We start from the raw sequence: 219828 nt of genomic DNA, 5'->3' as shown, positions 1-219828 counted from the left end.
AGCCAACACACAGTCTCTTTCCTTTACACCATGCAGTGAAGCCCCTTTTGACATCCCCAACCTCTGAAGCAGGTACAGTTGTTTTTTTTGTTTTTGTTTTTTTTTGTCTTTTCTAGGGCCACTCCCGCAGCATATGGAGGTTCCCAGGCTAGGGGTCCAATTGGAGCTGTAGCCACCGGCCTATGCCAGAGCCACAGCAACGAGGGATCCGAGCCGAGTCTGCAACCTACACCACAGCTCACGGCAATGCCAGATCCTTAACCCACTGAGTGAGGCCAGGGATCGAACCTGCAACCTCATGGTTCCTAGTTGGATTCGCTAACCACTGAGCCACGACAGGAACTCCACAGTTGTTGATAAAACAGTTGGCAAGGGAAGAGCTGTGTTCACTGGGTCAGCTCAGTGGCCCAGTGGGAGAGCTGGGCCACACCCTTGGCCTCATTAGCCTTCAGGACCTATAATTGGCTGCTCAGAAGCTCTAAAGAGAGATGTTCAGCGTGGTGCATGGGGTGGACACCCACCTGACAAGCTAGAGGATGCAGGATCTTTAAGACCCAGCATTCACTGGGAGACCCTCGAACGTTCACCAGTCCCCTCTGTGTCCTAACTACCTGTTCTGTGAAGCTGATGGCCAGCACTGGGGGGATGTTTGACCCTTCTAAAATATTATGAATGAATGAAAAAACACTTTTCTGGAGTTCTTTGGAGACCTAGTAGGTTAAGGACCCAGCATTGTCACTGCTGTGGCTTGGGTTGCTGCCGTGCTGTGGGTTCAATCCCTGGCCTGGGAGCTTCTGCAAGCTACAGGCATGGTCAAAAAAAAAAAAAAAAAAAAAAAAGGAAAGAGAAAAGAAAAAACACTTTCCTTGTTCAAGGTGGAGTGGAAACAGTAAAAAATACCCAGCAGCTCCCTTTACAGAGCACAACCTAGGTTGCAGACTTTGGTATAGCACTTTACACGCGCTGTCTCCTATCCTCCCCCAAACCCCATCACGCAGATATAAAGCCACAGAGTTAAAAGTTCGGAGCACTGGTGGAGGACCCAGACTGTCTGGGTTTAAATCCTGGTGGAGCCGTTCACTAATAAGAGATCTAACGTCCCTGTATCACGCCTCCCCATCCGTAAAATGGGATGTGATAACAGCAGCTATGCCGTGGGGCTGATGTGAAGACTAAGTAATTTAATGATCATAAAGTCCTTAAAACAAGGTCTGGCATGTAGCTGGCACTCAGTGCATGCCATCTGTCATCCTTAACGCTCTTTTATGAAGAAAGACACTGAGGCTCAGAGAGGTGACTGCACTGATTAATTTCTCTTAGCTCAGTTGATGGTGAGCTGAATTGTGGACCTGGTCTGACAGACTCTAATAACAACCCTGTCACTCCTGGAAGTTCAGGACCATCTGGCCACCATGTAAGGTCCTGTTCCTGTGTCAGACGTTCTGCCCCAAAGTCAAATGAGGACGTGCTCCTTAAGCTCCTAGCTATACAGATGGATTGCAGGATGGTTCCTCAAAAAGCCACATCCAGCCCTCAAAACCCATGCATGCGAAAGACCTTGTTAATAGCATTTATTACACTCTCTTGCAATTATTTGCCTTTCTGATCATCTTTCCTAACAGCAATAGCTACCATATATTATGGGTCTCGTGTGCACTGAGTGTAGGCATTGCCTTATTGAATCGGCGCCTCTGCACCACAACCCAGTATGGTATATTGATTAGACCTATTCTATAGAGCAAAAACTGAGGCTCCATGTGGTGCAAGAATTTGATCCATGCACACAGCTGGGATTCAAACAGGAGTCTGTCTTATTTTGTGATGCGGGCTCATTCCAGGCACTGTGGAACCTTTTACTAGCAGTAGTAATAAACTCAGCCCTTGTTAGAAACAGAGGCACAGACATAGAGAATAGACTTGTGGTTGCCAAGGGGGAGGGAGAGGGGGAAGGATGGATTGGGAATTTGGGATTCATAGATACAAACTATTATATATAAGATGGATAAACAACAAACTCCTACTGTAGCTATACTCGACAGGGAACTATATTCAACATCCTGTGATAAACCATAATGGAAAAGAACACGAAAGAGAATGTTTATATAACTGAGTCACTTTGCTGTACAGCAGAAATGAACACCACATTGTAAATCAACTACACTTTAATAAAATAAATTTTAAAAAGTCAAGTCAAACTCAGCACTCGTTACACACATGCCATGCTCTCGATCTAGTACTATTTGTTCCACAGGCATATCTCATTTAATCCTCAAACCACTGCAAATAGAGAGACACCGTTACTGTCTTTTCCTTTTAGAAGAGAATGCTGAGGTTCAAAGAGGTACAGAAACCTGTCCAGGGTCACACAGCTTGTAGACAGGGTGGGTGGGATTGGAACCCAGTGTAACATCTATGGACTTTTTACTCCACTTGCTGCCTCTGTGAACAACTTCAAGCACAAAAACCATGATTTCTACTCCTTTGAATTTTCTCAACAGTGTCTGAGATACTAAATAAATATTTACTGAACATATTAATGATTGAATGAATGGAGCCCTTGGTATTTCTCCAAGTGCCCGGGCAGGTTCCCCGGGTCTGTGGGTCACGTGGGAGAATCTTCTGCACACATGAGCCAGAGAAAGGGAAGCTGGCTTGCTCATGATAACCCTTATTCTGGTTGGATGGCCCCTGATGAAATAGTCCTTCGTGAGCCAGATGTTTTGGCTTCCACTGCTTAGAAAGCTTTTGAGAATCTAGAGAAAGAAAGAACAATTAACTGACAAGAGTCTGGGCTTTCTCTGCTGCCCCATTCAGGCTATTAGATGGTTTAGCTGGGCACAGGAACAAGCTGTGAACATCTCTCCCTGGAAGGGCTCACGGCCACAAATCAAAAACCAATCTTCATGTGGGAACAGCATGGAAGGGGCTGCTGATCACATGTGGGGCTTTCCAAATACACTCCGCATCCTGGGAGCTGAGAGGAACTCTTATCAAGTGGTCACTGTAGATCATCAGGTCAGTTATACATCCAAATAAGCGCTGACAATCCGACAACACGAAAAGGAGAGGGGGAAAATTGGCATTCTCCATAATGAGTCTAAAGAATGCTCTGGTCTTTGGTTCAGTATATTAGTTATCTATGGCTGTGAAACAATCACCAAAAATGTATTGGCTTCAAACAGCAAAATATCATCTCTTGTGGACTGGGAATCTGCTGCGTGGTTTTGGCTCAGGGCTTCTCATGACATTGCAGTCAGATGAGAGCCTGGGCTGCAGTCACAGAAGGCCTGACTGAGACCACACTCCCATTTCCAAGTTGGTCCACCTGCCTGGTTGACAAGCAGGTGTCCCTGTTGGTATGAGGCCCCAGTTCCTCCTCAGGTCTGTTTGAGTGCCCTCCAGACATGGCGGTTGGCTTTCCCAGACTGAGAGATTTAAGAGACCAAGACAGAGGCTGCAATGCCTTTTTTCAACTTAGCCTTGAAAGTCACACGCTGTTACTTCTGTCCACTCAGGCCAGCATAATTCAGTATAGAAGCATTAAAGGTGTGAATATTGGGAGGTGCAGGGCTGGGGATCCCCTTGGCAGTAGGCTACTGTTTCTGAGAATCAGGTCCAAGTAAAGACAGCAGGTGCTGCCTATGGTTTAGGTACACAGATGTTCATCACAGCGTTGTTTACAATAGAAAGAAATTGGAAATAACCTATGCATCCTTCTACATGAAACTGGCTCCATCAACTTTAGCACAGTCACATTGCAGAATGACAATTCAATATGCACAGGTGTCAGGAGAAAAACTGGGAAGATATCATCCCACTCTGAGCAATGGCTTCTTTTTTTGTTTTTTGTTTTTTTTTTTGTTTGTTTTTTTTGTCTTTTTATCTTTTGAGGGCCGCACCTGCAGCATATGGAGGTTCCCAGGCTAGGGGTCGAATCAGAGCTGTAGCTGCTGCCCTATGCCAGAGCCACAGCAAACTCAAGATCTGAGCCATGTCTGTGACCTACACCACAGCTCACGGCAACGCCAGATCTTTAACCCACTGAGGGAGGCCAGGGATCAAACCACATCCTCATGGATGCTAGTTGCGTTCGTTAACCGTTGAGCCACGATGGGAACTCCTGAGCAATGGTTACTTCTGAGGGCGGGGGTGGGATTGAGTAGTGTGGGTAGAAAACTGGGGTTCAGGGTGCACCGGGGTAGGCCTGAATGGAGGAAGGAAGCTGGCTCTTCATTTACAAATCCATCCTGTGGGCTCTTTCTCCTCAACACTCTGCAAAAATTCACGCCCTGCCTCCTCCACCTCCATCACTTCAGTGGAAAAGGACCAACCATTTTTTTTTTTTTTTTTTGTCTTTTTGCTATTTCTTTTGGGCCACTCCCGCGGCATATGGAGGTTCCCAGGCTAGGGGTCAATTGGAGCTGTAGCCACCAGCCTAAGCCAAAGCCACAGCAACACAGGATCCGAGCCGTGTCTGCAACCTACACCACAGCTCACGGCAACGCCGGATCGTTAACCCACTGAGCAAGGGCAGGGACCGAACCCTCAACCTCATGGTTCCCAGTCGGATTCGTTAACCACTGCGCCACGACGGGAACTCCAGGACCAACCATTTCTTAATTATCTAGGGGCTGCAAAGAAAATGAGACCATTTTGGGAAGAAATCTATAGCCCCATTGGTCCCTATTTCCCCACGGCTCCCAGATCTCAAAAAGCTTTTAGTGGACGCAAATACAGGTTTCTTTTGGCCGGATTGCTGCAGTCGCCCTGCAGGTCAAACTGCGTCCTATCCCAAAGCCTGGACTATGACATCCCTAAGGGAGAAGAGGCTGATGGGGGGAGAGAATTGGATGCCAACTCTACCTTTGCCTCAATGGTAAACCAAAGGTGACAGAGGAAAAGCAGCCTCCTTCCTGCTGTGATTCAAACACAGAAGAAGCAGTTTGGCAGAGGACCCAGGTTCCAGCAGCAAACAGATCCCTTTTTTTTTTTTTTTTTTTGTCTTTTTGTCTTTTTTGTTGTTGTTGTTGCTATTTCTTGGGCCGCTCCTGCGGCATATGGAGGTTCCCAGGCTAGGGGTCTAATCGGAGCTGTAGCCACCGGCCTACGCCAGAGCCACAGCAACGCAGGATCCGAGCCGCGTCTGCAACCTACACCACAGCTCACGGCAACGCCGGATCGTTAACCCACTGAGCAAGGGCAGGGACCGAACCAGCAACTTCATGGTTCCTAGTCAGATTCGTTAACCACTGCGCCACGACGGGAACTCCCAGATCCCTTTTTGATTTCCGTCTCTGCCAAAGGCATGCTGTGTGGCCTCGGGCAGGTCACTTTTATCTCTCTGTGCCTCCCTTGCCCCACCTTAAAGAGTAATAGGGCTCAAGAGAACAATGTAAATCAGCTATAATAAAAAACAAATTTTGGAGTTCTCGTCATGGTGCAGCAGAAACGAATCTGACTAGCATCCTTGAGGACACAGGTTCGATCCCTGGCCTCGCTCAGTGGGTTAAGGATCCGGCGTTTCCGTGAGCTGTGGTGTAGGTCAGAGACACAGCTTAGATCTGGTGTTGCTGTGGCTGTGGCATAGGCAGCTGCAACACGAATTCAACCTCTAACCTGGGAACTTCCATATGCTACTGTTGGCCCTAAAAAGACAAAAATTTGTTTAAGAGTAAGGGGGCCCACCTCTCACGAGTGCTATGAGGTGTCATGAGGTCACACCTGAAAGCTTAACAAAGAGTATGGCATACAATGAGAGCAGTAAAGGGTTGTCAAGGTAACGCCTGGTTGCAGATCCCCAGGATACCATATTCGGGGAACAGGGCGATGACAGGATACATTTGTTGTAAGTCTGGAAACAACAGCCCTAAATAAGTGGTATCCCTTGCTCCTTCCCTGGCTAAAGTATCCCCACTTAAGAACTGGGGCACTTATTTATCACTTTGTGGTTTACCCCCAAAGGAGGATGAATGTGGGCGGTGCACCCTGGAGTCAGAGCCAGAGGAACTGGATTCAAGATCAGGCCCTGCTGGCCCAGACAGGGCCTCTGAAGAATTAGGAGAAGGTGCTCAAGGTGATGGGGACAGATTGCTGACCCCGGCCCCATCTCAGTTTCTTCACCTCTGAAATGGAGATAAGTAAGATACAGCCACCTCGCTGGGATGTTCAGATCAGCTGCTGGGTCTGGTGTAGACAGTCAAGCAGGTTTCAAACCCCACTTATTGGACCTCGCTGAATAGCTGCACCTGCTCTTTCCCCCATCTTTAGCACCTCCTCCCATTTCCCTTTAACCTGGAATCAGGTACAGGTTTTTCCCATCTCCAGGAGAAAATTCCCTTCCCCCACCCTGCATCGCCATCAGTAATAGCCTTAACTCTTTGATGACAAGCTTCTCAAGAACTGTAGCCGCGGGCTACACGAGCCTCTTCATTTCCGGTAGGCATCTGACAGCTGTCACTGTCTTCTCTGCCCACTCCCCCCCCAACACTGCCCTGTGTCCAGCATCTTCTCTTTCCAAGGTCACCAGCAACCCTCTAGGGCTGCATCCAGGGCCTGCCAGTTCCGATTGACAGGTGCCCTGTGATTGATGCTGGCCACTTTGGCACTGCTCACCCTGGTTTTGCTTCAGCTCCTCTGGCTACCTCTCTGATGTTAGCATCTCCACGGCCCTTCTCTGCCCCTTCCTGCACCTGCAACCTCTCACAGGTGTACCCATCTTATCCCACATCTCTTGCTGCCAGCCTCTGGGCCCAAATATCCAATGACCTCCCGGACTCCATGTGGCCATTGCACAGGCACCCCAAACACAAACTCGTCCTTGTCCCCATATCCACCTGCCTCTCTCCCAGACTCCCACCTTCAGCAACAGCCCCATCATCCACTTGGCTGCCCAAGCCAGAACCGAGGTGCTGACCTTGGCTCTTCAATCAGTCACCACAATCTATCAATTTAACCTTCTGAGGGGCTCCAGAGATCATCCTCTCATCTCCTTCCCCATCACCTCATTCTAGTCCAGACCACCCATCCATGTGGTGGTCTTTTATTGAGCACTTGCTGTGCTTCAGGCACCATATCAGGTGCTGGCCACCAGCAGCCCTCACTGGACTCCTGGGACCCCATTTTCACTGGTTTTTTCCTCCATAGACATTTTCCACCCAGAATCCTGAGTGATCTCTCCAGCACGGTGCTGTCCATAGAACTTTCGGAAACTATGAAAATGTTCTCAGAGTTCCCATTGTGGTGTAGTGGTTAACGAATCCAACTAGGAACCATGAGGTTTCAGGTCAATCCCTGGCCTTGATCAGTGAGTTAAGGATCCCACGTTGCCGTGAGCTGTGGTATAGGTTGCAGATGGGGCTCGGATCCTGTGTTGCTATGGCTGTGGTGTAGGCCAGCAGCTACAGCTCCAATTGGACCCCTAGCCTGGGAACCTCCATATGCCGCAAGATCGGCCCTAGAAAAAAAAGGCCAAAAAAAAAAAAAAAATGTTCTCTATCTGTACTGTTGAATATGGTAGCCACATGTAGGAACAGAGCACTGAAAATGTGGCAAGCACAACAGAGGAACTGAATTTTTATTTCTTTTTAATTAAAAATGTTTTTTTCTTTTTTGACTGCCCCGCAGCACATGGAATGCCCAGGCCAGGGATCAGATCCAAGCTGCCACAGCTGTGGCAACTCCGGATCCTTAACTCACTGTGCCAGGCTGGGGATTGAACCTGCGTGCCAATGCTCCAGAGACACCACCAACTGCATTGCAACGGGAACTCCCTGAATTTTTAATTTAATTTAATGAAACGTGTGTATGAGTCAGCTTGGGCTACCACTTAAAAATATCACACGGAGTGGCTTAAACAAAAGAAATTAATCTTCTCACAGTTCCAAAAGCTGGGGAATCCAAATTTAAGGTGTCAGCCAATTCAGTTCCTAGTGAGACCTCTCTTCCTGGCTTGCAGACAGTGTTTTCACATGACAGAGAGTGCAAGCAAGCTCCATGTGGCCATTGCAACATGGCCATTGCCACAAAGAGCTGGTGTTCTTATAGCGGCACCAGCCTTAGGGGGTCAGCCCTAACCCTAACCCTAACCCCCACCCTTTTAACTTCATTTAACCTTTATCACCTCCTCACAGGCCCCATCTCCAAATACAGTCACCTTGCAGGTTAGGGCTTCAACCTGACTTTGGAGGCGGGCGGGGGGGGGGGACACACAAATATTCAGTCCCTAACAATGTGGCCAGTGGCTACCATATGAGATGTTGTGGCTCTAGAGGGAAAGCCAGCCATGTCCTTCCACAGTCTGCATCCTCACCATGGCTCCCCAGCGCCCTCCGGATGGTGTCCAGACCCCTGACAATGGCCTACAAAGATCTGCGGGGGCTGTGCCTGGCCCACTCCTCTGGCCTCTACCCACTGCACTGACTGCTTAGAGTTCGTAAAAGCCAGACTACCTCCCTCTGCCCCAAACACTCTCTACCACCCCCCACTTCTTCACCTCACTCTGATTCCCAAATTGGGAGTCTCCCATTAGATTTTTGTGAGTGGCCCTCCTCCACGATGTGTGGAAGCTTCAGGTTATGGTGTGAGGCTGGGCCAGTGATGCAATGTCCACATCTGCTATCTCTCCTCCCAGGGATAATGCAGAAAAGTGGTCTCTAGGACCAGAGGGTGGTGACTTGAAACAGAAGCAAGGACCCCCTGGCCATTCCTCTGGGAATCCAGCCCTTGGGGGGTTGGAGGGCATGATCTGAAAAGGCAGTGTTTCATTGGAATAGACAGGCCTGCAGGGGGCTGGGTCCCATTTCTGCAGTTCTCATCCATTCACTCATGACCCTCATTTTCACTTCAATAAAATGGGGTCACAGCACCTCCCTGGGAGAGCTTCTGTGAGAATTTGCTAAAGGGAAGGAGGTTACTATTTCTTCTTTTTTTTCTTTTAGGGCAGAAGCTGTGGCATATGGAAATTCCCAGGCTAGGGGTTCAATCGGAGCTGGAGCTCCTGCCTAACACCACAGCCACAGCAATGCCAGATCAGAGCCGCATCTGCGAACAGCGCTGTAGCTTGCTGGCAACACCGGATCCTTAACCCACTGAATGAGGCCAGGGATCGAACCCGCATCCTCACGGATACTAGTCGGGTCTGTAATTCGCTGAGCCACAATGGGAACTCCAAGGAGTAGGAGGTTTGTATGGACCAGGCACTGCTATTATAACCCCAGAGGGAGAGCCTGTCTCTCACAGAATGAAATCTAGTCTTTTGAGTTTCAGGGGTGGAAGAAACTCCCGGTCCGAGTCATGGTGGCAGAGAGAAGGAAACGGAGGGTCTGAAAGGGCCGCGAGTTTGCCCTAAGTCACTGGCAAACGGGCAGCAGTACCGAGAATGCAGGAGTGCGGATGCCCCCGGGGTTTAACTGTCCAAACCTGTCCAATCTGCAGGTCCGATGGACCGAGGGAGATCCCCAAAGGTGCTCACCTTTTCCTTCTTCCTGTCGGGCCTTGGGACCAGCGGGTCCTCCCTTGGGGAGTCAGAGGCTGAGACGCCTCCGGGGGTCCCCTGGGGGGCGCACTGGAGACGGTGCACCCGGAGGCCAGCAGGCACGCAGGAGGCTGGGGCTCTGGGAGGCGCACGGAGCTCGCACACGCCTCCAGACTGTACACCAAGGCCGGGGCGGTCTCGGGGGTCGCTGGGAGGAGGCCCGGTGGGCGTCTGCGTGAGGTCGGGCGGTGCAGCGCGGGCCACACCCCATGGGAGGGGCCGTGGGAGGCAGCACCCCGCCCCACCTGCCCCGGCACCGCCCTGCCTCCTGGGGCTGCAAAAGCCTCCTGGAGCTCATTTGCCACCCCTGGGAGGCTCCTGGACTCCGGGGCAGGGGTGTAAGGGTGACAGGGCTCCCCCTCCCCGTATTCCGGGGGGCTTCTAATAACACCCCAACTCTAGACGCTGCTGATGTTATTTTTCTTCCCAGGCTAGGAGAGGCGATTGAACTCCCCAAACCACAGAACTCAGTGTCACTGTCTCTTCTTTCATTCAACAAACAAATCTGAGGCTGGGGTCAAGACCCTTCTTCCCACACTGTGCGCTTTGAGCAAGTAACTTCACCTCTCTGAGCCTCAGTTTCCTCATCTGTAAAATGGGGATGACAGTAATACTGCTTTCATAGCTTTTTCAAGATTTAATGAGAAAACAAGGTGCTCAGCAAGGGAGATTGTTACTGTTGATGCTCTCCTTCCCCATCCCATTTCCTCAGCCCAGAGAGGCCCTGCCTGCTCTACCCAGAGGCCCAGTCCTGCTGGTTATATGGGGTTTTGCAGGAAGACTGGCTAGGGCCAGAGCTGGAACCAGCAAGATATAGGTTCTTTGACCTTGGATAAGACACTGGCCCTCTCTGGGCCTCAGTTTCCCTATCAGTGGAAGACAGGAGCTGTAAAAAACGGAGAGACAGCAGCACCTGGGGCATTATGGAGTGCTGACTGTATGCTCCACACATCTGCTTCCCAACAATCCTAGGGGGCTGCCATTGTCATCAACAGCCTCACTGTACAGGAAGGAAGGCCAGGGTGGGGCGGGGAGTGTGTCCACAGTCACACAGCTAAGAGTAGGGGTGCTGGGCTTGAAGCTAGGCTTTCTGTCTGAGGAGCTTGGGAAAAGCTGGGTTCACTCTGGAGGGGCTTTCCCTACCCCCTCCTCCCTGGTCTCCAATGGGAGATGCTCCCTGGAGGAGTGGCTGCCGCCTCATCTCCACCAGGCTCAGCACAGCCTGGCCCCCACCTCCTTGCAAATGAAATGGAAAAACTCAGGAGAGTGGGCCTGAGAAGGGAGGGCATTTAAGGACCTGGTGCCAGCTCTCTGGGGCGGTAGCCCAACGGGACTGAGACGAGATTCAGTTCCTTTAGCCACTTGAGCAACCACTGTGTGCCTGGCCCTGAGAGGGGCCAGAGGAGCGGGTGAGAGATGTGGGAGCCATCCCTGCCCCCAAAGAGCTCATCTTCCATCACACAAGACCCTGTTTAGGGCAGATTTACCACAGGGAACTTACTGTGTGTCTTCATTCTCACCACCACCACACTACAAGATACAGGGGCCATTATCATCCCCAAGGGATGCATCTGGAAAATGAAGTCCAGAGAAGGAAACTAATTTGTCTGGGTTCATACAGCTAGTGTATTTTGGAGCTGAGATTTGCACCCTTGCAGCCTTTGGGCCTGAATTGTCTCTCTACTGTGCAGTTTACTGAGCATCTACTACATGCAGTCATCATAGGTCATCTCTGATCCTCCTCACAGAGGGAAACAGAGGTTCAGAGAGGTTAGGTAACTGGTCCAAGATCACACAGCCAGGAAGTGTCAGAGGAATGATTCAAACCCAGGCTTGAATCTCCCAAACTTCTCCACCATCTGTTCATTCATCTCTTCATTCAACAAATACATATTGAGCATCTACTGTGTCAGAACAGGCACGGGGTAGACCATGATAAACCTAACCCAGCCCCTGCCCTCAGGGGGTTCCTGGTCATGACTGTGCCTATGGGGTACTCAGGATGAATGGCCATCTCTTCCAGAATGGGGGTGGGGGGAAGTGCTGCCAGGGGAGCTTCCTGGAACTGGCTCTGGAATTCTGTCTACCTCCTGGCTGGGCCATGTAGCCCCAAAGTTAAATAACTTCTGAGTCTCTTCATCTGAAAAATGGTGATCACAAAGCCTGCCTTGTCCAGTGTGGCTTAAGAAATGCCGCCTTGAGCTCCCATCGTGGCTCAGTGGTAACGAACCTAACTAGTATCCATGAGGACATGGGTTCAATCCCTGGCCTCGCTCCGTGGGTTAAGGATTTGGCGTTGCCAGTGAGCTGTAGTGTAGATCTCAGACTTGCCTCAGATCCCAAGTTTCTGTGGCTGCGGTGTAGGCCGGCAGCTGCAGCTCTGATTTGACCCCTAGCCTGGGAACTTCCATATGCCTTCAGTGTGGCCCCAAAAAAGACAAAAAAAGAAAAAAGAAAGAAAGAAATGCCCCCTGTGATTACTAACATCATGGTTCCCACCAAGCCTCCATCTCAGGGCAGAGAAAGTGGGCTGGAGGGTGTGACACCACAGAGGTCTCAGCCCTGGGAGGGGACAGGCAGAGAGTGCCTAGCCCCTGGGAGCCTGGTGACACAGGCAAATCAGTGGGGAGAATCCCCAAAGGCCTCAGATAAGGAGTGGGTGCAGGAGTCTAGGGTCAGGTCTGTGACCTCAGTGGCCCCGTGGTGCCTCCAACAGGAATGAGGTCAGGGCTGGAGGCGTGTGATCAGAGGGGAGGAAGGGACCTTGCAAGGTGTTTAGGAACTAAGAGAAACAGCAAAGGATGGGGTTTGGGCAGGTGGAAGATTCAGACTTGGGGCTCTGCTGTTGGTGTATCCTGGGTTCAGATCCTGCCTGGCACTCATTACAGGACTTTAGGTAGGTGATGTCACCTCTCGGTCCCATGTGTTTCTTTTTTCTTTTTAAATTTTAATTTATTTTGTTATTTAAAAAAAAATTCAGTCACATCCATGACATGTGGAAGTTCCCAGACCAGGGATGGAACCCATGCCAGAGCAGCAACCTGGGCCGCTGCAGTGACAACGCTGCAGCCTTAACCCACTGTGCCACAGGGAAACGTCCAGCCTGGTGTGTTTCTAATACCCGCACAGACAGATGGAATCTGAGCATTTTAACAACTGTTTTATTTCACAGACCTGTGGACATCGCATACCGTGGGGCAGATGCTGCCCCATGCACTTTCTGCCCATGTATTTTTAAAGAGAGGGTCGAGGCCAGCAGCGGGCTCTGACACCACGAGGTCAGCTATTGTCACTCCTCTACATCATGTGATGGTGTTACAATGACTGTGTTTTACTTTCCAATCAGGAAAAACAACAGTAACCACCAGGAAAGCGAATTCCATTTCAGAGCAGGCCAGGGACTCAGGCAGCTCCAGAAGCCAGGCTGTGAGCTGGGCCAGGGTGAGAATTCAGGACAGCCCCGTCCCGCCAGGACTGTTCTCCAGGACCTCCAGGAAGCAAATCAACAAGTGCGAGCTCTCCTTCAGGGGAAATCTGCCTGTTCTGGAAGGCCGACTTGCACGTGTGCGTGTGTGCGTGCCTGCATGTGGATGTGAGTTCGTGCATGCATGTGTATGCATGGGGAGGGGGTGGGGGATGTCCGGGCCCTCACCCCGCCCCAGCCCTGCTGCCAGCCGCCAGCCCCAGCCCTCTGTTGTGGCAGATGTTTGGCTGTGCCATGGCAACACCAGAACAGGATGTACCTCTGGATTGCAGCAGGGACAAGCCCACGCTCACAGGCCGCCCACACTGTTCCCCCTCCCTAAAGGCCTGTTGCAAAGAACCCCTTGGGTCCAGGTCAGGGACAAATGGTGTTTGTATCAGGAGAGCGGCAGGCAGTGCTGACATCCTCTGCAGGGTCAGTGGCAGGGGAGGAGGAGGAGGCCACATGGGCACATAGCAGCTGCATCCCTCCTCCAGTGAGCTGGCGTCTGCTTCCCTCTGCCCTTTAGAGGATGCTAAGGAGGCAGCGTGGGAAGAGAGCCGCCCCTCAACAGGGCTGGGCTGTGGGCAACCAGTCATTGTCTTTCCCACGATTCTAGGGACTGCTCACGAAGGGAATGCTTTGTGCCAGAGCCTGTGCTGAGTGCTTCGTGCAGCAGATATCTTATTCAGAGGTCTTCACTGTGTGCTGATGACACAGTGCTAATCTTTATAACAGCATTACGAGGTCATCCCTGTTTTTCCAATGAGGCAAAGGGGCCACAGAGAGGTTAAGTCAGTGCTCTGGGTCACGGAGTGGCTAACAGTCTTGGTCCAAAGCCCTTGATCAGCATGGTGACATGGCCAAGACTGGATACATAATTTGCAGGGGGCCATAGGAAATGAAAAGGCCTGGCCCTCATTAAAGAATGAAAGATGGTAACAGTGGAGCAGCAGACCAATCTCAGGGCCCTTGTAAGGGCAGGTGCTCAGAGGGTGGGCACTGGTGGCCTGGAGAAGCTCATGGGCCAGGAGAGAGAGCCCCTGCCTGGTACCCCCGAGCCACAGTGATCTCTGTCCAGGGGCCCCAGGCCACCCCATGAGTGGGGAGAAAAGACCCTGCTGCCCAGCAAATGCTGTGCTGCATTCCCTAGAACCAGGAGCCTGGGAGCTTGGAGGGCAAATTTTAGCTCAATGCCAAAGGGTCCTTTTATTAAATCTTGGCATTTCCCTTTTAAAGCATGAATGTAACATAATCCTGTTGCAGAGAGTTTGGAAGAGATAAAAGAAAGAAAAAACATCAACCTCGAATCCTACCCCTGCAACCTCATTGCTGTTGGCAAGTGGTGTATTTCCAGTCTTTTACAGACAGCCTTTCCATCAGGACCCCTGGGGGATGAAACAGATGGGGCCCTTCTTTGACCCCAGCGTCTGGCACAGGGCAGGGGCTTCATGCATGGGGAAGATGCGGGAATGGATGGATGTTATAAAGGGGTCTAGTCTAGATGAACTTTCAGATTTTTCTGGACTCAGGATTCCTTGATTCATAGATAGCACATGCCTGGTGCTGATCTGGAGCTCAGTCCAGGGTGCCAAACCTGGTGTGTTGGGGCCCCAGTGAGGACTGATTCACTTCCCTGTCCTGGAAGAGCGTGGTTTAGGCAGTCATGGGTGTCCCCAAGCTTTCCGAGCTTTCTGAAACTTGGGACCTGTTTTCACAGCATGTTTCATTCATTGACTCTCCGCCAATATTTATCGAGCACTCACTATGCACTAAGTACATTCAGGGCTGTCTTCTTTGGGGTGAAGGTGGTGAATCTGGAAAGATTATGAATTTGGAGTCAGGCACTCTGGGCTTCTGTCCCTTCCTGGCTGTGTGGCCCTGATCAGGTGACCGAACCTCTCTGAGGTCTTTCTCTGTAAAACAGGGTCACATCTGCTGTGAGGATCAACTCGGCAATACACATGAAACACTTGTGAGTAGCAGATGCTCAGGGTAGTTTACTTACACCTCCCTTTCCCTCCTTCCCTCCATCCCTTCCCCCAGTAACATCTCTAACAGCAAGTTCATGTGCCAGGCAGATGAGGTTTGCACTTATTATCAGCTAATTCTCAAATTACTGGCCCCAACAGGTAGGTAGCACTGTTTTTAACCCGTTGTGATATCCGATTTCAAAACCAGAGGGAGCCTGGCACCTACTAAGCGCTTGTGGGAGAATCTCTCTTAGTGCATCCAGATTCCTGAGCATCCTTTTCTGTGCTGTAGATTCTGCTCATGCAAATGCTGACACTTTACTGGCTGAAACAGTTCACCAAAAAAAAAAAAAGGAATTTGGGGGCTGAAACGGGACCCTTTGCACGTATACTGCAGGGAGCACGAGCAGTTTCCCTTTAAAGGCAAAATATGGTGAATCGGATTGGGGGGAGGAGAACACATCTCGTGCTGCCCAGATAGCCTTTGGAGCATGAAGGGGTTCAGATTTCTCAGGGGCTGGAGGTTCATTTCTGACTGTTTTCTTGCTTCGACCTAAGGGGAGATCAGACGCCACTTCTGGGGTGGGAGGAGTGCCAAGAGGGTTTCAGATGGGTCAGGAGCAGTATCTCCCGGTTTCAGCACTTTTTAGATGTAATCTTGGGCAAGTGACTTATATTCTGCAGCCTGATACTTTGACAGTAAACTGAGGATAACGGGGCCTTTGGAGGATTCAGTGGGATTCCTTAAAGTGCTGGGTACGTGGAAGGCTCAGCATAGTTCTGCTCCCTGTGTGAGGGAGCAGGGATGGATGGGGGAGGGGGTGCTTCCCGGGCGGGGCCTGCTTTTCCCACTGTTGCTGGGCTTCCCTACCAAGAAGCGAATCTTTCTGAAAGGCCACGTCATCCTGCAAGCTCTGCCTTCGGGAGCCTCTTGCAGGCATATGGCTGAGGGGCTTCCCTGTGCATGCGGCTCCTGGGCTCACAGTCAGCCTTAGCATTGTTACTCGGAGGATGAAATCAGGGTGAGGGCAATCTTAGGAAGTTTCTCCCAGTAAAAGAGTATCAGATGAGTTCTGGGAACACCCACATTCTGGAAGGGCGATGTGGGGTGGGTGTTGTCTCCAGAAAGCACGTGTGGAATGTGACTGTAATTAGCAAAGGGAAAGCCTACTCAATTGCATCACCTTCTCATCTCTACGGATTCTAAACGGCTGTCAGAATTCCCAGGGAATCCAAGGGAAACGGACAGAGCGCTGGGCCCCTCCTCATGCTCTGATTAACGTGTGGAGCCTGAAGAGAATCTAGGAGGTGTCTCCAGTCTTGCCCTGTGACCCTCAGTGGGCCGCTTCCAAAAACCTGCATTATAGCTTGCTGGCGTCAAAGCAGTGGAACCGCTCCACAAAACTTTTGCTTTGATTTCCTCCTGAATGAGCAACTCCTAACCATAACTTGGCTTCATGTGGACATTTTCCTAGAAGGGCTCACTGTGCTAACAGAGTAATCTGGTCTGCTGGACAGCGATAATGCTGGTTGTAGAATTCCAGCTTACCCACCAGTCTCCCCACGAGTCCAGGTGAGGGGCAAAGCAGGTCTAGGTGAACCAAACCAAGGATTTTCTGGATCTGCAGGTACTGGAATTTTGTGGCCACGCCAAGGCACTTGTGCTGGACAGGCAGCACTCACCCATGTGACTTGCCCATTGGCGTAAGTTGATGTGACAAAGGCGACTAAGAGGGAATGTGAGTCCCATGCCCTTTGCCCTGCTGCACGGCTTGAAGCACACAAGTCCAAGGAGGCAGGGTTTTCTGCTGGAAGCAGCCTGGCTTGGCTAGTCACCAAGGGAGCATCGCCACCCAAAGCACTGACCTGCAGTGGACTGTGACCTGGGCGGGACATGAGCCTCAGCTGTGTCCAGCGACTGGGAGTCCCTGGGGTTCTTGCCTTGGCTATTAGCCGCGACTATCCCCCACCGTCCCCTCTCCCTCAGGGAACAGCTAGGTTGGTTCTTGCAAGCACTCCTCTAGCTTTATGTTTTCTGCTGGTACAGGAAGAGACACCACCCCAAGTCTGAGTCCCCCCTGCGCGGGGGGTGGGGGACAGTTATTTTGGCATGCAAGTGGCCACCCTCAAGTGGGCCTGCTCTTCCTTACTGGCTAGATCAGGAGGAAAAGACAATGCCTGCAGGAGCTAACCTTCTCCCCCCGGTTTGTTCTTTGGTCTCACTTGTCCATGTTTTTAGCCTGGAACCCAGCACACGGCAGGTCAGTCAAGACTGGCTATCACAATGACAAAGCTGCATCTGACTCTCCTGGCAAGGGCTGAAGAGGCCACTTCCTTTTTGCAAAAGTTCAGAGATCACCAGGCATTTATAAAGAAAGAGTTTATTGTCATCACAAGAAGCACACAGACTATATACAGTACACACCAACAGAAGTAAAAAAAAAAAGTGCATTATGCCTCATCTACTGCAGATTCACAGTACAAAAGATACTGCCTTTAAATATATAATATAAAAAGAAACAAGAAGAAAAAAATATAATAAAAAATCATGGATATCATAATGCAACACACTGGAACCCGCTGGCAGCTTCTGGAAACCAAAGGGCAGCCCTACTTGTGGAGTTCCTGATTTGTGGTGGGGGGAGGGGTGCGGTCTGAACTTGCATTTTGTTGCAAAGAGCTCAGGACACCAACAGAGAGGAAAACAGGGTGGCCTAGGTAGTAATAAAAACAAGAGGACAACTGTGAGATGGGGGCAGGGACAGGGGAGGGGCTGGGCTGCGATGCAGAGGGGGCCTGGGCTACACCACCCTGCAGCTGGCCAGCCAACCAATTCAGTCCTTTCCTCACTACTACCTGACGGGACACATGGGCTGAGCCAGTGCCTGCCTCACCTGCAGGAACTGCCAGCACTGTTTCTAGCGATGCTCCTGGCCTGGTTGTGGGCACATGTGTGAGGCCTCACAGCAGATAAGCACAAGCGCAGGGCAGGGCAAGCTCCAGCCCTGGTGCCAACAAGGCAAAGTATCCAATCTCAGAAGGTGAGAGCTCAACGGTTTCCCATAAATACACAGTATTTGTAAACTATTATTAAGGCACTCGATTGTAAAACGATAATTACAGTGTCTGGGAGGAGGGAGGAAGCAGCCACCTTCTCAGGCAGCGCGGCCGGCAGAACGGACAGCAGAGCACGGCGGTCCGGTTCTAAAGACTCCTGCCAAGAGACCAGCCAGGGCCACACACCTGCTGCAAGACAAAAATGAGGCGGTCACGTCCAGATCCACGGAGGGCAGCACCGCACAGTATCGCTCCAGACTGTTCCAGGTGACCTGCATCACAGTTCAGGTGACACAGTATGCGTGTGGATGAGCCAGGAATGCACATGATGCTTGAGTGACAGGAATATAGATATATATTCAACTGCAGAGCAGACAATGAAGAAACCAAGTAGCTGGGCGCAGAAGTCCATAACTACTTCAGTGTGGCATGCCGTGGCAGCAAGACCCAAGGCGGGACAGGAGGTAACACTGCACGGTGCTGTCCAGATGTCACAGACCTAGCTCCCCTGCCAGAGGAGAAAGGGTTGCCCTCACTGCGTTGTGTGGGTCTGGGGCCAAACATTTCTGGCCAACACATACCAGGTTGCTCTTCCGGCACCCTGACTACTTACATGATCTCGACTAAAGGACAGCATTTACTCTCACTAAGGAGCAGTGGACCCAGAAACAGGGGATCCCTCAACCTTCTGGTATGGGGCCTGAGTAGAGTGCTGATGTATAGGGTTGACCTGACAATGTCAATTCTAAGGCAGCTCCGGCTCCATCCTAGGCATCCTCTGGGCTTATCCAGGAGGGAAAAGGTTTTAGAAAGGGCTGGGATGCTTTTTGGCTGGAGAGATGGGGCCGAAGGGAATTGGCCAGTGTAGCTACCTGTGAGCACTGGGCACAAGCAACTGGTTGTCTGCCCCTACCCAGCAGAGAGCTGTTTGGCAGCCCAGAGGTCAGCAGAAGTGCTTGCACTGGGACCAAGGGGGCAGGGAGGGCCGAGAACAAGAGCCTTGTTCTTTCTTTCTTTTTTTTTTTTTTTTTTTTTTGCATTTTAGGGCCATACATGTGGCATATGGAAGTTCCCAGGCTAGGACTGAACCAGAGCTTCAGCTGCTGGCCTATGCCACAGCCACAGCAATGCAGGATCTGAGCCTCGTCTGCAACCTATACCACAGCTCATAGCAAGGCTGGATTCTTAACCCACTGATCGAGGGATCGAACCCGCATCCTCATGGATACTGGTCAGGTTCATTACTGCTGAACCACAATGTGAACTCCAATAGCCTTGTTCTTAAGAAGTTCGTGCAATGACATACATTGCTCCAAGGCCCTGAAGTAGCAAAGAAATGGAAACTGGCATGGTCAAGTCATGATGAGAGGGCAGCACGGTTTCTCCTCTCTCTGAGATTGAAACATGACTAGAAGACCTCTCTGTATTAGTGCAAGAGGAAGGCGTAGACAAGTTGGGTCTAATTTTGGCAGGTGGTGAAAATCAGAGTGAAAAGGAGGGAAAGGTGAGGTGGAAGAGGAAATACAGCCGAATTCACAGGGTATCAAGCTGATGTAGAAAGTTTTTGTTCTCGCCTAATTCAACAAAGTCATTCCATGAAGATGGCAGTCACTGAAATTCATGACTTTCACAGCATATTTGGAATCTGGCTCATCTGCTAAGCTTGCAGATGAAGCACTGGTCAAGATACGGCATAGCTTATGATGCAGACTCTTTTCAGAGACCAGTATGGATCAGTCTTTGCCAAGGTGCCCCCAAGCCTGGCAGAATGCTCTTGTCTTGCTGGTTTAACATTTAAAATAGCCATCTGCTGCGTGTTTATACGCGGCTGATCTGGGTCTTGGAGAAAAACCTTCATCCTTTTCTCCAGGCTAGAGAGTATTATCCATCAAGAATGCTGCATTTTGCTCCGATGATGGGGCCTTGGGCCCTGGGCTGTTTAGATGTTGATATACTATCTTCTGAAAAACGAATGGCTAAGTGTGCCAAAAGCCCAAGACCCACTCATATTCATAATCCTCCTCCCACCCTTTAACTGGATAAGAGAAATTATGGTTTTCAAAAATGTATCCCACACAGGCATGGTTAAAAAAAAACCCAATTTTGTAAGCCTGTCATCATCTAAAGGATTATTTTGACACCTAAACTGATCTACCACATGAAACTTAATTTGGCAAAACACTGAACCTGATATACTTTTTTGAGACGATGCTCTTGTTGGCTGAGAGAGAGAGGAAACCCAAATGGGTTTTCAGGAATAAGTGGATAATCACCTTTCAAGGTGATTTCAATTGACGGTGGTGGGAAAACAAATTCCTATAAAGTAAAATAACACATACTTTAAAAAAAAAAAAAGGTCAGGGAAAGTTTCCGGAGAGAGGGTGTTTGCAAAAACTCTCCCCTCTAGGTGGAAAAGGTACGAGCCGTGTTTCTGGGGATCCTTCCTGAGCTGCTCGTGGGGGCCCAGTTCTGACCAATGTAAGACAGAAACTCATTTATCCACTTTTGGAAACTGGCTGGCCCTTGAAGCCTTTCTAGTTTCACTGAATTAATCCAGCTTCAGCTAGCAGGGGCCCCTGATGTACACCCTTGGCTGCCAGAGACATGCGAGGGGTCAGTGGGCAAGACCAGGTGGGGAGGAAGGAAGGGTTTGGCCTGAGGTGTCAAAGAGGCAAGGAGGCTTCCAACTTGCCCAGTTTCTTCCTGGAGGCCCTGTGTTGTCATGTAAAATCAGGGCTCAGCAAATATTTTCTTTTCTTTTTCTTGGTCTTTTTAGGGCCGCATCTGCGGCATGTGGAAGTTTCCAGGCTAGGGGTCGAATTGGAGCTGTAGCCACTGGCCTATGCCACAGCCACAGCAACGCAGGACCCGAGCCCCATCTGCAACCTACACCACAGCTCAGAGCAACACCAGATCCTTAACCCACTGAGCAAGGCCAGGGATCAAACCTGCAGCCTTATGGATACTGGTCAGATTTGTTTCCACTGAGCTGTGATGGGAATTCCCGCAAATGTTTTCTATAAAGGGCCTGATTGTAGAATATCTGAGGCTTTGCAGGCTACACGTCTCTGTCACCTGTTAATTTTTTGACAACCCTTCTTAAAAAGGTAAAAAAACAATCTTAGTGCTTGTGGCCGTACATCATCATTTGCTGACCCCTGAATTAAACCCAACCAAGCCTCTTTTCTCTCTTCAAAATATTGCATGATCCTGTCTTGTCAGCTGACAATCAGGAGTCCCTCCATTCAAGCCCAGAGCCAGTGGCAACATGACCTGCAGAGCTGCACCCCAGAGCCAGGTGGGACCACATGCCGTCCTGCCTGCTAGGAAGAGCCTCAGAGACACAGGAGGCAGCATCTGTAAACACTTTTGGGAGGCTTTCCTGTCTCGCTTCTCAGAGAAGCTGCTGCTCAGTAGTTCCTAGAGAGGGACAGAGGGTTCCTCAATGCTGAAATCTCCTTTTCCTCCCCAAACGTGAGCAGATGTGACCTAATGAACCTATGTGCCAGGGCTCCCGGCAGGGCAACCCATGTCTCAGAACTGCTGGCCCTGCCAGACACTCATGTACCCTCAAAACCACAGCACAACCACATTGGGTTTCCCAGCAGATGAGACTCCACGATACCTGGTGGATCTTTCTCTCCGGATTGGGGGTGGGGGCAACTGACTGAGGACACCACATGTGTCCCCCCACCTCACACCAAGGCTGGCCAGACACATGACACTCAGCTATAAAACACACCAGGACAGGGAATTCGCCCACACAGAGGACCTCTGTGTGCCCAAGTTGGTCCAATAACAGCATGCCTCGCCTTCATGTCACTTTAATGAGCAGTGCTTGGTCTAGTCGACTTGAAAGTCTTACCACTTTTGGGGTGGGTCCCAACAAGTTCTCCTCTGGAAAAATCTTTTCCGACACAGCATTTTCCCCTGGAATGAGTCTTGGTCATTACTGGATTTTAAGAATAAAAAGCACAGCAGGAACAGAGGTAGGATTTCCACTGCCATCCATGAGTTTTCCCACAAGGGCCTGATTGAGCTAGAACATGTGCCGTGGTGGTGACGCCATCGCCACAGCTATTCTTCTGCAGGTTGTGCACAGTGTTTTTGATGTGTGTGCATATCTGTATATGTACCTCTTGAAATATGAGTCTTTTGGAAACACCTGATTTGGGGGCAGGGTCAGAGTCTACTGGCCGACAGCTGCTGGGTCTCCCAGGCCACATGACTGATACTCCCTTTTCTCCCTTGTGCTGTGTGTTAAAGTTATTTTTGTGTCTTCTTCTCCCCTTTTTAGCAAGAGGGGAGGAAAAGTGAGGATCATGCCAATTGTTGAAGGGAAATTAAGATGGAAACAGTGGACCAAAATCCACAGTGAAACTAAGGGAAGGATCACAAGTCTGAACGCAGCAAAAGGCGGGTCAGCTTCTGTTCATCCACAAAGGGTTTTTCAAGTTTTCCGGGACAGATTTCCCTGATGGTTTCGAGGTGACAGCAGGGTCCCTGGGGGCAGCCTGGGGCTCCTGCAAGAAGGAAGACTCGCTCAGCTTGGCATCCTGGGAGTCAGCGACGGTGGACACGTCGGCCTCACTAGACAGGTCGTCCGTGGAGAGGTTGAGGCTCCCGAGCTTGGCGAGGGAGTGTGAGCGCTTGAGCGGGGACGAGACGGTGAGGCCCGCCAGCCGGAGCCGGGTCTCGATCTCCTGTGTGCGCTGCTTCACCAGCCCAGGCTTTCCTCGGACGCTGTGGATGCTGTCGCTGCTGGAGCTCCGGGTCAGGTTAGAGCTCATGGAGGATGAGGTGGGGGTGTAGCAGATGGTCTTCAGAAAGTCTTTTGAGAAGTGACTGGTGTGGTCCGGGCGGCCGAGGAAAGGCGGGGGGCTCTTTAGCAGAGCTCCCTCCGACGGAGGGGGGCTGGCCTCGGGCCTCTCGTCGTCGTCCCCAGGAGCCAGGTCCTGGTTCTCCTCGGGAATGCTGGCCTCCAGCCTGCCGGCGGGACCGTCCCTGCAGGGGGACCCAGGGTCGGTGGGCGTGCCCTTCAGCCTTTCCAGTTCTTTGGTGTGCTTGCGGACCAAGCCCGCCTTCTGCAGCTGGATGATGGATTCCTGGTGCTGCATCAAGTAGCTGTTGGTGGTCGGTTTCTCAGATTCTTTGCTGAACAGGAGCCGCAGGTCCTTGGCTGGCTTTAGATCTTTCTTGGGTGGCGATTCCTCCTTTGCTACTTCCATGGTGGGAGGGTTCTTATCACAGTGAGAATTCTTCAAGAGGAGGGACTTTGGTAGGACTTTATGAGTCTCTCTGGAAGGTTCCAAAAGGCTGGCTGGCAGCTCTGGGGCAGCACCTGCCCCAGAACCCCCACTGTCTGGCCTCCTTGAGCCTCCTGGTGGCGGGAATGGGGGTGCTTCGGTTGGGCCAGAGGCCATTTTCTCCGAAGCTCGGGACCTGCTAGACAAGTGGGCCATGGGGGGAGACCCGAGGTGGGGCAGGAAGGTGGGCTGGATGCAGATGGCAGGAGTGCTGGGGTTCTTGCCTCGCTCCCCGGGGGCCTCAGGAGGCCCGCTGGCTGGAGGGTACATGCATTCGGCGCAGGACTTGTAGGAAGGCTTCACTTTGTTAAGGATCCCAAAGATAGCGTCATGCTGAAAGGGACAAGGACACTGTGAGGGTGCAAAACAAGCCAAAGACCGAGAAAGGCAAGGAGAGAGGGCAGGGGGGCTGGCCAGCAGTGCTCTCCCTTCAGGAGGTGTTGGGACAGAGGCCTCCCGGAACCCAGCTGACTGTGACTAACACAGGTTAGGGATGGGTTAGAGATGCTGAACTGAACTCCCTGGAAGCTACAAGCTCATGATGCTGGGCAAACCTTCGGCTACACAGCCAGGAGCAACCCCACTTCTGCCACCTGCAGCCTATGACCCTTGCCAATGTCTCGGTCTCATCTGGAAACCAGGGTTAACTCTGCCTTCATGGCATCGTGAGAATTAAGTGAAATAATTTCTGGCATAGTAACTGCTTCTCCCTTTCAGAAAGGGCCTGGGGTCTGCAGCCTGAAAATGGAACCCTTCCTGTTTGGCACAGCAGAGCCTGGCTCCAAGGAACCCCTGTCCAGCTGCGCTCTTCACAGAGAGGTAGCAAAGGGCAAAAACGGTCTGGGAGAGACTTGAATACAGACCCACACATGGTGCCCATAGCCCAGATGAGGGAGCCAGGCAGAGGTGCATTTCATACACCAATGGAAAGCACGTTTGTATCACTTCCTCAGAAAACTCCTGTCTCTGGTCACGGGGGGTCTATGAGAACGCAGTGTGCGCCTCTCCAGCCTGCCCTCCTGATGGCAGCAACCCCTCTCTGCCTCTCATGCCCCTCGACAGGCACCCGGACTGCTCTTCTGGGCTGAGACTCAGCTGGGAACCACACGAATGGAGGCAAGGGATCGCCTCTCTCCCCTCAAGGGCTAAAGTTTAGCTGTGAGATTCCTATGCTGGCTGAAAGCAAAGCCTTCCCGGCCAAAGTTTTCTCCCGGCCCCTCTGCCACCTCAGGGACTCATACCATCCTGTGTGGCAGCCTGAGGTCCCCTGACACTAAGAAGTCAGGGGCGGGGCAGTGCTGGAGGAGTCAAGGGGGACTCAGCCCCAATCCTGGAGGCTGCTGGGGGATAGGGACAGGAGGGAAGCCTGGTCTCCAGTGGGATCCCAGCCTGGTCAGGATTCCTGGGGCTGGCTTCTGGGTCAACCAGTGAGACCGGGCCACCCTCATGGTCTGGCCTGAACGGACATTTTCCTGAAGCTCTGACCAAAGGGTCTATATGTTTGTTACTTTTAAAACCTTTAGAATCTGAAGTTCTAAAACAGAGGGAAACCTACCACCGTGGGAGGTTTGAGAGCACCTTTCAGAGCTCATGGAGCAACAAGGGAAGGAGGGAATTCATTCGTCTAGCTCCTCCAGGGAGCGCTGGTCCTGGGCCAGGCCTTGCATCGGGCTCAGGGGCTGCCCTCCAAGGGCCTGCTGTCCACTGGTGGGAAGAGACCAGATGTGGGAGGGCTGAGCTCCAAGTCCCTCCCGAATGCAAGGCTCCCCAGGGATATGGGTGGCTCAACAGCAGGGCTCTGCCCCTGCAGGCCTCCTGAGCTGTGCATCCCCATCCTCACTCCATCCTCTGAGCCACCCTCATCTTAGGTTCCTGGCTGCCATCTCACTCTCAGTCTGCCTGCAGACCACAGCCAGAGGGGCCCTGTCACCTGCTGCCTAGTGCCCCAGCAGCCTGACCCCCAGACCAACCACATCCTTGCCATTGCCTTTCAACCATGCCAAGCTCTCTGCCCTCAGGGGCTCAGGAGACTCTCCTGGCTCTCTGAATGGCAGGCTCCTCTCATCCCCTCCCCTCCCCACTTACTCTCCACCAGGGCACAGTTTACCTGTGTCACCACACCCAGCTCACCTGTATGTTTTCTCTGTTACAGCCTTTTTTTTTTTTTTTTGTCTTTTTGCCTTTTCTAGGGCTACTCCTGTGGCATATGGAGGTTCCCAGGCTAGGGGTTAAATCAGAGCTGTAGCCGCTGGCCTTCACCAGAACCACAGCAATGCGGGATCTGAGCCACATCTGCAACCTACACCACAGCTCACAGCAATGCCGGATCCTTAACCCACTGAGCAAGGCCCGCAACCTCATGGTTCCTAGTTGGATTCGTTAACCACTGCGCCACGACGGGAACTCCCATCTTTGTTACAGTCTTATGTGTTTATCATCCTTCTGCCCCTAAGACCATGTGCACTGAGCTACCTTACAGCTGTACTCCCTCACCAACCTGGCCCCAGAGCTAATAATTGTAACTCAAACTAAGAAACAAATGCTTGTGTTTAGATTCTGCTCTCTAGATAATAGCACTCATCCAAACTCTGGCCAGGAAAGGAAAGGAAGGCTGTGTCTTCCCTTTACCTTTTTTTTCTTTTCTTCTGTTTTGGCCGCCCCATGGCAGATGGACTTCCTGGGCTGCAGTTGTGACCTATGCCACAACTGCGGCAACACCAGACCCTTTAGCCCACTGTGCCAGGCCGGGATAGAACCTATGTCCTGGCGCTGCCAATCCATTGCACCACAGCAGGAACTCTCCGTTTACCTTCTTATCCAAGCATCTCTTGTATTTCTACAAGGTTATATCATTTTGGACTAACTGAAGCACCACTGTCCTGGACAAAGGGGTTTTATATCATCTGTCTTTACGGGTATTTGCTCTTTATTTTATTCTTTGTCTTTTTAGGGCTGTACCTGTGGCATATGGAGGTTCCTAGGCTAGGGGTCAAACTGGAGCTGTAGCTGCCAGCCTGCGCCACAACCACAGCAACGTGGGATCCAAGCTGCGTCTGCGACCTACACGGCAGCTCATGGCAACGCGGGATCCTTAACCCACTAAGTGAGGCCAGGGATCAAGCTCACATCCTTATGGATACTAGTTGGGTATTTGTCTTTAAAAGGAGAGTGAGTGGTAAGGGAAATTCAGTTTGGAATGGTCTGGGGTGCGGGAGATCTAACCTCCCAGTTTTGTTTGCATTATAACACGGCAGTGGCACACTCTTTGTATAAGGGAATGCCTGTCACCTCCCCAGTGCTCTCGCTGGAGAATCACAGATGTCCCAGGAGGCAGGCGGTGAGGCTGGGGAAATGAAGCTGCCTGGCCCTGGCCAGGGTGGACTAGCAGCAGAACAAGGGCAGAACCTGCGACCAGGAGACACAAACGCCCCTCCATGAAACCGGTCTCCACACCTGGGCCGCTTGGGGAAGGAAAAAGGCTGGAGAAATTCCTGATTTTCTGAGCAAGTGCCAGGTTGAGTCTAAAGCCCTGTTGCAGATAACCTACCAACTATGATGGCAATGAGGGACAGACTGAGGGAGTTAGTTAAACACCAGAATCTGATTTGCAAGACTAGGTATTCGATGATGTTGGGGAATTACTATCAGTTTTTTCCAAGGTGGCAATGGTATTGTTGGGTTATGTTATATATGGAAGAATTTGTGATGGAGACAACAGACCTGGGATTTGATTTGCTTCAGGCTATTCCAGGGTGTGGGAAAGTGGTTGGGGGTGAGAGGAAGTAAAGAACAGCCATATACTGGGAAAGGTTGAAGCTGGGTGATAAGTTATACATCTTACATAAGAAACAAAGACTATGGAGTTCCCGTTGTGGCATAGAGGAAACGAATCCGACTAGGAGCCATGAGGTTGCGGGTTTGATCCCTGGCCTCACGCAGTGGGTTAAGGATCCGGTGTGGCCGTGAGCTGTGGTGTAGGTCACAGACGTGGCTCAGATCTGGTGTTGCTGTGGCTGTGGCATAGGCCAGCAGCTACAGCTCCAATTAGACCCCTAGCCTAGAAACCTCCACATGCCTCAGGTGTGGTACTAAAAATAGGAAAAAAAAAAAACCCAAAACAAACAAACAAAAACAAAAAAACCCAAAGACTTTGAAGCCCTGGCTAAGACACGAAGGAGAGGTGCTGGGGTGGAGAGGCTGGGGGAATGACTGCCACTCCCTGGGGATCCCTGGTCCTCCCACGTCTACCTCCCATAGGCCTGCAGAACGGCTCTCGGATGTACTCCCGCCAAGCTGGCAGAGGGGGCTGCCCCGGGGCAGGATGGACGTGGCAGGCACACTGCCCCACAGGGCAAGGGGCGCCATGCCTACCTCGAAGTCGTCAGGACAACTCCTCTTGCTGTTGTTGTTATTGAGGTTTTCCCGGTCGAGCAGGTTATCGAGCTGGGTTGTGGGCCGCCCCCACCTCCCTGCTCCCGGCAGCGGCAGCGGCGCCTCCTCCCTTTCCATGTCCTCCACCTGTGGTGACGATGAGCTGCCCCATGCTCTGGGACTCCCGAACTCTAGCTTCTTCTTTCCGTCCTTCTCACAGAGTCCAGGGCCTTCCTGGGGATGTCGGGCTGGCTTGTACGCCTCCGCAGGCTGAGTGGCTTCCTCCAGCAGAGCCTCCCTCTCCAGGTCCTCCAGTTGGACCAAGCCACCGCTCTCATCACTGGGGGAGGACAGGAGGGGGTCTGAGAGTCGCCGGAAACAGCAGGGGAGAGCAGGGTCCCCTGGGGCCCTGCTGCCTGGGAACCCAGGCTGGGCGGCATCATCCAAACAGGGTGGCTGGGCTTCCGGGGTGCTGTCAAGGGTCTCTGGCAGGAAGTCCTCAGGCGCCGCAGGGTCATCCACAGGCTGCTGGAGGCAGCTGTCCGTCTGCTGCCGCCACAGCTTGTTGTGCCGTTGTTTGCTGGGGGTGAGGAAGGGCAGAGGAAGGTCAGCAGAGGTCAGTGCCCAGAGGGTCCTGGGAAGAGGGGTGGGGGAGCCAGCGAGGGGCAGCCCAGGGCCCACATGGGTAGAGCCTCTGTTCGTCTGTCTCTCAGGGATTCGAGGATGATGGGAATAGCCCCAGGGCCCTAAACTGTAGTGGCTCGCAGGAGAAACTGTAAATGATTTGGTTGTGTGATGGTAACTTGTAGACACACTAAGGGACTGGACCTGAGATCCTAATCCGGTCCTAGTGTCCCAGCTCATCTGGTGAACCTGGTCACGCCACTTAGGTTCCACCTCTCTTCCCCCGTTTCCCCATTTGTTAAATAAGAATGTGCATCCTCTCATGGGAAGGTTAGGTGGATCAAAGCAGAGAGTCGGTGAAGATTTATGCACATTAACGTGACAATGGAAACATGTAATGCACCTGAATAAAGCTGGGAAGATGTCAGAAAATTGGAAATATTTGTGTGGGTCAGAGATTACAGATCAGTTTGTTGCTGTTGTTTTGTTTGGCTGTGCCAGGGAGTCATAGCAGAGACAATGCCAGATTCTTAACTGCTAGGCCACCAGGGGACTCCTATAGGTCAGTTTTTAAAATGTGTCTGCTAATACTGTGGTATTATTTTTATAATATTTTTTTTAATTTTTAAATTGCTATTTTTTTTCTTTTTTGGCCACTCTGCAGCATATGGAGTTCCCAGGCCAGGGATCAGATTGGAGCCACAGCTGTAACAATGCCACTGTGATGGGCTGGGGATCAAATCTATGACCCAGTGCTGCAGAGACACCGACGATCCTACTGCACCACAGCAGGAACTCTACAACATATTTTTTCAATGTAAGGGTTAAAGAACAAAGACAAAAGGCTTATAATAAAATAAGGTCAATGAGTCGCCTTATGAACCTTGGAGGATCACCAGCATCTTAGGGCTGGGGAGTTAAGAGGAGAGAAGAAGAAACATAAACAGACCCGTCAACTAAGGATGCGCTCTCGTTGTACGAGAGGGAGTATCACAGTCATTCATGGCTGCCTGCTTTGTGTGCATGTTCCAGGCAAGGCCAAGAGGGCCCTTGGATGATGGGCTATAATTTAAGGTCAACGCTGTGCAGCTGTGAACCTGGCCTTGAAAGGCTTGGTTAGGCTACAAATCCCTAAAGGGCTCAAGGAGGTAAGAGCAGGATGTGCCCTCCGCCCATCTGTCCAGCTGCTCTGTGGCTGACAGTAAGGAGTCCAGGGCTGTCCTCCAGACCCAACAGGACACTCCTGCTTCCCCACATGTGGCCACAAAGCCAGTGGACTCAGCCTGTGGCTTCCTCACAATACTGGGCTGAAATAGCCAGGGAGGTCTCAAACAGACTGAAGAGAAAAAGAACAGGGAGACAGTGAGTCCTGGAATCCAGCAGGGATCTGCCTGGGGTCAATGGGGCCCCCTCTGTGGCGCAGGATCACTGGGGGGCTCTCTGCACCAGAGCCCTGAAGGCCAACAAGACCTGGCCCCACTGCCAGGTATATATATGATATGGGATATGTTAACTTCTAGGGTCAGTTCTTTATACCTTCCGCCATAAAAGGGAGGATCATCTGTCCTTTGTAGACCTTTTTTGTGGTGTGTGGGGGGGGCAGGGGCGGTGGTTAGAGATTTAAAAGCAGATTTAAAAGGAGTTCCTGTTGTGGCTCAGCAGGTTAAGAACCTGACATAGTATCCATGAGAATGCAGGTTCAATCCCTGGCCCTGCTCAGTGGGTTAAGGAACCAGCATTGCCGTGAGCTGTGGTACAGGCTGGCAGCTGTAGGTCCGATTCGAACTTCCATATGCCATGGGTGTGGCCCTAAAAATAAAATAAAATAAAAGCAGCTGTGTCATCATCGACTGCAAGCTGGGTCTAGCGAAGAATCTTCATGGAAAGCTCCCAACAGCCCTACTGGGAGGATAGGTTCCTAACTCAAAAAATGGGGAATAAGGCTGGAACAGCTCGACGGCATGGGCGCAGGTCTGCCCCTGCAATCCTTGGAGCTGCCCTGCAGCAAGGTCTGGCTCAGAGCTTGGCACAGAGTGGATGCTCAGGAAACTGGGCAGCCTCGCACCCAAGCCTCACACAGTCATGCTGTGGATCAGAAGCTGCGCACCAGTCCCTCCAGCCGAGAAACAGCTTTGAGTGTGTGACGACACAGTCAAAACAATCCCTCCTGGAAACCACTAATCAGACCCCAAACAATGGCTGTTTTTCTCAAACTGGCTGCCCCTGAGAGAGGCAGAATTTTGGCTGTGCCACCACCAGGCCGAGCGGGAGCACCTGGGTGTATGGACGGCGGGCGGCCTTGGCTGGCTTGCCGGCAGGCCTTCTGGAGCTCGGTTCTGCCAGATCTTCTCTGCAGATGGGCACCCACCTGGCGTCCAAGATGCCTTCATACTCAGACAGCTGCTTCATAAAGCCCGCATTGGGACGCGTGATGCTGCGTTTCTGCTTCACATAGTTGTATGCTTTCTCCAGGGGCCAGCCAAATTCCTTCATGGCATACGCTATGACCGTGGATGCCGAGCGACTGACACCCATTTTGCAATGGACCAGGCACTTGGAATGGTTCCTCCTGCAGTGGTGGGGGGTGGGGGTTGGGGTAGCAGGAGAATGATGCAATGGATTTTTTTTTTTTAACCCTAAAGTTCTCTCATTGCCCAAACCCTCCCAGGTCCTGATGTTTATACAGCAGACGTCCACATACCCTCCAAAGGAAATGACTTTGCTGCAAAATTAATTAGCATACAATGGGAAAGCGAGATAAATCTGTCCTTGGCCTGGCCAAATTTTGTGGGGGGAGAGCTCCCCAATTGGGGCAACTTCAGGGACAAGGGGGAGTCTCCCCATGTGGCTGGGATAGGCCAGGAAGGAGATCAGAGCCCCTTGGGCAAGAAGCAATCGGGCAGCGCAGGGGTAACCGCAAAAGCTACTCGGCTGCCAGAGCAGATGGAGATGGGGGACGGGTTAGTGTAGAAAAATGAGGTCAGTGAACTAAAAGCCGCAAGGCCCTTGGGAGAGAGAGATCCTTGGCAGACAGGAGGGTCAAGGAGCCAGCATGAGGCCGGCAGCACTTGACCAGCCACCAGAGAGAAGCCACAGAAAACAGATGGGCCGATAGGCTTTTTGTAAGGAGGCGGTCCCGGCCTGGGTGGGGCTGATTTAGCAGACATGGTAAGACCAGGAATACTTTCTCTGGATGTCGCCAGCTCAAAAGTGTAAGGGGGCACCAGGCTGGTTAGAGCTACACATGTGAAACTTTATTTGTACAGGAGGTAGGATGGCCGGCCTGCTTGCCTGTTTACATTAGAGGCAGCCTATCTGTTAGGTGGGAGCAGGCTCCTTTCCTATACCCCAGGCTTAAAATTTACCCTTAAATCCCAGTGGGTTTGGGGTTTTTTTTTTTTTGGACTGCTGAAGTCTATCCTCAGGACCAAGGGAACGAAGATTTAGTCCTACACTATAGAACATTTTTTTTCTTTTCTTTTTCTTTGTTTTTGCTTTTTAGGGCCACACCTGGGCATATGGAAGTTTCTAGGCTAGGGGTAGAACCAGAGCTGTAGCTGCCAGCCCACGCCACAGCCACAGCCACTCTGTGTCTGCAACCTATACCATAGCTCACGGCAACCCGGGATCCTTAACCCACTGAGAGAGGCCAGTGATCAAATCAGCACCCTTGTGGGGGTTCTTAACACACTGAGCCACAAGAGGAACTCCTTAAGCTCTGATCTGGAGGGGTGCAAAGCAAAAGAGAGGATGTCACTTCACAGCATCTCAAAGAGGTGTCTCTTTCTAGTCCTGACCTAAGTAAGGCAGAGTTGTTCTACAGGAAGATAAGGTGAGGACAAAAGACGGGTCACAGTAGTAACAGGCCTGGGCCTGGGCAGCCGGGGACCACCTCTGTTCCATTCTATGGGAACAGGAGTGGCAGTGACTCAGATGGAGGTGGGCCATAGCTCAGGGCATCTGTCCGAGTGGATCCCTATAGGGAGGTAGCCCCAAAGGTGCTCTGAGTCAGGTATGACACACCCGCCCTACTCTGTCCTGTGGCTCAGAGACTCCCCATGGCCAAGCTCCCAGGGTGTCCATTTTGTAAGGGGCCCCTGCCTGGAGCCACTGCTGGTGAAGAAATGGGGGTCAAATGTCACGATACGTGGGAGAGAAGAGCTGGAGAAAATCAACAACTTGGTCCCTTCGGTGCCTGGGGTCTTATGGTCTAAAACCACAGGCCCATCACACATCCCAGGCCCCTCAAGCAAGGAGGTGGCTGTGGGCTGTGTCTGAGGTCACCATTGATGTCTGCCCACTTGGCAGCTGCCAGTCAGCTTCTTCCCCAGCCTGGTTCTCTGGTTTCTCTGCCCACTTACTTTGCTTTGTTTATAAAATGGTACGCCTCGTTCCAGTGGGCGAGGAGGTCTGTAGTCTCTTCGTCATAGACTCGGATGTTATGATATGCAAATAAGCCAGGGAAAAAGTTATCGATTTCTCTAGTGACATTTAAAATGTAGTCAACACTGCAATGAGAAAAAAAAAAAAAAAGAACGAATTTGGAGAATCAGAACAAAGATTGACAAAATACAAAGTCACAAAAAAACCGAGCAAAGACTAATGTCTTTATACACATTTAAAAAGGGTCTGTGTTTTTATGGGGGGACTTTTGTTTTTCCCTCATTGTGGTTTTTTTTTTTTTTGTTATCTTCTAAATGCCCTCTATATGATAAAAATACATCACTTTTCTAACAAAAAACAAATTTCTGTATAAAAACTTACAAAAAGAAGGCTCAGTCCAAAGCACTGCAAAGTAATGCTAACTACAGAAAATAAACATATATACTACTCAGATACATTTTTTTTTACCTCTCTTAAAAGTTTCAAAATTCAGAACAATTATGACTATACACAGGCTTAAAGAAAAAAAAAAACCAAAAAAAAAAAAAAAACACCAAAGTTTCCATTTTAAACAGTTAAAAAGCAAGACTATATCTGTCCATTATTTATGTCCTTAGGAATTGCCTTAAATCCTTTTGGAAACAAAGTAGGCTATAAATAAATAAATAGCTGGGAGGGTCTACTAACTCAGGTTCCGTAGTTCTCTAACCTTAATACTTACATTCCTGGAAGACCAAAATAATTTCAGAAGTTTGAAAATCCCTCAAATAGATTTCATTAGAGAATACTTATAAATGTTCTGAAGAAAAAAAGAAAAACCTTTAAAATTATTTATTTGTTCCCAGCAAGATAGAAAGCATTGACAGGATCACCCTACACTTTGAGATCACTTTCTGTTGAAAGAACCCATCCTAACCAGTAGTTATAAAGATATATTTTAAGATTTGTTTAGTCTTGACTTTTAAATGCAGTAATTCAAGAAGGCCATCATGTCAGACCCACAGAATGGTGATTTTGTGGCTGTGTTGTTTAAAAAAAAAAAATGTCCAGCCATCTGTTCTTGAAGGTCTAGATTTAAACATTTTGTATCCCTGCCGCTGAGTATTTCTCAGACTGAGACAGGCAGGCATATGCTTCTGGCCAGCGTGAAGTATTTAGCTCTAAGATTCCTCCAGGCTTGAAAGTGCAACCTCAGACAGAACCAGGAGTGGTATGGGGAGCAGGGTTGCTGACTGGCCCACAGGTAAGTGTGTCTGTGCTGGGACTCTGCATTGCTGCAGGGTGGTGGGGCGGTAGGAGGGGGCTCATGGCCCTATCAGCATCCAGGCTGTCCTACACCATTTGAGGGGGATTAGAATCATTCTCCCTGATACACACAATCCCAGACCTCAGTAAAATCTAAAACCCGTGCATTATTCAAGAGGTGGCATTCTGAAGTGCATCTGTTTAGCTATGCCAATCAGGTCAGTGGCCACTTTGGAGACTGGGGTGTAGGCAGGGCCGGGTAGGCAGGCAGCACCAGGGCCTGGCCTCGCTGAGCTGAGGGTTTCTAAGCTGCCTGGAAGGACAAGGGAAGACGAGGGGCGCAGACTCACCCTGAGCCCTGCAGTTCCTCCAGATTGGATGCATTCCATTCAGAGCCCTGGGGGACAGAGCACACAAACCCCTGTGAGTGTCGCTCGTCAGCCTCAGAGCTGCTACGGGACGCATGGTGTGCACTAGCCCTGATGGTGACTGGTATTTCATGGGCCCCTGGCCACTTTCAGGACTGAAAGAGGCGGATAGCAAAGCAGGTTCCTGAGGAGTTTGTGGCATCACCAGGGTACGAGCGGGCCAAGGAATCCCTGCCCCCTCTCACCAGCCCTTTCCTAAGACTCAGGCAAGGTTCTGTCACAGAGGCAGTGGCCGCTGACCTCCTATGCAGAACAAGGCACTTTCACGTGCCACTGACTAGGGGAAGTACTCTAGCAATATTAAAAGGGTGCCCACCCTCTGACCTAGAATTCCACTTACAAAAAAACTACCCTGAGGAAACACCCAGAATTCACATGGAGATATAGGTGCAAGGATAGTCATGGGCATTTATAACAAGACAATGGAAACCACCCAAAGGTCCAACAAGAAGAAATCAGTAACATAGTCAACGATGGAGCCCTGTGATGGAGCTGTTGAAATAAATCATACTTTTGGAGGATATTTAATGACACAGGGAAATACCACATAATGAAAAAGAATGAACAAAACTACGTCATCAAACAGTAGGGTTCTCTCCTTTCCTTTCTCTTTCTTTTTTAAGAAGCTATAAATGCATTAAAAAAACCAAACCCAGAAGATGGAAAAATAAACATACCAAAGTGTTAACAATGATTATCTCTAGATTTGTGAAATGAAGAAAGTTTAAAATTTTCTGCTTTAGACTTACATTTCCTAACTTTCTATCACATGTTTTTGCTTTGTATTTTAAAAATGGTATTAAGAACCCACAAACCCCCCACTTCTGAGCAGGCAAAGAACACAGAAGGGAAAACAACAAAAGAAAAAAAACACAGCTTTGCTCTTAGGAAATCCAACCGACACAGAGTGCCAAAGAGCAAAAACACCCTCTTGGTTCCCCTATAAACTTCCTTTCCAGAGAGGGTGGACCTCTCCTGGTGCGGGGAATGTGGTGCTCTGACAGAGCTGGCAGCGTGTGGGCACTGGCTAGATTTTCATATTGGAGGGAGAGGCTCAAACATAAAAATTCCTTTACTATCTCTCATGGAAAAAGTGACATAAAGTACCAAACCATACCGAAAAAATAAGAAAAACCCCTGCTAAGGTCATGAGTATCCTTTTGCTGTGATCACCACCTAGTGGAGAGACAGGCCGGAGGGGCCTTTGGTTTCATGTGCACCAGGGAAGACCATCAACTGCCCGGAGAGCAGATGAGAGGCCAGGGCTGCTTTTGTGATCCAGGCTTCATACCTACACATCTATACACATTTAAATATACATATGTTAAATGTGTATACAGAACAACATATGCAAATATATTAAACATATACTACATACATATATACACATATACACGTATTTTTTTTTCTTCCCTTTTAAGGCCGCACCTGCGGCATATGGAGGTTCCCAGGTTAGGGGTTGAATCCGAGAGCTGCAGCTGCCGGCCTACGCCACAGCAACGCAGGATCTGAGCCACGCCTGCAACCTACACCGAAGCTCATGCCAACGCTGGATCCTCATACTACTGAGGGAGGCCAGGGATCGAACCCGAATCCTCATGGACACCATGTCCAGTTCTTAACCCGCTGAGCCACAATGGGAACTCCTATATATTTTTGTGTTTGTTTTGCTTTGTTTTTGGCTGTGCCTGTGGCATGTGGAAGTTCCCGGGCAAGGGTCAGAACCCATGTCACAGCAGCAACAACGTTGAGTCTGTAACTGCTAGGCCACCAGGGAACTACTATAGTTAATAATATTAAATGTACATTATTTAGAGAACTACTGATTATCTCCCACAGGCAGAAAACACAATTGTTCATGCCTTCCACAGCAAATACACTTCCTCGCCCTTCCCAAGGAAGTGATTTGTTTTCAAGATGGGTACCATTTGGGAATGTCTACAGAAACTGCTCTGGGTGCTTTAAATATGTATTAACTGAATCCTCATAATTATCCCCTGAGGTATAGGAAGAAGGAAAAAAGAGGCCAAAAGACTTGCTCCCGGGCATGCAGCCGGTCAGGCCAGGGAGCGGGAACCTGCCCAGTGGGTCTGGGTTCCATTACGCAGCACTGCCGCCCTGACTGTGGTCATGTGCCTTCCTCTGCAATCCCCCCACTTTGAGACCTTGCCGGTTGCCTGCTAGGGAGGGAGATTTATAGCTTTAAGAAGATCGGAGTGAGAGATGGAGGTGAAGAGAGAGCGTGAGCCTGTGGCTGCATCAGCAGGGCTCCCTCAGTGGGCTCTGGCAGCAGGGCTGAGGGCAGCCGTGCAGACAAGCAGGGAGGACAGGACACCTAGGCATCGTTCTGGGGTCAGGTGTGCATGCTCCCTTCAGTAACCAGGGTGTTTTTCAGCCTGCAGACCATTGGAGGGGGTTCCTGTGTTAGAGACTGAACGAGATAGAGGGTGGTGTGCATCTGAAGATGCAGGCCAGTTATCTCTGCCAGAGAGCTTGCAACCAACTCCCTGTGGTGCAAACATCTGGCTCGAGGGCAAACCAGTAGGCCACAGGCCAGAGACAGGGGTCAGGAGGGGAGTTCCCACAAAAGTCAGGAGGGAGGCTCCTGTTACTCCAGTTCTTCCCCCACTATGACCTGCTGCGAATGCCAAACAAATCAAGGCCTGCTTCGCAGTCCCCAAGCCAGACCCTGCCGTGTGAGGCGCCTCTTACGAGATAAAGATGGTCGAAGATGAGGGAGGGCTTGTCCATCTGCCCCAAGATAAGCAGCATCTCGTTGTCGATGAATTCCTTGAATTCTTTCAAGTTACAGTTCATCTGTTTCTCTAATTCATTACGGATCTGTGGAGTGGGAAATATTAAGAAAGGGCGTTTGTTAAAAATAATAATGACACTTCCTCCAAACAAGTAAAGTCACAACATGAACTATGGCTGTTTTCAAAAAAGGTGTTTTTTTGTTTGTTTGTTTGTTTTCAGAATAAACCCCTGTGCACTCAGGCAGGCAGCACATATGCATGGGTGATGGGAATTCAGGCTACTCAGCCTCAGAGTGAATCTCCCTGGGGGCCATGTATTATGTCAAAGAAGGAACCTGACTCCCATGGGACCTTCTCTACTGAGTTGAAAACACTCGCGCTTTTACGATGATCAAATCCACACTGAGAAAACCTAAAATCACTTTCACCTTGCTTTGGAAGGTATCATGATGAGATTTATTACATATTAATTCATAAAAAGATTGTGTATGGCTTTTAAAAATGGTCATTTTAACCTTTTAGATCTATGAAGCTTAAGCTGTTACTAAAATTCATTGCATCCCTTGGACAAAAAGCAACAGAACAAAGGGAAGGTAGCACAATAGGACTTTTTTACAAGCACTAATTAATAGACGATATATGGCTTATTTATTTGTCTTCTGCTTTTTAGGGCCTCTCCCGCAGCATATGGAGGTTCCCAGGCTAAGGGTTGAATCAGAGCTACAGCTGCCAGCCTACACCACAGCCACAACAATGCAGGATCTGAGCCGCATCTGCGACCACAGCTCACAGCAACGCTGGATCCTTAACCCACTAAGCCAGGGGTCAAACCCCCAACCTCATGGTTCCTAGTCGGATTTGTTTCTGCTGTGCCATGACGGGAACCCCATATATACGGCATTTTTTTTTCTTTTTCGGCCTGTACCTGCGACATATGAAAGTTCCCAGACTAGGGGTTGAATCAGAGCTGCATCTGCAACCTATGCCTCAACCTGTGGCAATGCTGGATCCTCTAACCCACTGAGCGAGGCCAGGGATGGTACCTGCATCCTTATGGACACTACGTCAGGTTTATAAACCACTGAGCCACAAAAGGAACTCCCTATTCGGCTTTTTAAAATAGCAATTTCAACCCCTTAGATCTACCCAACTTCAGCTGTGCCAGGGCGATAGGACACAGGGATGCCTGTGTCCTCTGCCTGCTGAGCAGGGAAGCGCTCTCTTACTTCTTTGGATGTCACATTCTCCAGGTCCTGACTCATCATGATGCTGCGGAGTTTGGCTTTAATGAGACGCTCAGTCCTCTCCCCTTCGGTTGGCCTGGAGAGAAATCACGTTCAGGGAGGCACAGAACTGCAGGAGGCCTGCGGTTGCATTCACAGAAACACCAGCTGCTCCTTAGCTACATAGGACATGGCTTGGGCATGTTCTCAGCAAGAAGGGGAGTGGGACAGGGAAGTCCCCCAGGGGCCACTGGAGGGAACAGGAAGCCAAAGAGGCAAATGATGGTTGAGAAGTACACTCCTCGAATGGGTCTGCAGAGCTACAGATGCAGAGCAGGATGCTGGAACCACCGTGTGACACCCCCCATGCCCCGAGGTCCTCCAGGTTCTGCAGAGGACATCACTGCACCCTCAGGCCCCAGCTGTGTCCGTCTCCCATGACCTTCTCCTTACATGGGACCAAAGTCTGTGTGTTCCCTGCAACTTGTACATGTCAGCCTGGTTCTGACCCTGGGGCCACACGGCCCAGGATAACCCTTCTTCCACATGGCACCCCTTCATAGATTCAAAGGCATACATCCTCTCCAACCCTCTCCTAACTTACTGAGGCCTCGGACACTGTGGCCTCTGGGCTCCCTCTGTCCACAGCTGTCCACATGTGGCATCCCAGAGGAACAGGACGCTCTGGGGGAGGGGGTCCTAACCAAGACAGAAGGGGAGAGCCGCTCCCTTCTCCTGGACCTAGACTTTAACTGAGTGTGGCCTTAGGCCACGTGAGTCGCAATTGCTGCCTCTGAGACAGCTGTCCTGGGCTCGGTCCTGGGCTCCAAGGAACCAGATGCTGAAATCATCACACTCTTAAGAGCAGAGGAAGAGGCTCTGAAAATTAAGTCTTTGGCAACCTGAGCAGGGGTACCAGACCTGGCCTCAGAGCCAGGAATCTGACAGAAGCCACGGAGTCGTTGCCCAGAAATGCATTCACATTTGAGTTTGTCTCTAATATCAAAAAGGGGAGCTGGTCACAGACCCTTCCCTTCACCAAAGATGCTCACAGGCTGCAGGTGAGGAGCCCCTGCTTGAGATGCTGATTCTAGGAGAAGTGGCCTCTATCCTGGGAGGATGGGGGTATGAGGCTGTGTGGATGCAGGGTCCAGGGGTTGGGGTGGGGGGCGGTAACCAAGGTTGGGGGTGGGAAGGAGACATAGGGTGGGGGAGCACTGCACTCACTTGTCCACAAACAGGGCGGGAGAGTCGGGCCGTGTGGATTCCAGGTCTTGCATGGCGTTCCACTCATTGATGCAGCTCTGCTCAGAGCCGATGCAGCTCTCATAGTAGGTGGCCCAGATGAGCGCCACACCCCCGGGGAAGTAGTTGTGCCTTCGAGCCACTTCGCAGGCCTTGTGGAGGACCTGCAGGGCAGACCTGGGGTGAGAAGGGGGAGAGGGTCAGGCCCGGGAGGCACCAGGAAGGCCGGACAAAGAGCTTAACCCAGCGCGGGGAAGGGCAGAAAGGCTGGAGACACTCTCCACAGGTCAGCCACTGTGGGGGGACAAGGCTGCCAGGTGCCACCTACGCACTGACCCCAGAGCAGAGAACACTGGTCACCATTCGCAACAAGGAAACCCCCCAAACTCCCTAACTCTCCCAGTCAGGCAGGTTCCCAGGTCACTGTACATCTACCGCTAAGGTCCCAGGAACAGGGACTCAGTTCTGAGGCTATGGTTACCTTGAACATGGGAACCGCGATTCAGCCCAGCAGCTGGATGGAGAAGTCTTCAACACGCGGCAGAGATATCTGACCGCGTCCTCAGTGACTTAATTTCTAGCTCCCTCCCTTCAATGTTATAATAACTCAGATGCTTAGCTTAGTTTCAAGAACTCATTTTAATACAGGAACTAACTAAAGCAGAGGTCTAGGAAGGCAGAGTCAGGCAGGAGAAAGAGTAATGAAAATATATGTGGTCACAGTCAAATTACTTATCCTTTTCTGACTTCTTTTTACAAAAATATGGGCTGAGTATTTCTTGGCAACTGGGGTGAGTCAGTTGTCAGTGAAGGGCGAGAACAGCTCAACAACGGTGTAAAAACCACTGTGACCCCCTTCACTTTGCCGGGGTGTCCACAGCTGTCCTACCTCTAGGCTGGTGGAGGGGAGAAGCCTGAGCTGAATATTTACTAAACCGAGTTCTGGTCCTGAAGTTCTGGAAAACCACGTGGGCCTATTTTTCACTTGCCTATAAAGGAGGAGAGAACGAATTGTCCAGGGTCACAGAAGAATGTGTGGGACACTGAGAGGATGAGGAATTTGTGACTGGCTCCCCCCAAATGAGCCCAGATTGTCACCAGGAAGAGAGGAGGTAAATATGAAGCAACAATATGAACTTGTGGCCTGCGGGAGAATCCCGCGTGACTCCCACTGTCCTGGAGAAAAGAGAAAAGACTGAAATGCTGGGCAGAATTCTTCTCATCAGATGCCCCCAGCTTTCCCTGGAGTCTTTTCCAGCTTATTCCAGGAGACTGTTGTGTTGAGCCTGCTGTATAAGTGGTCTGTGCAGCCCTTCTAGGGGAGGCTCTAGGATGTGTGATGGGTTCAGAAAGGCCTGGAAGCTGACATATTTCACCTAGAGCTACCTCACCCCCGCCCCAGCGACCCCACCCAGGCCCTTGCACCCTGCAGTGGGTACCCCAGGGCCCAGCACCCGCCCCTCAGTATCACATATGACTCCGCTCCTGCGTTTCAGAGTCAGAGTCAGTGTCAGTGATCACTCTGACTCTCCTCCTTCTCTCAACAGACTTTCAACTCCACCAGGACAGGAATCATGTCCATTTTACGCCTCCTCAGATGCTCAGTGCTTAGCACAGTGCTGTCACCTTCGTGGAGCAAGGTGAGTGCCCGCTGTGTGCCAGCAACAAGGAGTAAGTTTACCTATGCTAGAATGATACTGTCAGCAGGGATGGCAGAAGTGTAAAAACAACATACCTTCAACAAGAGCAAACCAAACAACCCAATTAGGAGCTGGCCAAAGAGCCTGAATAGACATTTCTCTAAAGAAGAGATATGAACGGCCAATAAGCACATGAAAAGATGCTCAGGGCTAATTAATTAGAGAATGAAAACCAAAACTGTGAGATACCAATTCATATGCACGAGGATAGCTATTATGAAATCAAAAATCAAAGAAGCATAAGCGTTCACTAGAATGTGGAGAAACTGGAACCTGGGGCATTGCTGGCGGGAATGTGCAGCTGCTATGGAAAGCAGTTGGCTGGTTCCTCAAGCTAGACACAGAATTATCACATGATCTACAAATTCCACTTCTAGGTATATTCCCCCAAAAGAACTGAAAGCACAGACAGAAACAGATAATTTGTCCACCAATGTTCAGAACAGCTCTATTTACAGTCGCCAGAAGGTGGAAATAACCCAAATGTCCATCAAGAGATGAATGGATAAACACAAGTAGAAAAACCCTATAATGAATTTAGTGTTCAGCCTTAAAAAGGAATGAAGTCCCACAACATGGATGAACCTTGAAAGCATTATGCTCAGTGAAAAAAACCAGACACAGAAGGACAAATACTGTATGAGCCCACTTACACGAGGGACCTAGAAGTAAATCCACAGAGAGGAGAAGAGAGTTTAGGGGCTCGGGGAGGGGATCCTGGGGGTTACTGTTTGATGAGTAGAGAGCGTCTGTTTGGAAGGATGAAACAGTTCTGGAAATGGACAGCAGTGATGAACATACAGCATTATGAATGTATTTCATGTCAACGAACTGTACCCTTAAAGATGCTTAAAAGAATTTCCCTTGCGGCCTACAATGTAACGATGCGGCGTTGTCACTGCTATGGCTCTGGTTCAATCTCTGGCCCTGGAACTTCCACATGCTGTGGGTGCGGCCAAGCAATTTAAAAAATATGCACACACACATATACATGTGTGTACTTATGTGTATAAGCATATACATGTATATGCTTAAATGGTAAATTTTGTTATGTGTATTTTGTCACATTCAGGAAATAAATGCACCTAAGTGTGCTTCTAAGTAGACAGGGGTTTTTCTGTTCATGCTGTCAGCTAGAAAAACATTTCAGAGGAGTTAAAAGTCCCTAAAACCACACTTACCACATGGCCTGGACAGACACGGGCTTGAAGACATGCATCCTTCCTGCTGTGCTGACGCTGAATCCACTGAGAATGAAAAAACAAAAGACATCATGGCAAGAAGTCAGACCTTCTGACCACATCACTGCCAGACTGGGGGGTCACCCACCGTGGACACCCTGAGCACAAGTGTGTGTCACACTGTCTGACAAGGGGACTCCAGAGGCAAGGACAAAAGAAAAAAAAGGGGGGTTCTCAAACCTGTACTGGAGGACTTGTTTCTAACCCAGCAACACAAAGTCAGCTCCAAACTGAAAGCCCAGCAAAGGATGGCAGGCAACAATGGCAATGAACACCATCCTGTTTTATTTATTTTTTGAATTTTATTTTAGGGCTGCATCAGCAGCACATGAAGTTCCCAGGCTAGGGGTCAAATTGGAGTTGCAGCCACTGGCCTATACCACAGCCACAGCAACACCAAATCCGAGCCACATCTGCGACCTACACCACAGCTCGGGGCGATGCCGGATCCTTAACCCACTGAGCGAGGCCAGGGATCAAACCCACATCCTCACGGATACCATGTTGGGTTCTCAACCCACTGAGACCCAATGGGAAATCTCACCATCTCGTTTTACTTTCCTGCACTGTCCCACCCCATTCGCTGCTTTCTGCCCCACAAATTCCATCTTTTTTTTTTTTTCAAAGTTGCATACAAAACAGTAACGGAAGACAAAAGTTTAAAGGGAAAAATGTAGCTATAATCCCATGTCTTCAATAGAGCTAATTTTTTTTTTTTTTTGGTCTTTTTGCCATTTCTTTGGGCCGCTCCTGTGGCATATGGAGGTTCCCAGGCTAGGGGTCCAATCGGAGCTGTAGCCACCGGCCTACGCCAGAGCCACAGCAATGCGGGATCCAAGCCGCGTCTGCAACCTACACCACAGCTCACGGCAACGCCGGATCGTTAACCCACTGAGCAAGGGCAGGGACCGAACCCACAACCTCATGGTTCCTAGTCGGATTTGTTAACCACTGCGCCACGATGGGAACTCCAACAGAGCTAATTTTAATTTTCCCTCCCACTTCTAGCCACAAGGCACCATCACTTCTACTGCTGGGATCGCACCTAGTGACAACTTCCTATCCTGCTTCTTTCCACTCATGGCAGTATCCAAGTACATCCCCCAGAATCCGGATGGCCCTCAGCCCTGCCCTGCCCGCCCAGGGCCGGCTGCACGACCCCTCCTCTGCAGCCCTCCAAGCGGCACTGGAAACACTGCTATACTAATATCTCCCCTGCAGCCCTCAAAGACTGAGCTCCTGCTGTGTCGTGTTCACCGTGAACTTACAGGGACCAGTCCCACGGAGGACACCGGGCCAGTATTCAATTAACAAACCAAGGAGAATGAAGGAACTTCCATTGATTGCTGTTCCCGAATTGCATACAGCAGCAGCAGATCTCCCATAAAACGCTTCCACTGATACCTCATGACCCAAACTCCCTTCTGTCATGCCCCAGATGTGCCCTGCCTTGTGGGGCTCACGGGAGAGCAGTATTACGTCTCCTGATGTGATGAATGTGTCACACATGGGATTCTGTAAATGATCATCCATTGCTGCCCAAGGTGACTCATGTTTCAAAGTCTGCAGTGACAGAAGCCGTCAAAGAGCTCCCCTTACCCGTCTCCATCCAGGTGGATTTTTGTGTCGCTCCACAGTCGGAGAACCATCCCGATGGTACAGCTTTTACTGCATGGGAGGGAGGAGAAGAGTCAGGGTCCTTGCTGGTTGGGGCTGTCCAGCCCATTGGAGGCCACCATCTGACCTGGGCTGGCTGCCTGGGTATGTATTTGGGAGACACTCTAGAGCTGTCTGGAGGGATGGCACACCATTGAATTCCAGAGGACATGGGTCTGGGATGGCCAGGGACCCGGCTTAGAGACAATCACAGGAGACTCAGACCCCAGCATTCTGGTGTGGATCCAAGTCTCGATGTAGCTCCTGGGGGCCAGGAGCAAGCAGCTGACCACATGCCCACACTGCAGCGGGGGTGAAGCCACTGACAGGTGGCACACTCCTGGCCTGAGGCCATATGCAGTCCAGGGGACACAGCAGCGCCACCCCTTGCCACCTGCTTTGGGGTGACGGGGGAGGGGAGAGTGCTAACACCATGACTGGCCTTCATTTCTGGACCTTTTGTGTACCTGCCATTTTAAAAACCAGCTTAATCTACTTTCGTTTTGCCCATCCTAACAGTGAAGTGATACCTGAAGGCTTTAAGAGAACGTGCTGCTGGAAATCGCAGAGGGAAAGAAAGGGCTTGGTCAGAGGGTCTCCCTGGCTCATTATGAAAATTCTTCAGGCATTTGAGAAAGGGTCGCCTTGTCAGAAATGGCCCTCATTGCCAAGTCAGCTCCAACCACCTCCTGGGATCTTGAGCAGACATCTCTGTTACCACCTACAGCCCCCCTCCAGGGAGCAGTTACACACACACACACACAACTGTGCAGGTGGGCAGCTCTGGGCCTCACAGAACTTGCTCTTCCTCCAGGGCAATGGCAGCCCTGGGGGATCTTTCCGCTTTCTGCTTCTGTATCTGTGGGGAAGGTGGTTCCAAGCCCTTTGGGTCAAGTTCGGCTAAGCCTTCTTCTTCTTCTTTTTTTGGTCTTAGGGCTGCACTCGAGGCATATGGAGGTTCCCAGGCTAGGGGTCTAATCGGAGCTGTAGCTGCCAGCCTACACCACAGCCACAGCAACACAGGATTTGAGTTGCGTGTGCGACCTATAGCACAGTTCATGGCAATGTCAGATCCTTAACACTGAGCAAGATCAGGGATCGAACCTCATCCTCATGAATGCTAGTCAGATTCGTTTCCATTGAGCCACGACGGGAACTCCCCAGCTAAGCCTTTTGTGTTGGGCAAACTCTCCAGTCCCACCATGCGGTCCCACCCATTCTTTTTGGGGGGTTGCTGCGTGCAGTGGCTTGATGTGGGATCTTAGTTCCCAGACCAGGTACTGAACCCAGGTCGCAGCACTAAAAGCACTGAGTCCTAACCACTAGACTACCAGGGAACTCCTCAGTCCCACCCATTCTTGATGGGATAATTATATTTCCCTTGTAGAGCTGCAAAATAAAAGTTACATTGAGATTCAAGAGTTCCTGGGGTTACTTGGCTGTGTCTGTGCTGGAAAGAGGCAAGGATAGGGCTCCTTGGAACAAGACCCATGTGCAGGAAGCCCAGGGCTGATGGCGCCCCAGAAACTCACCCCCTTTCAGCACCGATGACCCATGCCAGGTACTGGTAACAAGGACAGAAAATAGCAGAGAGCTACAAGGACCCCAGGCTCGGGAGCCAAAGCCCAGGCCCAGGCCAGGCAGAGGTGAAACTGTCCTTATGGAACCAGGGCGGCATCTAAACTGGCCTCTGTTAAGTGCAGAGATGGGGAACAGCCTGTGAGAGCTCTACGCAGGGGGCAGAAGCCCGCAGAAGGCCTCCACTCAGGCTCTCAGCCTGGAGTCAAAAGGGCAGGTCAGGGGCCAGGACACGACTGTACCAAGCCTGCCCATTCCATCACGTCCCCACATCTGTCATTTCTGTGAGTCCACCTGCCCTGCAGCGAGTGACAGTAACGTCTCTAGAGTCAAGGAGGGCCCGTGGTTTACATACGTGGGAAGCAGGGACAGGACACAAGTCAGGGAAAGCAGGCCTTTTTAGAGGAAGCACGACCTCGAAGGAGGAAGCAGGTGGGGGCACCTCTAGGGAAGGACACAGTCCCCCATCCCTGTGCGGGGGCCTGAGGTGCAGGCGGAGAAGAGGCCTATCCTTCACAGACTGCAAAATACTAACAAGTGGAGGGTGGTGGGCCTGCTGGTGGTCCCTGAGGTGCTCCCGAAAGTAGAACAAACATAACCCAAGATGGACCTGCAGGGTGGTTGCTCAGGTCTCCTGAGCAAGCAAGTGTACATGTGACTCTGAGAAGCCGTGGCCACCATCATTCCCACCCCAAACTTGGTCCTAACACTGCATCTGGACTCCTTCCCCTTGGGGAAGTCCCTCTGGGGAGAACCTTACCTCTCGCTCTTTTTTATTTGAATAAGGAAACAAAATCTCATGGCAGGAACTTAGAAAAACAGATGTATCAGGCTTCCAGCAGGCCAAAGGCTTCTGTAAGGACCAGGGCTTGTTTTCAAGCTGGGGATGGATAAAAGTGCCCATTTCCCTGCCCTGCAGGCCCAGCGTGGAGGACACTGCATCTGGCCCCCAACTGGGAAGGTCCGTGGGCTCCCACTCGCCCTCTGCAGCCCTGTGACCCACCTGTCCAATCCCAGGAGACCCCCACTGGCCTATATGGGGCTGGCGCCTGCCCACGCTCTCAGAAGGCTCCTATGTGCTGCGGAGGAGGTTATAAAAGAAATGCCCTCCTTCTGAGTTCATCTACTTGTAACAAGCAACGATGTCTTGGTCACAAATGGGGACCAACAGCAGTCCTCTCACAGGAGCAAGAGACTGCACAGTCCCTACGCCATTCACTGCCTCCTTGGCTTTTGTTTTCTGCTATCAATTCTGCCAGAAATGCTCTTCCAATGCCCCCCCTGCTCTGCCGCACCCCCCTAACTCGCCCGTTGTACGCTCCTGAAGGCCTCTGGCACTCCCCCCAAGCCCGCCTCTCCTGGGCTCCCCTGGCCACCCTGCATTTCTCCTCCACTGGGCCGGTCACCCCAGCTTCTGGTGACAGCTCTCTCCTTCCCTGAATGGTGGGCACTGCTGCGTCTTTGCTTACCTGGGCCAAGCCTATTGCCTCACACATGGGAGAATGCAGATAAAAGGTCTGGTTCATGAATGAGAAGATTCATGAATGATGAAAAAAGGGAGTCTTAATCCAGTTTTAACAGATTCAGGTCCTGCACTGATCTCACGCACATCAGCTTATCCGAGAGGTAAGAAGAGTGGCTCACCTTCATTTCACACACTAATAGGGTCTAGGATATAACTATCTTCGCCTCCAGTTATTGGAAAACTTCCAAACCTCTCTTCCAGCCTGTGACCAGGTGCTTGGGAATCCATGGGACATTAGCAATGCCGAACAATCACGTACTTCTAGACGGGACTGTTGGCCTGGAAGGCATCCTCCCTGCTGACTCCAGCTTGTCCTGGGGGGTTCATCACTGCAGTCACCTCCTTCAGGAAGCCCCCCTGGTTACAGTGACCTCTTCTAGGGCACCCCTGATAGGACCCAGGGTTAAATCTCTAAGCACAGTGTAGACCCGGGGCTCTCTGAGAGCAGAGGCTAGATCTGGACCAGAACTTGGCACACAAGAGCTGAAGTTGGGTGCCCTGTCTTTCCCAGCACCTGACCACCCATCACCCACCATCACCCCCATGGGTGGGGGACCCTGAAAACCTTTTTCTGGAAGCAACCCCTGTCCACCTGACAGAAGGGAACCACTGTCCTATCAGACTCACCTCTCCTTACTGGAGAAGTCGACTCCCAGCAGGATGCTCTCCTCGGTGTCCTGGCGCCCGCTGCTGTCCACCACCACCATGTAGCGGACCCGCTCCGCCCAGGCACTCTCCAAGCGCACAGCCTACACAGGCAGAGCTGCTGTCACTGGCCTGCCTTCCTGGACAGTGGCCCCTTCTTTCACTGATCTGAGACCAAAGGCTTTTGTTTTATTTTCCCCCGTAAGTTTTGGAATTAAGATGAAATTCTTTTTTTTCTTTTTCTTTTTTGGGCTGTACCTGCGGCACACAGAAGTTCCCAAGCTGGGGGTCAAATTGGAGCTGTAGCTGCAGGCCTATACCACAGCCACAGCAACACAGGATGCAAGCCGCATCTGCAACCTATACCACACCTTGCAGCAACCCTGGATCCTAAACCTACTAATCGAGGCCAGGGATCTAACCTGTATCCTCAGGGACACTATGTCGGGTTCTTAACCTGCTGAGCCATAATGGGAACTCCAAGATGAAATTCTAAAGTCACATTTATACCCCTGGCATGAGGGACAGTGCCCAGCTCAGAGGAGAGCCTCTGAAGTTTATTAAACAAGTGAATGAATAAAATCCAGGGAACAATGATTCTGACTTAGCATAGCTTGACCCTGAGACCTAATACACCCTCCCGCTGCACCTTCTGGGCACTGAGGAGCAGACTTGGCCTTGGCTTTTGTGAACAGTTCGGGAGAATCTGCTCTAACATAAAAGCCCCCACGCTTACCTGCCCCGCCCCTGGGCTTATGAGTAATTCCCTACCAAATTTCACAATTAAAAATTAAAACTTGCCCTCTCGTCTCTTCTTACCAGCTTGATTCTATCTTCACAACGCAGAAGGTTGATCATTACTTGAAGATGTTGAGGCAAGTCCCCTGTTGGACCAATGAAGAAAGTTTAAAAAAGGTCACCCGTAAACATTCTAGGCAGATACCCAGAAGCAGCTGATTGTGAGGGTCTGCAAGAAGGCTTAGATTTCCCTTTGTCCACTCCTGGATATTGAATGATGAGGATGTGTGAGAGAGAGTTTATTGCCAGGTTTTTTTTTTTTTTTTTTTTTAAGGCTACAACCCAGGCATATGGAAGTTCCCAGGCTAGGAGTCAAATCGGAGCTGCAGCTGCTGGCCTACTCTACAGCTACAACAATGCCAGATCCAAGTCACTCATGGCAACACGGGATCCTTAATTCACTGGGCGAGGCCAGGGGTTGAAGTCACATCCTCATGAGAACCCTCACTACGTTGGGTTCTTAACCCACTGAGCCACAACAGGAACCCTCTATTGCCAGATTATTTATCTGTTTATTTTTGTCTTTCTAGGGCGGCCCTAAAAAGACAAAAAAAAAAAAACAAAAAAACAAAATGCAGTCTTTTGTTTGTTCATCTCCCCTTGGTTATTTAAAATAGGCAGTAATCCAGAGTCGGCTTTTTAAAAATTATTTATTTATTTATTTACTTAAGGGCCGTGCCCGAGGCATATGGAGAGTCCCAGCCTAGGGGTTCAATTGGAGCTGTAGCTGCCGGCCTACACCACAGCCACAACACCAGATCCAAGCCGAGTCTGTGAACTCTACCATAGCTCATGGCAACTCCAGATCTTTAACCCACTGAGCAAGGATGTGTCCTCATGGATGCTAGTCAGATTTATTTCTGCTGAGCTATAACAGGAACTCCCAGAGTTAGCTTTTGAACATCTCTGAGTGGCCCCAGGGTCTGAGGGGTGTCTCTGGGATGGTGGCGGGGGGCAAGTTCTTTGAGGTGGTGGTCTCCATAGCCACGCAGGGTCAAACTCACGGAAGAAGGCTGTGTGTCCAGGCAGAGGGGCCCCCATAACTGAGCTTCGTGGCTAGTAAGCAGCAACGGTGGCTCTAAGGCCACTTTTCCCCTAGCTTGCATGTATTTCAGAAATGTCTGCATGGGGTTCTTTCTGAAGAAATGGTTCATTTTTGAAGGTACTGATCTTGAAGGCAGTGCAAGGAATAACTTACAGAAAATGTATATTCATTTCAACTTGTGCAACTCCCCAAAGAAAGATTATCTTAAAAAAAAATTATCACAATTAGAACCCAGAGGGATCAGGAGTTTCTGATTTGGCTCAGCAGGTTAAGAACCCAACTAGTATGCATGAGGATGAGGGTTTGATCCCTGGCCTCGCTCAGTGGGTTAGAGATCTGGCGTTGCCATGAGCTGTGGTATAGGTCGCAGTCGATGCCGAGATCCTGAGTTGCTGTGACTGTGGCGTAGGCTGGCAGCTGCATCTCTGATTGGACTCCTAGCCTGGGAACTTCCATATGCTGCAGGTGTGGCCTTAAAAAGAAAAAAAAATGGACCCACAGGGATCAATCCACTGAATGTGTTCTTTTTGCAAAAGCATCTTTTTTTTTGGCTGCGTCTATGGCACAAATAAGTTCCCAGGCCAGGGATCGAACCTGAGCCACAGCAGTGAAAACGCAGAATCCTTAACCACTAGGCCACCAGGGAACTCCTAAAAGCATCATTTAATTTTAGAGGAGATTGCTACATGATGCCCAAATAGCACTCTCTGCCGCAGAGAGGAACCAGGTGATTAGAAACCTGCCCCCTTGTTGGTTCTCTCCATTGCAGGAGCCCACCGTGTGAAATACCTTACCTGGCGCCATGTCCTATAAGGAACAACCTGGAGGTAATGGTCCCTATTCCCTTCTTCTACCCAACGGTCCCCTCATCTATCGTGTCACCAATGTCAGGATGGCACACAACCACCACAGCTGGTTCTTGGCTTGCCTAGGCCCCCCACCAGCCACTCCGAGTCACAGAAGCACACAGATGAGAGCAGAAACCAGCCCCTCAACTGATGAGTGGCTCGGGGACAGGGACGTTTTCCCACACAGAGTTCTTTCAGTGGAACTGTCTGCTGCAATGTGGAATTACTGACAGAGAGAAATCCCAACCCTGGCCTGGCAGCCGCACACAGTTTCTGTATGTGGAAGGGTTCAGTAAGCATTTGCAAAAAGAAAAAAAAAAAAAGCAAAAAAGCAGAGCCTAAAGTATAGGGAGTCTCAGCTTGACTGGACACTGACATGAGCTGAATTACTTAAACGTGGACAGAGTTAATCTTCAACTGCACTCAGCTCTGCATGGCGATGGCTTAGGGGGACTGTGGGCTATCCTGGGGACTTGCCATAACATCTGTGTCTACCCCAGGGTCAGTTTCTGAGCATCCAGGGATGGTTGGTGGCCCCCCGGCTTTCTGAGCTCACAGGCCATCCCAGTCCCAGAGAAGAGCCGACGCACCAGGTTTCCTCCCTACTCTTGCATGTTCCAGAGGTGAGTGAACTTGACTTAGGGTTTTTACAAAAAGGTTCTGCGGTCACTCCCCCAAGTTCGCACACGATGTGAGAATATGTTATGAATCAGAGGAAAGAGACACTTCATACTTAGTGAACAAAGCTGAGCACTGGCTTTGTTGTATGTGTTATGGTTAAGACAGGAACATCGGCACATTCGCAACAGGGAAGAACCATCAGTAAGAAGAAAGAAAGTTCTGTTTATAGTTTCCTTGGATGAGAAGTCACTGTAGCAATAATTACAGCTACTGCACAGCTGAGTACCTACAAGAAGGTAAGTATGTTACATGCATAAATTTCATTATTTACTTTGTCTTTTTAAGGCCACACCTGCAGCATATGGAAATTACCAGGCTGGGGGTTGAATTGGGGCTGCAGCTGCAGGCCTGCACCACAGCCACAGCAATTCTAAATCTGAGCCATGTTTGCAACCTACACCACAGCGCACGGCAACGCTGGATCCTTAACCCACTGAGCGGGGCCAGGGATTGAACTGGCATCCTCATGGATACTAGTCAGGTTCTTACAGCTGAGCCACAACTCCTGGGAACTCCCTGTTTTATTTTCTATTTTTTGGCTGCACCTGAGGCACACAGAAGTTCCCAGGCCAGGGACAGAACCCATGCCACAGCAATGACCTAAGCCACAGCAGTGATAACACTTAACTCACTGAGCCACTTGGGAACTCTCATGCACTAATTTTAAATTCTGCATCACATGAGGTACTGGAATTTGACGTCTATTGTAAAGATTAGGAAACGGGGGCTCAGAAGTTGACCTTGAATGTTCTGTACAGTTGGAGAACTGGATCAGAAACCAGGTCTGTCTGGCTCCAAAGCAAATATTCTTTTCACAAAACACACTGCCTTCCTTGTGCAGGATGATTATTTTCTTGGCTTAAAATAGAACTAAATCTTGATTATAAATATCAGTATGTGAAAATATTGATTGAGTCCTAGTGTTTGCTATAAAGTTTAAGATGGGAAACTCTAACCTAGGCACTCAGATCAAGAATGAGGCTGGATGATCTGAGGTTAGACAAACAAGATGATCAAAGCAAGAAAAAAACTGGTCCCAACTGCCGGCTACTTTGACCTGTTGTTGTCCTGAGAGTCAGAGGCCCTTCCAGCTCCTATCAGACATATGCTGTCTATCCAAGAAGTGCCTGGAGAGGTTCCCCACCAACTACAAAGATTCACTTGTATGCAAATGTTTTCTGAATTCCTCTCTCCAAGCTGCCTTGAGTTTCAGAGTCAAGTCACCAAAGAAAACTAGTCTTATTACTTTTTGGAGGCATTTCTTATTTGCTTGCTTTTGGACCTCAATCAATACTCGGTTTGACCCCTACTTTATCACTTCTACTTCCAAAAAACAAATGCACCATGAAAGAATAAAGACTTCCCACCCCAGTACATGTCCAAGGCTTGTAAAGTAATTCCCCAAATGAGAATTTTCCAAACACTACGAGAAAAGACAGACTAGGTACACAGCCCCTGAGGTGGTTATTTTCAGGGGGAGAATATCTGGCTATAAGGTATTCTGGTAGATTTGTTAAAAAGTCTTACTGGGAGTTCCCCTTGTGGCTTAGCAGTAACAAACCCGGCTAGTATCCATGAGGATGCGGGTTTGATCCCCAGCCCTGTTAAGTGGGTTAAGGATCCCAGCGTTGCCATGAGCCGTGGTGTAGGTCAAAGATGTGGCTTGGATCCCACATTGCTGTGGCTGTGGTGCAAGCCAGCAACTAAGCTCCGATTTGACCCCTAGCCTGGAAACTTCCATATGCCACAGGTGAAGCCCTAAAAAAACAAACAGCAACAACAACAAAAAGTTATACTGTAACTTAAAATCTGCAGTTAACTGATAGACTGATAGGAAATCTTTACAGCCAAACAGAAGGCTGCTGATCTTCTCACACAGACACATGTGGTCAAAGGGTCACAAGCTCCCAGTGCTTCTGTAAAACGTGCGTGACCTGAAAAGAGCCTCTAGGGAGCTCCCTGATGGACTGACAAGTTAAGGATTGGCATTGTCACTGTTGCAGCTTGGGCTGCTGCTGTGGTACAAGTTCAATCCCTGGCCCAGGAACTTTCACATGCTGCAGGTACAGCCAAAAAATAAATAATATAAATAAAAATAAAAAAGAGTATTTACCTGCACCTGTCATTATAAACCTGTGTTCTGCTATTTCTCTGGCCTTGAAAACCAACAACGTGCTCACCCCCAGTAATGGAGGGTTCCTCTGTTGCACAGAAAATAAGTCCCGGGGTAAGAGCATCAATTTAGACCCATCACCTGCATGCTTGTGGGGATGCTGGAGACTTCGCTGGCCTTGAGGGCTGCTTCCCTGTTGTAAGAAGAGGGCTGCTCCTTTCACCATGAAAAAGCTCTCGCTTACGCTGGGGAGAAAAAGACCAGAGCACAGTTAGGTTGGAATTCACAGAGGAAAAGCTGGAGAGTGGTGTGTAAAAGGCAAATGAGGTGACACAGCTCTTACAGTCATTTCACATCATACCACCTCCCCCCACCCCCGACCCCAAACCTTTGCTGCAGAGTTTATGTGATAAAATGATGCTTCGGCTAAAATACCCACGGTTCTGTGGGCTCCTCCAGAGCTAAGAGCCCTTTCCTGCAGGATACTGTAAAGGGGCTGCACGGTGATACATCTTCTAAAAACAGAGACCAACTCTCTGACGAGGAGAGGCTGGTTCCCTCTGTGAACTTTTCATACTCTTGCTATTCATCTTTGTTTCTAACTCTCTGAACTTTTAACAACCTCACTGTTTCTTAGTGTCTTCCCTTCACAGAATCCAAGGAAGATGAAATCATACTTTCACTATTTGCAGCTTAAGAAAAATGTGTGGCTACTGATCAATTTAACTTAGTCAAGGTTGCTGCGTCCACTATTCCTAGAGAAAACCTCACATTGAACCAATGAACCTTTTTTTTTTTTTTTTTTTTGTCTTTTTGCTATTTCTTTGGGCCGCTCCCGCGGCATGTGGACGTTCCCAGGCTAGGGGTCGAATCGGAGCTGCAGCCACCAGCCTACGCCAGAGCCACAGCAACGCAGGATCCGAGCCGCGTCTGCGACCTACACCACAGCTCAAGGCAACGCCAGATCGTTAACCCACAGAGCAAGGGCAGGGATCGAACCCGCAACCTCATGGTTCCTACTTGGATTCGTTAACCACTGCGCCACGACGGGAACTCCGAACCAATGAATCTTTTGTCTTTGTTATCTTAAGAAGCAATAACATTTACATTCAGCCTATAATTTAAAAAATTACAATAAAAGTTTCACTTTCACAATTTGGTCATAAAAAAATCTTCAGCAGAAATTAAGACTATAAACTTGACTGACTGTATTAGTTATTAATTACTGCCAATTATTTACAAACACCATCAACTCTGAAAACTACATATAAGAGACACCAAAATTATTAGCGGTGTTTTTGCAGGGGGTGGAGGGGTGTACCACCTATGATTTTCTTTCTACATCTTGTATCCTCCAAATTTGCCATATTGAGCAAACATTAACTTTTGTAAACGATTTTTGAATTTTCACCACTGAGGACAATGTTAGCTGTGGGTTTGTCATATATGGCCTTTGTGATGTTGACATAGGTTCCCTAATTTTGTCGAAAGCTTTTTCTGTTTTTTGTTTGTTTGTTTTTTGCCTTTTATGGGGCCACTCCTGTGGCATATGGAGGTTCCCAGGCTAGGGGTCTAATCGGAGCTGTAGCTGCCAGCCTGTACCACAGCCACAGCAACTCAGGATCCGAGCCGCGTCTGCAACCCACACCACAGCTCATGGCAATGCCGGATTCTTAACCCATTGAGCAAGGCCAGGGATCAAACTTGAAATCTCATGGTTCCTAGTCGGATTCGTTAACCACTGAGCCACGACGGGAACTCCAGCTTTTTCTGTATTTTTGAATTTTCAAAGTACTATAAAACACGTAATACTCTTCATAATGCAAAAAACATTTCACTTTTATTAATTTTATGAAGATTACAGCTCAAATTATAGAGAACTATCCAAATCATTCATTCTCTCTTGAGCAACCAATTAACATATTTGATTTGAAAGAAAAATCTCTAAGAAACGGAAGCACTTTTAAAAAATTATAGTTCATTTACAATGATGTGCCACCTTTTCTTTTTTTAAGAAAGCAAATCAAGTCCTGATGAAAATACAAGGACATTTTCTGTAATATAAAACAGCAAGATCACCACTGTCCCAGAGAGCTAATGTTAATAAACATTCTCATCTTGGAATAAACAACTCAGCTAAGTCTAATACATAACTCCGGAGCTAAGAAAACTCACTGCATGGTCCGGCATTTAAGTCAGCAGCTCCTGGAATCAGAACAACGGTTATCTTCCATGCTAGTATGTCCAAAATAAAAATCTGTTCATTTTTCTGGTTGGATCCTCACTCTAAAAATCACGACTGCTCAAAGAGCAAATACTAAGGTTTTGGTTCAGCCTCTCCTATTCAGGCCTTTGAATTACTGACAACCAGTCCTATCTATTTCCTCACAGCAGCACTTGTGCTCTGGACCGAGCTTTGTCGTCCATTGCTACCTGTACTGCCAGGTTATCCTTTCCACTCTAGAAGTCTCGCCTCTGTGCTGCAAGTTTCAAGTGCTGAGGAGCTCAAGATTATACATAACCAAAGAAATGAGACACACCCTTTCTTTGAGTCTCACTCACCCATGGGAGGCACAGAGCTCTAGAGCATCCATCAGCCAAGAGAAAAATACAGGTTGTCTAGTTTTCACCAACTGCACACTTTTCCATCCCTGAAACGTGTCACCCTCTCCTTTCTTAAAGTCTTGCAACTGAGTTTGTTTTCAGAACTAGGCTGTTTTAGGTAGACACGGATCGCTTACTGCTTAGTCTCATCGTAATTTGAGAGAGCTGCCCAAGAGACTCCAAAATGCAGGAAACTTCAAACAACAATCAGTTCATCGAAGCAGCTGGGGGAAAAAAAATCTTTGCAAGGCATCCCAACCTTTTTTTGTTCATGAGTTTAAAAAAAAAGGAGGCGGGGGAATCTATATTGACCAGAAACCAGAGCCCTCTGGAAACAGCCAGCCACTGACAGTGACCTTAGCCTTGGAAATCATGGGCGAAAATTCCCCTCGGTTTCCCTTACATTTCCTTTCGGGGGGAGGCAACAAAGCAAAAGAATGGGCTGGTTTGATCCCGTGATCACTTACAAGGCCAGCTGTTCCCCAGTGTTCCTGAGGCTGACACAGTCGCAGAGCCTCCCAGCGACATATGAAGTCAGGGGGCTATGTGGCTGGGGGCCTGGAACACTCTGCCTCTGTCTCTCTGAAGACAGTCACAGGCATTTACCGTCAGGAGCGAGGTCTGAAGCTGAGGGCAAGCTCCAGGAACACATTAAGGCCAGCCTGCGAGATGGCCGAGTCTGGGAGGCGGTGAGCGCGCCCAGCACGAGGATGACCGCACAGGATGACTTGGGGCTGAGAGGTCACGGCAGTCACAGGATTTATGAAAACAAGATGTGGATCTTCTTTAGGACCCTGTTTCTCGGCTTCTGTTCTGAGCTGCTCCGGGCCCAGAGCCTCCCATGCCCTCTGGATGACTGGTGTGAGTACTCTCCTGCTGCCAGGGCTCTGTGGGGCTGTCCAGGCCTCCCATACCGAGAGGCGCAGCACCCAACTCATCGGTCTCAAGCACCCATTGGGGAAGGAAGTCCTTCACAAACTCTGCTGTGGGGATGGCACTCATATTTACTAGGTTCTCAGGACAAGGAAACAACCCACCAAGCATCCATCCCAGCTATAGAAAGACCACCTTCTCCCCAAAGACACTGGTGCCCTAGAGAGTGCCCCAAGTCCCACGAGGTCAGATCTGGACAAACACAAAGGAAATGTTTTCCCTGTCGCTACTTCAGGACAAATCTCCATGGGGAATTAAAAACAAGTTCGGCCCCTGCCCTCCTTCCCCCCAACCTCACAGCTTTGCTCTTCACCATACAGATCCCAGTTACTGCCGTTTTAGGAGACAAGCCAGGATTTTAGTTTCTACAGCAGACAGACAGGAAACCCCAGCCCTCAGAGCAGCAACAGCCAGTGTCATCCAGAGACCCACGCACAGGAGGGAGACAGAACCGGCGGTGGTGATACCTACTAACTTGGCCCAGCGACCTCTGAAGAGCAGAAGAGGTGAGCTGGCTGGACGGAGATGCAGAAGTTGGTATGACAAAAGAGGTCCATGACCGCACAGTCACATGGCGGGCTCCCCCCAGCTCCTCCCACCATGCCCTCCGGAGAAGGCTGAGGGTCTGAGCGAGGGGCGGCAGCCCTCCAGCGAAGAAGAGCCCAGCCGTCCGGAAGGTGGTCCCGCCCAGACAGCAAATGGCTCTGGTGAAACCCTTGTCTTCCCCTGATATTTGGGTTGAAAAAGGCCCTTGTCCCTGCAACTCCTGATGAAAGAGGGCCATTCAGAGAGAGCAAAGCGGCTGAAGTTCCTCTAATCACTTTACTCCTACGGCTTTTTTGTGGGCCTCAGGAACAAGCGATGGGGGGGGTGTATTAGACGTTGTGAGGAAAAACAGCTGGTGGCCCAGTAACCTGCCCCGGGCAATGAAGAACCCATTCTTGTTCAAAGCAACATACCGATTTCTAAGTCTTTCAAATCACCATCCAGTCACCTGGCAGTGACTGTGGGTAGTTGCCGCAGGGACCCCATATTTTCAAAAGCACCTCTGCAATCTGGAAATGCTTCAGACACGCTAATGGTCCCTTGAGGAGGCAAACCTGAGGGGTGGGGGGCATTCCAGGTAGAGGGAAGGGCGTGTGCACCCAGGAAAGGTGCTCCGAGAACCTCCTGCAAGGGGCCTGGGGCGGGGCAGGCTGCAGAGGAAAAGTGAGCGAGGGGGCCGGAGATCCTGGGATATGACCCTGAAACCCACCTAGGTGGAATAAATTAGGGATATGACTAACCAAAATGCAGGGCAGGATGGGATGAGGACTCTAAGAAAGGAAGCCTATAGGGTTGAGAAGAGGAAGCATCTAAGTGGTGGGTTCTGGAACATTCTGTGATGGAAAGGGCACTAAGCTGACTTCTGGGAGGGCTTCATCTGGAAGGTTCTCCTGGCTCCTGAAGGATCAATTAATCCCTGAAAGAGGATTAAGTGGGACACACACTATGATAATCCTTATTTTGCAGATGAGGAACTTGTTGGACTACAAGACCCCTTCAAGGAGACCGAACTGAAAGCCTCTGGCCAAGATAATAATTATCAGACCCTTATTATCACCCCACCCGTCTCACTGTAATGTCCCTTCCCCCACCTTGAACAACCTGGCCTACTCCTTCCTGCCCCCTACTAGGAAAGGTATGTGGCCCATTCCTCACACTACCCCTATGGCAGCTTATATACCCCCAACCAACCAGCAAGTGTATCCTAAGACCCCTCTTTCCCCAACCAATCAGCAGGTCAGCAGGTGTATCCTGAGTTCTCTCCTCTCCCTGGGTTATAAAAATAGACATGCCCACAAGCTCTAGCTAGGTGTTGGTTCTCCCTAATTATCAACCCTCCTGCACTCACAGCGTCTCTCATCTCAATAAACTCTACTTTCTCTTCAACCTGCTACGAGCCTGGAAATTATTCTTTCAACCCATGCACAGACCACAATAGAAACTATAGTTGCAGCAGCACAATCTTCATGAGGCAGGGATGAGACCCATGTCTCTCAGGCTCACGCCCACCATCTTAACCCTGGAACACCCTCACCCCTGCCTGTCCAGAGTGAGAATGAGAGCGGAGACCTGGCAGCCACCTCGGCCCTGCCTGCCCTGTCAGCTAAAGGCAGTGTCACCATCACTGAGAAGTCTGGATAGGACCCATCCTCAGTCCTCTTCCCAGCATGTCAATGCATCGTGCACAGGGAAGATGCAAGGGAACACCCTCAGAAGGCGAAGATGTTCTATCAGCCCAGGGGGCAAGCAGGAGGCCTGGGGGAACCACCACCACCACCCTGCCCACTGCCACCAACCCAGTTATGGGACAGGACACATCATTCAGTCCTTCTGACTCAATGGGAATCTGGGGAATGTCCTGGAAGCAGCACAGCCACGCCAGTCAGGAAGCTGCTTCTCATCAATGCCACTGCCACCACCCAGGCACCCACCATGTGGAGAGGTCGAGTGAGGCTCTCAGGTATGCCACGGCTTCTAGTTTCCCAGCTCTATGGCAAGGTGTTCCTTCCTTTCTCTGACTGATGAGGGAAGCCAGTCCAGCTCCTGAGAACATCCTGGGGATAGACTGGGCAACCTCATTTTCAACAAACTCCCTTGGTGAATCTGCTGCACACCAAAGTTTAAGAAAATAAAATGAACTGGTTTGGGAGTCAGTATTTCTCAGTTCTGATATGTGCTGTTACATGTGTGTTCTGATATTCCCTTGCAGGGCTCTGTTCATTCAAATAGTGAACTGGTTGTAGACCGAGGAGTGCCATGCTAAGCCAAGCCTGCCCAAGTGTCGACAGAGCAAAGCAAAGAGATGGGTCTACATCTGGGCAGTGGGTGTGTGCCAGGCCATTTAGAAACATAACTCCTCAGAGTTCCCTGTTGGCTCAGCAGGTTAAGGACCCGGCTTTGTCATGGCTGTGGCTTGGGTCACTGCTATTTGATCTTCAAGAAACTCTTCTACATGGACCGGACAGGCAATTACTGTACTCATTTTATAGAGGAGGAAACAGGAAGTTACTTAACTGCTTGTGATTTTAGGGTGTTTGACAATACATCTTGCAAAAAGAACCCCAATGAGGGCATTCCCATTGTGGCTCAGCAGGTTACAAACTCGACCAGTAGCCATGAGGATGCAGGTTCAATCCCTGGTCTCGCTCAGTGGGTTAAGGATCTGGTGTTGCCATGAGCTGTGGTGTAGGTCGAAGACGCAGCTCGGATCCAGGGTTGCTGTGGCTGTGGTGTAGGCCTGCGGCTACAGCTCCAATTAAACAACCAGCCTGGGAACTTACATGTGCTGCACCTGCGGCCCTAAAAAAAAGGTGAAAGGAAGGAATGAGGGAGGGAAGAAGGGAAGAAGGGAGAAGGAAGGAAGGAAATCAGATTAAAAAAAAAAAAAAAAGAATCCCAAAGAACATGAGCCTAGGGGAGTTCCTGTTGTGGTACAAGAGAGCCAAACCATGAGGTTGCGGGTTTGATCCCTGGCCTTGCTCAGTGGATTAAGGATCCAGCGTTGCCATGAGCTGTGGTGTAGATCACAGACCCGGCTCAGATCTGGCATTGCTGTGACTCTGGTAAGGGCCAGCAGCTATCGCTCTGATTAGACCCCTAGCCTGGGAACCTCCATATACTGCAGGTGTGGCCCTAAAAAGACAAAAAAAAAAAAAAAAAGAATATAATGAGCCTAAAGTATAGGGTCTAAAAAGGGTCCAGGAGTTCCCATCATGGTGCAGTGGAAACAAATCCGGCTAGGAACCATGAGGTTATGGGTTCAAGCAACCCCTGGCCTTGCTCAGTGGGTTAAGGATTGGGCATTTGCTGTGAGCTGTGGTGCAGGTCACAGACATGGCTTGGATCCCACGTTGCTGTGGCTATGGAGTAGGCTGGCAGCTGTAGCTCCAATTAAACCCCTAGCCTGGGAACCTCCATGTGCCACGGGTGTGGCCCTAAAAAGCAAAAACATAAAAAATAAAAAAAATAAAAAGGGTCCAAACTGACGGGATGGTTGACCCAAACTACTTTTGTATGGATAGAACTAACCCCTGATCACACTCAGCTTTGCAGGGTGATTACAGAGTAGATTGTGGTTCATCCAGTGGACTTGACGATAATTCTAGAAACAAAAGGGATGTACGTAAAGTTGTCACTACAGAAAAGGTGGTGTCCATGAACACTTCCAAGAGGAGGTTCCATCCATTCCCTTTAGGTTTTGTTAACTGACTGTGCCCCTACTGCGCCTGGTCAGTGCTAAGCCCTGGGGATTCAGAAATGACAGACATGGCTTCTGTCCTGGAGCAACATTACAGTCTAGTGGTTCAGACAGACATAGGACAGTAACTGCAGTGTAACGCAGCTGGTCCCATGATGCAGGAATGGAGAAGGTGCTAGAGAGATATGTACACAAACACACACACTCAGAAGGGATGCCCAGCCCAGCCTGGATGCACGGAGAACTCCTTCACAGGAACTACCCAAAGCTGGGCCTCAAAGAACTAAATGGAAATGAAAAGAGCAGGGAGCAGGAGAGCAGGAAGTCTGTGTTATGCATACCCTCCATCAAACAGAGGAGGATGTGGTCTCTGTCGTAAGAAGTCCCATTGGGAATTCATAAATGTCTATTCGGGTTTGTAAATCAGTTCCTTATAAGTTTGGTTAGCATGAGTTGGTTTTTCAGAATTTGATCATCCCTGGGTGAACTGATATTCAAGTTTCGGAATGTACAAAACTAAGAAGCAAACCTTGGGCTGGTGGTTGAGCCAGAAGTTCTCAGTACCAGAAGGCCTAGTATACTACAGGCACTCCATGGGTGTTATTTTAAATGGTGCTTCATAATTTACAGAGAGCTTGCTCCTATGTTTCTTCATTTAATTCTTACAGCTCAACTTTTCTGATGAAACAACCGAAACAGAAGATAAATGACAAGTCAGTGATCACATAGCCAGTAAGGGGTGAAACAAGATTGAGAGACTCCAAATTTGAGGCTCCTGCTGCAGAATCCCAGGGTCAGAGGGTAGGGTCTGACCTGCAACAACAGTAGCAGCAGGCAAAGCTGGATGGATGCATTAAGATCACTCCTGGCAATGGTTTAGATGGATCCAGAACCCCGTTCCTAGCAAAATGAAGTTTTAAAAGACGCGAAGGAGATTGAAGACAACCTGGAGTCAGGTAAGCAGCTTGCAGGGAGAGCAGGAAAAATCTCTCCACTCTCCCACAGGTGGTTCCCTCATTTTGAACTCAATTTCAAATGTCACAAAGACCCCATGGGGGCTGTGTCTCGTTATTTTTATTTTGTGCTTTACAGGGCCATGTGGCAAAACCCTGTCCCAAACGCCACTCCTCCAGGCCTAAGCAAAGAAGCAACTCACCTGACCCACCTATCAGCTAGAGCCCCTGAGAGGCTCCCCTCAAAACAGAATGCTGAGAGCAGGGAAATTCCAGCTCTACAGGGCATTCTACTTCGGGAACGGGGTCACAGGCAAGAAATGCTGGCTGGGCTCATTACAAATGTCTTGGCTGCTGCAGCATGTATTGTTTGGCTGGAAGGCGTAGGCTTTTCTCAGGGAGAAGGAATGTCCAGAAGTATTTCGGACAGTAAGAGACATTCTGTGAAGCCAGCTACACAGCTCTCCTTCGTACTGACGGGGAGGGGCAAGCAGCTGAATAAGCTCACAAAAGCATGGCTCCCCCCACATAAATAAGAAATGACATGCCTCGGGGTTGACTCTACAAATGTTGGGATAGCTCCTCATTGGTCCCCCACGGCCGTCAGGCCCCAGCCGTGGAAGCCACGGCTGGTGCTATCTTCCCATGAACATCGGGTACCCCAGGATCTGCGCCCCCTTTGTGACGGCAGAGGGAGAAAGGCTGTATTGTGCAGGAAATGCAATGGCAGCAAAGACAACCCAGCTGGCCAGAAATAACAGGCATATGAAGGAAATGTTCTTGAAACAACTCAACAATTACAAGAACGGATTGTTTCAACGGTCCCCGGTTCTCAGCTCTTTCCTTGGGACACAGCCCCATCCCATGTTCAGGGGGCGCTAAGTCCTCACCTCTCCAGGGTGTCCCCAGTCTCCTATCCCCGTGAGCCAGGCATGGTCCACCCACTGTGTGCCTGACCCTGTGCTGAGCATTCAGTGTCTCTGTAGGACAGTGCTGACCAAAAGGGCGGGCATCTCCTCCGCCGCAGGGGCCTATGTTCTAAACACTTAAAATGTGAATAGGACAAATGAGCTTAATTTGTCATTTTAATTAAATTTTAATTAGCCATGTGCAGTGAGCAGCTATGACATAGGACTCCAGAACTTGTGGCCTCAAGAGAATCAGGGCAGAGAACAGAGAGAGGACCCTTGGCCTCTAACCAGCCCTGCACAGCCCCTAGCCACTGCTCTCGTTACATGATGTCCCTCCTCCAGAACTTTCTTTTTTTTTGTCTTTTTAGGGCAGCACCTGCGGCATATGGAGGTTCCCAGGCTAGGGGTCTAATTGGAGCTGTAGCCACTGGCCTGTACCACAGCCATAGCAACACGGGATCCAAGCCACATCTACGACCTACACCACTGCTCACGGCAATGGCGGATCCTTAACCCACTGAGCAAGGCCAGGGATCGAACCCACAACCTCATGGATGCCAGTCAGGTTTGTTAAGCGCTAAGCCACAAGGGGAACTCCCCTCCTCCAGAACTCTCAATGATGCCACACCATCTGGAAAGCCAAGACTCCTGGTGCTTGCTTTCTATGGCAGCTGCAGTCAGCCATGACATGGTGCTAAGCTAAATTTCACTCATCTGACACTTTCTGACCACAGAGAGCTTATAATGCAATTAGCAAATGTGATTTATAATGAAAACCTTCCTTATATCACCTCTTCCACAGTTCCTCCCATACTCCACGTCCTCTGCTTCACCCCCATCTGTGTCACTGTCCTCACCAACTCTTCTACCCTGGGTCTCTACACACAGCCTCCTCTCTCCTGTCTGCCTCCCGGCTTCTTGCTCACCTTCCAACAGTCATGCCTCCTCCAGGAAGCCCTCCTTTGCTGCCCTTGCTGCAAGCCTTGTTCTTCCCTCTCAGCATCTTACGGCACCTTGTCTTACTGTACTGGTGAAGAAATGGAGGCTTAGAGGTTAAGTCACTTGTCCAAGGTCATATGCTTAGGGATAGGAACCCAAAGCTCCGTACTGCGTTCCTGAACCTATGTACCTACTATCTGGTGGTGACGGCATCTTCCCACTAGTATATTTCAACTTCATGGTGGGAGTCCAGGGCCAGGACACAATTTCTTAAGTCTCCCTCCCTGCCTGGCAGAGTCTATACTCAGAAGTAAATACTCCTAAACTGAATGAGCTGTCCTCCTCTACAGCCTCAAAGCATTTTGTGACTAACTTACCTGGATCATCTCTGAGCAGCTACAATACTGGGCACTCACTGCACACAGGATGAACAGGACAAATAAGACTTGCAGAGACATGGAGCGAACCAGAGGTGACCAGGGGGAGAGGGAAGAGGGAGAGGCAATGGAGGAGGGGATTAGGGGGTGCTAACTATTATGTATAAAATAAGCTACAAGTGGAGTTCCCTGGTGGCACAGCAGGCTAAGGATCTGGTATTGTCACTGCGGTGGCTCCAGTCGCTGCTGTGGCACATGTTTCACCCCTAGCTCAGGAACTTCCACATGCTATGGGCACGCACACTTCCCCCGCCAAAATGCTACAAGGATGTACAACATGGGGAATATAGCCAATGTTTTATAATTTCTATAAATGGAGTACAATCTTTAAAAATTGTGAATCACTGTGCTATATACCTGTAACCTATATGATATTATGTATCAACTATATTTCAATTAAAAAAATTTAAATGCCTATTTTTCAACTAAAATACATAAGCTTAAATCAATTATCCAACAACTCTAAATAAGAATCACTGCATAAAGGCAGTTACAGTCATCGGGAGGTCAGGTTCTCTTAACAACCTAGTGCTTCCAACAAGACAACAACAAAGTTCTCCGTGTCACCTGAGTCCTAAGAGCCAAGGCTAAGACTTCTCCGTCTCTGGATCCTTCTCAGTGCCCAGACGACACTGTGCACTCAGTAAATGCAAAATCGATAAAAAACTTCTTTGCTGCAGGTCATACACACACACTAACCTAATCCTTAGTGTCCATCTACCAGTTCTTCACCCACAGGGAAACTGAGGCTCAGAGAGGTTCAGTCACTTGTTCAAGTTCAATGTGGCCAGGAAGCGAAGCCAGGAGACAAGGAGTCTCCCTTATAAGCACTGAACCCCTACTGATGACATCTTGGGGAGACACAGTGTCAAGAAAGTAAGTCTGGAGTTTCCACTCCAGTGGCACAATGGGATTGGCAGCCCCTCTTGAGCACTGGGATGCAGGTTCGATTCCTGGCCTGGCATAGTGGGTTAAGGATCTGGCGTTGCTGCAGCTTCAGCCTAGATGGCAACTGCGGCTCAAATCTAATGCCCGGCCTGGGAAATTCCATGTGCCACAGGGATGGCCGGAAAGGGGGCGGGGGGGAAGAAAGCCTGCTTCTCTTCTCTGACAACTGAGATGGTAAACCATTTGGTGGGCAGATCAAGATGGGGTGGGGTGGGGGTAGAGTGGGAAGTGGCTGGTGAGCAGGGGAGAGGTGGCCACAGAGAGGGGATTTAGGGACAATGGGAGCCAAGCTTCTCACTGTTAGAAAAAGGCACTACAAATATGGAGAAAAAACTAGAATGAACCCGGAGATGCTGAATCAGAATGGAAAGTATCAGTTTGAACTCATGGTTTTCAACATATTTAAACATAGAAGAAAATACTGATGCAGACGTGTGTGTGTGTGTGTGTGTGTGTGTGTGCACATTCATCCACATCTTCCCAAATTCTGTCCACGGAAACAGCCTGCAGACAGCAACGCCCCAACAGTAATAACAAGCACACTTACCTCAGCTTCTTTTTTTTGTTTTCCAGATTAATTTGGCTTTTAGAGAATATAAAAAACTTCAAGGAATCTTTATAGGATATATGGAAAAATGTATTATTTTCTGCTTTTTCAAATTAGTGGACATTTAGGAGCTCCCGTCATGGCTCAGCAATAACAAACCCAACTAGGATCCATGAGAACATGGGTTCGATCTCTGGCCTCACCCAGTGGGTTAAGGATCAGGTGTTGCCAGGAGCTGTGGTGTAGGTTGCAGATGCAGCCCAGATCCTGCGTTGCTGTGGCTGTGGTTGGACCCCTAGCCTGGGAGCTCTGATTGGACCCCTAGCCTGGGAGCCTCCATGTGCTGTAAATACGGCCCCAAAAAAAGACAAAAAAAAAAATTAGAGGACATTTAGTTCTCAGATGTGCCAATAAATCAACTAAAACCCAAATAAATGAAATTTTGCAACCTGTATCCATTGCTTCCCATGTTCTGCATTCCACTGTCAGACTTCTAGGTCCAGCACCAGCTCCTAATCTCAGCCATCAACTATTCTTTCCAGTTATTATTCATAGAGGTTACAAAGCTTGGTACTGAAATGTAACTGACCTACACTGTCAGTTCCAGGAGCACAACACAGTGATTTGCTATTTCTATACATCACAAAACAATTACCATCTGCCTCGGTTTTGATTCTCCACTAAAGGGAACCAAGGCTTCTTGGAGAAATGATGGATTCCAGGGATGGGATATGCAAAGTCCAAGATGAGGCCTGCCATTAAGGCAGCACTTAAAGGAGGATGTGGACACCTCAAGGGACACAGAAGCCAGCTTGAATGAGATCTCACAGGCCAAACTGGGGACAATGTGAGCCTTGACAGAAAAGTTGAGGGGGTACAGAATATTGATCTCATTTCAAAGTATCCCCCAAGAAACACTGCTTAATGATAAAGGGGAGAATACGGTGTAGAAAAGAAGCCAGGCGAAGCCACTTGATGATCACTGCGACCATCACTGGTGATGGAACACACAGACATCATATACCACCTGGCAGGACTGGACGAGGACCCAAATCTCATCTCGAGACAACAGCAGACAAAACACAAACTGAGGGACATTCTGCAAGACAATGAGCCTGGAGTTCCCCAGTGGGTCAGAAAGCAGGGTGAGGATCCCATGGTGTCATTTCAGTGGCTTGGGTAGCTGCTGTGGCACAGGTTTGATCCCTGGCCTGGGAATTTTTGCATGCGACAGGTGCGGCCAAAAAAAAACAAACCAAAACGAACAAACAAAAAAACTGGACAGGCCTGTCCCTTTAAAAGTGTCTGGGTCATGAGCATAGAAAAAAGTCTAAGGAGTGTCCCAGACTGAAGGAGACTCAGGAGACAGGAGGGATCCTTTACAACAAAGGACACTGTTGGGACAAATGGCGGACCCTGAATGGGGTCTGAAGAGTGAGTAGATGTCACAGTGTACCAGGGACAAGGGTCAATGGCCTGCTCTGGAGAACATCCTTGCTTATTATTCAAAGGGCATCAGGTGGGCAACTTACCCTCAAAACAGTTCAGAAAAATGTTCTTTGTACCATATTTGCAACTTTTATGTAAGTTTTTAATTGTTTCTAAAATTTTACATTACTTTTTAAAAAATTCCACTTACAAGGATTTAGGCAAAATACTCCCCTGTAATTTGTCTTCGTCGGCCAGTGAGAGAAGCTTATGACCCTCTTGCTGGTCACCATCTCTGGCCCACGTCCTGGCTTTCTGCCTCCCTCTCTTGGACACTCTTAGACCCTCAGCACCTGAGACTCTCGCTGCCTCAGGACCATCTCCCGGCTGTGTGTCCAGGACAGCAGCAGCCTCATCTCATGCACAAGGCAGTAGAGGATGACGGGAAGCTCCCCTCTCCCAGCTCCTCTCGGTCTACGTGTATCTGGATTTTGAGGGCCTCGCACACACACAGCCCTGGGCCACATAAGACCTAATTTTAGCGTTTTCCTGCTCTGAGACCATGCTTTCGGAAAAGCGGGGGTTGGGCGGGGGGCGGGGGGGACCTGCTCAGGCAAGCCTCCCATTGTGACGGGCACGCGAAGTCAGGACTCTGCAGGCCTGCAGGATGTGAGTCAGCATCCTGTTTTCAATGGTCAGGGCGGCCAGCAGCCTTGGCACCAAGCACTGCCGCTGACTTCACCTCTGATGATCACAAATACCCAGGTTAACTGGTGGGACGGGTCTTCAGCATCCGCTCTCCCTGTGGGCCTCAGGGCCAAACCTAAGACCATCTGCTTGTCTGCCCATCACACTGGGTCTCTTCATGAACACCCACCCACAGGCATCCATCAAGAAGAGTATTCCAGAGGAACTGACCTGGTGGTATTTTAAGGATACCGTGACTCACACAAGTGATCTTGTTTCTCTGTTTGCTTTGACTTCTAGGAAGCTCAAAGTCAGATGTGTAGCCAAACTCTGGTAATTGTATCAACATTATGCCATGCATTCCACATACAAACCTTCCCCTCATTTCACCTTATTTTTCCCTACATTTTCCATGTCCCACTTTTCCAATTTTAAATCATATTGTTCTCTATGAATGTTATAAGCAGTTTCAAATCCCTTTTGGTTTTTTTGTTTGTTTTGTTTTCGGCCGTACCTGAGGCATTAACCGGTGCCAGAGCAGTGATAATGCTGGATCCTTAACCCACTGAGCCACCAGGGAAATCCTCAAATTCCTTTTGGACAAAGGACACAGGGTAGACACAGCACACATGTTCACTCTGGAGGGTAAAGTCTCTTTTTCTTCACATGGAATTCCCAGCATTCAGCACAGGACCGGATGCATACATAGGCACCAAACATATGTCGGCTGAATTGCTAAGGCAGATTACTCTAAATAAAACCCGCCTCCATTATCAGGTTGCTTCACCAGGGACACCCCCTCCCTCCCACCCTGTGTGGTGGGACGTGCACAAGGGTGCCTGGGGCATGGGGAGCAGGCTCCCGAGGAAGCCCTCTGGCCGCAGACTCAGTGGCCTCCACCCCAGACCTCAAGAGCCACTCCCAGTTTCCACCTGCTTCAGATGCAGCACAGAACAGGGGGGCTTAGACTTTTGAGAAGAAGTGACAAGTGGTTTCCAGAGGCGGCGGTGGGCCTGGCTCTCTCCAAACCACACCAACAGTGCCCTCCCTTGTGGGAATTCTGACCCGGGTCCCAATTTGGGTACTCAGGCCTTGAGAACTCTTGGCCAGCATGCGGGAATCACTTCCACCAGCGCAGGCAGGTCCCCAGCAAGGGCAGCACCAGACATTTCCCAACGTGGGGCCTCTGAGGCCGTCTCTGAAACAATGTCTTTTTAAAAATAGCTTCAAAAGTACCCATTAAGGAAAAAAAAATTTTTTTTATCCACAAAACAAAACAAATAAAGCCACACAAGACATGTTGCTTCTCAGATAAAAGTCTGGTTGCAGGCCCAGTGCAACTTGGAGGGAAAAGGTCAAGTGTGGCCACTTTTTCCTTTGGGTTGCTTCCACCTTGGTCTGGGATCCCTCTCTGGAAGGGAACAGGGTCGGGAAGGTGGCAGAAGGGACCGTCACTTTCCACCATCGATGAAAATAACGGCGCTGTGTGCTAGGCAAGGCCCAGACATCACACACTGGACAAGACGCAGTCCCAGCCTCACAGAAGCCCCCCAAAGCAAAGCGAGGAGGCCTTTTCCGGTTTGGGGGAGGGCAGGGGGCTGGTCCGAGGTCAGTCACACAGGTGGTCAGGGGGTCAGTAAGGACCCCACCCAGAGGCCCCGCCAGAGTCACGACTATCATTTCCGTGGTGGTCCTGTAATGCTGACGAGCACCCTGCACCACACGGTGTTCTCATCAACACGTGGCCTCTGCGTGGGAGCAGGGACCACGGCCAGGGCTCACCACTCCCCAGAGTGGGGGCCCATCCCAACCTGCAAGTGGCTCCTCCTGACTTTGACTAATCCTATTTTGATTAACCCCATTCCCTCCGGGCAGCCTTCCTAGAAGCAGCAAGACTCCTGTGCCTGTTTTCCTCATCTCAGGACTTTCCTAAAAAGCCACCCGAATCCAGACTATCCGAGCACAGCCCCATGCTCACCCAGGACGTGCTCTAAGGGCAGAGGCCCTTCCTTCCAGCTCTGGAAACAAAGCGTGCCTGGCCTGACACTCACTGATGGGGAAGTGGGGCCCGGCAGAGGGTCCACTTCCTCTCAGGGGCCACATCAGTTCTCGCCATCTCAGGGTGATTCGGCCAGTCGCCTCCCCTACCAAGTAACTTTGCTCCCAGCCTGAGAACAAAGCAGAAACCCTGGACAGTCTGGTACCAGTCAGTAACAATGGAACACAGAGTTATCATGGTGGGCCTGGGGACTCCCACCTTTGGATATGGGAGCCATAATCTAATCTCCTCTCTTCCCTTTACAAAGGAGGAAGTGGGGAGTTCCTGTCGTGGCTCAGTGGTTAACAAATCCGACTAGGAACCATGAGGTTGTGGGTACGGTCCCTGGCCTTGCTCAGTGGGTTAAGGATCCGGCGTTGCCGTGAGCTGTGGTGCGGGTTGCAGATGCGGCTGGGACCCCGTGTTGCTGTGACTCTGGCGTAGGCCAGCGCTACAGCTCCATTAGAACCCTAGCCTGGGAATCTCCATGTGCTGCAGGAGCGGCCCAAGAAATGGCAAAAAGACAAAAAACAAAACAAAACAAAACAAACAAACAAACAAACAAAAAAACAAAGGAGGAAGTGGGGGCCCAGAGATGTTTAGTGACTGGCCTAAGGGTGCACAGCAGATGACTCATCTTAGGACAAAACCTAGGTTTTCTGACTCCCTCTCACAGCTTTGTTCCATTTCCCAGGAGGGCGACCACGGGTACTGTGACCACTTGTGACGAAAGAGCTGGCATGCACATTCTTGGCGTGCACACACAGTCCCTTGTGTGCTAAGAGCATAGGAAGAATGAAACCAGGGCCTCCAGGCATTCTTTTGAAGTGTAAGTACAGTTATTTCCAAAGTTTAATGAAATCTACTAGACAGCGAAATTCATTTTAAGTTAAACTTAATAATTTTAATTATGTTCCAAGAGAATCAAATTAACTCTTCACCTCTGTCCTTACGTGTCCCCTTTCTAGGATGAGTTTTCTTTTTTCTTTTTTTTTGGCAGCACCCATAGTATTCAGAAGTTCCTGGGCCAGGGATCAAACCTGTGCCCCCAGAAGTGACAATGCCGTCCTTAACCACTAGGTCACCTGGGAACTCCTAGGATGAGTTTTCTAATGACAACAAAAAAGTATTTAACATACATCAAAAGCAAATTTTGATTTTAAAATCAAATATTCCAACAAACTGCCAGGAATAATACCCAAGTTAAACAGAAAGAACAGCAAATCAGTAGAATGGTCCCTAAAATTTAAAAGTCTGCACCCCAGGCATTTTAAACTGGGAGCCAGTGAGAGATGCGTGCCTATAAAGCCATGGGGATGGAGACAGGAAGGGATGAGCTGAACATAAACTCAAGGTCCCCTGTGAGAGACTGGGGCAGAAAGGAAGGGACACAGGTTTCTGAGTCACAGTGACTTGCATTTAAACCCTGGCTGTGGCCCCTGGGAACTACAGTTTCCCATCATGAGGCAGGCTCTGGCTTTGCAGGCTTGCGGGGGCAACAAAAAACAAGCAAGGTACACAAAGTGCCAAGCGCAGGTGACAACTGAAAGGGGCATCTGGTACAAGCCTCCCTTCAAGTAGAGGTCAGGTGGGTCACGGGACAGGGCCTCTGGGGTCAGGTCAGAGGGTGGACAGCAAAGCCATGGAAGGAGGGCTCACAGAGACAACACTTGAGTTGTGGGAGTGAGGGTACAGGTTCTGGGGTCAAAGAGACAAAGAGCATGCAGGGCTTAGCTCTACCACTTCCTGCTCACTGAAATTCGGCCAGCTACCTCTCCAAGGCTTCGTCTTCTCGTCTAGGGAATAGGAACAGATACAGTGCCTTCTTTACAGGATTTCTGCACAGGCTGAATAAAACAATGCAACTGAGGCAACTCGTAGAGCACAGCATGTTTGAAGGTCCATATCCTCAGCCTCCATCCTGGTTGACACTTCCTCCTACCCCTGCTAACACACTACTAACGTACCTTCCTCTGACTTACTGACTTATCTCCCCCAACAGAACGTCAGCTGCAACGGCGGGGATCGCTCTGCTTTGTTCACTGCTATATGCCCAGCTCTTAGGACAGCGCTAGGCACATAGTAGGTTCTCCGTCAAGAGCTGGTGACCACAGACGGCTCATAAGCAGATTAGGACAGGGACATGGAGGCTGATCTAACAGGGCCTGTATCAGGAACTGCAGGGGGAAACCATGGGCAAAATCTCTCTGCCCTTTGTTTCTTCCTGTGTGTCGTTCAAGACCACTCTGAGTTCCTCCGTGTGAAACAGAACTTGGAAAATTCAACTTACAAGAAGACCTCAATGGCCCAGGGATCAAACCTGTGCCCCAGCAGTGACAATGCTGGAGGGGAGAGGCCAGGAAGGCTGTGTCCTTTGGGTGGGCTCACCATCAAGTGGGCAGGCGCCCTGGGCAGGCGCTCAAGGCCTCATGCTCAGAAGGGCCCTGGGCTTGGTTAATGCTCTACAATTGCCACCTTGAAATGCTACACCATTTATTCTTTTTTTTTTCTTCTTTTGTTACTCAGGGCCACACCCGTGGCATAGGGAAGTTCACAGGCTAGGGGTCTAATTGGAGATGCAGCTGCCGGCCTACACCACAGCCGCAGTAACACTGGATCTTTAACCCATTGAGTGAGGCCAGGGATCGAGCCCACATCTTCACCGTGACAATATTGGGTTCTGAACCCACTGTGCCCCGATGGGAAGCTCTCTTCATCATTTCTTTAAAAAGGGCTCCACAAATTGTACAGCTGATCCTTCTAGTGGGCAAGATTTATGTACTTAGGTAAATACTACACAAGTCCTGAGTCTCAAGAAAATACTGAGGAAAGAGAAATGCCCTGGGGAAAGAAAGGAAGAGTCAGATGAAGGGACCACAGAAAACGACCCAAGGAAGCACGGTGAGGGGCACGGGTTGAAATGTCTACAACGGGAGAAAAGGTGCATCTGACTATCACAATGAATTCTGACAACAACCCTGTAAGCTGCAGGCTCTTCTGCCCACTGGAAAGTGGGGCCTGTTCCCAGTCACATCGCAGCCAGGGGAGGGGAAAGATGACAGAGGCGGAGGCCAAAGCCAGGTCTGCCCCTCCCCAAGGCCAAAGCTCATGGGAAAAAAGGTCTAACAGTTAATGGAGGTGGTATTTATGAAGCCAAAAATGCAATGTGGGGGCAGACGAAAGAGAAGCCAAGCCTCCAGGAGTGAATAAGTATGCAGGTGCTGAGTGGCCAGAACATGACTGTCTCTGGCATGTGGGTGACCCCTGCAGGTCCCCCGGGGCTCCTGGCCTCTTCCCACAGACCCTGAGCATCCCTCCTAACGCCACAGCATCACCTCTACCTAACACCCTACCACACCCACAACACTGAACAGAAATCTACTTGCTCACGTGTGTTTTCTCTATGTCAGGCTGGGGCATCTCCAGGACTCACACGGAGACAGGTGGGAAGACTGCAGGGTGGCCCCAGGCCAGGCCCCTCTGTTGAGCATGGTGGGACCAGGGAGTGGGAAGGGAGAGTTGCTCCCTCACTTAGGTTATACCCTGCAGCAAAGTGACGGGACAGTCCCCCTCCTGCTGGCATTCTGTTCCCAGACTCCAGAGCGGTAGGTTCTCCTGTCAGCTTTGAAGAAGTGTCTACAGCTGCAAGGGAATGTAATCTGCCAGGAACCAGTGTGAGCTTGGCAGCGGGCCCACGGTGCAGCTGAGAGGGGCCCTGGCCAACACTCTGACTGCAGCCATGGGAGACCCCCAGCAGAGGACCCAGCTCAGAGTCTGGATTCCTGACCTATGGGAGCCGCAAGGTAATAAACGTGTACATTGTGGACTGCCGAGCGTGCGGTAGCTTGTTACGCCGCAGTAGATAATTGATACAGCGGCCCACTGCAGAGCCTGATGCTCTTGGCAGGGCTTAATCGGACAGGCTCTCAACAAGGACAGTCAAGTCCAGGCTAAGAAACCATCAAGAAAGGCAGAGAGGCACCTGAGAGGCCTCGAAGAAGGGGTTCTGAATGGAGACAGGGACGTGTGGTCTGCAGAGCAAGGACACACCAACCCCTGCCCTGTCCTGATGCCATCACAGAGGTGGAGAAGGCACAACCACAGTTCAGAAGGTCCTCTGGGGATTTCCAGGCCAAGACTGGGAGGGGAGAGAGGGGAGAGGGAAAGGCAGGGGTGTAGGGGAGCTCACAGCCTACCACTGAAGCCAGATAAAGCAGAGAAGACAAAATCCTGCTGCTCTAGCCTGAAAGTTTGCTTGGGCAGGCAAGAAAAGAAATGAAAAGAACTCTTAACGATCATTTTCACATGCTTGGAAATGCTGGATGAAACTAAAAACAAAAAACAACAAAACATTCACTTCTGATCCACACTCTGCAAACAACACAACCATATTCCCTCCCCGGGGCCCTGCCTGGCACACAACCACTTACATCTCATGCCAGACTGAGGCGGCTCCCAGGATGGCGAGGGAGCCAGGAGCTGCTGCCAGTAGAGCCATCTGCTCAGCAATTCCCACAGTCTGAACAGCACAGCTCCCCAAAGAGGACTGCAGGAGGCAGGCGGCAGTCTGCACAGGCAGCAAGTAGGGGAAGGGGAGCGAGAGCTGGATGGACAGGGCTCTGCAGCACTCAGCTGCCCTCCGGGCAGGCAGGCAGGGAGCCTGACATCACTCAGAAGGCCTTCAGGGAAATTGTCTGGAGGACAAGGAAGATTCTACGGTGTGCTCCTATTTACATCTTACAGAGATGTCAGTGGGGAAAGGATGCAGGCGGGTCACAGGGTACCCTCAGGGTCCACCCAGCCTAACACAGTGGACACACCTCCCACAGGGAGTCAGGCCCTCTACTTCCGGGCTGTGAAACTAACTGATAGGAGCACCATCTTCTGAGGACCAAAGGTAGCAACCATCCTCCAAGCCTATTGTGGAGTTAGCTCTGTGCCAGGAGCCCCATACAAGCTGCTCGCCAACCTTGAAAAGACATAGTTCATCCATTTAACAAATGGGAGAACAGAGACCCACAGAGGCCCGGTAACCCCCAGAAGTACGCTGGCGCCTGGCCTCATGCAGGAGTCAGACTCCAAAGCTAGACCTGCCTGACTCCCAACCCTACATCTTTCTCCCGCATCCTGCTCTTTCTCATTGCTGAATGCAATTTACTGCAGAATCAAAACAAAGTTAACACGTTTCAACTGCTGAAAGACTAGTGCAGGCAGAAAACTAAGACCCTGTTACTAAGGAAAGCCGGGATGAGACAAAAACACAGGTACCTGCGGGCAAGGCAGGTGTGGTACCGGCACAGAGAAAAACCAAGAGTCACCTGCTAAGGAGAGAGGAGCCACAAACATCTGGGGTGGGAGCACATTGAGTTGGCTGAGAGGTCTGTGGCCATCTGAAAAGGAACTGGCTTAGAGAAAGAGCACCATCAGGGAGCAGGGAGCGGGGACGGAAAAGCAGAACTGCAGGCAAGGGTGATGAGCAAGAGAATGGGAGGAAGCAGCATGGGGCCTGCAGACTGCTGGCGCCCCCCCGTGGCGGTCAGCAGCCCTCCTCCCAGCTTTCCCTCCCCAGTGGGCTCAGGAGCTGATTTCCATTCCTCCCCTCCCCGCCTCCACCAGCTGATGCACAAGGCGGCCCATTACTGCCCCCACTTGGGAGGCCAGCTGATTCCAGCCTTTGAGACTCTAAGCAGCTGAAAACCCCCGAGCGAGCGGAAGAGTAAATGTGTCAGGGCCTCTGGTCCTCCCTCTGGCGTTACAGGGGAAAAAAAAAAAACGAGGACCTGACAGCGGTAATAAGGCAATCATTTCCCAACACACATGAGCTTCAGAAATCATGGTGCCACAGGAAAAATACCTATTTTCCTTCCCGTCCCTCAGAGACAGAGAAAACTTCAAAGAGGGGTGAGGCAGGGTTCTTCCACTTCTGCGTGTGAGTTTCACCAGGACACCCTGCGCTGGTTGACCCTAGTTTCTGAACACATATTTCCTTTTCCAAATAATTTTCCTCCTCCTCCCAAGATGAAACAAACATTTAAAGCAAACAAACAGGAGTTCCTGTCGTGGCTCATGGTTCCGACTAGGAACCATGAGGTTGTGGGTTCGATCCCTGACCTTGCTCAGTGGGTTAAGGATCCGGCGTTGCCGTGAGCTGTAGTGTAGGTTGCAGACGTGGCTCGGATCCCACGTTGCTGTGGCTCTGGCGTAGGCCGGGGGCTACAGCTCCAATTAGACCCCTAGCCTGGGAACCTCCATATGCTGCCAGTGCAGCCCCAGAAAAGGCAAAAAGACAAAAAAAAAAAAAAGTTAAAAAACAAACAAACATAAAAAAGAACAGTATCTTTGAAACACTGTTTACTTTTTTAAACTCTAGGAGCCAGAGTTTAAGACTAGCTCCTTGGTTGCAGAAGAATACATTATGTAATGAAGTGCTAAATCGTCTGTAAACTGATAAAATACTCAATTTTTGGCAAAGAAAAACAAAAATGCTTTTGGCGTCTCCTTGAGGATGTAGCAACCAAGCACTAGAGCTTAAGGCATTTTTCAAATAAGCATGTCTAAAGATTTCTCACACTCAACAAAAAATCCACCTTGAATTAATAAACCAAAGGGCTGAAATCCTGTTTCAAATCAGCAATATGTGTAGCTCAAAAGGAACACCTTCCACAAGTTCCCGATGTGGCTCAGTGGTTAATGAATCCGACTAGGAGCCATAAGGTTGTGGGTTCCATCCCTGGCCTCGCCCAGTGGGTTAAGGATCCAGAGCTGCTGTGACCTGTGGTGTAGGCCACAGATATGGTTCGGATCCCATGCTGCTGTAGCATAGACGGGCAGCAACAGTTCCTATTAAACCCCTAGCTTGGGAACCTCCGTGTGCCGCAAGTGCGGCCCTAGAAAAGACAAAAAAAAAAAAAAAAAAGGAACACCTTCCAAACAGCAGGATGGGAAAGAGAGAATGTATTAGGATTATCTACTTTAAAGCAGAGGTAAAATCTGGAAGTTCATAAAGATGCTCATTGTGGTAAAGCCAGGTGGTGTATTACTGGCAATTTTGTTTTCTTTTCTAAATGTTACATAATGTTATTGAAGCTGTTTATAGTTAAAGGCCTATATCATTGTTAAAGCCCTCCATATCCCATATCATTTTTAAACCACTGCTAAAAAACTGGTGTATCCTTTCCTGAGGGTTCTCCCTTTGGGAAAGGAACAAGAGTATTTCTTACCTGTTTGGAAGAAAAACTTCAAACGAAAACTCTAATAACGCTGCTTACCTGAGGTTTAACTTGCGATCCTCATCACTGCCAGCCTCCAACTGCAGAGAAAGAAAGAGAATGTCACCGCCCAGACGCCACTATCAGCAAGCCTCAGACACAGGCTCGTATTCTCTACTCTGGTGTCTGCAAAAGATACAGATGTCCAGGAAACCTGGCTTCTCCGAAGGGCCACGCCCTTTCCTTCCTGATCCTGCTCTGCTGTTTTGCTGTGATCTCCACGGAGGGATTTTCGGGTTTCCCAATCTTTCCCCACTTGCCTTTCACGGCATCTGCGTCGATGCCTGCTAATGGAGTGTTCTGAGCTGGCACTGTCACTCCACACCCTCATCCACAACTCTCTATTTTCCAGGGTTGCTTTGGAGCGTACCCTGTTTCTCTTTTTAAGGGGAGGGGGCAATGTTTTAGGAGGATCTGTTTCCTCCTTTGAGCTAGGCAACAGCTGAGTGATCAACATCATTGTATAAGCCACAACACAGTAGTAAAAAAAGGGGGAGGGGAGTTTCCTGGTGGCTTAGTAGGTTAAGGATCTGGTATTGTCACTGATGCGGCTCAGGTTGCTGCAGTGGCATGGGTTCAAACCCTGGTCTGGGAACTTCCACATGGTGTGGATCCAGCCAAAAAGAAAAACAATGACAAAAACAACCCCCCCAAACCACAACCATTCCAGGCAAGTCTTTTATGAAGGTGGCCGGGATCAGGCTGTCTATGGGTTTTAAATGCTCTTGGTGGTCCTCAAAAAGGCTTAAAAGGCTGGAGTTCCCATCGTGGCACAGTGGTTGATGAATCCGACTAGGAACCATGAGGTTGCAGGTTCGATCCCTGGCCTCGCTCAGTGGGTTAAGGATCCGGCGTTGCCTTGAGCTGTGCTGTAGGTTGCAGATGTGGCTCGGATCCCGCATTGCTGTGGCTCTGGCGTAGGCCAGTAGCTACAGCTCAGGTTAGACCCCTAGCCTGGGAACCTCCATATGCTGCGGGAGCAGCCCAAGAAATAGCAAAAAGACAAAAAAAAAAAAAAAAAAAAAAAAGGCTGACACAAACACTTCTAGGCTCTTGGTATATACATATGACAAGGACATTTCATATTTTCTACAAGTTACAAGGCCAAGAGGGTTAGGCTTCAAAAGCAACCATGATTTAAGCCCTGATTACAATTTTTCTTTTTTTCTTTCAAAAAGAAAACTCAAACGAGAACACAATACACACTGTACGGCTGGCACTTGGCATGTTTTGCATGTTGCACAGAGGAGCCCACTGAATGGGAAAGAGAAACCTGGAAAGCACTGATGGCTTGGTGAGATGCAAGGCTGACTGAGGACAGACACCAGACAGAAGCCAGCTCTGGTGGGAAAACAGTACAGAGCTCAGGTAGGGAGGGATATAGGCAGCAAGGGACACACCCCAGAGGTGGCAATTTCAGCAAGGAAAGGGTCCCGGAGAGGGCTGTCATCAGATAATGTATGTATGGTGCTATGCAGAGGTTGACACCAGTGGACCTCAGTTAGTTCTCACGCTTCCTACCAGACTCGGAAGGAGAAGTGGAAACATGAGGGGAGGCTCTGCTGACCACAGGGCCACCAGCTTCGGGCAAGTGAAATATACACAAAACAACTCACACAACCACAGGAGCAAAGTGAGAAAAGACTGTTTGGTCTAAACCATAAGATCCTTAACAGCGACAATTGTCCTGAACAGGGGACACCAGGTGATGCTGGAGCCTATCTGGGGAGGGTTCTGCTGGCATCTAGTGGGCAGAGGTCAGAGTGCTACTACACTTTCTCCAACACACAGGACAGGCCCCCACAACCGAGGATTTTCTGGCCCCAGCATCGGCAATCAGGATTGAGAAACCCTGATCCAACCCGCCCCCACACACGCCCACCCCCGAAAAAGGGACTGGAGATCTGCCCATGAAAACTAGTCACCTTGAATGTTTGTCAAAAATCACAATGTTACAACCCATTCCTGAAAGTTATTGATTTATCTATTCTTGGGCTCTCTGCCTGTTCTCATAAAAGAATGAGATAAAGTTAGCAGTAAAATGACATGATGAGATAATTAAAATTTTAAAAATTTAAATGAATAATTAAAATGAGATAATGAAAAACTGAGCGGAAAGGAAAACAAAAATTTTAAAAGAGGGAGGGGCTCTCTTGTGGTGCAGCGAATGAAGGATCTAACATCATCACTGCAGTGGCTTGGTAGCTGCTGTGTCAAGGGTTTGATCCCTGGCCTGGGAACTTCCCATAAGCTGTGGGTGTGACCAAATAAATTTTACAAAATAGAAAGAGGGAAACACTGCTTTGTGGGTCAGGCTGTGACATCCCTCAGTTCCCATGCCGTGCAGCAGGATCATAAGTTGGAGAAGGAAAGAAATGCCCTAAGTGCCTCTGACTCAACAAAGGAGGCACTTTTCTTTTTTTTCTTTTTTTTGTCTTTTTAGGGCCGCACCCATGGCATATGGAAGTTCCCAGGCTAGGGGTCAAACTGGAGCTACAGCCACTGGCCTGAGCCACAGCCATAGCAACTCAGGATCCCAGGCCTGCCTGCATGCAACCTACACCACAGCTCACAGCAACGCCAGATCCTTAGCCCACTAATCGAGGCCAGTGATTGAACCTGCATCCTCATGGATGCTAGTCAGATTCATTTCCACTGAGCCACGATGAGAACTCCAGGAGGCACATTTTGAGGAGTAAGGAAGTGATCTGGGGGTACAGATTTCAAAACCATTTAATCCTTGCTTACTCTCTGAGATTCTCAGGAGGAAAGACTACCTGTGCCAGAGAACACACCTGAGAGAGAAGCCAGCCCCTTCGGATGAGCTGAGGCCCAGAGAGAAGTAACCTGAAAAAGTTGGAACAGATGTAGAGCTGGCCTGGCTTTCTGACTGCATACACGCTGCCCTCTCTGTTCCTTCCTGTGCCTTCGTGCCTCACCTCACCTGGAAGGAAGCCTCACCTTCTAGGGAATATCACGGCCTCTAGTGGCTCCCTGAGAAACTAATGCCGCTGATTTACTCAAGTTGAATAAAACCTGGTTGAGTTTTATTCTTATTTTGGAGGTCACTGGCCCTTGGTGAAAATAATGCTTTATATAATCACTTGAAATGTGTCTAGCGGAAGTAACCCCTTATTTGCAAATTATTACTGATACGGACAATAAAAATCTAGGCAATAGGGAGTCCCCATTGTGGCACAGCAGAAACGAATGCAACTAGGAACCATGAGGTTTTGGGTTCAATCCCTGGCCTCGCTCAGTGGGTTAAGGATCCGAGGATCCGGTGTTGCCATGAGCTATGGTGTAGGTCATAGACAAGGCTCTGATTGGGCGTTGCTATGGCTGTGGTGTAGGCCGGCAGCTGTAGCTGATTTGACCCCTAGCCCGGGAATCTTCATATGCTGTGGGTGCAGCCCTAAAAAGACAAAAAGACCAAAAAAAAAAAAAAAAAAAAAAAAAAAAAATCTAGGCAATAAAGTTCATACTGGGAAATGTTCATGATATAAGTGAAAGTAGAAGACACTGAACTATATATAAAATAAAATCATGTTAAAAAATGAAATTGGAGTTCCCGCCATGGTGCATAAACGAATCCAACTAGGAACCATGAGGTTTTGGGTTCAATCCCTGGCCTCACTCAGTGGGTTAAGGATCCAGCGTTGCCATGAGCTGTGGTGTAGGTCACAGATGAGGCCCCGATCCCACACTGCTGTGGTTGTGGTGTAAGCTGGCAGCTGTTGCTCCAATTTGACCCCTAGCCTGGGAACCTCCATATGCCCTGGGTGTGGCCCTAAAAGAAAAAAAAAAAAAAAAAAAAAAAGAAAATAAAATGTCCCTAGTGGAAACACCACCAATGTCCATCAAAACATGGTATATCCACACAAGGGAAAATTACTCAGCCATTAAAAAAGGATAAAGTACTTATATGTGCTACAACATGGATGAGGCTTGAAAACACCATGCTAAGTGAAACAAGCCTGGCAAAAAGGCCAAAGAGTGTATTAATCCACTTACATGAAATGCCCAGAACAGACAAATCCATAGAGATAGTTAAGTATATTAGTGGTTGTCTAGAGTTGGTGACAGTAGGGCAGGGGTTGGTGGATGGGAGGGAGGCTGTGCACGACAGCTGAGGGGTATGAGGTTTATTTTGAGGGGGATGAAAATGTTCTGGAATTCATGGTGATGGTTATACAACCTTGGGCATATACTAAAAACCACTGAGCTGTATTTTTAAAATTTTTTTGGTCTTTTTAGGTCCCTACTATGGTATATGGAAGTTACCAGGCTAGGGGTCAAATCGGAACTGTAGCCACAGGCCTACACCACAGCCACAGCAACGTAGGATCTGAGCCGTGTCTGTGACCCACACCACAGCTCAAAGCAACAGCGAATTAAGCCACTGAGTGAGGCTAGGGATCGAACCCAAATCCTCATGGATACTAATTGGGTTTGTTACTGCTGAGTCATGACAGGAACTCTTAAACTGTATACTTTAAAATGTTGGACTTAACTGTATGTGAATTATATCTCAGCTAAAAAATACACACTTTTAAAAATCTGTCTAAAGCAGGAATAAATTAGGTGTCAAGTAAGGCAGGGAACGTGGGCTTTAGAATCAGAGATACAGGCTGAGAGGCTGTTTAACCTCTACCTGGAGCTGAACTTTACACTCACATATTTGTGAGATGGGACCCTGAGATTAAGTGCAGTGAAGCACTTTGTAAACTGCAAGGCGGCAGTAGCAGGGAACAGATGTCTGGGGGGGAGGTGAGAAGCAACTGCAGCCTGACTTTTCAAATGCAGGCTGCTGGCCACCGTGCAGAGGAGGGACTGTTAGAATTTTCTGTCCTCAGACAAGATAACACATAATGGCCTCTCCTCCAGAGGAGGGGGCTGTGAGGTTCAACCCTGCAGCCACTCAGTATGTTCCAGCCAGTCCCAGCAAAACAGGCCAAGGAGCTGCCCCACCAGTACTGGCAGGACAGACAGGGCTGTTAAACCCCAGACAGGTCCTCAGCATTCACAGACACACACAAACTTTTCTGTGTTATCAGGCAACTTCCCGCAGGGAGAAGGGGCCCAGATGCAGGCGGGCCACTTCCTGGGCCTGCAGGGCCCCTCCCCCAGCCTCCCCTCCCTCCCTTCTCTAAACAGTTCCCCATCTCCTCCTCCAGCAGCTGTGCTTGCAGGTCATGGCTCTGCCTTGCCACGGATGTGAGTTTAGACCAGAGGCCCTAACTGGTTCCCCTGCTTGGAGGCCTGAGGCCCAGCCTAGGGCAGTCCAGCCCAACTGTGTACTCAGAGAACCAATCCCCCCAGTCCACCCCAGAGCAAGGAGCCAGCCTCACACAGGCCAGGTCACCAGCAGACCCACAGAAATCCGCACAGTGCAGAGGTGTCCTTTCAGCCCCAGAAAGCACCCATGCCATCCCAGAAACCCCGGAATTGGCCTCAGCCACTCGGCCTGATGCACACAAACATGCAGCCCCAAATGATAAACTCAAACTCAGCTGCACACAAAAACTTAAGATACACAGTCACACAGCACCCTGAGCTCACTCAGCCACTGTCACACCGTGACACCGGCCCCCCAAGAGGCACAGCCACTCACACCAAGAGCCAGAACTCCAAAGGGTGTGCAGTCGGGGAACAATCTCACTTTCACAGGAGCACCTGGGCCTCCTCTCCTGCCGCATTGAACAGGCACAGGTCCCAGTAGACAGGCCAGAGTCACTCAGGGAAAGGCACACACAGGCTGGCATACACACAGCTGGGCACACAGGGAAAGGGCTTAGACCAGCCTCAAGGTCTGGAATCACAGAACCACATCATTTCACACAGTCACTGGTCAGGAATCCTAGTCCCAGATGCAGTATCCCCCACAGTCACCTCCAGACAGGGGTCACTGTCTCTCACACACACAGTCACCCCCGGATGGGGGTCATACTCACAGTCTCATGCACAGTCACCCCCAGTCGGAGCTCACACTCAGTCACCCCTAGGTGGGAGTCACACTCACACTTGCTTCCAGATTGCGGGGGGGGGGGGGGGGTCTCACACAGTCTCATGCAGTCACCCCCAACATGGTCACATCCGTACGCACAGTCACGCCCACAAGGGGGTCTCTCACACACATTCAGCACAAGTCACTCTCAACTGGATCACGCCCGCTCACACCCGCACACTGCTTCCAGCAGTCACCCCAGCTCGGCTGCCCGGGCGGGGTAGTCCAACGGGGTCCTCGCAGGCTAAGGACCCCTCGAAGCTGCCCCCGGAGCACTCCCTGGCGCCCCGCACTAGCGTCCCAGGCCTGGCGCAGCGGCTGCTCGGCCGGGCCGGGGCCGGGGGCCCGGGGCTCACCTCGCTGTTGCTGGCGGAGGAGGAGGCGGCGCTGGGCGTGGGCGAACGCTGCAGGGTCACCAGGGCCATGGCTGCGGCGCGGCGTTAGGGCACCGCCGAGGCCTCGGGCTACAGCCGCCGCCGCCGCCCGGGCCGGGCCCGGGGCTCTCCAGGAGCCGTGCGCGGGCGGCCGGGCCGAGCCGGGCCGGGCCCGCCCCTCCCCCTCGGCGTCCGCCGCTGTCCCCGCCCCCCCACCCCCGCCTCCCGCGCCGGCGCGCGCCGGGCCTGAGCGAGGAGGGGGGCGGGGGGGAGCGACCGGGGCGGGTCGCGCGTGCGCGGCGCCGGAACTCTAGTGGCGGCTGAAGGCTCGGCCAGCCAGTCACGTCCCCCGCGTGCCCGACGCGCGCGCCCAGTGTTCCGCGCGCCCGGCCCTCCAGCCTGGGGGTCGGGGGCGCGCGCGTAGGCGAGCAAGTTCGGTCCCCAGAGGCCCACCCCTTGCGCCTGCCTGCTAAACCGAGGCTCGCGGGCTGAGCAGCGGGTAATACCCAGGGCGGAAAGGCTCAACTACGAGAAAATTAGAACCTCCTGGTCTCCGCTTCTTGAACTCCGAGAAGCAGTCTGCAGAAATTCATTCGTTCATTTATTTATGAAATATTTATTGAGCGCCTACTAAATGCTGCCATACAGTATTCAACCGTGAGCAACGTAGATTAGGCTTGCCCTCAGGGATTTGAAAGAAGCGAATCAAATTACGAGATGTTTTAAAAATAATTATGCCAATCTTTTTTATGAATTCCTTTTGTGTCCAGAAACCCAGCTAGCTCCTTAGGAAGTCAAGGAAAAGCTTCTCTGCAAAAGGGGCATTTGCTCTGAAGCCTGAAGGATGAGCAGGATTAACGGGTGAAGGGAAAGGAGACTGCTGGGGGCGGGGTGGTGGGGGTGGTGGGAAGGTGTGGGCACAACGGCCCAGAAACTAAAAGGAGATTGTCCATCAGAGGCTGGAGCCTGGGGTGGGGCGGGGAGTGATGCGAGCCTGGGGTGGGGCGGGGAGTGATGCGAACCGGGGTGCAGTCTAGAAGCTCTGGCAGCTCTTGAAAAATGGACTGGGGCAGAGAAATGGAGACCTGGTGGGCCACTGCTGTCCTCTTGGGAGGAGGTGACCAGAATGGGGATGGAGAGAAGCACATGGAGTAAGATACTAAGAAGGTGACACTGGCTTGACTCCCCCCCCCCCCCGCCCCGCCCCGTCACTGCACGCACATTGCGCAAGCATCCGCAGATTTGCTGGTCCAGACCTGCTCCCCATTTTAACAAAGGGCTCCACGGACCATCTCACTGCCCGCCCAGCAACCTAAGCAGCCTCCTAGATCCCTCCTCTTGCTTCCCTCAGATCCAGGGGCATATTCCTCCTGCATATTCCCTCAGCATCATTTATCTCAAAGATGGTTCTCAACAGGGGTGACTATAGCCTCTATGGAGTGTTGTGGGATTGTTATTGTTTTTTAATCTGTGGGATTTTTGTTTGTTTTGTTTTTGTTTTTTTAGGGCCACAGCATGTGGAAGTTCCCAGGCTAGGGGTTGAATTGGAGCTGCAGCTGCTGGCCTATACCACAGCCAGATCCTTAACCCGCTGGGTGAGGCCAGGGATGGAACCTGAGTCCTCATGAATACTAGTTGGGTTTGTTACTGCTGAGCCATGATGGGAAGCCCCATTTGTGTGAATATTTTTGAATGTCTTGCAGATAGGGGAGAAAGAGCTATTGGCAGTTCTGGTGTTTAAGGGCAGCAGCCAGGAATGCTAAAAATGCTAAAAGTCCTGCAACACACTGGACGGTGCCCCCACCCTCATCCGCAGAAGAATTGCTCCATTCCCACAAGATTCCTCTGTAGGTGAAAAAAACCGTTCATGATTATCTAAAGCCAGAATCTAACTCCATTTTACATGTAACACAAAGTATTTTTCACTGCATTTTCAGAAATGCAAGTATGTTTAAAGAGAGGGAAGAATGTACTTTTGTTTAAGAGCTTTGTCAGGTGGTGTTCACCATTTGGGAGAGTTTATAAAAGGAAAGAGCCCTTGGATTATTGGAGTAGTCCACCCATCATGCCAGCATCTGTAACTGTGCTCTTGGTAGACCGATCGTCATATTTATTTAGCACTTATTTTAAAATGTCAAATATAATACAAAGTTTGGGTAAATTCAGCTCACCAGTGAATATTTTACTTCTCAACTCTGAATATTCATTAAAAACAGATACACTGAAATTCCTGTTGTGGCTTAGCGGTAATGAATCCAACTAATATCCATGAGGACATGGGTTCGATCCCTGGCCTCACTCAGTGGGTTAAGGATCCAGCGTTGCCAGTGAACTGTGGTGTAGGTTGAAGACGCTGCTCAGATCCTGCGATGCTGTGGCTGTGGCGTAGACCAGCAGCTGCAGCTCTGATTCGACTTCCACATGCTTCCATATGCTGGGAACTTCCATATGCTTCGTGTAGAACCCTAAAAAGACAAAGAAATAAAATATTTAAAGAAAGAAAGAAAAGAAACGGACACACTACAGAGTTCCCTCGTGTCTTAGGAGGTTGAGGATCTGACATTGTCACTGCTGCAGCTTGGGTTCAGACCCCGACTTGGGAACTTCCACATGCCACAGGCATGGCCAAAAACAAACCAAGACAAAACACAAAAACCCCAAACAAAAAAAGATATACTTCAACACAACGTTGTAAATCAACTATTCTTCAATTAAAAAACAAAAAAGGGGGAGTTCCTTTTGTGGTTCAGCAGGTTAAGAACCCAACGCTGTGTCCATGAGGATTTGGGTTCCATCCCAGGTCTTGCTCATTGGGTTAAGGATCCCACATTGCTGCAAGCTGCAGAGTAGGTAACAGATGTAGCTTGGATCCCCTATTGCTGTGGCTGTGGTGTAGGCTGGCAGCTGCAGCTCTGTTGATCCCTAGCCTGGAAACTTCCATATGCCACAGGTGTGGCCCTAAAAATATTAATTAATTAATTAATGAAAAACAGTAACAGCAAAAAGCAAAAAACAGACCCGCTTCTGACACTTCCCTATATCCTTCAAGCTTGAGTGCCCAAGCTTTTACATTATGAAATGGATGGACTTTCTTTCATCATGATGAATTTTTCTTTTATATTAAAGCATTAGGGATTTTGTTTTTTCCAGGTTCCGTGTGGAGATGGGCTGTATTATCCATGAGTTGGTCACCACTTAGTGAAGCAATCATCACAAACCAGTTGTAAAAGGGATGTGGAGTTTTAGAGTCGAGATGCTTAGGCTGCTGGTTCTCAAATGTGAAGGTTTGAAAATCCCCTGGGGTCAACACAGACTTGGATACCCTCCAGAGTTGCTGATTCACTCAGTTTTCAGGGATGCTGAATATTTTGCCTTCCTCATCATGTCCTAGTGATGCTGAGGGTCCTGGTCTGTACCATCCCTGTACAATGTCAAAGCCTCTTTACTGGGTTTCCCTCTACCCGTACTCCTCCTTGCCAATCCATCAAGAGATCCATACCAAGGTCTGATCTGCCACCTAGATGGCTCTAAACCCTAATCCCTTCTACCCTGGGCCTGCTTACCTTTTTACCTACCCCCATGTGTCCAGAGGCCACCCCACCCCTTCTCACTTCCTCTTACAGCTGAGGGGCCCTCTTCCCTCCCACAATTAACTCTTGCCAAACACCACCACCAAAAATCTTTCCCTGCCCCCTAGGCTGGTGGCAGCATCCTTCCCAGGATTTCATAGCTCTCCTGCTTCTGCCCCAGAAACACAGCAAGTATCACTATTGTCACAACTCTCTCTCTCTCTCTCTCTCTCTCTCTCTCTCATCACATGGTTTCTGAGAAAAACCTCAGGAGCTGGGCTGGGACCAGCGTGAGAGCACAAAATGTAGGGCTGGAGGGGGGGCAACCAAAAACAACAACAACCCAAAACCTCAGTAACCAAGAGAAAGGCTGTATTTGAAAGAATCAAAATTTATGAAAAAAAAAAAATCTTCCATGAACAAAATGTCAACATTTTAAATAAAGTCAGGATTGGTGCTGATCTTTACCGACTTTTCCTATTATCTCGGGCTCCAATGCGGCGCAGCAAGTCTCTTTGACTGATATTGTCTCGATTTGACCATGTCCTTATTTAGAATTTTGATCATTCTAAACCTTTTTGGGAAAACCCTTCTGTGTGAAAAGGGCTGTGGGCTTGACTTGTGGCCTGTAACAGGGGTGGGGCAGGGAAAAGAGAAGTGAGAACCCCAGGTTCTGGGTTTCAGGGAACCCTAGAAGTGGAGGAGGGGAGCCCGCTGGAAGAGGCAGCACCAGAGTTTTCTTGCATCCAGCAGAACCCTCTCTATTCAGCATCAATATAGTTATTTTTTTCATCATAATTTATTTAATTATCTATTACCTTGCCTGTTCATCTCAGCTCATTTTTTTTTTATTTTTTATTTTTTTTATTTATTTATTTTTTGTCTTTTGTTGTTGTTGTTGTTGTTGCTGTCGCTATTTCTTGGGCCGCTCCCGCGGCATATGGAGGTTCCCAGGCTAGGGGTTGAATTGGAGCTGTAGCCACCGGCCTACGCCAGAGCCACAGCAACTCGGGATCCGAGCCACGTCTGCAACCTACACCACAGCTCACGGCAACGCCGGATCGTTAACCCACTGAGCAAGGGCGGGACCGAACCCACAACCTCATGGTTCCTAGTCGGATTCGTTAACCACTGCGCCACGACGGGAACTCCCATCTCAGCTCATTTTTCACAACTATTAACAATAGCAAGTTATGGAGTTATTTGCTGTCAGCTAGGCATTAGGCAAAGCAATATGCAAGTGTGTTGGGGACAGGAGTTTAGTAACAAGTGAATGTTCCCCACTTTACCTCTAGGGCCATCTCCTCCAGGAAGCCTACCCTGACCTGAGGCTGGATTTGAGGTCCCCATCTATGCTCCTGCAGCCCCTTTGCTCCTTCCTGTGTTGAGCCTCTTTATTTCTTGTCATGTTGTTGTGGTTCTCATTTCATGGCTGAGGAAGTTGGTGCATAGAGTGGTTTAGTCACACACCCAAGGTCACATAGCTGGAGAGCGCTGAAGCTGGTGTTTGGAAACATGTTTTTCTACTTGAGAATCAAGACAAAAGACAGAGGTTCTTCTAGGATAGCCTACAGGGGAGAAGTGAAGAGAACTCTAGTGAGCCTTCCCTTTTTAGAGCAACCTATTTGCAATTCAGAGGTAGTAAAGCTTGAGTAGGTTGAATAGTGGTTTCCCAAAGATGCCTGTATTCCAATGCCTGGAGCAGGTGACTGTGTTAACTGACACGGTAAAAAGGACTTTGCAGATGAGATTAAACTTAGGGTGTCGTGGACTTCCTTGTGGAGCAGGCGGTTAAGAATCTGACATTGTCACTGCAGTGGCTTGGGTCCTTCTGTGGCACAGTTTCAATCCCTGGCTCAGGAGCTTCCATATGCTTTGGGTGCAGCCAAATGAACTAATTAATTAATTAATTAATTAAGGGTGTTGAGGTGGGGAGATTATCCTGAATTACCTGGGTGGGCTCCAAAACTGAAGGGTCTTTATAAGAAGGAGGAATAAGGATCAGAAAGAAAAGTAGGAAATGTGACAACATAAGCAGGGGGTTAGAGTGATTTAAGCAAATCTGTGAGCCTAGGGATGCAGGTGGCCTCTAGAAGCAGAAAAAGGCAAAGGAGTGAATTCCCCCCTCATCATCTCCAGAAAGAACACAGACCTGCCATCACATTGATTTTGCACTCCTGCTGTCTAGAACTACAAGAAAATTAATTCCTCTTGTTTTAAGCCACTGAGTTTCTGGTAATTGGTTGCAGAAGCATAGAACATGAACATTAAAACAACCTACCATATACTGGGTTAAAAAAGAAACAACAGGAGTTCCTGTCGTGGTGCAGCAGAAATGAATCTGACTGGGAACCGTGAGGTTGCGTGTTCGATCCCTGGCCTTGCTCAGTGGGTTAATGATCTGGCGTTGCTGTGAGCTGTGGTGTAAGTTGCAGATGTGGCTTGGATCTGGCATTGGTGTGGCTGTGGCATAGGCTGGAAGCTGTAGCTCCAGTTAGGCCCCTAGCCTGGGAACCTCCATGTGCTGTGAGTGCAGCCCTGAAAAGACAAAAGACAAAAGACAAAAAAAAAAAAAAAAAAAAGAAAAAAGAAGAAGGAAAGAAACAACAGACCCCAAAAGGAGTCACTTGTGCTAAGCCCCACATCATCAAACCACGTCTTAATTACAGTTTTGTTTTTATCAGAAATTGGATCTTAAAACCAGTCAGCCAGGAATCACCTGATCAGCTATCAGTTAAGTTATCTGCCTGATAGACCCTGTCTCCTAAAAGAAAATAACCATGCAACACCCAATCTACTTTTCTGCCTAATACAACTTCCTTATTCCTGCTCCCTTCTGCTTCAACAAGTCTTTCATTCTATATACCTACTGGAAGCTCCTTTCTATCTGTTAGATTGCATGCTGCCCAGTTCATAAATCATTGATTAAAGTCAGAGATTTAAAGTTCTACCCAATTGAATTTTGTTTTATAACACATTTATTGGAACTATGCAATGTATTGTGTCCTCTTCAATCACTATTTAATCTTAATTCAACAATAGGGTAAAGTCCTTACTTATTTTATTTTTCCAATAGCAAGGGACTATTATTAGCTCCCCTCCCTCCACCCCCTACCACCAGTTCTACATATAAACCTTCAAGAAGGGACTTGTCGCAGATTCTGGGGACCATGAGGGGTGGAGCTGGGGTTGACCTCAGGCATGTTTGATCCTAAAGTGAGTGCTCTCGGATCTCCTGCCAAATGCCTTCCCAATTGTTCTTGAGCTTCTGTAAGTACCAGCCCAAGACCACACAGGTAGAGAGGGTAAGGTTGGGTACCAGCTGAGTCTGCCTGCCTGACTCTAGAGACCCTGGCCTTAATCACTAGTCTCCAAAAAAAAGAAGAGTAAAGAGCAGTATCTGTTCTACCAGATATTAAAACATATGACAAAGGTGCAGAAATTAAAACAGCATGGACACAGGTTTAGAAAGCCATGGACAGGAGTTCCCACTGTGGTACAGCAGGATCGGCAGTACCATGTCTGCAGTACCAGGATGCAGGTTTGATCCCCCGTCTGGCACAGTCACAGGTGGCCTATGTTGCCACAGCTCTGGTACAGGTCACAGCTGAGGCTCAGATCTGATTCCTGGCTCAAGAACTCCATATGACCTGGGGCAGACAAAAAAGACAAAAAAAAAAAAAAAAAAGAAGAAGAAGAAGAAGGCCACAGACAGATCAATAGAGAACAGACCCAAACACACAGGAAAGTTTAGTGAGTGTGACAAAAGCAGGGAAGTATCAGTGGAGAAAATGTGAGTGACCCAACCAACTGTTTTGGTGCCATTGACTAGTAAGTCAAGCTGGATCCTTATTCCCCACCCCCCAATTTAGTCTCCAAAGTTAATTCCAAATAAATCAAATACTTCAATGTAAGGAAAAAAAGCCTCAAAGGCTCTAGAAAGTCTGCATGAGTAATTTATAAAATGGAGCAGAGATGGGAGGGGATGCAAGTTTTCTGAATATGACACTAATGGCAGAAACCATAAAGTGACAAAAAAGTTGAATAGATTTGACTCCAAAAAACTTTTAAAACCTTTGTATGACAGACAAATTGGGGGAAATCTTTGCAATAAAAGGATAACACCGGAGTTCCCATCTTGGTGCAGCGGAAATGAATCCGACTAGGGAACATGAGGTTTCAGGTTTGATCCTTGGCTTTGCTCCGTGGGTTAAGGATCCAGTGTTGCCGTGAGCTGTGGTGTAGTTTGCAGACATGGCTCTGATCTGGCGTTGCTGTGGCTGTGGCATAGGCTGGCAACTCCGATTCGACCCCTAGCCTGGGAACCTCCATATGCTGCAAGTGCAGCCTTAAAAAGCAAAAAAAAAAAAAAAAAAAAAAAAAAAAAGAGGATAATACCCATAAATATAAAAGGAGTTCTTACAAATTAATAAGATAGCCAATATACTCCAAGAGGAAACTGGGAGGAAAAAAATTCACTTTATAAAGAACTAAATCTAAAGGTCTATCAACACATGAAAAGACCTGCAGTCTTTTTTTTTTTTGGTCTAATCAGAGCTGTAGCTGCCAGCCTATGCCAGAGCCACAGCAACTCAGGATCTAAGCCATGTCTGCTACCTACACCACAGCTCACGGCAACACCGGATCCTTAACCCACTGAGCAAGGGCAGGGACCGAACCCACAACCTCATGGTTCCTAGCTGGATTCGTTAACCACTGCGCCACGATGGGAACTGACTTGCAGTCTTATTAGTAGGGCTGGAACTAGGGTGAGGCAAGCTTAGGGGTGTGCAAATTTTAAGGAGGCTCTCACTCTAAGGATGCTGCAAGAAGAACACAGTAGGCACTTGAGGGTGGGAGCCACCTTAAACTTGTCAATTGATAGAGTCCTTCTGGAGGTGCTGTCTGGTGAAATGGATCAATATTTTAATTAATCAATTATTTGTCTTTTTAGAGCCTCACTCTCGGCATATGTAAGTTCCCAGGCTAGGGGTCAAAATCGGAGCTATGGCCGCCCGCCTACACCACAGCCATAGCAACATCAGATCCATAACCCTTGAGTGAGGCCAGGGATTGAACTTGTGTTCTCATGGATACTAGTCGAGTTCGTTATCGCTGAGCCACAACAGGAAATCTGGATCAATATTTTATTTTTATTTTACTTTATTTTTTGCTTTCTAGGGCTGCATCCATGGTATATGGAAGTTCCCAGGCTAGGGGTCGAATCAGAGCTACAGCTGCCATCCTACACCACAGCCACAGCAATGTGGGATCTGAGCCACTTCTGTGACCTATACCACAGTTCACGGCAATGGCAGATCCTTAACCCACTGAGTGAGGCCAGAGATCGAACCTGAGTTCTCGTGGATACTAGTTGGCTTTGTTACTGCTGAACTACCATGGGAACTACCTGGTTTGAGTTCTCATGGATACTAGTTGGCTTTGTTACTGCTGAACTACCACGGGAACTCCCTGGTTTGAGTTCTCATGGATAGTAGTTGGCTTTGTTACTGCTGAACTACCACGGGAACTCCCTGGTTTGATATTTTAAAAGCACAATGATTCTGTTTTTAGAAATCAGCCATAGGGAAATAGACATGTGTGCCAAGAAATGCATCTAGAATATTTGAAATATCAAAAAATGATAGGGACAGTCCCCAGAGGGACTGACCTGAAAAAGTGTTACATGCAAGAATTAAAAAAAAAAGTTTCATCCACATACAACGGTAACCTATGTGAAATGAACATCGCTGATCTATAGTCTTATGGGAAAGGTGTTCAGAACGTGTCACATTGGGGAATGGAACAGAATGGGAACTGAAACGCCAGCATAACATGACCCCATTTTTGTTACCTGTACTTATGTTAATGTTTGAGGATACTCACCCCAAAAGATAATGACCCCTATTTCTTAGTGCTGGGATTGGTGGCAGGTGATTAATGTACTTTCTTTTCTTTCTTTTTTTGCCAAAGTTCTCAGGCCAGGGATTGAATCTGTGCTACAGCCATAACCAGAGCCACAGCAGTGACAATGTCAGAACCTTAATCCACTGAGCCACCAGGGAACTCCTAGTACTTTCTTCTTTCTACGTTCTGTAGTTATAATAAATCTAATTTCATCTGAGAGAGTGTATATGTGTGTGGGGGGGCATTAACTGGTTATTCTCTAACTTCACCAGGCCCCCCCACAAAGTTCTGCCTCCTCCAGAGAATTCTCCCAGTCAAGAAGCTTTTTCCTAGCATGAGTATACTTCAGAGCTGTTAGACGGCCCTGTCATTATCAACCAGCCTGTGGGTCAGAAGAATCTTTGGGAGTTCCCATCACAGCTCAGCAGTTAACGAACCCAACTAGTATCCATTGAGGACAAAGGTTCAATCCCTGGACTCACTCAGTGGGTTAAGGATCCCGCATTGCCATGAGCTGTAGTGTAAGCTGGCAGCTACAGGTCTGATTCGATCCCTAGCCTGGAAACCTCCATATGCCACAGGTGCGACCTTAAAAAGGCAAAAAAAAAAAAAAAAAAAAAAAAAAAGAAGGAGAAGAATCTTTGACTTCAACAACTCCAGCCAAATAAACAGAAATTGCTTCCAAAGGTCTTTCGAGAGACTTCTGGAGCCTTCTATCATGATGATCAGTGAGCTTTGGACTTCAGAGTAGTTTCTCAATGTCCTTGTGATCAACAGACCGAGGAAGCCCCACACCCCTGTGGAACTAAAGACACAACCTTCTGCTCTTTGGGTCTCAGTTTGCCCAACTGTAAAACGGGCAGATTCAACCAGCTCAGTGTTTCTCAACATTTTCCCTTTTTTTACATTTATTTTTCACCCTTTTTTCTTTTCTTGCTATGCCCATGGCAGGTAGAAATTCCCAGGCCTGGGATCGAACCCGTGCCACAGCAGTGAAAATATCAGATCCTTAACCTGCTGAGACCCGAGGGAACTCCAACATTTTCCCTTCTTAAAATGAGACAAAACTCATGCTTCCTTCTGATAAAGATAAAAATCTTACCTCCCTCCTAGGGAATATCTTCTACTTATTCCAAGAGCCAAGCACATTCTGTAAAACTTTATTGTCTATAGTTTGAATCATGGAGACATCACTCCACCTCATTTTCTGAAATTAAACATTGGGAGTTGTCATTGTGGCTCAGCAGATTAGGAATGTGACCTAGTGTCTCTGAGAATATGGGTTCTATCCCTGGTCTCACTCGGCTGGTTAAGGATCCCGTTTTGGCACAAGCTGCAGTGTAGTTTGCAGATGTGGCTTGGATTTGTCATTGCTGTTGCTGTGGCTGTGGTGTAGGCCAGAAGCTGTAGCTCCGATTCACTCCCTAGCCTGGGAACATCCATGTGCGGCAGGTGACAGTAAAAAGAAAAACAAAAAGCAAGCACCTAACTTGCTCTTTGCACACAGCACCGGACTCTGAAGCCATGGCCCACCTCCGGCCCTGTGGTGTGGGAGTCCCGGGTACCTGGGGCTCTTTCAAGCTCTCAGCAAAACTCCCCAGGCTGGTGGTGGCTGACACAATATCAGTTTCCTGTGTTTTTATTTGCTGGATCTGGGAACCCTAACCTCTCTTCAAATTTGGACCTCCTCTAGTAGGCTGTTATTATGGGCAAGTTCTCTCTTTTTCTATTTCTTTGTCCTTCCCTCCCCCTCAAGTTTCCTTCCTTCCTTTCCTTCTTTCTCCCTCCCACCCCTACTCTTTCTAATAGTGTCAAGACCATTAATTTTTTTTGTTGTTGTTGTTTTTTTTAGGGCTGCACCTGCAGCATGTGGAAGTTCCCAGGCTAGGGGTCGAATCAGAGCTGTAGCTGCTGGCCTACACCACAGCCACAGCAACGCCAGATCCAAGCTGCCTCTGTGACCTACACCACAGCTCATGGCAACCCTACATCCTTAACCCACTGAGTGAGGCCAGGGATTGAACCTGCGTCCTCATGAATAGGAGTTGGTTTCTTAACCCACAATGAGAACTCCTCAGGTCCACTAATCTTAATCTTAAATGTGCAGATTGATGGCTTTTCACATACACGTGTACTCCTATAACCACCACCCAGATTAAGGGACATGTTTCTAGCATCCCAGAGAATTTTTTTGTGCCCCAGAAGTAATTATTCTCTATTACCAACAACTAGTTTCACCTTTTCTTGGATTTCATGTACATGGAAGCATAAGTATGGTCTCTTCCCTGCCTGCCTTCTTCCCCACAACATAATGACTGTAGGGTTCACCCAGTTGTTGTATGTAGCAGTAACTAATTTTTCTCATTGTTGCATAATATTCCATGGTGTGAACTGTCTGAAAAACACAGAAATTTGTTTATCCATTCTCTATCTGATACACTAGAGGTTGCTTCTAGTTTGGAACTATGAATGTTCTTATACAAGACTTTTGGTTGATGTCTGTCTTCTTTTCTCTTGAGTGTTATGTGAAAGTCAGGTTACTGGGTTATGGGATAGACATATGTTTAGCTATGTGAATATCAGGAGCAAGTTGTTGAATTTCAACTTTGATGAGAGGGTTGATAACAGCAACACCTATTTCATAGGGCTGATGTGAGATTAACTGAGATGACCCAGATAGAGTATTTTTTTAGAACTGGCACATCAAAATTTACAAAACAAAAATCATTGATAGAATGGGAATGGGAGGGCATAAAAATCTGGCAATGTTTCATTAATCTTGAAGTGTTTCCATGATGAGTTAGAGGCACAAGGAACTTCCCTAAGGTTTTCAGATCCCAAATGACTATTGTAAAAACAAAAACAAAAACAAAAAACCCAAATGAAATGGAAGCATAGAAGTAAAAGGTGGAGTTCACCTTCATTTTTTATTATTAAAGAAAAATACTATGCACTAGTATGTTGCATGCATTTTCAATGTTCATCTGCATGTTTTTATTTGGTGATGTCGAAGGCAGGGGGTTAGAGGCCGGACCTTTAAGGCTGACCTGAAGGACGCCTCACCCAGGGCTGGTTGGTCCCTCTCCATGGGCCTCAGTCTCCCCATCCATACAGCAAGGTGCCTGATGCTCTCTGGACTCTGTGATCTCTGCTCCAGGTCTAGCTATGGCAGAGGAGGGACCTGGCGTCCAGCGTTTGTGTCTCTGGGATACAGGAGCAAAGAGCCACATATCTTTCTTTTTTCTTTTCTTTTTTTTTTTGGTCTTTTTGCCTTTTCTAGGGCTGCTCCCACGGCATATGGAGGCTCCCAGGATAGGGGTCAAATCAGAGCTGTAGCCGCCGCCCTATGCCAGAGCCACAGCAATGCAGGATCCAAGCCTCGTCTGCGACCTACACCACAGCTCATGGCAACGTCAGATCCTTAACCCACTGAGCAAGGCCAGGGATCGAACCTGCAACCTCATGGTTCCTAGTCAGGTTCGTTAACCACTGAGCCACGACGGGAACTCCCAAGAGCTACATATCTTTATGGTCCAAACAGGCATTGCCCTGAGTCTCTCCTTGGCCTTAGCCACCTAGCATTCCAGAACGGCATTGGGCTGGCTGGCTGGCCTGGGGAGCCCCTGTCCTACACCTCTGGTCTCCCCGAAGGCCAGACTCACAGAGGCTCAGGGAGCCACCCCCTCCTCCCCCAGGGTGGCAGCAGGAAGAAGGAAGAAAGAGGATCGCCTCCAGCTGGCCCGGGAGACAGACCTTCCTGTGCCTATTAGCCCTCCAAGAACCCCATCCTCCCTCCCTCCCTCCCTGGAGGCCTGTCCACAGGGACTTGGGATCAGCCAGAAAAGTCAGGCAACTTTTCAGGGACTGGAGCGAGGGGAGGTGAGGTCTCCCAGCCTGGCCTGAGTCCAGCCCCTGTGAGCAGCGCGGTGCCCAGCCCCACCCCCTGCTGTGCCCTGTCTGTAACTCCAGACTTTGACCCTGAGCTCCAGTCCCGGCTGAGGACAGGACGCCCCAGAACAGGAGCCTCCCTCCAGGAGAGAGGACCCTGTGCCCACAGCAGCTGCTGCTTTTCTCCAGAATTTCGGCACGCCAGGTGAGTGGGTTGGGGGCAATGGCGGAGCAGATCTGAGCGTCCTCCCAGTGTCGACAGAAAAAGTTCACGTGAGAGTCTGACGCAGGTGACAACCTTGAAGGGACCACAGGTAAGGACTCTCACCTCTCCAAGCCTCAGTTTCCTCACCTTGAAGATGGGCATCATAACTAACCTTTTACAGGCTTAATCTGATTATTAAAAGAAGTGATGACTATAAAGGGCTTAGCACAGAACTGGGCATATAGCAAGTTCGCAGTACATGGTAATTATTTTTGGGGGGACTGGGAGCTGGTAGCCAAGCTTTTATAGAATCTGTTCCATTTTAAAGATAAACTCTGAAACTTCATAAAAGGTAGCCATATGGGGCTCATTTCAATATCTCACCTGTGACTTGATCTTTTTTTTTAAACAATTCTTTCCTCTTTTTTTTTTTTTTTTGATGTGTGTGTAACAATCCAAGGCATGAGTGGCATTAAGTTCCTTTCTAGGGACAAGGGAGGTTATAAGCAAAAAAATGCAAGACCGAAAAGTAAGCAGAAAGTGTCAGTGGCCCATTTATTGCCGGCTGCCTAAAGAGCTCTACGGTGCAATGCAGAAAACTCAGGTAGAACCGGGTCCAGATCAGAATGCTGGCCCATACTGGCTGTGTGACTTTGGGGGAGAGACTTCCTCTCCCAGAACCTCACATCTATAGAACCTCTTAGAGTAGCTGAGCAGATTAAGAAAATGTCTGTACTGCATCTGCATGTGTCTGGCAAGTGGCAGACGGCCAAAATTCCCTTCCTGCTCCATGCATATGTAGACATTATAATTACACACACACACACACACACACACACACACACAAATGTGATAACCTCAGCTGTTTGCATCTTCCTGAATGCATGGGCCAAGCACGCTTGGTTGAAGCAATGGCATAAAACAGAAAACTGCAATGCTAATAAAAACAGCAACAACAAGACAAGGGTTGGACAAAGACAGGACTGTGTGTAAAGGTGACCAGGAGCTCATCACTCACATGCATGAATGATTTTCCCCAAGGCTGGGTCTCTCAGATCCTATAGTCTGGCAGCTGACTCTGCTCAGAAACTTATATATTTACACTGCATTTTAATACACACATGAACACACCCAAAGTTGCTATAATCAATATCAAATTAGATTCAAACACTTAACTAAGATAATTGACTTAGGGCATACATATTTCCTTTTCAATTCTATGCCAATCACCAACACACTAAAAACTCCTACACTCCTTATGTTTATTGTTTTTTTTTCAATGCAGGATCATGAAGTCTTAGCTGTTTCTCTTCACCTGCTTGATTTCTTTTCAAATCATGGGGTTTGCACACAGAGCACAGTGGGTAAGCACACAGCCTTGAGAATCAGGCCGGCCTGGGCTCTCCTTCTAACCAGCTCATGTCTGAGCCTCAGTTGTCTCATCTGTAAAATGGACATAATGATAACTCGAGGGTTTTTAGAAGATTAAAATAGATAATGTATGTCAAGTTACTGGAAGAACTTGACTCGAAAAATGTGTGACACATATGAAGAGTTGAAAAGCTAGCAGCTGAAAGTATTTTTTAATTCAGTGAATTTTATTATATTTATAGTTGTACAATCATCACCACAACTTAATTTTAGAACATTTCCATCCCAAATCTCAAGTCCATCTCTCCCCCACCAACCTGTCCCCTTTGGTAACTGCACATTTTTCAGAGTCCGTGAGTCTGTTTCTGTTCTGCAAATAAATTCATTTGTATCCTTTTTTAGATTCTACATATAAGTACTAGCATATGATGTTTGTCTCTCACTGCCTAAATTTACTTAGCATGATAATTTCTAGATCCATCCATTTTGCTGCAAATGCCATTACTTCATTCCTTTTTATGGCCAAGTAATATTCCATTGTATACATGTGCCATATCTTCTTTATCCAGTCCTCTGTCGATGGACATGTAGGTTGCTTCCATGTCTTGGCTGTTGTGTATAGTGCTGCAATGAACATTGGGGTACATGTATCTTTTTTCTGGAGCCACGGTTTTCTCCAGATAGATGCCCAGGAGTGGGATTGCTGGATCATATGGCAGTTCAATTTTTTTTTTCAGGAATTTCCATACTGTTTTTTTTTGTGTGTGTGTCTTTTTAGGGCCACAATCACAGTATATGGAGGTTTCCAGGCTAGGGGTCGAAGTGGAGCTGTAGCTGCCACAGCCACAGCAACACCAGATCCAAGCCGCATCTGTGACCTACACCACAGCTCATGGCAATGCTGGATCCTTAACCCACTGGGCCAGCGAGGCCGGGGGTGGAACCTGGGTCCTCATGGATGCTAGTTAGATTCGTTTCCACTGAGCCACGATGGGAACTCCTTTTTTTTTTTTTTCATACTCTTTCCTGTAGAAGCTGCAATTATTACTTCCCCATTGCCAGGCCTTCTCTTTCACGGAAACTTTTCAATCCCAAGACTCTACAGATCCTTGGATCACAAACATGTGACTTTGGCTGTGTGGCCCCTCTTCCCTGGACCTCAGTTTCCCCTTCTGCATGATGCTGTTTTGCTCATCTTTAGAATGTTAGACATTGGAGAAACTGAACCACATGCTGTAACTTGTTCCTCTTTATCTTGGCTAGTTGGACCCAGCAGTTTCTCTGGGTCCCCTCCCCCACAGCCCCATGCTCTTCTCTTGGGTAAGTACCATGGCTCCTAACCAGAGGCTTTGTCACACCTGTCTAGTATTGTTATTGGAGACATGCCATGTGACGGCTTTGGTCTGAAATCTCTTTCTCCCTGTCCAGTCAAGTGAAGTGACTTACCCAAGGTTACACAGCTGGTATGTGCCAGAGCCAGGCTGTGAGCATGGGTCTGTCTGACCCCCAGCCTGGGCTCTTCATGCCATCTCTCCAAGACACACCACCTCCTGGATTCATTATGGGGAATTTGAAATACAGGAAAGCCCTCTAATCCTGCCTTCTTAGTGTCAGTGTATGAAATTGGTGAAAGAGCCAGAGATCATGCAGAGCCGAAAGAACAGAGAGGAGAAGTAACTTGGCCAGGGTCATACAGCCAGCTAAAAATGAAGCCAAGTCTGACACGCTCTCCTTCCTCTCTCCTCCATATCCAGCGTCCTTTCTGTTGTTATTTTCAAGGTGCTGAGGGACAGAAGGAAGGCACTACATGTTGAGTCCAGACCCTGACCCAGGAACTTTCACCAGGCTAGTCATTTAATTGTCAGATGACCCTGTGAGATGGGGGTTAACCTTGGGTTTTTTTGGCCATGCCATTAGCCTGAAGAAGTTCCCGGGCTAGGGATCAAACTCATGCCAGAACAGTGACAATGCTGGACCCTTAACCCCTAGGCCACCAGGGAACTCCCAGGTTAACACTATTTTACAGCTGAAAAGATTACATCTCTCTCTCTCTTTTTTTTTTTTTTTTTTTTTTTTTTTTTTTTGGTCTTTTTAGGGCTGCATCCATGGCATATGGAAGTTCCTAGGCTAGGGCTGGAATTGGAGCTATAGATGCGTGCCTACACCACAGCCACAACAACGCAGGATCCAAGCCACATCTTTGACCTACACCACAGCTCATGGAAATGCTGGATTCTTAACCCACCGAGCAAGGCCAGGGATCGAACCCGCATCCTCATGGATGCTAATCGGATTTGTCACTGCTAAGCCATGACGGGAACTCCAGATTACATCTCTTGAGGCAAAGTATAGGGGAGGAGATGAGGGGTCCGGAGAGGGTCCGCCCCTGCAGCCAAGCCCAGGCTCGTGGCCAGAAAGAGAATCGCCCAGAGGAACGATGCTTTTCCGTTTTTTGGTTTTTATCTCCAACTTGGCTGCTGAAACCCCAACAGAGTCCAGTTCTTGTGGGCTGGAGCCCTTTTCCCCGTTACAAAACTAGGCCATATTGAGAATGTCCTGCCATTCAAGGCCACCGCTGCAGTTGCCAGGAGGCGAGGTCTATGGGAGGAGAGTTGTGAGCAAAGAGGAGGGAAAGTTGAATTTGGCCCTTCTGGGCACAAAAAGTCCCCTTGTTCTGCCTCAGCAGGAGCCGGCAGAATATTTTCCTGCTGTGCAGGCCCAAGCAGTTTCAAGGTCAAAAGATGCTAGGTCTTCTAAACTTCCGAGGACCCAGCCAGCCCAGCACCCTGAGGCAGGCCTGGAAAGGATGCGCTAGAAGATCTGAGTTCTGAGGCCAGAACTTGCATCCAATATGCTCACAGCTGCATCCGCTAGCTGCCAACTTGGCACACAGTAGGTGTGCAGTAAGTGTGTATGAGTTTACCTGAATTAAAATCAAATCCCAGCAGCACCATTTACTGACTGTGTGACCTTGGATAGGTTACTCCACCTCTCTGAGCCTTCATTGCCTCATCTGTAGAATGGGAGCAATAACACCAGCCCCTACCTCATAAGAATGTTGGGAGACTTAGATGAGATGATGCATGGGAAGTGCTTAACAAGGGGGACACACAGTAGGTGCTCCAAGCATGTCAGTAAGTCACTTCTCTTGCACTAGATACCGTGGTAAGCTTTGTACATCTGCCATCTTGTGAAAACTCCCATCTACTCTCTGAGGCGTGAGTTATTTTCTCATTTTCCAAAAGAATTTGAGGCTCAAGAAGCATCTTACCCAAGGTCATGGCCAGCAGGCAGCAGAACTGAGATCTGAGATTTGAAGCCCAGTGTCCTAACCTCTAGACTACCCAGCCTACAGCTGGCCAGGCACTCTGCTCCTTTTAATTTTGCCAGGATATTCAGGGAGCTCCCCAGAGAAGGCTTTGTGACCCTGGGCAAGTTATTGTGCCTCTCTGTGTGCCCATTTTCCTACATGTAAGGGTCACTGAGAGGCTCAGGTCTAAAAAGGTCTGGGTGGAGTCTGGCATTTTCTAAGCCATCAGCGGCTGGCGGCGATGGTGGTGATGACGGTCCAGGTGATAGTGGTGATGGCACGCCTCAACCCCTCCTTTCCACAGGCTGGCACGATGCGTGTGGTGGTGATTGGAGCAGGCGTCATTGGGCTGTCCACTGCCCTCTGCATCCACGAGCGCTACCACTCTGTCCTGCAGCCCCTCGATGTGAAGGTCTACGCAGACCGCTTCACCCCGTTCACCACCACTGATGTAGCTGCTGGCCTCTGGCAGCCCTACACCTCTGAGCCCAGCAACCCACAGGAGGCGTGAGTGAAGGTCCCAGAGGGTGGCCTGGGGCTGGAGAGGCTGAGTCTGTAGAGAGGATGTCCCTTCTCAGGGTTCCAATCATCAAGAACAACCCTTCAAGGAGGCTCTGGCCTGACATGCTGTGAAGACAATACAATTTACTGAAGTCCTTAATATGGGCCAGAGAGATTCTATACCTGTTCTTGGCCAAAAAGCTGAGAAGCCATGTGTGCCAGACAGATGAAGGCTTGGTCTTCATGCTTCCTCTAATCTGGGTGGCTGTTGATGTTACACAGCCATCAGTCAAGAATACCTCTAAGTGGGTGGATTGATGTTTGGATCTAGCAAAGAAGTTGCAGAGGTCACTACATTATTTTAGAAACCACCAGCTGCTTCAACAAAGGAAGCCTCAGATGAATAACGGCTGGAACATTATCATTGTCACGCCCATAAATTCCAAAACCAATATTCCTGATCAGTGGGTGGCAATCCAGGGGCTCAGGCTTCTTCCATATCATGGCTCTGCCATCCTCCTCCATGGCTTCCAAGGTTGCTGTTCTCGTGGGCCAGCACAAGGACCAGTAGGCAGAGTCTTTAGGGTCCATTGGCCAGAATGGCAGCCACATGGCACACCTAGCTGCAAGGGAGTCTAGGAAATGTTATTGAGCTGTGGAGTGGGTGGGGAGAGGGAGAGGAGGGGGGAGGAGGAGAGAAAGCCGTAAGGGGGTGTTGGAAGCAGTAAGGGATGTCTGTCACTGGCGTGTGCAGTGGGTGGTGTCCAGAGTGAGCCTGAATCACGGGGCTCACAGTCCCCAAAGCAGATCAGCACTTTCATTTAAACTCTCATCTGCATGATCTCAAGCCAGAGTTGGGCTCCCAATGCTTGTGATGGAACATTCTTTGTACTCCTGCTTCTTTACCTACTAATGGGGAAATATTAGAAAGTTTGCAGGTGTGGGGTGGGATGGGAAGAGATCAGTGGCATTTGGGGTAAGGTAGATTTCTGGATTTGGACCCATCCCACAAGCTTTCCCTTGGCTGACCATGCAAGCCAGCCCCTGGAGCTTTCTCGTCTAGCTCAGGCTATTAGGTGATCAAGACTGTGGGGGATCCTTCCAGGAACTGGAACCAACAGACCTTCAACTATCTCCTGAGTCACATCGGTTCTCCCAATGCTGCAAACATGGGTCTGACCCCAGTCTCAGGCTACAACCTCTTCCGTGAAGCTGTTCCGGTGAGTGAGGAGTCCTTGACCATGGGGCAGAGGCTTTTCACAGTCCAGGGAGTCTGGGAAGTACTTTGAACCTCTTAGGCAAAAACTCCTGCATTCAAGACAAGTTTACTTTAAATTCTATTTTTGATCTAAAAATTATTTTTGTTTTTTTGGAGTTACCTGGTGGCTCAGGGGGTTAAGAATCCAGCGTTGTCACTTCTCCAGTGTGGATTCAGTCCCTGGCTTGGGAACTTCTGCCTGCTGTGGCCATGGCCAAAAATAGTTATTTTTGTTTTCAGTTTTGTTATTAAATTGGCAGAGATCAAAGAATCTGATGATCCAGGGGAACTAGCCCTCCCTTGAGTGGTATGGGTAAAATTCAGACTCTTCCTGGAGTGGTGGGAACTTGATGCTGAAGCCCAAAGATTTCCTGTTTCAGGACTTTCCATCCATATGGACTAAAACACTTACTCTGGTTCAGACTTATAAACTACCTGCTGTGTGCCAAGCCCTGTCCTAACCACTTTACAACTAGAGACTCGTTTAATTCTCATATTTACCAGGGAGCAAGCATTATCACCATCCTCCTTTTGCAGAGGCTCAGAGAAATGGAGTAACTTTACTTGAACTCACAAAGTTACTTAAAGCAGAGCTGGAATTTGAATCCAGGCTGTCGGTGACCACATGCTGCCCAATGTGTTATGAAAGGCACAGTCGTGGGGAATGTTTGGAGAGGGTGGTCTGGCTGGGTGCCCAGAATCCCATGCCAGGCCCCAAAGTTAAGTCAATGTTTAGCACTGTGCTAAGGGCATTACTTTCATTATCTGTTACCTTCCAAGAGTGAGTATGACTCATTATACAGATAAGAAAACCGAGTCTCAGAGAATTCAATGTGGTCCATGGTGAGGCCAAAATCTCCCCTGAGGTTGCCTGATCGTCCACTCTGCTACCTCCCATTTTCATCCCTTGGTGACCTTCACTGCTGCCCCCCTTTTATCCCCCTATTTATAATCTTACCCTATCACTCATCCTCAGCCTTATTCCTTTTTTTTTCTTTGTCTTTTGTCATTTTTTAGGACCACACCCACAGCATATGGAGGTTCCTAGGCTAGAGGTCAAATTGGAGCTGCAGCTGCCAGCCTATGCCACAGCCACACTGACGTGGGATCCGAGCTGCATCTTCAACCTACACCATAGCTCATGGCAATGCCAGATCCTTAACCCACTGAGCAAGGCCAGGGATTGAACCTGCATCCTCATGGATACTAGTCAGGTTCTCTAACACCTGAGCCAAGATGAGAACTCCAGCCTTATTCTTAATATATAGCAACATGATATAGCATCATGATTAAGAACATGGACTCTGCAGCCATACTATATGGGTTCAAATCTCAGCTCCACCATTTACTAGCTGCGTGACCTTAGACAAATTATTTAACCTCTCTGAGCCTCAATGAGCCCACCTGTAAAAGGGGAATAAAAATATGGAGTTCCTGTTGTGGCTCAGTGGAAATGAATCTGACTAGCATCCATGAGGATGCAGGTTCAATCCCTGGCCTTGCTCAGTGGGTTAAGGATCAGCATTGCTGTGAGCTGTGGCATAGGCTAGCAGCTACAGCTCCGATTCAACCTCTAGCCTGGGAACCTACCTATGCTGCAAGTGCGGCCCTGAAAAGCCAAAAAAAAAAAGTATCTACTTCATTGCATTTTTGTCAAGATTGAAGGGATTGGTATAAGTAAAGTGCCTGGAACAGCAATTTCCAGATAATAAACATTATGTAAGTTTTTGTTATTATCATTCTTATTGATTTTCATCCATCCCATGCCTTCTTCTCTCCTCCCTCTAAAGGACCCTTACTGGAAAGACATGGTCCTGGGATTCCGAAAGCTGACTCCCAGAGAACTGGACATGTTTCCTGATTATAGGTAAGGTTATAGTCACAGGTGAAAGGGCTGAAGCCCCACCGTTCAGATAGATTTGTCCAGAAGATGGAGGCACCAAATTTCTAGTTCCATCCCAGGCTTAGAGCACCTGGTACCCTGGTCTTCCAGTGCTCTGGGCAGCTCTTTCGGAGATCCCACCCACCTAAACTGTTCCTTAGACTTGGGATGTAAGGGATATGGAATCACAGATCTCAAGCCCAAACGTTCCATACCACTATCCCATTTTGTAGATGAGGAAACTGAACTTCAGAGAGGCCAAGTTACCTCCCAGAGGTCACACAGCCAAGTGACCAGAATGGGATTTCAACCCTGTCAAAACCCCTCTATTCTTTTCTCTAGAGCCTGATGCCTCTCTGGCCCTCTCCTCATCTCACCCCATGTCTGAGTCCCCTCTACGGATGCACATCAGTCTCTACTTGCACACCCCAATGTTAGGGATGGCTTTGTCTGATAGAAAATGTTTCCTTTGAGCTGAAAACCACTTCCCCTTTAATGTCACCCAGTGGTCCTTGCTCTACCCTTTGGAGGGCCCAAAGAATGTGACAGTTTCCACATCCGTTTGATAGCCTTCAAATATAGCTTTGATTCTGACCATTTATTCCCACCTTTTGCCTTCTATGACTCTAGATATGGCTGGTTCAACACATCCCTGATTCTGGAGGGAAGGAAGTACCTACAGTGGCTGACAGAAAGGTAAGATTTTCAGCTTCACTTTGAAGAAGGTACTCCCGGGGACCTGGGTTGTAGTGGATGATGGTTTATGGGATTTGTCTTTGTATTGACCAACCCCAAATGTAGAAGAATATCTTTGAGTTTGGTGGGAGCTATTCTTGGTCCTGACCACCTCTGCGCATTAAGGCAGTGGTTTCCACACCTGGTCGGAATCACCTGAGAAGTTTTTACATGTGATGTTTATTATCAGTCTCATTAAAACCTGTGATGTTTGTGTAATAGTTTTAATAGGTTCTCTTAAGTTTTCCAGATATATTTACATCATCCAAAAAACATAAGTTGGCTCTCACTTTTGTACTTTTTTTTTCTTGTCTAACTGCTGTGGCCAGTACTTCCAGAACAACATTAACTAACACAGATGATAGTGGATGGGATGTCCCTGTCTTGTTCCTTATGTTGATAGGAATCTTGTAGTTTTAAAATTAGCAAACATTAGCTTGAGAGACACATTTGTAATTATATTCACATATATTCATATTAAGACTCCATGTATTTCTTTTTGTTGTTGTTGTTATTTATTTATTTATTTTACTTTTTAGGGCCACACCCATGGCATATGGATGTTCCCAGGCTAGGGTCAAATCCGAGCTATACCTGCAGGATCTGAGCCATGTCTGCAACCCACACCACAGCTCATGGCAACGATGGATCCTTAACCCACTGAGCGAGGCCAGGGATCAAACCTGCAACCTCATGGTTCCTAGTCAATTCGTTTCTGCTGCACCACAATGGGAACTCCTTGCGCCATTGTGGGAATTCCCATACATTTCTGAAATATTAGAATTTTAAAAATCTGGAATGGATGGTGACTTTTATCAAATGACTTGGGGAGGTTTTTAAAAGTAGATTTCAGGACCCCACTTTGTATCTACTGAATCAAATTCTCTGGGGTGCTCAGAAATTTGTATTTTAAGAAGTTCCCTGAGTGATTTTAATTATCGGCCAGGTTTGGAAATCGCTGCATTAAAACACAGTTATTCCTCCTAATCTTTGGACACTTATGACTCCTGTCCAGCCTCTTCCAGGAAAGAATGCTCCCATTTTTTCTTTCTCGAGGAAACCATGTGGATAAAATAATCTTGAGGTTATGCTTCAGCTTACATATGGTTTACTTCCTAGTCTTTCAATGTTTCTTCTATATTCCAAATGAAGACATATATTTTTCCTTTGTGAAATTTAGGAGGAGAGGTGGGTACCCCCAGCCCACCTCTTTTCTCATACTCTGCTTTGGACAAAGGAGCTTTTGGCATCGGTCCAACTCTGCCCCTCCTCCACCCTGCATCTCATCCCCTTTGATAATACAAAGCAGTGTGGTCATCATAAGAGGCCTGGGTTTAAGTCCCAATCCCATCATGAACTCTGTATGACCTTCCACAAGGCCCTTCTCCTTTCTTTATCTACCCAACGAGGGAGGCATGGGACAGAGACCTGAATACAAGAATTTTTGTTGTGTTTGATCATCACAGGTTAACTGAGAGGGGAGTGAAATTCTTCCTGCGGAAGGTGGAATCTTTTGAGGAGGTAAGCCAAAGGGCTGCAAGGGGCTGGATGTGGGAGAGAGAAGAAGGGGGGCCTTTGCTTCCTATTGCAGGGTTGAGGACCCCTCCTCAGGCTCCCAGGGTCCCTTTGAGGAATGTCCCAGACTCTAGACCTATTTTTAATCTCAGAAGGAGTCAGGTGTTCTGCCTTGATGTTGGTGGCAGGAGCAGATGGACAGTGGGATCATGGTGGCCATTAGGGACTAATCTATAACTGAGCCTCAGTGGGTTTTAGGGCCAGAGAGCTGCCCCCCACCCTCAAGTTCCAGACACTTGGTTGCTTCTTACCAACATCAAAGTCAACATCCCCATTCCTACAAAGACTTACTCCAAACTGACATCACCATCAATAAGAAAGACAGTAGCAGCTACCATCATCAGGCCTTGGCTATGTACCAGAAGCTTTGCTGTTTGACTTCACTCAACCTCAGCACCCCGAATAGTGCTAGGTACATGGAAAACTCTTGGTGCCCGCACCATTAACATATATGAGCATCTGTTCTAGGTCAAGCCCTGGTGAGCAACTTGGAATATATACTTGACTTAGACACAGCTCTCCATCCCAAGGGCCTCACGGTCCAGTGTGGCAAACACTGGCTCATGAACAACAGCAGTGTATCCCCCGGACTGACCTGTGAGGGGAGTCACTGGGGCTCGGCTCAGAGTTTGGTACCCACAGTGCTACATCCTTGAGCTGAGGAACATCACGTACAATGCATGGAGTTAAGGACTTTAATCGTGCCTTCTGCAGATGTCTCAGCAGAGTGGAAGGCAAGAGAATGAAATAAAAAGAAGTCACAAGGAGGGAGCAAACTATCTGCATCGTTTCTGACTTCTTCTGGAGGTTCAAGATTTCCCCCTTCCACTGCACTCCTTTCCAAACACTTGTATAGGCAGGGTCACACTGGGGCCTCACAACACCCTATGAACAGGTATTACCAACCCTATTTTATTATTTTATTTTATTTTTGCTTTTCATGGCCACACTGAGGCATATGGAAGTTTCCAGGCTAGGGGTGGAACTGGAGCTGCAGCTGCCAGCCTACACCACAGCCACAGCCACAGCAACTTGGGATCTGAGCTGCATCTGTGAGCTACACCACAGCTCATGGCAACGCCGGATCCTTAACCCACTGAGCAAGGCCAGGGATCGAACCTGAGTCTTCATAGATACTAATCTGATTTGTTTCCCTTGAGCCACGACGGGAACTCCCTAGGAACCCTATTTTACAGCTAAGGCAGCTGAACCTTAGATCACTCAGTGGGGAAATTGCAGAGCAGGGCTTGGAGGCAGAGCCATGGATTGCTCCTTGAACCCCCTCCTGGCTGTTCCACAGGGAGCAGAGAGCTGCAGAGTGGGAGGGGGCAAGAGATACCAGGGTTCTCCCCACTCCCATCTTACCTGCCCTGTTGGTTGCTACCAGGTGGCAAGAGGTGGCGCTGATGTGATTATCAACTGCACTGGGGTGTGGGCTGGGGTGCTGCAACCGGATCCCCTGCTGCAGCCAGGCCGGGGGCAGATCATTAAGGTGAGTCTGAAGGGGAGGGGTGAGCTTTTGTTGATAGACTGTTTCTGCATGCTTATTTCATCTCCAAACATAGAGGATGAGTCGGGGACATCTGTCAGAGGAAACACCTCCACACCCACCCTGCCCCGGTCTTCAGGGCATTGACATGTTAAGGAAACAAGAACCAACATGACCCTTCCAAATATACCCTTTTTTTGGGTGGGGTTCTTCCTAATAATAAAGCATCTGTGTGTGTGTGTGTGTGTTTGTCTCTATGTGGGAGTGGCACAGGCCTGTATCATAATAAAAAGAGTCCATGGTTATGGAGTGTCTACCTAAGTGCCAGACACAGGACCGAGCACTTCATTGTGTTAATTAATTTGATTGTTCCTGCAATCCTTTGAGATGGGTACTGTCACATCACCATTACCATGTTACAGATGGGGAAACGGAGGCATGGAGGAATTAAGGAACATGCACAAGTTCATACCATAGTAAGGGGTGGAACAGGGATTAATTAGAACCCAGGCAACCTAGTTGAAGAGCCTGGGTATGTGAGCATTGTTCTACATCCACCTCTCACTGTGTACATGTGCACATGTGTGTGAGGCATGCCTGTTTGTGGGTATGTGTGCATGTGTGCATGTGTGTGCCCACATGAATGTACACAAGTGCATTCACAGGTGTATGTGTATTCCTGAGGTGGGCTGAGATGTATATGTCTATACACATGTGCTGGGCTTTTCTGTAGGTAAGAATGTGTGATGCTTTGGGGACCAGGGGTGGCTTTCGATCAGGACAGCTCTTCCTGAAAAATCAAGAAGTCAGGTGCAGACTTGGGACAGAGGAGTCATGGGAGGGCTAAGGAATCAGCTTTGCCACTCTTGTCAGAAGGTCTGGTCCTTGGGGTGGGGTGGTGGGGGGGCACGCAGGGGAAGGGAAAACCCTGATCTACCTCTCCTGATGAGACTTCTCTGTTTTCAATAAACAGGTGGATGCCCCTTGGCTGAAGAACTTCATTATCACCCATGACCTAGAGAGAGGCATCTACAACTCTCCATACATCATTCCAGGGTAAAAATCTGACATCCTAGAGAAGAGAGGGCACCTTCCTGCCCCTGCCCTCTTTATGCCCCTGCTGACAACACCAGGCCTCTTGCTTAGTTTTTTTCAGGTTGTTATCTACAATTTTTTGGGGGGCTTTTTCTAGGGCTGCACTCACAGCATTTAGAGGTTCCCAGGTTAGGGGTTGAATCAGAGCTACAGCTGCCAGCCTATGCCACAGCCAGAGCAATGCCAGATCCAAGCCACGTCTGCAACTTACACCACAGCTCAGGGCAATGCCAGATCCTTAACCCACTGATTGAGGCCAGGGATCAAATCCATATCTTCATGGATACTACTCAGATTTGTTTCTGCTGGGCCACTATGGGAATTTCTTTATCTACAATGTTTTTAAGCGAAGTTGAGCCATTAAACTTCTGGGGAGGCAGGACTGAGCTTTAGCTGGGCTCTATCTTGAACAGACTTTGGGATGATAATATAAGTGGTGCTAGAGACAAAGGGAGTAGATGTGATAGCAGTGACCCCAGCAGTGTTTTGAATGGCAATAATGGAATTAATAATGGGCGGGGCTGATGATGATAATACTGGTGCTAGAGGAATGGTGGCAGTTGAGATAGCATTGTTATAGATCAGGAGATCAGTGTTGATGATGGTGGGGATTGGGAGTTGGGAGTGGTAGTTGTTGCTGATGGAGATGACAATATCGATGATGACCTTTTTTGTTTTTTGTCTTTTTAGGGCCACACCCATGGCATATGGAGGTTCCCAGGCTAGAGGTAGAATTGGATCTGTAGCTGCCAGCCACAGCCACAGCAATGCGAGATCTGAGCCGCATCTGCGACCCACATCACAGATCACGGCACCGCTGGATCCTTAACCCACTGAGCAAGGCCAGGGATCGAACCCGTGTCCTCATGGATCCTAGTTGGGTTCGTTAACCACTGAGCCACGACGGGAACTCCAATGATGACTTTTAATAGTGTGGCAGAGATGACCGTCTCAAAGGCCATGTTAATGGTGTGACTGTGCTGACTGTCTCAATGGCGATGCCAGTATTAATGGCGATGCTAATGGTGGCAGAAATGTGAATGGGGCTGATGGTGACAACATATTAATGGTAGCAAGGAAGGCAGTAGTGAAGATGATGTTGTTGATGGAGATGACAGTATTTTTCCCAGATTTATTGATATAATTGCCATATAACATTGCGTACATTTAAGATGTGCAACATGATGATTTGATATATGTATATATTATGAAATGATTACCACAGTAAGGCTCATTAACACACCCACCACTTCACGTAATTACAGTTTTTGTGTGTTTGTGGTGAGAACATTTAAGATCTACCCTCTTAGAAACTTTAAAGTACAAGGTATATAATACCGTATTGTTAACTATCATTACCATGCTGTATATTAGAAGGGATGACAATGCCGACAGTGATGTTAATGGGGTTAGTGGAGGTGGTGGTTGATGGTGATGACTACAGCAATTGCAGAGATGTTGATGGATTCTTCTTCTTATTATTATTTTGCTTTTTAGGGCCACACCTGCAGCATATGGAAGCTCCCAGACTAGGGGTCCAATTGGAGTTACAGCTGCCAGTCTACACCACAGCCACGGCCACCTCAGGATCCAAGCCACATCTTCAATCTACACCACAGCTCACATCAAGGCCAGATCCTTAACCCACTGAGTGAGGCCAGGGATCAAACCTGCATCCTCATGGATCCTGGTTGGGTTCATTAACCGCTGAGCCACGAAGGGAACTCCTGACAGCATTATTAATGAGGATGATAATATTGATGGTAGTGGTGATTTAGGTAGCCAGGGTGGTAAGGGTGAGCATGGCGTTGGCCCCCTCTTCATTTCAAAGGCTGTGTTTTCCTTCATCCTTCATCCTGCTCACTTTGATCTAGGCTGCAGGCAGTGACACTTGGAGGCACCTTCCAGGTGGGGAACTGGAATGAGATAAACAATATCCAGGACCACAACACCATCTGGGAAGGCTGCTGCAGACTAGAGCCCACACTGAAGGTAAGGTGGGGAAAGGAACCAGGGTCCTAGCAGCTTGATCATGAGGACACTTGAGGATGGGACGATGCCATGACTGGGATAACTGAGCAAAATAATTCCAACAAGGGACTGTGGAATATACCCAAATTTGACCATGTACAGGGAAGTCCTACTGGGGGCTGATGAAACCTATCTGGCCCTGGCTAAGAGTTGCTCTCTCTTGAGGTGATAGCCCCAAATCACCTTAGTCTGTCTTCACAAGGAACAGATGTATTCGTTGCAGAAATCTTAGTTTTCACATTTGCCTGCTAGTGGTGGTGACAACAGTGATGGTGGTGAGGGTGGGGATGGAAGTAGTGGTTGGTATTGATGGTGTGAAAAATGCTGAGGTGGTGAAAATGATGGTAATGAGGAGCTGTTAGGGTGGTGGCTGGTGGTTCTGATGGCTGATAAAGATGAGGCAGTTGATAGCACTGGTGGGAGTAGTGACAGTAATGATATTGGTGGTCAGTAAAAGTGGTGATGATTGTATGGTAATGAATAAAATTGATGGCTGTGGTGGTGATGGTAATGAGCTTCTAAATGCTCACTCTATCACTGAAAAATGGCATCAGAAAAAAAAATAATGCAGAGATGAATTACTAACACTTGTCTTTCCAGGATGCAAAAATTGTTGGTGAATATACTGGCTTCCGGCCAGTACGCCCCCAGGTTCGGCTAGAAAGAGAACAGCTTCGCTTTGGATCTTCAAACACAGAGGTATACTCTCCTGGCAAGAAAAGGGATGCACTTCCACCACTTCTAAGAGTGTTATTTCCAGGAACAGTCATGCCTGACCTCAGGCAAGGGCTCTGGTGGCTAATATCCCCTCCTCTATAAATGGGGAATCAAGAGTTCACGTCATGGCACAGCAGAAACAAATCCAACTAGAAACCATGAGGTTGCGGGTTCAATCCCTGGCCTTGCTCAGTGGGTTAGGGATCTGGCGTTGTAGTGAGCTGTGCTGTAGGTCGAAGACTCAGCTCGGATCTGGCATTGCTGTGGCTAGCAATGTGATGTAGGCTGGCAGCTACAGCTCTGATTGGACTCCTAGCCTGGGAAACTCCATATGCCGTGGGTGAGGCCCTAAAAAGACAAAAGACAATAAATAAATAAATAAATAAATAAATAAATAAAAATAAAAATAAATGAGGAAACGGAGGTTCAGCAATGGTAAAAGACCTGCTCAAGGTTATGTACAGGTCACCACTGATTTTCTCCCAAGGTGGGTAAAAGAGTCTATTAACACAGGAGGTTCAGCCCTCCAGAGTGGGATGGAAACCAGGAAGGTGATTTAGGGAATTTCAAATAATTTGATGGGGGAGTGGGGCTCTCTAACCTCAAGTTCTAGATGATTCTATGACTTTTACCGTGATGAGTGCTTAAAACATGTCCATCTCCGAAGCAGAAGAGGAGTCTAGGGTGTTGACTCCGAGCTCCCCTGTAAGCTCCCCCTGGCTGCTCTTCCCGGGGTCCCCACCATCCCACCAGGGTACCAAGAGGAGCTCTGGTACCATCAGGCTTGGCCCAGGATTCTTCAGGAGGCTCCTGAATTTTCCAGGGCAGATCCAGACCTTCTATCTTACCTCTTCCAGGTCATCCACAACTATGGCCATGGAGGCTATGGGCTCACCATCCACTGGGGCTGTGCCCTAGAGGTGGCCAAGCTCTTTGGGAAAGTCCTGGAAGAAAGGAATTTGCTCACAATGCCACCATCCCACCTCTGAAGACATCAGTGACCACCGCCTCCCCCACAAAACTCCCTGCTCCCCTCAGCCAACTACTCAATGTGCTCCATTGATTCCCGTTCCCCCTCCTCCACCCCTGGCTCCTTTCTGCAAGAAGCACGAGGTGAGAGGAAACCATGAGATCAGTTCCTGGAGGCAAGTCCAACCCTACCTGGGGCCCCTCTGATGGCTGAAGTCTTTCCACCATCGTGGGCCTGACATTACAAAGAACAGCTGGAGGCTCTTATCCCACAAGTCCGCAGAAAGAAGGAAAGCTCAGGAAATTCCAGTGGTGAGCAGAAAATTGGGGATGGATGGGGTTAAGTAACCTCATGAGAAATCACGCTAACACATTAAAAGTTCTGAAAAGTCCCACAGCTAAGACATCGAACTGATGTCATTTGGTCCAGTCTTCCTAAACCTATCTGGCTATGGAAACTTTTGTCCCAGAGCACCACAGAACACACTTTATGGAACATTGGAACAGATTCCATGGCAGGAAGTTATAGGTGGAGCTGGAGGGTGGAGGAGACAGAAGAGGCAAGTCACTGAACTAGCAACGGGGGACACCTGTCCCACATCCAGGATTATCAATGGCATCAGCTTCCCACTGGGTGGCGCCGTGGGCACCATGTAACCCTTGAGGAGGGCCCACAGGAGAGATGATCCCAAAGGGAAACTTCATAGAGAATTAAAGTCACCAAGCATGCTTCATGCTTGGGTCTCCCTCACCTTCTAGCTGGCACCCTCTGAGATGGCAAACAGACTTCCAGATGTTTTGGAAAGCCTTGAGTGAGCCCAGAAGACCCCTTAGCATCTTCATCCCTCATGATCTGCCTCAGCCTCTAAGGCTGAATTTTCATTGGCCTGAGGTTTTTGTGAAAGACCGGAGCATCTGGGACCAGGGGCGCCCTAGGCACTGTAAAGAGGTCTTGATTGACCTGTGCCATCTATGTCCAAGTCAGGTTCCTTTCTCTGTCACTTCCCCTGATGGGCTCTTCATAAAGCATCTGCCATGATTTTGGTTGACCCCAAGGGAAGTAGAGTGAAAGAGCCAAGATCTTGGAGTTCCTGACCTAATAATACTAATAACACTAAGTTATTATAATTCTTATTCTAGCTATATTTGGTTGCATTCTAACTGGGTACCAGTGCTAAACTCTTGCACACATGACTCATTTAATCCTTATAGCGAACCCCCACCCCCTAAGAGTTGCTCTTATTCCCATTTCATAGGTGAAAAGAGTAGGGCGGAGAGAGGCAATCCAAGGTCAACAGGGGGGCAGGGAGGGGAAGGGGTATTATGGAGATTCAGGGCCAAAAATTATACGATTCCAGTGCCTCACTTTCAACCACCACACAACTCGGAATCCCAGGTTGGGAATGCAAAACAAAGTTATGAAGGAATCGGTTGGTCTCCTCTCCATTTCTTTCGGCAAACTGGCAAGAAACCAGCTCTCTCCTCACAGCTAGCTTTGGGCCAAGATTGGGGGCCTTTCTGAAGACTTCCTGCTGCTGGGAGTAGACACAACATTTAGTTTTTGGCCAAAGTGATTACCAACCCTAAAACTCCCCTGGAGAGCGACCCCTACCAGTCAAGGCTAGTTGTCAGCACGAACTCTCTAGGGTCCAGAACACAGTGCATTCACAAAAATGTATGGGGCCAGGAAAATCTCAGACAGACCCAAAGTGACACTCCTTTGCGTAAATGGTGAGGACGTCTTTGCAAATATGGCTTCCTCTTGATGCTGCCCCACAATTTAGGATAGAAGGAGCAAGGGGGAAATTCTGCAACCCACAAAGCGAAGTAGGACATTTGGCTTGATTTCCTCACATTCCTTCACCTGATATTCCTGCTCCCTCCCTAAAGGTGATCTTCAACTGTGTTTTTAATGACTTTGTGGCTTCTTGCTGAGTTTACAAATGTTTATCTTTCCTCATTAAATTGTTTTGGCACTTCAGTCAAAAAAATCAATTGGTCATAAATGCATGGGTTTGTTTTTGGACTCTCAATTCTATTCTCTTCATCTGCATTTTGATCCTTATGCTAGTACCACACTTTCTTGATTACTTGCAGTTTCATAGCAAGTTTTAAAATCAGGATGTGTGAGTCCTCCAACTTTCTTTTTCTTTTTTTAAATTCTTCTTTTTCAAATTTTTTCTTTTTTTTTTTTTGGCTATTCTGGTCCTTTGCGTCTTACAATCAGCTTGCCAATTCCTGCCCAAAAAAGCCAGGTGGGATTTTGATAGGGATTGTGTTGAATTGATAAGAGTAATTTGAGGGTGTACTGGTTGATACCCTAACAATTTTAAGTCTGCTGATCCATAGTCATGGGCTGTCTCTTCCATTTATTTACATCTTTGATTATGCAGTAATGTTTTGTAGTTTGCTTAAGTCTTGCATACCTGTTAAATTTATTCCTAAGTGTTAGTTTTTTGATGCAATTGTGAGTAGAATTGTGTTCTTATTGATGAATTTAGGAAGTGCTCTGTTCTTTGGCCTGGTGGGGGTAGGGGTATATGAAGTGGTTCATCATGAAATATCTTTTTTTTTTTTTTTTTGGTTGCACTCACGGCATATGGAAGTTCCTGGGCTGGGGATCAAACCCATGCCTCAGCAGTGACACAAACCACTGCAAAGACAATGCCAGATCCTTTAACCCACTGTGCTATATTGGGATCTCCTATCATCAAACATTTTTTTTTGTTATGGCTGCACCCACAGCATTTGGAAGTTCCTAGACCAGGGGCTGAATCTGAGCCACAGCTGTGACCTACACTGCAGCTACAGCAACACCAGATCCTTTAAGCCATTGCACCAGGCCAGGCATCAAACCTGTGCCTCTGCAGTGACCCAAGCCACTGTAGTCAGATTCTTAACCCACTGCGTCACGGCAGGAACTCCTCAAATATTCTTGATTAATAGACAATGATAATACATAATGTATCTAGATGTTAAATTGTCAAGGATTCAGAGTACAGTAAAGTACCAACAGTGACTAAGTCTGACCACAAACACCAAATCTTTGAGTGGGCTTCAGAATGTTCTAGAGTGTGGGGATGGCAACCTGTGTGCCGCCCACAACACTCTGCATCCGTCCATTAGCACCTGTAACACACTGTGTTCTCATGATCTGTGTTTCCTCCACTGCACTGTGAGAACCATGTCTTAATTCTTTTTTTTTTTTTTTTGTCTTTTTGCTATTTCTTTGGGCTGCTCCCACGGCATATGGAGGTTCCCAGGCTAGGGGTCCAATCGGAGCTGTAGCCATCGGCCTACACCAGAGCCACAGCAACGCGGGATCCGAGCCACGTCTGCAACCTGCACCATAGCTCACGGCAACGCCAGATCGTTAACCCACTGAGCAAGGCCAGGGACCGAACCCACAACCTCATGGTTCCTAGTCGGATTCGTTAACCACTGCACCACGACGGGAACTCCTTAATTCTTTTTTACATCCTCAGTGTTGACTATCACTCCGGATACATGGTGGATATTCCTTGTATACCAACCCCATACCATGACGTGACCCGTAATAGAGTTACAAGGAACAGACTTGAGAATTACCTGTGTGTCGTGGGGGGTTCCAGGCATACCAGTAACGGTCATGGCCAAAGCCGCCAAGGGCACACCTCTTGACCCCACCTCTCCCTGCCCGAACCTATTGGGACCAGGATTGAACCAACACTGAACTGGGCCAATCAGCTTCCTCTCCTGAGACTCTGGAAGCTGGACATTGAGCAGCTGATTCAGATATGTTTGCAGAGCTGAGCCCTGGTGAGTGGGAGCCAGACGTGTGCTTGGGCACATGCAGCAGCCACGGGAAGAAGGAAACTGGCCTGCAGAGAGGGACAGAAACCGGGGCCACAGATCCAGAGAGGGGGCCACCTCAGGCCCCGGTGGCTCTCCAAGTCCCTGTTCCTTTTTATTTCCAAGATCTTTCTAGCTTTTCAGAGGCTGCAAACTGGTCACCCATCAACCAAACCTGGCCTGCAGATGAATTTTATTGGACTCACACACTAAAAAGTTTAAATGATCCAACACACGAAAATTAAAACAGATTTTGATCCAACATACCAAAATTTGGAGATTTCACATAAGAATCCAGATTCCTGTCTTGAACATCAGGAGAGCCAATGGTACAACAAAATCAGCTGGAGCCGAGGAGCAGCCTCCCTCTTTGAACAGGGCCTTTGTCCCCTACTCTGCCACTGTCTTCCCCTCTTCCTGCTGCTCCCTACACTTCCATTTCCCCACATTTATATTCCCCAGCTGTCCCCTATAGGAAAATAACTTCTGTTCCTAGCCTTATAATAAAGCTGTACTTTTTTTTTTTTTTTATGGCCATGCTTTCATCATGCAGAAGTTCCCAGGCCAGGGGTCCAACCCATACCACAGCAGTGACCTGAGCCATAGCAGTGACAATGCTGGATTCTTAACCCACTGAACCACCAGAGAACTCCAAGCTGTGTTTATTAATTTGAATTAACTGGAGTACAATTTCTTCTTTCTTTTTGTCTTTTCTAGGGCCGAACCTATGGCATATGGAGGTTCCCAGGCTAGGGGTCAAATCAGAGCTATAGCTGCCAGCCTATGTCAGAGCCACAGCAACAGCGGATCCTTAACCCACTGAGCGATGCCAGGGATTGAACTTGTAACCTCGTGGTTCCTAGTTGGATTCATTAACCACTGAGCCAAGAGGAGAACTCCTGGAGTACAATTTCTATTCCTTGCAACTAAAACACTTTTTCTCCTTGCCTTTTTTTTTTTTTTTCTTTTTTCAATAGCTGCACCTGTGGGATATGGAAGTTCCTGTGCTAGGGGTGAATCAGAGCTGCAGCTGCCAGCCTACCACAGCCACAGCAATGCCGGATCTTTAACCCACCGAGCAAAGCCAGGGATTGAATCCGCATCCGTACAGAGACTAAGTCAGGTTCTCAACCCACTGAGCCACAAGGTTCCAGAACTCCCTAAAACAGCCTTGATGGAACCCTGTGCCAAGGTTTCTATCAACCATCTCTCATCCCACCATCATCGCCTTCCTTCTCTGAGCTAACAGAATTCCAATTTTGTGTTCAAGAGGCTGTGGGGAGTCCTTCTGTGGGAGTAGGCCCTTCCTTCCCCAGCCATAATAGAGGACTCATGCTGGGATGGGCATGTGACCCAGGTTTGATCAATGTGGAATGATGGTAAATCTGCTGGAGGACTTCCCTTTCCAACTAAAAACAACAGACCTTTCAGGAAGACAACCTTCTGTGACTGTTCCTTCCCCATTTCACATCCTTTGGAAAAAAAATTGATGCTCGGCACTTTGGCAGCCATATCGTGACCATGAGGTTTCACACATAGGGTCAAATGGCCAGCAGGCAGAGGATGGTGGAGAGGAAAGGCAAAACCAAGCTGGGTTCTTGGAGTTTCCATTGTGGCTCAGCAGTAATGAATCTGACTAGTATCCATGAGGATGCAGGTTTGATCCCTGGCCCCGACTCAATGGGTTAAGGATCTGGCCTTGTTGTGAGCTGTGGTGTAGGCCACAGATTCGGCTTGGGTCTTGCATTGCTATGGCTGTAGTGTAGGCTGGTAGCTACAGCTCCAATTTGATCCCTAGCCTGGGAACCTCCATACCCCTCAGGTGTGGCCCTCAAAAAAAGAAGAAGAAGAAGCCGGGTCCTTGATGACAACTGTTGAGCTGCCTAACTCTCTAGGCTTGTTGTTAAATGAAGAATTAATATTCTAATGGTTTAAGCTGCTATTGACTGGTTTTACTGTTTCTCACAGCCCAAAGTTATCCCAGTCCTTTGATGTTTATTGTAGTAACCAAGGGAGACTGCTGATCTCATCCTTCAAGGCTCTCTGTCGCTTAACATTATTTGAAAATAATGAATACCTGGAGTTCCCTGGTGGCTCAGTGGGTTAAGGAGGTGGTATTGTCACTGCTGTGGCTCTGGCTACTGCTATGGCTCAGATTTGACCCGTGGCCCAGGAACTTCCCCAGCCAAAGAAAAAAAAAAAAAACTAAAAAGAATATTCATTCATATTCATTTAGAAGTCCATCTCTAAGATATTCTTTGGTCTTGCTGCCTGCACATCTCATTGATACTGAACATACTTGAAGTAAGAGAAAGAAAGTAACCATGTAACTCTAGCTACCTTTTGACATCTTTTGCCATTTTCTAAAATCTTTCCTAACACCGAGAGAAACTGATGACATTTCCATTAGTAGAAAGGGGAGCCTTTAGGTAGTTCAAAAATTAGGCACAAGGTCTTTAGCTAAAGGCCTTGTGCATATCAGATGCTTGAGCGACTTTTGTAGCAGCTTTCATATGATTCAATAATATTGATTTTACAAAAGGGCAGGCAATTTAGAAGGCAAAGAGTTTTCAACTTTCATTTCCTCAAGAAACAAAGCCCTCAACTACAAGCTGCTTTACTCCAGCCCCTAGAAAACAATTCTGCCAACCAAGTCCTCCTTCCCCTCTGCAGCCCTCAGCTCCTCCAGGTTATTTGAGGGTGAAAAAGAGTGGACTTGCTCATCCGGCAGTGTCTGGCCAGCTGGAAGGCAAAAAAGACAAGCAAAGGTTGTGGGTTACCCAGGAGAGCTCAGCAGACCAGCAATAATTAGTGCTTTAGCCACTCAGGGTGCAAGGAAATGTGGGTGTCAGAGAGCAGAAACTCTGCCAAGCTGCCCCCCTCCCCACCACCTGCCTGCCTGGGCCAGGGGGGCTGCAGCCCATATATTTAGGGACATGAGACTGCTTGCAATCAACCTAGGGCCTGAGCCTGACAAAGTCACCCACTGGGACCTCTTCACCATTGGAATGTGTTGTTTCCAACAACTCAAAAGTCACAATTGGCAGCCAGCTGTGCAACTCTTCCCCCTTGCTGGAAAGATTGTCCCATTAAAGCATATTAAAGCACTGAGCTTACCCTGAACAAAGTTGGTGAGACCATTAAGCTGAAGCGTCACTAGGATGCTATGACAAATGGACAAACTTCGACCCTTGCAATGTCCATCACCGACATGTTTTAATAAAGATGAACGTACACGTTTGGCTTCTTTGCAATGTTCACTCCAAGCAGATACCTCCAAGCAGAGGGTCGGTCTTCTCTGGCCTTTGATGGGATCTGGCATCTGTCCCTAGGTTCCTGCCTTCATGATGGGTAAAGGCTCGTGGAAACTAAATCCTAGAGGTGGATGTTGTCTGCTGAGATGCAGGGTCAGCCCTTCCTCTTGAGGCCAATCCCCAAAGCTGGTTGACCTCCCTTCTCTTACTTTGAAAATGCACTTGTTTCATACCTCTGGACCCTCCTGTTCCTCCCCACCTGCAGCATCCCTACCATGCAGTCCATCACTAGAAACCCCAGAGCGGCCTCTGTGTAAAGACCAAGCTGGCCCTTGATAGCAGGGGCAGCAGAGAATCTAGGGAGAAAGGATTCCTGGTCCCCTACCCTGAGCGGGTGGTTGGTGTAGCATCTTTCCATTTCTCCATCCACTTGGCCACACACCACGCTCAAAATCCAAAGCGCTGAAACCGAGTTAACTGTTTTCTTGCCCCAAGAGTCACCAACCAGACTGACTGAGGACGGGGCCAGAAGAGAAGCCCCCAGTGCAGCCTTTGCTGCTTCCGGGGTGTGGGGGGCTGCTTTGGCTGTGGGCTTGGTCCTCACCTCTATTTGCCTTCACCCCCAGTTCCTGGCAATAACAGCTTTCTGAGGCTGTCATCTGGTACAAGCCCAGTCATCTTCCTGGACACATCTGGATCCCCTGGAGCCAGGGACAGCAACTCCAGGAGGGGGCCAGGTGGAGGCATGCGGCTCAAGTTCAAATTCATGTCCATCCGCCAGAGTCCCCACTACTCAGGCCCTTGGGGCAGGGGCGCAAACTGAGGGGCCCCTTCCCCGGGAGCTTTTCTCAGACCCAAGAAAAAGCTGCTCAGGCTACACCCAAGTCACCTGCAATTTCAAAGAAGAAAGCCTGGGGCTGGGGGTGCAGGACAAACCTAAGAACAGGTGACAGGTGTCACCTTACTGGGCGACAGGTCTCACAGGGTTTGGGCCTGGACTGTACAGAGATCTTTGGGTGGTTGTTCACCGAGGGTGTGACCAGCTGACTCTGGATGGTGTCTGGCTGGCTACTGGCGTCACTGGGCACTCCTGAAGTGGCAGTTTTCCCATGCAGATCCACAGGTTACTAACAAACCTCCACACACACATACAGAAGACCCCCCAGAGCAAAAGCCTCCCCATCCCCGGGTGGATCTCGATGAATATGAGCAGAGTCAAGACACAAAACCTCGTCGGTCCAGGTGAAGTTCTAGGGTGAGTTCTTGATGTCGGCAGTGACGGCTGGTGCCCCAGCAGGGCTCCACCAGCTCCCCACGCTCTACAGCTTCCAAGACCAGCTCAGCCCCGCCACTGGTCACTATTCCTGAGAGCCTGAGTTTGACCTGGCGACACCTGTGCCGTGTGCCCCTCGGCCGACCATCTCCTGGCCCCACTCCCGGTGGCTGGACTCCTGCAGTCCACGGCCTTTGGTCTCGATGGGCAAAAAGCAGGAGGCCAGGGCAGCCAGGAGGCAGCAGCCGCTGTAAACCGCCAGCGTCAAGTACACGGAAGATTCCAGCATAACCTGAGGGAGGGAGACGCATGCCGGTGAGGGCATCTCTTCTGAAACACAGGTGCTACCAACCATTCTGATAACATGGAGGATGCCAAGCCCTCTTGGAAGCCCCCTCTGTCATTGTCCCATGGAGCCCCCATGACCGCTTTATGAGATATGCACACCATGCCCCTTTTACAGAAGGAAGAACTGAGGCTCAAAGAGGGTTAAGTAGCATACCCAAGATCATACAAAGACAAAGGATGACTCAGATTTGAACCCAGATCCCATTAGGCTGAAGAATCTGTTTATAACTACCTTCTATCCCAAATGAATTGGATAGTAAAAAATCAAAAAGACCTCAAAATAAGATTCCCCCCTTTACAAAAGGTTTTTTTTTTTTTTTTGTCATTTCTTGGGCTGCTCCCGTGGCATATGGAGGTTCCCAGGCTAGGGGTCAAATTGGAGCTGTAGCCACCGGCCTACGCCAAAGCCACAGCAACATGGGATCCAAGCCGCATCTGAGACCTACACCACAGCTCACGGCAACGCCGGATTGTTAACCCACTAAGCAAGGGCAGGGATCGAACCTGCAACCTCATGGTTCCTAGTTGGGTTCGTTAACCACTGTGCCATGACGGGAACTCCCACAAAAGGTTTTTGTAAAGACACAGAGAGCTGCAAAATCCTGCAATGACAACTCATTATCCAATTCAGAAACCAGGGACAGGATCATATGTTTCCAGTGGAGGCATGGGGGCCTGCTTGTTCTCAATCAAATTGGTTTCAGCCATATCATCAGAAAGACAGGAGTTTGATTCCCGGCTCTTCTACCTCCCAGCTGTGTGACCTTGAACAGGTCTCTTGCCCCTTCTGAGCCTCAGTTTTCTCATTTGTGAGTGATACTGCTTCTTTTGTAGGATGGGCTGCCAGGATGAGAGAGGAGGATGCAGACCAAGGGCAGAGCAGCAGCTCAGCTTATAATAATGGCTGTCCTCTCTGTATTTGGGGTGACACCTACCTGAGCAATGAACGGGGTGATGAGAGCGCCCACCCTTGCCATGCCGCTGCAGGTGCCCAGGCCCAGCGCTCGGGTCGCCGTGGGGTAGACCTGAAACACAGCCGCCAAAGTGGCCACATTGAGAAAATGCAGGCCTCTCCTCCCCTCTGGCCCAGGAACAATGGGATTATCCCTTGCCTCTGCTGTGGTTGGGCGTGAGTTAGGATGAGTCCTTCAGGGGTTCGGGATTTCATTAAGGGGTGGAAGAGGGGGGTGGGGTGGAGTGGGGGGAAGAGTGGGGTGGGAAGTCTCACCCCAAAGAGGAAAGGAAACTCAACTGAGAAAGAGGGTAAGAGCCACGCTGGGGGGTGGGAACTTGGCAAGAGGGTCCTTCTGCCCTGGCTGGTTCTATCCAAATGGATGAATATATAGGTACTAAATTCCTATTTTTCCCTTCTGTCATGAAGAATTTCAAGCACAGACTGAAGCAGAATAGTATAACCAATCCTCTATGGCCTGTGCTTCTTTCAGTCACATTCTCTCACTTCCTTCCCTGCCTAAGTTATATGAAGGCAGATTCTAGAGAGGATATCATTTCATCAACTGGGTATTTCAGTACGTCCTACTTTTATTTTTTTTTCCCCCTCTTTGAGAAAGATTGTGGACTTTCCCGTGTCCATCTTTTAGCTTTTCTAACAGTGTGATTTAAAAAAATTTTTTTTGGCTGCACCTGTGGCCTTTTGGAAGTTCCCAGGCCACAACTGAATCTGAATCGCAGCTGTGACCTATGCCACAGCTGTGGCAATGCCAGATCCTTAATCTGCTGCACCGCAGTGGGAACTCCCAGGATGATTTTAAATTTTTATTGATTTTTTTTTAGGGTCATACCCACGGCATATGCAGGTTCCCAGGCTAGAGGTGGAATTGGAGCTGTAGCTGCCTGCCTACACCACAGCCACGGCAACACCAGATCCAAACTGTATCTGTGACTACATTACAGCTCATGGCAATGCTGGATCCTTAACCCACTGAGCGAGGCCAGGGATCAAATGTACATCCTCATGGATACTAGTCAGATTCATTTCAGCTAAGCCACGACAGGAACTCCCCAGCATGATTTTTTTTTTTTTGGTCCTTTTAGGGCCACACCCTTAGCATATGGAGGTTCCCAGGCTAGGGGTCTAATTGGAGCTGTTTCCGCCAGCCTACGCCAGAGCCACAGCAACACCAGATCTGAGCCGTGTCTGTGACCTACACCACAGCTCATGACAACACTGGATCCTTAACCCACTGAGTGAGGCCAGGGATTGAACCCACAACCTCATGGTTCCTAGTCGGATTCATTTCTGCTGCACCACAACGGGAACTCCAACCCACCATGATTTTTAATTATTGCACAGAATTCTATTATTTGGATCAATCATCACTTATTTAACCAATTTTTTATTGTTAGGAGTAGCCGTCTGGATTAATTTAAGCCAGGAGTCAGCAATTTTTTTCTTAAAGGGCCAGAGTGAATAATTTAGGCTTTGGGGGATTTCTGGTCTCTGGCAACTAAGCAGTTCTGCCACAACAGCACTTGAAGGAGTGTGGTGTGTTCCAATAGAGCTTTATTTTATTTTATTTTTGGTCTTTTTGTCTTTTTAGGGCCGCACCCATGGCATATGGAGGTTCCCAAGCTGGGGGTCGAATCGAAGCTGTAGTAGCCAGCCTACACCACAGCCACAGGAATGCCAGATCCGAACCACATCTGTGACCTACACCACAGATCATGGCAACACCAGATCCTTAACCCACCGAGTGAAGCCAGGGATCGAACCCACATTCTCATGGATGCTAGTCAGGTTCGTTAACCACTGAGCCACAATGGGAACTCCCACCAATAAGGCTTTATAATGAACACTGATATTTGAATTTCATATAATTTTCCATATTCTTTCAATTTTGCTTTCAACCATTTAAAAACATAAAAACCATTCTTAGCTCCTGGCCTGAACAAAAGAAGGCGGCAGTTTGGATATAGCCCTGGTGTAGACCTTGAGCCTCCCAGTCCCTACAGGGCAGGCAGCCTTTTAGTGTTTCCTGAGGCCCTTCTGGGAGGCTCCAGCAATCAATTCATAAGGCTTTGTTGAGGGGACACCAAGCTAGATGAGACAGTTAAAGAACAGGAGATCCAGGCCTTGTCTACAGGGACCCTGAGTAGGAGTCTCCTTGGGGGTGGCATGTGGCATGACTGAAAATACCAAAGTGGGGCACAGGTGCAGAGGGCAAAATGAAGTCAGGAGAGGGGGAAATCTGGGAAGGCTTCCTGGAGGAGGCAGGCTTGGCACTGGGCCTGGAAGGTGAGCTGGAAGACTCTGGAGTGCTATGCAGACCTGAGGGCATGAGGAACAATCTAGACGGCTCCTCCTCCTGGAGTGGCATCTGGTACATACTATTTCTTCCCTCCCTTTGCCCCTATCTAAAATAAGATGAGGGAATTCCTGTCGTGGCGCAGTGGTTAACGAATCCGACTAGGAACCATGAGGTTGCGGGTTCGGTCCCTGCCCTTGCTCAGTGGGTTAACGATCCGGCGTTGCCGTGAGCTGTGGTGTAGGTTGCAGACGCGGCTCGGATCCCGCGTTGCTGTGGCTCTGGCGTAGGCTGGTGGCTACAGCTCCGATTCAACCCCTAGCCTGGGAACCTCCATATGCCGTGGGAGCAGCCCAAGAAATAGCAACAACAACAACAACAAAAAAGACAAAAAGACAAAAAAAAAAAAAAAAAAAAGATGAGATAAAATAAATACCAGGCATAACCCATAATCCCTGACTGTGGGAAAATGGTCACGCTCAGACACCATTGTATGAAGTGCCATGTTTGTGCCATGTTTTAGAGGGTGAATTTTTTTTCAATCTCTCTCAACATTTGCAATGTTTATTACAGGTTTTAATTCAGCAATCCTCCACCTTATTTATTCTAAAGAAAGCACACATGGTGCACAGAATAGGTGAAGCTATTTTCCTCTGCACCGTAATGGTGAAGTTTGAAAACAATTTGAGTATTGATTGATAGGAGAATTGTTATAAGGTTATGATTTGCCCATACTATACTATATAGTGTAGTATAGTATATATAATACATATGATATAGTACAATAAAGTATACTGTATAATATATGCCATATAATATGTATAATATGGTGTATATTATGTATGATCCTTTACTATGCTATATGTTATATATGACATATATTACATATGCTGGAGTTCCTATCATGGCTCAGGACACTATATAGCATAGTAAAGAACTGTACATAATGATATAGGATATATATCACCATATAGTACCGTACAATATGGTATAGCATAGCAATAGTTAATAAGAGCAAAGAAGTTTCCTATGTCCTGAGTGCCTTGTCTTCTATCCTCCCTTCCAGAACCTCTCTCTACTCTTCCCCACCTGATTCTCTGCCCTGGGGGCTGACCAGTGTGGACCACAAAGGATTTCTTGGCTCTCTGGCTTTCAGTTGGGTTCAGCCAATGGGAAGTCCCGTGGGAGGGGGGAAGAAGGTGGAAGATGGAGGCCACCATGGTATTTATTCCCCTGCTTCTGCCCTCCCAGGCTGCCTCAGGCCATATGTGTCTCTCAATTAAAGTTCACAGCTTTTATCCTCACAGCTCCCTCCTGAGACCCTGTTATACACCCTCTGCTCACCCCACCTGAGCTCTAGGCCTTGGGTGGTAGCTGTGTGCCTAGCCTCCTGCACCCCATCATGAGCTCTGGGGCACTGCTCCAACACTTTTTGGTTTCCCTGAGCCCTACCCCACACCATTATAATTAGCCCCTTTATTAAACTCATCTGAATTGCTCAGTTGCCCAATGTGATACATGCACTAATATAAATTAGGAAAAAATCTGGGAGGTTATACAGTGAACTATTCAAGAAAGTGGTCTCTGGGAAGGCAGAATGTGGGGGTCCTTTAGACTGCCTTTTTAAAAAAATTTTTAATTGTAGTTGACTTACAATGTTCTGTCAATTTCTGCTATACAGAAAAGTGACCCAGTTGTACATATATATACACACACACACACACGCACACATTCTTTTTCTCACTTTGTCTGCCATCATGTTCCATCACAGGTGATTGGACATAATTCCCTGTGCTGAACAGCAGGATCTCATTGCTTAGCCACACAAATGCAATAGTTTGCATCTGCTAACCCCAAACTCCCAGTTCATCCCATGCCTGCCCCCTCCCCCTTGTCAATCACAAGTCTGTTCTCCAAGTCCATGAGTTTGTTTCTTTTCTATAGATAGGTTCATTTGTGCCATATATTAGATTCCAGATATAAATGATATCTGGTATTTGTCTTTCTCTTTCTGACTTACTTCACTTAGTATGAGAATCTCTAGTTCCACCCATGTTGCTGCACATGGCATTATTTTGTTCCTTTTTATGGCTGAGTAATCTGAGGTTTTTATATAGCCCTGTAACATTTGGAACTTGTACACTGAACATGAGCTTTTATAAGCAGAAAATAACGATTGAAAGAAAGCCTGAAATAATGAAGGCCTTCAGAGTTCCCTCTCAGACTCAAGGACAAATTTCATTCGGAGGAGCCCAGCTGGGTGTTTCTGGAAACAGAGCTACCTCCCACTCTCTGCCCCCACTGCTCCCAGACATCTCTCCTACCTCAGGTGTGTAAACATAGGCTGCTTGGAAGCCTCCAGAAATAAACGCTCTTGCAATGAAGAGTAAAAGAGTGAGCATATTTCTAGAGAGAGAGGGGAAAAAAAAAAAAAGCAGATGAGCAGGTATTTTTTCTGTCAGCTTCTTTCAGTGATGTCTTATCTGCTCAGGTTGACTGTACACCCTAGAAATCGGCCAAGCCCACCTCTACCCAATACGCACTCACACAGGCATGCAGACCCCCCCGCCCCATGCCCTCTCCAAGGGCCTACTCTGATAAGCTTATCATTCTCCAAAGCTCTATGTGGAGACGGAAACACCTGTGGTGCCCAGGGTAGGGACAAGGTTGGGGAGATGTAATATAAACAATCCAGAGTCCAGATAGGACCTAGTGGGAGCAGGAATCGAGCCAGGAACCAGCTGAACCAGGGAAAGTAAACTTCTATTCAGGATTTTCCAAATAATCCTGATTCCCAGTTTTCTGTTCCATTGTTCCCATAATGTCTTTGAACATCGGCTTCTGGATCTAGGCTGCATCTCCAGACCTTCCACAGATTGCTCATCTGTGATTTGGTCTGGGGCCTCTCTGGTCAAGAGAGGCCCAGGCCACTTGCATATTTTGAGGCTCTTGATAGATGGAAAAGATGGAGAAATGCCAAAAGAGGATTATAAAACAGAGCCTTGAAATATGCAACAGATGAACACTCTTAATTTAATGTGAATTAAACAGCTATGTGCACGACCTCATTGGGAGATGATATCAAAAGTCTAAATGTGATGGTGCAGGAGCAAAATTTGGACCAAAGTGCCCTGGAACCCCTACCTGCGTCAGAGGCCCCAACTTTGAGCCTGATCTTTTGGCCAGTTATGAGGTAGCCAAAAGCCTCAGTCCTAGTGAGGGGCTGGGGGGAGATCCCCAAGGGTCGTATCCACAGCCTGAAGACCCCAAGCTGAGAAACAAGCCTGCTGGCCAGAGAGAGCTGGTTTCACAACCCACCTTCCGACACAGATAAACAGCAGGAGACTGCAGAAGGAGAAAACGACGAAGCACAGGGCCATGGTCTTCTTGCGGCCCAGGCGGTCGATAATCCAGAGAGTCACAAGGACACCTGCAAGGGAGAAGGGGCACCAGGGGAGGTCGCTTTGACGTGAGCCCCAGTGACCCCTACCTCCTGGTATTCACACCTTGTGTCATTTCCTTCCCTTTGACAGTGGGCTGGACCACAGCCACTCACTTCTAGTAACTAGGATATGGCAGAAGTGATGGGATATCAATTCTTTTTTTTGAGTGAAAAAAATTTTTTTCTTCTTTTTACAGCTGTACCTGCAGCATATGGAAGTTCCCAGCCCAGGGGTCAAATGAGAGCTGCAGCTGAGGCCTATGCCACAGCCACGCTGACACCGGATCCAAACCACATTTGCAAACTATGACACGGCTTGTGGCAACACCAGATCCTTAACCCAACGAATGAGGCCAGGGATTGAAACCACATCTTCACAGCCGCTATGTTGGCCGTGACACCATATGTTGTTCTTAACCCACTGAACCACAACAGGAACTCCACGTCAAAAAAGTTTATATCAATATTTGAATTGATTAGGATGGAAAGACTTAGATGTAAGAGCAATCACCTTTGCTTTACATGCAGGTTGGGCTTTTTAACACCCCACTGATCCTTTCCAGCGTGACTGGTGTTGAGGAACAATTCTCCACAGGGATTTTGTATTTCTGTACATCTTATGAGCAGAGGCACTAGCTGTCCCTTTTTGTTCCAGGTTAGCATCTCAAGGTTGTTGGTATAGCCAACAGCCTTGGAAGAGAGCAATACTGTCTCCTTCTAGAGCAAGATGAAAGTCTGTTTACTGTCCAACATAATAAAGACAATGCCACTCTTCAGGGCAAAGGCAGAGCAGGTTTTTGGCAGCCCATTATAAAAGATGTGGGTTCCCTAGCTTGAGATGTCTCAGCTGTGCTGCAAATCCATTGCATGTGTAAGATTCACCTGGATCCTTCCTCATCCTCTCCATGGGACTTGGGGGGCAAGAAGAGCCAGCACTAACATACTAGGCAGGCTTCTGGCCATGCCTTGAGTAACAGTCTTTGGTCTCTGACCCAGGGGTCTCCTGCCAGCCGGTGTGAAACCGGGCAGCTTCACACGTTAGCCTTCAAATAGAGTAAAATGGCAGCCCTTTTGCAGGTCTCAACAACTTGTAGCTAACGACTGAAAATAAACCCCCAGCTTCCCTCAGCAATGGTATTTGCGCCAGGCGGTACCAGGTCGAGCCACATTTCCAGGCTGCCCTGGTCCAGCCCCACCTCACACAGGTCCCTCACCTGGAAACTCAGAGAGCGTGGTCCACAGCAGGTCCATGTAATCCTCCTTACTCAGGTACTCGCAGGCCAGGCTGCATTTTGCCTCTACGGCCTTCTTCCGGCTGGAGACTGGGAGGTGGAGACAGAGAGGAAGAGAGGCAGAGGCATGCACAGTCTTGAACCGCACCCTCCTCCCCGCAACTCCTGCCTTGGGTAGGATTTGGCTGGAGCGTCGGGACTGGAGAACAGGCTCAGGGGTCAGACTTGGGTGTGCATCCCAACCAGCAGTGTTACAGCTGCATCTTTCTAAGCCCCAGGTTCCTTGTTAAACTGGGGCTATGGAAACCACAGGGCGAGGTGGCTGAGACTCCGAAAGCAGGTTATGTATAGGAATGTGCTTAGCCCGGAACTGGCACATCTAGGTGCTTAGGGGGCAGACAGATTCTAGGGTGGCCCCAGTGACCCCCGCCTATATTATTGGGCTTCCTTGATCCCACCTTCTCTCTCCCACACTCTGCTCGTGCTATTTCATCCACATGGGTCTTCTTGCTGTTTCCCCAGGATCTTTGCACTGGCTGCTCTCTTCCTCAATTGCACTTTACAAATCCCCATGACTGATTTCCTCACCTCTTTCAAGTCTTCCTTTAAATCATCTCTCCTTCTCATTGAGGCCATCCTGACCACCCCACTTAAAACTTTGACTTATCCACAGCCCTTTACTTTGCCCCACAGTCCTGACCTCCCTTACTTTATCTTTTTTCCATCCCATATCATTTGTTAGGAAATAGACTGAAGGATTTTGAAATGGGCAAAAGGTCCTTGAACCCTTTATAGGTTAGCTCGCCTTTCATTATCTTTAAGCTTTTTTAAAAATATAACTTCACCCAGGTTCACAAGGATGGTTCAACATATGCAAATCAATCAACGTCATATACCACATTAACAAAAGAAGTCAAAAACCACATGATCATGTCAATAGATACAGAAAAAGCATTTGACAAAGTCCAACATCTATTCATGATAAAAATTCTTACCATGGATTTCCCGTCGTGGCTCAGTGGTTAACAAATCTGAGTAGGAACCATGAAGTTGTGGGTTCGATCCCTGGCCTTGCTCAGTGGGTTAAGGATCCGGCCTTGCCGTGAGCTGTGGTGTGGGTTGCAGATGTGGCTCGGATCCCGTGTTGCTGTGGCTCTGGCATAGGCCGGCGGCTACAGTTCCGATTAGACCCCTAGCCTGGGAACTTCCATATGCTGCAGGAGCGGCCCTAGAAAAGGCAAAGAGACCAAAAAAAAAAAAAAAAAAAAAAAAAAAATCTTACCAAAGTGGGTATAGAGGGAACATACCTTAACATTATAAAAGCCATTTATGACAAACCCACAGCAAATACAATACTCAGTGGAGAAAAGCTGAAAGCCTTCCCACTAAAATCTGGAACAAGACAAGGATGCCCCCTCTCACCACTTTAATTCAACATAGTATTGGAAGTCTTAGCCACAGCAATTAGATAAACAAAAGAAATAAAACGTATCTAAATTGGAAGAGAAGAGGTTAAATTGTCACTGTATGCAGATGACATGATACTATATGTAGAAAACCCCAAGGACTCAACCCAAAAACTCCTGGAACTGATCAACAAATTCAGCAAAGTAGCAGGATATAAGATTAACATTCAGAAATCAGTCACATTCCTGTAGACTAACAATGAAATATTAGAAAAGGAATAAAAAACACAATACCTTTTAAAATTGCACCCCCAAAAATCCAATACCTGGGAATAAACCTGACCAAGGAGGTAAAAGACATGTGCTGAGAATTATAAAACATGAATCAAGGGAATTAAAGAGGATTCAAAGAAATGGAAAGATATTCCATGCTCCTGGGTTGGAAAAATTAGTATTGTAAAAAATGGCCATACTACCCAAAGCAATCTACAGATTCAATGAAATCCTTATCAAATTACCCATTACATTTTTTTAACCTTTTTTTTGGGGGGGGGTCTTTTTGCCTTTTCTAGGGCTGCTCTTGCAGCATGTGGAGGTTCTCAGGCTAGGGGTCTAATCGGAGCTGTAGCCGCCGGCCTATGCCAGAGCCACAGCAACACGGGATCCGAGCCATGTCTGCAACCCACACCACAGCTCACGGCAAGGCCGGATCCTTAATCCACTGAGCAAGGCCAGGGATCGAACCTGCAACCTCATGGTTCCTAGACAGATTCGTTAACCACTGAGCCACAATCGGAACTCCTCAAATTACCCATGACATTTTTCACAGAACTAAAACAATCCAAAAACTTATATGGAACCACAAAAGACCCAGAATTGCCAAAGAAATCCTGAGGAACAAAAACCAAGCAGGAGGCATAACTCTCCCAGACTTCAGGCAATATTACAAAGCCACAGTCATCAAGACAGTGTGGTACTGGTACCAAAACAGACATACAGACCAATGGAACAGAATAGAGAGCCCAGAAAAAAACCCAGACACTTATGGTCAAATAATCTTTGACAGAGGAGGCAAGAATATAAAATGGGAATAATATGGTCTTTTCTGCAAGTATTGCTGGGAAACCTGGACAACTGCATGCAAATCAATGAAACTAGAACACACCCTCACACCATGCACAAAAATAAACTCAAAATGGTTTAAAGACTTAAACGTAAGACAAGACACCATTAAATCCTAGAAGAGAACATAGGCAAAACATTCTCTGACATCAACCTTACAAATGTTTTCTCAGGTCAGTCTCCCAAGGCAACAGATACAAAAGCAAAAATAAACCAATGGAACCTAATCGAACTGACAAACTTTTGCACAGCAAAGGAAACCAAAAAGAAAACAAAAAGACAACTTACAAAATGGGAGAAAATAGTTTCAAATGATGCAACTGACAAGGGCTTGATCTCTAAAACATACAAACAACTTATACAACTCAATAGCAAAAAAGCCAACAACCCAGTTGAAAAATGGGCAAAAGACCTGAATAGATATTTCTCTAAGGAAGATTTACAGATGGCCAACAAGCACATGAAAAAATGCTCAACATCCCTGTTTTATTAGAGAAATGCAAATCAAAACTACCATGAGATACCACCTCACACTAGTCAGAATGGCCATCATTAATAAGTCCACAAAAAACAAATACTGGAGAGATGGAGAAAAGGGAACCCTCCTGCACTGTTGGTGGGAATGTAAATTGGTACAACCACTATAGACAACAGTATGGAAGTACCTCAGAAAGAACCACCGTATGATCCAGCAATCCCACTCTTGGGCGTGTATCCAGACAAAACTTTCCTTGAAAAAGACACATGTACCCACATGTTCACTGCAATATTATTCACAAAAGCCAAGACATAGAAACAACCTAAATGTCCGTTGAAAGATGAATGGATTAAGAAGATATGGTACATATACACAATGGAATACTACCCAGCCATAAAAAAGAATAAAATAACGCCATTTGCAGCAACATGGATGGAACTAGAGATTCTTACTCTAAGTGAAGTAAGTCAGAAAGAGAAAGACAAATACCACATGATGTCACTTATATCTGGAATCTAATATACGGCACAAATGAGGCTTTCCACAGAAAAGAAACTCATGGACATGGAAAGCAGACCTGTGGTTGTCAAGGGGGAGGGGGAGGGAGTGGGATGGACTGGGAATTGGGGTTAATAGATGGGAACTATTGTCTTTGTATGGATAAGCAATGAGATCCTGCTGTGTAGCACTGGGAACTATATCTAATCACTTATGATGGAGCATGATAACGTGAGAAAAAAGAATGTACATATGTATGTGTGACTGGGTTACCTTGCTGTACAGTAGAAATGTGAAAGAACACTGTAAACCAGTTATAATGGAAAAAAATAAAAATCACTAAAAAATAAAATAAAATATAACTTCACATTATGGAATACTAATACTAATGCAAATGATTCTTGTCTCAAAATCCAAACTGTATCTGGTGGTGATGCAATTGCTTATTGCCTTAAGCAAGCTGCCAAGTTTTGCCTCTAAGTGTAAATCCATTTCAGCTTTTCTGATTGCCTATACACATGTGTCCTTTATTTTAGATTTTTTTTCTTTTTAGGGCCTCACCTGAGGCATATGGAGGTTCCCAGGCTAGGGGTCTAATCGGAGCTGCAGCTGCTAACCTACGTAACCGCCACAGCAATGCCAGATCTGAGACATGTCTGCAGCCTATGCTGCAGCTCTTGGCAACGCTGGATCCTTAACCCACTGAGCAAGGTCAGAGATCAAACTCTCATACTTGTGGAAACTAGTTAAGTTCTTAACCCTCTGAGCCACAATGGGAACTCCTACATGTGTCTTTTGAATGCTCCTTTGTTTTTCGTTTTTTTTTTTTTTTTTTGTCTTTTTGCTATTTCTTGGGCCGCTCCCGCGGCATATGGAGGTTCCCAGGCTAGGGGTCGAATCGGAGCTGTAGCTGCCGGCCTACGCCAGAGCCACAGCAACGCGGGATCCGAGCCGCGTCTGCAACCTACACCACAGCTCACGGCAATGCCGGATCGTTAACCCACTGAGCAAGGCCAGGGACCGAACCCGCAACCTCATGGTTCCTAGTCGGATTCGTTAACCACTGCGCCACGACGGGAACTCCTGAATGCTCCTTTGAACCAGCTGTAACCTCTTACTGGTGTTAGCAGACAATTCTCCATGGGTCTCTCACATACTCTGCATGTTTTATAAGTAGAGGCACTTATTGCCTTTGTCCTGGACTATCTTTTCAAGGATTTTAGTTTAGCAAATAGCCTTGAAAGACAGAGTGCATCCATCCCCCTTTGGAGTAAAGGGCAGGTTTGCTTATGGCCTTTGATGATACAGCTTCTTTCTGCAGAACAAAGAGCAGGCAGGCTTATCATCTGGTATAAAAGATCAGAGTACCTTAAGCTCAGGGTTCCTCTCATAACACAACCCACTTCTCCTTCCCTATCACTTTCCCACCCACGTATAAGAATGAGATTTTAACACAGGTTGGTAAACATCTGCTTGCAGGCTAAGTCTGGTCCCCCCTGCTTTCTGCCTGGCCTGCAGGCTAAGAATGGTTTTTACATTTATTTATTTATTTATTGCCACACCCAAGGCCTGCAGAAGTTCCTGGGCCAGGGACTGAATCCAAGCCACAGCAGTAACCAGAGCCACAGCAGTGACAACACCAGATCACTAACCCACTGAGCCACCAGAGAACTCCTAAAATAGTTTTTAGAATCAAAAGAAGAATAACATGGAGTTCCCATCATGGCTCAGCAGTAAAGAACCTGACTAGTATCCATAAGGACACGGGTTAGATCCCTGGCCTCACTCACTGGGTTAAGGATCTGGTGTTGCTATGAGCTTCAGCATAGGTCACAGATATGGCTTGGATCTGGCGTTGCTGTGGCTGTGGTGGAGGCTGGCAGCTGTAGCTCCGATTCAACCCCTAGCCTGGGAACCTCCATATGTCAAGAGTGCAGCCCTAAAAAGACAAAAACAATAAAATAAACAAGAAGAATAACATTTCATGACATAAAAAAAGGATATGAAATTCAAATTTGTGGTCATAAAAAAGATTTCCTTGGAACAGAGGCAAGGCTTGTTTCCATATTGTGCTCAGTTGCTTTTTGCCACATGGCAGAGCTGTTTGGCCCATATATCCTAAAATATTTCTTATCTGACCCTTTATAGAAAAGCTCTGCCAATCTTTGCTCTATATATAGCATCCAATTGGAGCCCCCGCTTTGCTTAAAAAAAAAAATTGCCCCATTAGGGGCAAACAATTTAAGCTCACTCAATACCAATCCCACATTCACAATGGAACAGCTTCCTCAGGGCAGCTGATTTAAGACTCTCCCACACCTCCCTGTGAGGTGTGACTCTGCTCTCTCATTAAATCCTTATACCAATAAACCAAACCATTAACTCAGATTATAGAGGCTTAACAGGAAAAAGATAATTGGACAAGTCCCACAAACAGGCAAGAACTTGATCCCTCAAGCCCCCATCCTGGGTTCAATGTATTCCATTAAAGACAGATTGGTTTGAAAGCCTAGACATCTCTGTACAGACTTCGCTTTTTATTCATTCCTTTTGTTCAGTGGTTCCCACCTCCGGCTGCACAAAAGAATCACCTGGGGAGCTTTTCAAACCCACTCCTGCCTGGGTGCCAAAGATGCCACATAAATTGGTCTAGGCATTTTTTAAATGGTACCGCCTTGGTTAAAAGCTCCCCAGATGGTTCTGTTGAGTGGCCAGGATTGGGTGACAGTCTGCTCCTCAGACTTAATGAGCATATGAAGATTACTGCTCAGGGTCAGAGCCATAAAACTCAGTGCTGTGCATCATGGACCTCCTTTGGGGACAGAAGATGCGACTCTGCCTTAATGACACCATTCTCCTGACAAGGTTGTCCAGGTCTCTACAGAACGTCTTGGAAACCACAGCCCAGCTCTCACATGCTCAGATTGCACAGAAACGTTCTCCTGGGACCTGTGAGGGCAGACCTGGGGGTTGGGTGCGTGTGTGTGACCTTGTAGTTGGAAGAGGAGGAGGTTAACTGACAGAAGGCTGTGCTACTCACTGCTGCAGACATCTCCAGCCTGGAAGAGCTCAGTGGTGAGCAGAACTAGTCCATAGTAAGAAAACGCATTGGAAAACCTGCCAGGAAGGAAGCGAGAAAGGTAAGGAAATGAGGGCAGGGAGGCAAGCCCCCATTCTCTCTCCCCTCGGGAAGGACTTGCATCGACAGCAGGAGTGGCAGAGATGAGTCTTTTGGCTCAGGCCACGCTGGACCTTTTGGGGGCTGTCCTGGACCCCTTGAGTGGGAAGATGGCAGGTACCAAGCACAGTGATGTGCTAAAGAAAAGTGATCTTGTGTCCTTTGAAAGATCAACAATTATATCACAGACAGGCCACCCCTAAGGCTGTTTATTGGCAAAAGGAGGGAAAAAATAGGGGACCAAAATTTGGCAGAACACAGTCATTTTGAGAGATGTCCATAGATGTCAGGGCTTCCGGGTTGAGTTGATCGAGTTGGGTAGGGAAGAGGAGGGAAAAGTTTTGATAATCTAGGTATCCCTCACTTTCCCAAAGTTTAATTACTCCACTTTTACAAAAGACCTACATTAGTATGTTTTTGCTCACCGGAAAAAGTCCGAAGGGGATTTTACCTTTTATAAAAAAAGGCGAAAAGCAAAAATAGAATTCAGCCTTTATAGAGGCAGCACTTGACCCAAGCAGTGGGAGTGGCGCCACCAAGCTCCTTCCCCAGGAACTACACTCAGCATATCAACATCAAGCCGCCATAGTGTAGTGTCTGTGAGCACCTGTGCTTGATCTTCATTTATTTTGTTTCTTTTGTTAGCAAGAGGTGTCCTCAGGTAATTGCTTCTTCACTTTATGCCTCAGCTTATGAAAGGTTTCCTTGGAATACTCTACTTTTGAACAGCAGGGGAAAAAGTGTATGTAGAACTGGGCTCCAGCTCTGTCCCTGCATTCCTGGCAGCTGAATCAACGCACCACGCATTCATTAAACACCTGCTGTGTGTCAGGTCAAGTATGGAGTCTGCAGACTTCACGGGCATTTTAGATAAGAATGACACAGTTAATTAATGCCCAACTGCCCTAGGAACCAGAACACTTGAGTCTATAGGACCAGAATATTCTTATCCTGTAGTACAGTTACATGGGAACGCAGTTATAAGCAGAAGCCAGTGATTCATTTCTTTGGGTTTCAATATGTGCTTGCAAATATAATGATTTCTATGGTATTCTCAAATTCATCTCTAATTAATTGCTTAGTGTTTGAGTCACATCAGCCCAACAGAATCACACACATGCAAAGATAGATGCCCTCGATTCTGTTTCCCCACCTTTAAAAAACATCCTGCTGACTCCATCCTTGTACTGGGCACACAGCAGGTGTTTAATAAATGCTTGGTACGTTGATGCAGAATGCGGGGGCAGAGCTGGAGCCCGGTGCTGTGTATTATCAAAGCTTTCCCCTCCCTTTCCCTGCAATGGACCTCTTGGAGGACACCTCCCTGCTGATTAGCACCTCTGCTTGAAGGTGAACAGGAAAAGCGAGAACTGGTTAAAACAGCACAAAGCCTTAGCTAGACAATTTTTTGTGCACTGTTAACGCTGTGTACATGACTTGGTAGAAAGAGTTGAAAGAAAAAGTTGAAATTTGACCAGTTGTAGTGTAAGGTTACTTACTTACTACAAATGCCCTCGGGGCACTGTGATGGTTGTATTTTAAGAAAAAGCAGAAAGAGGAGTTCCCGTCTTGGCACAGTGGTTAACAAATCCGACTAGGAACCATGAGGTTTTGGGTTCAATCCCTGGCCTTGCTCAGTGGGTTAGGATCCGGGATTGCCGTGAGCTATGGTGTAGGTTGCAGACATGGCTCGGATCCCCAGTTGCTGTGGCTCTGGTGTAGACCAGCGGCTACAGCTCTGATTCGACCCCTAGCCTGGGAACCTCCATATGCCGCAGGAGTGGCCCTAGAAAAGGCAAAAAGACAAAAAAAAAAAAAAAAAAAAAAAAAAAAAGAAGAAGAAGAAGAAAAAGAAAAAGCAGAAAGCAGAAAGAGATCAGAACTGAAAGCTCTAAGAATGCCCCTGTTGACCAAATCAGGGGTTCCCAAAATATGGGCCCTGCGCCACTGGTGGTACCCAAGGCATGGTAAGGAGAGAGGGGGATGGAGATAGCAGAAGTATTAAATCTCACTGTGGGAAAAAAAAATTCTAAGTTTCCTTTCAATTCTTTGATCATCTCTCAGCCTTACTTATGTGCTAATGAGTCCTTACCACCTTCCCCCTTGTCTGTCTCTTAAATACAGCGGCTCAGTGCCTTGGCAAACCATCAATCTATCTACTTTTTACTGTACAATCCCCCCTCAGTGTCAGTGGGGGCATCGGTTCCAGGACTGCCCCCACCCCCCAAAAAAAATCCATGGATACCAAAATCCTTGGATGTTGAAGTCCCTTATATAAAGTGATGTAGTATTTGCACATAACCTGCATCCTCCCTTTTACTTTAAATTGTCTCTGCATTACTTATCATACCTCATACAATGTAAGTGCCACATAAAGAATTGCAACGACAATGTAAATGCTATGTAAATAGTCATAACTACAATGTTGGTGCACAACAAATTCAAGTTTTGCTTTTTAGAATTTCCTGGAATTTTTTTTCTAAATATATTCCATCTGTGGTCAGTTGAATCCCTGAACGTGGAACCTGTGGCTAGGGAGGGCCAACTGTATTTATTTTTATAAGCAACTTTGAAATATGGTTGGCTGTTAAAATTTTTCCTTAAAGCAGATAAAGTTTCCTTTTGAAAGACATTTATCTGAGTAAAAAGTGAGCCAAGTTAAAGGAAAACACTAAGAAATAATAATACGGGCAATAACACAGAAGTTGGGAAAGAGATGCTCAGTTTTGCAAATGTTGCCCAAGCTGGAGGAGTTTTCTGAGCTCTGAGTTAAAGCAAAACTAAAATAGGGTGCAGATGAGGGAAATCCAAGCATTAATGAACAGCTCTTACCATATAAACCACAGCAACAAGGTTGTCCATCTAAAATGGGGTGTGAAAAGGTCCCTCATTTTGCCTCGGTCTTCCTGTTTCAAGACAAAGAATGCCATTTACTCTCCTCTCCTACAGATGTGTGGGCATCAGTTGGTGGCCTCTGACCAGTGGATACCCTGAGGCTGGGAGGGGGGTTTCTGGTGGCCTGGACACTCAGGATTGGAAAACTCAGGACTCAAATCCACAGCACTCAGCCATCCCCTACCCCCCACCCCCAGCCCAGGGAGGACTCCAACCAGGACTAAGCAATGACCAGAGGTTTGATTCCCCATCCCCATGCCAGCCTGGAATCCTGAGCTGGGAAGCAGACCCCTCAGGCTTGGCCTCTCTGAGGCCTCTTGGGTGATCCCATGGACCAGGGAGCAAAAAACTCAGTCCAAGGATTTCCCATCTTATCTCAGAGGTAATGAACCCAACTAGTATCCATAAGGACTTGGGTTCGATCCCTGGCCTCGCTCAGTGGGTTAAGGATCCTGCAATGCTGTGAGCCGTGGTGTGGGTCACAGATATGGCTCTGATCTGGTGTTGCTGTGGCTGTGGTATAGGCCGGCAACTGTAGCTCCAATTCAATTCCTAGCCTGGGAACCTCCCTATGCCACGAGTGCGGCCCTAAAAAGCAAAAAAAAAAAAAAAAAGAAAATCAGTCCATAGACGCCTCCCACCATTTCACACCTTCCTCACTCAAAGCCAGCTCTAGGTCCAGGTGACAAAAATTAATTGACCCACTTGCCAATTTTATTTTATTTTTGCTGTATATTAATTATTACTTTTTGTCTATTTTTGCTGTATTTTTAAATTATAGTTGTCAATTTTATATAATTTACTAATTTATAAAATCTTTGGTTTACAATGTTCCATTTTTAAAAGAAATATTCTATGATTGTGATTATCTTCTTAGATATATGCAATAAACACATTTTTCTTAGTAGCAGTTTGAGAAGTGATCACTTATTTAAATGTGCTAAAAGTTATTTTAAGAAGATTATGGGAGAGTTCTGTTGTGGTTCAGTGGTTAATGAACCCAACTAGCATCCGTGAGGATGCACGTTTAATCCCTGGCCTTGCTCAGTGGGTTGAGGATCTGGCATTGCCATGAGCTGTGGTGCAGGCCACAGATGTGGCTTGGATCCCGAGTTGCTATGGCTATGGTGTAGGCCAGCAGCTACAGCTCCAATTTGACCCTTAGCCTGCGAAATTCCATATGCTGCACCTGTGGCTCTAAAAGGACAAAATAAAAATAAAAATAAAATAAATAAAAAATTATGGGTTATAGATGGTTTAATCTACCTGTGAATATTGGCTTCATGAACATAGCTATTTTCATAATATATTCTTTTTTTTTGGCCATTCCCATGGCATGTGGAAGTTCCTGGCCCAGGGATGGAACTCACACCACTGCAGTGGCCTGAGCCACAAGCAGTGACAATGCCAGGTCCTTAACCCACCGAGCCACCAGGGAACTCCCAATATATTCCTAAATAAAACGACAATGCTCATTAATATGCTTAATGAATATATTTGAGAATATGAGGCTCCTGCTCTTTGGGATGTTCCTGACATACCCTGGTGCTTCCCAAAGCAGATCTAGGGTATGCCTCCCGGCTTCTATGTTGTCAGACAATGCCTAACACTTTCCTTCAATCTGGTGAAATCCCACGCAGTTCTTTTTGCCTAATATAGAAATAATCAGAAATATAATTTTAAAAAAATTCCTTGTAGGGTCTGTTATTTGTTTAAGAGTCTTCGTGATGTTTCTGTAAGCCACTTGGTTCATTCTCAAGGGCAGGGACTGCAGGCTTTAACCTGGCTCCCTTCTCCCCACTTGCACCTGTGGTAGGTGCTCATACATTTTCATCCTGGCAGATTCCCTGATGGTGTTGCCATGGGGAGTGAGGTACCACCCATTGAAGATGTCTACCTAAGTGCAGCTTGGTGCCCTGGATCTAAGCCTATCTTGGCACTCTCTACTGGTTTTATTGTCAAGCCTTTGCCAATCAATCACATCAACTAATCCAACTTCATGGGTGCTGAATGACGAAATCGAAGCAGGAGTAGTTACAGGACTCATTATCGGATTTTACATCACATTTCTCTAATCATTGGCTGCGTTCTCCCGTGGTAATTTTGGGATGTGGCAGTGAAAACGCACAGATCAGAGTTGCTAAATTCTCCTTGCAGATCCTGCCCACCGCGTTCCCACACCCATTCAAGGCATACCCGTGAGCACACAGACATGCATGCCCCACTTTTTATACACGCTCCCTCATGCACAGGGACACACATACCACAGTCAGTCTTCCAGGCACTGACCTGTCTGGAGATGATGAGCTTCCCCAGAGGCATGGGGGCTCCGTTTTCCGTGGCTATCCTCTTTAAGGTGGCAATGGCCTTTTCCTGGTTTCCAGAGAGCACATCATATCTTGCACTCTCTGGCAGCCACTATGGAGACAGGAGACCCAGACATGGCCGGTTAGGACAGAACAGAATGCTTGGTCCCAGACATAATGCTCTCATCTGTGGGTGGAGCCCTTAAGACTAGAGGCTCTGGGGCTCTAAGCCTGACTTCAAATCCTGCCACTGCCATTGATTATAATGGCTCTGTGACCTTGAGCAATAACTTGACCTCTCTGTGCCTCCATTTCCTCACCCATAAAATGGGGATAATAATAGATCCTCCCTCTTAGGGTTGTTGAGAGGATTAAGTGGGATAATCCAGACAAAGTGCTCAGCACAGTGCTTGGGATGGGTTAAGGTAGCTGTTATTGTTGCCAGTGCTACTTCTGTAATTTGGTGCTGCTTCAGAGTTCTGGGTGACTGCTGAATTAAATGAAGACTGCCACTAAAAGAGAAAAAAAGTCCACTACTCTTACCACCACCATCACCACCCCTATCTTTCAAGAAACTACACCTCACCTTAGTTTAGCATCATTTTGCAAACTCAGTCTAAGAGGTACAAAGAAATCAGAAAAACCTTTGGGCCTAATAGAATCCCAACCCCAAGTGACTAGATAAAGAGATTTCCATAAAACAAAGAACATCAATCTGTGAAATGAGAGAGGGTGAGATTTGGAGTCAGACCATCTGGTTCAAATGAATTCTGTTATTTGCTGTGTGCCTTTTGACAAGTCAGTCAACCTCTCTGGGTCTTAGTTTCCTCAGCAGTAAAATGAGAATGTAGCAGAGATTGCTAGTGCCAATTAAAACGCATGCTTCCCTTTCCATAGTAAAGAGTTGTCCTTGGATCTGGCTTGCCCAGCCAGAAACTACATCTCCCAGCACCTCTTGCATCTAGGCGCTGCCATACAATATGCTTTCACTACTGGCATATGAGCATTTACTTGGGGGCCCACTGGTTGTAAAGTGTTTTATGGGTTTGGTCTACACATGAAGTGATAAGAGTGTGTTTTGAGCTCATTGCAGGGGAAGTGGGGGTAGTCTATGTAGACCTGACATGGAGAGATCATTTGAGCCCCTGGACCCAGCTGTGCCTGAAGCCAGATATTTAATTTTCTATCATCTCTTTTACTCAAACCAGTTCAAATTGGGTTTTTGTCATTTGCAACTTAAGAATCCTAACCATCCCAAATAGAGTCACCTTAAGTGAAGATCTTACAGTGGGGAGGCAGGGTACCACATCCTCCTGATGTCTCCCTCAAAAACACTTCATCAATCTGTCTGGAGGAAACCTGACACCCCATACCGGGCCTACCTCAAGCCCTGCTCCTTTGTGTCATTTCCTGATTTAAAAAGGAATTTTAAGGAGTTCCCTTGGGGCGCAGCAGGCCAAGGGGCCATTGTCACTGCAGCAGCTCAGGTCTGGGTTCCATCTCTAGCTTGGGAACTTCCACATGCCGCAGGCATGGCAAACAAACAAACAAACAAACAAAATGCCCAATTTTAAAAGTTGGCTTTGGGGAGTTCCTGTTGTGGCTTAGCGGGTTAAGAACCCAACTAGGATCCATGAGGATGTGGGTTTGATCCCTGGCCTCCCTCCGTGGGTTAAAGATCTGGCATTGCTGCAAGCTGCAGTGTGCGCTGCAGATTTGATTCAGACATGGAGTTGCTGTGGCTGTGGGGTAGGCTGGCAGCTGTAGCTCCGATTTGACCCCTAGTCTGGGAACTTCCATATGCTGCAGGTGCTGCCCTAAAAAGAAAAAAAAAATGGCTTTGTACCCTTCTCCATACCCTCCCCACAAAAATACAGCAAATGGCAGGAGATCAAGTAGCAAAAGCTGAAATCTCTTAAGGGATACCTACAAAGCACAGGACAGCGAAGAGGAGGAGCGGGACAGCTGAAAGAAGGAGCAGCCAACGCCAGCCCAGGCTGGGCATCACAAACACAGCCAGGATGACCTCGAACACCGTCCCGATGGCCCAGAACACCTGGCACGGGAGAATGGCCGTCAGTAATGGGGCAGCATTGGTCACCATGGTGAGCAATTCCAGGATCATTGTAGACAAGCTTATCTACATGGGTGAGAGGTCCTTAGGGTTGGGAAAGTCCGAATGGTCATCACTTTTCCTGTGGTCCATATGGGTGGGCCAGGGCCTTCATGTTGTCCATCTCCTGAGGGTGCCATCCACACTGTATTATATTTGCATGGTGCCCCCTGCAGTGTGCACTTAACCAGTGGGCAGCTCTGGTTAAGGAGATCAATGTGATCAATATTGTGCAAGTCAATAGAGTGGTGTACCCAGTGTTTTTTGTCTATTGACATCCACCTCCCTTGCCCAACAGTGCCCCAGCATCCTTTATCAAGAATTGCCTCTTCTCTGTGGTGCTGAATATCCTCTGTCTGCCTCTCTGAGTCCTTCTTCATCCTTTTCCACCTCCCTTTTTTTTTTTTTTTTTTGTCTTCTGTCCCTTTGTCTCTTTTGTTGTTGCTGTTGTTGCTATTTCTTGGGCCGCTCCTGCGGCATATGGAGGTTCCCAGGCTAGGGGTCAAATCGGAGCTGTAGCCACCGGCCTACACCAGAGCCACAGCAACGTGGGATCCGAGCCGCGTCTGCAACCTACACCACAGCTCACGGCAACGCCGGATCGTTGTTAACCCACTGAGCAAGGGCAGGGACCGAACCCACAACCTCATGGTTCCTAGTCGGATTCGTTAACCACTGCACCACGACGGGAACTCCTCCACCTCCTCTTTGTATGGACTGCATTCAGGCTCCCTGTCCTCTGGTTTCACATTGGGTGTAGCCAAAGGGGAGCCCCACAGGAGATTGGAAGAAAGGGGGATTGGGGTGCTTGTTCCTCTGGCTCATTCCCTACAGGGTGGTCATAGGCTGGCCGGGCTGCTAATCACTCCCTCGCTTTGCCCCCTCAGGGACCTTATAAACAGTCCCTTTACGAAACCCTCTTCAAAGTATCCTAATGTGAGTATGCTGGTCCTTGCTGCAATCTTGAATCTACAACTATTGTCCATTCCAAAATACTGTCCTTCATCTTCCCTGTCTGGGAGCCCCCAAGAGCCTTTCCAAATTTCCTTTTGTTTAAAGTAATCACAGTCCATTTCAGTTGCTGAAAACCAGAGTTGACAGTCAAAATGGCTAACAATTTATAGCACTGGCCAGTCAGAATCAACATGGGTTACACACCTCCCCTACCCCCACCAGACTGTACCAGGTGTTAACTCTTTAGTTGCTGGATCACGAGGAGTTCTAGGGAGTCCTTAGAAAGGACAGGTGTCAGGTGATGAGGGCTAGTAAGTGATCGGAGTCAGCTGGCACAGAGGCATTTCAAAATCTGAAAAACTGGTTCATCTGCACCAGTGTGGACCAACTGACCACCACCCTGATTGGTCAGGGGCAGATGCAATCAGGATGGCTAAGATGGGCTGTGAAGTCAATACGATCCATATAGTTGACATGATCATGGTGATTGGGGAGGGTTGTGACTGTGGACCTCAGTGTCCTACAGGGACAAATAAACAGTACTGCCATTGCATGGAGGAGGGCCATTGAGCTGCTATATATTTGCCCTGAGATCTTCTAGATCATGGTTCAAAAATAGGTCATGGGACCCCGGCAGAGAGAGGGCTTGAGAGAGACTGGCTGGTCCAAGAGACTTTTAAGGCAGCCCATTGGCCACAGAGGTGGCCATGAGTGGAGATCTCACACAAGACATGGGTGAATCTGGATACAAACAGAGGTAAAGAAGAATGATATGGTTAGGGGGCAGGAGTTTGGCCCACTCAAGCTACACTGTTCAGCATCAACTCTCAGATAAAAGTCATTTCTAGTTCAAGAAAGACATACTACCTGCCTGTCACTTTTCTTTTTTCAGGGATGGTAGGTTGAATCTTCTTGTCCATCGAAGAATTAATCCATACTGCCTAACAACCATGTTGAAATCAGCATAACTGATCCATTTAAATCCTTGCCTACTGAGTCTACTGTATTTTTCTAAACCCCCTTTTCCTTGTCCTATGGCTCAAGATGCCTGGGAATCTCTTGCTCAGAAACAGAGTAATCTCCAGAACACAGACCATCCTCCTTACCTCAATCAGCAAAATGCACTTAGCTCTGGCTTTCATGGGAAGGAACTCAGCGTACAGCGTCACCCTGGGAAAGCAAAAGACAGAAAGGGGGCTAAGGTCAGGCCTGAGTGTGAATATGGCTAGTTTTCTGAATTCCGCGGCCAACATTCCTCCTAGGGTGATCTGTGGACCATTTCTGGGGATGATGGCTAAATATGTAGATCTCCACCCAAGAACTTCAGAAACAGACTCAGGGGTGGGGTCCTGGCATCCATGTTTTTAACCAAATGATTCTCACATTTAGCAACTCCTGTCATTGAGTATTCCCCACAACCCAGTGAATCTAGGTGAAAAAAGAGGGGTGGGATGATAGGTTACTTCCATCTATTTTCCTATTGCTCAGGTCCTGAATAGTCTTGGAGAAGAGGTCTTTCATTCCATAGGATGTCCCTCATCCTGGGTCCATCTGATGTCTCCTTGTGACCAGACTCAGCCCATGTCTTCTTGTCAGGAACCTCACAGAAATGATGCTGCACTCTTTCCCAGTGCCTCACAGCAGGGACATGATGTCAACTTGTCCCATCACTGGTGACATTAATTTTCACCACTTGTCAGGATCAAGTTTTCTGACAGATGTTTCCATCCTAAAGTTATCAATTTTCCATTTGTGATTAATAAATACCTTGTGTGAGAACAATATCCTGCTCCCCATAAAATCTGAACTCACCAGCTTTAGCATTCCATCCTTTGATGATTTCTGCCTGAATCTACCACCATTACAATAGCAAATTGTATTTATTATTCCATAGCTCCTTCTTCATTTATTAGTTGTCATTCTACTGTAAGGAAGAACTTTCTTTTCATCTATCTATCCATCCATCTACCTACCTTCTTATGCATTCATTTCATTAATATGGACTTGTAGGTTCCTGTTTTATGCAGTGGATTATAATCCATTACTGCTTTTATTTATTTTTTTAAAATTTTTACTTTTGGCTTTTTAGGGCTGCACCTGCAGCATATGGAAGTTCCCAGGTTAGGGGAGCTACAGCTGTCAGGCTACATCACAGTCACAGTAACACTTAGATCTGAGCTGTGTCTGTGGTCTACACCCCAGATCACAGCAAAGGCAGATCCTTAACCCATTGAGTGGGGCCAGGGATTGAATCCACATCCTCATGGATACTAGTTGGGTTAGTTACTGCTGAGCCACAATGGGAACTCTGCCTTTATTATTTTGATACTCAGACTTCATTATTTTGATACACAGATCTGGTCAGTGGAAGCCCCTTTAAGCTGGTTCCTATGTCTTTCTGACACATGTCCACCATTCCTTTAGCTCTTTCTTACCTTCTGGTACAATGAGGTGTCCAGGCTCATAAGTACTTTCTTCGCCCCAACCAATGAGATCAGTCATTTTTCTAAGAAGTTCTGATTCCTTCTGGCAAGGGACGGTATTTAGAAACCAAGATCTGAATGCTCAGTGTGCTCATTGCTATGGGGGTTACCATTGCTTCTAGGCCCTCTCAGTAGAGACAGGAAATCTATCTATCCATCCTTCCTCTGGGTACCTCTGTCTCTCTACTTCTTTCTCTCTGTCTCTCTCCCTCTACCCCTCCACATGCATACCATACATCTAAAACTATTTCCCTATCTGTGTGTATATATATATATATTTTTTTTTTCAAATAATGAGTTCATACTGATACTTTTAATTCCAACACTTTAGGGTTTTTTTCTAACCTTTACAATTGCCATGTTTGTACTTCTCTTCTCCAACATTGAGAAATCCTGGTCTCGTTATCTTCAAAATATTTCTTATTTGCTCAATTGATTCACTTGTTCACTCAGTGTAACCAATGTCTCAACCATACTGGCTACCTCATCCATCTACTACCTCCTCATCTCCTCCCCTCCCTTTCACTTGCTCAGCTAACAGACATGCTGGGAAGAGAAGGAAACTTCCAAACTACTCCCCGATGCTGCCTTCCATTTTGAAAGAAAGATGAGTCCTTCTCTTTCATCTACCACCTAAGCCAGGCATCTGAGCTATTGGATGAACTTGTTACTCTCTTTGCTCCTCATAAGGTAGATGGAGTAGAGAGAAGTTAATTTCCATTAACCATTTTGATGCAGATGCTGCTAGACCCCTTTACCAGATTATCATAACCACCTGCCAGCTGCTGCTGCTAACAGTTCATAAATGCAACCCTCTCTTAGGATTGCTTTTGAGCAATTGGAGCTGCCTGCCTCACCCCAGAGGTATCTGATTTAGTTATACCCTTTCTCTCTAGGGCAGGCTGCAGACTACCCTGCCTCAAGGTAAAACAGACCTTATGAAAAAATGAACACTCTAGAGCTCCCTATGGAATCAGGCTGAGTCTAGACATCACTTGAAACAACATCACTTAATTTATTCCCTTCACCTGTCTTGCCTCTTTTACTTTTTACAGTTTCCTCCTGAGAGCATTTCCCAAATACATCACCAATACAAAAATCGCTGCCTCAGTCTGTCTGCTTCTATGGAGCCCAACCTATGACACCTTTTCCTGCAAAGCATCTAACTTTTTCAATGCTGGTCTCAGCAATACCATTAAGATGTAGAAATAGTTCTATTGCTGGTAAAAGATCTTAGGGTTACAATAAAAGATGCCTCTGTCCAGAGAAGGGAGAATTCTCAGGAACCTCAGAGGAAAGGCTAGGGCTTTAGTAGTTTAGACATACTCCATTTAGAGAAAAGTATGAAGAAAAGCCAATGTCATCTAGTCTTCCTTCACAGTATGAGTGTTTTAGTAAATCCCCTTTCCGCTTTGGTGGTTTGTTTGTTTTTTTCCTATCCCTTTCTCTTTTCTTAATCTTGCTGTCTCTGTTTGAACCCCTGAGATCATATGCAAGAATTTTGAATCCTATTTTTCTGTCTTTTTATTGGCCACACCAATGGCATATGGAAGTTTCCAGGATAGGGGTCAAATAGGAGCTACAGCTGCCAGCCTATACCACAGCAACAGCAATGCAGGACTGAGCCATATCTGCAACCTATGAACATGCATCCTCATGGATATTAGTCAGGTTCTTAGCCCACTGAGCCACAATGGGAACTCCTTGAGCCCTATTTTTTATTGGATTTATAAACAGTATATTTCCACGCCATTTTAAATCCTCTCACACACATATACTCCATCATATTCACAAACTAAATTTTCCTTAATAATAGCTGCTTTTTTTTTTTTTTGGACTTGCCATGTGCCAAACAACTTCTAGATATTTTATGTGAATTTTCTCCCTCAATAAATGTTGCAAGTCAATGGGGTAGGTAATTTTAATTCCCACTGCATGTGTGTATATCTTTAATCCTTATTTTCATCTCTAAATCCGTGTCAGATAAGTTGTGAGTTGACCAGGATCATACGGCTAGTAAGTTAGTAAGTAGAAGAGTCAAAAAAAATTTTTTTCTTTGGCTGCACCCACAGCATATGGCAGTTCTTGGGCCAGGTATTGAATCTGAGCCACAGCTGTGACCTATGCCACAGCTGTGGCAATGCCAGATCCTTAACCCATTGCACCACAGTGGGAACTCCAGAAGAACCAAAATTGTAACCCAGATCTATCTATATTATGCAGCCCATCAAACACTTCCCTATTTGGGTGGTTTCACAATTATAATACATACTTCAGTAGGCATCTCTAGGCTTAAATCTTTGTCTACATGTGGTTTCTTTAGGATAGATTCCTGTAGTAGAATTTGAGTAAAAGTGTATGCATATTTAAAGCTTTTGATATATATCTCCAAAGTGCTTCCCCCAAACAGTTGTTCCAATTTATATGCCTGTAAGTACCTCTCAACAAAACCCATTAGGAATTTCCTTAAGTCAGTTCTGAGAATGGAGACCAAAACTGCGATGGTTGTAAAAGATTAGTGATTACCATGAATGACTCTGAAATTTTATTCTATTCTCCAAATGGTGTGCTGATATTATTATTATTATTATTATTATTATTATTATTGTCTTTTTGCCTTTTTCTAGGGCTGCATCTGCGGCATATGGAGGTTTCCAGGCTAGGGGTCGAATTGGATCTGAAGCCGCCGGCCTACACCAGAACCACAGCAACGCAGGATCCGAGCCGAGTCTGCGACCTACACCACAGCTCACGGCAACGCCGGATCCTCAACCCACTGAGCAAGGCCAGGGATTGAACCCGCAACCTCATGGTTCCTAGTCAGATTCGTTAACTGCTGAGCCACGATGGGAACGCCTGCTTTTTAAGTCAATAATAAAATAAGAAGCATGTTTACATTTCCTCCACAAATTAAAGTCAAACTACCAACCATGAAAAAATGTGCAGGAGCATATTCTAAGGGCCAATATAATCCTGTTCTTAGATGTCAAGGATTTACTTTTATAATGAACTTAGAGGATGCAGTCTTTATTTTAGGCACGGAAGTAGTACCCAAATGCATTCTCATTGTAAATAATCCTGCAATATGCAAAGTATCGCATCAATATGGAATATTAAAAAAATAAATTTAAAAAAATGCAGAATATATGATGAATCTTCCTCTTCCTCCTTACCCCTACTTCTAACCCCCTTCCCTAAAGCCATAACTAACAGCAATTTGCCTTGTAACCCTCCAGCCCCTTCTCTCTGTACATGAATATGCAAATTTAAAACTGAATAGACATTTTTCCAAAGAGGACATAACAGATGGCAACATACATATGAAAAGATGTTCAACATCCCTAATCATCAGGGAAATGCAAATCAAAACTACAACATCTCACCTCACACCTGTCAGAATAACTATCATCAAAAAGACAACAAATAACAAGCATTGGCAAGGATGTAGAGAAAAGAGAACTGAGCTGTTGGTGGGAATGTAAATTGGTGGGGCCACTATGGAAAACAGTATGGAGGTTCCTCGAAAAATTAAAAACAGAACTGCCATATGATCCAGCAATTCACTCCTAGATATTTGTCTGAAGAAAATGAAAACACTAATTTGAAAAGATACATGCACCCCTATGTTAAAGGCAGCATTATTTACAATAGCCAAGATGTGGAAACAACCTGAGTGTCCATCAACCAAAGAATGGATAAAGATGTGTACATACATACATACATACAGTAGAATATTAGCCATAAGAAAGAATGAAATCTTGCCACTTGCAATGACATGAATGAACCAAGGGGGTGTCATGCTTAGTAAAATAAAGTCAGACAGAGAAAGACAAATACTGTATGATTTCACTTACACGTGGAATCTAAAAACCAAAATAAATGAACACACAATAACAAGACAGAAACCCAGTCATAGGTAAGAGAATAAACAGGTGGTTGCCAGGTGGGAGGGGGTAAGGGAGAGGAGAGAATTAGGTGAAGGACCTTAAGAGGTACAGACTACAAAATAAATGAGCCATAGGTATGAAATGTACAATGTGGCTAATACACACTGGAATAATTATATAAAAATAACAATAAATTTAAGCAACATTATATCTTTCTTTTTCCTTCCCTTCCCTTTACTTTCCTTCCTCCCTCCCTCCCTCAACTTCCTTCCTTTCCTCTTTTCTTCACGCATGTGGTGGGGGTACTGCCAGTGGCTCACCCACCAAAAAAAATGCCCCAATGCTTGCCACTTCCAGGCATGCTGGTCCAACTTCCCATTGCCAGCATCTGCAAATTCTCCCCAAGGGCTTTATTGGGTCTTTAAAGCTTGCTTTACCAACCTGTGTGGCAGACCAGATGGCATCAAGGAATTTAAACTTCTCCGGAGCAGCTCTCAGCAAATGACAGTTCCCTTGTCCCTCAAATGGGACAATTTTGGAAAATGTGCAGCAGAGAAAGCTACCTGCTCTTAAATCTCAGTCTCAGGATCTATTCCTAATAGGACAATTGGAAATCTTTCCACAGTAATATATGTAGGTCTACCGGATTATTTTTTAACAGCTGCAAGTCCACTGATTAATACTTAGATTGTTTTTAATTTCTTGTTTTTGCAGCTAGTGTTACAAGAAACATCTTTACTGTAATTCTTGCAGCAAATCTTGTGGGATACATCTGGCCATTATTTATAGCAGGTCATTATGAAAAAGAGTTGTTTGAGCTTCATCCAAAGTATGATGATTATTACAATCACATTGAAGAGTCAAAGAATGAGCAATGAAATGAGCAATGCCAAGAAGCAGCTGATACAGGCATAAAATAAATTCCCACTGCAAATAATCTCATTTACAGCCGTTGGCAATTAGAGATTTGCTATTTGGATCACATGCTTGGAAAGAAATGACCTGTGATCTGCTTGGTGTTTCTGCTTGGTCTTTGGGGGAAAGAGCAGTGCCAAGGACAGATTTGTGAGCAAGCTCATTTTAGATACCAATCTGAAGAAATTTCTGAGGCATTTCCCAGGGTAGAACAGGTAGGCAGCTACCTGGTCTGGTCTTTTAAGAGCGGCTAACACACTACCAAGATGCCAGGGTTGGTTTTTGTTTGTTTGTTTTTGTCTTTTTAGGACCGCACCCACAGCATATGGAAGTTCCCAAGCTAGGGATCAAATAGGAGCTAGAGCTGCCGGCCTATGCCACAGCCACAGCAATGCCAGATCCAAGCCGCTTCTGTGACCCACACCACAGCTCACAGCAACGCCAGATCCTTAACCCACTGAGTGAGGCCAGAAATGGAATCTCATCCTCATGGATGCTAGTCAGAATTGTTTCCACTGAGCCATAAAGGGAACTCCCTAAGATGCCAGTTAAGGCAAGCTTCCATCCCGACCCTGTGGGTAAGTGGCATTTCTGCTGAAATATACAGCCCTGGAAATAAGAAACCATCTGCCCTGGTGCCAGCCTGTGCCCTCTATGTTTTTTGTGAGGTAGTACATGCAATTAGAGGTGATTATTATTGTTTGGCACCTATCTGCATTTTAAAAATTTTCTAAAACAAGTACATATTGTTTGTGATGATAAAAATAAAGTTACACTGAACTCCTTTGCTTGGATTAAAGTCTCTTCCTTCCTGATGAGCTTCAATAGGCAGAAAATGTAACTATTTGGCCACCTAAATGTGATTCCTCTTTCCTGTCTTTTTTTTTTTTTTTTCCTTCCTTTTTCTTTTTTGGCTGCACCTGCAGCATGCAGAATTTACCAGGCTGGAGACAGAACATGAGCCACTGCAGTAACAAGCCTGGATCCTTAACCTGCTGAGCCGCAAGGGAACCCCCTTTTCCCCTCTTTTTTGTCTTAAAGGGAACAGAACCTGCTCAGAATCACCAGCTCTACATCTCCTGAATCACCTTCAAGTCAGGATCCCGTGGACATTCATGATTTACCAGGACTTTCTGACTAAATAAACTCATAATGCTTTCAAATAGCTGGACTTGGATTTGAACCCAGTTTTGCCATCGGTAGATGGTTTGCAAAAGTGGCCCCACTGTTTTTGCTGCCTCTGTCTGGACTCCCTTGTGACTCAGCAGCTCCCTCCATCCAGAGTCTATTTCCCATCCCTCCACTCTGGGCCTTCGGACTTGCTTTTGTCTGATAGAATGTTGCAGAAATGTTATGGTGCCAGTTCCAAGCTTTTTGGCTTCTGCTTGTGCTCTTGGACCCTGCCCAGGTGCCATCTGACCCGGTGGCTGGGCTAGCCAGCTGGAGGATGAGAGGCTTGTGGAGCAGAGATGAGTCAGCTGTGGCCATGCTAGCCTAGCGGGTCCCCATCCCACTCACCAGTTGACACATCCTGCAGAGACCAAGACAGCTTATTGATTGAACTGCAGAATCATGAATTAAGTACATTGTTACTGTTTCAAGCTGTAAGTGCTCGGGGCGGGGGTTGTTACAAAGCAAAATTAACTCTATACTCCACTTATACTATGTGACTTTAAGTAGGTCACTCAGGATCATTAAGTCTCTGTTTTCTCATCTGTAAAATGGGGATAGTAGGGTTGGTCAAAGGACAAGATGAGATAGTGTAAAGAGAGCTTAGCATGGTGCCCCGAACTTGGTAAGCATTCCACTGACATTATTATTATCAGCATCACTATTAATGCCATTGCTTATCACCAAGGATCAATGTGAACACCTACTTTGGGGAAGGAAGAAAAGAAAGAAGAAACAGGAGTTCCCGTCATGGCTCAGTGGTTAACGAATCCGACAAGGAACCATGAGGTTGCCGGTTCGATCCCTGGCCTCGATCAGTGGGTTAAGGATCCAGTGTTGCCATGAGCTGTGGTGTAGGTCGCAGACGTGGCTCGGATCCTGCGTTGCTGTGGCTCTGGCGTAGGCTGGCAGCTACAATTCCGACTAGACCCCTGGCCTGGGAACCTCCATGTGCCGAGGGTGAGCCCCTAGAAAATATAAAAAGAAAAAATTAAAAAAGAAGATTGAAAAAAAAAAAGAGGAAACAGAGGGAGAGAAAGAATTAGAAAGGCAAAAATCAGGGAAGAGGATGGATTCCTCCTTGACCGTATTTGTATTACTTACTGTAGTAATCATTTTATAAGATATGTAAGTAATTTTTTATTTTGGCTGCTCCAGCGGCATGTGAAAATTCCAGAGCAGTGCCATAGCAGTTACATGAGCCCAGCAGTGACAACGACAGATCCTTAACCCACTGATCGAGGGGACTCCTGTATAAGTCACTATGCTGTACACCTTAAACTTATACAGTGCTGTATGTTAGTTACATCTCAATAAAACTGAAAGTGGAGTTCTCTGGTAGCTCAGCAGGTTAAGGATCTGGCATTGTCACTGCTGTGGCACAGGTTTGAAACTTGGCCCAGGAACTTCCACATGCTGAAGGCATGGCCAAAGGGGGGAAAAAAATGAAAGAAAAACATTTTCCATAATATCATTTGAACATAACTTTGATAATTTGTATTTATACTAAAAATCAGAGTACACAATAAGGAATTCTGATTTTTTTTTTTTTAGGGCCACACCCACAGCACATGGAGGTTCCCGGGCTAGGGGTCCAATCAGAGCTACAGCTGCCAGCCTACGCCACAGCCACAGCAACTCGGAATTCAAGCCAAGTCTGTGACCTATACCACAGCTCAGGGCAATGCCAGATCCTTAACCCACTGAATGATGTCAGGGATCCAACCTGCAATCTCATGGTTCCTAGTCAGAGTCGCTTCTGCTGCACCACATCTGGAACTCCAGGAATTCTGATTGCTGAGCTTTAAAAAAATTATATAGTAAAATCTTCTTCACTTGGTTTTGTGAGGTAGTACAACTGGGTAAATTCCAAATGAATGGAAACTCTTAGTTACATTTAATTACACAAAAATATCTTTGACTAAATGTTTCCAAATGATGAATTTAGGGAAGCCCTTTTTATAACTAGATAAGAGCTTTGCATAACTAAGACATGATTATTTTGGAGTTCCCATTGTGGTTCAGTGATTAACGAATCCGACTAGGAACCATGAGGTTGTGGGTTCAATCCCTGGCCTCACTTAGTGGGTTAAGGATCCGGTGTTGCCCTGAGCTGTGGTGTAGGTCGCAGACGTGGCTTGGATCCCGCGTTGCTGTGGCTCTGGCATAGACTGGTGGCTACAGCTCCGATTAGACCCCTAGCCTGGGAACCTCTATATGCTACGGGTGTGGCCCTAGAAAAGACCCCCCCCCAAAAAAAAGACATTATTTTTACTTAAATAGTTGGAGTGCAAGTGTTGGAAAACCACTGACTCTCCTGAGTAGCTAAATTTTTTTTCTGTAATTTTGTTTGTGGTTTTTATTTGCTCTCCTCCTGGGCAAAATAGCTACTGGGTGGAGTAGTTAAGAGACCACATTTAGAGGGTCAAGTGATATATAAATCTGAGCCATTTACTGTGTGACCTTATATATGTTACTTCTTTAAAGCCTCGGTTTTCTTACCTGTAAATGGGAGGTAATCATATCTACATCTTAAAGTTTGTGAGTTTTAAAACGGTCATGCGTAGGAGTTCCCTGGTGGCCTAGAGAGTTAAGGATCTGTCGTTGACACTGCTGTGGTGCAGGTTCAGTCCCTGGTCCGGGAACTTGTGCATGCTGTGGGGGTGGCCAAAAAATGGTCATGTATGTAAAATACATGGTTCAGTGCCTAGAATGTAGCAACATCTCAGTAAACACACAGAAGGGCTATAGGAGCATTAAATAAATGAACAGCTAACTGGGGAGGCATGACATTTGGGGTGTGGGGGTAGGGAGCAGGTAAGCAAGCATGATATAGGGTAAGGGGTAAAGGCCTTCCCAGCTGCTCTCTGTCCTTAATTTTATTTCCCTGGTGTCCTGTCCTCCCTCCCTGAAGGCCTCTTCCATTTGTAGTTTTAGGAGGTGGTTTTTTTCTCTTCTAGTTACCCTGCCATTGGAGTCCCATCTGCCTACAATCTTCCACAGGGTCCTCCACATTTCTGTTCCAGGAACAGCACCCTTTTCTTGCTTTCCAGCACTGTTCAAGATTTATTTTTTCTCTTATACCCTTTATGTCATTTTCAGAAAATGTGGAAGAAGAGGGCATAGAAAAGAATATTTCTCATGACACTGTCTTGAGCAAGTATCGTTGTGGATATTCTGAGTACCTGGTTCCTTTCCCTTCTTTCATATGGAAAGAAAATCCAGGTAGCTGTTTGGAGGCTGGTTCTGCTGCCATCTCCCTGAGCATCCCTGGGAATGGAATTTATGTGTACTTCTTCTTTTTTCAAATGTTCCAAGGTCAGGGATTGAACTGGCACCATAGCAGTGACAATGCCGGATCATTAAACTGCTGTGCCACCAGGGAATGCCTAATGTGTACTTCTGTGAGCTCATTCCTTCCAGCCGCTAGGGGAAAACTGTCTCCTAGTCAATGAATGGCTCACGAATGGGGCAATAGCTGTATCTGCAAAAATTCCTGGTGGTGGGCCAGCAGAAGTGGAGCTCATTGGCCGCAAGTCCCTGCCAGTCCAGATTAATGGGCTTGGCTTAATGGCCTCTGCTTTAAGCTCCAGTGGTTTTTAAGCTCATCCCAGATCCACATGTTCACATCAAATACCTACTCTGCACAGCCCTGGGGGATCACTAATGAACACAGGAGGAAGGGACGGAGTTGAACTGAGAGCCACTCACTGTCCTTCCAACCTTTAAGTAGCAGAAGGAGTCTGGATTTGTTACTGTGTTAGGTCCACACACATCTCCTTTCCTCCACATTTGTTGTTTCCATAACTACAAACCGAGTCCATTGTCCATCTCACTGGCACCTGAGCCTCTTACCAAAGCTTTTGCCGGATGGGATGCGTGATAACATTTATTGTGTGGCTACTAGGCACCATCCTGGGTACTTCATATGTGTCGCCATTTAATATTCTAAGTGACCCAAGGGGTCGGCATGTTATCATCCCCATTTTAGAGATAAGGAAACTGAGGCATAGAAAGGCTTAATGACTTGTCTAAGGATACACAGCTGTTATGCAATAGAGCCAGGATTTGAACCTGGGTAGCCTGGTTTCAGAGCCTATGATCTAAGCACCCTGCTTTAGCACTAGCATTCTCCTTTGAGATCATCTCCCCCAGACTTCCCCATTGTGACACTCCAGAGGTTCAAGAAATTAGTCACTGAGCTACTGACCCTTGGAAGGCGGGGGCTGCAGTAGTGCAACAGCCTGATCCTAGCCACCAATGCCACTCTCACCATTTCTGCTGCCAAAAAACCAGTCTTCTAGCAACAGAGACCAACATGGGGCCCCCAGGATGGAAGCTTCCCATGTCACTTGGGGGCAAATTATTTACATCGGACATCTTCTATTTGGGAAGGAGCAGTGATTCATCTTGACTGGAATTGGCATGCGTTCTGGGTATTGGTTTGCCTTTCCTGCCCACAGATCTCAGGCTGCACCATTATCTGAGGGCTTTCAAAGTACTGGACTCACTGACACAGGATCCCTCAGTGCAGAGGACTAAGGGAGCTGATAGAAAACAAAGAAGATGCAGCAGTGGGTGTACAACTATGAGACCCACTGGACCTTTCACATAACATGCCACCTTGAAGCTGCTGGCCTTGGAACAGATCAGGACCCTATGGTCCTTCCCACCCATGTCCTCTGCCTACCTTCTGTCTGTAGAAAAACTTCAGTCAAAGAATAAGCTGAATCAGAGAAGTGAGAAAATGCAGAAGCAAATGAAAACGATCAAACAGGACAAAACAATAGTAGTTTGGTCATTAAGCAAAGTCGAGGACCTTTAGTTCCCCCTCAAGGGCGATAGACAATATTCTGAACCATTACCTGTGAGCTGTCTTTAGATACTGAACTCCCCCACCCCCACTCCAGGAAAAAGTTAACTACATGATGGAACTGCTTATCAGACTGCAGCCGTGACAGAATGACAGAAGCTGCCACAATTCTGAGACCTGGCCTCAAAGAAATGGGAAGAAACAGACCTTGAAACCAAAGATGAACTTTCCTTAAAACAATCAAGATGCCACAGATCAGACCACCGCATGACCAATTTCAAGATGACTGCCAGAGCTGACTGTCCTGTTTTTGCATGTAGCCCCCTTCCCTCCACCTATAAGAGCTCTTCCCCGCTGATTGTCAGTGGGGGGATCTGGCCTTTGGACAAGAGTCTGCTCCCCCACCCCCAGCCTCACCCCATAGCTGGCCTCCAAAATAAAGCAAACTTTCCTTTCCACCAGTCTTGCCTCTTCATTGGCTTCGGAAGAGCAGGGAGCATCCAGACGCCACTCTCTGGCGCCCAGCGTGGGGCTGTGCTCTCGCGACAACTGGCTCTCCCGGGTTTTCCTCCAGGAGAACCGCCGCCATGACAGCGCCAGGCTGGCCGACCTGAACCCGCTGTTTGAGGTTACTGGCCCCAACAAGGCGGAGTCGGGGGACGTTCCTAGTAGCTGCCAAAGCCATTTGTTTCAGGGATCCCCCCGCTTCTCCTCTGATCGGCACTGGCTGCCAACTTACGCTTTTCCTTGGTGGAAGGAAAAAAGATGCACCTGGACCAGCGGACGAGGCTCAAGACAGAGTAAGTCCGCCGGTGCACCCAGCTAACTTCTCCTTTGAGCATGAAGTGCTCTTTGGGCATTTTTGCCATTTGGTTCCAATGTTTGTCTGCCATTGAGGACTGTTTGCGAACATGAAGTGCTATTTGGGCATATTTGCCAATTGTTTCTGACATGGGTCTGCCATTGAGGACCATTTGTATTGGGGGGACCTTTGGGACTCCATATAGGTCATCCTCTCAGAGGATTTGGGAAAGTTATGCCTTCTGGTATGTGAGTGTGTATTCCATCTGTGTGATTGGTATTCTTGTTGACTTTTGTAAAATGAAAAGTTCAGGTTCAACTCATTAGAAAAATTTAAGCAAAGAAAACTATGATTAAAAAAAAAAAGTTGTTTTTTGTTTCTTGTTTTGGCCTTGCCACTCTGCGTAGAAGTTCCCAGGCCAGGGATAGAACCCATGCTATAGTGGTGACAACACTGGATCCTTAACCCACTGAGCCACAAGGGAACTCCAAGAGATGATTTTTTTTTTTAACACTGTAAAGCAACAATATTCTTTAGACACTGGAAAAAATGTTAAAATGAAACTTTTTGAAATTCTAAAGCTGGTTCTTTTTGCATATACAGTTAGAGAAAGCTGGCTTGATAAATTACTATTTCCAGAATTCTGACCTTGAGTGAACAAAAATATGCCTAGGAAAAAAGCTTGAAGTTAACTCTTATCATGTCGAAATACAAACACAGTCCACTCTCCGAGACTTCAGCCTTGGGTTAATTAGTAGAACTTCAAACTAATCAAAAAAAGAGACTTTTGTCTGTAAACTTATTCCAACCGTTATTTATAGACTAATAAGTTCTATATTGAAATATTTGCTTCATAAATGTTTTAAGACAAAGCTATGAGACCTGTCTGTCTAGATGCATGCATATCTATGTGTGCTATTATCATAAATAATAAAACAGAGATACATGGGGTAAAAGCTTTTGGTTAAACACCTTTGCAATATTATGTTTCAGGAATGTTTACTTAAAAATAGTTTTTACAAATGCTGGTATAACAAACAATTCAATTATTTTTTTTCTTGGTTTTGTTAAGATTTTAAGGTTTAAAAGTTGTAATATGTAAAAATGATAAGGGAGGCATTTTGGTGTGTAAAACAAGTAGGATATGCATTGTTGGCGAGAGGAAATATAAGTAATGGAGTTTTTTTTTCCTTTTTTGGCCACCCCATGGCATATGGGGTCCCTTGGCTACAGCCAAGCCAGTTGCGGCCTACACTGAAGCTGCAAAAACGCCGGATCCTTAACCCACTCTGCCGGGCCAGGGATCGAACCTCTGTCCTCTTGGAAGCTAGTCAGATTCATTTCCACTGAGCCACAACAGGAACTCCATTTTTGTTGAAAGATAAAAGGAGAATAATTTTAGGGAGTTCCCTGGTGGTGCTGCAGGTTAAGGATATGGTGTTGTCACTGCTGTGCCAAGAGTTCAATCCGTGGCCCGGAACTGGGAACTTATGCAAGCTGTGGGTGCAGAAAAAAAAAGTTCCTTTGAGAAAAGAATTTTGTATGTTGTTAAGATTAGGATTAGATTGAATTTGGGAGTTCCCATTGTGGCTCAGTGGTAACGAACCTAACTAGTATCCATGAGGATGCAGATTCAATCCCTGGCCCTGTTCAGGGGGTTAAGGATCTCGCGTTGCTGCGAGCTGTGTTGTAGGTCACAGATGCGGCTTGGATGTGGCATTGCTATGGCTATGGCTGTGGCCAACAGCTGTAGCTCCAATTCTACCCCTAGCCTGGGAACTTCCATATGCTGCAGGTGTGGCCCTAAAAATCCAAAAAAAAAAAAAAAAGATATGGGGAAGTTTTCTGGCTTTTGCCTTATTTAATTTGAACTCCAGGCTAACCAAAACAGCCTGTTTATGGCCTATTAAACATACGTTGTACAGGAAGTTCCTGTGTGGTATAGTGGGTTAAGGATCTGGGGTTGCCACAGCTGTGGCATAGGTTGCAGCTGCAGCTCCAGTTCGATATTAGGCCTGGGAACTTCCACATGTCGAAGGTGTGGGAACAAACAAATGCATTGACATGCTGTAACATTAAGAAAAAATACATTTGGAAAATAATACAAAGATTCACCTTATTATCCTCATTTGTAACATGTCTACTAATTTTCAACTGTTTGCCTAGGTTAAAACAAAGAAAAAGATAATGCCCTCATAATGCAAAATATTGGTACTAAGTTGGAACTCGAGATGTTTTCCCAATTCTGTGTCTGTTCCCCAAATCTGGCAAGACTATGTCCCATTTCAGCAGAAAGTAGCCAGAGTAGTCATCATTCCACTCCTTCAGAGTTGGAGACAGTTGAAATAGAGATGGAGACTAAAGCTAAGTTCCTCTGCCAAGTTTATGATTAACCTCTTTATCCCAAACTTTATTCCCTTCCTTGTTCCATACTTATTCTTCCTCAAGACTGAGGAGTATCAAAGAAAAGGGGGACCCTATGGTCCTTACCCCACTGCCTTGTCTTTGGAAAAGTTTAGTCAAAGAATAAGTTGAATCAGAGAAGCGAGAAAATGCAGAAGCAAATGAAAACAATCAAACAGGGCAAAACAATAGTAGTTTGTTCATTAAGCAAAGTCAAGGATCTTTAGTTGCTTCTCAAGGCCTATAGATAATATTCTGAGCCATGTCCTGTGAGCTGTCTTACAGATACTGAACTCCCCCGCCCCTACCCTGAGAAAGACATTAACTACATGATGACCAGACTGTAGCCATGACAGAAAGACAGAAGCTGCCACAATTCTGAGACTTGGCCTCAAGGAAATGGGAACAAATAGACCCTGGAACTGGAGATGAACTGTTTTAACAATCAAGTTGCCTTTGATCAGACCACTGCATGACAAATTTCAAGATGACTGTCAGAGCTGACTATGCTATTTCTGCATATAGTCCCCTTCCTCCACCTTTAAAAGCTTTTGCCCACTGATTGTCAGTGGGGGGAACTGGCCTTTGGACATGAGTCTGCCCTCCCAACCAGTTGCCAGCTTCCGATTTAAAGCATATTGTCCTTTCCAACAACCTTGCCTTTTTATTGGCTTTAGAGTAACAAGGAGTCAGATCCCACTTTGGGTAACAGCCTGAGTGATGGAACAGCCCTTTGGAGGTGCTATGGAGGCATCAGCTGGCGATGAGGCCCTGTGAGGACAGGGCACTAGCTTTCAGGACACAGTACACTTTTAACTCAATGACTATGACATGGTCCTGTGGAGAAAGAAGACATGGCTCTAGAAATCAGAGAGTTGAAGTAGGAGTGGGCTCCACTGCCATCATTCCAGCAACCCACTTAAAGGAATTGGTACTCCCCTTTCCTGCATCGTCTAGGCTCTGTGGGTTTAGACATCTTGGTTCCTAGAGAGAACATGCTTCCACCAGGGGACACAGCAAGCATCCCATTTGATTTTAAGCACAGCTTCCACCCTGTAACTTTGGGTTTCTTGTTTCAAGAAATGAGCAGGCAAGAAAGGGAGTCAGCTTTCTGTCTGAGGAATTGATCCTGAGCATCAGGAGGTGGTAGGGTTACTGTTATCTCCTGGGACACCCACCCAAGTGATACACTGGACATCTCTTGATAATCCTCTGACCAATCTTGGCATTAAATGGGCAAACAGTAGCAATGGCCTGAAAAGGGCATGATGACTAGGGACCTCAGGCATGGGGTCTGGGTCACCCTACCTCCCTTCCTGTGAGGTATCCTGCATTTCCCCATCTCCTCTGGGTCTTTCCAAATCCTTTTTATCCTTTATAGCAAGGCAGTGAAATGCAATATTTAGAGCCCCAGCTCTTAAGTTAGAGGGAGTGGGTTCAGATTTCGACTCTGCCTCTTCTAGCAGTGTGGCCTGGGCAAGTTATCTAGATCAGCAGAAGTGCCAACCAAAGGTGAGGGGGATCTAGAATGGGTGGCAGAGGACAAAGATAATAGGCATCAGTTGTAACCATGAGGCCAGCAGCCACAGTAGTGGCTATACCTTGTCTCACTAGCCATCTTCTTGTAAGTCTTTTTCAGGAAAAAGACCAACCAGAATCCTGGAGGAGCTGTTCCCAGGTGGGGTGAATTTATTATATGATGCAGGCACATCGAAAGGGTACAGGGGATGGACTGTAGTAGACACTGTGATGCATCATCTGGATGCCCCCTTCAGAGCTGAGGCACACAGGCCCTCTGGAATGACCAGGAGTGTCGACTGCTAAGACCTCAGAATTGACTGCCTTACAGGAGTTGCCTTGGCCAAAAGTAGCTGACTTCCTCAAGGTCATGCTCCCTCCTTGAGGGCAGCCCACATCCAATGTGGTTGATGGGAGGGTACAAGGGTCTAGCCACCATGACTCAATTTGAAACAACTCTAAAGGGTCATCCCGGCTTTTGACCCCTTACAGAATCAGCTGACGCCCCAATTAGCTGTTGTAATAGCATTGCAACTCAGCTTCTCCCTCTGTCCTTCCCTGTTTTTCTCACCCCCTTGCAGTTATTGATCCTGATCACGTCTTAACACACAAATCTTTATCTCCGTCTGTTTTGCAGAATGCCAGCCTGTAACAGGGACCCTGTCTGTTTGGCTCACTGCTACATCCCCAGTACCTAACACTGGCCTGTGCCATAGCAGGAGCCCAAGAGACATTGATTGAATGAATGAATAAACTGGAAGGGAACCACCTTGTCCTCATGTAAAGATTTCCTGCATGATTGCAATAAGATTCCTCACCTTCAACCTATCCAGCCCACCTTGCCAGATTAATATTTCTAAAGTACCTCCCCTTCTCAAGAACTTCCTGTGGCTCCTCACTGTCTTAGACAATCTCTTTGGCCTGGCACTCAAAACCTTTAATAAGCTTGCCCTGGCCTACCTGTCCCATCTCTGCTTTCAGTTCTCACACATCTCAGCCTAACAGGCTACCTGAGCTGGACCATTAGCCTTTCTCAGACTCAGGACAGCTTCCTCTTTTCTTGATATTCCCTTCCTGTGAGGTATCCTACATCTTCTCCAGTCTGCTCTGGGTCTTTCCAAATCCTTTTTATCCTCCATAGCAAGGCAGTAAAATGCAGTGCCCCAGCTCTGGAGTTAGAGGGCTTGGGTTTAGATTTCCATTCTGCCTCTTCTAGCTGTGCCCTCTGGGACAAGTTACTTTACCTCTCTGTTCCTCAGTTTCTTTATCTGTAAAATGGGATTGATAATAGAACTTATTGGGGGGACTAAATGAGACAATCTGGGCAAACTGTTTAGAACAGCACCTGCCCCCTGAAAAACACTAAATATTGGCTATAAACCTCATCCTTTAGAATGGGGCAACACACTTTTTCTGTAAAGGGCCAGATAGTAAATATTTCAGGTTTTCAGGCCATAGAGTCTCTACTGAGACCACGCAACTCTACTGCTATAGCATGTAAACAGGCATAGATAATATGTAAATGGATAGTGTGGCTGTGTTCTCTCTTTATTTAGAGACCCAGTCAGCAGGTTAGATTCAGCCCACCTGTCACCATCTGCCAATCTCTGCTTCAGGATTCCCTTGCCTCCCAGGAGACTTCTTACAACTCTGACTACTCATGGTATCTTATCAACAGCAGCAACAAAATAACACCTAACTTCGAGATAATTATCTTCATCCCATGTCTCATAGTTAGGTTAGGAGGGGTAAGAGGCAGCAGGCATGGTGGTTAAGAGCACGGATGCTATAGGTGAACAAACTTGGGTTCTCAGGTTCACCTGAACCCTGTGTGACTGGGGCAAATGATTTCACCCACGGAGTCTGTTTCCTCAGCTGTAGGACAGATTGCAATAACTCAATAACGCACCTCTTCTGGGGCTCCTGCACCGTGTCAAAGAGAAATGTCCAATCAATGCTAGATCTATTGTTTTTATTATTATTTCACATCTGTGACCTTCCAGCATTTGTGTTGCTTTTGCTGTTGTTAGTCATGCCAGTGTTGACAATGACGCTATTCTCTGGCTCCATCAGAGCTCCTGGACTCTGTAAGCCCTAGCGTATGTACTATCTTTGCATCCTTCCAAGGCCATGAACATAGTTGACTGGCTGCCTGGCTGGGTGGCCAGAGCGGGGTCTTTACTTACGACTGGGGGACCCCTCCAATCCCGAAGCCCACCAGGCCCCGGAGCACCAGGATCCAGCTGTACACAGGCGCGAAAGCACTGAGGATGCCGTAGTAAAGGGTCCAGAGCACGCTGATCTTCAGCCCCTGCGGAAAAGGAAGACATCCAGTCATAGGGCTTCTCAGCACCTCTGGGCCACATGAACCCTGCCCTTGTTTAATGTCACCAATAGAGTCACAGTAAAGGGTAACCCACACAGCCAAGGGGATGCCAGGAGTTCCCTGTGTGGGTGGTGCTAACCTCTAGCGGGGATGTGTGAACATTGTAGGGCATTCTTTTTTTTTTTTTTGTCTTTTTTGTTGTTGTTGTTGTTGTTGCTATTTCTTGGGCCGCTCCCGCGGCATATGGAGGTTCCCAGGCTAGGGGTTGAATCGGAGCTGTAGCCACCGGCCTACGCCAGAGCCACAGCAATGCGGGATCCGAGCCACGTCTGCAACCTACACCACAGCTCATGGCAACGCCGGATCGTTAACCCACTGAGCAAGGGCAGGGACCAAACCCGAAACCTCATGGTTCCTAGTCGGATTTGTTAACCACTGCGCCACGACAGGAACTCCCTGTGGGGCATTCTTAATTGCCCCAATGATTGGCATTTAACGAACAAGTCCCAGAGATGTTAGATGTTCCACAGTACACGAGACCGGTTCTGTGTCCTGCTGCACCAGCTCGAATCAAACTACCTGCCGGACCACCCTGCAGTTGAAAACTGTTTAGGATTATCTGCACCTAGACCTTCACTGTTGTTTACAGATAAACAGGATTTTGGAGGGTGGGTATAGTTTGAATATACACTTAAGTTTTAGGAATGTGGCCTCTAGGTAAATCAAAGGAAGATATACCTTGTTTTATCTAGAATTTTACAAAATTGTTCATCATTTCAGAAAACTGTGTTGACAATGGCAACACTGCATAAGATATTTGAGTGGCAGAGGGAACACTTCAGTATCCATCTGCATTCATAGGGCTTCTATGTGTATCAATGAATAGACTGATCTGCATCTTGTTTCAAAATGCCATATATAGGCAGGGAGTTCCCATTGTGGCTCAGCGGTAACAAACCCAACTAGTATCCATGAAGACATGGGTTCAGTCCCTGGCCTTGCTCAGAGGGTTAAGGATCAGGCATTGTCTTGAGCTGTGGAGTAGGTCAAAGACATGGCTGGGAACCTGAGTTGCTGTGGCTGTGGTGTAGGCTGGCAGCCACAGTTCTGATTTGACCCCTAGCCTGGGAATTTCCATATGCTGCAGAGGTGACCCAAAAAAAAAAACAAAACAAAATGCCAGATATGAAGAAAAAGCATCAACAAGATTCCATTAAATCCAAACTTATGTATAATTGGGGTAAAATTTTTCTTTTCTTCTTTTTTGACTTCCCTGCAGCATATGGGCCAGGAATCAGATCCTAGCTACATCACAGTTGTGACCTATACTGCCATTGTGGCCTACACTGCAGTTGTGGCAACACTGGATCCTTAACCCACTGTGCCAGGCCAGGGATGGAAGAAACACCGTGGGAACTCCCAGCTGGGGCAAATATTAACTACTTCTTTTTAGTATCTAGGCAGAGTTGTGTGTAAATATTTGTATATTGAAAGTAAATTTTTCTTTAATTGAAGTGTAGCTGATTTATAAGGCAGTGTTAGTTTCAGGTGTACAGCAAAAAGACTCAGATACACACACACACACACATATATGTATGTGTGTATATATATATATTCTTTTCCCTAATAGGTTATTAAAAATATTGAATATAGTTCCCTGTGCTATACACTAGGTCCTTGTTGGTTATCTATTTTATATATAGTGCTGTGTATATGTTAATCCCAAACTCCTAATTTATCCCTCCCCACCCCATCTACATTGGTAACCATAAGCTTGTTTTCTGTGTCCGTGGGTCTGTTTTTTTGCTTTTTTTAAAATATAATTATTTTTATTTTTTCCATTGTAGCTGGTTTACAGTGTTCTGTCAGTTTTCTACTGTACAGCATGGTGACCCAGTTACACATATATGTACACATTCTTTTTTCTCACATTATCATGCTCCATCATAAGTGACCAGACATAGTTCCCAGAGCTACAGAGCAGGATCTCATTTCTAATCCATTCCAAAGGCAATAGTCTGCATCTATTAACCCCAAGCACCCCATCCATCTTACTCTGTCCCCCTCCCCCATGGCAACCACAAGTGTATTCTTCAAGTCCATGATTTTCTTTTCTGTGGAAAGGTTCATTTGTGCTGTATATTAGATTCCATATATAAGTGATATCATACAGTATTTGTCCTTCTGACTTACTTCACTTAGTATGAGAGTCTCTAGTTTCATCCACGTTGCTGCAAATGACATTATTTTGTTATTTATTGACTGAGTAGTATTCCATTGTGTATATATAACACATCTTCCTAATACAGTCATCTGTCGATGGACATTTAGGTTGTTTCCTTGTCTTGGCTATTGTGAATAGAGCTGCAATAACATGTGGGTGCATGTGTCTTTTTCAAGGAAAATTTTGTCCGGATATATGCCCAAGAGTGGGCTTGCTGGTTTTATATTTAGTTTCCTGAGGTACCTCCATAATGTTTTCCATAGTCGTTGTACCAATTTACATTCCCACCAACAGTGCAGGAGGGTTCCCTTTTCTCCACACCCCCTCCAGCATTTGTTATTTGTGGACTTATTAATGATGGCTATTCTGACTGGTGTGACTCATGGTAGTTTTGATTTGCATTTCTCTAATAATCAGGGATGTTGAGCATTTTTCCATGCGCTTGTCAGCCATCTGTATATCTTCCTTAGAGAAATGTCTATTCAGGTCTTTTGCCCATTTTTCAACTGGGTTGTTGGCTTTTTTGCTATTGAGTTGTTTAAGTTGTTTGTATGTTTGAGAGATTAAGCCCTTATCAGTTGCATCATTTGAAACTATTTCCTCCCATTTTGTAAGTTGTTTTTTTGTTTTCTTTTTGGTTTCCTTTGCTATGCAAAAGTTTGTCAGTTTAATTAGGTTCCATTGATTTATTTTTGCTTTTATTTCTGTTGCTTTGGGAGACTGACCTGAGAAAACATTTGTAAGGTTGATGTCAGAGAATGTTTTGCCTATGTTCTCTTCTAGGATTTAATGGTGTCTTGTCTTACGTTTAAGTCTTTAAACCATTTTGAGTTTATTTTTGTGCATGGTGTGAGGGTGTGTTCTAGTTTCATTGATTTGCATGCAGCTGTCCAGGTTTCCCAGCAATACTTAGAGAAAAGACTGTCTTTTTCCCATTTTATATTCTTGCCTCCTTTGTCAAAGATTATTTGACCATAAGTGTCTGGGTTTTTTTCTGGGCTCTCTATTCTGTTCCATTGGTCTGTATGTCTTTTCTGGTACCAGTACCACACTGTCTTGATGACTTGTGGCTTCTCCCTGAAGTCTGGGAGAGTTATGCCTCCTGCTTGGTTTTTGTTCCTCAGGATTTCTTTGGCAATTCTGGGTCTTTTGTGGTTCCATATAAGTTTTTGGATTGTTTGTTTTAGTTCTGTGAAAAATGTCATGGGTAATTTGATAAGGATTTCATTGAATCTGTAGATTGCTTTGGGTAGTATGGCCATTTTTACAATACTAATTTTTCCAACCCAGGAGCATGGAATATCTTTCCATTTCTTTGAATCCTCTTTAATTCCCTTGATTCATGTTTTATAATTCTCAGCATATGTCTTTTACCTCCTTGGTCAGGTTTATTCCCAGGTATTGGATTTTTGGGGGTGCAAATTTAAAAGGTATTGTGTTTTTGTATTCCTTTTCTAATATTTCATTGTTAGTCTACAGGAATGTGACTGATTTCTGAATGTTAATCTTATATCCTGCTACTTTGCTGAATTTGTTGATCAGTTCCAGGAGTTTTTGGGTTGAGTCCTTGGGGTTTTCTACATATAGTATAGTGTCATCTGCATACAGTGACAATTTAACCTCTTCTCTTCCAATTTGGATATGTTTTATTTCTTTTGTTTATCTAATTGCTGTGGCTAAGATTTCCAATACTATGTTGAATTAAAGTGGTGAGAGGGGGCATCCTTGTCTTGTTCCAGATTTTAGTGGGAAGGCGTTCAGCTTTTCTCCATTGAGTATTGTATTTGCTGTGGGTTTGTCATAAATGGCTTTTATAATGTTAAGGTACGTTCCCTCTGTACACACTTTGGTAAGAAGTTTTATCGTGAAAGGATGTTGGACTTTGTCAAATGCTTTTTCTGCATCCATTGAGATGACTATGTGTTTTTTTGACTTTTCTTTTGTTAATGTGGTGTATGATGTTGATTGATTTGTGCATGTTGAACCATCCTTGTGAACCTGGGATGAATCCCACCTGGTCGTGGTGTATGCTCTTTTTTATATGTTGGATTGGGTTGGCTAAAATTTTGTTGAGAATTTTTGCACCTATATTCATCAAAGATAGTGGCCTATAGTTTTCTTTTTTTGCTGGTGTATTTGGTTTTGGAATTAGGGTGATGGTGGCATCATAGAATGTCTTTGGGAATGTTCCTTCTTCAACCTTTTGAAAAAGTTTAAGGAGAATGGGTATAAGTTCCTCTATTGTATGTTTGGTAGAATTCGCCTGTGAAGCCATCTGGTCCTGGACTTTTATTTGTAGGAAATGTTTTTATGACATTCAATTTCATTTCTAGTTGTCAGTCTATTCAGTTGATCTGTTTCTTCTTGATTCAGTTTTGGCTGGCTATAAGTCTCTAGAAAGTTGTCCATTTCTTCTAGGTTGTCAAATTTGTTAGCATAGTATTGTTGATAGTATTCTCTCATGGTTTTTTGTGTTTCCATAGTATCTGTTGTGACTTCTCCTTTTTCATTTCTTATTTTGTTTATTTGGGTTTTTTTCTCTCCTTTTCTTGGTGAGTCTAGCCAGAGGTTTGTCAATTTTGTTTACCTTTCAAAGAACCAGCTCTTGGTTTTATTGATTTTTTCTATTGTTTGTTTAATCTCTATTGTATTGATTTCCTCTCTGATCTTTATGATTTCCTTCCTTCTGCTGACTTGAGGTTTTGTTTGTTCTTCTTTTTCTAATTCATTTAGGTGGTGGGTTAAGTTGCTGATTTTTTTTTTTTTTTTGTCTTTTGTCTTTTGTTGTTGTTGTTGTTGTTGTTGCTATTTCTTGGGCCGCTCCCGCGGCATATGGAGGTTCCCAGGCTAGGGGTCTAATCGGAGCTGTTGACACCGGCCTACGCCAGAGCCACAGCAATGCGGGATCCGAGCCGTGTCTGCAACCTACACCACAGCTCACGGCAACGCCGGATCGTCAACCCACTGAGCAAGGGCAGGGATCGAACCCGCAACCTCATGGTTCCTAGTCGGATTCGTTAACCACTGCGCCACGACAGGAACTCCTAAGTTGCTGATTTGAGATTTTTCTTCGTTGAGGAAGGCCTGTATTGCTGTGAATTTCCCTCTGAGCACTGCTTTTGTGGCGTCCCATAAATTTTGAGTGGTTGTGTCTTCATTATCATTTGTTTTGAGGTATTTTTTAATTTCCTTCTTGATTTCCTCATTGACCCATTGGTTTTTTTAGTAGCATGTTGTTTCATCTCCATGTAGTCAGTTTTTTCTCATTTCATTTCCTGTGGTTGATTTCTAGTTTCATGCCATTGTGATCAGAGAAGATACTTGAAATAATTTCTGTACTTTTAAATTTGTTGAGGTTAGCTTTGTGCCCCACCCAGTATGTGATCAATTCTTGAGAATGTTCCAGATGCACTTGAGAAGAATGTATATTCTGATTTTTTGGGATGTAATGTCCTGAAAATGTTGATTAAATCTAACTTTTCTAGTGTGTCCTTTAGGATCTCTGTTGCCTTATTGATTTTCTGTCTACAGGATCTGTCCATTGATGTGAGTGGGATGTTAAAGTCCACTATGATTGTATTCCCATCAATTCCTCCTTTTATATCTCTTAGTATTTGTTGTAGATATCTGGGTGCTCCTATATTAGGGGCATATATATTGATGATTGTAATATCCTCTTCTTCTTCTTCCTTTTTTTTTTTTTTTTTTTTTTTTGTCTTTTTGCCTTTTCTAGGGCTGCTCCTGTGACATATGAAGGTTCCCAGGCTAGGGGTCTAATTGGAGCTGTAGCTGCCAGCCTACGCCAGAGCCACAGCAATGCAGGATTCAAGCTGCTTCTGTGACCTACACCACAGCTCATGGCAACGCCAGATCCTTAACCCACTGAGCAAGGCCGGGGATCAAACCTGCAACCTCATGGTTCCTAGTTGGATTCGTTAACCACTGAGCCACGACAGGAACTCCTGTAATATCCTCTTCTTGAATGGATCCTTTAACCATTAAATAGTGTCCTTCTTTGTCTTTCTTTATGGCCTTCGTTTTAAAGTCTATTTTGTCTGATATGAGTATTGCAACTCCTGCTTTCATCTTTCCATTGGCATGAAATATCTTTTCCCATCCCCTCACTTTCAATCTATATGTGTCCTTTGCCCTAAGGTGAGTTTCTTGTAGACAGCAGATTGGAGGTTTTTTGCTTTTTTATCCAGTCTACCACTCCATGTCTTTTGATTGGAGCATTCAGTCCATTGATGTTTAGGGTGATTATTGATAGATATGTATTTATTGCCATTTTAAACGTTGTTTTCCAGTTGATTCTATGTTTCTCTTCTTTTCTTTTTTTTGTTGGATGGTTTCCATTTGTTTTATGCTTGAGTACTTTTCAGTTTTTTTGAATGTAATGTTCGGTTTTGATTTGTGGTTGCCTGTTTTTTAAGTATGTTAACCCCTTCCTATATCTGCTTGCTTTAGCCTGATAGTCATATAGGCTCAAACACATCATTAAAATAAAAAAAGAATCTATATTTTCTTACTTTCATTCCCCACATTGTATGATTTTGAAGTCTTTTTTTTTTTTTTTTTTAACATCTTCATGTTTAGATCTGTATGCTGGCTTATTTAAGTGATTGCTTTCCAGTTGTGGTTTCCTCCATCTTAATTCTTCTTACTTTTTTTTTTTTAATTTAGAGAAGCCCTTTCAGTATTTCTTTTAAAATAGGTTTAGTATTGTTGTACTCTTTTAGCTTTTGTTTGTTGGAGAATTTCTTTATTTCCCCTTCAATTTTAAATGATATTCTTGCTGGATAGAGTATTCTAGGTTGCAAATTTTTTCCTTTCAGCACTTTAAATATATCTTGCCACTCCCTTCTGGCCTGTAATGTTTCTGTAGAGAAATAAGCTGATAGCTTTATGGGGGTTCCCTTACAATTAATGCTTTGCTTTTCTCTTGCTGCCTTTAGAATCCTCTCTTTATCTTTAATTTTTGCCATCTTTATTACAATATGTCTTGGTGTGGGCCTGTTTGGGTTCAACTTATTTGGGGCCCTCTGTGCTTTCTGTATCTTGATATCAGTATCCTTTAGATTTGGAAAGTTTCCAGCCATAATTTCTTCAGACATAATTTCAATCCCCTTTTCTTTTTCTTCCCCTTCTGGAATTAGGCATAGATTGGCCCACTTTATGTTATCCCATAGGTCTCTTATATTGCTTTCATGTTTTTTCATTTAGTTTTCTGTTTGCTGTCCCGATTGGGTTATTTCCATTATTCTGTCGTCCACATCACTAATTCATTCCTCTACATTATTCATTCTGCTCATTATTGCCTTAAGCTCAGTTTTCATCTCTGTAAATGAAATTTCTAGTTTTTCTTGACTCCTCCTCATATTTTCTAGTTCCTTTCTAAAGGAATCTGCAGTACTCTTTGTATCCTCTCTTAATTCCTTCAGTATTTTCACTGTCTCCCTTTGAACTCATTGTCGTCAGACTGCAGAGGTGTGTTTCATTGTTGACTGCTTTAGGTGAATTCTGTTGCTTTAACTGGGAATGGTTTCTGTGCTTCTTCATCTTGCTTGTGTTTTTCTTTTTCTGTGAGTTTGGAGAAGCCAAACTGTAGTCTTGTAAGGCTACTTCTATGCAAGAGTACCCCTTTGTATTTTTTTTTGGGGGGGTTACTATTTATTTTTGGTGTGGGAGTTTGAACATTTGCTGTCTCTTTCTTTGGTGTGAGTAGGCTGTTATCCCCAGGATGCTCAGTGTGTTTTCAGGGAGAAGGAGGCAATGGGTAGGGCCAGCAGTCAGGGCCTGGTTGTTGGGCTCTCAACAGCAGCAAGGACCTGCAGGAAGGTGGCACAGGCTACTCCTAGTTGCAGGGCCCTGGGAAGTGGTAATGAGCTCTAGGCAGAGCATTTGGCAGTAGCAGCAGCAGGGTGCATGAGTTCCCAGGGGAGTGAGAGCAACAATAGCTTGTGTTTGATAGCAGCACCCTCCTCTGAGGTAATTAGAACCACAGGTGGTGCCTGTTCAGGGACCCCCAGTGGGAGCAGGCCATGACTGCCTCTAGAATCGGTGACAACTATGGTGGTTTGCCCCTGCCACCTGTAGACCTTGCATGAAGCAATCAGTCTCACTTAGTCCACATAGGAGGTGCTGCACAGGCTGCTCCTAGTTGTAGCATCCTGGGAAGTGATAGAGATCAGGCGTGCAGGTATTGCCCCGAGCGTTTGGCAATGGTAGCTGCAAGGTGGGTGTGTTCCTGGGGGTGCGAGAGCACCAACAGGTGGTGTTCCGTCACAGTGCCCTCCTCTGTGGTTACCTTGAGGTGAATGGGGCTGCAAGTGGTGTCTGTTCACGGACCCCTAGTGGTGCTGAGCCCCTCCCACCTCGGGAGCCAGAGATAACTGTGGTGATTTGCCCCCGCGTCTCTTGTAGACCATGCCAGAAGCACCTCGTCCTGCTTAGCCCCCACAGGAGGTGCTGCACAAGCTGCTCCTAGTTGCAGGTTCCTGGGAAGGGACAGTGATCAAGCGTCTGGGCACTGCCCAGAGTGTTTGGCAGTGGCAGCAGCAGGGCGGGTGTGCTCCCAGGGGAGCAAGAGCAACAACAGGTGGTGTTCTGTTGCAGCGTCCTTCTCTGTGGTACCGTCTGAGGTGGTTGGGGCTGCACGTGATTTTTATTCAGGTATCCCTGGTGGCGGTGGGCCACGCCTACCTCTGGAGTCAGAGATAACTGTGGCAGTTTGCTCCCGCCACCTGCAGACCACGCAAGAAGCACCCTGTCCCACTTAGCCCACACAGGAGGTGCTGCACCAGCTGCTTCTAGTTGTAGGGTCTTGGGAAGGAACAGTGTGACCAAGTGTCTGGGCACCACCCAGAGCATCTGGCAGTGGCAGCTGCAGGGCAAGTGCATTCCCAGGGGAGTGAGAGCAACAGCGTATGGTGCTTGGTTGCACTGCCCTCTTTTTTTCTTTTTTGCCAACCCCTGAGGTGATGGGTTGCAGGTGGCGCCCACTCACAAGCTGCCAGTGGTGGCAAGCCACGCCTCTCTCTGGCCTCTGAGACGACCTCCACTGTCTGTCCCTGCCACCTGTAGATCGTGCAAGAGGCACCACGTTGCACTTAGCCCCCTTATGCCCTTAGCCCACACAATAGATGCCTGGCCTCCGGTAGCCCGCACAAGAAGCTCCCAGTCTCCCCTAAACGAGCAAGAGGTTTCTTGCTGCCCTTAGCCTGCGCCAGAGCCGCCTCGCCCTCTGAGAGCCTTCTCTGCGCACGCTCAGTGCAGAGTTTCCTATGGCCTTCCACCCCTCTTCCTCTCGCCCTCCCCAACAGTGGCGTCTTGCTTCTCCTGCAGGTCCACACCTTCTCCCAGGTTCCCTCTGCTGTGGCATTCCCCTCCTCGGCCCGGTGGCGTACTGCTCCCCTGCCCATGGTGCACTGCTCCTTAGCCCCTCAGGCTATCCTCACACAGCCAGCCCCAGTCCTCTCCCCTGGACTGACCTCCGGAGCCTGAGTCTCAGCGCCCAGCCCCCACCCAAGCGTCTCAGGCTGTGGTGTCTGGGCCCATGGTTCAGATGGTCTGTGCAGCCTCACTCTGCTTTGCTGTTCTCAGTCCAGCTGCTGCGCTTTTCTCGGCGACTTATGGTCCCTCTGACTTAGCTGATCTTTCTGTCAGTTAGGTGGCTTCCCAGGATGTGGGTTCCTTTTCTCCTTCGCAGCTCTCTCTCAGGAATGCTATCCTGTCCTGCTTCCTTTCCTCTTTCTCTCTTTTTTTCTTTTGTTCTACCCAGTTATGTCAAGAGTTTCTTGCCCTTTTTGGAGGTTTAAGTTCTTCTGCCAACATTCAGTTGATGTTCTGTGTGAGTCATTTTACATGTAGATGTGTTTTTTTCATATGTTTGTGGGAGAAGGTGAGCATGACCTCTCACTCCTCTGCCATCTTGCTCCACCCCTCTGGAGCAACTTATACATAAGTTCATTTGTATCTCTTTTTTTATATTTCACAGATAAGTGATCACATGATATTTGTCTTTCTCTGCTTCACTTACTTTACTTCTCTAGGTCCATCCATGTTGCTGAAAATGGCGTTATTTTATTATTTTTCATGGCTGAGTAATATTCCATTGTCTCTATATATCAAATCTCTTTTATCCATTCATCTGTTGCTGGAAAGTAAATCTTATTTTATTAATTACTTCCTTTAAAAATTTTGTCCCTTGTGTCACAGGGTTATAACTGATTTTTTTTTGTCTTTCTTTTTCTTTTTTTTTTTTTTTTTTTGTAGGCCTGTACCCAAAGCCTGTGGAGGTTCCCAAGCTAGGGGCTGAATCAAAGCTACAGCTGCTGGCCTCCGCCACAGCCACAGCAATGCAGGATCCGAGCCACGTCTGCAACCTACACTACAGCTCATGGCAATGCTGGATCCTTAACCCACCAAGTGAGGCCAGGGATCGAACCCTCATCCTCATGGATAGTAGTCGGGTTCTTTAACCACTGAGCCATGAGGGTAACTCCCTGATTTCTTTTTCTTTAATTGTGTATGTGGCCAGGTTATTTTATTTTTGAAATTATTTCTAGAGTATTGGGGCACTATTTTAAATTTTTATAATTTTTTTAAAACAAAGGGGACATTGTACATGATGGTCTTGAGAACCTAGAAACATGATACAGCAGGACAAATAGGTGCATATTCCTGGCATGTTAATTACCCTTAGAGAGTGAGAAAAAATTAAGGGTGAATATAATTTAAAATACAGTTTTTCTATCACAGTGAGCACCAAACATATTATGGAGTAGAATGCAAATTTAATGTGAATTCTTCCACATGAGATCTCATGGGCCTCCCTTTCCAGCACCCCTCTGACATCTGCAGAATTGAGTTCACCCACATGCCTGCCTGGGGATGCTTCAGGGAGAAAGTGTGAGACATACTAATTTTAGCTTTAAAATGAAAATGAATTAAAAAGGACTAGAGAGGAAATGTGGAGGTCTACCAGATGATTTCAGGTCTTTTGGAAAATGATTTTAGAAGGTGGAGAGAATATTTCAAATAACTTTGCACCACCTTGAGAGAAAGTGATTTCATTTTAATCTTCATTCTTCTGATTATGCCCCAGAGAAAGTATCCTCGTGATGCTGGTCTGTCTTTAACACATTTTTAAACACCTGCTAATCTTTCTCTTTAATAGAGAGGGTGGAAGGGCAACCATACCAACTAAAATTTTATATTGTTTTGTTTTCATTGTATTTATTTTTGCAGATATTTCCTACTTAGGGCAATTGCTATTGATTTCCTACTTAAGATTCTATCAACTTTCCTCTTCCAAAAACATGCATTTAAGGTTTTTTGTTTTTACAAAAAACATGTTGATATAAAAGGTATTAAGGATATTAAGAGAACAGGTAGAGCAGGAATTACTTAAGTCTAGGCAGATCTGGATCTATTGTGATAATAAATAATAAGGCAACCTTTCTGTTCCTCTAAACCCGGCGCTATGATATTGGTAGCTGCCACATATATACTTAATTCCTTTCTTTGGGCTTAAGTGAACTTAATAGGGACTTTCTTCCTTGGAACACAAGGATTCTTGAATCAGAAACAAGACATCATTAGCTGCAGAGAAAATAAAAGGACAGAGGAAAACAGGGTAGGAGAAGAGGAAAGGTGAGAGAGGAGGGCACCCAGACTGGCACATGGGAGCTGAGACTCCCTCGTGGGGCTGCCTGGGAGCTGTGTTATCCCAGTAAGGTCACCTGGTGCCCTCAGGCCCGGCAATAGGCAGGCAGGCTGACCTGTCCTGTTGGGTCACAACAGACTGCAGCTGGCTCTGCATTTGCCCACTGATGCCAGGGCTTTCCAGCTGCCCAGAAAATGAGGACTCAGCACCCATTTGGAAGTACTGTCATGGCTATTGCAAAGGCATGGGCACTGCCAGCAAAGCCCATCCAAGCACGGCTGGGGGACTCTGCAGAAATGTCCTTTGGGCTTCTCACTAACTACACTTGTCATTCAGCCTAACATCTGTTCTGCCTTTTAGATTGTTACCTTTCCTTTCCTCCCTTCCTCCCATACTTATTAAGCACCTCCTATATACCAGGCTCTAGAGATAGATGCATAGACATTATACATTCATTAATTTGCTCATTTAATTATTCATTCAACAATAAACATGTAGGAGTTCCCTTCGTGGCGCAGTGGTTAACGAATCCAACTAAGAACCATGAAGTTGTGGTTCGGTCCCTGGCCTTGCTCAATGGGTTAAAGATCCGGCATTGCCGTGGGCTGTGGTGTAGGTTGCAGACGCAGCTTGGATCCTGCATTGCTGTGGCTCTGGCGTAGGCTGGCGGCTACAGCTCCGACGGGACCCCTAGCCTGGGAACCTCCATATGCCACAGGAGCGGCAAAAAGACAAACAAAACAAAACAAAAACAAACAAACAAAACCCAATAAACATGTACTGAGTGCTTGCATATGCCAGACACTAGAGATACTGATATATATATTATTCATTCATTCAGTATACATGTATTGAACACCTGCTGCATGCCCAGCACTCCAGGTCCTGAAATATGTCATGCATTCATTCTCCATGCACATATTGACACCTTGCTCTTTGCTAAGCACTTGGGCTTTGTCCTGGGCTACAGCAAACAACATGACAGCTAGAGTCTCTGACTTCATGAAACTTTCATTCGCATTTTATTTTTTTTTAATTTTTTTATTTTTGGTCTTTTTTTCTTTTAGGCCATGCCCTTGGTATATGGAGGTTCCCAGGCTAGGGGTCCAATCAAAACTGTAGCTGTCGGCCTACATCACAGCCACAGCAACTCAGGATCTGAGCCTCATCCGCAGCCTACACCACAGATCACAGCAATGCCGGATCCTCAACTCACTGAGTGAGGCCAGGGATGTAACCCATGTCCTCATGGACGCTAGTTGGGTTTGCTAACTGCTGAGCCACAACAGGAACTCCTTCATTTGCATTTTAAATCACTGGTATGTCATTACACTGGATCCTCACAGTGGCCTTTGGAATGAGGTTATTATTTTCATTTTCACTTTACAAATCATCACAGAGAGAGTCAAAGGAGTTGAATGATTTGTTCAGGATCAGCAAAGTCAAAACTGGAGCCAGGATTTCCCCAAAAGCTGTACTTTTTTTTTTTTCTTCTTCTTCATTTTTGGCCACCCCTCAGCATATGGAGCTCCTGGGCCAGGGATCAGACCTGAGCTGCAGCTGTCACCAGAGCAGCAGCTGGGAGTTCCCCAAAGCTGTACTTTGAATGAGCCACTCCCCTCCTCCAGAACCTTTGATGGTTCCCCATTACCCCTGGCAGAGAATGTACATGCACAATGCAGGTGTAATGCAGGGAGAACAGGTGGGCTTGGATGAATGAAAGAGAACTCACCCTGCTTTGCCAGCCCAGCTCCAGCCAAAAGTTAACATCACTGAGTGTGGATCCCAACCTGCCAGATAATCCAGCTCTCCAAAAACCTGCAACTCTTTTTATTTTTTACACAAAACATGTCTTTTTTTGAAAGGGAGGCAACAGATTCAAAGCATTGCATCAGATAAATCAAACACATCTGGGGACCCCATTTGGCTCATGGACCACTTGTTTGCAACCTGTAGCCTGAGAAGGGTTCACACTCCTGCTGGAAGAAGCTGAAAGTCTTGCTGCCACTTGGATGCCAGGCCTGCAACCTCAAAGGCGCGTGCTGATCTCATTGGCATGAGCATTGCTCAGTCACCTGCAGGGCTGTCTGACTTAAGCGCTGCTCAAGTACAAGGAAAACAGTCACAGGAGGAAACCTGAGGATTGTGACATGAGAGGCCTTGTGCCTTCCATCTACCTCCTTTTCCTCCTTAGAGATAACATGGTCCTATATAGCCTTTGAACTAGGTGACAACCTGATCATATTCTAAATTGTTTTTCTTTGAGTCCCAACCAATGGTAGTTAACCACTGATCACAGTCCAACCATGCCTCAGTAAATACTGTTCTAAGTGTATTATATACATTTTCTTATTTAATTCTCCCAGCAATCCTTTGAGCTCCTGCTATGGTCAATCCTATTTTGCAGATGGGAAAACTGAGGCTGAGGGAGGTGAAGCAACTTGCCCAGGGTTACCTCACTTGACAGGGGGCACTAGGATATGAACCTGGATGCTTTTATCTCCATCCTAGCAAGGCCACACAGCCACAGTTGCCTTTCCTTTCAAGTGCCCAGGCAGCAGAAACTTCTGTAGGAATCAAAGTGGCTCACTGAGTCCTAACCCCATATGTGATTCTCCTGCAAAGTCACGCAGCGGACACCCTCACAGAAACCTCCCAGCTGGGCCAAGGCAGATCAAGGAGCTAAGAGGAGGTTCTCCCAGCTTGCCAAGGCTCTCCAGCTGCCTGGCTCACCCGCTGATCCTGGAGGAGTTCTGGGGAGGGAGGCTTTATAATTAGAGCCAGATCCATCCTCCCTGAGGTTGGGCCAGAATTACATGCTGGGGAGGAGGTGGCTCTGCAATCTGGGGCCACTTTCTCTCTCTCTCCAATCATGGTCACACAAGTTTTCCACTGGGTGTGGAATCTAGCAAGCTGGTCAGGAGAGCTGGAGAAATCCTCCACAGGCAGCCCCTCGGGCTTCATCTATTTGGGGCGAATGAATGTTCAACTGATCAGCTGAATTCCCGGGAATCATTCCATTACATCTCCTAGCAGCCAAGGTCAAGGTGAAGGATGTGAACTCTGGAGCCAGCTACATGTGCCTTTTAACTCTGTCCTTGCCATTTATTGGCATGGTGAACTTGGCAAATACTAGGAAGAATGATGGAAATTGATGAAATATTTCCTCTGTGCCAAGAGCTTTTGTTACAAGCATCATTTACTCCCCACAAAAGCCCTGTGGGGGTATACTATTGTCCCATTTACAGATGAGGAAACTGAGGCACAGAGAGGCTGAGTAACTTGCCCAAGGTCACGCAGCCCGTAAGTAGAAGAGCTGGGATTTGAACCCAAGCAGCCTGACCTTATAGTCCATGCTTTCCCAATGATGTTATAGTAAGATTCCATTTGCCAAATGAGTCCCTTAGGTAAATACTGAAATGAGGGTTGAGTGGTCCTAGGTGATGGAATAAGAAGATAGAGAACTAACTCTTCACAGCACTGCACCGTGGCACTGTCTGCGCATTCACTCTGGATACCTCATTTCTCAACCCTGGCACCACACACATTTGGACCTGGTGTTTCTGTCTGGTGGGGACCGTCCTGTGTACTGTGGATTATTGAGCACAATCTCTGCCCTCTACTTGCTAGATGCCAGTAGCAAACCTCCCCCAGCCAGTTGTGACAACCAAAAACATCTCCAGATATTGCTAAGTGCCCCCCGCCCTGGGAGGGGGGAGGCAACATCCTCCCCCCTCAATGCCTCCCCCACCCCACATTGAGAACCACTGTTCTAAAGGGTGCCAAAATGTGTTTAGAACTCAAGATTCAGTAAATGGCATTACTGAACACCCATCTATGAATCTTTTTAAAATCCAAACAAAGAGCTTTCTCCTCTAACATGAAGACATCACTATTCTATGGGGCTACTTCCTGGGAACACCTTAAGAACCACTGCCCTTGGTGGCAGAATAAACATTCTTTTCCAGGGGAAGTCAAGATCCTATGCTAATGATCTTCTTGGACTTTGGGGGTAAACAAAGAACATTCACCAGCAAAGTCAGCTGCCAGTCTGGATAGGACAAGAGAGTGGCAGAAAATGGAAGAAAGGAGATTTCTTATCCATCCAGCTAACTCAAGAAATATTTATTGAATTCTTGCTATAAGCCAGGTGCTGTGTCAGGCACTGGGGCCACTTCAGTGAACAGGCACAGCCCCTTTTCTCATGGAGTTTACTAAATTTACTGGCCACCATTCTGTCCTGCACCCAAGGCAGACATCACTAATCAATCACAGTCCTGTCCCATTGAGCCTTCTGACTCCTCAAATCCATGTGCCCACTCAAATGATTAAAACAGACACAAGGGATAAAAACCCATTTGCCCTTCATTTTGGGGATTCAATAAATGATAACTGTTAATATCAGCTATTATCTCATCCACCATCCTTCAATACAAATAAGAAAACAGGCCCAAGAGGAAAGAGTGGTTTGCTTTAGAAACACAGTGGCAGATCCAAGGCCCAGATTAAGGTATTTTTACTCCTTTCCCTCTGTGTTCCTCATGGCAATTGGATAACAGAATCGGTGGCACAGTAAAATTCCTCATTATGGTTTCCTACATTTTTTGGGTGCATATGCATATTTGCCTCAGGAGAAAGTAAATAAAAATATATTTTTAGCCAGAGATAGAGGAGTGGGTTGCCCACCCCCACGCCCAGTCTGCTCAAGAAGAAGCCACATTAAGATCTTAGAAGAGCTTTTTCCTTTGATTATTTTAAGGGCCTGATGATTAATGAGGTCCAGCCTCAGACAGCTGCAGTTTTACCGTTTCTTTAACTGCTGTTAGTTCCACCAAAGAAATGGCCCTATTTTAAGAGATGCCTCCCTTTTCTCCCTTCCTTCCTCCTCCCTCTCTATCTTCCCGCACTTTCTCTCCCTTCCTCCCTCTCTCCCTTCCTCCACTTTTTCCCTCCCTCCCTTCCTCTCTACAGCTCTCTCACTCAGCTCTTTCTTCCAACCAGAAAATCACTACAGCAGTGACTCATACCTTCCAGAAATAAGAGGTGGGTTGTTGGGCAACCCAACCAAAAAATGGGCAGAAGACCTGAATAGACATTTCTATAAAGAAGATATACAGATGGCCAACAGGCACATGAAAAGGTGCTCAACATCACTGATTATTAGAGAAATGCAAACCAAAACAACAATGAGGTACCACCTCACTCCAGTCAGAATGGCCATCATTAACAAGTCCACAAATAACAAATGCTGGAGAGGGTGAGGAGAAAAAGGAATCCTCCTTCACTGTTTGGAAATGTAAATTGGTACAACTACTATGGACAACAGTATGGAGGTACCTCAGAAAACTAAAAAAAATATAGAACTACTATATGATCCAGCAATCCCACTCCTGGGCATATATCCAGACAAAGCTTTAATTGAAAAAGATACATGCACCCCTATGTTCATTACAGCACTGTTCACAATGGTCAAGACACGGAAATAATCTAAATGTCCATTGAGAGATGAATGAATTAAGAAGATATTGTATAGTATGCAATGAACTACTACTCAGACATAAAAAAGAACAAAATGTCATTTGCAGTAACACGGATGGAACTAGAGATTCTTACACTAAGTGAAGTCAGAGAGAGAAAGACAAATACCATATGATATCACTTATATCTGGAATCTAATGTGTGGCACAAATGAACCTACCTACAGAAAAGAAACAAACTCATGAACATGGAGAACAGACTTGTGTTGCCAAGGGGGAGGGAAAGGGAGTGGGATGGACTGGGAGTTTGGGGTTAGTAGACACAAACTATTGCATTTGGAGTGGATAAGCAATGAGATCCTGCTGTTTAGCACAGGGAACTATATCTAGTCACTTGTGATGGAACAGGATGGAGGATAATGTCAGGAAAAGAATGTATGTATGTATTTGTGTGTATATATATACATATGGAGAGAGAGGGGGTTAGAGAGAGAAAGAGGTGGGTTGTTGAGGGAAGAGTCTATAAAGCTGCCATCTAAAAACCAGAGTAATCCAGCCTCTCTTCTCTTTGGAAGACCAGAGGAGTCTTTCCTACTGACCTCTCCAGCCCCTGAAACCATCCAAGATCCTCTGGACTGCAATAGCTACTGTTTCCCAATCTTGATGCCTCTGTCTCTGCCACAGCCACTTCCTGGCAGTTTTGTTTGTCATCGTCTCCCAGGTCTCTGCTGGCCCACATGTTTTCTGTCCAGTTATGGTAGGAGGGACCGCAGCCGAAGTGCACTTCCTGGAAAGCACTGTTCAAACACTCATTCATTCACTGAACTAAGATACATTGATTAAGCACCTATAGATTCAACCCACAAGACAAGGATGTAGCAGTTCTGGTGCAGCAGAAATGAATTTGACTAGGAACCATGAGGTTGCAGGTTCAATCCCTGGCCACTCTCAGTGGGTTAAGGATCCTGTGTTGCTGTGGCTTTGGTGTAGGCCAGCAGCTGTAGCTCCAATTAGACCCCTAGCCTGAGAACTGCTGTGGGTGCAGCTCTTAAAAGAAAAACAACAACAACAAAAAAGACAAGGGTGTAGATTTAGAAGGGGTTAAAGAACCCCGCTCTGTAACATACAAACCAGGTGGTGGCCTTGGGCAAGTTGACCACTCTCTGTGTCTCGGTTTCCTTTTCTATAAGATCAGGGTGCTAATAGTACTTACTTCAGTGGTTGTTATGGGGGGTGGATGAGCTAACTCTATAACATGCTTGGTGTAGTGCCTGCCGTACAAAGCACTGTTTTAGTTTTCATTTATGGCATGCTGACTGAAGTGGATTTCACCTGTCATCTACCCAGCCTCCATGTCTCTCTTTCTCCTTCCTAACAGAATTCAAATATTGTGCTTTCCGGCTCCAGTAGTAGGTTTTAATTAGTCCAAGCCAATAGTTCTCAAAGTGTGGTCCCTGGACCAACAGCATCAGCATCACCTGGGAACATGTCAGAAATGGTATCATTGCGATGTCAGCTCACAATGTGATCTGCACCTAGGATGTGCCTGGCACCATACAAAGTGATTCCCACGCGTGACTTCAATTAACCCTCCAATGCAGAGTCTGTTATTTTCTTCTTTCTGTATGAGAAAACTGATGCTCCGAGAGGTCAGTTCACTTGCCCAAGTTCACACAGCTAGGAGTGGCAAAGTCAGGACTGAATCCAAGTCCATTTGACTTCAGAGCCCAAGCATGTAACCACTACATCATCCTGCCTCTGGAGAAACTGAAGGCTGAGGAGGAGAGTCCAAGAAAGAGAACAATAAAACAATTGGGGCATGCAATAGTTCAGAACGTGCATGCCTAGAATGGTGGCTTCCTGAGCAGGATGCTTAACCAAGTACAGCTTGCCTGAATCTATAGAGATCTTGTCTCCCATAAGGCCAAGTTTATAGTGTGAAAGACCATGGCTTCACATGCAGAGAGGATCAAAGAGCCCAAATGCACTCCAGTGAAACAAGAGTAACATAAAACACCAAAGGGACCATCAAAGCCACGATGTAACAGGTAAGACAGAGCTCAATGCAACTCCAGACCTGTAAGTTCCCTTCTTCCTTCTTGCTTGCAAACCCCTTTCATGTCATATCTCAGGCTGGGCTTCCCCCAAAGCCTAAAGACAAGGAATCTAGTACACATAGTTGATTTAGGTGGTGCTCCCAGGAGAGGTGGGGAAGGCAGCCAAATCAGAGAGCCTTAACGAGCAGGTATCTCCGGTGGGCAGTGGATCTCAACCCCTCTGGGATTGAAGCATTCCCTTACATGAAGGGAATGGGGATGTGCCAAAGGGATGGGGGTAGGTACTACCAGGCTCTTTGACCCTCTGAAATGCACATGCTTGGGCCCCACTAGGAGTGTGTGATTTCAAGAGTCTGTAACCTCAGAGTAATGTCTTTTCTCTGTCCTCAATATCCCTGTGAATTAGACCCCGACTCAGTGATCAAGTTTTGCTATGTTGTCAGTGTCATCACGGAGATAACCCAGAGGACACCCACTCAGGAGAGGTCGCCTTACTGTTTTCCTGCCATACTGGTCCGAGATGTTTCCCCAGAGAGTAGAGCTGGACATCATACCGACAAAGACCACCTGTGGGGGGAAGATAGTTTCTGTTAGACAATGACACGGAGCAATGCAAAGAAAAGGAACACCAAATTGAACCCGTGATGTCACACTTTTTTAAAAAGTGAACCACCACTGACTGAGATTTTTCTAAGATGTAAGCACTGGTCTACATGCTTTCTGTTACTGCTTAAGCCTCACAACAATCCTTAGGGCAGATGCTATTATTATCCGCATTTCATAGATGAGGAAACTGAGACTTAGGGAAGTCACAAGGCCAGGTTCACACAGGTCTAAGTTTTGCAGCCGGAACTGGAATAAGGCTATATGGCTGCAGAGCTAGTATTTTACCAGTCTCTCATAGAACCCAATAAATGTCTTGCCCTATGGCTAAGGAAATGTTCAAGGTTGCAAGGTAGAGTTTGGAAGATATGAAAACAGGAGACAGGGGGTTGGAGTGGGAGCTGTAAACTATTAGCAAGAGAAAGCACCCACTGTGTGCTGAGCAAAGTCCTTGTTCTGTTGATAATCCTTGATCAGAACTGATGGGGGATGAATGACCATACACATTTTGTAGATGGGCAGCTTGAGGCTTAGAAGGGGTAAGAAACCTGCTTTTAGTCCAGGGAGGAGCAGGGAGAGACAGACCTTAAACCCAGGGAGCCTGACCGGAGCTTTCATTACTGTTCTATCTTTAGCAGGGCACACAACGTTAAATGGTTTGTATACACGTCTTACCCAATGCTCACAGCAGCCCTACAGAGTGGGTGGTATTATTATCCTCATTTTACAGATCAGGCAACCGAGGCCCAGAGAGGGGACAGCACTGCCTAGCATGGTCTGAACCCAAGAGCATTCCTTCAGGCACATCCCATGGGGGTGGCTCCAAACAGGCTAAACAGAAGCATTCCAAGGGAAAAGCAGATTTGGATTTTTGTTGTTGTTGTTGTTTGTTGTTGTTGTTGTTATTGTCTTTTTAGGGCTGCACCCACAGCACATGGAGGTTCCCAGGCTAGTTCCCATGGAGCTACAGCCACTGGCTTACGTCACAGCCACAGCAATGCAGGATCACGTCTGCAACCTACACCACAGCTCACGGCAACACTGGATCCTTAACCCACTGAGCGAGGCCAGGGATCAAACCTATGACCTCACAGTTCCCAGTCGGATTTGTTTCCACTGCACCATGACGGGAACTCCAGATTTGGATATTTTTAAAGGCATTAATTTCCACATCCTCAACTTCCATATAGACTCTTTCTAGAGAACAGGTTAGGCGTTCTCTGCCCCAGGCTCCCTTTCTCAGCCTCCCCTCCCACTCTCCTCCCTACCCCATCCTTCCGGCCGCAACTCACAGCACATTGCTTTGAGGCTAAACCCTCCAGGATGCCTCCAAAAGGACACCTATGACACAGTTACTAATCCTCTCACAAGTCATCTAGATTCAGTGGCCATTTTATTATTTTTAACCAAATTGCAGGAGAGCCTAATCAAGCTGTCAGCAAATTAGATCACTAAAAATAATTTTTCATAAGCGACTGCTGTGCTCTTCAGCATAAAACTTGGGAGTGTTGAAAAAATCAAGTGGCATCAGTTTATTGAATTATTACACAACTCCTTCAATTTCCCCCCACCAAAACTTTTTATATGAGAACAAAGACTATCATATTCATATCTATTCAGTAAAAATGAAAAATAGGAATACCATTGCGGCTGAACCCTGTCTCATTTTAGCAATAATTAATGATTCAGGAGTACATGACATAACTGAGAAACAGTCTGTACCCCTCATTAAGAGGTGCATTCCTGATCAGAAATCACTTAAGTTGAGCAATTGTTTATCACAGTTAATTATATCTTGTTCTGATCTGTTTATTACTAAAATCACCATGATAACTTACTGCAGGAGAAAAATTTTAATACTTAGAACCTTATGATCTCAGAAAATTAAAAACAGTAATTTAAAATGTATGTATTCTGTCATAAAAAATTATGACAGGATGACACATGAAATACTTTCAAGCACAGTAAAATATAATATAAAAATTGTATGGAGAAATAGAATGAAAATACAAGTCCAAAAGGAAAACAACACAATGCAGGCGTTCCTGTCGTGGCGCAGTGGTTAACGAATCTGACTAGGAACCATGAGGTTGCGGGTTCGGTCCCTGCCCTTGCTCAGTGGGTTAACGATCCGGCGTTGCCGTGAGCTGTGGTGTAGGTTGCAGACGCGGCTCGGATCCCGTGTTGCTGTGGCTCTGGCATAGGCTGGTGGCTACAGCTCCGATTAGACCCCTAGCCTGGGAACCTCCATATGCCGTGGGAGCGGCCCAAAGAAATAGCAAAAAAAACAACACAATGCAAACTTTCTAAATCCTCTGCAGAGCTTATTCACAGTATTTTTACACAAATGATGATGTGTAGCAGATAAATATTTCAATTCCATGGACACATTCAAAAGAGTGATACAATTTTATTTAAATTTTTAATATTTCAATACACCCGAGGGAGTTCCTGTCGTGGCTCAGGAACAAATCCAACTAAGAGCCATGAGGTTGCAGGTTCTATCCCTGGCCTTGCTCAGTGGGTTAAGGATCCAGTGTTGCTATGAGCTGTGGTGTAGATCACAGACGGGGCTCGGATCCCACATTGCTGTGGCTCTGGCATAGGCCAGTGGCTACAGCTCCGATTGGACCCCTAGCCTGGGAACCTCCATATGCCGCGGGAGCGGCCCAAGCAATGGCAAAAAGACAAAAAAAAAAAAAAAAAAAAATTCAGTACAACCAAAATTATATCACCTGTAACTATAATTTTAAAATTTTAATGTCAATTTAAAAACTTGTAGGAGTCCTGGGGGTTGCATAGTTTTTTCACAATTCTTTTCTAGATTAGCTCAAGCAAAAGTATTTGATGTTTACTGTTTTGGGGTAAAGTGTTGCCTTACATGCTGGGTGATATCCTTACATTCCTAAAGAGTTAAGAATCCCAGAAGGGGATTAAGATGGCGGAATAGAAGGACTGGAGCTCAACTTCTCTCCTAAAAACAAAATTCACAACTAAAAGCTGAGCAATCCCCACCCAAATGGACTGGAAACCTTAAAAAAGATACCCTACTCCAGAAGAACAAGAGGAGGCCACATCAAGAGGTAGGAGGGGCGATTTCACGATATAAACAACCCCATATCTCCCAGGTGGGAAGCTCCACAGACTGAAAACTAACTGGTTCACAGAGAGAGACTCACCTACAGGAGTGAGAGTTCTGAGCCCCACATCAAACCCTCACGTGTGGGGATCCGGCACTGGGAGAAAGAGCCCCTGGAGCATCAGACATTGAAGGATAGTGGGGCTTGTGTGCAGGAGCTCCACAGGACTGGGGGAAACGGAGACCCCATTCTTAAAAGGTGCACACGGACTTTCACGTGCACTGGATCCCAGGGCAAAGCAAAGTCTCCATGGGAATCTGGGTCAAACCTGACCACAGTTCTTAGAGGACCTCCTGGGAAAACAGGGGTGAATGTGGCTTGTTGTGAGGGAGGGACATTGAAAGCAAAACTCTCGGGAATATTCAGCAGCGTGCCTTTCTCTGGAGGTGGCCATTTTGGGAAAATCTGGCCCCACCTGTCAGTCAGTGCTGAGAAGCCCCAGGGCAAGCAACAATCCAGGTGGGACCACAGCCCCGCCCCTCAGTAAACAGGCTGCCTAAAGACCCCTCAGGCACACAGCTGCCTCTAATCTCATCCAGAGACTAAGCCCCACCCACCAGAGGGATTAGAATCAGCTCCACCTACCAGTGGGCAGGCATCAGCCCCTCCCATCAGGAAGCCTACAGCAAGCCCCCATACAGACTTCAGTCACAAGGGTGGCAGACACCAGAAGTAAGAGAGGCTACAACCCTTTTATCTGTAAAAAGGTCACCACACCAAAAACCTATAAAAATGAAAAGACAGAGGACTATAACTCAGATGAGGGAGAAAGGAAAAAACCCAGAAAATCAGCTAAGCGATGAGATTCTTATCCTCCAGGAAAAAGAGTTTAGATTGTTGATGCTGAAGATGATGCAAGACATTGGGAATAAACTGGAGGCAAAGGATGGATAACTTACAGGAAACACTGAGCAAAGAGATACAAGATATAAAACTTAAACAAGAAGAGATGCAAATTACAATAACAAAAAACTCACTAGAAGCAGCTAACAGCAGAATACAGGAGGCAGAAGAAGGAATAAGCAAGGTGGAGGACAGACTAGTGGAAATCACGGATGCGGAACAGAAAAGAGAAAAAAGACTGAAAACAAATGAGGAGAGTCTCAGAGATCTCTGGGACAATGTTAAACGCAGCAACATCCGTATTATAGGGGTGCCAGAAGGAGAAGAGAGAGAGAAGAGGACAGAAAAAACATTCCAAGAGGTAATAGCCGAAAACTTCCCTCACATGGGAAAGGAACCACTCACTCAAATCCAGGAAGGGCAATGAGTACCATATAAAATAAACCCAAGGAGGAATACACTGAGACACATATTAATCAAACTGACCAAAATTAAAGACAAAGAGAAAATCTTGAAAGCAGCTAGGGAAAAGAAACAAGTAACATACAAGGGAACCCCAATAAGGTTATCGGCAGATTTTTCAGCAGAAACTCTGCAGGCCAGAAGGGAGTGGCATGATATACTTAACGTGATGAAAGGAAAAAACCTCCAACCAAGATTACTACCCAGCAAGGCTCTCATTCAGATTTGAAGGAGAAATCAAAACCTTCACAGATAAGCAAAAGTTGAGAGAATTCAGCAACACTAAACCAGCCTTAAAACAAATACTAGAGGAACTTCTCTAGGCAGAAAAGAAAAGACAGCAACAGGAAACAAAAATTCCACAAATAACAAGGCTCCCCAGTAAAGGTATATATACAGTAGAGATACAAAATCATCCATGCATGATTATACCACCAAAATCAGAAATCATGAGAAGAGGTGGGTACAAATGCAGGACACTGGAGATGAACTTGCAATTAAGAGAACAACTTAATCTCGTATACATATAGACTCATATCAAAACTTCAGAATAACTGCAAACCAAAAATCTACAATTGATACACAAACAAGGAATCTCTGAAGAAGAAATATATCTCATAGTAAATAAGCACATAATCCACCATGAAGGGGGTCATTTGACATCATTCTTGGAATGCTGAAGTCTTCTTAGATCTGATTCTGATTTCCTCTCCATCAAAGAATTTATGATAATTTAAGTAATGCAACTGTACAATTAAATAATACAGTTCTACAATGTTATTAATAACCGTTTCTCTCCATGGTACAATGTAAAGTCTATAATGTCTTGTTTATCACATTACCTAGAATGGTGTAATGCCTTTATTGAAGAATCAATGAGATGTAACAAATTGTGAGGACATACTTATATAGTTACACTGTTTTTTAACCACCTTATGCATTTTATATTTTACTTATTTTCAGAGGGTGTATTATTTTTGTCATTCTTACCAGTTAAGTTATTCTTTTTATTATGCTATATAAAATATTTAATGGTACATAAGGCTTTCTTCTTTATAAATTTTAGTTGCATAATACACACAATTTTAATATAATGCTAATTTTTAAAGAAAAATTGAAATGTAATAGATAACACTAAAGATGAAAGCCATACAAAATGGGATAAAGTATAGAATAAATTTCCTATTTGTCTCAGCATATTTTCCATTCCACTTCTCCAAAGTCAGTCGCTTAATATGTTTCTTAAGATCCATAATATAATAATCTGTGTGAATGTAATTGTGTTTAAATATATGTATTTTATTTTGAAAAAAAAATTTTTTAACAGGCATTCTTCCTAAACCATGCAAACCAATCACTAGATATTATTGAACATGAAAAGAAAATTGTATACAGTGATGAATATATTTGCTTTGGAATTAGTTAACTAGCTAGTTACCTACAATTATAAAAGAGCTATGAAGATACAGCTGAAGGGTAAGATTTAAAATGTTCTTTAATTACTGTATGATAGATAGTTTCTTACCACTATGCACTCAGAATTGTCAATTCAAACTGTTTCCAATTTGAATTCTACCAAGTTTTCTTAATTAGCTTCTAACAAGATTTGCTTCGTTAATGGAGTTTTTATTATTGTTGTAATTAAAAATAATTATGGAATATGTGCACACTCCTCAAATAAAAAAATTAAAAAAAAAAAGAATTAAGCATCCCAGTAAATACATGTTTTCCCCATCCTTAGTCTCCCAAGGGAGACTAGGCACAACAGAACACTGGTTAAATATCACAGTAATTACGGTAACCCACACAGGTATTTCCTATGACAACAATGATGGTCAGTGTTGTCATTACCTACATCATGCAGTTAAAACAGCTCCCCTAGTGCTCGGATTTTTTCTGCAGAAAACCTGGCCATAGAACTTCACTGCTTTACTAGCCCATAAGTCAAACCTGATACCAGAGGGAAGTGATCCAGAACAGTGTCTGGGGGCAGGGGCTCTGAGTCGGCCTGGCCGGGGTTTCAATTCTGCCTCTGCCACTGATAAGCTGTGTGAGCTTGGGCAAGTCATTGCACCTCTCTGAGTCTTAGTGTCCTTGTCTGTAGAAGTGGGAGTAATAGCATCTCTTTCATAGGTTGAGAGGGTTAAAGAGGTTAATCATGGAAAACCCTTAGCACAGAGGCTGGCATATAAGAAGTGCTCGATAAGTGATGGTTTAGGAACCAATGACAAGGGATCAGAAATGCCCCATGTTGCAAAAACAAAAACACGGACCTGTGATTTTCCCCTATGGGTTATTTGTGAGAATGAAGAATAGAAGAAATAAGTACTATTTATCCAACCTCTACCATGTGCTAGGCACTGTGGGGATTTGGTTGACCATCCACAGAAAAACAGGTGTTATCATCCCCATTTTGCAGATGATGTAATAGAGCCAGAAAGTGCCTCATTCGAGGTCATACAATTCATGGTAACTAAACCACAAAACCCCAGATATTTGTGCTTTTGAAGTTCTTGAGCTGCATGACCTTATTGCTAATAACAGACCAGGCCTGTTTGTCAAAAGCACTCAGGCTATTCTAGAATAGTTGTCCATAGAAAAGCAGTATTCTGGGAGACATTCCTAGTTAGCAGTGACCTTGCCGCTGGCTAAGCTGTATGACCTTTCAGGAGTGACTTAACTTCTCTGTGCTTATTTTCCTCAGCTCATAATTGTTCCTACCTCATAGGGTTGTGAGGATTAAAGAGCACAAAGTATATTGTGCATATATTGTATACACTGTATACAAAGCCATTTGCACTGTAAATGATCAATAAATATTAGCTTTCCTGAGTATCATTATTAGTATCCTCTTATCCAGCCTGCATTCCCCTCCCTTTTAGAAAATTATCATTGAACTACCTCTCACAAAAATTAAGAGTTCTGCCTCACACTCCTTCGAGCCCTAGTTCCAGGGAGCAGCAGCCCCTATAATTCATTGAACATATACCAAGTGTCAGGAACTGTGTTTCCAATCCTAAAGTCACCCTCATGTGGGAAAAACTGGCATTTCCGTTTTGGAAGAGAGGTTTAAGTGGTGCACTCAGGTGGGTTCCAACTTCCTGGCAATTGAGCAGATGTCTGGGACCCCTGGATGGGGTTAGAGTTGGGTGCAAACCTACCAGGATAGGTGGGGTGGAGAAAGGAGAAGGGAAGCTGAAGTCAGGGCTTAATTATTTTCTGCTGAGCCCTCAGCAGCAGAGGAGAAGGGGGACATCCTACAAACCCCCCATGGGGACCAGAACTGTGCAAAACAGGAGAGTGCTGCTAGCTGCCTACCGAGGTCAGCAATGCCACTTGCCAGCTGGGAAGCCGCCACTCACAGTGCAGCTGTGGTGCAAGGATGCTCAGGATCATCATCTCCATGGCGTCGGCCATCTGCAGGGAGGAAACAAACGTCATGAGACCAGGATGCTGTCTGGTGCTGGGGACATCTGACCCCTCACCAAGTCTAACACCCCAAGTGAGCGTGTAGAAAATCCCTTTTCTTATTCCTGCTAAGTGCCTTCCGACACATCAAAACCCACAGAGGAGTTTCCCTTGTGGCTCAGTGGAAACGAATCAGACTAGTATCCATGAGGATGTGGGTTCAATCCCTGGCCTCGCTCAGTAGGTTAAGGATCTGGCATTGCCGTGAGCTGTGGTGTAGGTCACAGATGCGGCTTGGATCTGGCATTGCTGTGTCTATGGTGTAGGCTGGCAGCTGTAGCTCCGATTCAACCCCAGCCTAGGAACCTCCATATGCCACAGGTGCAGCCCTAAAAAAAAGCAAAAATAAATAAATAAATGAATGAATAAATAATAAACAAAATAAACCCCGCTGAAAGCTCCACTAAGGAACTGACAACTAGACATTTAACATTGTGTGTATGCCAGAATAAAGTGGGAAAATACCACATTTTAAAAATCAGAAAAACATTTTTATAGAGACAGACAATCATCTTTTATAGCTCAGTTAAAGACTAGTTTGTTTTTTGTTTACAGGTCATTGCTTTCCCAGGCCAGGGATCGAACCTGTGCCACAGCAGTGATCCAAGCCACAGCAGTGACAATGCCGGATCCTTAACCCACTGAGCTGCCAGAGAACTCCAAGTATGACTTTAAATATGGAAGAAACTAGGAGAGAGCATGAATGCAGCCCCCCCCCCCAAATTATGTAATTGAGTTCCCCCATATTTGGGGAAATTGCAGGTGTTAGCACATCTAGATTGCAATGGATAAACCTCACCCTGGGAAAACCACCTTCATGATCATGGTATATATTAATATATTAAAACACTAGGAAGCCCCTGTAATTAAACATTGTGGTACCTTTGCAGGATTAAACAGACAAAACAGTGGGTCAGAAATGAGAGTCCAGAAGCAAACCCATGTGGCCATGGGAATGTGGTCCACAATAAAGGCAGCTTTGCAAATTAGTGGGGAAAATGATGTGGGGAAGTTGTCCATTTGGAAAAATATGTAGTTAAATCACAGTCTTGCGCTATTCACAAAAATCCATTTCAGTTGTATTAATGGTTTAAGATGCATTATTAGGTAGATTAAGGGATTTTTTAACAAGGGATCCTGAGCCCCTTAAAGCAGAAGGTACATTTTGATATGTGCATGTTTTTTCTAGAGTAAGCCTCACAGATGACATCATAATCTCACAGTGACCCTGAGCCTCAAAAGGGTTGAGAACCGCTTCATTAGCTGGAAGCTTCAACCCTTCCTTAAGGGCAACTGTCAACAACACCCAACTCCCTCCATGCACAGACCTTCATTATCACACAGGGTCAGTCAACCGAAACTCTGTTGATTCCCTATGCTGGGGGAACTGTGTCATTCCTTGTAGACCATGGAAACCCATCGAGCAGCATGGATGTTCCTTGGAGACTGAAGGTGATGTCACTGTCCCCAGAGATACTTGCCCAAGCCAAGCCGGTGAGAACAGACAGCTTCCATTGAAATTTTCCAAAACCAATGGCTTCCACCGCATCTTCCACCATGAAAGTATCTGGGAAGGAGAAAAGGGAAGTGGAGGAAGGAATCAGTGCATTTTGCAGTTGTCCTAGTGTGGGGAGTTCTAGGGGGCTCCTTGGCCAAGCTCTTTAAAGACAGCCCATTCTGCTTCTAGAATTTGTCTTAGAAAAATCTTTCAGCAAGTGTGAAGGTGTATTTTGCTACAAAGGCCACTGCAACTTTGTTTCTACAAAAGGAGAAGAAATTGGACAGCCCAGAATGTGTGTCACTAGGGAATTGGTTAAATTATTTTGTACATTTCATATAAATGTTTATATTTCTACATTATTAAATATAATCTATTAAAAAATGTGAAGATAGAGAAAGATGCATGCAATATATTGTTAGTTAATTTTTAGAAAAAGCAAGATGAGTCAGGGAAAATAAGATTGAGTATCCACAGACTGTCAGTGACCACAGAGTCATCTGTCAGCATTCATTTTTTTGGTATATTTTGATGATGTCTGAATGCTTTATAGATAAACACATATTATTTGTATGCCCAGAAAAAATGATATAATTTATAAGCCATAAGTATTTTGCAAAAGACTAAATACAATGTTCTGAATTGATTTCTGCAAGAGCACTGCTGGGAAAACTGGTGGAATCTGAATAAAATTTGGAATTTAGTAAATAGTATTGCACGCATGTTGATTTCTTAGTTTTGACAAGTATACTATAGTTAGATAAGATGTTCACTTTAGGGGAAGCTGCATGAAGAGTATTTGAAACAATAAAAAAGAAAGAAAAAATATTTAAAAAAGAAAAAAGTATAGAGCATTTGTTGTACTGTCTTTGCAATTTTCCTGTAAATCTAAAATATTCTAAAATTAAAAGGTAACTGAAAAATAAAAATACTAAAGGAACAATGCTGGGTGGCCCTCCTGTGAGCTGTCTCTGGGGATTTTATTAGTCTCTGTTGGGAGTGGTCATCTTATTGGAATTTTAGTCATGGGCCTCTTACATCAATCATAATTTTCTTCAGGAGTGTGAGCTGGTGTCTATCACGCCAGCAGGGTCTGGGTTCCTTCAGCAAAAGTACTGAGGAGAAAGCAGAGGGAGTCCTATCACACTGTCACTAATAAGAACAGTAATAGTAATAATGGTGTATGTATTGAGTACTCACTGTGTGTTAGGCACTGCACTAAGAGCTCGGTGTACATTATCTTTTTTCAGTCACACCCACAGCGTATGGAAGTTCCTGGGCCAGGAATCGAATCCAAGCCACAGCTGCAACGTACGTACTACGCCACAGCTGTGGCAACACCAGATCCTTAGCCCACTGCACCACAGCAGGAAGTCCATGATGTCCATTTTCTTTAGTCCCTGGCACAGTTGTAAGTTAAACTCAGTCTTATCCCAGTTTTACAGAGGAGGACATGGACTTGCCCAGTGTCATCAACACAGCTGGCACACTGTAGATCTGAGTATTGAGCCCAGATCAGCCTGAGCCTGAAGTCACTGCTTCTAACCTCTGCCTCTCCTCTCCCTCCAGTCATTGCCTCCTTAGATCTGCCAACAACAGGCCTTGGGCTTAAGCCAATAATCCTCACCCATGCTGGGAATCTGGGGCCTTTCTGGAATGCATAGAATGTTTTTGTCCATTAGCATCAGGCGGTGAGGGGAGACAAGGTCCCCCAGCCCCACCTCAAAGTCTCTTATTTGACTGTCTGTTCAGAGGGAGCGCAAGGTCCTGGGTAGGAATGTGGACTCTGAGGCCAGATTCCTGGGTGTAAATCTAGCTTGGCTGAGTTCTAGCTGTGTGACCCTGGGCATGATACTTAATCTTTCTGTGCATCAGTGTCCTCACCTGCAAAATGGGGAACATGATTGTGATAGTTCCAGTTGGAACTGTTGAGAAGATTAAAGGCGTAATATGTGTAATGTGCTTAGAACAGTGCTTGGCACAGAGTAAAATCCTCAGCCTGTGTCAGCTGCTCTTAATCACTACTGTCATCTTCACAATCACCATCACCCACCATCATCATCATCACTCCATCATTATCACCACATTATCATCATTACCATCATCATCATCATCATTGTGGCCACTGTCCATCATTAGTCAATGATGTTGACTGGCAGGGATTGTGATGTAACCCTGCCTACTAAAGAAAGCCATGTAAGTCCAGCCCACATTGCCAGTACCACCCCTGGATCCTCCAGGCCCTCCTACCTGCCCCTTCACAAGATCCCTCTGAGCACACCACCTGGAGGGGCAACACTGGTGCCTCAGAGCCCCTGACTATGGCCTGGGCTGATGCCCCAACTGCAGAGCCCCCTCACCGTCAGTGGGATTGGCAAACTCCTTGGGCACAGCTGCCCCATCATCCAGCTCGACGGCCTCTAGGCCTGCACGGACCCCTTCAATCTGGACCTCATGCTCTCCCGAAGCCGTGTCGTCTTCTGACCTTGCACTCTCGCCTGTGCGACGGAATTTCACCACCCTAGAGGACAGAGCAAATCTGGTCATGATGGCTAGAATACCTCCTCGACAGCCTTTTGCATAGCTTGTGTGCCCAAGACAGGTGAAAACTTTCTCTTGTGGTCTGGGGAGTTGAATGGGTTAGGGTGGGAGTGGGGTTGGCATTTTTGTTGAGTTGGACTGTGGGGAGGGTAACAACTTTTAAGAGTTATGTATCAGGGCTGCCATGTACAGTCGGACAGGTTGGGCCCCACACAACTGCAGGAGGAATGCTGTTAACACGGGTGGCTATGTGAATGAGGATAACTTTGTTCTAGACCTAAATACTATTTCAGAATTTAGACTCATCTATCTGTATCTAATGGAAGTATCGATTTGGTTGCCTGAGGGTTACATTATGCCTACAAAAAGTTGGCCTCACAGGAGGTATGTGTATGTATATATAATTATTTCAATAATATATATATGATTGAAAGCAGATGCCAAAGTTTTAGAATTCTAAAAATCTAGATTTCTGATATGTCTTTAAAAAGTAGAGTATCTGGCCATTTGGGGCCCACATTCTTACAAGGGACCAATCTGCTTAGACCAGGGCAGTGTGCCCCCTATAGATGAGACACACAATCCATAGGTGACCACAGTCTCATCCTCTCTGAAAAACCTCCAGCCCTGCGGGTCTCTTGCCACTTATCTTTATACTCGCTCTGTGTTCCTCTCACTTGGCCCTTGGCCCCCTTTGGTCCCATGGGTATTAAAGTCTGAGATCCCATGGACTCCATTCTCAGTGCAATCAATGCATTCCTTCACACTGTGCGATTTTTTTTCTTTTTAAATTGTACCGGAGTATAGTTGACTTACGATGTTGTGTTAGATTCAGGTGTACAGCAAAGTGAATCAGTCACAGATATAGACACATCCATCCCTATTCAGATTCTTTTCCCATATAGGTTATTACAGAGTATTGAGTAGAGTTCCCTGTGTGATACAGTAGGTCCTCATTACTTAATCTATTTTATATGTAGTGGCCCACTGCTATTTCTTTTCACTCTGGGAAACTCCTTGGTTTCTCTGAGTAGGAGTTGGTTTATCTGGGGCTCAGAGGCTACCTATCTCCTTCTAATTTCCTCACGTGCAAATATGAAACTCCTGCTATCTGCCAGCCTGTGAGTGGGTTTTAGGGTCACAGCATAACAGGAAAGATGAGTCCCTATCCTCCCAGGAGAGAGTCATATTGATTGAGTAATGCTCATTTCCATTGGGGCTTTGAAAAAAGAAGTTTGAGATGACGTGGGCATTAATGGCAGAGGGCTAATGAGAGACTGGAAGCAAATTTGGACTACATATATATATGGAAAAATTTTTTTTTCCTGTGCCTGAGGCATGTGAAAGTTCCCCAGCCAGGGATCCATCCCAGGCCACATCAGTGACCCAAGCTACAGCAGTGACAACACTGGATCCTTAACCTGCTGAGCCATCAGGAAACTCATGGACAACATTTTTAAAAAGTAGAAATGGAGAAATTTCTAAGTAAAAAATATTGCTATAATTATTATCATCATCAACTATTGAATCATTCCACATATTTCACAAAGAATAACTGGTGCTCTGGCATAAGAAGAGTAAGTCTTCAGATTTCAGACATCTAAAGAATATTTCCTGCTTGTGAATTTGGAGAAAAGACAGATGAAATCATAGCAATGTGTAAATACCTGAAACACCATTCAGTGGCAAACCTGGGCTTAGATATGCCAATCATCAAGCTTGTCTTGGGTTGAAAATGTGGGGCAGAGAGTAGGGCACAGCGTTTGCAGGCAGGCCAGCTGGGATTGAAGATTGGAGCAAACACTCATCCCACTCACCACCCCCACCATCACCACCACGCCCACCACCATCAGGCAGCGCCTGTGCCTCTTTGGAGGTGTTGCTTCCCATACACTTGTTCTATACAGCAGCTCTGAGAGGTTGGGATTATTATCACCATTTTACAGTTGAGAAAACCAAGGCCCAAGTAGTCTTGGGTCTTATGATGATCACATAGCTAAAGGGTACAGAGCCAGGGTTCAACCTCAGGCCTGTGTGATCAAAACCATGTGTTTCTGGCCAAAGACAGGATACCATTCAAACCCTGCCATAACTTTCCATTTACTCAATGTTTTTCCCATAAAAGTATCTTATTTTGAAATATTTAAAGCTTGCAAAATTAAACAGATAACAATGAGAGAAATATCTTTGCTTCTGCTGTCCAGCTTAAGAACTAGACAACTGGTCGGTTGAACCACGTGAAATTGCCAACATTTGATCATAATTCAGTTGAAGCCACTGTGCCTCCTTTCTGATCTCTGTCTCCCACATCTTCGCAGGGAATACTCCTCTTTGATCAGGGGTCTTTGCATGCATCATTGTTTGATTTCACCCTCACAATAACCCTGAGAAGCAGTGGCCATTATCATCACCACTGGATAACATATACCTATAGTCACTCTAAGCCCCAGTTTACTCTGTCCATAAATTAGATGTAATAATTTTTTCATAGGTCAGATTCCCTAGAAGCAGAGCCTAAAATGGGATTCTTCTTTTTTTTTTTTTCCCCACTGTGGTAAAATACACATAACATAAAATTCAGCATTTTAACCATGTTTCAGTGTCGAGTCCCATGTCATTAAGTACGTTCACAATGTTGTGAAACTATTACCACCATCCAGATCCCACCTGAAACTCTCTACCCTTTAAACCCTCACTCCCTATCCCCCTTTCCCACCAGCCCCTGGTGAGCACAATTCTATTTTCTGTCCCTATGATTTTAACTGTTCTAGGTGCTTCGTAGAAATGGAATCATACAGGATTTATCTTTTTGTGATTGGCCTATTTAACTTGGTACAATATCCTCAAGGGTCATGTGGTAGCATGTGTCAGAATTCCCTTCCTGTTTTATTTTAGTTTTTTTAATTTTAGTCTTTTTAGGGCCACACCTGTGGCATATGGAGGTTCCCAGGCTAAGGGTCTAATTGGAGCTATAGCTGCTGGCCTACATCACAGCCACGGCAATGTGGGATCCGAGCTGAGTCTGCAACCTACACCACAGCTCACGGCAACGCTGGATCCTTAATCCAGTAAGCAACGCCAGGGATCAGACCCGCAACCTCATGGTTCCTAGTCGGATTCGTTAACCACTGAGCCATGACTGGAACTCTCTCCCTTCCTTTTTAAAGGTTGAATAATGTTCCATTGTATAAATAGACTGAATTTGTTCATCTACTCACCCGCCAAGGAACACTGGGTTCCTTCCACCTTTTGGATATTGCTAAAATAATGCTGCTATGAACATGGGTATTCAAATACCTGTTTGAGCGTCTGCTTGCAATTCTTTGGAGGGGGGAAGTCTATACCCAGAAGTGGAATTGCTGGATCATATGGTCATTTAATGTTTAATTTCTTGAGGAAACATCTTATTGTTTTCTACAATGATGCACCATTCTACATCGCCACCAGCAATGCACAAGGGTTCCAATTTCTCTACATCCTTGTCACACTTATTTGATAGTAACCATCCTAATGAGTGTGATGTGGTATCTCATGGTAGTTTCGATTTGAATTTCCCTCATGTTGTCTTCATGTATTTCATGTGTTTAGTGGTCATTTGTATATGTGTTCTTTGGAGAAATGTCTATTCAAGTCCTTTGTCCATTTTTAAATTGAGTTATTTGGGATTTTTCATTGTTGAGTTTTAGGAGTTCTTTATATATTCTGGATATCAATCCTTATCAGATATACGATTTGCAAATATTTTCTCCCATTCTGTGGGTTGTCTTTTCACTATGTTGATCATATCTTTTGATGCACAGAAGTTTTTAATTTAGATTTAGCTCAACCTGTTTTTACTTTTAGCCCATGCTTTTGGTAATAGCCAAGAAATCATTGTCAACTCCAATGTCATGAATCTTTCCCCTGTTTCCTTCTAAGAGCTTTTCATATTTAGATCTTTGATCAATTTTGAGTGGAATTTTGTATATGGTACAAGGTAATGGTCCAACTTTATAATTTGCATGTGGATATTCAATTTTCCCACCTGAAACTCTCTACCCATTTAACACTATTTGTTAAAAAGACTGTTCTTCCCCCATTGATTAATCTTGGCCCCTTTGTCAAAAATCATTTGAACATATATGTGAGGGTTTTATTTCTGGGCTCTCTATTCTATTCCATTGGTCTATATGTTTCTCCTTATGCCAGGACCCCACTGTCTTCCTTGCTGTAGCTTTATGTTTTGGTCTTTCTTTGGCCACACCTGCAGCAAATAGGAGTTCCCAGGCCAGGGACTGAACCTGTACTACAGCAGTGACCTAAGCCACTGCACTGACAATGCCTGATCCTTAACTCACTGTGCCAAAAGAGAACTCCTATGTTGTGTTTCAAAATCAGGAAGTTTGAGACCTCCAATTTAGTTCCTATTTTTTAAGATTGTCTTGGCTATTTGGTGTCTCTTGAGATTCTACATGAACTGTAGGATGGATTTTCTAGTTCTGCAAATATGAGATGGTGATTCTCGGGCAAGTAACTTATGGAGGAAGTACTCTCAAGAGAAACCCGTTGGGAACTGAGGGAAGCAGGACAAGGCAGGAGGAAAAGCTAAGCAAGGATGTGCTTTCTGCTGCAGTCTGATCCTACGGGGTGGGGTGGGGCCTCTGGAGTGTGAAGTGTAGCCTGGAGATAGTCCCAGTCAGAGGTCTGGGGGCTCAAATCTGTCAGTCATTGGCTGTGCCACCCCAGGGACAGAAGGCATAACTTCTCAGGTATTCCCAGGTGAGGTGGCACCCCTCAGCGAAGGGCAGTCCTCTGGAGGTGACTGAAGCTGGGAGCTGGAAGCAGCCAAGGTGATCAGCAGGTGGGGGGTGACCAGCCTGATAAAGGAAATCGGAGATGGGCATGAACAGTATCTGCTACAAATAAGCCTCCCCAGAGTTACTATGTTAACTAATTTTAAAGCACTATACACATAGGAGAGATGAATCATTGCATTTCCTTCCCTCATAGTTCTTAGATAATAGCCTCAAACCATGCAGCTATTTATTGAGCACTTGCTGTATGCTAAGAGCTATGCTAAAAGCCTTTTACATGACCTCCTTTTAGTTATCCTGAGGATCAACCTAGGAAATAGGTTGATCATCCCCACTTTACAGATGAGAAAATAAATGCTTAGAGCGGTTAGGGCACTTGCCTGAGGTCACACAGCTTGAAAGAACTGGGGCTTCAGCCTGGTCGTCTTTGGTATGAGAGCCCTGGGTCCTGATCACTGAGTGTCAGGGGCTCTCCCAAGTAGTCATCTGTGTCTGGGGAATGTGTGGGAAGTCCACACTCAGATGGCCTGTGTTCATGGGCTTGGCAGATGGTGGATAATGGTGTGATCTGGAGCAGAAATCAAAAGGCACAGCTCGATTCCAGCCTGGCTGACAGCTCTTCAGATTGTCACCTTTGTGCAGGGGTTCTTGAACTGGACCATACCTCAAAACCCCAACAGAACTGATCACAACACAGACGTCTGGGCCCCACCCCAAGAGGGGCTGATTGAGAAGGTCTCCACTGTAAACTGAGATTTTGCATTTCCAGCACATTCCCAGGTGGTGCTGCTGTTGCTGATCCAGGGACTGATTTAGTGCCTCAGAGGCAGACAAATGATTCTGCCTCCCCCTCCTCCCACCATCACGAAGCCATCAAGCTGAGGGATGGAGCCCCTGACTCTGTTGGCTGAGTTGGATGCTGCAGCTTACCTTCCTCTGACAAAAGTGCCACAACCCCGGCGGCACTGGACTCAGACAAATGTCCCTGCCATCTGGAGTGGGGCGTCCTTTGTAGCTGGAAGGCAAATGTCAACTGAGAGCAAAGGCTGGGAGACAGACTGCCTTAGGCCTGGAAATCTGGGTAGCAGTTGGAATCTGGGGCTTCATTTCAGCAACACTTGCACAGCAAGAGCACTGTTTTATTCAGAGTGTGTATTTATTTGGGGTGGCTTTGGGGCATGATGCTGATGGAGATTATTGGGATGTTCTGATGTCAGTGCCTCCAAACTGAATTTCAAATAACCACCCCCAACCATACTGAGGTGTGACGTTTGCCAATATCCATGGGGTAAATACTCCCACCACAACCCAATTTTAAGCTCTCAATGGTTATATTAGCAGACTCTGAGATTTCCTGAATATTTGACAATTAATCTGCTCTCTAGACCTGCTATGAGCTGTCTCCAACAACGACTGTAAAAAGTCCTCAAGTCACTGTCACAAGCTACAACACAGATGAACCTGGAAACACGATGCTGAGTGAAAGAATCCAGACACACAGAGTCATGTATGTATGACTCCATTTATGTGAAGCAAATTCAGAGAGACAGAAAGCAGATTTGTGGTTGCTACCTGCTGGGGAAAGAAGAGTGGGGAGTAAGTACCTACTGGGTACAGAATTTCCTTTTTTGGGATAATGAAAATGTTCCGGAATTAGATGGAGGTGAGAGGTGCATAGCATTGTGCAGAGCATGTTCACAAAAGCGCTATTCATGATGGTCCAAAGGTGAAAACAACCCAAGTGTCAATCACCAGATGAATGGATAAACAAAATTCGGTCTAGATATACAATGGAATATTATTCACTTCAAAAAGGAAGAGAAGGAAATTCTGACACATGCTATAAAATGGATGAACCTTGAAGACATTATATTAAGTGAAATATGCTAACCACAAAAAGACAAATACTGCATGATTCCACTTATATAAGATGCTAAGAGTAATCAAAATCACAGGGACAGAGGAATTCCCGTCATGGCTCAGTGGTTAACAAACCCAACTAGTATCCATGAGGACGAAGGTTCGATCCCTCACCTCACTTGGTGGGTTAAGGATCCAGCGTTGCCGTGAGCTGTGGTATGGGTCACAGACGTGGCTCGGATCTGTAGTTGCTGTGGCTGTGGTGTAGGCTGGCAGCAACAGCTCTGATTCAACCCCTAGCCTGGGAATCTCTATATGCCACAGGTGTGGCCCTAAAAAGACCAAAAAAAAAAAAAAAAAAAAAACTCAAGAGAGGCAGAAAGGAGAATATTGGTCACTAGGGGCTGGGAGAGCAAAGAATGGGGACTTGGTGTTTAATAGGAATAGAGTTCCAGTTTGGAAAGATAAAAAGTTCTGGAAATGGATGCTGGTGATGGTTGCACAATAATGTGAATGTACTTAATACCACAGATCTGTAGTCATAAAAATGGTTAAAATGGTAAATTTTATGCTATGTGTATTTTACCATCCTCCCCCCGCAAAAAGCCTGCTAAACCCTCAAGTCTTAACACTGCCGTGGATGTTAACTTAGCGAAACAAGCCAAACAGAGAAAGACAAATACTGTATGTTATTACTTATATATGAAATCTAAAAAAAGAAACAAACTAGTGAATATAACAAAAAAGAAACCTACCTACACATATAGAGAACAAATTAGTGGTTTAGAGAACAAACCGGTGGGGGGGGCAGCAAATTAGGGGTATGGGATTAAGAGCTATAAACCACTATGTATAAAATAGATGAGCAACAAGGATATACTGTACAGCACAGGGAATATAGCCAATACTTTATAATAACTATAAGTGAAGTATAATCTTTAAAAACTGTGAATCACTATATTGTATGCCTGAAACCAATATAATATTATAAATCAACTATACCTCAATTGAAAAATTTTATGTGCATGGAGTTCCCACTGTGGCACAGTGGGTTAAGGATCTAGCATTGCCACAACTCAGATTTGATCCCTGGCCTGGGAATGTTCATATGCCTCAGGTGAGGCAAAAAAAAAAAAAAAATCTGTGTATGTATCCACATGCATTTTATGTTTTTATATAACTAATTATAATTAGTATATATATATTTTAAAGTATAAATATGTATTTATATAATATCTGTGGATGTATAGATCACTACATAGATATCCTGCACATCGTGAGAAATGCTACAAATAAAATAAACTGGGTACAGTGGGAGGCTAGCGGGGGACAGGGGTATGTGCAGGTGACATTCCAGCTCTGCAGCCCAGCAAGGGGTGGTATGAGGTGGGTTCCAGGGAGGTAACAGCAAAGGAGAAGGACACCTTGTCTGTCTCCAAGAAGCAATCCCCAAAATATAAGAAGCTCCCCAAGGTATTTGTAGAAGATAGGAATATAGAGAATTATTGGGCAAAGGAAGGAAATCAACAGTTAGGTACCTTATCAATTCCTTTTCAGGGGTGAAGGGAAGGTTGATGGCTCGCCCTTGGCCCTCAGGGGGACAGCTAAAGAGGAAATGGTTATGTGGCCTGACACTCTCCCTTTCATCACATCCTCTCCTCCAGGACGTCCAGGGTGCCATGCTTCCTCTATGACTAACATCGACCACTGCAACCTTTGGGGAAGGTAAAACGTGATATCTTTCCAATTTTTCAGGGCTTTGTGCTCCCACCCACAATTGTGCTGGCAACTCATTGTGGGTATAGACATGGTAGGCAACCTTTTACCCTACAAATAATGGGCTATATGGATTGTTAGCTTGCCATGTGCCAATTCCAGTGTTTGTGCTTTGAGTCGATTTTCTTATTTTTTCTCACTTTCATTGTTCCTATTTTACAGAGGAGGACACTCAAGCTCAGAGGTGCTGGGAGCTTGCTCAGGGTTACATAGCGGGTGTCTAAATGGCTTCGGCAAAGCTATCTGACTTCAGTGTCCCCACTCCCAGCCACTCTGCTGTATCCTCTTCTGGTGCTAGCATGTTCTTTGCAGCTTTGCTGTGATAACACAAAACTAAAAACAGTCATCAGGAGAGGAGTAATTAAGTAGCCATTAAAGAAAATATTTAAAAATTTATTTCTGTTGATCTGTATCACAATAGCCGAGGGTGGAAACAATGACGTGTCCATCAGTGGATGAATGGATAATATGTCTATCCACAGAATGGAATATATTCAGCCTTAAAAAAGGATGGAAATTCTGACCCATGCTACAACATGTATGTAATTTGAAGACATTTTGCTAAGTGAAATAAGCCTAACACAGAAGGATAGTTATTACACATGTCCACCAATATGAGAGAAAGCCTAGAATAGTTCCATTCACAGAGCAGTGGTCACCAGGGGCTGTTGGAAGGCGAGGGGAATGGAGAGTTAGTGTTTAATGGGTTCAGAATTTTGGTTGGGGAAATGAGGAAACTCTGGAGATGGATGGTGGTAACAGTGGCACAGCATTGTGAATGGAATTCATACCACTAACTGCACAATTTAAATTACTGAAATGGTAAATTCTGTTGTGTATTTTAATGCAATAGACACACACACATACATACAAGCTGGTTGTAAGAACCAACGGGAAAAGATTTTGGGGCTCATTATTATGTTATTACTAGACTATGACCCTGTGATTTAGGTCCTCAGAAGAATTAAGTACCAGAGCCTCCAGTATTCCCTAGGGACTTCTTTTCTTTTCTTTTTTTTTTTTTTTTTTTTTTTGGCCTTTTTAGGGCTGCACCTACGGCATGTGGAAATTCCCAGGCTAGGGATCAAATCGGGGCTGCAGTTGCTGGCCTACACCACAGCCACAGCAATGCCAGATCTGAGCCATGTCTGTGACCTATATACCACAGCTCATGGCAACACCGGGTCCTTAACCCACTGAGCGAGGCTGGGGATCGAACCCCCGTCCTCATGCATACCAGTCGTGTTTGTTAACACTGAGCCACAACAGAAACTCCATTCCCTAGGGACTTCTTAGAAATGCCCAGACTCAGGCCCTGACCTAGATTGACTGAAACAGCATCTGCGTTTTAACCAGGTGCCCAAGGAATTTGTGTACATGTTCAATGTGCTCAAGAATATCTTTGCTTTGGCATTCCCACTGTGGCAAAAGGGATCGGCAACCTCTAGGGAGCACTGGGATGTAGGTTTGATCCCAGGCCTGGGACACTGGGTTAAGGATCCAGCGCCCTAGGTGGAAACTGCAGCTGAGATCTGATCCCTGGCGTGGGAACTCCATATGCCACAGGGTGGCCAAAAAGAAAAAAGAAAAAGGATATTTTTGCTTCTACAGTCAAACACTCTGGAAGGATACTTAAGAAGCCTAAGAGCAGTTGCTTCTGAGAAGGAAGACTACATGGGAATAGGGAGTTTTGAGGGAAAGAATTCTTTTCATTTTTAATTTTGGATACTTCTGTAGTTTTTGAATTTTTTACCTCATCCAAGTCACCTTTCTGTCTTGAGCATGGAACACAGGCCATTGTGATATCTGACTTTTAGGAAATACCTCAGTTCCCTGGAGTTTAAACCAGGATCTGTTCTCATTCCTTCTCTGGCAATCCGCTAGGAGCCAGAACCCTTCATTTATGAAAACTTGTTTTAAGACAGACATAAAGAAAGACCTTTGACATTAAATTATACTCAGAAAGCCAGACTACATTTTGAATTGATTGGGTTCCTAAAAGCAGTTATCAACTACATAAGCCAAGATTTCCCAAGGGGGGAAATGTAATATGAAAGAAAAAGAAAATAGCAATGGCATATGTTAAATATATGAGGACTTCAAAACAGGCTGGCTCACAATTTCTTGGCATTTGTTGTGTATATATAGCATATAATTTACCAAAATAGCAGGGAACATTTATTTTACATAATTTTGCTATTGAAAGAAGAGAAGTGCTTGAGGAAATAGCTGTCAAGCTAAAGATTTTGCTTGTACCATCGCGTAATTCACTTCTGTACCTTAAATTAGAGTCTGAGACCTGATTAGGGGATTTTAGATAAGGAAGATTTTTTTTCTCTTTTCACCTGAGCTTCTGGACATTTATCCCCTGTGTTCATGAATCCATTAGACTGAAAAGGAAGCTTATACCTACTTGTGATTATCACAGGGGAGTATTTAATGTCCTGCATGGAGAGAGGGTTTGTCATAGAAAGAAGAGCCCAACTCTGCAGACAGACTGATTTGGGTTTGAATCTCTGGCCTACACCATTCAGCAGCTATGAAGTTAGGTTGCCTTATATCTCTGGGTCTCAGTTTCCTGCTGATAGAAGGGAGATGGTAATTCCTATCTCACAAGATTGCCATGGAGATTAAAGGAGTCCATAGAGAGAATATCTCAAAGAGCCTGGCACCATCCTTTGGCATTTCAATAAATGTTTGTTGAGTGCTGACTACGTGCTGAAGTCTGGGAGACAAAAGGAGAGAAAAGACACCTTCCCTCCCTCGTTGGGAAGATGGTTAATGGACAGTAAACAAAGAAATAATTATACATTTGCAAGTGGATGAATCTTGAGAGGGAAACAAATAGGGTGCCAAGATAAAGAAAGGCTCGTGGGAAGAGCAGTCAGGATAGACTTCCTTGAGGTCTGAGGACCAGGAGAGCACTACACAGATGGGGGAGGAGGAGAGAGAACAGCCAGCACAAAGACCCAGAAGTAGGACCAAGGAGTAGAGGTCAGAGAAACAGGCTGAATCAGACGGCGCTCTGGAGACCACAGTGAGGACTTCTCATGTTATCCTGAGACCAATGGAATGCCCATGGAAAGCTTCAAGTAAGAGTGAGAGGGTGGGAGACAATCAGAGTTGATTTTGAGAAGATCACTCAGACACATTTTTCCACAAGAGAAGAAACAGATTGTGGAAACTGTGTTTTAAACCACAGGTTTTTACCATTATTTAGGTATGGCAAGGCCAATAGATCAAGAGATGATTGCCACTGAAAAAATTAGACTCTGTTATATACTCACACATCCAAGACGAAGTGTATGCCACATCTGGTGGGGGTTGCCAAGTGAGACAACACCAGGGTCGGTAAAGAGGCAAGAGTGATGGGAAAAACTGGGGCAAGAGACTTTACTGCAGTTTCCAAGGGAAGGAATAGATGAGGCAGGGTAAGCAGGCTCAGGATTGGCTAATTTGAGTATTTTCTCCAGGCTCTGAGCAAAGGGGCTGTCCCTGCTTGTTTGGTATCTGGCCCTGAAGTGATTAGGGCAAATGGATTTGTGGCTCTGGATTGGTTTGTTTGCATATGAAAGGTGCACTGGCAGGCGAATTATTTACCAATTAACCCTGTGAGGAGAGCGCCCTCCAGGATCTGCTAGGTCCCAAGATGCCAAAACATCAGAATGCAGAAAATAAAAAGCATGATTAACACACAAAGATGGGGAGAGGAGGCAAGGAGATGGAGGAGGCTGTATGGTCAGCTGAGAAATGATGGTGGTTTGGGTTGGGGGGTGGATTACAGCAGGGTGGGAGGGGATTACAGCAGGGCAGAGAGGGCGGTTCTAAAACTTTTGTTATTCATCCTTCCCCTACCCTGACTCCCACACTCTTCCAGTCCACAAAGAGTTTTTCACAGAGAGGCCTGTCTGCAAAGTTAACTAGCAAAGGGCTGAGTTATAATGTGTTCACGTGTTTGGGAAACTCAGTCAGCAAAACTGATGACCAGCTCCCCTCAGCTTTGTCCCAGGCACTCAGCTATTTGTCATACTGGGGCTTCTTTGGAATCTGAAACCTACTGACAAATGGAGTTAGATGCTGGACCTGGAGCTGCAGACACTGCCAAGGTCACTGACAAATGGACTTGCTTTGTCTCCTTTAAGGCAAGACCAGTGGATTTGCTGATCTGCCTAATTTGGGAAGGGTCTTTCTCAGGGGTCAGAACCCCTGTCTTCAAATATTTGAAGTTCTTTCATGTGAACGAGGGTGCTTGTTCAAGGTGGACACTGAGAAGAGAGTTTGAACTTCTGGATATAAAGAGGGGAGCAGATTTCAATTCAGTACAAGGAGCCTTCTCAGGAAGAGAAGTCCAGAGATGAAAAAGTGCTTTAGAAGTTCTCTTGTGTGGTGCAGTGGGTTAAGAATCCGGCCTTATCACTGCAGTGGCTTGGGTCACTGGGGAACTTCCATGTGCCATGGGTGTGTCCAAAAGAAAAAAAAGGGCCGCTTTAGATGGCAGGGAACTCCCCTTCATGATAGGTGGTCTAAGAGAGGCAGGTGTCTGCATGAATGGACTCAGTGATATTTAATATGCAGCACTCAGCATACCAAGGGCAAGCCTAAGTCTACGTATACTTATATATACTGCATATAATACACAAATAGCATATCTTATATAATCTTTTCAACAACCCTAGGAGGACAGTGTTGTTAACATACCCAGTTTATAGACAAGTAAACTGAGGCTCAGCGAGTTTACACCAATTGGTCCAGGTTCTCTAGATAGAATATAGTGTTCTAGGTTCTTGGCCTGAATAGCTCCAGAACCCATGATCTTTTTTTTTTTTTTTTTTTTTGTCTTTTTAGGGCCACACCCAAGGCATATAGTTCCCAGGTTGGGTCAAATTGGAGATACAGCAGCCAGCCTACACCACAGCCACAGCAACGCAAGATCTGAGCCACATCTATGACCACAGCTCATGGCAACGCTGGATCTTGAACCCACTGAGCAAGGCCAGGGATCAAACCTGCATCCTCATGGATGCTAGTCAGATTCGTTTCCACTGAGCCATGATGGAAACTCCAGAACCCATGATTGTAACTGAGTAGCAGATGCTTCTTTAACTGAGGCCAAGAACAACCCTAGGGAACCAATTAAAATGTCAATTCTTGCCCATTCTTCAGACCTTTGCATTTCTGCAGAGCATGGCCCATGAATCTGAGTTTTGATAAGATGTTTATGGTGGCCATGGGTATTTAGAAGCTGCTACTTGGATGCCCTGTTGCCTGGAATTGGAAAGATGAGGTAGGAGAGACTGAATGTGACAGCTTTTAAGGCCCTTTTCACTCCTGAATGTCTAGAGGTCTATAATTAAAGGAAATTTTAGTTCTCTGTGGAGTTTTTTTGTTTTTGCTTTTGTTTTTTGTATGTTCCTGCCACTGCCATTGACCTGAATAGCACTGAGCTTGTTCCCTGGATAATGGACCAATAGCTTATGTTCTAGACAAAAGGCAATGATCACAAACAAATAGTTAAAATCTGTTAAGCCCTCCCATGTGCTGGTAGATGTGGTAAGCATTTTATGAGCTTTATGACCTATGAGGTAGGTGCTATTATTACCCCCAATTTACAGATGACGAAACTAAGGCTTGGAGAGGAAACTTGCCCAAGGTTACCTTCCAAGTCAGCAGGAAAATCAGAATTCATATCCAGGTCTGCTTGAGCAGAGAGCCCACATACTTAATCATTCTGTGATGTGGGCTCAATGGAGTGGATGGGTAACTTCCTGTGGGAACTAGAAGCTTGTGCTACAACTTTCCAGACAGTTTGCAACTTATTCTTATATCTTTTGCAACTTCTTCACTCACTCCTTCATTCAAGGGCATGCAGTGAGGACCTTCTAGGTGTCAGACTGCATTCTTGCCTTCATGGAGCTTATAGTCTTTTACCAAAGATATACTGAGGATGGAGGAAGGGAACACATATCAGGTCCCCTTCTTGACTAAGATCAGATAAGTGAGGTTTAAAGAAAGGTCTGGAGTCCTGTCGTGGCACAGTGGTTAACGAGTCCGACTAGGAACCATGAGGTTTCAGGTTCTATCCCTGGCCTTGCTCAGCGAGTTGAGGATCTGGCGTTGCCATGGGTTGTGGTGTGAGTCGCTGTGGCTCTGGCGTAGGCCAGCAGCTACAGCTCCGATTGGATCCCTAGCCTGGGAGCCTCCATATGCTGCAGGTGCGGCCCCAGAACAGACAAAATAAAAAATAAAAAATAAAAAATAAATAAATAAATAAATAAGATAAAATAGAGGTCTGAAAATGCTCTGAAATAAAGAAACGGAATTATTTATTGTCTAAGCTAGAACGCTTTAGAGCAGTGGTTCTAACAAGGGGACCCTGGCAAAGTCTGGAGACAGCTGTGATTGTCACACCTTGGGAGGTGGGGTTGATGATTGTGACATTCTATGGGTAGAGGCCAGGGATGCTGCTAAACATCCTGTAATGCATAGGACAGTGCTTCATGACAAAGTATCATCTGATTTAAATGTAAATAGCATCGAGGTTAAAAATGCCAGGTTTAAGAGTGATAGAGATGCTATTAATAATTACACCAGAACAACCACTATAAACCAGATGGTACAAGGCACATCCATCTAGAGAACTTTTTTCTTTTGTCTGCACCCGCAGCATGTGGAAGTTCCCAGGCCAGGAACTGAACCTGAGCCACAGTTGCACCCTGTGCCTCAGCTGCGCTCTGTACCACAGCTGCATCAGTGCAGATTCCTTTTTTCAAAAATATATATTTTATTTTACTTATTTACTTATTTTTATGGCTGTACCTGCAGCATGTGGAAGTTCCCAGGCCAGGGCTTGAATCTGAGCCACAGCTGTAACTTATGCCACAGCTATGGCAACATCAGATACTTAACCCAGTGTGCCAGGCCAGTAATCAAACCTGCATCCCAAGGCTCCAGAGACCCCGCAGAATCTGTTGTGCCACAGTGGGAATTCCTGTAGACTTTTTAATGATGGTCATTCTGATCGGTATGAGGTGGTACCACATCATAGTTTGGATTTGCATGTCTCTAATAATTAGCAATGTTGAGCATTTTTTCATGTGCCTCTATGTCTTCTTTGGAGAAATGTCTGATTAGGTCTTCTGCCCATTTTTTGACTGTCTGTTACTGAGTTGTATGGAACTTGGGTTTTTTTGTTTGTTTGTTTGTTTGTTTTTGTCTTTTGTCTTTTTGTTGTTGTTGTTGTTGCTATTTCTTGGGCCACTCCCGTGGCATATGGAGGTTCCCAGGCTAGGGGTCGAGTCGGAGCTGTAGCTGCCGGCCTACGCCAGAGCCACAGCAACGCGGGATCCGAGCCGCAGCTCACCACAGCTCACGGCAACACCGGATCGTTAACCCACTGAGCAAGGGCAGGGACCGAACCCGCAACCTCATGGTTCCTAGTCGGATTCGTTAACCACTGCGCCACGACGGGAACTCCGGAACTTGGGGTTTTAAAAGACTGTGGTGGGTTAACCTTGAAGATTCCTAGGCTAATAACAATAATTCCCTACTTTTTGCCTGAACCAGCTGACAGCGAAGCTCCATCTCTCCTCCTTGGCCAGGAATCCTTCCCTTCTGCTCCAGGGAGCCTCAGGGGGATGGGAGCCAGCATGGAATCTCACATGTACTTTAGCCTTCTACTCTGGTCCTATCTCTGTGCAGCAGTCTCCTCATTTAGAGGAAATAAAACCTGTTTGCAGCTCTTTCTCTAGAACCCAAAATGAATCCTTACGGGTTGCCAGGGGTCCAAAGAATTTGCCTGGGACCATTTCAAGAATGCAGTCATGTGAAAGTAAGTCAAACTGCATTCTTCCAACCTCCCTAATTTAATGGCAGGGGATGATGGGGAGCAGAAGGGCAAATATGATGAGACAAGGCTATGTCTGATCTTTTCATGGGGACCCAATGGTTTAGCTGCTAAAACTTAATAATGGTGACCCCCACTGTCCAGGAGAATGATTAAGCTGATGGACAGATTTTTCTGATTTTTCATTCATAAAGTTTTTATTTAATCCTTTGGCCTGTATATACTGGTCTCTGTGGGAATCAGATGGGACATATATGGGATACATCAGACCCCTGCATATGAAGCTGGTAAAGGAAGATAGACACTAAACAGCAAATAAGTAAATTATGTGGTATATTCAAAGGTGATAAGTGCTATGAAAAAAAAGAAAAGCAGAACATGGCACTGGAGGATGGGGTAAGAGGGCTGCAATTTTTTGTCAATTGTGATAAAATACACATAAGATAAAATTTACCATTTTAACCATTTTTAAAAGTACAGTTCAGTGGCATTAAGTATATTCACAATGTTGTGCAACCATCACCACTGTCCATTCAATTCTTTTCATCTTGAAAATTAAAATTATTAGTTTTCAAGAATTACATGGATCCCCCATACTCCCATTCTCCAGCCTCTGGCAAGTGCCATTCTACTTTATGTCACCATGGTGCCCAGGAAAATTGTTGAATGAATGAATGAATCAATCAATCAATCAAGGTAGTCTACAAAACTTGTTTTTGAGAAATCATCCTAGGAGTTCCCGTTGTGGCTCAGTGGAAACGAATCAACTAGAAACCATGAGGTTGTGGGTTTGATCCCTGTCCTCACTTAGTGGGTTAGGATCTGGCGTTGCTGTGAGCTGTGGTGTAGGTCGCAGACGTGGCTTGGATCCTGCATTGCTGTGGTTGTGGCATAGGCCAGCAGCTATAGCTCTGATCAGACCATAGCCTGGGAACCTCCATATGCCATGGGTGTGGCCCTAAAAAACAAAAAAAAAACAAAAAAAAAAAAAGAAAGAAAGAAAAAGAAATCATCCTAGAAAGAAGAGGCCCAGAAAAATCTGACTTGCCCAAGATCGCACAGTAAGACAAAACTAGACACAAAAGCTCAGCCTCCTGAATGTCCTGTACATGGCACTGTACCTGAGTTAAGAGCTGGTGAAAGGTAAAGGTTGTTTGTTATCTCAAATGACCCATCCTAGAGCTGTGTGAAAGGTGCCCCAAAGTGCAGATGAGATCAGGTGCATTCAGGTGGTATGGCCGTAGACAAAAAGCGCCCCACAGTGCAAGACAAGACTATTTTCTTAGACACCCTCACCCTCTTCCCCTCCCCTGCCCTGTAACTTACTTAATGGCTTACAGTCTAACAACACTTGGCCTTCCAAGGAACTGAGACTGTTCCAAGGTCCACTCTTGCCATCTCTCTACAAGGCAATCTTATTTTTTATAAAAACCATATTGCTCTCAGGAAGTCTGTTGCTAGCAATCTGTAAATAATATACACAGGGTATGGTTTAAAAAACACCTAAGTCGTGATTTGTCACCCACTCAGATTCACTCGGCTGTTGCTTTTTTTTAATAAGTTGAGATTAACATGTTTCAGGGCTAATTTCAACATCATTCAAATGTAATTCAGGGTTTGCAGATTACATTTTTGAGAAGTCCAGCATAAAGAGCCTACTTTTTTTTTTTTTTTTTTGGTCATGCCTGAGGCATGCAGAAGTTCCTACGCCAGGGATCGAACCAATGCCACAGCAGTGACAACGCCAGATCCTTAATCTACTGGGTCACCAAGAAACTGCCATAGTTTGTTTTTATAAATTATTATTCAGGTGTAATAAAAATAATAGTTAACATGTGTTAAGTTCTTTGTATCTGCCAGACATTTAGCACAATTATCTCATTTGATCTTTCCAATAACCATATAAATTAAGTACAATTATGATTCCCATTTTATGGCTGAGGAAACTGAGTTTCAGAAAGATTAAGTCACTTGCTCAAAGTCACACGGCCAGGAAGTGGCAGTCAAGATTTGAAGCCAAATTTGTCTTATGCAAGAGCCAATGCTCTTAACCAGTACACAATTTGGCCTCTCTAGTAGATATTATATGTACTTATATATAAAAATCAGAAAAAAAGAATTCGGAAACAATACTGGGGTTTGGGAAGAGAGAGACTAACTTTTATTCTTGTGCTTCTTTTTGAACCTTATTTACCCTATGCATATATTATATTATTAGTATATATTAGTATAAAAACTAAACTAATTTTAAAAATTAAATAAAACTTACTAGTTTTTTAATTTAGGAAGAAATTGTCACTATAGTGCCATATCTATATATTAGCAGACTAAATATGCATAAATCTTTGAGTATCTTGCAAAGTTCACATGCTCTAACAGCATTTGAAATTTCATCCTAGTAAAACTGAAGTTCCAATATATTCTTATTCTGTGTACCAAATTTCATTTTTTAGCTGCTGAATTATTTTTTATTTTGAGATAACAGGTTGGTTCTTAAACATGATATTTATTTTCAGTGAAAGTGGTATGGTTTCTTTGAGAAATATGCCCTCAGATATGTACATCTTTATGTATTCATAGATGAAGTCTGGATACTACAACTGAGTAAGTATCCTTTAGTATTTTTGAAATAATGCTGTATTACATAAGATATGCTATTTGTGGATCAGTTAATAAAAACTTAAAGGTAAAAATTTAATTAATTAAAAATTTCACTGAAAATTAATTTTACACAGATTAAGAAGTAAACATTACAATACCCTCCATTGCTTAGCACCTCAGAGAGCTGTATCAGTCACACTAAAAGTCACTTGGGAGAATTCCTTAGTGGCTTAGAGAGAAAAAGATATTGAGTCAAGAAAATACATATATACTAACAATAATGTACCCTTTCCAACAATTCCAAATTGAATCACTTTTACCATTTTGCCAAATGGCTAGTGCCTATTAAAATGAAAAGGAAACCCCTGTTAATGTTTTTTTTAATGCCCTATCATACTCTTGGAATTTGCTTATTAACAAATCACCATCAGCTTACGGTAAGAGAAATTCGTAAGCCCTCTACAAGGCCCCTGTCCTTTCCACTGCTTGATTCCCTCAAAATTGCCAGAGCAAATTTGGCATCCCTGAAAAATTCCAAGCTTCTAAGCAGTGTATTTCTGAGTTCCCAAGGATAGCCCTTGACAGTGAGTCTCACTCCAGCCAGCTGTTACAAAGCCTTTCATTCAGGAGAAGGCAAGAGGTTTCAGCAAGGATGTGCAGCCCTCTCATTCACACACTTCATAAACAAGACTTTGCCAAAGACTCCTCTCTAGGAAGGAATCCCCGCTCTTTAGAAACCAGTTTGCAATATTACTCTCATTCCCTTCTAAAAGACCTTGCAGAAACATTAAGAATTTCACAGCATAGAAGGAGGGCTGGAAAGGACCCATGTCATTGCATGGACTCATCAATTCAGTCCACATTTCAAAACAGCAGCTAATGTTTTCTTAAAACACAGATCTCTAAATCCCTTTAGGATCGAGAGCAATTCAAAGGAAAAACATAACACATGTAGGTCTCCATAAAATTCTGACGGATCTGAAAAATCGAACTGAGTCAGAGATACAGAGGGTGAGCTGGTGGGGTAGGAATATGGCTTGTCTCCTCCAGGCCTAATTCTCTCCTCTTGAAACAGTTCCCTTTAAATTCAAGAAGCCATGCAGAGAGGCCCCCCTACAGGTTTTCGTTTTTTAAAGGAAAGCCTATCTGCCTCACTCGGCCCCAGGATACTCACGGCAGCTGCCTTAGCTGGAATAAGTCCTCCTCCATGTCCGCGCTGCGCCAGGACGAGCCCTTTTCATGGCCCTTACATGGTGGTGGTGGATGACGAGCCGCTCGAGGTTTCAGCACCGGGGTGCTGGACAGCTCCCGCGCCTCTTCTTCCCTTGGTGGCAGCTGTTCGGGGGAGGGAGCCGCCAGGGACCAGCCCACGAGACAAAGCCGCCGCCGCCAGGAGACCGCGGCGAGAGTGGGCGGAGAGGAGGAGGAGGAGGGCAGAGCAAGCTGCGCGGGGAGAGGGGGCGGGGAGAGCCCTTCTGGTTAGCGGAATTTACAGGCTCTCTGTGGCTGGTGGTATTTTACTGGGTTGCCTGTAGGGCACACCAGCCTGTGAAATGGCTGTCTAGGTACCAATGAGCTGTCTTTGGTTGACGACGCCTCTCTAAATGTTTATTTGCAGGAATTCATTAAGGTTGTTATCGGTATAATATTCCTGCAACACAGGCTGCTATAGCAAATGTAGAGAACGAAAAAAATTTTTTAAATGTATTCATGCATTAAAGCATTGCTTATTGAGTACCTACTGTGTGCCAGGCACTGTAATAAGCACTGGGCATGTGACAGAGAACAAATGAGACATGACATTGTCACCACAGGACTGAAGGTCTTGTGAGACGAATCAAGAAAAAAAATGTAAGGGGAATAGGAGAAAGCCAAAGATCACTCATTTACGCAGCATTCGTGAGTGATTTCTACAGTCCTGAGGAATCAGAGATGAATAAAAACAAATCCTTGCTTTCAAAATCCTCCTGAGTTCAGTGGCTCATCAGTCCTTGATGAATTCAGTGTCTCTCCCATCCCCCTTCCACTAGACCGTGTCTCCCTTCCCTCTTTAGAACTTAAGCTCCATAAAGTTTTGCTGATGTACCCCCATGGACCTGGAAGAATAAAACTTTATTTTTGGACACTGAAATTGGAATTTAATATTCCTCGCTACACTCAACCCCAGGACTTTACACTTGGGGGACCCAGTAAACGCTTGTTAAACTGAAAACAAACATCCTTCATTGAAGTAAGGAGATTCAGTATCTACGTGAAGCTGTGGAGGGTAGGGATACAAATTTATATCAGAGTTGGCAATTTGGAGGTCTGGTTGGTAAAAGTGCCATCTCATTATGGTTTGCTCAGGACTTGAGTTTTAGCATTGAAAGTTCCATGTCCTAGAAAGTGCTGAGCCCCAAGCAAACCTTGACAGTTTGTTACTTTACAACCATAAGCCAGATGCAACAAAGAGATGCCTGAAGGGTTCTGAGTAGCCTGAAGGATCAAAAAGAATATTTCAATTGCAAGACTTAAAACTGTAAAACTCTTAGATAAAATCATTGTGGCTCAGCAGGTTAAGAACCCACTAGTATCCATGAGGATGTGGGTTGGATCTTGGGCATGGGTCGCAGATGCAGCTGGGAACTGGCGTTGCTGCGGCTGTGGCATAGGCTGGCAGCTGCAACTCCAATTTGACCCCTAGCCTGGAAACTTACATATGCTGCAGGTGTGGCCCCCCCAAAAAAGAAGAAAAAAATTATTGAAATCATAGGAATAAGTCCTCATGACCTTGAGTTAGGCAATAGTTTCACAGACATGGCATCAAA

General features: G+C 46.6%; 4 protein-coding genes across 15 annotated transcripts; 2 read left to right on the top strand and 2 right to left on the bottom strand.

Annotated features, from left to right (window-relative positions):
- Nucleotides 1-17333: 17333 nt before the first annotated feature.
- SSH1 (slingshot protein phosphatase 1) lies at nt 17334-83934 on the bottom strand. 7 transcript variants are annotated; one of them, XR_014826991.1, is made up of 16 exons: nt 83736-83934; nt 77373-77413; nt 53578-53681; nt 48771-48835; nt 47934-48055; nt 44147-44215; nt 42488-42553; nt 39589-39783; nt 38365-38458; nt 37095-37223; nt 34305-34351; nt 32688-32834; nt 30695-30895; nt 27703-28282; nt 21891-23664; nt 17334-18214 (listed from the first exon to the last, which is right to left on the bottom strand). XR_014826991.1 is itself a non-coding variant. In XM_084995656.1 (15 exons), the coding sequence occupies exons 5-15, from the start codon at nt 48011-48013 to the stop codon at nt 22447-22449; spliced, it is 2826 nt and encodes a 941-aa protein (XP_084851782.1). In that variant the 5' UTR covers nt 48014-48119; nt 48753-48835; nt 53578-53681; nt 77373-77413; nt 83736-83934; the 3' UTR covers nt 20773-22446. The 7 variants fall into 7 exon arrangements, 5 of the variants coding, with proteins under 5 accessions (XP_084851782.1, XP_001929364.3, XP_084851781.1 ...); XR_014826992.1 differs by lacking the exon at nt 30695-30895; XM_084995656.1 differs by lacking the exon at nt 17334-18214 and having other exon boundaries at nt 20773-23664; nt 47934-48119; nt 48753-48835.
- LOC110256864 (uncharacterized) lies at nt 54194-58723 on the top strand. The gene is made up of 3 exons (XM_021074058.2): nt 54194-56901; nt 57294-57479; nt 58486-58723. The coding sequence occupies exons 1-3, from the start codon at nt 56478-56480 to the stop codon at nt 58593-58595; spliced, it is 720 nt and encodes a 239-aa protein (XP_020929717.2). The 5' UTR covers nt 54194-56477; the 3' UTR covers nt 58596-58723.
- Nucleotides 83935-97244: 13310 nt separating the features above from the next.
- On the top strand, nt 97245-116248 carry DAO (D-amino acid oxidase; the record flags this gene model as incomplete). The annotated part of the gene is given in 11 exon segments (NM_214066.2): nt 97245-97431; nt 102308-102510; nt 103610-103724; nt 105553-105629; nt 106275-106340; nt 107846-107900; nt 109342-109446; nt 110417-110499; nt 112413-112530; nt 113170-113268; nt 114144-116248. Coding segments are annotated over 10 exon segments (1044 nt in total). The 3' UTR covers nt 114276-116248.
- Nucleotides 116249-121277: 5029 nt separating this feature from the next.
- SVOP (SV2 related protein) lies at nt 121278-218369 on the bottom strand. 6 transcript variants are annotated; one of them, XR_014826990.1, is made up of 17 exons: nt 218196-218369; nt 197968-198128; nt 195591-195676; nt 193960-194058; nt 186089-186160; nt 166029-166153; nt 146958-147021; nt 144715-144840; nt 142768-142896; nt 140416-140489; nt 137369-137522; nt 135470-136996; nt 130884-131966; nt 129546-129657; nt 128552-128633; nt 123897-123986; nt 121278-122905 (listed from the first exon to the last, which is right to left on the bottom strand). XR_014826990.1 is itself a non-coding variant. In XM_084995648.1 (16 exons), the coding sequence occupies exons 1-16, from the start codon at nt 218228-218230 to the stop codon at nt 122699-122701; spliced, it is 1647 nt and encodes a 548-aa protein (XP_084851774.1). In that variant the 5' UTR covers nt 218231-218369; the 3' UTR covers nt 121278-122698. The 6 variants fall into 6 exon arrangements, 3 of the variants coding, with proteins under 3 accessions (XP_084851774.1, XP_084851775.1, XP_084851776.1); XR_014826989.1 differs by having other exon boundaries at nt 130884-131971; nt 136187-137522; XR_014826988.1 differs by having other exon boundaries at nt 130884-131932; nt 136974-137522.
- Nucleotides 218370-219828: the final 1459 nt, after the last annotated feature.

This window comes from Sus scrofa, chromosome 14 (assembly GCF_054392235.1).
Source record: "Sus scrofa isolate SSC_HxYL_T2T_F1_AM1 chromosome 14, Sscrofa_HxYL_maternal_Yorkshire_Landrace_v2.0, whole genome shotgun sequence".
NCBI classification, from domain to species: Eukaryota; Metazoa; Chordata; class Mammalia; order Artiodactyla; family Suidae; genus Sus; species Sus scrofa.
This window is presented reverse-complemented; position numbering and strand designations above follow the sequence as displayed.

Bases quoted from the DNA above. Each gene is read 5' to 3' on its own strand.
- LOC110256864 (XM_021074058.2), top strand. From the start codon at position 56,478: ATGGGCTGGTTTGATCCCGTGATCACTTACAAGGCCAGCTGTTCCCCA. The intron at 56,902-57,293 runs GTGAGTACTCTC...TTCACCATACAG, and splicing joins ATGCCCTCTGGATGACTGGT to ATCCCAGTTACTGCCGTTTT. The intron at 57,480-58,485 runs GTGAGCTGGCTG...CTTATTTTGCAG, and splicing joins ACCTCTGAAGAGCAGAAGAG to ATGAGGAACTTGTTGGACTA.
- SSH1 (XM_001929329.6), bottom strand. From the start codon at position 83,804: ATGGCCCTGGTGACCCTGCAGCGTTCGCCCACGCCCAGCGCCGCCTCC. The intron at 53,682-77,372 runs GTAAGCAGCGTT...TTTTCTCCCCAG, and splicing joins GATCGCAAGTTAAACCTCAG to CGTAAGCGAGAGCTTTTTCA. The intron at 39,784-42,487 runs GTAAGTGTGGTT...TTCTCACCCCAG, and splicing joins GTGTCTGTCCAGGCCATGTG to GTCTGCCCTGCAGGTCCTCC.
- SVOP (XM_084995648.1), bottom strand. From the start codon at position 218,230: ATGGAGGAGGACTTATTCCAGCTAAGGCAGCTGCC. The intron at 195,677-197,967 runs GTGAGGGGGCTC...TCTCCTTCCCAG, and splicing joins GTTTGCCAATCCCACTGACG to ATACTTTCATGGTGGAAGAT. The intron at 140,490-142,767 runs GTCAGTGCCTGG...GTCTTGAAACAG, and splicing joins AGCTCATCATCTCCAGACAG to GAAGACCGAGGCAAAATGAG.